At 39.9% G+C, this 202,199-nt stretch overlaps 2 protein-coding genes across 5 annotated transcripts; one reads left to right on the forward strand and one right to left on the reverse strand.

The window, feature by feature from the left end:
- Positions 1 to 7,862: 7,862 nt before the first annotated feature.
- LOC124594854 (inactive peptidyl-prolyl cis-trans isomerase FKBP6) lies at positions 7,863 to 64,904 on the reverse strand. Its single transcript, XM_047133314.1, has 8 exons — positions 64,671 to 64,904; positions 63,452 to 63,692; positions 45,205 to 45,469; positions 43,803 to 43,986; positions 37,067 to 37,264; positions 30,809 to 30,920; positions 28,114 to 28,209; positions 7,863 to 8,410 (listed from the first exon to the last, which is right to left on the reverse strand). Exons 1-8 carry the CDS (start codon positions 64,754 to 64,756, stop codon positions 8,186 to 8,188), a joined length of 1,407 nt encoding a protein of 468 aa, XP_046989270.1. The 5' UTR covers positions 64,757 to 64,904; the 3' UTR covers positions 7,863 to 8,185.
- A 4,770-nt stretch (positions 64,905 to 69,674) lies between these two features.
- Positions 69,675 to 159,058, forward strand: LOC124594855 (CDP-diacylglycerol--glycerol-3-phosphate 3-phosphatidyltransferase, mitochondrial). Of its 4 annotated transcripts, none has more exons than XM_047133316.1 (10): positions 69,675 to 69,868; positions 77,542 to 77,752; positions 95,879 to 96,001; positions 96,313 to 96,459; positions 122,366 to 122,493; positions 122,974 to 123,245; positions 123,718 to 123,926; positions 131,675 to 131,900; positions 155,551 to 155,764; positions 158,490 to 159,058. In XM_047133316.1, exons 1-9 carry the CDS (start codon positions 69,825 to 69,827, stop codon positions 155,751 to 155,753), a joined length of 1,563 nt encoding a protein of 520 aa, XP_046989272.1. In that variant the 5' UTR covers positions 69,675 to 69,824; the 3' UTR covers positions 155,754 to 155,764; positions 158,490 to 159,058. The 4 variants fall into 4 exon arrangements, with proteins under 4 accessions (XP_046989272.1, XP_046989273.1, XP_046989271.1 ...); XM_047133317.1 differs by lacking the exon at positions 158,490 to 159,058 and adding an exon at positions 157,498 to 157,716 and having other exon boundaries at positions 77,623 to 77,752; XM_047133315.1 differs by lacking the exon at positions 158,490 to 159,058 and adding an exon at positions 157,498 to 157,716 and having other exon boundaries at positions 69,676 to 69,868.
- The last annotated feature ends 43,141 nt before the right edge of the window (positions 159,059 to 202,199 follow it).

Consider the following 202,199-nt stretch of genomic DNA (forward strand, 5'->3'; position numbering starts at 1 on the left):
ACTCACCCACAGGTCAAACAAACCTCTGACCATTTGTTCTGCCCTTCTCTGTATGTGTTCAATGTCCCCTGTTAGTCCTATTTAGTACAGGTCCCACATACTTGAGCAATATTCCAGAATGGATTGCACAAATGATTTATAAGCAATCACCTTTGTAGAGAATTTTACCTGTATTCTACCAATAAACCCAAGGCCACCACTTGCTTTATCTGCAACTGCACTTATGTGATCATTCCATTTCATATCCCTACAAAGTGATACACACAAGTGTTTGTACAATTTAGCCAATTCCAACTGTTGCCCATTTATGTCATAGTCAAAGGATACTATGCCTTCTCATTTTATAATGTGCATAATTTTACATTTCTGAATATTTAACATAAGCTGCCAATCTTTCCACCACTTATCAAGATCTGACTGAATATTTATGCAGCTTCTTTTGGTCAGTACTTCACTACAGATAACTGTGTCATCTGCAAAAAGTTTGAGATTGCTATTAATATTACCTGCAAGGTTATTAATATACTACATCAACAGCAAGGATCCCAACACACTTTCCTAGGACACACACAAAGTTACTTCCACATCTGACGATGACTCTCCATTCAAGATAATATGCTGCATTCTCCTAACCAATCCAGTCACAAATTTCGCTTGTTACCCTATATTATAATTATATTTTTGTCAATAACTGTACCTACATGACTGCATTGGTCCAAAGCTTTCAGTGTGTCATGTGAGAAAAGTGTGAATTGGGCTTTGCATGATCGATGTTTTCGGAATCATTCCTGATTGGCATGGAAGAGGTCATTCTGTTCGAGATACCTCATTATGTTTTGAGTCAAGAAAATGGGCTAAGTCTCTATAACAAATCAATGTCTAGGGATTTGGAAGGTAGTTATGTGGAACACTTCTACTACCCTTTTTTAAATGGTGCGACCTGTGCTGTCTTCCAACTACTGGGACCAGTTTTTTGTTCAAGGGATCTATAATAGATTATAGTAAGAAGAGAGGCTAATCCGCTGCAAATTCAGTACAGAATCTGATAGGGTGTTATGACCTAGAATTTTCAGTGGCACAAGGATTAAATGGGAGGAATTCTCCTGGGTTTTCCTTTGTAAAAATACATTTGAAAATGGAATGAAGCATTTCAGCTATTGCTTTGCTACCCTCAATTTCAGCTCCTGCCTCATTAGCAAGTGACTGGATACTAACTTTACATATGACTAGTATTTCTTTGAATTTTCTGCAATATCATTTGACAACATTCTGCTATGGTAATCACTGAAGGCTTCACGCATTCCTCTCGACGCCAAATGTGTTTCATTCAGCATCTCTCTATACAGGGTGTTGCAAAAAGGTACGGCCAAAATTTCAGGAAACATTCCTCACATACAAATAAAGAAAAGATGTTATGTGGACATGTGTCCGGAAACGCTTAATTTCCATGTTAGAGCTCATTTTAGTTTCGTCAGTATGTACTGTACTTCCTCGATTCACCGCCATGATTTCATACGGGATACTCTACCTGTGCTTCTAGAACATGTGCCTTTACAAGTACGACACAACATGTGGTTGATGCACGATGGAGCTCCTGCACATTTCAGTCGAAGTGTTCGTACGCTTCTCAACAACAGATTCGGTGACCGATGGATTGGTAGAGGCGGACCAATTCCATGGCCTCCACACTCTCCTGACTTCAACCCTCTTGATTTTCATTTATGGGGGCATTTGAAAGCTCTCGTCTACGCAACCCCGGTACCAAATGTAGAGACTCTACGTGCTCGTATTGTGGAAGGCTGTGATACAATACGCCATTCTCCAGCATCAGGGATTCCATGCGACGGAGGGTGGGTGCATGTATCCTCACTACCGGAGGACATTTTGAACATTTCCTGTAACAAAGTGTTTGAAGTCACGCTGGTACGTTCTGTTGCTGTGTGTTTCCATTCCATGACTAAAGTATTTTGAAGAGAAGTAATAAAATGAGCTCTAACATGGAAAGTAAGCGTTTCCGGACACATGTCCACATAACATATTTTCTTTCTTTGTGTGTGAGGAATGTTTCCTGAAAGTTTGGCCGTACCTTTTTGTAACACCCTGTATATAGCCTTAAGCTTTTTACACTTATTGTGGAGGAGTCTGTTTCTTTAGAAGTATCTTTTCAGTGACTGCATACCAAGGAGCGTACCTTCCATTATGAACCATTTTACTACGTACATATCTACGCAGTGCATTGTCAACTATTCTTTTAAACTTGAGCTATAGTTTGTCTACACGACCCTGTTCTGCGCTGAAAGTTTCAAGGTCGTCATTGAGATATAATACTACTGCCCCATTTTATTATTATTATTATTATTATTTTAAAATCTAGTTTACTGAACATATATATCTTTCTACTTGTTTTATTTGTCCTTTGTACTTTGGTAATAATTGCTGCCACAACTGCATCATTGTCACTGAGACCAGTTTCAATGTGGACATCCTCAACCAGGTCAAGTCCTCTTGTTGCCATTACATCTAATACATTTCCATCATGAGTGGGGTTCTATCTGTTCTCGGAAGTTTTCAGAGAAGACATTTTTTAATGTTTCACGGGATGTCTTGTCACGCCACCAGTAACAAAACTGTAGTTCTCCCAATCGACTGTTGGATGGTTTAAGTCTTCATCGATGAAACTGAGTTTTTCTCTAAGTTTTTGATTACATCAGGAGGTGCGTCTGGTGGGCAATAGAAGAATCTAATTACCATTTTATGCCCATCCCTGATACTGAGATTTGCCCACACAATCTCACATGCAACTTAAATTTCTATCTCAGTGGTTCTGAGTTTCTTTTCTACAGTGATAAATGCACCACCTCCATTTTTCATTAACCCATTCTTTCGATAAATACTTAAATTTTCCCAAAAAATCTCACTGCTGTCAATTCAAGTTTCAGACAGATTACTGTACCTCGTATTATGTGAGCTTCACTGCTTTTCAGGAGCACTTCAAACTCTGGCACTTTGCTCTTTGTCAGACAATTACTAGGATTTTTATACTCTCACCTATATGGGGTGTTCTTTTGGACCTTACACTTATATTTCTGGGTCTCCTACAGGTGTCGTTATCTGGACTGGACGGAGAATCTAAAAAGAACCTTGTGTGCACCCTGCACACAGTCAGCTACTTGAGTAGCAGCCTGTGATGTGTACTGCACACCTTGCTCATTTAGGGGGGGAGGGGGGACACCTTACAGTTCTCAACCTTATGGCGCAAGTTCAGGAAGTTTCAGTGTAGCATGTTACAGAACCTTCAAAGTCTCTGGTTCAGTCATTCCACTCAACCCAGAGCAAGATGGCAAAGATCAGTTCTGGGAACAATGCTGCAGATTGTGAGCTTTATTGAAACTCCATGCACAAGGCTTGTCTTTTCAATCTCCTCTACAAGTCACTGGAATGATCAGAGTATGACCACAGATCCTAGATGACAGGCATCGTTAGTTCCAAAGTGCATCACAATCTGCAGTTGATTATATCCTGCTCCCTCAACAGCTGCTGGAATAGCTTCTTCAACCTGTTGAATGAGGCTCCCGGGCATACACACTGAGTGCACTTGGTGTTCCTTCCTGTCCACCATTGCTATTTCCCTAAGAGGTACCATTATTTGCCGTATAATTGAACTGCCAAAGATTAATAGACCCCTTCCTTTGTGTTTGCTCCTCTTGACATAGGACTACGCAGGTTTTCCCAAAACAGGTGAAGAGAGTCACACTGGCTCTGTTTCAGTTTCAGTGAAAGATAGCACCTCGAATTTGTTGGTGAAGGGGATAAGTGTAACACCATGAGTCCTTCCTGGTTACTGTCTACCCTACACAGGATGCCTAGGTCTATGATTGACATGCCACTTGCAGTCAGATGAATGAGTACTGGCACATGCCGTATTTCCTGCGGAGGTGACAGGATACACAGGAGGAATTTGCAGCAGTTCCCAATCATTTGACAAACATCAACTAACTCTTACCAGATTTGAAAACAGCATTCACAGTGGTGTTGCAATGTGGCTTACACAATCTTTTACAGGTCAATGAACAAACAACTAAACTAAGCCTGCTCACTACCTTTTAATCCGTAAAGCTAAAAAATTACTAATTTATTATAGTAATTTAAGCAAATAGACAAAACAAGATTTCTATTAAGACAACTGAAAAATCTGTGTTAAAAATTACTAGTTTCCTAAAACTTTTTGAGGTTAAGTATGGTCACTAACAAACTTGCAAATGTGCATGGGCTCCTACATGCAACATCCATGAAAGAAATCTGATATGCCTGAACAATGAGGTATTGAATGAGCAGATGTTTCATTTTGTTCCAACAACTTGTGCCTTTCCAGTATGAAACCACCCGTACCACTGAAACTGTACGCCTTGGAGACAAAAGTTTACAAGACTAAAATATGTGACATACTAATGCTAAATTATACAACAAAATGAAATTTCCCCCAAGCTTCACGGTATTGGAATGGATTCCAGTAATGAATGCAACCAGCAGAACATAATCTTGCATGCCATCACCATTACGCATAAAGCACAACAAAAATTTTCTTGTTGGTTAACTCTACACAATTAACAAGAAACATTTCACATTAAAAATTGTGCAGTGCTTGTAAAAAGGCACTGCTTAATAAAAGTAATCAGACAGTGAACACGCCATTCTCCAACATGACTTTTGTACACTCCAGTGACGAAATGTGAGAATAGAACTGTGACACTGAAGGCTGGGTTTAAAATTAGGATCATATTTGAGATGAGTGATAGGCAAGTTATAGTAACAAAGATAAACAAATTATTATGTTGATGTATTTAGAAAAATATACCAAAACATGGTATGTTACACATTTGTAAAATATAAACACATTGTTTCTTACAAACTTAATTTTTATAAAAATATAAACAGTTTTTGGCAGTTTTTCATTTCAGGTTAAGTTTTGGGCTATTTTAAATGAAAGTTCACTGAGCAATTCCCTTTGTTTTGTTTAAATCTAGTGAGTAACGCTGCAAGGGTTTGAGTGCCAGATGAAAGTTGCCTGACACTTAGAAACTGCATTAACATGGTAATGGGAGGAACTTTGCACAAATATACAGGTGTGTCACTGCAGGGAACATTGGTGGGCTACACTTAGGTATCAAAATGGCCACTGAACCCACTTCTAACAAGAATGCCCCACTTAGGGAGATCATGGAACAGTAATCATGGATTGTAATTGACAATTACAATGATGGGTGGGATACTACAGTAGCCTCTATTCATCCGGACCAACATCAGCCCAAATGCAAAAGGTGAAATCTCTTAATGTCAATTTACTATGACCTGGACACCTGACTGGAGCTTCAAAGGGCTGCTGCATGGCTTAAATGCGGGAAATGTCCTGGTAAAGAAAACATCCACACATACCTCTCAATTCCAGCACTCTACAGTCTTAAATGTTGGGCTGCGCCACAGGACATGCATGATCCCAACATCGTCATACTATACAAAAAAAGTGACGGTGAGCATGGTGATCGCAATTGCTGCTGCTGAATTTCACTACTAAATATCGTCCGCAAAGTATTCACCCACGTGATGCCAGACAGAATGGATCCCGAGTCTCAACGTGGGTTTCAAGCTCAATGATATGATATTATCTTCACATTGCAACGAATTCAGGAAACGTGTTGTGAGCAGAAGATCCCACTGTTCATTGTTTTCATCGATCTACATAAAACATTTGACATAGTCATTTTACTAGTGAAGGTATTGTGTCCTCCAAATCTTCTGAAGATGACAGGGCTTTCACAATGGTATAGAGTGCGCTGTAATATTTGACGGAAGCACATCTGATCTGTTTGCTGTGCAAAGAGAAGTTGGTCAAGGTTGCATACTGGCCCCTGCCATGTTTGTATATTCTTCTCACTACTTCTTGAGCTTGCTTTTGGTGAAACAAACCTGGATATCCATCTACAAACCAGTGCAGATGGGAAACTTTACAAGATGTTGCTATTTCGACCTAACCACTATTGCGAGGACTTACCTGTATGTAACCTTTTATTCACAGATGATACAGCATTTGTAGCACTAACTCAAGATGACTTTCCAAGGTTTATGGACAAATCTGCTATTGTGTCAAGTGAATGTAAAGAAGTCTTGAGAATGATGCAAGGATACATGGCTATGCCTATCACAAAACTGGGTGACTCCCTGTTGAATGTAGGTGACAAAGTCTGCTACGTTGGCTCACTGGTGTTGGGGGTCTCTCTCTGGAGGACGAAATAAATGCAAGAACTGGCAAAGCAGCAAATACATTCAAGGGACTCCACATAAGAATATAGGGCAACAAGCACCATATGGTGCCCACAAAGATACTAGTCTATCCAGTATGTGTGCTGAGCATCCCTGTGTATGGCTTGGATATTATATGCTAAACAAGAAGTGTGGCTTCAGTTTTGTGTTTGTGTGTGTGTGTGTGTGTGTGTGTGTGTGTGTGTGTGTGTGTAGTGATGACGAAGGCCTCAATGGCCGAAAGCTTTAATTGTGAGAGTCTTTTTGTTGTGCCTATCTGCGACTCAGCATCTCCACAATATGGTTAGTAGTAACTTTCCTTCTCATAATACTGTTACATTCCATCCTGGATTTTCCATTGTTTGATTATACAAGAACGTAAGCTCAACATCTTACATTTGCTCTCCTTACAAAATATTCTATGCATAACATGGAGGGATTGTGTGACAAATGAGACAGTCTTTAATACTTTGAAGATACTAGACATCATCGCCACCTCAAGGAACAATGCATGTTGTGACTAGGACACTTGCATCATGTGGACCACTCCCGTCTTCCCTTACACTCACTGCTAAGACAGCACTTACCAAGAGACCACCTAGAAGATCTGCACTGTGCTTGAAAGAGTGCATCAAGCACAATATGAAAACTTTTAATATAGACTGCGACAAATGAAAGGGGCTCAATGAAGACTGCAGCAGATTCTGGAAACTTGTCAAAGACAGCAACAAGTTCCACGACAGTACTTGGCTGGTCAACGACTTAGTTTTGAAACAATCATGCAGACAAGCACCTATGACGAACCCCTCTTTCAGGGTGATACACCCTTGCAGTATCTATGGATGCCTCGTGGGCTCTTGCATAGGACACATGAGTCACCAATGAAAGTGTTCTGGTGGTACTAGTTGGATCTCCCGTTAGGAAGTATACGCCATTAAGTTGGAATGAGCATCACAATGAAGGCCATTACTATAAATAGTGTAATAATGACCAGAGGAAAACAAATGTGTGCAGATCAATATTTAAACATATAAAAACCCACAAATCATGAGAAAGACTAGACTCTTCATGAACATAACTAATATCTTCACTGATATTGTGAACAAATGTTTCTTGACCAATTTTTTAAAAAAAAAAGACAAAAGGTAATCTCCAGCTTCCCCATGCAGTGTTACCAAGTACTGCAATGACATTAGAAACAATGAATTTTTAAATATTTCATATAACTGAAGCTTAAACTGCTTTTTAAAATAACAGCTGAAAATAATCTCATATTTCTACATAGCAATTATGTTTTCACAAAATACCTTGACTAAAAATAAAAAGAATGAACAATGGCACAGGGTCTACTCATCTGCTGAAATGATGGTTGACCACAAAGGTTGGTATCTGCTGACACAGGTAGAGTATGCCATAATCTCCACACGTTTGCTGATGGATGACTAGAGTGCCGAGCTAGCATGAAAAACTGTACAGACTACATTTTTAGTAGAAAATGATTCTCTGAATAGCAGCTACAAAAACAATTTAACATGAAAATCTATTCCAATATTGATTAAAGATGGAAACTTTGAACAGTTATTTTGAACCTCTGAGTATGACACCAAAACTTCTGTTGTACACAGATGAAGTAGATAAAAAAACCATAGGTATTCAGAATTGCTGCTTGCATACAAATTATAAATTAAATAAAGGAGATACAAAATAAGTTACATTCTCCATGAACATTACAATTCTTTTTCAGAGTGCATACTGCAACACTGAACCCACTGAACAAAACTAAAGAGAAATCTTGTCCTTCACAGCCCATCTATTTTCAGTGTTTGTAAGCTAATAGTAATGGTCTTTAATTTCATTTGCAAGCAAGGCCAATTGCCAGATATAGGAATCACTGAGGAGGAGGTTTCACAACATAAATTTGCCGTTGCCCTTTGGTGAATGACACTTGCCACTGAAGCCCACGCTTTTCTGCTTCAGTTTTGAATGCTGCCACCTCTTCATGTGTCATGCCACTTGGCAATGGCAGAGTTTGAACATTTGGTTGTTTAACAAATGAATCAAGCCATTTTTTCACATCATTTGCAAATGCAGAAATACTGTAGTTTTCTTTGCCCTGAAAAAGAAAAGAAAGGAAGTATTTCATTCTCTAGTCACTAGATACTGCACAATTAATCATCTAAAGTCAATTGCTAACAAAGAGAACATATGGTTTGTTTGAAAATTATGAGCAAAGAAACATTTTAACTTACAAATCAAAAAATATGCTAGCCGACTTTTTTTTATGAGGCAGTGCTCTTCCAGTTGAATAACGTAAGCAGTCTCTACCAAACCTGCTCAATGCCCCAACCTGTCACAACTGCTCACGGTATTTTGAACTTGAAGGAAGGAAGGAAGGAAGGAAGGGAGGGAGGGAGGGAGGGAGGGAGGGAGATTAGTGTTTGATGTCCAATCGACAATGAGGTCATTAGAGACAGAGAACAAGATTGAATTGGTCCAAGGATGGTGAAGGAAATCAGTTGCACACTTTCAAAAGAACCATCCCAGCATATTCCTGGTGTGATTATACCTAAATCAGGATGGTCAGATGCAGATTCAAACAGTCATCTCCTAGGTAGAGGTCCAGTGTGCTAACCACTGCACCACCTTGCTTGGTTGTTGAACTTCAAAAAACTCTTAGTAAGTTTCACGTCAATTCACATGGAACTAATAACTGATAGATGGTTATTAGATACAAGGTCTTGTGATCAAAACATCCTCCATTTTATTCTCTCTCTTACATCTAATGGTCCTGTATTTCAAGACAACAAATGTAGGACATAGAGCAAAAGTGACAGACCAGAGCTTTGAGAAAGTTTATGAAGATAGTTTGGATGACTTATCTGAGATAACATGCACCACAAAGGCAGGAATCAAGTTTTTGTATTGCTATGGTTTTAATATGTCACCGAGATTCAAAATGAAAGAGCCATTGTCATACCCAGTAGTTAGTACTGGATAATTCAACAGCATTAGACAATAAGCTTGATTATGTCATGAAACTGTACTGAACAAGCTCCACACTCGTCACCCATGAGGTCGATGTGTACGATTCCTCCAACTTAAGATGACCTCCAATAACTATCTGCATCATAAGTATCAGACATCACGAACCTGAATTAGTAAACATTTAAAACACTACTTAACCTCCTAGTAGAAAGTGAACAAGTACACTCCTCAGTTATCATTGAGGGGGAATTACATTCAAGCTCTAAAAGAAGCATTTGATACACATAAAACCACGAGACAGCTAATTAAAAATGTCACAATCCATTTCTCACACCTACAAAAGTTCCATCAGATGCCTACCAGATATCAATAAACACCTGGTGGCAGACTCTATTTGTTGTTCTCTAATTGTTTATTCCATGTTGTTTGAATACTGCAAAGTTTGTGGTTTTTGTACGTATTATCAGCATCTCTATATTTTAAAGTGAAAAATGGTTAAGAATAGAAGTCTTCAGCTGGATGTAACAGAAGAAAGAATAATGTGGAAATTACCTTAGTATACTGTCTACTTTGTTTCTTTCTCTATGCACTGAGGTTAATATATAACTTAACAATAATCCCAACTGACAGCTGGAATTATATAAAACCATCCAATTCCATTTTTGCTATTACATAATCATCACACTGTATTCAGGTTTGCCTAACAATGCATTCTTCCAATGGAAGCTTCCTTAATATGTAATTACGACAATGAACTTCACAGAGCTAAATCGCTTTATAAACAGCTGAGCCTTAACGGGTGAAATACAATGAAATTATATTGATGACCACTTGATCTGAAAAACTACAATGGGAAAATAACAAGTAAAACAGAGGTGCAGTTCAAAGACCAACTGTGGTGGCTGTGGAAACATCAGAGTGAAGATTACAAATGCTTATGAAAATGAGTGACACAGAAGACGAAAGATATGAGAATGAAATGGACAAATAGCTTTGGTAAATAGAAATGTGTGGCAAGAGCAAAATATTTGCAGGGCTGACAGGATAATAAGAGCTTTCAGATTTCCTGTTGTAGCTGCCTTACTATAACTTGTCAGGTCACACACACTGCCCAGTCACATTAATGTGAATAACTATCTTTTGCAACATGGACAGTTGTGAGAAATCCAGGAAGGTAGTCAACGAGGTTCTGAAAGGTACCGACAGGGATAGAGAGCCATGCAGACTCCAGTACCGTGGCCAGCCTCCAAGTTGGTCCCACATATTCTCAATTCCGAAGAGTTTGCTACCAGAGGAGTAAGATAAAGTCATCCAGGTAGTATCTGAATCATGTGCATACACTGCAACCTGGATGATACGTTGCATTGCCCTGCTGATAGATGCCACACAAAAACAAATTGCATGTGGGGGTGGACACGGTCCCCATGGATAGATACATATTTGTGTTGATCCACTGTGCCTTCCCGAATGACAAAATCATCTAGGGACCGCCATGAAAACATTCCTCACACCATAATGCTACCTCCTCTGGCCTGGACCCTTCTGATGGTTGTTCCAGGTTGTTTGCTATCAGACATTTCATGTTGCACACTCCAACGACAATCTGTTCAATGGAGCACAAAATGCGATTCATCTGAAAAGGCCACCTGCTGCCATTCAGTGGGCATCTGAGTGCAGTATTGGTGTGCATGAACTAGGTGCCTGCTGTGGAGACCCATATGCAGCAATTTTAGCTGAACTGTTTTTGAGGAGGCAGTGTTGGTATCCCCTTGGTTCATCTGGGTAATAAGTTGCTCACCAATTACATCTCTCACATCTATTCACCCGTACACATCTCTGCAACCACTGTTCACCCCCGTTATCTATGGCCCATGATGCAGCACAGTTGCCTTGGAGCTAGGTTTGGATAGTGCCATTTTGCCATGCACGGTGTACTTTAACCACGGCAGCTTATGCTTCTACCCTTCGCTCTGTAGCCAATGGATCATGCCCATTTGGACGTCAGACAAACCACTCCATTTCTGCATTATGACAACAACTGCTCTGTTTTCCACATTTCCCAACATACATTATCAATCCCCCCCCACCGCGCTAGTGCTGCCACCTACCACCAGTGAGAGAGGGGGAGGGACCAAACTGCTAGGTCATTGGTCCCTCCGTTCAATTAAAATAATTCCACAAGGGTGGGAGTAAAACAAACGAGACATACAAAACACAGCTGGAAGAAAGTAAAAACCACCACAAGAACAACAGAAGGAAAACTAACACTAAAATGGACAAAATTAGACAAGAATACCACAGAGAGAGACACACGAAACAGGTAGAAGAGATGAAAATAAGAAAGCAGCCACGGCTGGCTGACCATAAGAATAACAAGGAGAAGCCAGCCACTCTTCAACACATTAAAACCTCCACCCTAAAAGCACTAGGGTGGAGGACACAGAGGGACAAAGGACATCTGCTAAAACTTAGATCAAATGATAAAACCCACCCTCACGAATATGAAGTAAAACTATATCAGCCAAAGAGGCACTGTGATATAAAATTAGCGGCAACGAGTCTGGTAATCCTAGATTCCATTGCAGGGCAGCCAGAGTGGAACAGTGCACCAGAATATGGGCCACTGTCAACCGGGCGCCACACCAACACTGATGCAGGATTTCACGGCGCAGGAGGTAGCTGTGGGTCACCCAAGCGTGGCCAATACGAAGCCGACAGAGAACCACAGAGCCCTGCTAGAGGGCCACATGAAAGACGTCCATACATTTGTAGTCTCCTTAATGAAATGCAGTTTGTTGTGCGTGCGGAGATTATGCCATTCCGTTTTCCAAAGCTGAAAAACCTGGCGGCGTAATAATGAAGGCATGTCAGATTCAGAAATGCCTATCTCCAGAAGCTGTTTCCCCATAGCCTGTTTGGCCAGCCTGTCAGCAAGTTCGTTGCCCGGGATTCCCACGTGTCCCTGGGTCCAGACAAACACCACGGAACGACTGGACCGTTCCAGGGCATAGATGGACTGATGGACAGTCGCTGCCAAAGGATGACAAGGGTAGCACTAGTCGATAGCTTGCAGACTGCTCAAGGAGTCAGTACACAGAAGAAACGACTCCCCAGAGCATGAATGGACATACTGAAGTGCATGAGATATGGCCACCAGCACTACAGTGAATACACTGCAGCCATCAGGCAAGGAATGCTGTTCAATATGGCCTCTGTGGACGTAGGTGAAGCCCACATGACCATCAGCAATTGAGCTGTTGGTGTAAACCATTTCAGAGCCCCGGAATATGTCACAAATTGAGAGGAACTAACAGCAGAGAACTGCGGGAGTAACTGAGTCCTTAGGGTCATGCGAAAGGTCCAGACGAATCTGCGGCCTAGGTGTACACCATGCACGTGTATGCGGAGGCAGTAAAGGGAATGACTCCAGTTTAGATAGAAGGGATCGGACACGAACTGCAATCGTGAGCCCTGACCTGGGCCATCGATGCGGGAGATGAACCATCATGGGTGGGAAAAGGAGACGATAATTCAGATGCTCAGGAGAACTATGAACGTGTGCAACATAACTGGCAAGCAGTTTTTCACGCCTAACCTTCAATGGAGGGACTCCAGCCTCCGCCAGGACGCTGATTACTGGATTTGTTCTAACAGCACCCGTCACTTGGCAAACACAAGAGGGGTGCACTAGGTTGAATAAATGCAACACTGAGGGCACCGGAGGGCATTGAGGTGCTGCCAGCAACTCCACTTAAGCTGACGTAGGTGAGGAAGCCAAGTCAACCAGGCGTCGAAAACCAGTCCTAAGAATGAATATGTCTCCACTACCGTGAGTGGATCGTCATTAAGGTAAAGTTCTGGTTCTGGATGAATGGTACAACGTTGACAGAAGTGCATAACACACGACTTTGTGGCTGAAAACTGGAAGCCGTGGGCTAGAGCCCACGACTGCGCCTTGTGGATCGTTCCCTGTAGGCTCCGCACAGCAACACCAGTACTGGAGCAGCAGTACAAAATGCAGAAGTTGTCTGCAAACAGAGAAGGTGAGACAGACAGCCCTACAGCTGCCACTAGGCCGTTAATAGCCACTAAAAATAGTGAGTTACTCAATACAGAGCCCTGCAGGACACCATTCTCCTGGATATGGGGGAACAATGGGAGGCACCAACCTGGACACGGAAAGTACGGAACGACAGGAAATCGTGGATAAAAATTGGGAGCAGGCCCTGGAGACCCCACTCATACAATGCGGCAAGGACACGATGTCGCCAGGTCATGTTCTAAGTTTTTTTGTGAGCCTAAAAATACAGCAACAAGGTGTTGGCATCTGGAAAAGGCTGTTTGGATGGCAGACTCAAGGGACACAAGATTATTAGAGCGACCCTGGCGGAAACTGCCCTGGCATGGAGTCAGTAGGCCACATGACTCCACAACCCAAACCAACTGCCGACACACCGTACATTCTAGCAGCTTACAAAGAACATTGTTGATGTGGTGGGCCGATAGCTATCCACATCAAGCGAGTTTGTACTGGGTTTGAGCAGTAGTATAATAGTACTCCCCCATCACTGCGATGGAAAGACGCCATTGCACCAGATCCGGTTGAAGATGACGAGGAGGTGTCACTTGCAGTAAGACGAGAGATGCTTAATCATCCTACTGTGGATCCGATCTGCTCCAGGAGCTGTGTTGGGGCAATGTGCAAGGGCACTGAGGAGCTCCCACTCTGTAAATGGAGTGTTATAGGGTTCATTGTGGCATGTAGTGAACGAAAGGACTTTCCCTTCCAGCCGCTGTTTGAGAGTGCAAAAGGATGGGAGGTAATTCTCTGACACAGAGACTCGAGCATAATGTTCAGCAAAGGGCTCGACAATCGCTTTCGCGTCGGCAGATAACATGCCATTGATGGCAACACCAGGATACCTGTTGGCTGTTGGGGTCTGGTACCCAAAAACATGTTTGATCTTTGTGCAGACTTGGGAAGGTGATGTATGGCACCCAATGGTTGACAGGTACCTCTCCCAACACTCCTGTTTCCATTTTTTTATAAGCTGGTGGACGTGGGCACGGAGCCGTTTAAAGGCTGTTAGGTGCTCTAGGCAAGGGTGCCGCTTACGTCGCCGTAGAGCTTACCGACACACTTTAATTGCCTCAGTAACTTCCGCCGACTACCATGGTACTGACTTTCACCAGGGCACCCTAAAGAATGAGGGATCGCATTTTCCACTGCAGAAACTATCGTTGTAGTGACCTGCCAATGACAACATCAATGGCACCATATGGGGGATGGCGACAGTAGAGGTGAATGCTTAACAGTCTGCATTGTTGAAAGCCAATCTGGGTAGGCGTCCATGGGCATGCCACCGATGGAGTGACAGGAAGATGGGGAAGTGGTCACTACCACACAGGTCATCATGTGCTCTCCAGTTGATAGATGGGAGAAGGCCAGGACTGCAAACTGGGAGATCAATGGCTGAGTATGCCATGTGCCACACTGGAATATATGGGGGCACCTGTATTTAAGAGGCAGAGGTCGAGTTGTGACAACAAATTTTTGACATCTCTACCTCGGCCAGTAAACACAGAGCCACACCACAAGGGGACATGGGCATTAAAATCTCCCAAAAGTAGGAAATGTTTAGGGTGTTGATCAATCAGTGCAGCCAATACGTTCAAAGGTGCTGCACCATCTGGAGGAACATACATATTGCAGACAGTTATTTCCTGTGTCGGTCATATTCTGAGAGCCACAGCTTCAAGAGGAGTTTGAAGAGGCACAGGTTCACTATATACTGACATCAGGACATAGACGCAAACTCCACATGACACACTATTATATTTGATATGGTTCTTGTAATATCCCTTGTAGCCACGAATGGCAGCGGTCCACATTACCGGGAACCAGGTTTCCTGGAGGGCAATACAGAAAGCAGGTGTAAAGCTTAACAATTGGTGTAGCTCAGCCAGGTGGTGGAAAAAACCACCGCAATTCCACTGGAGGATGACATGACCGTGAGACTGGGAAGGCATGAAACACTCATTGAGGCAGTCTATGCCTCAGGGTCACCTGCTGCCACCGAATGAGTCCCTGTGTGATCAACATCCATTGTGTCCAAGGGCCCAGCGAGATCTAGGTCCTCAGCAGATGCCAGAATCTCCACTTCATCCTCAGATGCAGAGCTTGTAGGTAGCAGTGGTGTGGGTACCACGACAGTGCCTTGGTTCTTGGGGGCCTTTTTCTTTTTTGACTTCTCTCGCTGCTCCTTAGGTTTGTCTGGCTGGGAGAGCTTCAATGATTCAGTCTCAAGGATTGAGGAGGACCGTGAAGCCCTACAACCAGCTACCTGTGGGTGCTTCAGCCACTGGCGGGTGTCCGTTTTGCTACTGGTAGGAACCTGGGAAGGGAGTGACCCAAGGGACCCCTTCCTAGTGAGAGGACCAGAAGAAGACTTACGCTTCTCTGGCTGAAAAGGGGGACTGACGTCCCCGATGGTTGGGAGGGGGGGGCGGGGGTGTTGCTCCCAAAGTAGCTGGTGCAGGAACAACAGTGAGGGAAATGCCCCCCACCATCAAAGGGGGCAGGCAGAGTCTGACGGCTGTGAGAGCCAACTGAACAAAGTGGAATGGAAGGTGCTACACCCGTTGACGTAGAGGCGGCATAAGTTGATGTCGTAAGCACAGGATGTAGCCTCTATATTTTCTCTTATCCTCAGTGTAGGTCAGTCGGTCCAGGGTCTTATGTTCCATTATTTTCCTCTCCTTCTGTAGAGTCCAACAGTCCAGCGAGCAAGGGGAATGGTGCTCTCTGCAGTTGACACAGATGGGAGGCGGGGCACATGAGAGTATTGGGATGTGATACATATCCACAATCTTGACATTTGACGCTGGAAGTACTTCCAGCACTTAAAAGGACCGCATCAGGGGAGGGGTATATGGCTTGACATCACAGTAGTAGATCATCACCTTGACCTTCTCGGGTAATGTGTCAGCTGCGTTCCTCCCATGGTGTGGCCAGGAGGGAGAACGATTTGGAGTCATATTTCTTAGCATTGAAGTTAGACCTTGATCGCTTAGAGACGGCTGATCTTTGACCACCAAAGATATTTATATTTATCTTTATATTTATATATATTGTTGGCTTGCCTCTGACACCCATGCCTCCATCTTTCCTACTCACCCTGTTTACCTTTCCCCTGTTGCTTCATAACCTGGGTTGTGAGTAACTGAATCCACTTTCCCTTCTTCCCCTTTTCCCCTCTCTCCTTCCTCACGAAGGAACAAAGTTCCGAAAGATAGGATACATACATTTTCTGTTGTGTTTTGTGTATCTATCGGCTGTACTGAGCTGAGGTAAGTACTGGCCAGCCCCTCTATCTCTTTGTTAGAACTCAGAATGTCACAGTCAATGATGAGAAAGCATTAGGTGTAAGGAATTTTGAACAATTCCCCAAAACAATGTTATAGTATCAAAATGGACGTCAGTATAATTATTTTTAGGAAAGTCATAATATTTCATATAGATATCTAGTACTTTTTAGAAAAAACAAACTGTAACTGCCGCTTGCCTTTAAAAAAAAATAATCCCTGACCAAGTCTTCCAATTTCATACATTTTATTATTCTTTGTGAGTACTTAATACAAACAAACATGAGAAACACTCGAGGACAACTGTTCTTCTCAGTCATATCTTTCTTTGCCTGAGGATGGAAAATTATTTATGAAGCGAGTACGTTGTTGACAGAACTTTCATATAATTTCTTAAAAGAAATTATATATTTTTATAAGTTGGAATGGATGAAAATTGTCTTCTAAGTAAGAAACACAAACAGCTACTGGCTAATTTCATTTCAAATCATACAGGACATGTCAACTGATGACCATGCATTTCTCTGGAAAAAAAAAGGTTATATCTCTGTATCATATGTGTTAAGAAATAAAATACTTTCATTTAATATTGGTTTTTGTAAGTGGTACACTGCTCTGAAAAATGTATATTTTGTAAATAACTCTGAAAACAGTATGTAACTAAAAAAATATAACTAATAAACCAAAAGTACTGTAGACATGGCAATGTTTTGTTTTAAAGCTCCCACTTTATATGTTCAAATTTAGTTCACACACACACACACACACACACACACACACACACGGGCTTTCTTTTAGCTCATAAATTTAAGAAGAAAACACAATTTTTTATTTTTTTTCTACTTATAGTTACTGCAGTCAAAGTGGGCAACATTTTTCTCTGTAAAGTGTTAGAAATTCTTCAACATTCTGCATGTTTGGCATCAGTGACTTTCTAGTGTAAAATGTGTATGTTGGCAACACTGTTCCCAGCTCTCTTCTGTTTATAACAAGTGAGTGGGAGCTTGCACATTAATTATTCTGCATAGTGTTTTGCATTTTGATTTAAACTTTTTGTTAGAGAGAATAGAAAATACAGTAGTGAAAGTGTGACATGTGTGATGTATGAAAAAAAGACTCAAGAATGTGGTGTTTAAAAAAAAAAAACCCTCACAATTGTTGCAAATCTGTCAAGAGATATTGCAGACATGTCTTGGTCCTCAAGTAACTGTGTTACCATCACATCCATTGTGCAGGAATTGCTATACTCACTACAAGAAATTTAGTTGTAACCCACTTGAACAATCACATCACCGGAATGTGAAACAGGAAGAAGACAGTGGACATATATTCCTGGGTGTGAATTTGTTGTCGTGCTGAATGTTAGCGTTTCTGTTGTTGCCCCTAATATATCCCCCTTAAATGGAAGATAGGAAGCATGAGAAGTAAATGGTATGTACAAAGAAAAGTGGAATAACTTGAAACAAGTTTTACACAAGCAACATCTTTGAGTCTCAGTCTGGCACACAGTTTTAATCTGGCATGAAGTTTCATATCAGTACACACTCTGCTGCATTGTGGAAACCATCCCCCAGGCTATGGGTAAGCCATATCTTTGCAATATCCTTTCTTCCAGGAGTGCCAGTCTCGCAAGGTTTGTAGAAGAGCTTCTCTGAGGTTTGAAGGTTGGTTATGAGGTACTGGCAGAAGTAAATGTGTGAGGAGGGATTGTGAGTCGTGCTTGGTAGCTCAGTTGATAGAGCACTTGCCTGCAAAAGGAAAAGGCCCCGAGTTAGGGTCTCAGTCCGGCACGCAGTTTCAATCTGCCAGGAAGTTTCAACATCTTCAAAAATTTGTGAAGTGTATAATGTAGATGCACTTGGTGCAGAACCTCCTAAGCAGAAAGTCATGGTGGTAGGCCACCGGTAGTTCGGCAGCTTCTGCATATAGACTCTCAACAGGGCTGATACGGCATAGGACGGACGGATGTGCAGATGCATAAATGAAACACCCATAGTCTAATTTTGAACGGACAAGTGACCGGTACAAACGGAGGAAGGTGGCTCGATCTGCTCCCCGAGAAGTACCACTGAGGATACCTAAGACACTGAGGGACTGCATGCAGTGGGCTGCCAGGTAAGACACGTGGGAGGACCAAGAAAGTTTCTATCGAGCATGAGCCCCACGAATTTCATAGATTCAACAAATGGAAGAGTAACAGGCCCAAGATGTAAAGATGGTGAAAGAAACCAATTGCGCTGCCGAAAATTCATACAAATGGTTTTGTTAGTGGAGAAACAAAAGCCATTTTCAATGCTCCACGAGTAAAGACGATCAAGACATTGCTGAAGATGCTGCTCAATGAGACACGTCCATGGAGAACTGGAATAGATGGCAAAATTGTCAACAAAAAGGGAGCCGGAGATACCCAGCAGGAGACAGGCCACTATAGGGTTAATGGCAATAGCAAAGAGGATGACGCTCAGGACGGAACCCTGAGGCACACCGTTTTCTGGATAAAGGTGTCAGACAAGGCAGGACCCACATGTACCTTGAAAACTCGTTCTTTTAAAAACTTCTGAAGGAAAGGGGGTAGGTGGACTTGGAAGCCACATGTGCAGAGAGTACAGAGGATACCAGTCCTCCAGCAGGTGTCGTGGGCTTTCTCCAAAGTGAAAAACACGACCAAAGTTTGGGATTCATGAAATGGGTGGACGAACTGACGAGATGGTCAACTGCCTAACGGTGCGCTTGAAATCCACAATGTTGAGTGGTTAGTAAACTGTGAGACTCGAGCCACCATAACAGCTGGGCATGAATCATACGTCCCGTCACCCTGCAGACACAGCTGGTGAGAGAAATGGGGCAGTACCTACTAGAAGGACAGTGTTTGTCCTTACTGGGCTTAGCTATGGGTATGACAGTGGCTTGACTCCAGTGTCTGGGAAACATGCCTTCTGCCTAAATGCTGTTATACGTATGAAGCAGAAAGTGCTTGCCCGTAGGAGTAAGGTGCTGCAACATCTAAATGTGAACATCAACTGGCCCTGGGGTGGAGGATTGGGATGAAGTGAGAGCATGATCTAGCTCCCTCGTAGCAAAAGGCGGCATTGTGGCACTCACGATTCTTAGAAGAGAAGAGTATCACCCGAACCACCTCCACTCGAAGGGGGCTGATAGTGGGAGGTGCTCGAAATCTCCACAAAATAACAGCCCAAGGTGTTGGAGATAGGAATAGGGTCCACAATGACATTGTCTGCTACTGTCCGGCTGGAAATTGGGGACTGGATCTTGGTCCCAGTGAGCCGTTGGAGGTTGGCCCACACAACAGATGAGGGAGTGGAACAGTTATAGGATGATGGTTAAAAACACTGAGAGCACATTTCTGCGTGAAGTGTGTACCTGCACGCCTTAGTCGACCAAGGGACTGGGACACAGCTTGGTAAAGAGTAAATGCGAGGAATGGAACATTCTGCGGCAGCAAGGATAACATTTGTAAGATATTCTACCTGGTCATTACAACAAGTTATATTGTTTGTCGAAGGTCGCCAGGGAGGAGAAATGCCTCCAGTCGGCCTTAGAAAGCTGTCATTCAGGTGTGCACGTAGGTGGGGTAGGAGTCAGCAAATAGATAGCACATGGGAAATGGTCGCTTGAGTATATGAGAGAGAGAACGGACCACTCGAGACCAGGGACAAGCTGCGCAGTGCAGAAGGATAGGTCCAAATGCGTGGAGTCTGAAAGGAATGTGGGTACTCCTGTGTTAAGGGACATGGTCGTGAAAATGACCAAAAATTTGGAAAAAAAAAAAAATTCTTGGACTATAGAAAAGAGCATTTCATCCTGATTTCAGAAATGTACAATTTATGGGCATTATCATTTTCCGCTCATTCTAAAATTGAGGTTGAACATGATGTTGCACAGGGGCCACACCCATTTGCGTTTGAAGTGTGTCAGAATACATGATGCATTACTTTGTTCTTCCGTTTTTTTTCATTGTTAGTTGCACAGCGTTAACATAGGTGTATTCTAGAAGGCACTGACTCCCGGAACCAAAGTACAGGCATGTCTAGAAGTCTATGGTTTGAATGTAAACAAAGATCTGAAAATACATGATTTCGGAATTTCATATGGGTGTGGTTTTGTAGTTATTGTGTGTTTTTTTGTTTCTGTGTGTGTGTTTCCTGTGCTAAAAATGCCGATAGTAAAGAAATTTAGCCCCAAATGAAAGTTTCGTGGCAACCAGTTCCAAACACAATCGAATAATAGACTTCAAAAGTGCCCGCAGAAACTGTCTCTACGGGCAGTGCTTCTAGACGTAAACTTTCATTTTCTGGATGTAATAAGAACAAGCCTAGTAGTATTGTGAGCAGCAATAATGACGGAAATGTTGTTATGAATCCAAATGTGCTGTCAAGACTTTTGAGTACTGCAATTGTGAAGATAGTATTGACGTTGCTGAGGACATTTCAGCAAGGAAGGGTCTTTCACATTGGTTAGTAATTGCCTGTAACTCGTGTAGGATGCACAGTGATACTATGACATCAGCAGTGACTTATAGTCGACATTACAGTGTAAATATTCAGTCTGCTTATGCAATGCAATGTATTGGAAGGGGAGCTGCCCAGACTTTTTGTGCAGTGATGGATTTGCCTCCACTTCTACTGAGGTTTGACAGCTACAATAAATTATTAGATACTGCTTCATGTGATGTAAGTGAACATTCAATGAAAACAGCAGCAGAAGAAGCAGTAGCCTTGTCTGAGAATACAGACATTGCAGCACCATTTGATGGATCTTGGCACATGAGAGGCCATACTTCTCTGAATGGGATTGTAACTGCCACATTTATTGAAACTGGTAAGATACTAGATTATGAATGTCTAACAAAGCACTGTCAGGGTTGTTCAAGTAAGTTTATTTGCATCCATGCTTGTGTAACGAACTTTGATGGCCCAAATGGAAGCATGGAAAGGAAAGGAGTTCTAAACATTTTTAGAAGATCAGAGGTCAGTCGTGGTGTGAGATATGTAGGCTGCCTTGGGGATGGAGACTGTAAAGGACACACTACTGTTGTTAATGACAGACCACATGGGGACATACTAATAGAAAAGCTTGAACATGTTGGGCATGTACAAAAGAGAATTTAAAGACTTCAGTGGAGAAAAACTGTCAGGCAGAAAACACATAGGTGGTCCAGGTTGTCTTACAAAAAGTGAAATTGATTCTTTGACTCAATATTATGGGCTAGCAATGAGGAGAAATGTAGGAGATTTGGAAAACATGAGACAAGCTCTTTGGGCAACATGGTTTCACAGAGTGTCAACAGATGAAACCCCACAGCATGGTTTGTGTCCAAAAGTGGAAAATTTGTGGTGCAAGTACTGGTTGAGCAATGTAACAGGCATACGATATACCCACAAGCATTCGTTACCACTTGCTGTAATACAGACAATTAGACCTATATATAGGGATCCGGCAAATAAAAATCTACTTAGGAGATTTATGCATAGTCTCTCTCAGAATGCAGATGAAAGCTTCAGCAGCTGTATACAGGAGAGAATACCCAAAACTGTATTTGTTGGTCTGACAGTGCTGAAGATTGGTGTAATGGATGCAATAACAACATTCAATGAAGGTGCAATTTCAAGGATTGATGTTATGAAGAAACTGAACATCCAGACACAAAGGAATATGGCTGCAGCTCTAACTGCTATTGATAAGCGGCAGGTAACCGAATCAGAGACAGCTGCAGAAGCTGCTACCAAGGAGTCAAGGATAAAGAAAAGAATGAAGAGAAAGAGTATGGAGGATAAGGAAACAGGACGACAACTGGAATATGCACTGGCATGTTCTAAATGGGCATAGTGGTAAGTTAATAAATCTGTAAATATTTGCGATTTACCAATAACTTGAATTTTCATCATTCAGGTACACTTTTCTCCTAAATGACTGAAGTTAAACTGACAAAAATTGGTACAGATATTTAGAATGACCTCCTCTACCTCCCTTGCCTACTATTTCCTGAAAAATTTATAACATGATGATAATGTCGATAATATTTGAGCTACATTTTAAAATATTTTTGTTGTAGTAAAATAAATTACTTGTCTTTATCACAGATCAGCATGAGGGAAGGAAATTGGAGGCATAAAACACTTATGTGAATGTTGTTTGTACTCTGGCACTTTTTCCAAGCTGTGCAGTCAGTGGTTCCAAAGAAATTGGTACCACAGTGAAATAGTGTTCCATTTTTTATACTATTATAAATATTGTTGTCAGTAACAAATTATATAAATAACTCAATGATTTTTTTTTGGGAAATGCTTTGACTAATGACCATAATTGTGTATATGAATTTTGAGCTCTCTCTCATTTATAAATCAGTTGCACTATGAGGGTGAAGATAATGTTAAAAATGCAGACCATTAAGGGGTGTGTCCCCTTAAGGCAGAGGAGGTTAAGCTGATTGAGAAGGAGTCAAGAGGGCACCTCTCGGAAAGGTTCTGGGAGAACTACACAGGGCATGATTGCACATTTAAGTCACTGAGTAGCAGAAAGGGGTGAGGTAGATGCCCAATAAGCTGGAGGAACTCTGGCCTGCTGACATCGAAGGATGGACAGATGTAAGCGGTACAAAGGGAAAAGGTCAAGTGAGGAAGGAAAAGGTGAACTGCAACAGTTTGAAGGCGGGTAGTCAGGGAGATGGGGTTAGTATGAGCATCATACCGGATGAGCAGCATGACTCTCCCATGAGATGGAATGCCAACCTTGGGGGGAAGGTCAAAACAAACCAGGAAGAAATACGAGACCTCAAAACGGTCATGAGGATGCAATTTTGTTTCATTGAGGCAGAGAACAAGCGGACACTGCAATTCTAAAAGCAGCCGTAAATCCTCTGTTTGATCAAAGGCCACAAACGTTTCATTGAAGGAGAGTCATAACGAGGAAAGGATTGGAGGGAAAAAATGAAGGGGTGTCATCTCGGCAGCTGCTGAGTGCTAGCCTCACTTGTACAGGGCACAGAGGCTGGAGGATCCTGCTCCATGAGATCTACAGAGGCGTTGGCATTCACCCTCTGTTGATCTGCAGAGTCCGTGCAGAAAAACAATTGGCGGTGTGCACTGGCGACACAGTGGTTGGCTGGGTGAGGATACTGTCAAAGAGGACCTCCGAGTCATTGAAGGAGAAAACCGTTTGCCTTTGTTTGACTTCTTGGAGCCTTTCCGGTTGGAAGAAGACTCAGATATTTTGTTGGCTGGAGGGACATAGAAAATCTTCGTGAGAGTATTCCTCCTGTCCTTTCCAGCCTACTGGCTGTGGAGCAGGTGACTTCACCCCGGCAGGTGAATGTTTGGTGGCTTCTTGCACAGCTGGACGAGGAGACAGCCATGATGCTGGGCAATATCCCAACCAAAGTGCTGAATTTGAGCTCGGATGTCAGCATGGCCATGTCCTTCATGGCGCAAGATGTAGCAAGAACGATACTGTAAGTGCCAGATAGTAGAACATAGGGTTTGCGACTGGCCAATAACTTGCGAGCAACAGGGTAAGCCCGCTCATAGAGATACACAGGACAATCTCGAGAGAAGGCGGCACAGTCGCCATTGCAGTTGATACAGTGAGGAGGAGGAGGAGGAGGAGGAGGAGGAGGCAGACAATCTCCCTCATGTGCATCCCTACAAGAGGTTATACATTTGGCTGGGGTACGACAAGACACTTGAGTGGGGTTGAAACGATGACACTGTTAACAGCTTATCGGGTTCGGAATGTACCGTGATAACTTCGTAACCTGCTTTGGTCTTGGATGGGAATATTACTCGACCAAAAATGAGAAAAAAAGAGTGTGTTGGGCATTAAGGATGCATCTACCTTTTTCATCACCCGATGGACTGCAATGACACCCTGATCAGACAGATACATTTGGATTTCTGCCTTGGTCAAACCATCGAGTAGCCTAGTGTAAATAATACCATGGGAAGGATTCAAGAGTTCTATGGTCCTTGACATTAACAGGATAGCGGTGGAGAAGCAAAGCGGCAATCAGTTGTTTTGCTTGAGAGTCAGAAGTAGTCTCCAAAAGCAAAGTCCCTTTGTGTAAATGAGAGCAGGACTTTACATGGCTGGCAATTGCATCAACATCTTCCTGAATAAGAAATGGATTTACCACTGCAAAGGGCTGACCATCTTCAGTATGTGAAACCACAGGGAACCATGGTGCAGCTGGGAGGGTCTTTGAATTGGGAGCTTCATTCCGTTTATATCTGGTACATGTGGGCTGCAAAGATGATGATTGGTTCTTTGCAAGAAAACCCCCATGACTGCAGCATCTCCAATAGTGCGCTCCTTCCAACTCCCCCCCCCCCCCCCCCTCCCACATCGGGGCTCACCCAACCGCCTTAAGTGATTGTTGGCACCTCATGTCATGCCCTCTGATCACCTGACAAAGGGACCAATTGGCAATTTGAGAAGATAGCAGCTCATGCAATCACCCCTTCTTGGATGTGGCCTGTACCACAAGGTACATGTGAACTCTACTTGCTGACCCATGGCTGGGAGACCCGTGGTTGGGAATTATGCGTTACCCAGTTACCTGTTATGCGTCAGACATGTGGGCCGGCCTTCAGGAGCACATAGAGAGGAAGAAGAAAAAGAAGAGCCTCAAACACTGAAGTGGAGTAAGAATAGGAGAAGGTGAACAGAGAAAGGAAAAAAGGAACAAAAAACAGTGCTGAGACCGTTCTTACGTCATCTACTGAAAATGCAGAACACATTCCCAAAAAGACTTCAGACATGTTCCCCAAGAGGTGGGGAAAAGAATAGCAAGAGGACAGAAGTGCAGCATGGAAGGGAAAAGATGCTGCAAAGGCTGGGGACCCGTGGTAGCCAAGCATGAACCCAGCAAAGAGCAGCGAGCCCCCTGGGGGACAGGGATGAGGTGAAGAAAGGGTAGGACAGCTAGGTGCAGTCAGGGGGTTAGATTGAGGGTGGGGGTTAGCAGGAAAGGAGAGAAGTAAAGACTGTGGGTGCGTTGATGGAATGAGGACTGTGTAGCGCTGGAATGGGAACAGGGAAGGGGTTAAAGGGTAAGGACAAAAGCTAATGAAGGCTGAGGCCAGGAGGGTTATAGGAACGTAGAATATATTACACGGAAAGTTCCCACATGTGCAGCCTAGCCACTCATGGCCGTCGCATCTGTAGTGACAACTGGTCCTTCTTGAAATACACCAAGGGTCTCACTGAGGCCTTAACCGATCATAATTACCCTCCCAACCTTGTACAAAAACACATTGGCCCTATCTCTCCAGTCGCCCACCACCTCCCAAAGTCCCACCATCCAGCCACATTCCACTCATGGCTTAATACCACCCAGCACTGGAACAACTGAATCAAATTCTCTGCCAGGGTTTAGACTAGCTCTCGTCATGCCCTGAAATGAGGAACATCCTACCCCCTCTATCCTTCCCACCCCTCCCACAGCAGTATTCCACTGCCCACCAAACCTACACAATATCCTCATTAATTCCTGCACCACTCCTGCTCCCAACCCTTCGCCTCATGGCTCATATCCCTGTAATAGACATAGATGCAAGACCTGTCACATATATCCTCCCACAAAAACCTACTCCAGCCCGGGCACGAGAATCACCAATCCCATCAAAGGCAGCGCTATCTGTGAAATGAGTCGCATGATCTTCGACAACTGCAGCCATTGTGCTGTATTCTACATTGCCATGACAACTTACAAGCTGTCTGTCTGCATTAATGGCCACCAACAAACTGGGCAAGAAAAAGCTAGACCACCCATCTTGAGCACACCGCCCAACACAACATTCTTCATTTTAATGACTGCTTCATAGACTGTGCCATATGGATCCTTCCCACCAATGCCAGCTTTTCTGCATTGAACTGGGGGAACTCTCCCTGCAATATACTCCTGATCTCAACCTTTGTTATCCTTTGTCCTTACCCTCTAGCACCTTCCATGTTCCCATTCGAGCACTACACAGTCCTCACTCCACCAATGCACCCACAGTCTTTTTACTTCTATCCTCCCACACTAACCCCCTCAGTCTAACCTCCTGATTGCACCTAGCTGCCCTACCCTCTCTCCACCTTGTCCCTGTATGCTGCTCCAAGCAGCACTTTAATATCCCCCATCCCTACCCCGCTCTCCTTCCCACTCCTTGCCTCAGCCTCCTCCTCAACCCCACCACATGGTTGCATCTCCCATCATGTGCAGCTGCTCTCAGTGTGGCTTCAGCATCCAGAGACTGCAGTTTTGTGTGTGTGTGTGTGTGTGTGTGTGTGTGTGTGTGTGTGTGTGTGTGCGCGCGCGCGTGTTCTATCTCCAATGAAGGCCAAAAGCTCATTTTCTGACAGTTTTGTTGTTGTGCCTATCTACAAATCAGCATCTCCACTGTATAATGAGTAGCAACTATCCTTTTCATAATATTGTTACATTCCACAAATAATAAGTTGGTCACTATTGGCACCAGATTATGAAGACTGTGTACATATGATTTTGAGACACACAATTAATATTACGGATGATTTTTTGAGACCCCATTTTAACTTTTAACAGTTAGCTTTATTCACAATTACCAAGAGTGCAATTCCGAGTTTGTAGTTCTTTACATTGTTCAAGTTATTATAGGAATTGTTGCCCAATAGCAAATTATCAATACTGTCAAAGGACTATTTACTGTGAGAACTTTGTTACTACTTGTTTGAAATAAATACTTGATTTCTACTCTCCTCAGCACTGTGTTTGTCCTAATTTACCTTGGAAGGACACTCAGATTGATAACTCAAACCTCACATTACAGGAACAACTTTAGACCTTCCCTGATAAGCAGCAGTTAAATAACAGTTTTTAAACATTAATAATTTATATGGTGTAATATTCATATAATTAACACAATTTGAAATATTAAATATTTTAAAACTTGCGATTTATAATAAAAGCTCAATAAAATTAAATTACAACGCTAGGTTAAAAATGCAGATTTCTCTGAGATTTTATGAAATTCCCTCACATTTCCCTTATTTTTCCAGGTAAAATGTAATTCTAGATATTCCCGAAAAATCCCCATCCTGGTACAGTCGCCTTAACCACTGGCACCAATGCTTCTTTCTATTGCTTATCATACATAAATTTAATGACTTGAATGGAAAGCTGTCATGCCTATCCTTCAACACATTTTACATGACCATTTTCCATCTTCACTCTGCAAGGTAACAATGTGAAATACTTTTACATCGATCCTGGTTGCACATAGTTACAAGACTAAATTAATTCTCACTACAGCTGGGACTACTGATGACTTTGTTGAGAAATGTAATTGTGAACACACACAAGTATCTGAGTTTTTGGAAAAGCTATTTCGTGCTACTACAGCAAAAAGGAAAAAACTGTGAAGATGGTGAAAGGAAAAACAGATCATTTACAGGACTTTAATAATTAACAGAAATTAAATGGCTTACCTCAGGTTTATTATCTTTTTGTGACAGCTCCATGCTAAACATCCTCTTGGATATGGCAGACATATCATTCTTGTAAGCCCTCATCTTCTTGTCCAGCTATACAAAAGTATAAGCCTTAAGATAATCATTAATGATACTATATTATACATTTATTACTGATATTATTACTTATAGTTCACATTTTCCACCATACCAAATGATGTTCTTGTAATTCGTGACATAGAAGCTATTATTTTATGTAATAAAGGAATAAAAGAAAGGAGGAAGAAAATGGTGAAATTTGTGACAATTTTATTACAATGTAACATGCCATGTGCATTCTGCATTCCACTGTGGGGAGGAATTACATTCATCAATTTTTTTAAAATAAAATATAAATGAATAATTCAGCGATTGATCTCTCCCTGAGATACAATTAGCCACAAGTACGATAGCGAATGCATTGCTGCCTACCTTCTTATTTGATTTTTTACCATGTTTTTTTTCCATTGTTTTTAGCAATATGGAATAAGCTGCTGTTAAAGAAAAAAAAGCCTGTTCTTTCGAAAAGAATCAATCTGATACTCCTTTTCTTTATCAACTGTCTTCAATTATTTTTCCATTCCGCATTCACTTTGTGATATTTTGTTGGTGAACCAGTTTAGGAAGACACAATTTAATATTTCAGCATCTATTCTGCCATCGTTTCCAGATCATAATCATCCACAAGTGTTTGGGCAAACCACAATGACCCACTGACTAACTTTACTTAAGACCTGGACTTTTATAGTTTTTGTACAACTTAGCATTTAAGAGCTTGTTGTCAAATTTGCTAAATGTCTCTTTTGTATTTTTCTTAATAATGGAATTCCGTATTTGAAAGATTATTGATAATTAAAAGCAATACAACATGATGAAATGTGATTTTTTACGAACAAGCTCAGACAGTAAAATAGTCGAATTTTGAGATCCTGCAATCATTTGTTAAGCTGTATTACTTCTACTGACAAGGTAGCTTCATAATTAACAATGACTCTTCAAATGCTATAACTGAGAGTATCGATGCTGACACGCAAAGCAACCAAGACACAATGAATTTTTGTTTTGAGAGATGGTATCCATGGGAGGGGGGTGTTAAGGGACTAAAAAGTGGGGCCATCAGTCCCTCATTCATGAGATAGCCCATCTCGAGTTAAGGACATCAGCTACAAATTTAGTCAAATTGTGATATTATGTAAGTGTGGTGAAACTGAGACACTAAAAGCAATATTCATGCCAAAGATGGGAAATGACTGAATGAGTGACAAAATTATTATATGTATCAGTTTAGAGAGCAGATGATGAGGCCCCTGAGGCTCATCTGTAGAGAAGGGCACATCTCCCACACGCAGGAATAAGACAGTAATGGGTAATGGAATTACTACTAGGTGGGTAGAGAGGATGTCCATACTAGTAAAAGTGAACAGGCCAAAATTGTAACAAACAACAGTGGATCTGACAATAATAAAATAAGGCAAGTGAAACAATCAAGTCAGTAGGTGAGTGGTGTAGCTGAGTGCCCCAAGGTTCTGTATGTGGCAGGAGGAGTCCCTCCTACAATAGTCGCACCCCAATCCGTTGTGGTCAGTGTTAAAGGTGGGAACAGAACTCACTCTTCCAGACAACGCATAAAACCTGTTCATCTGCTGTTCTATCATCAGCAAGAATTAAGAACAAGGAATCCTTGAGGTCTTGCTTTCATCGGACTGCTATATGAAGGGTCACCTCTGGAGGGATACAGTCGTTACATGTGCTACGAAATATACTATAAAAGTTACTGGTTGACTGGTGGTCAAAGATAAATTAGCGTAGGTTGTAAGTCTATGTTACATATTCCAAGATTATGCAAAGAACATTTAATACATAGAACTAAAATGCATTCATACATCTTTGGAAGAAGTGTTATCTGTGAATACATCTTTGGAGAATGTGTGTTATCTGTGAATAAGCACAAAAATACGACATCATTCTGAAAAGTGTACCCTACATCCTTGACCACCAGTCAACCAGTAACTTTGATAGTATATATTCAGGCCACATTCACTGCAAATGTAAAGACTGCATTAATGTTTATTCTGTGGTTCAATTGTTCTATGGTTGGAAAAGATGTTTGCTAACAGTCTGCAACATCCAGTTTAATAGATCTTGATGAAGACTTCACTTAACAAAGTCTGGTTATTCCCAACATGCAATTAGTATTAATTCAATGATTTTTTAATCTGGCATTAGAACGGCATAATGATGTTAAATTTTGGTCCTTTTCATTTTATATGCACTTGTTACAAATATTTTTTTCAGTGCTGTACTTGATATTGGCTGTAGGTCAAAATCAGGATAGCAATATAAAACAAAGAAGATTGTACCATAAAATTATGCATTGTTGGTTGGAGGAATGTAAGACCTGTCTATGTGAGATTTCATCTACAGAAGTACGAGTTTTCTCCTGCTGAATTCTATTTATAGGAACTGTATCTTATTAAACTATAATCATTTTTCTACACTGATCCTATACTATACTTTCCTCTGTTTAGCACCTCCTTTTCTCATTATTTGTTTCTGTAGACAACATTTATTGATTCATCAAAGGAAATGGTGTTCTCTTCAGCTGCTTTAATGTTTCAATGAAGTACTACTCTATAAGTACTATGGGCACAAAATAATTTAAAGTAATACAAACCTTTTCCAGTTCTTCATTGATTTCTCTGTTATTTCTTTCTTCCCTCTGTGCTCTCGTCAAGAAAGATTTTGCTTGGTTGTAATCTCCTAAGCCTATCAATGCTCGCCCATAGCTGTAATGTAACATTATCAATGATTAATGAAAACTGTTCAATGCTTTGTGTATAAACTGCTGAATATATGTTCTGTGCCAAATTCAGGTAATGTTATCTGCAGCAGTGATTCCCAAGTTTCTGTCAAAGCCACTAAGTCTCTTAAAACCACAAAAATACATTCTTAAATCTATTGCTTCAAAATAGTGAAAAAAATAAAATTGCCCAACATTAATGGTACAACAAAACTCTTGTATGTCTCAATAATTGTAATACTCTACAGCAAATATGAAAATACACATCTGGTACATACATAATTACCAAAAAGGTTACCACTTCTTGAAAATCTACAGTTGCCAAAGATGTATATGAACATTCAAATAAAGAAGTACACATTCGGAGAAATCATTTGAAGAGAGACTGCAAGCTTCTTGAAGGATGATTTCAATACCAGCAGAAGTTTAGTTGTGAAAGTCATCAGTAATGAAGCAGTATCTCAATTGGGCAAGGATGGCAAAGGAAATATGTTGCGACCTTGCCAAAAAAAAATAACTTGACATTTGCTATAAATGGTTTAGGAAGAAAATGATGAGCATTAATCAGGGTAATCGAATTTGAACTTTTCTCATCCAGAGGAAAGAGAGGGGGGAGGGGGTGGGAGAGGGGGGGGGAGGGGGGGGAGGGAGAGGGGGTGGAGGAGGGAGAGGGAAAAAGAGAGAGAGAGAGAGAGAGAGAGAGAGAGAGAGAGAGAGAGAGAGAGAAAACAGCACATCCGAACCACTGCACAGGATAAAGAGGCAAACCATAAGATCAGATAGAGGAAGTAAATTTGACATGTCCTGTTCAAAGGAACAATCCTGACATTTGCCTTAACACTTTGGGTCCCAACACAAGCACAGCTCATATGGTGGGGGCATGTTGGCAGTGTCCAATACCCAAGCTACATTCCTGTTACTTCCTGGTAGATTAAAACTGTGTGCCGGACCGAGACTCGAGCTCGGGACCTTTGCTTTTCGCGGGCAAGTGCTCTACCAACTGAGCTACCGAAGCATGACTCACGCCCCATCCTCACAGCTTTAGTTCCGCCAGTACCTCATCTCCTACCTTCCAAACTTCACAGAAGCTCTCCTGCGAACCTTGCAGAACTAGCACTCCTGGAAGAAAGGATATTGCGGAGACATGGCTTAGCCACAGCCTGGGGGATGTTTCTAGAATGAAATTTTCATTCTCCAGCGGAGTGTGCGCTGATATGAAACTTCCTGGCAGATTAAAACTGTGTGCCAGAACGAGACTCGAGTTTGGAAGGTAGGAGACGAGGTACTGGCGGAATTAAAGCTGTGAGGACGGGGCGTGAGTCATGCTTGGGCAGTTCAGTTGGTAGAGCACTTGCCAGCGAAAGGCAAAGGTCTCGAGTTCGAGTCTCGGTCTGGCACACAGTTTTAATCTGCCAGAAAGTTTCATATCAGCGCACACTCCACTGTAGAGTGAAAATTTCATTCTAGATACATTCATGCTGTTTTCACTGTGCTCAAGGCTTCTATGTGGGCCCGATCACTGTGAAATGGCCTCTGCATGGTGCTGCTATCATGTGGATGTTTCTAAAACCATTCTTATCCATCATCTATCAGAGATCATTGGAACAGCGGAAAGTTCCACAGACTGGAAGAAGGCCAAGGTCATAGCAAACTATGAAAAGGGTAGAAAATCGGATGCACATAATTACCAGCCAATTTCACTGACATCAACTTGTTGTAGAATCATGGAACATATTTTGTGTTCAGACATAATGCCCTTTCTAGACTCTGAGATGCTCATCTGCAGAAGTCAGCACGGTTTCAAGAAACAGCGGTCATGCGAGACACAGCTGGCCCTCTTTGTGCATGATATACAACAGGCTCTAGATACCGGTTCCCAGAATGATGCCATATTTCTTGACTTTTGAAAGGCATTCGACTCAGTTCCGCACTGTCATTTGCTCCAAAAAGTGCGCACTTACGATCTATCCGATGATATATGCAATTGGATAGAAAGTTTTCTAACAGACAGGGAGCAGTATGTCGTCCTGAACAGAGTGACTTCAATAGAAACAAGCGTAACTTCAGGTGCGCCCCAGGGCAGCGTAACAGGTCTGCTACTTTCTACGATTTACATAAACGATCTGGTTGCCGATGATGCTGTACTCTACAGCAAAGTAGTATCACATGGAAGTTGTGAACAAATCAATGAGGATTTGCACAAAATAAATGCGAGGTGTAATGACTGGCAGTTATCTCTCAATATTAGTAAGTGTAACCTACTGCGTAAAACAAGGCGAAAATCCCCATTAATGTACGAGTACAAAATAAATGCCCAGTCTTTGGAAGCAGTAACATCCGTCAAGTATCTGGGTGTCACTATTCGAAATGATCTTTAATGGAATGATCAGATTACGCAAGTAACAGGTAAGGCAAATTCTAGATTGCGGTTTATTGGTAGAATCCTGAAGGGATGCAGTCCTTCAACAAAGGAAATAGCTTACAATACATTAGTTTGTTCAGTCTTAGAGTATTGTTCGTCTGTATGGGACCCTTACCAGTTGGGTCTGGTTCAAGAGATTGAGAAGGTCCAAAGAAGAGCAGCAAGATTCGTGACTGGTACATTTAGCCATCGCGAGAGCGTTACAAATCTCATAGAAAATTTGAAGTGGGACACACTTGCAGATAGACGGCGCCCTAAACGGAAGGGGCTGCTCACTAAATTCTGAAATCCGATCTTCACCGAGGATGTAGAGCATATATTATTACTACCAACTTTCAAATTGCGCAATGATCACCATACAAAGATAAGGGAAATTAGAGCTCGTACTGAGGTGTTCAGACAGTCATTTTTCCCTTGCGCGATCTGCGAGTGGAACAGAGGGGGGGAAATATGACTTTGGAGTGAATTGTGCCCTCCGCCACACACCGCTTGATGGCTAGCGGAGTATATATGTAGATGTAGATGTAAAATCATTTCGGCATCCTTAAGGTTAACCCTCACTTGTTCAAGACCACTGTGGGTGTATTCCAATAAATATGCCTAACTTTTTGACGAATACTGAGATCGAGAACCTTTAGAGTGAACCGTTTGAATGGTCTGGTTCTGAAGTGAATGTTTTTTTGTAACCAAATACATTAATTTTGTTTTCAAATCAGACTGAGGTACGAAAACTACAATACTTCAATGTTACTGCTTCATTGTTTTACAATATTTCACTTGAAAAATTTGCTATGTAAAGTTATATTTCCATTACGTTTTCAGATGAAATTCTGCTACCGACAGTGCATTAAATAATTTTGTCCGTCTTTAGAGTCACAATGCAAGAGGTGATGTTCTAGCATTGAAAAATTTTCTGATGTGGAATTAGAACATACCACATTAGGTGATCAACCGTCAATGCCCGAATTCAAAGAAGAAAGTAGATGTGTGGCAGAAGGGGGTGAAGGCAGCAATCCTTTCGATATTTTATCCAATTTTTCCCCCTGATTCAATGATCAGGCACATCAAAGCAGAAACTGTAAAAGTATATGAAATCCATTGCAAATAAAATGAGACGATCCAACAGCATGAAACCCACAAGCATGTGGCACACACAGGCTGGGTTAAAGCTTCACAAAATGTATTATTGTTTTCTGTTATAAACCATATGTGGCTAGCAAAGAAAAACAGACTGCGTGATTACTGGCCTAAAAATAACTTTGTCTCCATACCATTTCCAGGTTCAGTTCTAGCTAGCAATACGTTCTTTGCTATTTTCTCCTGCCTGCATGTAAATGACAATGCCTCATACATGCCAAGAAACAATCATCATCATGATTCCACGTATAACATCAGACCTTTCGTAAATTATTTACGTTCAGAGTTTCCTGCAGTGTTTTCACCCAAAGAAAATCTTACCATTGATGAGGGTGCATGTGTGGACTCAGCGGAAGTATTGTTTTCTGTCTTTCTATAAAAAATAAACACGATAAAATATGGAATCACACTGTTTAACTTTTGTGGTTCAAAGATATTACATGTTTTATGCAATGAAGTTTACACAGGCCAAGGGAGGGAAGACAATTCACTACTGCCATTTTTTCAGAGACTTGTCTGTCTACCTAAACAAGGAATATACCATTTACATGCTGTTTTTGATTTTCTGTGGGAAACAAGACCAATGCTGTGGGAACATGCATGCCTAACCATAGAGTGTTTCTGAAATAAAGTGTTGTCTACAAAAAGCTAAAGAAAGGTGACTGTATACTTATGAGGAATGAACATTTGTTGTATCTGAAATAGAGCAACACAAGAAATATTCTATGCTTGTCAAATCTTCACAAGAGAACAAAAAAATAAGTAGAGATTCATACCAAAACAGACATGACAAAGAAGATACAACCTAATGCCATTCTAGACTATAATCTCAAGAAAACAGGTATTAACAAGAATGATCAACTGATATCGTACAACCCTTTCACGAGAAGCTAAATGAAATGGTAAACGAACCTATTTTGCCACTTTTTTATGATGGTAGCAAAGCAACAAGAAATAATAATTGGAAACGAGGGCTACCATTATACAAATTTTTCTACTTCAATTGTGTGATGAGTTTGCAAAGAAAGGGGACATACATTAATGTACTGCTACTCCCCAAAACAGGTGTAGTAACAGATTTCTAGGAAAGCATTTTTCTGACAGAATTTCTTCCGCAGAAAACGAGGTGAACCCACAAGAATGTGCAAAGTCTGGTCAGAAGAAACAAAACTGTCCAGTGAAAACGTCGTCAAGAAAAGAAACAATATGGTGGTGCCTTGACTGTAAAGTTCCACTCTGCATGCCAGAATGTTTCCAGTTGTACCACACATGTAATTAAAAAAAATCTATACAGAATTTTTTTGTCACTAAACATGTATTGATATTTAAATAAATTTGATGTGCTAAATCTGCAGTAAATGTAAAGAAGAAACTTTCTACCTCAAAAAAATGTATCCATATTTGTACATTAAGGTTATAAGAATGAAATGGTAGCACTTAAAGAGGTGCCAAAAATTTCTGGAAGCCTGTAACATGAAAGCTTCAAACAGTCTGGGATTGAAAGTGTAAAGACAATTACAGGAAATTTAGATGTCTGGTCAGCAATTTTTATCACCATCCTTCCAAATGTAAATCCAGAATCTTAACCATTGTGCCACTTCATTCGGTAATCACCCCACAACCTCACTGAGTATGAATTAAATTTAATGCAGTGAGTTTCTCTTTAGTTAAGTTCCATAACATATATCTGCTTAGTTTTAAAATATTTTTGTCAAGTATATGATGCAGTGTTTTAAGTGGAAAAATAATTTATGTAGTTACTGCATTAACTGTTTATGAAAACAATGTTATAAAATTAATATAGGTCCTACATTAGCTGAATCTTTATAAAAGAGAGAGAGATTGTCTCACCCATTCATTATATTACAAGTGGCCTTGAGCTATTAATGGGAATTATATTCACTGGGACAGATCATATCACTGTATCTACTTTACTACTATAATGACAAAGATGAGGTGACTTACCGAACAAAAGCGCTGGCAGGTCGATAGACACACAAACAAACACAAACATACACACAAAATTCAAGCTTTCGCAACAAACTGTTGCCTCATCAGGAAAGAGGGAAGGAGAGGGGAAGACGAAAGGAAGTGGGTTTTAAAGGAGAGGGTAAGGAGTCATTCCAATCCCGGGAGCGGAAAGACTTACCTTAGGGGGAAAAAAGGACAGGTATACACTCGCACACACGCACATATCCATCCACACATACAGACACAAGCTTGTGTCTGTATGTGTGGATGGATATGTGCGTGTGTGCGAGTGTATACCTGTCCTTTTTTCCCCCTAAGGTAAGTCTTTCCGCTCCCGGGATTGGAATGACTCCTTACCCTCTCCTTTAAAACCCACTTCCTTTCGTCTTCCCCTCTCCTTCCCTCTTTCCTGATGAGGCAACAGTTTGTTGCGAAAGCTTGAATTTTGTGTGTATGTTTGTGTTTGTTTGTGTGTCTATCGACCTGCCAGCGCTTTTGTTCGGTAAGTCACCTCATCTTTGTTTTTATATATAATTTTTCCCACGTGGAATGTTTCCTTCCATTATATTGATATTACTACTATAATGTAATTATATACTTACTTGAAAAGTGCTTTGGCATTCCTTGGCTGAATATCAAGAGCCAGTCGGCAAGTAACACATGCCATTCTATAGTTATTGATCCTGTTGTAACATATTGCTGAATTTATATGCAATTTGCAAAGTAGCTTCTGCTGTTTCTTTTGTTCTTCTTCATTAGCCAAATTCATGCTGTTAAGAATTGACGATGCCTTTCGATATCTGTCCATAATAAATGCCAATTGTATGAGATTTCCATTTGAAAATTTTCCATTCATCATTTAAACATTACATAGAACAGCAAAAACAAAAAGAAAGTGAAACAATACATGTGAATATGATCTGTTTTCAAGAAATATCAGGTGTGTCACTTTCAATGTGGCTAAGAAGTAAAAGGCTTTTAACAATTCAGTTAGACTTGGAGCGAGATAACAAAAGAGCTACTTATTTTTCTTAGTGACAGGAACAGAAGTAAGATTTTTGAAAAAAAGTAAAGTCACCATTGTCTTAAAGAGATGTTCCAAATAGTAAACCAGATACCTTGAACGGAGCAGAAGCAGTTTAATTTTGGTATCCTATAATTCTTTGAACATATGTTTGGAAAAGGGTGTCCATTTCATTTTTATTAAAAATTGGGACTTTTTAAAAAGTTTAGAAAAAACTGAGACAATTAAGGGGAAAAAAGGAACACAAATTGTGCAACCAAGACAAGTTTTGATAGACATAGAAGTTAGCTTCGCATCATTCACATGACCTGAAATGGCTATACAATAATTCTGCTGCACTGTCATCGTACTTTTCACTTTTATGCATTTTATCAAGAAGTGCATTTGCTTGTGACTTTTGTCATTAAAGTCGGCATATGAAACCCTATGAAAGGGTGTTTTAACAATAGGCAATATGTGAATCTTCAGGTTTTGGCGGCGCAAAGACTGTTCCATTAAGTTTTGGGTGTACAGCCGCGAGAAATCTCCTTCTCCTTCTAATATTTCGGCTGTATAACGTTCAGCCGAAATATTAGAAGAAGGAGGAGATTTCTTGCAGCTGCACACCCAAAACTTAATGGAACAATAGGCAAGATCTTTACTATTTCAAGTTTCATTGTTTTTTTCATCTGACCACAAATAGTTCACTATCAAAACAAACGGACATTTCACAATTTCTCCACTAACGGTGATAAAAGGAACTTACTTTTTATATCCTGGTTGTTGTCAAAATTGCAGTTGCATTTTGGTATGATGAAATAGTAATTCCATTTGATTTAAAATTGTCACACATCCAGTATAACGTTTAAGGCTGCTTAGTACAATGGAAATAGAAATTTTTGCTATCTAAACCAATCAAAAATACAACTTAGCATGAATTGTTACTACGAATGGTGCATAATATTAAACGTAAACAAAGATTGTTGAGCAAGTTGTACAAGTGGTGCTTCTTAGTGTATATACTTAAGCAGTAAACTGCTAGTGTAAAATACTTTAGCCAAGCAGAATTACAAAAAAAATGGGACATTCAAGTGTCTCAAAGAAAACTTTCGGTACAGCAGGACATTGCAGAAAAAAATGGGACTGCTCATGAAAAACAGGATGAATGGACACACACTTCAGAAGCAAGAAGTTTTTAAGTTGTTGATTTCTCATGAATAAATACTTGGCAGTTTAAATATCTGGTTTGATCTTACACCAACACTTCCCAGTCTCCAAACAATGTTGTTACCAGAAATGAACAATGAAGCAGCTTGCAAATAATTTAGTTGTAAAGGTAACTACCCACCAAGTAGTAGAGATGCTGACTTTATGATAGGCATATAAACATGTGACACACCAGCACCACTAGGCTCGTGCAGTGCACACTGATAATGACAAGGAGGAATTGATTGTGAGGAGGTGACAGAACAGAGGAAGGGGAGACTGTGGGGAAGAGGGTGTGGGTGCAGGATGAGTGAAGTCAGGCGTTGGGGTAGGCAGCCACAAGGATTATGGTAATGAAAGATATGTTGCAAGAATAACTCCCATCTACGTAGCTCACAAAAGCTGTTGCTTGTGGAAGGGGGTGGGGAAATTTTGATCTTCGCCACAATTTTAAAGTGGCAATTTACAGTGAAACCTCTATATAATGTTTTTCAAGGGACCACAAATTCTGAACACTGTATAGAGGAAAACACTATAAAGAGGAAGGCTTCCAAATAATAATTATAGAGCATTACTGAAGATTGGGATACCACTAATCAGCTTTGACAAATTGTGCCATAGATGACATTTTAAATTTTCACAACACTGCAATATGATATTCATTGCAAATGATCAATATATCAAATGATTAGTTTTTTGTAATTAAAACATCGGGCCTGGTAGGTGGATGGGAGAAAGGAAATGGATCAGTTTGTACTGTAAAAAGTTATAACAGATTCTTAAGATATGGCATCATTGTCGAAAGCTGACAAGTGGTATCCCGTTCTTCAGTTGCCCCAATTATAGAATATGAGCCAAATTTTGTTTATGATATACTGAACATATTCCATAAAAACACAGTAAATGGTGCAGATTAAAAAGAATTAGTTACAAAAAAATTACTTTAATAATTAAATTATGAAACAGAACTTAAATTTGCACAAAACTCTAGAAACCTATGCAATCTGAAAATCACATACCTATGATTTTTAAAATATTCAAGCAAGCATGTTTGTTTTCTATTTCTCCTAAACTCTATGGCAATCTTTTCTTGCTCCAAATGAGCAAATTGAACTACTGTTCTGTCCTCAAGTCTATGGGCCACCATATAGCTCCTGAATGTTTCAAAGCCTTCAAGCTGTCTTAGTATATGAGGGCACAGGGTCATCTTCCTTGTCACTGTCATTTTTACTACACTATTGTTCTCCAAGCTTCTCTCTGCAGTCAGCTCCTCAATAATTTGTACTACTGTGGTTGCCACATCGTCATCCACAACCACAAAGTCCTCAAAAGTGACAGAATCACTGCCTATTAATTCCGGAAACTCTTGCAAATCACTTGCAACATCTTTCACAGGAGCTGCCATCTCATTCTCACAGAATCCCACTTTTGTGAAACAGTTTTTAATAGTTTCAGCACTGACTTCCCTCCACGAGTACATAATTAAATTCATTGCCTGTAAAATACTTTCACATTCCTCAGAAAGGATACGTTTGGTGGATGTGCCGCACAAACAGCAGCACTTTTTATGCAGCACTCCCCATTTTGGTGTCAAATTCTCTGAGAAAATGAAATGGCGCCAAAAAGATTGCAAGCAGAATGTGCGTCACATATCACGTGACCGGGTTCTGCCGCTGACGTATGAAACACTCTGAGTGCGGGCTTTCCGAGCCGGTGTCAACTGTGAATCCACAGAACGGAAAACAATGCATCTACATCCAGTCATTTAAATGTTATAAAGTGGTAAATAGTTGACCAGGGTTCCAAAAATATGAGCGTTACATGGAGGAAATTGGAATATAGAGGAAACGCAGTAAAGAGGAAAATTTAACATTGTTTATATGAGCTTTTAGTCGGGACCGAATAAAATGGGCGTAACATAGAGGAAAATGTTATATGGAGGAACGTTATGAAGAGGTTTCACTGTATTTGGGAGGACAGTTAGATGGTAGACATGCCCATGAAAATGCTGTGCAATAATTGCAGCACAGTTGGTATATGACATGGCTGCTTTCATAGATGGCTCTGCATGTGATGGGATGGGATAGGCTAGGATAGGATAAGCCTGTATGGGACTGGAGTAGGATGTGCTGGATTGGTAACTCAGACAGGTCTAGAATCTGGGTCTTCCTTAGGTATATGACCCACGTAGCAAGGGGTTGGGAGTGCTGTGACACAGAGGTGGACCAGGATATTGCATAGACTAGACAGGTAGTGAAACACCACTTTAGGAGGGAATGGAAGGGAATATGGGTAGGAGGTTCTTCATTTCTGGGCACGATGATTAAATAGTCTAAGCCCTGGAGGAGGATATGGTTCAGTTGTTCCAATCAGGATGATGATGCAGGGCCTCTTTGTACCTAGATCTTTGAGGTTGTGGGAGATGTAGGGGTGTGTGAAGATATGGCGCAGTAAATTTGTGTGCAGTGTAGGTCTGGGAATAGTGTCTGATAGTGTCGGCCTTAATGGGGTCTTCAGTACACTGGGCAAGGGAATTCTTGCACGTTTTGCAAGGCTATATGGAGATAACTCTTTAGTGTTGAAGGGATGACAGTTGTCAAAACGTAGATGCTGTTGATGGTTAGTGGGCTGGATGTGGACAGATATATGGATGAAGCCATCAGAGATGTGGAGCTCAATGTCCAGAAGATGATCCAGTGGGCTGAAGAGGACAGGGGAAGTGAACAACAGAGAAAATATTCAGAAAAATGAATTTTACACATTAAACTTAACTGTTAACATAGCTTTCGTCACATAGGTGTTTTCTCCCACTTACTGGCAATGGATTTCTTTGGACTAGCATTAACTCTGACTAATTTTCATGTATAAGATTCTTTTTTAACATAAATGTAAGGGTGGGGGGGAGAAGGGGGGGGGGGGGTGAGAGGGAGAGGGGTGGGGGAGGGAGGGAGAGAGAGAGAGAGAGAGAGAGAGAGAACAGTCAATCCAGTGGATCCAGGGTTAGTCAGTCCACACAAAATGAAACTCTATACTGTCTTTTGAATGTGTTTCGTGAGGTACGTAAGGACCAATTACGTCACCAACACAATGTCCATTATATATTTTCCTATATATAAACATAACACTTTGTAAATTGCACCTATTGGGATCTTGACCAGAAATTAAGCATTCAGTCAGGGACACACAACTTTCAAAACTTAGGAAAGGTAAGAACATAAGACCACTCAGAGGTCTATTACCAAGTTCATATGTGCCACACAGGAAGTGTGGAATGCGATATAAATGAAATTAACTAACAACTGTCATTAATTTGCAGCAAACGATAAATGCAATGATAACTTCGCTTTGATTACATTAATGAGGACTTAAAATTAATACAATCAAAACTATAAAAGGAAAAGAAGATATGCTTATAAAATATCTTTATGCAGAGACACCCCTGAGGTGCGAGTGCGCGGACACGCACATGCACGCACGCACGCACGCACACACACACACACACACACACACACACACACACACACAGTGGAGCATGCTTCATGTTTATGTAATCATCTGCTCAAACAGCAAAAGCAATAAAAGCAATTAGCAGTTATTTGAGCATCACATCAAAGCTTGCCACAACAGACTATGCTATTTTATCGAAAATACAAACACACTACAACTCTCCCAACTTCTATCATTGTTGCTCACTCCACTCACATCGCTTTGTTAGGGTGCCGTGTCCGGCTCATAGACAACAGCTGTAGTGGAGGTTTATATAAAAGTAAGTGTGGTCAAAAAGTAATGGCATTAACTTCAAGTTCTCAATTAAAGCTAAGCTAGCAGATTTTATCCTACTCGCTATCTCCAACTGTATTAAGACATTTAGGTAATCCACAGATTGCAAAATTTGAAATTTTTCTTACACTGCCTGTACACAAATACTACCTTTGCAAAATTCCATAGAATCATGCAATATAGCAGACAAGTTTTGTACTTTTACTTTTTTGCTGTTAGAGGTGTGCCATTTAAGTCGGATGTTTTGAATAAAATTACTATATGAGGGCAAGTCAAAATAATAATAATAATAATAATAATAATAATAATAATAACAACAATAATAATTACATTTTGTTTTGTTATGTTGGTATAGAATTAATTAAACAAAGCATATACATAATGTGTGGTTTAAGTTGCCTGAGTCTGCAGTCATGTGTGAGGGATGCATTTGTGTGTGTGTGTGTGTGTGTGTGTGTGTTTTGACAAAGGCCTTAATGGCTGAAAGATTTAACTGTGTGAGTCTTTTTTGTTGTGCCTATCTGCGACTCAGCATCTCTTCTATATGGTGAGTAGCAACTTTCCTTCTCATTATATTGTTACATTCCATCCTGGATTTTCCATTGTTCGATTTAAGCATATGCATAATTTGTAAAACAGTTTTGTTTATATGGGTTCCCAAAATGGTAATGGTTTATGTTTCATTATAATTAATAAAGCATTTTTTTTCAATTTATTTGCTAAAGTAACTCATCTGAAGTTGAAGGTTTACAGAGATCTACTCCTTCATTTTCAACAGTTTATTAATGGAGAGAAACAAAGTGGTTCTGTTGTTATGGTTAATTTATTCACAATCTAGTCTCTGTCAACCCTCAATGAAGTCATTTTCAAAATAAGCTTAATGAAGATCTAAGGTAGTAATGGATTATTAAACTAACTACTTATATATGAAAGGTTTTTGTTCTGCATTATTGTTCTATGATTTTTCATGTCTCTTAACCATTCCTTTGGCCTTTTGCAATCATTTTATAACGCAAAATGTGTCAAATTGCACTGTAGTTTGAAGTCCACGTTTAGCTTTAAGTTCAGCTATAACTGTCTGAGTAAGTTAAATCAAAGGCCAGCAAGGACATATCACCTCCAACATAACCATAGCTAATATTTGCTGTGCTTTACATATCATACATCTGATTTAAGACAGTTTATCCTTTTTGGTTCAAAGATTTTAGGTCAGTCAATTAGTTACATTTACATTTTTTATTAATTGCCATATATTAGACTAATAAAACATTGAGACAATAACTCTTTGAGAATAATAAGTAACTTATTACTCAAGAAAAAAGCAGGCTTTACAAATACTACAAACTTACTTTGATATTGCTGCACTCACAGTGTTTTTTTTGTACAAATCGTTTCCCATAATGTGCAAGCTTTCAGCTTTCTTTATTATTTGATCAAATGTAGATTTTTCACTTCCTTCACTCTGAACAACTGTTTCAAGTGAACTTGGATCTGTGATACGCAGTAACTCAACTTGTATTAGAAGCTCAGCCTCTAGAAAAGAAGCAAATGGTTAAAATTTATTTTGCAAATTTTCTGCACACTCTCAAAATTATTAAAATACACGTTAAAAACAGAGATTCCATGACTTACCAAATGGGAAAGCGCTGGTAGATAGGCACAATAAAAAACACACAAACACACACACAAAATTTTGAGCTTTCGCAACCCCCGGTTGCTTCGTCAGGAAAGAGGGAAGGAGAGGGAAAGATGAAAGGATGTGGGTTTTAAGGGAGAGGGTAAGGAGTCATTCTAATCCCGGGAGTGGAAAGACTTACCTTAGGGGGAAAAAAGGACAGGTATACACTCGCACACACACACATATCCATCCACACATACACAGACACAAGCAGACATATTTAAAGACCAAATATGTCTGCTTTAAATATGTCTGCTTGTGTCTGTATATGTGTGGATGGATATGTGTGTGTGTGTGAGTGTATACCTGTCCTTTTTTCCCCCTAAGGTAAGTCTTTCCACTCCCGGGATTGGAATGACTCCTTACCCTCTCCCTTAAAACCCACATCCTTTCATCTTTCCTGATGAAGCAACCGGGGGTTGCGAAAGCTCGAAATTTTGTGTGTGTGTTTGTGTGTTTTTTATTGTGCCTATCTACCAGCGCTTTCCCGTTTGGTAAGTCATGGAATCTCTGTTTTTAATATATTTTTCCCATGTGGAATGTTTCTTTCTATTTTATAAAATACACGTTAGAGTGACAATCTTAAAATAAGAACACTGCAAAGGTTGTTCTAGTTCAATGAAATCCAGGATAAAGGAGTCCAGCTCAGTGGCTCAGTAGTCTGATCCAAAGGTCTTAGGTTCAATTCTCCGCCAATCATAGACATTTTATCTGTCACTTATCACTACTTTCACCACCAAAAATATTTGTAGATGTGAAAAATGCCGACTTCTGAATTAAATTGTAGGTCCCCCTATAACTGGCTGGGTAAGTCAGTTTAAATATTGGAGGAGGGCAATAACGTACCACCTCCAACAGAACCATGTCTGATAAAGCTCTATTATGTTCAAACAAATCTTGAGATTGTTGAGAACTTCACTTTTTTTACAATTTCATCCACCTTCACAATTAAAGCACTCATCAAGCTGCAGCTGTGATTATTGAAACAAATAGTCAGGAGGGAAAATTCAGCAATAGTCACATTTCATGAAGACCTATATAAAAAAAAAAATCAGGAATCTTGGACAACATACCTGGTGGTATTCGTGGAGGACATCCTAGCTTGCCATATCCATAATCTGGATGAATTAAGAACTGCGCCACTTCACCCTTCTTCATAGTGCTTATTCCAACCTCTAAACCTGCTATGAAGTTTCCTTCATTCATTTTTTGTCTTACTGGGCGCCCTCGCAAATATGAAGAGTCATAGGGCTCTTCACTGTATTCTACATAAGCATTGTAATTTATCATTACAACAGAGTCTTTTTCTACCATTGGCCCATTACCTGGCTTAATGACCTAATAAACAGAGAAAAAGGTTTTATTTTGTATTTATTTATTTATATAATATTCATTTCTTGAAAAGAGATGCACAAAACTGAATCAACAATCAGTTGTTTAGCAAAGGCTGTACTGCGGAAATACGTCATTCCCAAATTTACCCAAGAGACAAAATGTACAAATGAGTGAAAGACAGCTTTTTGTTTAAGCAGCTCAGCTTCAATCAGTAATATTTCACTGTCTTTAGTCACAATGAGCTCAACTGGTTCACAACTGTATCTGAATTAAGCCAGCAACATGTGATCAAAATTATATGACAGATTTGTCCAAACAAATTAAATTGGTACTCATTCAGTGTGACAGTGCAATAAAACTTACCATTTACAAACATTTGACTACCTTTGTTTTTAACAACTTTCAAAGTAAAGCAGTGACTGGGGGCCACAGGTATATACATTCTCAATATTTGCTATCTAGTAGAACATGAAGTTTGCCTCTTACTGTAGTGCCGCACTTATTCATGATATGGTCACATCAGTAAGTAGAGCCATAGTCAAACTCTGTTCCTATTTGTTAGTCCATATAGCATGAATGAATGTGGCATACTTGGAGTTTGTACGAGGGCTATCCACAAATTACATTACGTTTTCGTTTGTGTCCGTTAGGGGTGGAGCTAGCGCGGCCATCTTGGTGTCAAGGCATTCCGCCGCTCAGTCGGCATCCTGCCGTGCTAGTGAGAGGTTCGTGCTGTACTCCATTGAGTTACTGTGACAGTTTGAAATGTCAGTGTTAATTGAAAATGCCGCGAAGTGTGAAGTGCGTGCTGTAATAAGGTTTCTGACTGCAAAAAACTGTACACCGATAGAAATCTATCGGCAGCTTTGTGAAGTGTATGGGGACAACATAATCACTGAAGGTGGAGTGCGTCAATGGGTCATAAAATTTAAAAATGGCCGAACTAACGTTCACGACGAAGAGCGAAGTGGAAGACCCAGCATAGTGACTGCCGAACTTGTCGAAAAAGTAGATGCCGCGGTCCGTGAAAACCGTAATTTCACAATAACGGAACTCTCTATGAGTTTTCCACAGATTTCACGAAGTTTGTTGCATGAAGTCATTACCGAAAAGCTTGGTTACCACAAGTTTTGTGCAAGATGGATACCAAAAATCTTGACAGAGATTCACAAAAATCAGTGAATGGCTGCAGCGTTAACGTTTTTGGACGCATCGTTACTGGTGACGAAACATGGGTCAAGCATGTGAACTGCGAGACAAAATTGCAGTCAATGCAGTGAGGGCACACAAATTCCCCCCAAAAACCCAAGAAATGCATGCAGACAATGTCGGCAAGGAAGGTGATGGCGACTGTCTTTTGGGACAGAAAAGGTGTGATTTTTGTGGATTTCCTGGAAAGAGGCACTACAATAAACTCTCAAAGGTATTGCCAAACTCTGTACAACCTCAGAAGAGCAATACAAAACAAACGCAGGGGAAAGTTGGGCTCAAAGATCTTGCTGATTCACGACAACGCCCGGGCCCACACGGAAAATGCCACTCGTGAAGTTTTCGAATCTTTTAAGTGGGAGTTGTTTCCTCATCCGCCGTACAGTCCCGACCTGGCACCAAGCGACTTACACTTATTCCCAGCAATGAAGAAGTGGTTGGCTATGCAGCGTTTTGATGACGATGCACAGGTTCAAGAAGAGGTAACCACGTGGTTGAAGGTGCAGGCGGCTGAATTTTATGATGAAGGAATTTCCAAGCTCGTCCATCGCTACGATAAGTGCCTTAATTTAAATGGCAACTATGTAGAAAAGTAGTATTTAAGTGTGGCTTTCATCTGTATATAATAAAAAAAATTTCCAATACTTTATTTATTTTTAATTCCAAAACGTAATGTACTTTGTGGATAGCCCTCGTATATATTCACACTAGAACAATACAAAAAGTGCAAGGAATATGATGTGCTTACCACAGGCACTAAGGTTGGTCTCTTACGGCTTTTCATTCCCTTCGGTTACCAGCTTTCCTCTTCATTCCAGCATGACTGCTGCATCCCACATCATCAACAATCTCCCTTATGCACTCCTACCTAGGCCTACTCCTGCAACCCTTTCCCTCTAATATCCCTTCAATCACTGTTTTCTGGAACAACTCACTGCTGAAAAACCGATGGTTGAAGGTATGGTAGAGGGAAAGGGTTGCACTGTTTTCTGGAACATCTCGTTCGTGAGTTGTTGCTGAAAAATCAGTGGTTAAAGGGATGGCAGAGGGAAAGGGGTTGCAGGAGTAGCCTAGGTATGAATGCATAAGGGACACTGTTGATATTGTGGTCAACAGCAGTCATGCTGAAAAGGAATTAAGAGCTGCCTGAAACCAACCGTAGTGCTGATGACAAGCACATCATATTCTTTGAACTTTCTGTGTTGTATTTGTGTAAATAAATACAATATCTGAGTTTGTCACAGTCATTGACACTATATGGTCCAACAAATAGGCTCAAAGTTTGGCTATGGCTCTACTTACTGATGTAAAACTTGCCGATTTTACAAATTTCCAACCTTTGGACCAATTAAGTAATTACTAATATATGTATGCATGAAAAACTTTCACTTATATTGAATCTCATTTTTCAGAATGTATTTAGGAATGGGAAATAATATAGAAATTTAAAAAAAATATATAATGGGCACCCTAGAGTGCATGTGATGCCAGCAACATTTCGCAGTTACAACTAAATGTACATGCCTAGCAATATTTCCCTGGATCTGCAGTTCTGAATGCCTAAACAATTTATATTTATACTGAAAATAGCACACTATACCATCCAGCATGTCCATCTACTATACACACCATAACCTTAGTTCCGTATTATAGCCACCTATGTCTATAAGCCATCTTACGGTGTACGATGAAGGGCACTTCGGGTGTCTGATTTCCCCTTGCCCATTTCATTTGTGAATTATGTATGGGAGGAATAGTTATCAATGAGCCACATTATTAGTTCTCATTGCTCACACTTTGTCGTTGCGCTCATTCCTTGATACGTCTATGGGCTTAACAAATATGCTCTCGCAATTTCGATAGTAAACCTCTCTGTGCTGCACAACGCCACTCTTGTAGTACCTGACGTCAGTTTATTGGAAGAATTTTGGGAAAATGTAGATGATTTATAAAGGAAACAACACATAAAACACATGTGTGCAGCCTGTTCTTGAGTACTGCTCAAGTGTTTCTGGGCCCCACCGAGTCTGATAAGGTACACATCAAAGCAAATCTGAGGCATGCTGCTAAATTTGTTACTGGCCGTATTATGAAAATGCTCAGTGAACTCAAATGGGAATCCATGGAGGGAAGGCAACTTTCTTTTTGAAAACATTATTCAGAAAATTTTGAGAACCAGCACCTGCAGCTGTTTGCAGAACAATTCTACTGCCACCAATGTGCATTTTGCATGAGGACCACAAAGACAAGATAAGAGAAAATAAGGCTTCTACAGAAGTGTACAGACAGTCATTTTTCTCTCCATCCATTTGGAACATGGTATCCTCTGACATGCAGCATGTGGTGACTTACAGAGTATGTATGTAGATTTAGAACAAGAGTTTGGGGGAAGCACCCTTCAAGACTGTTCCCTCAGTATCCCTGAGTACACAAAGGACCACACCGTTCAATGAGAAGAGCCTAGCTGAACCCCTTCGTCAGGCTCCAAATGTTGAGTCCCACCCACATTGGACCCAGCACAGCTGTAATGCTACTGTCCAAGTGCAAATGCTCTGACACAGGGTGGGCTGGACACAAGAAACAAATGTTGTGATATGACACATGCATCACATATTTACCATCAATACTGAGAGCACACAGAGTTCTACTACCATCAGAATGAATGTGCCCCACAACAAATCGACAATCAACAACCTCCACAAAAGCTACAGATATATAAGTGACACACTACGACCAGGGGCAACCAAGGGGGTTTGTTGCCCTCGAGGACAATGTGGAGGGTTGTTGCCCAGGCCCAACACACTAACGTCAGTCTTATAATCTACCAACCAACATCACTTCTTCCCTGCCATGCTAACGCCCAGCCTCAAAGACCTGTTTGGTGCAGGAAACATCAACTTCTGTCATTTGAGGAAGCTAATCTGTACACTCATCAAGCCAGCACTTCAACCACTTACACACAGACTGCAGCAAGCTGGTGGTTTGCGTCTCAACCAGTTGGCAAGGAAAATAATGCAGACAACAATGGGGTGGATGGCATCTGAATGCTGCACCCAGCACAGCACTAGATTAAGATAACATGGATTTTTCAGCAAAATATGGGATACAAGAAAAGACCCCATAAGCTAAACGTCCCGTGTAGAGCAAACACAGATTGGAGCAATCGCTTGATCATCATAACCCGGTTCTAGGGATGATATTTGGGTTTTGGAATGGTTATAATACTATAGGCAACCTTATATAATTGATTCAAATTATTACAAATGGATGAAATGAAAAGGCACTCCACACCAACACTCCTGTTTGTCAGGCCGTGTGGTGGGCGATGATCATGTTGATATCCCATCACTGTTTCGGGTGTCTCCAGAAATTTCTTCTCTAGTCATTGGGCTCAATTCGAAGTGACACTCATCACTATAGACTATTTCACACCAGTCTATGAGATTCCAGGTCAAATGCTCCAGACACTGCTGCAAACAGGCTTGTAGGGGTAGGTGGTTTGCGTCTCAACCAGGTGGCAAGGAAAATAATGCAGACAACGATGGGGTGGATGGCAAGGGGCACCGTGAGCTCAGACCGCTTTCTATGAGCTGCCTATAAATGTTCCTTTTGATCACTGAAGCACCGTGGCACATTAGATTGATAGTAATAATGAACCTGATTCACAACTTCTCCCTCTGGTGATATACAAGACCTTAAAGGAATGTGTTTGAATTGAAATATTAGGAATCTATAAACAATAATTCCACCAAATACAAAACAGAAGCTTCTGAACAACTGAAATTGAGACTGCAAAGTTTTTTATCAGCCAGTCATAGCTCATATCACATGATCTTGCCAGTCAATGACAGAAGATATTCAGAGCATAGGCCACGTGATGTAGTCAGCCAACAGCAATATCACTGTTGAGTAGCACAAATACACAAACAGGAAAAGTTAATTGTTTAAACTAATGTATTTTAAATACAGCTACAGGAAAATCTAAACTTTCACAAATAACATCGGCCACTAAAAATTTTTGCCTTTTTTTTTTTTTTTTTTTTTTCTAAATGCGTGGTTAAGCAGGATTCTAAGAGTTCTGCTTAAATTGGAGCACATTAACATTCCGGACACACGCAATTATAAATTTCACTGTTGTGCATCGAACATTTCATGTGTTACCTGACTGAATACATGTTCAGTTGAGCAATTTGACTTTTCCATAGAAAAGCCAACTGCATGTGAAATTGCTCAAGAACTCACCTTGCACTTTTTTGAAGGATACCTACTTTTTGCCATGTTGTTGTATAATTTGTAATCTATGAAAAAACTAAAATAAATATGAAAAACTAACCTCGAAGTTTGGTATTTTAGCGTGTGTTACCCTTTAAGATACACCAAACACAAATGCACCAGTTAAATTTTAAATAATTGCCTAATGGCTGGTCCTCAGAATGGTAAGTTATGAATGAGGGTCAAACACTCCCCGATTTCATTGCACATTCTCACATGTAATATAATTCATCTTGCGCAAAAGAAAATTTAATTTGAAAATAACACTTCTTAAACCACCATTCACAATATTTTGTTGCTGTCTGTTAGAAATGTTAGCAGTTGTGATATCGCATTCACTGAAAGCAGTTCAGTGCTACAAAGTATAGCACAGTCTCTGTCCTAAATCCTTCAACATGTGTCGCTGTCCGCAGATGCTTGTGTGTGCACTGTGTTTCGTTGCTGCAAATGGCGCACTTTTTTTGCAACTTAAGTTCCATTTTGGTGTTATTCTCTCATTTATGTTTTATTGGCGCAGTATTATTCTACAGTAGTGGGCTAAAGTAAAATTGTTGTTCGAGTATCAGTTCTTAACAGTCAACATTACAAAAACTTAACTGAAAACAAAAACAATGAAAAATTCACAGAATTCTAAAAAAATCCTCTATTTTTCCCAGATGAAAACATTTCTCTGTTTTTCCCAGATTTCCAAGTTGTCCTGGGGCATATACACCCTGGACGAGAGAAGAGCAACAAAGATTGGCACATTCTGACACAGGACCTTTCAGTAACAGCAAGAGTGTTAAGCAGAGACACTGAGTAGCATGGATAGGTTTACTTTCGAAATTCTGACAGCTTACTTTCCAGAAAGATTCAGGTAACACATACTACTTCCTCCCACATTTGTCTTATGAAATGACCACAATGAGAAAAGTTAGGGAAATTACATTTCATATAGACGTTTATCAAAAGTCATTATTCCCCCACATTTCACCCATTTAGGATCAGACGGACATAACTACATTTTTGACACTATGATTTATGGAAAACAGTATGGCTCAGACATACAGAAGAGCTGAACTGCTGTTCGACCACAGGATGTTGTGTTAATTTCTGAAACAGAACAGCTATTATGTTTCTCTGATCCTAAGAGAGCTGTTCGAAGTTGCTTCTCCCAATACTTCTTTTCCGACGCACATTGCCCTGTGACAACAATGAAATTCGACATCTTGGCAAAGAAAATGAACATTGTTTCAGTTGTAAATGGGTTTACAAGTAGGAGCGTAATGGAGTGCGGAGGAAGAAGGACCGCGAAAAAGTGCCCGGAGAAGGAATGGAATTTAGTGGAATTTTATTAGTATTAGAACCTGTTTCTTAGTATACATCTTTAAGTAGTTATTATCATCATTATTGTTATTGCTGTTGTTTTTGTTGTTGTTGTTTCTGTCAATAGCTGACTAGGAACTGCAATGTGAAAAGGATGAAGGGACAGTCAGGAATGTTTGGTTCAAATACAGTTGATGAGCCTTCCAATCAATTGGATGAAGCTACTGCTTCTGGCAGGTAGCCAAACAAGTACTGAATGCTACTGGAATCCACAGTTAACACTTGCTTTGTTATATTTACAGACAGCAGTGTTGAACATAGAACCTCCTTTGTAAAAGATACCACAAAACTTGCTGAGGATGTAACTAGAGTGCAAGTAAGTTACCACTATAATAATGCTGGTGTTGAGAACAGTACAAAAGAAGAAAACTTAAGGGTAGCTCTTAAAGAGGAATGGAAAAGAAATCAAAGAAAAGTCAATCAACAGTATCATAGGACATATATTTCTTCAAAGAAGTCCGAAGTTCTTGCATGAAATGCGAAGCCAAAAGATTACTCTAAATGTCAACAACAGTGAAGCAGTACATTTACTGAGCATGACAGACAAAATATCCATACCATCTGCTACGATCTTGGTTCAGTTGAGCTACAAGATCATTACCTATGTAAGTTACTTGAGGAAGAAGAAAAACGAAGTGCGAGAATAAAATCTGGTAACTCACAATGGAAGAAGACCAAGAAATTATATCTTATTAGGGAGCTGATAAGATTCAAGCGTGTATGAAGTTTTTCTCAAGACATTTGACATTTCTGAAACCTTTAAAAAAATGTTCATCATGTAATTGAGAAACAGGGAGGAAGATATCATGAGCCAAGTGTAAAGTGACCGGAACAAAGTAGACAGGTTACAAGGAACAAGAGGAAGCAATGTACAGCTGACTATTTACCTGCTGATGTAAGCATTAAGATAACATACGATTTATATCGGTAACAGTGCCATGAAGAAGGGAAGGCAGCAGAGAAATTATGGTTGTATCGGCAGAATACCGACAACAGAATTTAATCTGAAATTCCATAGGGCGCGAAAAATATGAGTGATAAAATGTTTTTAAGCTTACACATCATTTAAATGAGCAAAAGAAAGATAAAGCATTTAAAAGAGAACAAGAAGAGCATTTGAGAAGGAAAGCAATGGCAAGGGAGTTAAAAAAAAAAAAAAGCTGAATCTGTGCTGGCTGAATTTGACTTGCAAGCTGTACTTCACTTGCTTGCCAGAACAGGAATGCCTACATGAGCATTATGTGTCTGCATGCAGTGAATATACTGACCATTTCAACCATCACCCAACGCTTTTTCGAGCTTGGGCATTCACAAATGAAAGTAGATGCAGTGCATGACACCATCTAAAGAAAGAGTGAACACGTGGATGTTTTTGATACCACTCACTGATATGCTACAGTAAAAATGTCTTCCAACAAGAACAGAGTGATAGAAATTGTTGTTGTTGTGGTCTTCAGTCCTGAGACTGGTTTGATGCAGCTCTCCATGCAACTCTACCCCATGCAAGCTTCTTCATCTCCCAGTACCTACTGCAACCTACATCCTTCTCAATCTGCTTAGTGTATTCGTCTCTTGGCCTCCCTCTACGATTTTTACCCTCCACATTGCCCTCCAATACTAAACTGGTGATCCCTTGATGCCTCAGAACATGTCCTACCAACCGATCCCTTCTTCTAGTCAAGTTGTGCCACAAACTTTTCTTCTCCCCGATCCTATTCAACACTTCCTCATTAGTTATGTGATCTACTCACCTAATCTTCAGCATTCTTCTGTAGCACCACTTTTTGAAAGATTCTATTCTCTTCTTGTCCAAACTATTTATCGTCCATGTTTCACTTCCATACATGGCTACACTCCATGCAAATACTTTCAGAAACGACTTCCTGACACTTAAATCTATACTCGATGTTAACAAATTTCTCTTCTTCACAAATACTTTCCTTGCCATTGCCAGTCTACAGTTTATATCCTCTCTACTTCGACCATCATCAGTTATTTTGCTCTCCAAATAGCAAAACTCTTTTACTACTTTAACCGTCTCAGTTTCTAATCGAATTCCCTCAGCATCACCCGACTTAATTCGACTACATTCCATTATCCTCGTTTTGCTTTTGTTGATGTGCATCTTATATCCTCCTTTCAAGACACTGTCCCTTCCGTTCAACTGCTCTTCCAAGTCCTTTGCTGTCTCTGACAGAATTACAGTGTCATCGGCGAACCTCAAAGTTTTTATTTCTTCTCCATGGATTTTAATACCTACTCCGAATTTTTCTTTTGTTTCCTTCACTGCTTGCTCAATATACAGATTGAATAACATCGAGGAGAGGCTACAACCCTGTCTCACTCGCTTCCCAACCACTGCTTCCCTTTGATGTCCCTCGACTCTTATAACTGCCATCTGGTTTCTGTACAAATTGTAAATAGCCTTTCGCTCCCTGTATTTTACCCCTGCCACCTTCGGCATTTGAAAAAGAGTATTCCAGTCAACATTGTCAAAAGCTTTCTCTAAGTCTACAAATGCCGTTCCTTAATCTAGCTTCTAAGATAAGTCGTAGGGTCAGTATTGCCTCACGTGTTCCGATATTTCTATGGAATCCAAACTAATCTTCCCCGAGGTCGGCTTCTACTAGTTTTTTCATTCGTCTGTAAAGAATTCGTGTTAGTATTTTGCAGCTGTGACTTATTAAACCGATAGTTCGGTAATTTCCACATCTGTCAACACCTGCTTTCTTTGGTATTGGAATTATTATATTCTTCTTGAAGTCTGAGGGTATGTCACCTGTCTCATACATCTTGCTCACCAGATGGTACAGAGTTTTGTCAGGACTGGCTCTCCAAAGGCTGTCAGTAGTTCTAATGGAATGTTGTCTACTCCTGGGGCTTTGTTTCAACTCAGGTCTTTGAGTGCTCTGTCAAACTCTTCACGCAGTATCATATCTCCCATTCCATTTTCATCTACATCATCTTCCATTTCCATAATATTGTCCTCAAGTACATCGCCCTTGTCTAGCCCCTTCTATATACTCCTTCCACCTTTCTGCTTTCCCTTCTTTGCTTGGAACTGGGTTTCCAGCTGAGCTCTTGATATTCATACAAGTGGTTCTCTTTTCTCCAAAGGTCTCTTTAATTTTCCTGTAGGCAGTATCTATCTTACCCCTAGTGAGATAAGCCTCTACATCCTTACATTTGTCCTCTAGCCATCCCTGCTTAGCCATTTTGCACTTCCTGTCGATCTCATTTTTGAGATGTTTGTATTCCTTTTTGCCTGCTTCATTTACTGCATTTTTATATTTTCTCCTTTCATCAATTAAATTCAATATTTCTTCTGTTACCCAAGGATTTCTACTAGCCCTCGTCTTTTTACCTACTTGATCCTCTGCTGCCTTCACTACTTCATCCCTCAAAGCTACCCATTCTTCTTCTACTGTATTTCATTCCCCCATTCTTGTCAATTGTTCCCTTATGCTCTCCCTGAAATTCTCTACAACCTCTGGTTCTTTCAGTTTATCGAGGTCCCATCACCTCAAATTCTCACCTTTTTGCAGCTTCTTCAGTTTTAATCTACAGTTCATAACCAATAGATTGTGGTCAGAGTCCACATCTGCCCCTGGAAATGTCTTACAATTTAAAACCTGGTTCCTAAATCTCTGTCTTACCATTATATAATCTATCTGAAACCTGACAGTATTTCTAGGCTTCTTCCATGTATACAGTCTTCTTTTATGATTCTTGAACCAAGTGTTAGCTATGATTAAGTTGTGCTCTACGCAAAATTCTACCAGGCGGCTTCCTCTTTTGTTTCTTACCCCCAATCCATATTCACCTACTACGTTTCCTTCTCTCCCTTTTCCTACTGGCGAATTCCAGTCACCCGTGACTATTAAATTTTCGTCTCCCTTCACTATCTGAATAATTTCTTTTATTTCATCATACATCTCTTCAATTTCTTTGTCATCTGCAGAGCTAATTGGCATATAAACTTATACTACTGTGGTAGGCATGGGCTTCGTATCTATCTTGGCCACAATAATGCGTTCATTATGCTGTTTGTAGTAGCTTACCCGCATTCCTATTCATTATTAAACCTACTCCTGCATTACCTCTATTTGATTTTGTGTTTATAACCCTGTAGTCACCTGACCAGAAGTCTTGTTCCTCCTGCAACCAAACTTCACTAATTCCCACTATATCTAACTTTAACCTAACTGCCCGATTAAGGGATCTGACATTCCACGCTCCGATCCGTAGAACACCAGTTTTCTTTCTCCTGATAACGACATCCTCTTGAGTAGTCCCTGCCCAGAGATCCGAATGGGGGACTATTTTACCTCTGGAATATTTTACCCAAGAGGACGCCATCATCATTTAACCATACAGTAAAGCTGCATGCCCTCGGGAAAAATTACGGCTGTAGTTTCCCCTTGCTTTCAGCCGTTCACAGTACCAGCACAGCAAGGCCGTTTTAGTTAGTGTTACAAGTACAGATCAGTTAATCGTACTCAAATTCAATCAGCTTCGTAAGAAACTAATTTGGAATAGAAAACCACTGAAAATGGAGAAACTGTAAAATGGCTTACAACTGCTGGAATGCAATAGCGGAAACATCAAACTGATATAATATTTTCAAAGTATTCCGATGATGATCGTGAATTTCAAATTTGTCACATCAGGAGAAGACCTGGCCTATGAAATTCATCGAATTCGGTACCTGAAGACAATATTCTATGATATGATGGTCCTCTCTGCATAAGTAACAAAAAGAAAAACAACTTATAGATTTATTTAATAATTGTGTTATACTTCCTACGTATCACACATTATATCAAGGACTCAACACTGCTAATGAATTGGAAAATGAGGGAAACATTTAGGAATCACAGGAATATACTTCATGTCTTTTTCTTATTTTGGCCTCCTTTAATTGTTGCTAGTTCATCATGTTAGCCGTTGCATGGAAGCTACTTTTGGCTTACATTACTAGTCCAAATGTCTATGTTTTATCGTGTTTGAAACAATAATGCACAAACAGTAAACAGCTGTGATAAAGCACTAACCACATGATTCTTGTTTCTGTTAGCTCTCAATTATTTATTACAGCAGACCAACAATGGCCTTTATGCATTCTCCTTCACAGACTGACAGTAAACTTGCTGAAAAACAGTTCTCTTGTGTACTGCAGTCACTGAATAGCTCTAACACTCATTCATATTAATCTATATTGATAAAGACATTACAAACACAGCTGCAGTACTTTATAATATTCTAATATTACTTAAAGCTATAAGCATCAGTCATTAAGTTAAGAATTTGACAAATGTAATGATGTGGATAATTTCACAAAATATTTCATCAGTGTCCACCAAGTGACGAGAATATGTAACATCTAATAGGAAACAACAATGAATCAAATATACTTTTTATTTTTTATTTACCTTAGAAAGGTTTGCAAAAAGCTATTAGAAAGTACTCAGTTTTTATAACAAAACCTTCAAATTGCTTTATCTCAAAAACTGTTTCATCTCTTTGATCCCGAATGGAATGTTTATGAATTACAGAGGTAAAAAGGGAGTGTGGGTGCAGGAGGGGGCAGCAAGAATGATAGTAGTACCAAAAGTACTCCCCACCATACTGTAGGGTAAATTGCAGAGCACATATTTAGCAGAAAACACACGCTACTACTTCTTGTTGTTTTCCCATGCAGTGTTTGCGCAGTTAAATCTAATAGATTTGTGTTTGGTATTTTGTTGGCGGGTTCAATATTTGCTGCAACAGTGGGGAAAGTAATCACTTGATATGGTGGGTAATGGTCTGAAGTGTCACTATATTTGTTACACTTATTTCCTAGGTTGTTATCTTTTTTTAGTTTACTATTTTTCTTTATTTAATAATGTTACGAATTGCTTTTGCCATACTCTTGGACTGTTTTAAGTTTTTCAGCTACTAACTATGTTTGCTTTTGGCATAATCCGTATCACTTCAGGCACGGGGGGTTACATTCATAGTCTCGGATGTTATTGAATTTAGCATATGTTAAAATTCAGGAAAAAGTAAGAAACATGTATTTTTTTTCCTACAAAAAAAATTCCTGCCACAAGATACAGGCTTCCAAAGATGGCACTGCGAACACCATTTTGAAGCTGCGAATTTCGGAAAAGTTTCTAAAATGCTGTATATCTGTAACAGTTTTAGATATTTTGTATGAGTTTTTTTTAATTTGAAAGATAATTGCTTTATGATTACAATGGTATCTTCCGTTTGAACATATCTGTCAAAGTTCTTTTACTGTTGCCTTTTGAATTTTGCATATAATTTACAAAAAAAATTTATTTTTTCAAAAATGCCAATCCAGGAAAGTTAGATTTTTTTCTGTTGATTAGTACCATGTTCTCTGCACAGAAGAGCTTCCACTTTTCAGTTGGACAGGTTTCATTTTAAAAAATCATTTTTTTTAACTTTCAAGGGCAATGTATGTCTTCACTAAAGTTGTTTCTTACTAATTTCTTTGTCACAATGTTTATTTCTACTGGCTTTGTTGCATTGCAGTTATTTATTATCACTTACTTTGTTGCAGTTATTTCCTTTCACTTTCTTTGTTGCAGTTACTTCTTACACTTTGTTGTGGTTTCCTGTCAAGTTTCTCTGTTCTGGTTCTTCATTGCGGGTTTCTATATTGTAGTGTTCAGTGCTAATTTGCTTACTGAAGAGGCTTCTAAGAGATATGAGACCACCCAGTGAGTTCTGTGTTTTCGTGAGGAATTTGCCAGTTGACACAGCTGCAGTGTGTTTTGTGTAAAGGATGTTTGAAATTTCTTCTCACTGGGGCCACAGGAGAGTGAAGTGTGCTGACTATTTGCATATCAATAAAAGAGCTATATGAAGATGTTTCCAGTGACGAATAACAATAATGATAGTATCTGAACAAGGTGAAGCCTCCCATAGTGCAGATGATGCAGATTTTGTATCAATAGAGGAAGAATTAAATACTGTGAATCAATCAACTACAGAGGTAGGTGTTAGTCCTGTTACCAAACCATGGTCCGTGAAGTTGAGTCATATGCTCTATGCATCAAGAAAGTGCAGAGAAATTACTAAAGCTATGGGTGAATACACTACAGCAAAACTGACCACACTCTTCAAAGTAGAAATTCCATCTTCAGAATAAAATGAACCAAAGCACTCTTGGACCTCTTGCCAGGAATTTTTCACAAATATCAATTCAGTTGTTGAATAGTGTACATCCTACAGTGAAAAGGTACAAGTTTAAACTATTATTGCAGAGACATAGTCAAAGAAAACAATCTTGAACCACATTCCAGCAGTATCAAACTACATGGTAGACAAATCAAGGAATGTGAGATCTGCAAAAGGAGTCTTTGGAAGACCAGATCCTATTATGGTCATCCTGTAAAAGCAACTCAAGTTGAAATAGTGCAGTCATTTTATCTGGAAGATAAATGGGACTGTTCTCGCCAGAATGATAACAAAAAAGACACTATAACTGTAACAGCTGAAGGTCAAAAAATTGTGAAAGTGAAGAGGTATGTGACTTGCAGTATTAAAGAAACTTTTGCAATTTATAAGGGCAAATATACAACTTTAAGTATTGGAAAATCAAAATTTTATGCACTACAACCCTAGTGGGTAGTTCCACACCCACCTAGATATGTCTGTTTATGTGTGCACTGTGTGAATTTTGAACTTTGTGTGGTAACTTTGAAGAACTTACTGGAGCACGTGACATATGACATCTTGGTTGGGCGTGTGAAGTCACTAGTAGTCTGTGATGTAAAGCAAGAGACTTGTTTGTTTCAAGAATGTGGTGACTGCCCTGGAAAGGGAGGGCTGTCTTTACAGATACTTGCCTGGAAGATGCAGCAGATAACTCTGCAGAAATTACATATGCGACATGGGAGGAAAATAAACTAATTAAGAAAACTGTTGTCTTCGACAGTTTCACTGATGAACTTGGTAAATGGTGAGTGAAAGCAGAAACACACCAGCATCTGAAGAAATTGCAACAAAAACACATTGCAGAAGTGAAAGGATGTGTACAGGCTGAAGAACTACGTTTAGTGCTTCACTGTGATTTTGCTGATAACTGGTCTGTAATTCTCCCACATGAAGTGCACGGGTATCATTGGAGTAATGACCAGGTTTAAGTTTTTTTATTGGATCTGTTATAACATTTAATCACCAATAATTGCGTGGATATTCAAACACACTCACTTATGAACAATAGCTGGTTACATGATAACAACTCAGTATCTCTCATTCGACTGCCGTGCCATGACATGCGGCTGGCGCCGTTCGTAGCTAGGTGGCGCTCCCGCGCTCAGCCGAGTTGCGGAGCGCCTCTATCGCCGTTTTTGCGCGTACTGTCGTGGCAGCACTGTTAAATGTCGTGGCACTGTCACAACAGGATCAGATGAGATTTACTTTCATTACAACTGATCCGTACTGAGGAGGTCCTCTAGGATGTAGAACACGCCAGAAAAACAATAATACATGACAAATATTTACAACTAAAGCAAATTAGTTAATGTACCTTCCACAGGTCCCAAGTGGAATAACTGTCTTTTTTTTTAATGAACACAATATGGAAGGAACATTTTACAACACTCATTTACTAAGATGGCATTAATGCACTGAATTTAAAACATAATTTTTTTTTATAAAGTAATAAACATATAGAGGTCTATTACAATATTTATTTACAATGAACACATTACTGCACTGAAATGGTGCAGAAGTTAGATTGTACTTCACACACACACACACACACACACACACACACACACACACACACACACACACACATAAAATTGTTTCTACTGAGAAATTCATCAATGGAGTAGGAGGAGTTGGCCACCAATAAATCCTGTAGGCTTCTCTTAAACTGAATTTCAATGGTTATTAAGCTTTTTATGGCTGCTGGCAAGATATTGAAAATGTGTGTTCCTGAATAATGCACACCTTTTTGTACAAGAGTAAGTGACTTTAAATCCTTGTGGAGATTATTGTTATTTCTAGTACTGATTCCATGAACTGAGCTGTTGGTTTGAAAAAGTGATATATTTTTAATGACAAATTTCATTAAGGAAAAAATATATTGGGAAGCAGCAGTTAGTATCCCTAGTTCCCTAAATAGGCCTCTGCAGGATGTTCTTAGTTCACACCACATATAGCTCTTATTGTACATTTTTGTGCCCAGAAAACTTTACCCCAAAAAATAATCCCATATGACATTATGGAGTGAAAGTAAACATAGTATGCCAGATTTTTCATTTTTATGTCACCTATGTCCAACAGAATTTGCATTGCAAATAGAGATTTGTTTAGATGCTTCAGCAGTTCTGTGGTGTGCTCCTCCTAGTTGAATTTATTATCAAGCTGTAATCCCAAGAATTAAACACTGTCCACTTCTTCTTTCTGCTTGTCATCATACGTTACGCATATACTCGTGGGACACCCCTTATAAGTTCTGAACTGCATGTAGTGTGTTTTTTCAAAGTTTAGTGATAATGGATTGGCTAGAAACCAGTGATTAATGTCCACAAATATTTTATTAGCTGATCAATCTAAGACTACACTTGATTTGCTACTTATTGCAATGTTTGTATCATTGGCAAACAAAACAAACTTGGCAACTGGTAACATTAATGATGAAAGGTCATTGATATACACAAGAAAAAGTAAATGTCCTAAGATGGAACCTTGTGGGGTCCCACCTGTAACTAGTTCCCAGTTGGATGATGCCTGACGGTCCAGACAAACTATTCCTGTGAAAGGGATTCAGAAGACACATGGACCAGCTGCTGGATATAGGTTTCCAGCTGAAGGACGGCAACAATGCCATCAGTGTTCACTTCCTGTTCACAATGTTTTGAAGATTGTAAGTGCTCCAGATCCTATTGATTCAAAAGGAAGGTATCACTCTATATCAAAGGAAGATACTGAAGCAGCGGAACACATTTTTAGTTCAGTACAAAACAGAGTGCACAGATGTTGTATAAATTGAAACCTTAAAGTCTTTGGACCTTTCACGTGCATTTTGGAATCATTTAAAATGCTTGAAAAATGAGTCTCTTACTCATCTTCCAGAACTAAAATTACATTAAATAATGCTAGGTTAAGACTTTTATGAGCCTGTAATGTGATAATGTGGTAATAAAACAGGTTTTATGTATGGCAAAAATTTCAGTTGTTTATAAAATCTGTTCAACTTAAAAGTGGAAGCTCTCCTTTTCAGGGAATGTAGGACTATACCATAATAATCAACAGGGAATAAAAAACAATAATTATGGACTGGAATTTTTGAAAAAAATAAATAAAATAAATTATAAAAACAGTTCAGGATGCTATAGTAAAAGAACTTTGACTGACAAGTCCAAATGGAAGATTTCTTTGTAATCATAAAGCAATTATCTTTCAAATTAAAAAAAAAAATTCCAAAATTCACATCTTCAAAATGGTATGTGCATTGTCATCTTTGGTGGGCTGTATCTCAGAGCAGAAATTTTTTTGGAGAAAACAAAAAGATACATGTTCCTTACTTAGCCCTTCAGATTAACATACGATAAATTCAGTAACATCTGAGACTATGAACGTAACATTTTTTCTTAGCCTGCCTGAACTGATACAGACTATGCTTTCTGGAAATAATTCCACACTGCCATTTAACATGCAGTATTGGATATACTTAGCTGCATGGTAAGAGCATTATCACTTTTCTGACAGGATTCACAGCTACTTTAGAACATTGTCATGTAAAACATGCAGCACACAGACAAAATACACAATCAAATCATATTTGTTAAGTTATCAGCTCCAAGCGCTGTCCACAACTAACTGGGGCAACTGGCACCTGAGATAGCGAGTCATGTGACAATGGTGAACAGAACAGAAGGTGTGATCAAGTTCATTTTCTGATTAGAAGGATCGAAGGTTAAGGAAGAGGAATGAAATTAAAGGATTGGTGAGGTTTAGGGAATGGTGGAGGGTTTAGAAAAGTCACCCAGACCAATGTTCAAGGGAGGAAAGTCTTTGCTTCTCATCCCAACCAGTAAATCTCCCCTACAGAGGGTTGAATTGTAATCAACACAGATCAAGTATAATTGACAGAAGACTATAAATACTTACTCTTTTCTTAACTTTTCCATCTTCTGTAATGTTCTTCATTTTTGTAGCAATTCTTTCAAATGGCGTATTCTCTGGAGCTCCTTGCCCTATTGTTTCATCATCTGAACCAACATCAACACAGTCTAAATTGACATAGTCCAGTAGATCTTTTTCACTGAAGTAACTTCCATAACTCTCTTCAAGTGCAGCTTCACTACTCGTGTTTACCTCAAATGTTGCAGAGGAGTTACTTATCAGTTCTCTGAAACAATACCGATTGAACTGAACATTTCTACTACATAACACTATAAGAACAAAATAAAATATACGGTAACATTTTATGCTGCTATCAATTTTTTATAAAAGCATGAAATCATTAGAAAAAAGGACTCTCATATGTTTAATTTATTTCTTCATCCAATTGTCATCTCACAACAATATGGCATTTGTTCAGATAATTAAGTGCAAATCACTACATCAAAATATAAAAGACACAGCAAACTACATAACATGCTTTATGAGGACAGGACAGGTGGCTGACAGTGGTATTGATTAAGGAACCATCCTGGCGGCACTTGTCTTAGCAATCCAGGGACACTATGTAAAACCCAAACCAGAATGGATGGACAGAGCAACTCCATCCTCCCGAATATGAGGTCAGTGACTTCAGGGCAGCACTGCCTCATTCAGTAAGTCCCTACTGTATAATGTCCCCAGATTCACATACAATTTGTTTCAGGTAACTACGCCTCAAAATTTCTACTATCTGTACCTTGCTTTGTTCTGGATGTTGGTGTTGTAATATGCTAATAGTATGAACTATCCATGAGGAGTTGGCTACACAAAATTCTATCCACACCTACATCAACATGCCCATGTAATCCGCACCCACATCAACGTGCCCGTGTAAGTTTATTGTAACTGATATTCAGCAATCGAAATTTGCCACATATTAATGTTGCGTGGTTTTTACAATGGTTTTAGGGGCGCTCTAACAAACCTTGACGTGATAACCAATGTTCACATGATCTTCACTCGACCAACAGAATCTATCCCAGCGCTGATGTTCAAGATGCATCACTTTGGAAGAGTGAAGTCATATGTACAAGCACTGTAAAACAAACTCGCTTACTTTATTTTTTACGATACCATTCAGGTTTATTTGGTTTTAGAACCCATACAGTTAGAAATCATTAACAATACGTTATACAGATGATTACTATGACAAAATCAGTCTTACTGGAGATTTATGCCGTCTGTAAGTCTTGTACACGGTTCGGCTTCTTCCTCAAAATCAAAGCCATCGTCAGACTGGTCTGGATCCATTCTGAGGGAAAAGGATGGGGTAAATCAGATAAACTATTGTTCCTGTCCACAACAATAACGCAAGCATACACAAAACAAACTTCCTCTCAGCAACACATGGCCCGTGGCCGACTCTAACGATACAATACAAAAACACCGATCGCGCTCTTCGCTCAGACCACAGATGTAAACACAAACTACCTGTTTGCGCAAGCATCTGTGCAGAATGTTCATTGTGCATGCAAAAAATCGCCACAAGTCTCGTGCGCACACGCGACACAGTATCAGTTTATGGTAGGCCTACTATCTGTCCAACTAGGCAAGAAATTTCAACGACAATCCGCCACATTCTCACAAAAGGTTTTCAGATCAGCACCTAGCTTGTAACGCACAAAATTTTTCTGTGATCTGTGATCTATAACAGTTTTTGCAGAAAAAGAAACAAAGAAAGAAACCCACTAAGTTATAGAAACGGCAAGAATGACCTTAACAGTGAAGATAAGCGACGGTAACTTACACACACTAATTTACGTCGTGAGATACAGCAACGACTGGTGAAATTATTTGCGATTGGTCACAGGGCATACAAATATCTATTGGCGGTCATAATAATTAATTTTCTGTGAAACTGCCTGTCCAGTCCCGTCCCCAATCGTATTTCTACTGACTCTCCCTATATCTAGACAGATCAGAAATCACTGGAGGTCGACATACCACGAACTTGGCTTACATATTTGGTTATACAGCACTAGGTCGAATAGTTTGCGTTCCTTTGTTTAACTTTTTGCAATAAATGTTCCATAAAGAATCTGTTTTTATTTCCGTTTATCTGTTTGCCGCAGTGTCAAGTGTTCTTAGCTTTTCTTTATAAGCAACTGCCTTCTTAAGGCGATCTCTTTTGCACTTCGCCCTTAACTTTCCACGAACGTGTGTGACACCTACACACACTCTCTCACAAAAAAAAGTGAAGCACCCAGAAGACATGGGGGGGGGGGGGGTTATTAGTGTAACTTAGTACACCTACACACCATTATCAGCGGGTAATTAAGTGATTAAAGTCGCAGTTCTCTGTGACAGTTAGAATGACCAACAGAAAGCGTTAGTTTTCTGTGTGTTAAGTGTTGTTACCAGGACTGGAAGGGTATACAGGGTTAATTACCTAAAATTTAACGGAGCAAGCTGACGCAATGATTAGCACACCTGGACTCGCATTCGTGAGGACGACGGTTCAAACCCCCGTCCGGCCATCCTGATCTAGGTTTTCTGCGATTTCCCTAAATCGCTTCAGGCAAATCCTGAAGTGGTTCCTTTGAAAAGACATGGCCGACTTCCTTCCCCATCCTTTCCTAATCTGATGGGACCGATGACCTCGCTGTTTGGTCCCTTCCTGCAAGTCAACCAACCTAAAAGTTGCACCACAAATACTGCGGAAATGGCAAGTGCTGTTGATGTGCAGTTTTCGCAGAATGATTAGTAGTCAGAGATTCGTACTGTCAGTCAATAAACAAATTGTAATAACACTTAGAAAGTGTATTTTGTATTTAGACATACACTTTTCTAAATATAGCAATGCCTGTTGAGTGTGGTTGGGTTGTTTTGGGGGAGGAGACTAGACAGAGAGGTCATCGGTCTCATCGGATTAGGGAAGGATGGTGAAGGAAGTTGGCCATGTCCTTTGAAATGAATCATTCCAGAATTTGCTTGGAGCGACTTAGGGAAATCACGGAAACCTAAATCAGGATGGCCCGACGTGGGATTGAACCATCGCCCCCCCAAATGCGAGTCCAGTGTGCTAACCACCGTGCCACCTCGCTCGGTAATGCCTATTGACATTAACACACCAAAAGTAAGGTAAATGAGAATGTATGAGAATGTCAGTGGTGTTTGTTGCAGGAGTCTAGTGGGACTCTTTTACAATAAACCACAATTTGAAAAGTTCCCACGCTCACAGTTGTACAGTACCTGTGGTACTACATACTAAAGAACAACATATGTGCATAGACTAGTTGCGATGATTCTGATCAGTAACGAGACAATTGACCATCACAGGCTGGTTCAAAATGACAACTGGCAGCGTCAATACATGCTTCCAGTCTCGTATGGAGTGACTGCTACAAATGGTTAGCATTTAAATGGAGATGTTTGAACAGGCTGTAGTAATGCATATTTGTATATCATCAGGTATGTTCTTGTAGACAACGTCTTTCAGCCCTCCCCACAGAAAAAAGTCTACAGGTGTCAAGTCCAGACAATGACTCGGCCAAGGTATAGGTTCTTGCGTCCAGTCCAATGATTTGGAAACAATTCGTGGTGACATACTGCAGTACTTCTTGCACTATGGGCTGGACAGCCATGATTTTGGTTCCACAGTTTTCACCTATTCTGCCGAGCGATGTCTTCTGGTATCCTCGGAAGATAGGCTGTTAGAAGTCTGCATTAATTTTTTGCTTTCACTGTTCCTTCTATGAAAATCAGGCCAATGAACTTATGGTTCATTATACCATACCACACGTTTACACTCCATGGACGCTGATTTTCCACGTGACAAAGCCAATGGAGATCAATAGTGCATGTTTCAGTGGTTTACCTGAGCATTTATGGTAAATGTGGTTTCATCACTAAACAAGATACATGATACATCTGAAGTATCCTGTCTTAGTGCCCATAAACAGAATTTAACATTATTCTCATAATCGTTTCTATGCAGCTCTTGATGGAGAGAGTTGTAATTGGGACGGAACCTATATCGATGGAGAATGCATAGGACACTTGCCTGACTCATGCCACTTTCTTGTGTGATTGCACAGGAGGTAATGTGAGGGTCAAGAATGTAATTTCTCTGTCTTTTGTCGTAACTTGTTTCCTTCTGTTATATTGTCTAGGTGTTGCGCTAAACTTTCACTTATGTGTTTGAAGAATTCCATATAGAATTGCTCAGATGATTAATGTCGATTTGGATATCTTACCAAATACACTGTACAGGAACTAACTACATTCTTCCTACACTCTCCATACCCCATGAGCATATCAGCTTTTTCTGCATTGGTAAATACCGTCGCCCATTCATGACTTACTCCTTGAGCAGTCCACACTGACTGACTAGCACATCGCAATTCACTCAAAGAGTAAACACTCACATGTAAGCAAACATAACAACATTGTACCTAGGGTACACGTATGTTTGCACAAAAAATTACACTTTCGAAGTATTATTACAATATGATATTGGCTAACAACGTGAGCCCTTGGCTACCATATCATTTGTGAAAACCGCACGTCAACAGCACTTTTCATTTCCGAATTTGCGGTACAATATTAGGGACGTGCGCAGTGTCAGGTGTTGAGTGGTCACTGTGAAGGACACAGAGCTGCTGTGTACTCTCGTGGGACAGAGTTGTCAGCACCTGACAGAATCTGAAAGGGACCTCATATTGGGGCTCCATTTGCCCCGCTGGTTGAATCAAGCAATATCGAGATTTATGGTTCACTCTCATGAGACAGTGACTCGATGTTGGACTATATGGAAATGTGATGGCAGGTATACACACCATTAGGGTTTCAGTTGATTACGGCTGACTGTCACTAGGGAGGACTGACATATTGTGCACCAAGCTCACTTGACCCCTTCACATCTGCCCCTGCCACCTGCATATAAATGTGGGCTCCCTGCAACATTTTGTGTTATTCTCCACCACTGGTTGGAGACTAGCAGTGGCCCTACCAGGGAATTACTGTTCCATACATACGATGCTATTAGCGCCACAACACAGCCAGCAGCATTTAGAGTGGTGCCATGACCAGGAAGCATGGACTGTTGATGAATGGCATTGCACTGTATTCAGCATTGCGTTCTGCACTACCCCAGATGACCATCATTGGGGAATATTGTGATGACCTGGGGAGAGGTCCCATTTTTCCATTGTTTTAGAGAGACACAGCAGTGTTGCCCCCGATGTCTTGGTATGGGGAGCCATCGAGTATGGCTCAAGTCATGGTTAAGAGTGACGAGGAAATTCTGATGGCACAATGGTAGGTGATGAGCAGGATGCACCTCATGTGTAACCTGTCATGTACAAGTATCATATTGACACTTTTCAAGAGGACAACGTTCATTCATACATAACACATGTGTCTATGAATTCTGCATTATGCTGACGTACTAGCATGGCTAGCAAGATCCCAGATCCGTCTGTGATAAAACATGTGTGGGACTAGCTCTGACATCAGCTCCATATGAGTGTCAGTATCCAGGATATCATTGACCAGTTACAACAGTTGTGGGCCGCTTTGCTTCGTGAGAGAATACAAGTTTTTACGGCTACCTTCTCAATCGAATTAATGCATGCAACCAGGTCAGAGAGGGTACAACGTCATACTGATCAAGGAACTCATATTGCCAAGTTATTAAACGTCTCTCGACACTGAAGTTTCATTTTGTTATCACCTCCGCTTCTGGATGCTTTACTTTCTTTGCCAGGCAGTGTACTTGAATATATTTAGCGATTAACTCTCTAAAGCGCTGCTGACGCATATTGGTCGTTCCAGAATTAAATATGCTCGCAAAGAGAAACACTTGTACTGATCAGACGTGTGCAAGATTCACGACGATTTCCAGTCCACACGCTACGATTTGTCTGAACAGACGTGTTTTGAGTTGACTAGTTTGAGCAACTTAGTTCAAACCTCCAACTCCAACTTCCATGTTAGAGCACATGTGACTGCTGCGTAAAATTTCGCTCAGTGCGTTACGACCCGTCTACGTAGATACGATGTGCACAGATATTTGCGCAGACAGTTTGGTGTGTATAGACTGGCCTTTATAGCTGAATGGCAGTTAACTTTTTTGTCAGGCTTGCTTGCGTGACAGTGAGTCAGTAAGGTGTTCCCACAGGTTAGATGACTGACCATTGCTATGGCGGGGCAATACTTGTGCAAGTTTTCGTTGCCTATGGAGAGAGGATTTACTTGTGCATTATCGTAGCTTTGATCCAATGTTTACTGTCAATTTGCGTCTGCACGATTGCACGTGAGAATCGTTGCTGAAGATTTTTTACATTCAGATGGTAGCCATGTGATAAATATAACAAGAATGGCTCATTTATTTCATAAGATCGTGTGTATTGGCATTCGTCGGTAAGTTTTTGTTTTATAGCTAACGAATTTGAAGGCAATGTTATAAAGTATTAGCAAACGTACATTATTTTGATTCCCTCCTCGGTTGGGTGTTAAACGCTTATCTTCCAAAGTTTACGTAGATATTCTCTGCTAGCACACCGTTTCGTGTTCTTACATATCGCAAAGAACTGAACGTGCGTTATTTGGTTTTCGGTGTTGTATGGCAGCTATCACACAGTAGTCCATGTTCTGGTTGCCTCTAGTATCAGATGATAATAGTCTGTTAAATTTGACATTGACTCGAGGCGACACCTTCATTGTATCGATGACTGTGCAACTTTACAGAGAACTACATAGGCTATATAATTTGTTATAGTTTTCAACGATCCATGTATTTTCAGTGAAACTATTAAACATTCTGCCGCTCCTTTTATTTGTTCGTATTCTTGTTTTATTCATCATCTTCTGCCCTTTATCCATCGCTCACATTGTCTTCAAGACTTCTTCAATTATTATAATTTGCAATTTCACACATTATAATTTCTTGCCATGGTTTCCTGGTGTGATTTTTCTAATCTTCCATTAGAGCATAATGTAGATTTTTGATAGTGAGAAATTCGACAAACAATTTTGGTACTTCACTTTGTCTGGTTGTATGCATAACGCTTATCATTATATATATATCAGCCTTTGGCAAGCATACATAAAATACTGTGGTCAAGAGGAATGTTTGATCAGAGTTGTCAGCTTTGACTTGTGACATAATGCTAATGGCTGCTGTCATGCCACCTTTTCGTTCATATATTCAACTTTGTTGCTAGTTGGAATAGACAAAAAATATGAAAACAATACAATCTGGTTGTGATAGTTGATCTGGTCGTTTAGTCCAAGGTATAGGTTAGGTTGGAAGGTAATAATTTGGTTGTGAGTTCGTGAAGCCATTGAATGGGATGCAAAAAAAAACGTTGTTGTGATGACAGACTGATCTGTAGCACAGGTCATTTGAAGAAAAAAAAAATAATCGCCTGTAATATACTTTGCATTTATAACAGTTTTATTTATTTTTCATTTGAACATTCAGCACAGTAGTATAAGACATTTCAGATGCATTACAAGTATAAATGAAACCTAAATAAAACATCTACAAACTTGGATCAAATTAGGCAAGCGTGAATTGAATTTTCAGTTCCCTCTGAAATCTTGGTTGTGGTAACACACTGATATGTGGTGCAGCCTGAGGTCTACGTTAGGGTGCAAGGTGGCAATTTGGTCAATAGTTGGCGAAGCATAAAATGTAATTATGGTTACAGTCTGATCAGTAGTGAAGCCTAGTGTTTACATCTGCACCATATTGAGAAATGCAAAAGGGGGGAGGGGACAACGCACAACTTTTACAATATTATCAATAGCACTTAGAAGGTACACTCAGTGTTCACCCATCATAATCATCATAATCATCATCATCATCATCATCTCTGATGTTTGTACAGGATCTGTTTTACAGTCACTGCTTTAGCTGAAGTCTTGAACAGGGAAAGTGCCACCCAGCAAGAGCACTTTTCTTTCAAAGTACACAGGTTAATGTGTATTCTGTGTATGCAGTTGGAGCATAGCATTAGATAGTCAGCAAGAGGTTAGAAAAGTGATGAGGGCTGAAACTGAAATCGTTTGGTAATCTTCACAGATTGTTTGACTTTACATTAGGTTATAATGTTTGACCTAAATACTCCAAAATGACATCAATATTTTACTGAGCGAGGTGGCACACTGGACTCGCATTTGGGAAGATGGTGGTTCAATCACGTGTCTGGGCATTCTGATTTAGGTTTTCGATGATTTCCCTAAATCGCTTCAGGCAAACGCCGGTATGGTTCCTTTGAAAGGGTACGGCCGTTTCCTTACCGATCCTTCCCTAATCTGATCGTCGTCCTCCCCCAAATCGATCAACCAACCAACCAACAATATTGTTTGTACTGTTGAGGAATGGCGGTTGTGGTGACACTGATTTGTAACACAGCTCAAGCTTTTTGTTAGGTTGGAAAATGACAGCCTGTGAATTGTCAATGCCAGCAGTTGTGGTACAAGAAGCCACTATTTCAATTATCGCAATGAGTACTGTGACAACAGATTGATAAGTAGCTTTTATTTTTTTTTATGTCATCCATCATTCTACTGACTGGTTTGATGCGGCTCGCCACGAATTCCTTTCCTTTCCTGTGCTAACCTCTTCATTTCAGAGTAGCACTTGCAACCTATGTCCTCAATTATTTGCTTGACGTATTCCAATCTCTGTCTTCCTCTACAGTTTTTGCCCTCTACAGTTCCCTCTAGTACCATGGAAGTCATTCCCTCATGTCTTAGCAGATGTCCTATCATCCTGTCCCTTCTCCTTATCAGTGTTTTCCACATATTCCTTTCCCTTCCGATTCTGCGTAGAACCTCCTCATTCCTTACCTTATCAGTCCACCTAATTTTCAACATTTGTCTGTAGCACCACATCTCAAATGCTTCGATTCTCTTCTCTTCCGGTTTTCCCACAGTCCATGTTTCACTACCATACAATGCTGTACTCCAGACGTACATCCTCAGAAATTTCTTCCTCAAATTAAGGCTGGTATTTGATATTAGTAGACTTCTCTTGGCCAGAAATGCCTTTTTTGCCATAGCGAGTCTGCTTTTGATGGCCTCCTTGCTCCGTCTGTCATTGGTTATTTTACTGCCTAGGTAGCAGAATTCCTTAACTTCATTGACTTCGTGACCATCAATCCTTATGTTAAGTTTCTCGCTGTTCTCATTTCTACTACTACTCATTACCTTCAACTTTCTCCGATTTACTCTCAAACCATACTGTGTGCTCATTAGACTGTTCATTCCGTTCAGCTGATCATTTAATTCTTCTTCACTTTCACTCAGGATAGCAATGTCATCAGCGAATCGTATCATTGATATCCTTTCACCTTGTATTTTAATTCCACTCCAGAACCTTTCTTTTATTTCCCTCTTGGTTGTTGTACATATTGTATATGACCCGTCTCTCCCTATAGCTTACCCCTACTTTTTTCAGAATCTCGAACAGCTTGCACCATCCAGGTCGACAAATCCTATGAAAGTGTCTTGATTTTTCATTAGCCTTGCTTCCATTATTAGCCGTAACATCAGAATTGCCTCTTTCGTCCCTTTACTTTTCCTAAAGCCAAACTGATTGTCACCTAGCGCATTCTCAATTTTCTTTTCCATTCTTCTGTGTATTATTCTTGTAAGCAGCTTCGATGCGTGAGCTGTTAAGCTGATTGTGCGATAATTCTCGCACTTGTCAGCTCTTGCCGTCTTCGGAATTGTGTGGATGATGCTTTTCCGAAAGTCAGATGGTATATCGCCAGACTCATATATATTCTACACACCAACGTGAATAGTCGTTTTGTTGCCACTCCCCCCCAATGATTTTAGAAATTCTGATCGAATGTTATCTATCCCTTCTGCCTTATTTGACCGTAAGTCCTCCAAAGCTCTTTTAAATTCCGATTCTAATACTGGATCCCCTATCTCTTCTAAATCGACTCCTGTTTCTTCTTCTATCACATCAGACAAATGTTCACCCTCATAGAGGCTTTCAATGTATTCTTTCCACCTATCTGCTCTCTCCTCTGCATTTGACAGTGGAATTCCCGTTGCACTCTTAATGTTACCACCGTTGCTTGTAATGTCACCAAAGGTTGTTTTGACTTTCCTGTATGCTGAGTCTGTCCTTCCGACAATCATATCTTTTTCGATGTCTTCACATTTCTCCTGCAGCAATTTCGTCTTAGCTTCCCTGCACTTCCTATTTATTTCATTCCTCAGCGACTTGTATTTCTGTATTCCTGATTTTCCCGGAACATGTTTGTACTTCCTCCTTTCATCTTCAGTTACCCATGGTTTCTTCGCAGCTACCTTCTTTGTACCTATGTTTTCCTTCCCAACTTTGTGATGGCCCTTTTTAGAGATGTCCATTCCTCTTCAACTGTACTGCCTACTGCGCTATTCCTTATTGCTGTATCTATAGCGTTAGAGAACATCAAACGTATCTCGTCATTCCTTAGTACTTCCGTATCCCACTTCTTTGCGTATTGATTCTTCCTGACTAATGTCTTGAACTTCAGCCTACTCTTCATCACTACTATATTGTGATCTGAATCTATATCTGCTCCTGGGTACGCCTTACAGTCCAGTATCTGATTTCGGAATCTCTGTCTGACCACGATGTAATCTAATTGAAATCTTCCCGTATCTCCCGGCCTTTTCCAAGTATACGTCCTCCTCTTGTGATTCTTGAACAGGGTATTCGCTATTACTAGCTGAAACTTCAGATTTTCTAGTTTCCCTACCACGTTCAAGCTTCTGACATTCCACGCCCCGACTCCTAGCATACCTGTAGTTAAGGATAGGTTTGGGGTGAGGCATCAGATTGTGAGTTGCCAGAGGAAATGAATGTAATACGAGGAACATATTTGCTACAGTTACTGAACAGTTCAAGTATTGAATTCAGCTGTGTATCAAGAGCCAAAGGTAGCTAAGGCAACATAAATGATACTCAGAAGAATGGGAAAGAAAATTGAGACTTTGTTAGATGATGGTTACTTTGGCCTTAGGAACAGTAAAGGCACCAGAGAGGCAGTTTTGACATTGCATTTGATAACAGAAGCAAGACTAAAGAAAAATCATGATGCATTCATAGGATTTGTTGACCTAGTAAAAGCATTTGACAATGGAAGATGTACAAAGTTCCCCCCAAAAATAGATGTAAGCTTTAGAAAAAAATGGATGGTATACAATATGTACAATAACCAACAGATAACAATTTAATGGAAGACCAAGAACAAAGTGATTGAATTAAAAAGGGTGTAAGACAGTGATACAGTCTCTCATCCCCACTGTTCAGTATCCACATCATAGAAGCAAGGAATGGTTCAAGAATGGAATTAAAACTAAAGGTGAAAGGCCTCAGTGATAAGATTCACTAACAACATGGTTATTGTTGGTGAATGATTGGTAGCACCTGTTGAATAGCGTGAACAGTCTGATGTGTACAGAATATAAATTGAAGGTAAATCTAAGAAAGACAAAGAATAGCAGAAATGAGATCAGCAATAAACTTAACACCAAAATTAGTAACCCCAAATTAGATGAAGTGAAGGAATTCTGCTTCCTTGGAAGCAAAATAATACGTGATGGAAGAAGCAAGAAGAATATAAAAAAGTAGACACACAGGAAAAAAAAGAGGGCATTCCTGACTGATAGAAATGTAGGCCTACTAGTATTAAACATCAGCCTTAAATTTGTAACACAGCTCAAGCTCTTTGTTAGGTTGGAAAATGACAGACTGTGAATTGCGAGTGCCAGGAGATATGGTACAAGAAACCGCCATTTAAATTTCATGGATTTCGAAAACATCGTTCTTGTGAAACACAACTAGTTCTTTATTTGCATGAAATGTTGAGCACTGTTGAAAAGGGATTTCAGATTGATTCCCTATTTCTGTATTACCAGAAGGCTTTTGAAACTGTACTACACAAGCGGATTGTAGTGAAATTGTGTGCTTATGGAATATTGTCTTAATTATGTGACTGGATTTGTGATTTCCTGTTGGAGAGGTCATAGTTTGTAATAATTGATGGAAAGTTCTTCGAGTAAAACAGAAGTGATTTCTGGCTTTCCCCAAGTTAGTGTTATATGCCCTTCGCTGCTCCTTATCTATATAAACAATTATGGAGACAATCTGAGCAGCCATCTTAGGTTGTTTGCAGAGGTCACTGTCATTTATCAACTAATAAAGTCATCAGAAGATCAAAACAAACTGCAAAATGATTTAGAAAAGATATTTGTATGGTGTGAAAATTGTGATTTGACTCTAAATAACGAAAAGCGTGAGGTCATCCACATGAGTGCTAAAAGGAATCTGTTAAACTTCAGTTATATGATAAATCAGTCAAATCTAAAGACCATAAATTCAACCAAATACCTAGGAATTACAATTATGAACAACTTAAATTGGAAGGAATTCATAGAAAATGTTGTTGTGAAGGCTAACCAAAGACTGCGTTTTATTGGCAGGACACTTAGAAAATGTAACAGATCTACTAAGGAGACTGCCTACACTACGCTTGTCCGTCCTCTTTTGGAATACTGCTGTGCAGTGTGGGATCCTTACCAGATAGGATTGGCAGAATACATCAAAAATTTCAAAGAAGGGCAGCATGTTTTGTGTTATCGTGAAATAGAGGAGAGAGAGTGTCACTGAATTTGTACAGCATTTGGAGTGTACATCATTAAAACAAAGGCATTTTTCGCTGTGGCAGAATCTTCTCACAAAATTCCAATCACCAACTTTCTCCTCCAAATGCGAAAACATTTTGTTGACAGCGACCTACATAGGGAGAAACGATCACCATGATAAAATAATGGAAATCAGAGCTCGTACGGCACACTATACAAGATTAGAATAACAGAGAATTGTGAAGGTGTTCGATGAACTCTCTGTCAGGCACTTAACTGTGTTTTGTAGATTATCCATGTAGATGTAGATTGAGTAGGAAATATCTGAGAATGCTGATGTAGAGCAGAAAATAGTATGGGAATGAATCTTGGACTTTGGGAAAACTGAAAAAGTAGAGTTGCGAAGCCCTTGAGATGTTGGCTGTAGAAGGATGTTGAAAATTAGGAGGACTGACATAGTAAATGTGGAGAGGTTTTCTGCAGAATTGACGAGGAAATGAATTTGTGGGTAACACTGACAGGAAGAAGTGACAAGATGATAGGACATGTGTTAAGACATCAGGGAATAACTTCTATGGTGCTAGAGGGAGTTGCAGAGAGTAAAAATCGTATGGGAAGTTAGAGACAGGAAAATATTCACCAACTGGTTGAGGATGTTTGTTGCTACTCTGAGATGAAGACGTTGGCATAGGACAGGAAGTCATGCCAGAGCACATCAGACCAGTTAGGAGACTGATGGAGGAGCAAAAAATGAGCCATGATCCATAAAATTATTTTGGCCCTGGCAAATATCTTGCAAACTTTGGCCTAATGAGTTCTCTGTTTCTGAATACATTATGCATTTTGGGGTCATACTGATATCAGGATTTGGCACAATTATTTGAGCTGCCTTTTGCTCTCTGAGGGTACTTTCTATAACTCCATGTGGTCACATCACAGCTCATGGCAAATGCTGCCTATATTGTTTCACAAAGTGCACAAGTACCTGCATTGACTTTGTCAAGGAGGCAGCACTGCTATTGCTACTATGTCTATAAGATGCATTCTGCTTCCATCTCCCTTTTCGCAGTGTTACCACTCTATGAATTGTGTTTGAGGCTCCGCATGGAACTAGTGTTTCAAAATCTTGATTGTTCAAGCTGTGCTTAACATTTATGTTAGAATATTTGCTCCATAAGAAACAGCCCAGTTTCGTTGACTCTGCATTTTTGCTACTGTGAGTACAGTTTATTGAGTTGTAGAAGCCATTCTGGAGAGGAGGAAATTGAAGATAGCTTGAAATGGACAATACACATTTTTTAAAATTTATTTCTTACTTTGCTGTGTGTTCTCTTCCAGCTTCAGGATTACATTTCCGTTTTCTTTAGATATCAACAGTTTAGGAGTTACTGGTCTTTACAGTTGTAACAATTTCATTTATGCAACATGTTTTTTCACAGATACACAGATGACTGTGGAAACAATCTGAATGTGTTGCCAGTATTATACACAGCAAAACATTTGAGCTCTTTTCTTCATAGACATAAGACAGAAGATATTGTTCCTGAAGAGATTGTGATGGCTTGTCCAGATCAGAAGCTTCCAACAAGTGCCTCCTCCTTTCAGTGGTTGCATTCTGTAGCACCATTCTTCACATTAGATGGTGAGAAGGTATAGTAATCACTTGTCGGTGTTTGAATATATAATAAAATGTTGATTTGTAATATTGTGTAAGTGGAGATATTGCTTGTAGTTTGATTTTTATTAGAATGAATTGGTGAGAAGTGAGTGTTTGTTTATGTCTGTACAATGGGCTAATTAGTTTACAAAAATAACGAAACCTCCCAAAAGTGCACTTATGTGTTGCGTGTTGATGTTGGAAGTTCTTGAAGTTGGTCATAACCAGTGGGGTGACTGTATACATTAGCCAATAGAATTGTTGAATGATTTCTATTATCAGAATATACAAACTGATTACATTTGTTTTCAATGTGGGTGGTGGGAAGAAAACGAGTTGTGCTTACAGACTGGCTTGTAGCTTGAGGTCTAGGTTGGATAAAGATTATAACAGTTTAATTGAGAGTTGGTGAAGCCATTGAATGTGAGTGGGAAAAAACTAGGCGTGCTTATAGACTGACCAATAAGCGTAGCCCAAGGCCTAAGTGTGCTGGAATGTAACGTTTTGCATATGAGTTGGTGAAACTAATAAATCTCAACACAAAAATATTGTTTCCGTACACAGATGTGTAGTTTAGCCTGAGTTATACATTTGTCATATTGGGTGTTGAGGTTAAATTCTAATGCAATAGAACAAAATACCATATTATAAATTATGAAAAAGCAATCTTGATGGCTACCATCTGAACCATGATTTGTTGTATTCAGTTCCCATCTTTTGTCACGTGAGTCGTTACCAACCAACATCGGCATGCAATGCAAAAGCTGTAGATACAGTAAGTGCATTTTTACCTCAAACTGCATAGGTATAACAACTCTGTACAGAATCTCAGTTAAATTCGGTACATTGGACACTGAATAAATTCTAGGAACTGATCTACATTTTTGTTAGCCAGTAATAGCATGTTGTTGTTGTTGTTGTTGTTGTGGTGGTCTTCAGTCCTGAGACTGGTTTGATGCAGCTCTCCATGCTACTCTATCCTGTGCAAGCTTCTTCATCTTCCAGTACCTACTACAGCCTACATCCTTCAGAATTTGCTCAGTGTATTCATCTCTTGGTCTCCCTCTACGATTTTTACCCTCCACGCTGCCCTCCAATGCTAAATGTGTGATCCCTTGATGTCTCAGAATATGTCCTACCAACCGATCCCTTCTTCTAGTCAAGTTGTGCCACAAGCTCCTCTTCTTCCGAATTCTATTCAATACCTCCTCATTAGTTGTGTGATCTACCCATCTAATCTTCAACATTCTTCTGTAGCACCACATTTTGAAAGCTTCTATTCTCTTCTTGCCTAAACTATTTATCGTCCACGTTTCACTTCCATACATAGCTACACTCCATACAAATGCTTTCAGAAACGACTTCCTGACATTTAAATCTATATTCGACATTAACAAATTTTTCTTCTTCAGAAACGCTTTCCTTGCCATTGCCAGTCTACATTTTATATCCTCTCTACTTCGACCATCATCAGTTATGTTGCTCCCCAAATAGCAAAACTCCTTTACTACTTTAAGTGACTCATTTCCTAATCTAATTCCCTCAGCATGACACGAATTAACTCGAGTACATTCCATTATCCTCGTTTTGCTTTTGTTGATGTATACCCTCCTTTCAAGACACTGTCCCTTCCGTTCAACTGCTCTTCCAAGTCCTTTGCTGTCTCTGATAGAATTACAATGTCATCGGCGAACCTCAAGGTTTTTATTTCTTCTCCATGGATTTTAATACCTACTCCGAACTTTTCCTTTGTTTCCTTTATTCCTTGCTCAATATACAGATTGAATAACATCGGGGAGAGGCTACAACCCTGTCTCACTCCCTTTCCAACCACGGCTTCCCTTTCATGATTCTTGACTCGTATAACTGCCATCTGATTTCTGTACAAATTGTAAATAGCCTTTCGCTCCCTGTATTTTACCCCTGCAACCTTCAGAATTTGAAGGAGAGTATTCCAGTCAACATTGTCAAAAGCTTTCTCTAAGTCTACAAATGCTAGAAGCATAGGTTTGCCTTTCCTTAATCTTTCTTCTAAGATAAGTGGTAAGGTCAGTATTGCCTCACATGTTCCAACGTTTCTACGGAATCCAAACTGACCTTCCCCGAGGTCAGCTTCTACCAGTTTTTCCATTCGTCTGTAAAGAATTCGTGTTAGAATTTTGCACCTGTGACTTATTAAACTGATAGTTCGGTAATTTTCACATTTGTCAACACCTGCTTTCTTTGGGATTGGAATGATTATATTCTTCTTAAACTCTGAGGGTATTTCACCTGTCTCATTCATCTTGCTCACCAGATGGTAGAGTTTTGTCAGGACTGGCTCTCCCAAGTTTGTCAGTAGTTCTAATGGAATGTTGTCTACTCCTGGGGCCTTGTTTCGACTCAGGTCTTTCAGTGCTCTGTCAAACTCTTCATGCAGTATCATATCTCCCATTTCATATTCATCTACATCCTCTTCCATTTCCATAATATTGTCCTCAAGTACATCGCCCTTGTATAGACCCTCTATACACTCCTTCCATGTTTCTGCTTTCCCTTCTTTGCTTAGAACTGGGTTTCCATCAGAGCTCTTGATATTCATGCAAATTGTTCTCTTTTCTCCAAAGGTCTCTTTAATTTTCCTGTAGGCAGTATCTATCTTACCCCTAGTGAGATAAGCCTCTACATCCTTACATTTGTCCTCTAGCCATCCCTGCTTAGCCATTTTGCACTTCATGATGATCTCATGTTAGAGACGTTTGTATTCCTTTTTGCCTGCTTCATTTACTGCTTTTTTATATTTTCTCCTTTCATCAATTAAATTCAATATTTCGTCTGTTACCCAAGGATTTCTACTAGCCCTTGTCTTTGTACCTACTTGATCCTCTGCTGCCTTCACTATTTCATCCCTCAAAGTAACCCGTTCTTCTTCTACTGTATTTCTTTCCCCCATTCCTGTCAATTGTTCCCTTGTGCTCTCCCTGAAACTCTGTACAACCTCTGGGTCTTTCAGTTTATCCATGTCCTATCTCCTTAAATTCCCACCTTTTTGCAGTTTCTTCAGTTTTAATCTGCAGTTCATAACCAATAGATTGTGGTCAGTGTACACATCTGCCCCTGGAAATGTCTTACAATTTAAAACCTGGTTCCTAAATCTCTGTCTTACCATTATATAATCTATCTGATACCTTTTAGTATTTCCAGGGTTCTTCCATGTATACAACCTTCTTTCATGATTCTTAAACCAAGTGTTAGCTATGATTAAGTTATGCTCTGCGCAGAATTCTACCAGGCTGCTTCCTCTTTCATTTCTTAGCCCCAATCCATATTGACTTACTATGTTTCCTTCTCTCCCTTTTCCTTTTATAATTCCAGTCACCCATGACTATTAAATTTTTGTCTCCCTTCACTACCTGAATAATTTCTTTTAAATTTGTAGTAGCTTACCCGTACTCCTATTTTTTTATTCATTATTAAACCTACTCCTGCGTTACCCCTATTTGATTTTCTATTTATAACCCTGTATTCACCTGACCAAAAGTCTTGTTCCTCTTGCCACCGAACTTCACTAATTCCCACTATATCTAACTTTAACCTATCCATTTCCCTTTTTAAATTTTCTAACTTACATGCCCGATTAAGGGATCTGACATTCCACACTCCGATCCGTAGAACGCCAGTTTTCTTTCTCCTGATAACAACGTCCTCTTGAGTAGTCTCCGCCCGGAGATCCGAATGGGGGACTATTTTACCTCCGGAATATTTTACTCAAGAGGTCGACATCATCATTTAATCATACAGTAAAGCTGCATGCCCTTGGGAAAAATTCTGACTGTAGTTTCCCCTTGCTTTCATAGCATATGAGAATTAATTCAGGATTCATTGTTACATGAGCTTTGTAACAACACTGTAACAAGAAATTACAGTTTTGAAGATCAGTAAGAAACAATGAAGTCATCTTGGAAATAAATTGCATAGCAAACTTGGAAATACCCTCAAAATAATACAAACTATAGGACTCTTGTCTGTTATAGGTCTTTTAACAAACATGCAGCACTCAATAATTTGAGACATAATATCTCATGGAACATGCTGCTGCTGCTGCTGCTGCTGCTGCTGCTGCTGCTACTACTACTACTACTAGTACTGAAATCCGATATGTTTCTTGAAAAAATTCAAATATTTATTTTTACTCATTTGGTTTTTGGTCTAATTAGTTGTACTAATCAAGGTCTAAACTCAATGTACCAGAGCCATCTCCAGTGATTGCTAAACACCATGCAACTAGTTTAGAGGTAACAGTTTAAGTCTTAATCTCACAATCTCACATTAATCAATTTCAAATGAGCAAGGACAAATCTGCTAGAATCAAAATTAGACATTAATGGTTAAACACTAAACAAAATACTGAACCTAAACTTCTTTTTGGTCAAACTGGATAACAAACTGAACCTGATTCAACACATTGATAAATTATTCAAGAAACTTAGTTTTTCTGCTCGAAGCAGTATCTCTCACAGTGTTATCCTCATAACAGGAGCGTTGTCTTATTTTACATGTGTTCTCTCCTGGTTTTCTTAATAGAATTATTCTCTGGAGCACTGCAACTAAAGTAAATAAAGTACACGAGTAGCCATTAAAATTAAAAAATCAGGAACGAAAGCAAATAATGAAATTTCAGTTGTCATGCTTATACAGTATAGTAGGAAGAATATCTTTGCAAATCTGAAGGTTATTGGGGATATACAGGTGTGAAATTTAGTACACAGGTCTGTCACCTCTGGCGACAACAATATCGATAACCCAGCTGGGCACTAAGATGAACTGAGTTTGAGTGATACTGGTACGTCATTCCATACTTCTTAAACTCACAAGGGAACCTTCCCATTGCACCCCCCTCAGATTTAGTTATAAATTGACACAGTGGATAGGCCTTGAAAAACTGAACACAGATCAATCGAGAAAACAGGAAGTAGTTGTGTGGAACTATGAAAAAATAAGCAAAATATACAAACTGAGTAGTCCATGCGCAAGATAAAGGCAACATCAAGGGCAATGTGAGCTGAGGAGCGCCGTGGTCGTGTGGTTAGAGTGAGCAGCTGCAGAACGAGATGTCCTTGGTTCGAGTCTTCCCTCGAGTGAAAATTTTACTTTCTTTATTTTCGCAAAGTTATGATCTGCTCGTTCGTTCATTGACATCTCTGTTCACTGTAGTAAGTTTAGTGTCTGTGTTTTGCGACCGCACCGCAAAACCATGCGATTAGTAGACAAAAGGACGTGCCTCTCCAATAGGAACCGAAAACATTTGATCGCAAGGTCATAGGTCAACTGATTCCTCCACAGGAAAATGCATCTGATATATTCTATACGACACTGCTGACAGCATGTGCGTCACATGAGAGGAATATGTTGTCAACCCACCTAAATTGCACACTTGGCGAATGGGTAAAAAGATTCTACCTTTCCCGATTTAGGTTTTCTTGTGGATGTGATAATCACTCCCAAAAAAGTGATGAAAACATAAGAGTTTGTCAGATAAACTGCAACAAATGAATGCAACAGTTTCACAGTTGCACGGTTTTCCCAGTGCTCTGTCAAAACATATGTTTTTTATGTTTTCAAATGTTTCTGTGTGTAGACCATCAAATCCTGCATATGTCCAAGCAAATCTGAACATGGCCTGGAATTTTGGAGAGCGAAGTTGATTATGGGTGAGTGCCTGAACTTTGATAATTGTCTGAAAATAAAAAATTAAACTTTTCACTCGAGAGAGGATTTGAACCAAGGACCTCTCGTTCCGCAGCTTCTCACGTTAACCACGGGACCACGGCGCTCGTAAGCTCACACTTTCCTTGATGTTGCTTACCTTGCGCATGGACTACTCAGTTTGTATATTTTGCTTATTTTTTTCATAGTTCCACACAACTTCTTCCTGTTTTCTTGATTGATCTGTGTTCAGTTTTTCAAGGCCTGTCCCTGTGCCAACTTATAACTAAATCTGAGGGGGGTGTGATGGGGAGGTTTCCTTGTCAGTGCCAAAGTTCATCAATGATAGTGGCTGGTGAATGGTGATGTGCCAGTCTCTCAGCAACCCATGATGAGATGTTTTCATTGGGTGAGAGATCTAGAGACAGTGCTGACCAGGTAAACATTCGAATGTCCTTTGTGCCGTCTTGCATTATCTTTTAGAAATGCTTGAAGATGGGCATTGCCACCAGCCATAACACATCAAAAACCTATTGGTTGTTGTACAAATTATAAGCTATGTGAACCAGAGGCAATCATGTTGCATACCCAGTGGCACCATGTACCATCAGACTTTGTGCTAGACCCATATTTTATTTATTTATGCAAGTATTTAACTTGACAAAATCAGGGTCTTCAGGCTCTCTCTTACATCACATCAGAGATCCGAGTGGATAACCATTATGTGTGCAGTACGTGACCAATAACAGGGCGCTTGGTGAATAGGAACCCACATCCGGAAATGTACCATTCCCTTTCTACGATGGTTTCAATTCAGATGTTTAACTCGTCCATTTCTGCTTTAGGAATTAGACATGACGCAGTACATTAGCAGGCAACAATTCGAAAGGAAACATAAAAAAACCCATTTATTACTGAAGTTCATTTGTTTGTATTAATGCTTAAACATTGTGTTTACAGTATTTCAAAACAAAAAAGAACCCAGCTTATGGTATGTGCAGAACAGTACTGATGCATTACAACGGTGGCTTGATGTGGCGACCACCAATGCTGTTACAGACAGTGTACCTATGAAGCATGTTCTGATACACACTCACCATGCCACCCGGTGCCTCTTTAGTTTCTAGTGCAGTGGCCAGAACTTGTGCCAGCAGATCTTCCTCTGTCCCTACAGGAAACTTGTAGGTTGAACTTTGCATGCTACCCCACAAGCAATAGTCCATAGGAGTTAAATCTGGTGTTCTGGGCAGCCACGCGCTTGGATCGTCACAGCCACTTGGTTGGATCACCTCTGCTTATCCATCTTTCACCATACGAGGGCTATGCCGAAAGTTTTTAGCAGAATGTGTGAAAAAAATTTATTTGAAAAAAATGTTTACAACTTTTCAAAATACTCTCCATTAGCTTGTATACATTTTTCCATTCTCTGAAACCACTTAGAAAATGTGTCAGTCCAAACTTCTTTTGGGATGTTACTTAGTGCACTCTTGTACGCTGCAATGGCCTCTTCATCTGATGAAAACTGCTGCCCTTGAATTTTTTCCGTAGTCTTAGGGAACAGAAAGAAGTCACAGAGAGCCAGGTCAGGTGAACAGGGGGGATGGGGTAACATTCGCACTTTTTCCTTCTCCAGAAAGTCCATCGTTCTGGCAGCCCTGTGCGCAGTTGCATTGTCACGATGCAGCAGAAGGTGCCCACTCTTGGACTTTGGATGCTGCGACTTCCACGTGGTGATTGACTGTACGGCGTGTGTCCAAGGTCACAGAGGTGAGATGCCCGATCTTTGTGAAAAAAGTTGCCACCATCTTTTTTCCAGAGCTCCGACTTCGTTGAACTTTTGTGGGTGGTTCCTCCCCTGGAAAGCACCACACAGAAGACTGTCTCTTCGTTTCAGGGTCATAATGGTAGACCCACATTTCGTCACCTGTGACGATATTGTAGGTGTCTTGGGACTTCCCTTCATTGAATTTTTCGAGCATGAAACGACACCAGTCCACTCTCGCCTCCTTTTGGCTTTCTGTCAGGGATTGTAGCACCCAACGGGCACATCTCTTAGTAAGCCCTAAGTGACTATGAACGATGGTCTGTGCTGCTGTTGATCCAATATTTAGGGTCCCTTCAATGTCACAAAATGTAAGATGTGGATCTTCTTTGATCGTTTTCCTCACAGCATCAATGTTTTCAGGAGTCACAGCTGTTGCTGGCCGACCGGGACGAGGTTCGTCTTCAATTGACTGCCGACCCCTCGAAAACTCGCGAAACCAATTTCCAACTGTGGCCCTAGAAGGGGAAGCTTCACCAAAAACACGCAGCAAAGAAGAATGGCATTCTTCGGCACTTAAATCCTTTTTATAATCGTCAAAAATCATGGTGCGAAAGTCGCAGCACGGCAGCTCCATCCTCCACTGTCTATGACTCAGCACTGCCTGTGCTTTCTTACCGCACTGTGGGGAGATCACCGCAAGCCAGGGGCTGCGCGCAATCGTCCCAAGGTCAAAAAACATCACTCTTTCGAATGAAAACAACCTGATTGTCCTCTGCCTTACGGTTTACGGGCTGCTAAAAACTTTCTGCATAGCCCTCGTATCATCTCTTGAGATGTTTCCAAACCACATGTGAGATAAGTGAGGTGGTGCACCATTATGCTGAAGCAACTTTTCATGATGGACATTCAGAGGCACAGCTTCCAAGAACAGGTCCAATATGTTTTGTAGCAAGATCAAGTGTGCAGGGCCAGTTAGCTTGAGTGGAAAGAGGTATGGCCCAGTCAGCTGACCATTCAGAATTCCTGCCTACACGATAATATGAAACTGGTTCTGAAATCCCTGAATGTGCATGGCACGAGGATTTTCGTCTGCCCAGACATGGCTGTTTTGTGAATTCAGAACACACTTCCTAATGACCTTACATTCATCTGTGAACAGAACTTGATGTGGAAATGGTAATGTGTCAATGTAGTGGTGCAGAAACCTGTTGAGGAAAATCGGTTGGACTCATAGTGTGTACCTTTTGTAAGTGGTACAGATGTAATTGTTGCTCACACAGAATGTCCTAGACATACTGTCACTAACACCCATTGCACGCTCAATTATTTGAGTACTCGTTGACACGCTCTCTTCAACACGATGCAGTGCATCTTCTTCAAATTCGTGTGTGCAGCATTGCCATGGAGCAACAAATTCTACCTCCTCATGGTGAAGCTGTGTATTTCAGAGCTGCTGCGTAACTTTGGCAGAAAGTTTGTATGATGGCATGCTACATTGTGGAAAACATATGTGATACAGATGACTATCAGTTCTTCCATTGCCTTGAGCAGTGCCGTACATAAGGAGCATGTCTGTGTATTCAAAAAATGTGTACCAAACCATGTTTACTGTATCAGAGGTGCACTGACAGCACTGACATTGAATAAGTCTCCCAACAAGCCAGACATTATATGATGTCAGGTGACTGACTGACATAGTAGGCATCACCCTGTTTGCCATATTGTGTACCAGGTCTAGCAGGCCTGAGACTTTTCACTTTCCCTCAGCAGAAATTTACACATAACTCATCTGAATTAAAACTGCTGCAGAATGGAAGTGGTATGTTTCTGGACATGGGTTCCTATTATTCAAAATATTACACACTCACTGCCATCTAAAAGTCCTACAAGTTTGTAAAGGAGTTTTCAAACACCCTGTAATGATGATTTGTTAATAAGATTAACATTCCTTAAACCCCATATATTTATAATTTTGTTATACGGGGTGGCACATGAAAAACCAGGCCCGAGTACTAGACTGCCCATTGTCGCCCACCAGTTATCTACTTTATCAAAGCTGTTGCTTCCATTAGCTTATTTGTTATTTCTTTATTATCTAATTATTACATATATATCTGTTTGTTGTTGTATCTGCTTATGACAATAATTCATGTGTAATTGACTAGTAGTCTCTACTTGCAGCTGGTTTTTTGTGTGCCACACTGTAGAATACGAATAATGACATCTAGCAGAAGTGTGTGACAGTAGTATAGGAGAAATCAATGTTGAGAAGTCATTGACTGGTCATAGGAAGAGTGAGAAATAATAGGGTTAGATTAGCAGTTGAAATGGAAGAAACAAAACAGATACAGAAATGAATGAGGAAAGTGTGAGTGGTTTGAAAGAAAACAGCCAGGATATGCTGAGAGGGAACCTATGCCAGTGATAACAGCTTTAATCTCCTTTCAAATGCAGAGTGGTTTTGGGTAAGACACAGATTACAGAGTAGTTTGTTCCACATTCATATGGCTGAAACAGAGGATGATGTGGAGAAATATTTAGTGTTACACAAAGATACGACTGGACATGACCCGTTCTGGTTGTGCAGTTATGAAATAATGACAGGTGGTTAATATCTGAGAAGTTATATTGAAGGTGCTAGTGCTAAGACCCCCCCATGAACCATGGACCTTGCCGTTGGTGGGGAGGCTTGTGTGTCCCAGCGATACAGATAGCCGTACCATAGGTGCAACCACAATGGAGGGGTATCTGTTGAGAGGCCAGACAAATGTGTGGTTCCTGAAGAGGGGCAGCAGCCTTTTCAGTAGTTGCAGGGGCAACAGTCTGGATGACTGACTGATCTGGCCTTGTAACACTAACCAAAACGGCCTTGCCATGCTGGTACTGCAAACGGCTGAAAACAAGGAGAAACTACAGCCATAATTTTACCCGAGGGCATGCAGCTTTACTGTATGGTTAAATGATGATGGCGTCCTCTTGTGTAAAACATTCCGGAGGTAAAATAGTCCCCCATTCGGATCTCCGGGCAGGGACTACTCAGGAGGACATCATTATCAGGAGAAAGAATACTGGCATTCTATGGATCGGAGCGTGAATGTCAGATCCCTTAATCGGGCAGGTAGGTTAGAAAATTTAAAAAGGGAAATGGATAGGTTAAAATTAGATATAGTGGGAATTAGTGAAGTTCGGTGGCAGGAGGAACAATACATGTGGTCAGGTGAATACAGGGTTTTAAATACAAAATCAAATAGGGGTAATGCAGGAGTATGTTTAATAATGAATAAAAAAGTAGGAGTACGGGTAAGCTACTACAAACAGCATAGTGAATGCATTATTGTGGCCAAGATAGACACGAAGCCCACCCCTACCACAGTAGTACAAGTTTTTATGCCAACTAGCTCTGCAGATGACTAAGAAATTGATGAAATGTATGATAAGATAAAAGAAATTATTCAGGTAGTGAAGGGGGACGAAAATTTAATAGTCATGGGTGACTGGAATTATAAAAGGAAAAGGGAGAGAAGGAAACATAGTAGGTCAATATGGATTGGGGCTAAGAAATGAAAGAGGAAGCTGCCTGGTAGAATTTTGCGCAGAGCATAACTTAATCATAGCTAACACTTGGTTTAAGAATCATGAAAGAAGGTTGTATACATGGAAGAACCCTGGAGATACTAAAAGGTATCAGCTAGATTATATAATGGTAAGACAGAGATTTAGGAACCAGGTTTTAATTTGTAAGACATTTCCAGGGGCAGATGTGTGCACTGACCACAATCTATTGGTTATGAACTGTAGATTAAAAGTGAAGAAACTGCTAAAAGGTGAGGATTTAAGGAGATGGGACCTGGATAAACTGACAGAACCAGAAGTTGTAGAGAGTTTGAGGGAGAGCATTAGGAGGCGATTGACAAAAATGGGGGAATGAAATACAGTAGAAGAAGAATGTGAGGCTTTGAGAGATGAAATAGTGATGGCAGTAGAGGATCAAGTAGGTAAAAAGTAAAAGGGTTAATAGAAATCCTTGGGTAACAGAAGAGATATTGAATTTAGTTGATGAAAGGAGAAAATATAAAAATGCAGTAAATGAAGCAGGCGGAAAGGAATACAAATGTCTCAAAAATGAGAACGACAGGAAGTGCAAAATGGCTAAGCAGGGATGGCTAGAGGACAAATGTAAGGATGTAGAGGCGTATCTCACTAGGGGTCAGATAGATACTGCCTACAGGAAAATTAAAGAGACCTTTGGAGAAAAGAGAACCACTTGTATGAATATCAAGAGCTCAGGTGGAAACCCATTTCTAAGCAAAGAAGGGAAAGCAGAAAGGTGGAAGGAGTATATAGAGGGTCTATACAAGGGCGATGTACTTGAGGACAATATTTTGGAAATGGAAGAGGATGTAGATCAAGATGAAATGGGAGATATGATACTGCGTGAAGAGTTTGACAGAGCACTGAAAGACCTGAGTACAAACAAGGCCCCCGGAGTAGACAACATTCCATTAGAATTACTGGTAGCCTTGGGAGAGCCAGCCCTGACAAAACTCTACCATCTGGTGAGCAAGATGTATGAGACAGGTGAAATACCCTCAGACTTCAAGAAGAATATAATCATTCCAATATCAAAGAAAGCAGGTGTTGACAGATGTGAAAATTACCGAACTATCAGTTTAATAAGTCACAGGTGCAAAATACTAACGCGAATTCTTTACAGACGAATGGAAAAACTGGTAGAAGCTGACCTCGGGGAAGGTCAGTTTGGATTCCGTAGAAATGTTGGAACATGTGAGGCAATACTGACCTTACCACTTATCTTAGAAGAAAGATTAAGGAAAGGCAAACCTATGCTTCTAGCATTTGTAGACTTAGAGAAAGTTTTAGACAATGTTGACTGGAATACTCTCCTTCAAATTCTGAAGGTTGCAGGGGTAAAATACAAGGAGCGAAAGGGTATTTACAATTTGTACAGAAACCAGATGGCAGTTATAAGAGTCAAGGGTCATGAAAGGGAAGCCGTGGTTGGAATGGGAGTTAGACAGGGTTGTAGCCTCTCCCTGATGTTATTCAATCTGTATATTGAGCAAGGAATAAAGGAAACAAAGGAAAAGTTCGGAGTAGGTATTAAAATCCATGGAGAAGAAATAAAAACCTTGAGGTTCGCCGATGACATTGTAATTCTATCAGAGACAGCAAAGGACTTGGAAGAGCAGTTGAACGGAAGGGACAGTGTCTTGAAAGGAGGGTATACATCAACAAAAGCAAAACGAGGATAATGGAATGTACTCGAGTTAACTCGTGTGATGCTGAGGGAATTAAATTAGGAAATGAGTCACTTAAAGTAGTAAAGGAGTTTTGCTATTTGGGGAGCAAAATAACTGATGATGGTCGAAGTAGAGAGGATATAAAATGTAGACTGGCAATGGCAAGGAAAGCGTTTCTGAAGAAGAGAAATTTGTTAACGTCGAGTATAGATTTAAATGTCAGGAAGTCGTTTCTGAAAGTATTTGTATGGAGTGTAGCCATGTATGGAACTGAAATGTGGGCGATAAATAGTTTAGACAAGAAGAGAATAGAAGCTTTCAAAATGTGGTACTACAGAAGAATGTTGAAGATTAGATGGGTAGATCACACAACTAATGAGGAGGTATTGAATAGAATTCGGGAGAAGAGGAGCTTGTGGCACAACTTGACTAGAAGGGATCGGTTGGTAAGACATATTCTGAGACATCAAGGGATCACACATTTAGCATTGGAGGGCAGCGTGGAGGTTAAAAATCATAGAGGGAGACCAAGAGATGAATACACTGAGCAAATTCAGAAGGATGTAGGCTGCAGTAGGTACTGGGAGATGAAGCAGCTTGCACAGTATAGAGTAGCATGGAGAGCTGCATCAAACCAGTCTGGACTGAAGACCATAACAAACAGTGCTAAGACTCTGAAGAATTAAACAGAACTTGTGAAATCACATCACATGTCAGTGTCTAATCTCGTCCTGTCTAACTGAGCATAGGGGGACCTGCTGTGTTCAAGCAGTTGAATGTTTCATGCACGTATCTTATCCAAGAATTTATAGTTAGCCTGAGGTTTCTGGTGTTTTCACTATTTGCACTGTGTTTGACTACATCAGAGTAGTTAAGATTTAGCAAAATTAAAGAGTGCACTAATTTTTCATTAATTTGAGGTGGAAACAGCCTTCTAAATTTTTGGATTGCATGTAGGCAGGAGAGATTGCAGCATGCTACAACTGTTTATTCTTACCAATTTAGATGCTCATCAAGATTATACCAAGGTGTTATATTGTTTTCTGAAGTGATAATTGGATGCCATTATGAATTGTTGGAGTAACTAACCTACAAAAAGTCCACTGATCAATTTTTGGTATGATACAATATGACCTGTGACTTCTTAGGATTTCTCTTAAGACTCAGGTTTTGTGCCCATCATGACACTGAACAAAGACTGTTATTCGTACCTGATACAGCGGCAGCAATATTCTTAGTGCTGACACTTAGATACAACTGGATGTCATTACTATGGAAGTGGGAGTTACAAGAATGAAGCACAGATGAAATATAATTGACAATGCTCTTCCCCAAATTTCTTAAAATTTGCATATCAGACACAAATCAGTCAGCAATACAAGCGTCTCCTGCTTGGCACCTATAGTTGTGTCTTAAAATTGTGAATGCATTGGTGTCAGCATTGTTATTTATTTCCTCTGTGTCTATGCATTTTGAAATTACCAGCTTGAAGTAACAAAGGATCTAAATTAAGATTTGTTTTAAGCTAAGCAAAACTGCAGCTGAAACTCCCCACATGCTAAGGGATGCATGGAGGTTGGTGAGTGAGCTTTGATTGAAACAAGAGCATCTGAGTGGTTTCAGTGATGTAAAGATGACCAGAAGTCTATGAACAATGACAAACACTTAGGTCGAGCGTTGTCATGTGCAACTTCAGAAACAATTGCAAAAGTGCATGAAGTGATCCACAAGGACAGGAGGCTTATACTCCATGATGGAACTGTTGGAATTTTATGCGGGATATTACAACACATTGTAGCTGAGGAATTGGATATGAGGTGAATTGCAATGATGTGTGTTTTTTGTCATTTGAACACCAACTGTGTAGTACTGTTTTGTTAGTAAGTTTCTGTACATTATGTGCCTTTGTTGGTGTATAACTCGACTCGTATAACATCCCTACATCCCTGAAGGTTCTCCTGCGATAGGATTTTTGAAAAATTATGCATCTACAGATGAAGCCATTATTAGACATGTCATGTGATGGTATGATAAAGCTATCTCATTATGCATAGAAAAAAGTGTCAAGTGGGACTGTTCTATTATATAGAATTTCAGTTTTATACTCAATTGTATGTATAAACAATAATTTCATATGTAAGTAAAAGCTATAAAGAATATGAAAAAGCAGACATTATGTCTGTGATCGAATCAGTGATTTAAAGCAGCTGATATAAGAACTATTTTATTTAGTCATTGAATATAACATAACATTATTTTTTCCAATTACTGATTTCAACTACCCATTATAATCTTGTGACCTGAGAGAGTTTACATTACATTCTAACTTGCCACATGAAGTTCCTGAGCGAACTTCATCATCATTTTATGATGTTCCACAGTACCAAATCTCTTGTCCTTATTTCTCCTGCAGTGTCCATCAGCTATTCATGTTTAGGAGCTCATCAGTACATAGTGTCTACTGGCCACAGAAAGTTGTGCCAGATAAGACCACTTGTGGTGCTGCTGATCCACTGTCTCTGAGGCAACAGAATTTCTTTTTGGTGTCTACTCTTCCAGGGAAGTTGGTTCCACTGCTCTTCCAAGAATTCTTCCTGCCCTATGATGTGAGCCGCAATTAGTCTGACTCCTTTGTCAAGGCATGTCTGGCTTGGACAACCTTCTGCTAGCTACACTACTTGCTGCAATAGCCATTGACTTCAATGGATCATGCAAATCTTCCCATTTACCATTGAAAGCACCGTGGATAAGGTGGTGCTCTGTGGTAAAATGTGACTGCTTACAGTGCTGGAAGGAATCTCACAGCTAGACTACATACTGAATGCAAAAATCAGAGACTATTTCAATGTGCGTAGAATTCTGTAAATGATTCACAAGTACCAGTCATTAACCAGAAGTTAGGTTTTAAACTGTTTCTTTCCAAATATTTTCTTAAAATTATAGGTTCAGTGATTGTAGAGAAAAAATGGCAGTTTACTTGGAAAAAATTACATTTGACCTCTTTTTTTCCTACATAAAATGCTGTCAACATGAAGTATTTTACTGATATTTTACGTATTTTCTTCATCAGTATTACATCCTGGTCAGCAGAACTAATTAACGTGTGAACATTATCTTGGCTTCAAACATTTTTCAGTGAAACAATTAATTTAATACAAAATGTTCTTAAGAAATAAAAAAGTACATCAGCTAAGCAACATCCTGAAGTTCATCTTCTTGTCATCTTTGGCAGGTGAAATAGTGACCAGTTTACAACTCGTAGTGGGTGAACTTCAGTCAACAGTAGCACTAGCTCACTCCACGTGAAAAAAGACAATAAAGCCCAGTCAATCTTTACAAAAAATATTTTAAAATTGTAGTGCATTACAACAGAATATGTATTAGATTCGTAATGAAGCACTGAATTACATAATGTGACAAAATTTGACATCACCTTTGACTGAGTGAGCAATAGGGGTATGGATGACAGTTTCAACAATTTTGTGACACTACAGTTTGACTACAAGGAGGTCCTGTTACAGGTGGTATGTGTTATAGTTGCACTGAGCTGTAAATCAGGTCTCTCAACCACTTGTGCAGAGTTGTAAAATTAAGCATGGAATCCAAAAGATGGTCAAATTAAACAGTTTTTACCTAATGGTATAAAAAGACGTGAAACATGCATAAAGTGCTTGCACCTGGACATTAGCATCCATAGTCTTTATTTTAATTAGGTTAGATTAGTAAGGAAAATTATCAAGAAAGGTCTTGAACTGTACTAAAAAGTACCTTTCTGGTGTAACCTTAGAGAGAGCAACTGTGTATAAGAAGTGCTGTGTCTTTGTAATTTATCTGGTAAACCAGGAAAATGTGTTGCACAACTGTAGCATCTCTAGCAGAGAGATACATAGGGCACTTCAGCAATAGTTTTTTTGAGCACTTCATGTTTATCGTCCCACTTAAAATGGACATAACTCCTTACCCATTCAATTTTTTTCCCTCTCAAAAATAATGGAAAACTGAGATCTCTGAAGAGTAATTTAATTAGATCAGTGCCCAGATATAAAGAAAACGCTCTTATCTTAAGAATCAAAAGATTTTCTGTATAGTGTCTCATAGCACTTAGGCTTGTACACCGAATGTTTTACTTGAAAAATGAGAGAATAGTAGTATTATCAATTCGCATGAGAATTAACAGGAAGATAATGCTAATTTAAAATAATATGCACGTGGGAAAAAATATACCGTGGCTCATGAGATGTACATAGCAACAATCTGCATAAATTTTGGGGTGAAGAAAAACAAATTCGTTCAGTTTGGACAAAGATTGAAGGAACTGATTTGAAAGGTAATTTCACTCTACTATGTTTTCGCATATCTTCAGACTGCTCAGATTGTGTGTTTTTCCAAACGTTGGTGATGTCCTAGTGATATTGAAAAACTGAGTGCATATGTCAACAAAACACAATGATTATGAATAGTTACTTCTTATTACATCAGGAAAATCAGTTTAAATTCATTGAGCAGGGTAGGCATATACATAGTTGGAGAACAGGAGACGGACTAAATAAAATTATATAATTTTCAGAATCCTATTGTTAATGCTAATAAAATGCTATTAACGAGTTTGTGTGTGTGTGTGTGTGTGTGTGTGTGTGTGTGTGTGTGTGTGTGTGTGTGTGTGGAAGATTAATAACCATATGTCCGAGTAGGTTAGGGAAAGCATGAGGTGCAAAAAAAAGAAAATAATTTCTTGGCATTTGCCTGAGTGAAAGTTTTAGCATTAATGAAGCCATTAAATTATAGCAGTGGAAAATCCAAAGTGAAATAACAATAACAAAATCGATATGAATTACAACAAAATGCTACACACCACATAGAGGTGGTTTTAAGTAGTGACAGGTACATCTCAAAGTAGACACTTAGATAATACCTTTCAGACATAGTCCTTTTCTTTATATGAGGGAGGACTATATCTGAAAGCTGGTATTGAACAGTCTAGTGCCTGTCCCACTCAGCACCTCCTCTGTAGTGAGTAACTTTGTGTTGTAATTGAAATACTTACACTGGTTAGAGGAGGACATCCAATGAATGTATTGAATATATGTGATGAAAGGTAACCTTGGAAAGAATTCATTGTAATAAAGAATTGACTTTACTTATTTTTAGGGCAAAACAAGAACATATAGAACCAAATGTAATTATTGAGTATGAGGTCCATGTTATTAGCTGTCTTGACAACTCTTATTGACACCTAAAATTAGAGCACAGCTATGAATAATAAATGTGTATGACTTCTTCATTTGTGCTGCTTGAGTGTTGCCACTGATGAATTGTGAATTTTTTGTATGTACTGTTACAAAGACTTAATTGTGCTGTGAAATTGATCATTAACAACATGAGCTTTCATATTTTAATTCATTTTCTAGGTCACTGTTATTACAGAACCAAGTAAATTTTATGAAACACTCTTAGAGAGGAGCAAAGCAGCCAAGAGGAGAATCACACTTGCATCTTTATACCTGGGCACAGGGACTCTGGAGAAAGAGCTGGTATGTGGAAAACTAAATAATTTAATCAAAATGGTGATTTTGATTGATCTATGACAACTGATTATTAACTCTCCCCATCTCCCCCCTCCCTCTGTCTGTTTGAAATACCATAAAAGAGCAACAATGCAGTTTCTGCCTATTGCTGTGAATAATAGCTTACTGTAAATGCAGGTTTATGGAAAGCATTCTGATCTGATCTCTGTCCAGAAAATATTTGTGTAGGATCAAAATATTCAGTTATTTTCTAATTGACAATTTTGTGTTGTCTACCAATGGAACCCTTTCTTAAACAAACTTATGATACGTTACAGGTATCTGCAATTGCCAAGAATCTGGAGACTTCTTCAGGCAACTTAAAAGTGAAAGTATTGTTGGATTTTAGCCGAGGATCGAGGGGAAATTTCAATTCACGCCATATGCTCTTACCATTATTGGAGAAGCATAAGAAGTATTGTCAGGTAATTTGTTGGTTAACGAAGTTGACAAATGTCTCTTAATTTAAACAGTTCAGAAAACTTGGAAAATATCTATACAGGTATGGTCAGAATTGTGTATGGTACCTTAGTGACTCACTCTTCAGTGTGAAGCCATCAGCAACTGGAGGCAGTTCGGAATGCTCCATTTTATTTTCATTAATTGTGATGGTTCTAATATTTTTTTCTGATAATGCCTGTTTTATATTTTCTTGGGAAACAGTACTAAAGAATTATTATTCATGTCCTATTTTATTTGAGCTGGAACCTTCTTTACATTAATATTTAACAATTGAAAATGCAGGATGGAATGTAACAATATTTTTTACATTAATATCTGTGTAGTGTTTACTTTCTTATTTTTGTCTGCTGACCAGTTCACTTACTTGTTTTGCCATCCAGCTCATCATAAGAGAAGTTTGCAGATATTCAGTAGTTCTTTGTTAACTGCAGTTGAAATGTGTGTAATTGTAAAATGAGCATAATTTGTGATAAATGTGACGTTGCCGTAGCTTAGTCAGTATGGAAAGAATGCAAGAATTGTGTGGCAGAAATTACGTGGCTTGGCTAATGGGAAGGCTAATAAAGACTTAATGCTGGTCTCCCACGGACCTGCAGATTATGAAGTTGAAATAAGGTACAGATAAGGAATAAATGTTTGTACCCTCCAGAAAGAGTTGAAAATTGTGTTTTTAATTATATTGGATGCAAGATAAGGGGGTGATGAAAACTGACAGGTAACAAGTAAAAATTGAAAGGAGAAAAATACTGAAAGCATAATTGAAATTCTAGTTAAAGTCAGTTTGATTTGTTACATGAGACAGAAAATGACAAACATTAAATATCTCTACAGCAAAGCAGGATGTGATGGACTAATAGGAAAAAGATTAAGAGTGGCGAGCACAAATTAGTATAAATTACTGTTGTAGTAACTCTTACTTCTTTAGTCTGGACTACTTTAGTAAATTACTTCTCTAGTAATATACTCTTTCGGTAACTGTTGGAGAGCTCAATTTCTATTTACTTCTTTAGTTGTAACTAAAGATGTAACGCCTTTTTACTAAAGAAGTAAGCCATTTCTGTACACTGCTGGCACGTGTATCACGTTCCCTCTCAGAAAATATTGATTGTCGCCAGACATTATTGCATCAGTAAAGGACTGAACTTTGCCCCAGCTCCACGTAAGTTACCTGTGGTTGAGATTATTAGTGGAGTGGAACAAGCAGCTCATCATCTTCCTCAAGAAGCAGCGGATGACGTAAGGCTTGCTACTAGCGGGATTTTAGCCACATCCAAGCAGCCTAAGTCAAACATCAGCAGAGAGGAGAGACAAGGACTGATATTGTTGCAGAAGGATGAAGATCTAGTTGTTCTACCTGCTGACAAGGGGAACGCCACGGTAATCCTCAATGTTACAATTACCACAATAAAGTAGGATTGTTACTGGAGGATAGCACATATAGGATTCTCAGATGGGAACCCACATCGGCGCTCAGCAGGAAGACAAGGGATCTACTAAAAAACTTTGGCCTCTCCGACGAACTGGTGAAGAACTTATGGCTGAGAGCACTTAGGCCACCAAGATTGTACGGTTTGCCAAAGGTTCATTAGGAGAACGTCCCATTGAGACTGATTGTTAGTGCAATTGGCTCTCCTACGTACAGGCTTGCAAAACACTTAACTAAATTGTTGGCGCCTATAGTTGGTCACTGCCCACATCATATTAAGAATTCAAAAATGTTTGTTGATATCATAAAACAGATGAAGATAGGCCCAAATGATATCATTGTCAGCCTCGACGTGGTTCCCTGTTCACAAAAGTACCTGTGGATGACACATTACAACTGTTGGCTGCTCATTTTTCCTCAGAAATTTTGAAGTTGTTCCGGCTTACCTTGACAACCACTTACTTTTTATACAGTGGAAATTATTATGAAATGACGGATGGAACAGCCGTTGGTTCGCCACTATCACCAGCAATAGTGAATTTTTTCATGGAGGATTTTGAAGAACGAGCTTTGATCAGTGCTCACCTCAGTCCATCATTCTTCTGCAGATACGTCGACGACACATTTTTAATCTGGCCACATGGCAGTTCGTTGAACATTTGAATGGTGTACACCCAAACATAAAATTTATAATGGAGGTAGAGAAGGAAGGGAAGTTAACTTTTTTAGATGTGTTGGTGGAGCGAAAACCAGATGGACGACTGGGCCATTCTGTGTATAGGAAGCCAACGCATACAGACTTATATCTGCATAGCCACAGCTTCCATCATCCGTCTCAGAAGAGAGCTATGCTGAATACTTTAGTACACAGAGCCAGGACTATTTCCGACAAGGACCACCTCGGTCCTGAGATTAACCATTTGACGACTGTTTTCAAGAGGAATGGTCATTCTGCCGCTGAAATTAAATCAGTAATGTCCAAGAAAGTAAGACATGATGCCGTCCATAAACAAGAAGAGGATCAACACATAGCGCAACTTCCATTTTGCGATGCTACAACAAGCAAGATAGGCAGAGTCCTAAAGAGGCAAGGAATAAAACCAGTTTTCTGACCACCTAGGAAAATTAAGGAAATGTTGAGACCAGTCAAAGATAGTCTCAGCTTAAGGGTGCCGGGAATTCATAGTATTCCTTGCGAATGCGGCAAGAATTACGTGGGCCAGTCTGTAAGAACTGTGGCCAACCGTTGCATCGAGCACCAGTGCCACCTGAAATACAGGTGTTTGGAAAAATCAGCGGTGGCTGACCATAGCCTGCTTAACAAGCATAAGATTTTATTTGAAGAAACGAGAGTAATAGCCCACGCATCGAATTACTGGAACTCTGTGATTCGGGAAGCAGTCGAAATTAGACTCAGCGATAATACCTTTAACAGAGACAATGGCTATGCACTTAGCAACACCTGGAAGAGTGCACTGGATAAAGAAAAATCGCAGAGGAAAACTTCCTGCACTTTACCTCCTGATTCAAGGGATGGCTACATCTATGGAAGTAGAGGGCACCACTTCATTACGCGCCATATCGCTGTTGCTATGATTTATTCCAGCCAATCAGAAGCCGTCCTTTGCATATAAAAGGGGGAGCCTTGCTAGTTTACGACAGTCAGTTTTAGCTCTGATGATGACCATGGAGGTAGTGGTCGAAAGCTTGAAGTTTTATCCTGAATTGACGCGGCATGTACACTGACAGAGTTTTATTCATTTTTGCATCACCTTTTGCGTAATTTATGTTCATTGCTATAATTTTAGAAACTAAAAAGGATTATGAAATTAAATTATTGAAATTGGAAAATCTAAATGCTATTGTACTAATTACTGATAAGATCTGTGTATTATGAAAAAGAAATGTGCTATTAACGGATGAATCTGTTGTTAACCCCGCCATCTACAGCTACCAATGTCCATTGTTGGTTGGTGACACATGTTAATTTAAGTGCTGGTTTGAGATACGAGCTGGCAGCAACATGGAGGTAGCCAAGAAACATTCAAAAAACCTGCCAGAAAATGAAAAAGAGCATTTTGCTGAAATAATGAAAAAGTACATAAATACATCTGAAAAGCATGATGTCAACATGCTAAAAAAGGAAAAAGGATGCTTGGGGAAAAAATACATGTTGAATACAACACAGAAGCTCTTACATAAAGAGCACAAGAGCAGCTTAAAGTAATTTGGAAGGACATGGAAGTGAAATATAATTGAGAAAAATTTCAAATTGGCGGTGGATTAGGTGACACAAAGATAAATGATGTAAGCCAAATAGTTGTGATATGATCCCACAAATTTTCGGGGGGATATCTGAAGTTAATGACAATGACACATCAGAAGATAATGTATTACTTTCAAACAACTTCAATGATGATAACTGCTCTGAAGGTAGAAATGAAACTGCTGAAGGTGGAACTTTATCGGCCTGCATTCTCTGGTGGGAGTGTATCGGAAGATGCGCCCAGCAAAAGAGGAAGAGACCATGCAGTTGTAGTGAAGAACTGAGAGTTGTTGAAAAAAGCAGATGAGCTTCACTCCTTAAAAATGTGTTTAATATGAGAGGAATACAATGCAAAAATGTGATTAATAGAAAGTCAAAGAGAAATCATGGAAGAAGATCATAACCTTAAAATGGAAATTATGAATAAGTTCAAGACGTAATTGAGCAAACTTCAGGTTCCAGATCTTCAGCCAATGTGCTCGAGAAATTCAGGTTTTTGTGAATGAATAAGAAAATATTCATATGTATATTTCCATAATATTTTTTCAAATGGTTAATGTGTTCTTGTTTCTTGTGTGGCATAATACATGGTGACACAGAATAATGGGAATGTTTGAAATTAATAGTGGCGGCCATGGGCAGGGGGCAGCACTGCAGGTTCGTGACAGTTAGCGAGCAAACAGTCCATCATTTCAGTAATCATGGATCAGTGGAACACACAACAGTGTGCGTTAGCCATAAAAATGTTTTATAAAAGTAATGATAGTTTGGTAGCAGTGCAGAGAGAGTTTTGACATTTTTATAATTTAGGACGTCATGATGCCGTTCCATTGAAACGCATGATAAAATGTTGGATTAATAACTTTGAAGAGACTGGATCTGCCCTCAAGAAGAAACCAACAGGACGACCAAGAAGGGTGTGTTCTCCAGCGAACATTGATGTTGTATGCGAGTCTGTCTTACGCAGCCCACGGCGTTCAATTCATAAGCAACCAGCAGTGGTTGGAATGTCCCGGGAGAGTGTTCACAGAATTCTTCATCTTGATTTAAAATTTCATCCGTACAAACTACAGATGGTGCAACAATCGAAGAACGACGATTACTGGTCACGATTAGGATTCTGTCAACAAATGATGACAAAAATGAACAGTGGTGATGAATCTCTAAACAAATTATGGATGTCAGATGAGGCACATTTTCATCTCACAGATTATGTGAATAAACAGAACTACCGTTACTGGGCAGACATGAATCCTAATGACTTTCATGAGCACCCTTTACATGCTAATTAAGTGACAGTATGGAGTGGTGTTTCATCACATTGGATTATCGGACTGTATTTTTCCGCAAATGAACAGGAAACACAATAACTGTCAATGCTGATTGTTATGCGGAGATGTTACGAACTTTTGTTACACCTGTATTGAACAACTTTCCAAACGTTCAAGAAGCCTGGTTTCAACAGGATGGAGCGACATCACACATTGCAAGGCAATCAATGGCATATGTGCGAGAATGGATTTTCCATTGCCCAATAGTGCATATTATGCCGGTTTACATTACCGCTGTTGGTGAATGACACTTTGTCGCTAAATAGAACGCGTGCAAAAAATCTGTCATCGTCCCGTAATTTCTCTTGTGCCCAGTGGCAGAACTGTACACGACGTTCAAAGTCGTCGCCATGCAATTCCCGGTGCATAGAAATATGGTACGGGTGCAATCGATGTTGATGTAGCATTCTCAACACCGATGTTTTTGAGATTCCGGATTCTCGCGCAGTTTGTCTGCTATAGATGTGCAGATTATCCGTGACAGCAGTTATACCACCTACTTGGGCATCATCATTTGTTCCAGGTCATGGTTGATGTTTCACATGTGGCTGAACACTTCTTGTTTCCTTAAATAACGTAACTATGCGGCGAATGGTCCGGACACTTGGATGATGTCTTCCAGGATACTGAGCAGCATACATAGCACATGCCCATGGGCATTTTGATCACTATAGCCACACATCAACACGACATCGACCTTTTCCGCAATTGGTAAACGGTCCATTTTAACACGGGTAATGTATCACGAAGCAAATACCATCCGCACTGGCGGATTTTTACGTGATACCATGTACTTATATGTTTGTGACTATTACAGTGCCACCATCTACCACAAAGCGAAAAAAGTGGTCCAACTAAAATATTCATATTTCTTTATGTACTACACGAATATGTAATAAAAATGGGGGTTCCTATTTAAAGAAAGACAGTTGATATCCGTTTGACCTATGGCGGTGCCATCTGGTTTCCCCTTTCAAACTAGATGAGTTTTGTTCTTTTTAGTTTTTTTGTTTGATGCTTATTTCGTGAGATATTTGGTCCGGTCACTATCAACGGACCACCCTGTATATTCTATACCTGTCTAAACACCATGCGTGCAGAAGGATATATTATAGGTGGAAGTGATTACAGGCTAACGTTATCTCCATGCAAAGTCAGTATGAGAAAAGGAGTTGCTATATATGTGTCAAAAATATTGAAACAACTGGTTGTGTGTGGTTCACTTTTATGACTGATATTAGAGCTAAGAAAACATTTGAATGTAACGGGTGGCTATAATTAAACTTTCCCTATTTAACACATTATAACACGGAAAATAATTACTGTACAAGAACCAAACTGGGTGGCCTTAATGTCAAGGACATGGGGGAGAGAAATAATGCAGAATCAGTTCAATTGAAACACTTTTAATGTGATGCTGTGGTACATCATAGGTACCATTATTGCTACAAAAGGGGCTCAACATGGCTCCCATCAGTGTCCAGAAGAGTTTGAATGTGCAGGATTGCATTCTGCCCAGCAGAACGAAGCATGCCCATAGGTATGCTGACCACCTTTCTTGATATGCTGTGCATCAGATCAGCACATCTCTGAATGTTCCTGTGGTAAACCCTGTCCTTCAGGCAGTCTCACAACCAGAACTCATAGGGAGAGAGATCAAGTGATTATGCCAGTCAAGCATTTGGAAATGATCATCTGATAATGTGATTGTTTCCAGATGTGTTTCAGAGAAGCAGGTTAACTTCAAGAGCGATGTGCGGTGGGGCCCCATCATGCTGGTGAAGCATATCACAGTAACGCTGACCAGTCACACTGCGCGTCTTTTGTCCTTGAGAGCTAACCTGTTCAAAAAAGAATGGGCCAATGATGAACATAGCCATGAATCCATACCATACGGTGACATGTTCATCATAGAGGAACTTCATGCACAGTGACTCTAGGTGAAGATCCCTACACTTAGCAATTCTGTGTGTTTACCTGTCAGAGAAAAACAAGCTTTGTCTGTCCATAGGATGGTCCAGAGCCAGCCCTCGTCAACTTCAATCCTTATGAGAAAGTGGAGAGCGAAATTAACACATCATTGTGTGTCCTGTGGTGCAAGCTGCTGTATGTTACGGATCTCGCATGGATACCATTTGAGAATGATTCGAAGCACCTTCCGTACAGTGTTCATGGGATGTTCGACTGTCATGACACAGTATGCGCACTGCCTGATGATTGGAAATTGTACATATTGTTGTCTGCCATAGCAACAGCGATTTCGTCAACCACCTATGGTGCTAGCAGTTGTCAGCGTCTTCCTGGAGTGACACTCAGTTCTCCAATTCATTCGAACTACTTCGTCATGCTCCATGCAGCAGGTGGAGAAAAAGAGCCCTTTCGTAACCCTTCCAGTCGGTGATATTCAGCTGCAGCAATACTGTTGTTTTGATAATAGAGCTTCACTAATAATGCCCTGAGTCTTTTGTCCAAGTTCGTGTTGACATGTCAACAAGAGCACTGCGACTGGTCACGTGTGCGAGACTATGAATCACGATGACTGATCACGGCACTTGGTGGCCATAGTTGAAACTGGATGGTGTCACTGTGGCGCATGGAACTCCTGCACCCCATACTCTGGAATTAATGCTACCAAGTTTGGTGCTCATACAGTTATTAGTTCCCAGTATATGACACACTGACAAACCTGCTTCTGAACATATTTCTGTAATGCTATACTTTCCCTTTGGAAAAAAAGGGCTACTTCTCATTTAGCAAGATTAATTCCACAATAATTCTCAACTTACTCTGAAGAAAGTATTTGGTTAATAAATCAGATTTTTTTAAAAACTTATGCTAGTGTTATACCTTAGCTTCATAATGAACTACATAAATTTTGATAATTTGTCGTAGTCATTGCGAAATTATGCTACTTGTGGACAATGTGCACTTGATTTGGAAATGTACTTAAAAAAGTGTGATAGAACATAGCTTACCATTAACAATATTTTAGACCATGTATTGCTGTGAGTGAAATATAGTTGCTAAGGTAAGAGTTTCTGAATTGAGTGTGATACTGATATCTTTCTTCTTTCTGAAGTAAGTTAGAGTTATTGAATGGTGTTTGTACTGTGATCGCAACTGTATGATATTCCATGCATCTTCAAGGCTAGCTTCGAACACTGCAGGATAGTGTTACTTTAAGCATTTATGAACAGAGAACTCCAAGTACTGGGTGGTTAGAATTAAAGTGCAGCTGCTCATGAAGGTCAAGTGTGGGCTGTAATTATTGCATGCAGTGAAACTTAGTAGATATGCTGATATGTTAATGTGGGACTGATTTATGCTGGAAAAAAAATTGTTCTAATTGTGACCGTCAAATTCAAATCTGGCGTAGTACACTGTTTGTGTGATGGTATGGCAGCTACACTGTCATTTGCCAAGCAACAATATCAGTGAACAAAATAGGTATTGAGAAGAGATACCATGCACTGTTAGTGAAACTGTTTAATGTGAACAGTAGCTGTTATAGCACTGCATTGAGAGAATATCAGTGAAACTGTTTTATGTGAGCAGCAGCAATTACAGTGTTGCATTGATAGAGTATCACAGACTGAAAGGTGTGAGGAGAGGTCCATTGTCATTAAATGGTGTAAAGATGATGATAATCAAATTCGAAACCTCGGGTGAGCTTGGTATGGCACCCGGAAGAGATAGGCGTCTTATCCTGGTGATGAGGTTGCTGTTGCATTAAGTGACCATGCAGAACATGCCATGTGTAGTTCTAGTGCTCATGCAGTGTCACGTGAATTGTTCCTACCATGGCCAACTGTATGGAAAGTTTTGTGGTCTATATTACACAGGTACCCAAGATCCAGATGATGCAGCAACTGAAACCTCATGACTACAGTAATGTTGTAAATTTGCTCTTTAGTTTCTGGCACTAATCGAAGTTGATGAACTGTGACTGGTTAATATTTTGTGTAGTCCCAAGGCACATTTTACACTAAAGCATACAGTGAATGCACAGAACAGCCAGATTTGGGGTACTGGTGCATGAAGAATCATTGCACTCTCCATGTGTGACTGTGTGGTGTGGATTCACAAGCGCCTTTATTCTAAGTCCATTGTTCTTTGAAGAGAATACTCCCAGAGGGGCTTTCACGTATACCATACTGTCTGTACATTATTGAAACCTTCTTGCTCAGCATGTGATTCTTGCTTTGGAAGAGAGCAACTGTGTGGAATCCAATGTTTTTATGTTAAATGGGGCAACACCACATGTCACTCACCCAATGGAAGATGTGCTTAATGCATCCTTCCCTGAACGTATTATCTCCAGAGGTTTTCCACATTCTGCGAGTGAGTTTTGATTCTGAAATATATAAAAGAACGTGTTTAGCAGGGACACATTCAATCTCTACATGATGTGAAGGCCAGTATACAGGAATACATTGCTTAGATTCTAGTGAAGCTGGTGTGAGCAGCTGTTGATCATGTTGTTCTACAGATGAGCGTCTTGTTGACATCTCCAATGCCCATATTGAACAAACTGTGTGGCAGTTAATAATAAAATTAACATTATACCCCTCTCACTTGTTTGGCCTTTTCTATCCACTTCGTGTTCCTAATTCATTACGTATGGAAACATTTCTGTACATCTTTCTTGCATCCAGAGCACCAGATTTACACCTGGTGGCCTAAACTGGAACTTTTTTTCCCAGCGTAAATTGTTTCAGTTTTAAAGCATTGGCATATCTTTCTTGTTTCACTCTCATTATAATTATAGCCCACGCTCTGTGAGTAGCTGCACTTTAATTATAACCACTCAATATATAAGAATTAGTTTCTTTGGAATGGATGATCATACTGCACAGTCATTTTCTATGGTTGTACACTACATTAGTAAAAGCAGCCAGTTAATTCTTGTCTATATCATGCTGTTAAGTGGAGTGTGTATTTTGTATTTGAAATGAGGTGTGGAGAACATGAGACTTTGCTGTGACTGTACCACAAAATAAAAGGTTGGATCAATCTACTTAATTGCTTTCTAGTTGCAAATGAAAAAGATGTATCCCAAAAATATAGATATGTTTATAAATGTTATTACAGCTGAATTGACTAACATAGTAGGTGTTCCTTTTCGCAAATTTAACATTAATATTTGTGGAAGAGAATATTACTACTGGTTGTAAATAATTATGTAGCTCCACTTCCAAATGACTGTAAATTCTTAAGTGCTGGCGGAAAGAAAAGTGCAGGTTTCCAAACATAATTTGAATGATTTTCTCCGTAGAAACTCCACCCATTCTATGTAGGAAAATTTCATTTCCTCTTAATAGTGTCACATTGTAACCACAATAGAGTCCAAATCTTAAAACTGTACAATTCAATACTTGTCACTGAGAGCATGTTTATTACGAACACCAGTGTATAGCTAGAACAGAACTGAACTCCTGAATAGAGAGTGCTGCTATTAGCAAATATTCCAGAGTATACAAAACTAAGAAATTTCGAGAACCTTCCAGAAATGATAAGTACTAAATAACAAATAATTACTGGTGGTAGAGTTTGAATGGTGACCTGTAGCATGCCAGCCAGTGACACCAACAGCTAGACCACACTGCATGCACCACGGTTTGCAGCTTGGAAAAACGGTGGACATCTGTTTCAAAAGTTCTCATTGGAGCCGACTGCAGCACCCTGGCTCTAGATCTTGTCAGTGGCTCTCTGTATGGTGCTGCTGGTGGACCCTCAGATTCTGGTCATAGCCTTACTTCCTCTTCACTATAATGAGCATCATAGGTACCACTCCCATCAGAACTTTTGGATTGTCGAGTGGGCATTCACTTTCCTAGAACAAGATGTCTCGTCATTGATCTGCATCTCAGAACTGTAGTAGGGCTTCATGCAGAGGACATGGATGATGTGTCTGCACTTTTGTTTTCTTACTGAAGGGTCATAATCCTCGACTTTGTATGTGACATCCTTCAAGTGACAAAGTATAAGAGATGGTTCAAAGTAGCACTTTAGTCCTAATTTACATAGCTGTAAAATATTCCTAATTTACATAGCTGTAAAAGTCCAAACCAAGTCTCCTGGGCTGTATATCATTGGCCAGTTCTTTTCATTACAGTGCTCTCAATCCTTCTCTTGGGCATCCAGAGTCCGTACGTGAGCCTGTTGTCTTGTATCTTCAGTCCTGGTTAAGAGATTTTCGTGTAGTGAGTAGGTTGTGAGTATCATCCCAATGTAACAGAAACAGTGTATCCATTGTCATTTCAGCCTCATGACCCTGGAGCAGAAAGAGGGTGTGTAACCTGTAGTGTCGTACTTCACTGTGTTGTATGCAGATGTGATGAAGGATAGTATTGTATCGCAATCTCTCTGTTCGGCAACATTGTACATCAAGAGTGTATCTGCCAATGTCTTATTAAAGCATTCTGTGAGGCCATTCGTCCAGGTATGATAGGCAGTCATCACTCTACAGATGATGTCACAGTGTGAAATTACCTCTGATACTAGTCTCAACTGGAAAACTTTTCCACAAGGTCCAAAATAAGGTCTTCTGCAAGGAACTTAGCAATTTCTGGAGCTTCAACAGCCAATAGAGCTCTGATGTCAGTGCAGTGGGTAAGGTAATCAGTGAAGACTACTCTCTATTGGTTCCTACTTGTCAGCATTAGGAACCATCCCAAGAGATCGATTCCAGTTTGGTGAAATGGCGATGCCACCGGAATTAGTACCAGATGCCCCAGAGGTAATTGCAGCATGTGCTTCGTTACTGGCATTTCCTTCAGTACCTCGAATAGTGTCCAATAGACTGGTGAAGACCTGGCCAATGACACCTGGATCAGATTCTGTGTAGAGTCTTCACAGATCCAAGGTGACGAGACATTGAAGCATCATGGGAATACTTCAGAAAAGCTGGACGTAGATGAGCTGGGATATGAATAACCATTAATGCCCCTTGTCCACACTGGTCCACACCGCTGAGTTCCACCAAAGGATTCCTTGAAAGGCAGGTAGTGTCCTTGTTTGGGCCTATGCTTTTGTTTATCGCTGTGACGCTGCGCTCTTGAAGCCTCAGTGCTTACCTCATTAGTTGACCCATCAGATACTTCAGGCTAGTCAGCCAGTAGTGAATAGTTTACCAAATAAATATGCCCAGAACTTATTAATGGTCTGAACAACTGTAGAGTAGATTGTCCTCCTCTCAGAGAGCACTCTGGATGCTTAAAGTATCACTGCTAAGCACCGCCAGTCCTCTGTCACCGTAAGCCCTGGGCATGTTTCAGTGACTACCGTATGCGCATCAGTGGAACAAACCCTCAATCTCAAGGTGTGCTGTGCACTGATGAGATGGCTGTAGAGATGGAACAGTCGTTAGTGGACAACCTCTTGGGAACCTTCTGCATCTCAGTTGTATAAGGCTAACTTAGGCATGTGGGGCTTTGTTTGAATGGACCCTTCTTTCCCTAGCTGCTTGTGGTACTGAAATGGAATCCTTAAAGTTTTCTCCTTCTCCTCCCAGTGGAATTCGTGGGCTGCTGGTAGGCGCTAACAACCAATCAAATAAGAGGGCTCATGTAGCCAGTTCTCCAGATTCAGGGGTTACACAGAATGTGTCCAAGAATAATAAGAGAAATGCATGCTGCTGGTCAGAAAGTGTTTTTGATTATGAAATGGAAAGAGGGCAGTTGTGAGAAGGTTTTTTCCTTTTATATTCAAAAATGTTTGGAGGGCATTGTAGCTACTCTAAAATGTGTCAGGCAATTGTGTAATGGCATGCTGTTGGTTGTAAATGCTAGTTCCCAGCAAGCAACAAATCTCCAGAAAGCTATGTTCCTCAGATTACACAAGATCTGTTAGAAAAGTATGTGGCCTTAGGCTGGGGAAAAAAATGGCTTACGTGGAGCATAGGACACCTAATCACCCTCAAAGTAGTTCCATTAGGATACCACACACTTCTCCCAGCGGTGCTGCCATTGTTGGAAGCACACTGAAATGGCCTCTTTTGGAATGGAGTTTAGCTCGGTTGTCATTGCTGCCGTAAGGCCCTCTCTTGTCTGAAATCATGTTCGTTTCAGTGGCCCCTTGAGTATGAGGAACTGCCAGAAGTTGCAGGGGGCCATATCACAAAAGTAAGGGGCCTGTTGAAACAAAGGAATCTAATTTTTTGCCAAAAAAATGTGAATCAAGTGCGGAGAATGAAGCATTGTCCTGATGGAGGCACCAATTTCCTGTTGACTGCAAGTCCAGTCTCTTGTGTGCGCAGCATCACGTAGGTGATAGAGGACATCCCTGTAGTAATCTTTGGTGGTTGTTTGACCCTGTGGTGTGTGTGTGTGTGTGTGTGTGTGTGTGTGTGTGTGTGTAGTCTGGCATGTCCTGTGAGACTTCAACACAAAGTTGCTTTTGCTCCACCAGCAAAAGCTTTGTCACAAATTTTGTCGACACTTTCTTCCTGGCCACATCTTCGCTCACAGTGGAATGTGTCAAAAAAGTACCGATGCCCATATCTTCCGCAATTTCTCTGATAGTCACACGATGATTCTGCGTCACCACAGCGTTTAGTTTGGCAGTGAGATGGTCATTTCAGCATGTTGGTGACCGACTGGACCATGACTTGCTCTCCACCGATGAGCAGCCATCTGTAAACTGGGTGTACCATTCCTTAGTCTGTGTGATGCACATAACATCATCACTGAAAACCCTCTGAATCTTCAAAATGGTTTCCACCAGGCTGTCACCCAGTTTGTCAAAATAGCACTTCTCCAGTTGTTCCACCATTTCCCTTGAAATGAAAAACTAACATGAGCACTACACACTACCTCACTCAGCTGCTGCTTGCCAGCAACTCTCACTATTTACAGATGGGAAAAAATTGACACATCCGCATGAAGGTTCAAGGTCAGCTCATGCAAGTGCGCTAGATTCAAATCCAAAAAACAAAAAAAAAGTCAGATACTTTTCTAACAGACCTCGTATGCCATAGAAATGGAGCTCCACGACATCTTGAACTTGAGCAAAGGTGTTGTGTTGTGTCAGCATCTGGTAGACATTCCCAAGGAGGAATTGAAAAATGAGTGGACTTAGGAAGGGGTTGTCAATGTGCAGAATATATTGAAAAGTGTGGATGGTATCTATTAAAATCTGACTCCTTCATCCATACCTTCAATAGCACGAAACTCCTGGAGCCTGTTAAAGCAGGTTTCTTTCACCTAAGTGTACAGCCTCATGTCCCCAACCCCATGCACTGTTTTAAATGTCAGCACTTTGGGCACACCACCTTAGGGTGTAAGGGTGAAGCCAATTGGGGCAAATGTGACAGAGCCACCCATGACAGAGTGGTTCCTCCTCACCCCTGAAGTGTGGAAATTGCACTGGGAATCACCCTGTCTCGAGTAGGGATTGCAGTGTCTTCCATGAAGAAAGGAAAATATAGGAAATTAAAACATTGAAACACATCCTGTATGGTGAGGCGAAGAATATCTGTAAGGCCACACAGTAGAGTGTCAGAGCATGTCGATGTTATTTGGCATGACTGTTCCGCTGTTTCTGCTTCAGGGCCTATGGAATTCGAAGTCAGCTCAGGGCAACCATCTTGCCCACAAAAATTTAAGTACACTTCAGAATATTGATCAGCAGAGCCTAAATGAGCTTGTCTTGTTCCTCAAGCCATTCAAAGAAGCTATCAATGATTTAAAACGAGACAACTATCTGACTATCCATTTGGTACTTCTCTGGCAGTGTTAACTTCTGGGCGACTACTTGTGCCCTAGTGAATTATATAGTGTTGCCATGGCAGTAGTTAAAATAAGATGCAGAAGTTACATAGACGGAAGGAGTGATAAGATTAAACTGCACTTGTACCACAAGATAGGAACATTCTTGTGTCTCATATTGTGATCTTTTGATGCTGAGCACTGAAGAGAGAGATAATGTTTTCAAAGAGTTTGGAGCTCTGTGTGTAAATGTTTCAGGTGAGTGAGCAACTGTATACGCTTATTATTCTGTGCTCCTGGAGCACGATTATGAGTTAATGTTGTTACAAAATTTTACTTTCGTTCTCTCTAGTTACTTGTAGTTCACAAAAGGTACATAAGACTCATCGAAACTACCACATCAATTGAAAGTGCGGACAATGTGGACAAGCACTTTGAAGTAGCATTCTACCTCTTGAATGCTGTTACCAAAGAGATGAAGATGGGGAAGTGATATTCTTGGATGGTGGGAAGAGCATGAAAAGACCTTACCTTCTCTGGCATGTGTGGGTAAGAGTGTGTACTGTGTATTCCAGCCTCAAGCAGCTCTAGTGAGAGGAAATTCAGGGGTGCAAGTTTGCTTGTTTCCTAGCATTGCTGGACCCTGATGTTGTGGATGACCTTTTATTGGTTCGCAGTAAAAGTGATCTGTTAAATACTTGTGATTTAGATTAATTGATGTTGGTACTACTCATATATTAAAATAACACTCTGATGCAATGCTATGTAAATTTAATGATCCTTTCCAATGCTCTCCTAAAAATACCCAATTGGTGGACCAACATCTGTTGGCAATTTCTTAACGTTCTGATAACCAATGACACAGCATTGTCACGTTGCTTATAAGGGTCATTAAGTGATGCTGGGCTGGTTTTAAACCCACACACCTAGGAACAGGTATTGTAAAGCAGTCTATGGTAGCACAAGGTAGACTGCTGTTTACAGTGTTAGTGGAATGAGACTAGTAATATTTACTAACAATTCAAGTGCATCAGTTTGTGTATTTTTTGGTAATGCTGATTTGCATTTGTAGGTTAATAACGTGCTGGGTAGAGTATCATTCATTTCTGTAATTTTTTGACATCCACTGTAAATTTATTATAATATTTAGTCACTATTCACAGAATCCACTTCATCTTCGTATCCTGTTTTTTTGTTCTGTTGTCATACTTGGTAACTTGTCAATAGGGTGCGTGTGCATGCGCGTGTGTGTGTGTGTGTGTGTGTGTGTGTGTGTGTGTGTGATTGTTAGACTCTCTCTGAATAGACCATATATTAAAATAAATTTGCAATTGTCTTTGCAAAGAAAGCATAGAACAGTATTTACAGCTAACCCATCAGTATTAGTAAATAACTAATGATTCACATTGGGTTCATATGGGTGACACTTAAGTATCGACATCTAGACAACTTGTCTGTGATTGCAGTAATAAATTTTATACACCAATCCTCCTTGTTGATCAATTTGTCTTCTAGTAAAACCATATCAAAATCCCTACAGTAGTTCTTGAGATTAGCCTCCACATACAGACAGAAAAACACAGCAGGGGACTTTCAGTAATAATATGTAGAGATGACAGTCATTTCCAACCATTGGGTGTCTAATGGCAATGTCACGAGTGCTCCCTTATACTAGTGTACGTGCACTGCTTTCCATGCTGGTAAAGTGCAGTGGTACCAGCCAACAGACTCAAGTGACATGTTGTTGCTTACATGGCCAGCGGCAGAGACTGGAGAGTCAAGTCTTAAAGTGTAAAGACATGACAAGTTTGGAGATGACTTCATAGATCCGCTGGCAAGTTTAAAGTGAGTTTATGGGGCTTGTTTCTGATCTCTTTAATGAATTATAATTTAGTGATGAAGATATTTCTTGAGGCAAGTAAGCTGATGAACCAATCTCTCCCTTATGTTGTCTGCACAAGCTTTTTGAACAAATGATCCATAATAGACTCTTAGACGCAAATGAACATCTCACAACCCCACAGCAAATTGGATTAGACCAGTCAGGATCATACAGAATAGGTATTAAATCTAACCTCACATACAGAAGACAGTTTTGAGACAATAGAGGACACTAGGACAGCATTTGTTGATTTGACAGCAGCTTAAGCACAATCAGTTATCGAATGTTCCTGCACAAAATGCATGGAATAACTAAATATTACCATTGTATGTGATTAATTCAAGATTTCCTTCAAAATAGATTTTTCATAGTGCAGCCGATGGAGGGTCCCAAAGGACATGTTGTCTCCTCCCTTATTTATACCAGTGATCAACCCCTTCCTAAAAATATATGAAGTTTCATCTATGCGGATGATCTTGCCATCTCTGGACAGAGTGACACGTTTGAACAGGTGGAATTACATCTTAACACTGCTTGGGGAAATTGGGTAAATACTACTGTAAAAACCAGTTAAAACCAAATCTCAGCAAAACCCAAGTTTGCACAGTCCACCTAGTGATTTGGAGAGGATTGCAGTTGGAACGCAGTTTCCAGCCCAAAAATGGGGTCAGTCTTGACTTTCAAGCACCATGTTTGAATTTAAAGCAAAATGTATCTGCAAGACACAACATATTGTGTGAAGTTATGTGAACCTCTCAGGGGTGCAGCAACAGTGAAAACTACAGCTTTATCTTCATGATATGCAGCTGGTGAATATGCTACCTATATTTGGTACAACTCTGCACACCTAAACTAGTGAATATTGCTCTTAATGAGTCATGTAGACTCATTACTGGCTGTCTGAAATCTACACCATGAGATAAACTCTGCCATTAGCTGGAATTGCACCTCCAGACATCAGTCATAAGGTACCCTCTTAAAGATTAGCGTCCGGGAAAAGTTTCATGACGTCAACATGTTACGTGATCAACAGATGTGATCCCATCTATCTGTATGGAAGATGAGGTCTGTACACCATTAGGTGAAACCATTGGAAAGTCTGCCTGCTGGTTTCACCGAAGAATGGCCCATGTAGCAAACTCTGAACAGGCTCAAAACAGGTTTGCAAGGTCAAAAGGCAATTTGCAGAAGTGGAGTTGTTCCACACCATCAACCCTTTGTGACTGCAGAGTTCAATAATATATGAGTGCATTTACACCAGTGAAGATTATGTACTGCAAATGCACCATTGTCTTCAAATTTAAATTAGCAAGTAGTTTATAGATACTATTATGTGTATATGTATATGAGGAACTGAGGACCATAAGAACTTAAAGCACACCATTTTTGATTGTGAGAGTGTAGCATTTATTAATGCTTCTGACATCTCTTGATCTTATGGTGAGTCAAGTTTATCTTTGCTAAAGCCCATATTGTATATACTAACATTCACGAAAAGCTGTCTCACCAGTTTCCCTGATATTCACTTAAATGTGGGCTCCATGATGGTGTGCTTTAGACCCTTATAGTTCTCTGTGCCTCGTATGTATTTATCTTGTATGTTGAAGTTTGATGTTTTTGACATGATTAAATAAGTAAATACTATTGAACCTTTTGAAAAGCAAAGCTCCAGTAATCAGAGGAATAAAATAAAAGATGAAGTTTGGCATTGAAAAATGTTATGCTTGTTGGTTCTGAAAATTCAAAAAGGAGAAGAGACGTATTGAGAAACAGTTACTCATTATTTTAGTTTTGACTCCAATACTCAAAATCACCTTTTACTTCAACTTTCTGATGAAAACAGTAAGTTGCATTTATTTCACATATGGTATGTGATGAGCAGGGTAATGAATAGTTGATATGTGGAATGAACTGTTTGAACTTTCAAGTGTCAGTCTGTTGTTATTGCCGAAAATAAACACCAACAGCAACTCATTAATTGGTTTTGATTCAGAGACAAACAAAACCAAACAGTAAACTAATGAAAGTGTGGGTGACCTACACAGCATAAAGATGATAATGGTTTATTTTTCCAACATCGAGGAGGTTCTACATTATGAATTTTTGCCATAGATTACCATGTCATGTAACCAATATTAAATTGATTTATGTCATATGTGTCAAAATAATAATGCATCAGAATAATAATAATAATAATAATAATAATAATAATAATTATTATTATTATTATTATTATTATTATTATTATTATAAAGAGTCGTATTAAAAGTTAAATCAAAATTAGCAAGTATAATTCGTGAAACACTAATAAGTACAATATCTAAAGTCAAATGTATGGGAGAAGTATCTCAGCCATTTGAAATAAAAACTGATCTTACACAAGGTCGTGGTTTATCACCTTTACATTTAATTGTTTTCTAGAAAAAATTGTAAGGATTTGGAATTTGAAGCTAAAAAATCACAAAATTGAACCAATAACTCTGGGAAGGAAAGCAAATGGAATTAAGGTAAGCTGCTTTTCTTTTGCGGGTGATTTTGGAATACTTTCAGAAAACCTGACAGAAGCAGTTATTCAGATAAACCTTCTGGAAAAAATAGCAAACAGAACTGGTCTCAAAATTTCAGCTGTAAAAACAAAATTCATGACAAATATAAAAAAAATGCACAAAAATTCATAGAAAAAAAATTGTTAAAATAGAGCGAGTAAATAAATTTAAATATCTGGGAGAGACTATACAACAGAATGGACTAGAAAAACCTGCACTAGATGTAAGGATTAACAAAATGGAAAGAGCATATGGTTTGACCAAAAATATTTACAACAAGAAGTGTATATTGAGAAAAACAAAACTAAAACACTACACCACAGTGGTACGACTGGAATGTTTATATGGATCTGAATGCCTAACGATGAAGTATAAGATAGACAGACTAGAGGTACTGGAAAGAAGGACTATTAGGAAAATAATGGATGCAATAAAAACTGCAGATGGTTGGAAAATAAGAAGTAATGAGGATATCTACAAAAATATAGAGAAAATATCTGAAGTAATGGCCAAACAAAGATTAACCTTTTTCGGACACCTCTATCAAATGGATGGAAATAGACTAACAAAAGATATACTCCCATATTTTTGGAAGAAGAAATCGACAATAGCATGGATTACAGAAGTAAGGAAAGATCTAGAAAGAAACAACATCAAAGAATCAGAAATAGCAGAAAGAAACAGTTTTAAAAATAAAATACTAAATTTGGAGGACTTTCAAAGCATAAGAAATAAAAAATGGGGAACAACATGGACAGAAAAAAGGAAGAGACTTCATGGGGAGAAAATGAAGGAATACTGGAAAAAATAGGAAACAACAAAAAAGGAAGAAGAGGAACTGAAGTTGTTAATGTGATCCTAGAGGGAAAAAAAGTGTCAAATTCCATCTACTTTGAAATTGTGACTCACTCCCCCCTCCCCAATCCTTATTTTTCAGTTATTATATCAAAGAAAAATTTTTGTAGAGCAAAAAGAAAGTTATAGGTGCCAAGCAACTTCAAACTGCTGGGGCAAGCTGTCTGAGACACAATTTTAATAAAATAAGAATTATTTGTATGCGATGATCCATCACGTTATCGTAGTTCAGTTGAAAAGTGCAAAATTGGTGGAGCATTATCTTGTAAGACACCTACAGTTCATAGATTTTGTGCAAGATATGTAAGTGGAATGTGGGGACACACCCTAGCACAACCTAATAGAAGTTGGTGAGTTTTCTTTTTGCTCTCATGAAACAATGTTTTCCTTGAAAGAAGAGGAGACAGCAATGTCTGAATAATGCAAATGAAATAAGATTTGAAAAAATTCTATTGGCTTCTTTACATCTGATAATGCAGTAGAGCCCTGGTAATTCAAGATAATTGTCGCCAAGGCTACCTCAAATTACAAAACACTCCGATAATGTGGAAATCTGAGCAAATCCATGAGTAAGTCATGAATAAATGTCTAATGAGCTTAGTAATGATAATTAAAAAAAAAACCAATATAGTACATTCCTGTGTTAAATGTACACATATATGGCCCCACATTTCCAACTTGCAAAAATATAAGTTACATTTTTAAAAAATTGTCCATAGTCCATTTTAAAAAATAGAACCTCATTTTTTAGTAGCAATGTCATGCCATCTTCTAAGAAGCATGGTATCGGTTGGAGTAGCTTCTGCTTGCTGCTCAATATAATGCAATGCCACACCTAGTGCTGCCAAAAACAGTCAGTGTGGTTGATCTTCAGACAATTCCTCATTGTCACAGTCTTCAGCCGTTTCACTAACCATTTCAACAATGGCAAGATTTATCACCACAAACTATTCATCATTGTTCATCCATTCTGAAATAACACTCGCATTCACATTTTCACATCCACCAAGCTTTTCCATCAGTTCTGCCATTGGTAGGTCATCTTCAGCTGTAACTTAGGTATCCATTTCTGTCCATAAAATCCAGTTCCAAGACTTTTTAGTGTCTCCACCTTTATTTCAGATCCTGAATTGGCTATCCAGTAAATTATGTCTGTTATCATAGATTTTTTATACAAACTCTCTGAGAGTTCCTTCACCTTCTGTTGTTTGTAGAAGTATCTGAAGCAGATGACAACAATACCAATGCACAAATACCGTCACATTGTAGTTCTTCCTCATCAGCAATGCAATGGATTGTCAAGGATTAAGATTACTTTGGAAGGAAACTACTTTTTATGTAGGTATCTTTTGGTCTCTGGAACCAAATCTTTGAAAAACCGCTTTATAAAAATATTTTGTAGAACCAACCAGAATTTTGGTGGAGGTATGTAACAGGCGGTGCACAAGCAGTGATATTTAGTAAAATTCTAGGCTTAACAGACTTCCCTGTTACCGCAGCTTCTGTTTATAGCCTCCACATGCATTCAATGCAGCAATAAATTTAAACTTCTCTTTACGTTTTTTGTAGTCCACTGCAGCCTTTTCTTCTTTTGAGGGTAGAGTTTTAGATGGAAGCAATTTATGATTTAGCCTTATTTCATCACAGTTATACAGTCGTTCAGGAATGAGATTTTCTTCTTGTAGAATTTTTCATAATTTCTCACAAAATTGTACAACAGTTTGTGAATCGGTAGAAAACTTTTCCCTGAAAATTTCAAGCTGCCTTGTGCTGTATCGCTTCTTTCACCTATCAAACTATCCTGATCTTGCAGTAAAATCGTCCCCACATTCCTTTGACTCATATCTAAAAAATACAGCTTTTTCTTGCCGAAGAAGCCTTGAAATTGGACTTCCTTTTTGTCTTTGTTGAGTAAACCAACCAACCAAAGCTTCACTCGTTTTTTCATACTAAGATTTTTTCATTAACTTCCATTCGAATGATGAATTTGTCAAATCTCACCTGGTGCCGTCCCCAATAATCAGTCTTTCCTTCTCATCCCGTCCGGTAAGTCTCCCATGACCATGAGTGCTGGGTGACTGTACCCCTTTTCCTAAATCTCTCCAGTCCTTTTCCTTCGCCTCTCTTCCTTCCCCTTCTACTCTTCTGCCGGGAGAAGGAGCCACGGCCTCCGAAAGCTTGCATAAGTTAAACCTTTTTGTGAGTGTGTTCTCCTGCGCCCACTTAGTGAGTAGATTTTTTTAAATCCATCCAGTTACATTATATTATCAAAAATTATTTTTGTTGAAATAGAACACTTGCTTGATAAAGCTTCTCAGGTTTGGTTTCTGTTTCTATGCCAATCTCCAAATGTCACTCCACTGACTCCATACTCAGCAGCAAGTTTTTTTTTTGGGTGGGGGGAACACACATGTACATACGTGTAGTACACTGCAGATACCACTTAAATGTGACATGGATGGTCTCATTACAGTACAGATGTTACTACATAACCAACCACAGTACAGAACATGAAACAATGATCACTCAATGTTGTAAAATGTATACTGTGTGGGTATTTAGGTGTACTGCATTTTAATGACTACTCTTGCTGAAGAGGCACAACAACAGGGATAACAAGAAGGACGTCGTGTAATGTCAACTGATTGTCAGGTGGTGCCAATTAGTGAAGGGTTGACAAAGAAACAGCAAGTGCACTCCTCAAAACCTAATGGTACCTGTCCACCTGTAATAGAAATGATAAGCAGTCTGAGAACAAGATTGTTTTTGTGCATTATGAACGGAAACCCTAAATGGGACAGTTGTACCTGTATTGTACATGGAAATTTGAAAGTAAGTTCAAAAAGTAATACATTCGAAAGTGCTTAAAATCTACATGTGACAACGTATGAAAACAGATTTTTACTGTATTTTTATGTAAAATTTTAATTTCCGTAAGACCAGCTCGAATTACACAGAACCTCATAATACCAGGGCTTGAATCACCAGGACTCTACTGTATAGACTTGATAATGGAACTATTTTTTCTGAAACTTTAGTAGATGAACAAAGTATCAGTTTGGAAAATAATTTTTGCCATTTATATGTCAGATATTTTTTTAACCTACCTGCCCGATTAAGGGATCTGACATTCCACGCTCCGATCCATAGAACCCCAGTTTTCTTTCTCCTGATAACGACGTCCTCCTGAGTAGTCCCCGCCCGGAGATCCGAATGGGGGACTATTTTACCTCTGGAATATTTTACCCAAGAGGACGCCATCATCATTTAACCATACAGTAAAGCTGCATGCCCTCGGGAAAAATTACGGCTGTAGTTTCCCCTAGCGTTCAGCTGTTCGCAGTACCAGCACAGCAAGACCTTTTTGGTTAGTGTTACAAGGCCAGATCAGTCAACCATCCAGACTATTGCCCCTGCAACTACTGAAAAGGCTGCTGCCCCTCTTCAGGAACCACACAAGAGGATGTAGATGAAGATGAAATGGGATATACGATACTGCGTGAAGAGTTTGACAGAGCACTGAAAGACCTGAGTCGAAACAAGGCCCCGGGAGTAGACAACATTCCATTAGAACTACTGACAACCTTGGGAGAGCCAGTCCTGACAAAACTCTACCATCTGGTGAGCAAGATGAATGAGACAGCTGAAATACCCTCAGAGTTTAAGAAGAATGTAATAATTCCAATCCCAAAGAAAGCAGGTGTTGACAGATGTGAAAATTACCGAACTATCAGTTTAATAAGTCACAGATGCAAAGTACTAACGCGAATTCTTTACAGACAAATGGAAAAATTGGTAGAAGCAGACTTCAGCGAAGATCAGTTTGGATTCCGCAGTAATGTTGGAACACGTGAGGCAATATTGACCCTATGACTTATCTTAGAAAATAGATTAAGGAAAGGCAAACCTACATTTCTAGCATTTGTAGACTTAGAGAAAGCTTTTGACAATGTTGACTGGAATACTCTCTTTCAAATTCTAAAGGTGGCAGGGGTAAAATACAAGGAGCGAAAGGCTATTTACAATTTGTACAGAAACCAGATGGCATTTATAAGAGTCGAGGGACATGAAAGGGAAGCCGTGGTTGGGAAGGGAGTGAGACAGGGTTGTAGCCTCTCCCCGATGTTATTCAATCTTTATATTGAGCAAGCAGTGAAGGAAACAAAAGAAAAATTCGGAGTAGGTATTAAAATCCATGGAGAAGAAATAAAAACGTTGAGGTTCGCCAATGACATTGTAATTCTGTCAGAGACAGCAAAGAACTTGTAAGAGCAGTTGAACGGAATGGACAGTGTCTTGAAAGGAGGATACAAGGTGAACATCAACAAAAGCAAAACGAGGATAATGGAATGTAGTCGAATTAAGTCGGGTGATGCTGAGGGTATTAGATTAGGAAATGAGACACACTTAAAGTAGTAAAGGAGTTTTGCTATTTGGGGAGCAAAATAACTGATGATGGTCGAAGTAGAAAGGATATAAAATGTAGACTGGCAATGACAAGGAAAGCGTTTCTGAAGAAGAGAAATTTGTTAACATCGAGTATAGATTTAAGTTTCTGGAAGGCGTTTCTGAAAGTATTTGTATGGAGTGTAGCCATGTATGGAAGTGAAACATGGACGACAAATAGTTTGGACAAGAGGAGAATAGAAGCTCTTGAAATGTGCTATAGAAGAATGCTAGATTAGATGGGTAGATCACATAACTAATGAGGAGGTATGGAATAGAACTAGGGAGAAGAGGAGTTTGTGGCACAACTTGACTAGGAGAAGGGATCGGTTGGTAGGACATGTTCTGAGGCATTAAGGGATCACCAATTTAATATTGGGGGGCAGCGTGGAGGGTAAAAATTGTAGAGGGAGACCAAGAGATGAGTACACTAACAAATTTAGAAGGATGTAGGCTGCAGTACGTACTGGGAGATGAAGCAGCTTGCACAGGATAGAGTAGCATGGAGAGCTGCATCAAACCAGTCTCAGGACTGAAGACCACAACATATGTCAGATATATTAGACTTATGTACCTAATCATTACCTCTCTATGACTTGAGTATTTACCCAGTTCTCATGAATGAAAAACTAATATCTTCGTAATGAAACAGTAACTTGCCACTGCTGTATACATTTACGAAGAAAGTAAAATTGCTTCACACTGCACCAGGCTCTGTTTGAAAAAACTAACATCCATGTAAACAATGAACAACAGGTTTATTACTAATAACAGAAATTCACTCTTCCCTTACTTGCAGCATAAATTCACACGAATAGTTATCAGTCAAAGTCTCTGCCCTACTAAACACTTCTGACAGTGACTGTAGGGAAGGTGAGCACCCGTAGGTGCAGCCGTGGTATCTGGAGTTGTTCTCCACAATTTGGCTTGTTATTTTTGTTGCCTTAATGACAGTCTGTTTTGCTTGCTTTGTCATGGCCCTTGGACTCTTGGGCTTAGACAATTAGCGGTGCAGTATGTCACACTGGTGGGCTACGTGACCTGACACCACACAGGGCAGTTATCAGTGTAATGTAATATAATTTGTATAATTCATTTTCATTTGGAGACTAATACTACAGTAGAGAAAGGTCAAGATTTTTTGTCAAGAACCATGGAATACATTTTGCAATGTATAGGAACTGCCTTAGGAATTATGTACATGAAGTACATGTCTGTATAGTAACTCCTGTTTCGAAGGGTCTGTGCTTGTATTCTAACAAGGCTTACAGTCTGTCAGTTGTTCAGATGGGCATCACGTATTTCGTCTTCATTTTGCAACAAATGTAGTGTGTCATGTAGTGTGTCAGTTTTTACTGTCAGAAATGGAAATTTTACTGAGCTACTGTACGTACATTTCTATGGTTCCAGGTTGCTCTTTACCACACTCCAGCACTCCGTGGACCTCTACGTAGACTACTTCCTCCTCGATACAGTGAACTTGTTGGTCTACAGCACATGAAAATATATCTCTTTGATGATTCACTGCTCATTAGTGGGTATGTACATTTCATGCCATAAAGTAATTCATGCAGGATTGGATTAAAATTACAGTGTTTTGGATGCAGAAGAGTCAAGAATCTAGGAATAAAGGTGGGATACCTCTTCACAGCAGTTCTGTGGACCATAACTGTGACGTCTTGCTATGATATAGAATGTCAGTTTCACAATCGTAGTACATCATCTTAGCAGAAAACACAGCAAGATGCTGACCATTATTCATTCAGAAATTCTTTTCTAGAGTAGTAATAGTTTTCCAGCAGATAGGATTTCAGTTTGTGTTTGAATTTAATTTTACTATCCATTAATTTCCATACATCACTTGGTAGGTGATCAAAATTTTTTATGGATGAATGCCTCACTCGTTTCTGTTGTGCCTTGCTAGGGCTAAGTGATGGATTGTGTAAATACTGATGTAATAAATTGTGTATAAAGTGATATATATTCTATGTATTCACATTCATTTGTACACTTTTCAGGGCAAATCTGAGTAACGACTACTTCACAAATAGACAAGATCGCTATATATTGGTGGAGGATTGTCGTCCACTGGCAGACTTTTATGATGACCTTGTTGAGCGAGTCAGTGAGTTTTCACTGCAACTTTGGCCAGGCAATAGAATACAACTTCATCACAAATGGAACATTCATCCATTTAAAGGACGTTATGAAGAATTTGCAGCTGCTGCTCGTGCAAACATTCATAATTTCTTGGACAATGCTTTGCATCAAGCACAACAACAGTCACATAGTCAGTGTTGGTGCCCTAAACATACTATCTTGGTATTGTCAAATTACAGTTGCTTCAGAATTACAAAAAGAGAGTAAATAAAATAAGCAAGAGTGAAAGACACCTATGTTTATTATGCCTCACTGTACATTCTTTGAAAGAAGAATTTGTAGGGAGTTTGTGTTCTCTTATTGTTAATTCTAATGCAGTCATTATCTTTCTTGCTCCTCCAGTAGTGAACTAGTCCAAATGTATAAGTAAATGTAGCTTAAATCACAAAAAATAATCCATAAAATTACGTCTAATTGAAAGATATATTTCGATTTGCCTTTAGTAAGTAAAATGTATGTGTGTTTTTGGGGGGGGGGGGGATCCTGTTAAATGAGTGTGTCATAAGCATTCTACAAATTGTGTACAATTATATGTGACGACAATATTTAGTGTGGGTCCTGTGTGGAATTACTTGCGGTGAAGTGTTTTCTATATGCTCCAGGTGGTGATACTTGCATTTTCCCACTTGTGGAGATGGGCCAGCTTGGTGTCCGACAAGACAGCCATGTTACTTTACAACTGCTGAAATGTGCAGCTTCTGGCTCCACCGTGCATCTTGCCACAGGGTACTTCAACCTAACTGCACAGTATATGGAAAGCATCATACATCAGTCTGCAGCAGAGTATTCTGTCCTCATGGCTCACCCCACTGTAAGTTTTGCGAACTTAACTTTATTAACTTTTTGCTGTCGACAGCTGTACACACTGAATTCTTATCTACTTGATATAACTAGGCATATGGTTTAAATGCAGTGCATCTTTAGGTAAAACTCTAGAATAGGGCCAGTGGCATACTTACATGTTTCATGCAGGAATGTTAGTGCTTCCCGTGAGGTACAATGGGAACAAAAGAAGCAGCAAGCAGACAACGTATTTTGAAGTAATAGATTTGTAAGAAAAGGTGCAACTGTTCTGTAAATGAGGATTATAAATTCCTTGTGTGAGTCATAGCTGTTTAAACTGTGTTAGCATCTGCAAACCGAGGACATTGTCGCAACCCACGATATATTTGAAAAAGCAGTGAATTGTTTCCTTGCTCTGTGTTGCTGAGCAATCAATCTGCATGAGCACACTGAATAAGTGGATCAGTGGTTTTGAATTAAACCATGGGAGGAGGTAGGGGGATCAATGTTTTTAATTAAATCATGAGAGAATGTAGGTGGATCAGTGTTTTTTAATTAAATCGTGGGAGAAGATTCGTGGATCAATGTTTATTAATACATCAGATGTGCAGCTGTATTATGAATGCAATTCACCACCACATTTGATACCTTTTTGTGTCTCGGCAATTAATCCGTGAGACATGCACCAACGTCAGTCCATTTTACAGCACTCGCTGCCATAATGAGAAAATATTTCATTCATTAATACACCAGAAAACAGCAAACAAGACAATGCTTTCAATTGTGGTGCTAGAAATACATTGCCTCTCTGCTCTCCTCTTATTGGTTATGTCAAAGAATCATCCAACTGGCTACATGAAACTGATGCATTGCCAGCCTATGGGCAACAGATATGCACCTCCAGTACTGCTATTGGCCCTGATCCAGACTTGAGTCCACCTTTGTTTTTCACTTTTGTTGTTGTGACTTGATGCTTATGTCAAAACATACTTTCTATAAATGCCATGTGTTTGTTTGTAAAAGAGCCATTGAAATATGATTATTTTGAAGCTGTTGCATTATTAAACATGTCACATGTGTCTTGATTTTTCTAACCTAGTATGAACCACTTTAGCACAATATATATTGAGCTTTGCTTGAACATGTGAGGGCAAATGAGACCGTATGGTTCCAGAGATATTTTCAAGTCACAAACATCTATGACATATATGTGCAGACTGAAGTGACAAATGAAAATTTTTACCAAGGACAGGACTGACTAAAGCATCTGTGCCTGAGTTTCAGGCAGGATCCCCCTTCTCGTTCGATGTTGAGGTGCTATTCCAGTACAGTTGGAGAGCCTCTGTTCGAATTTAGGGGGAATACCAAGTGGGTTGAGGTGTGACTGGTAATTTGGATTGAGGAGGGAGGCATGCTAGGGTAGTATGTGCAGTTGTGCAAATCCACTGTGCCAGGGTGGTGTAGTGGTTAGTACATCTGCCTAGTGAGCAAGAGGCCTGGTTTGAATCCCGGCCTTAGTACAAATTTTCATTCATCACTTCAATCTGCGTGTATACATATATGTTAGGCCACTCATTTAGTAACTAAGCTGCAAATTAATATTCCAGAATTGCTTTATTATTTTTGCCAGCGCATTGCAACCAAGTTAAATGGATTTAAGTAGTTTGATTGTGCTGAGGAAAATCTCTAACTGAAAGCACCATGACTGTTTCATGTAATGAATTACTCAGCTATTTAATCAATAGATCAATAGTACAGTTCTCTAGCATTAGACATATTTTTATATCCACAGGGTACTGCAATAAAGAAGTCAGTCATGGGAATAGTTACTAAAACTTTTAATCTATCTTCTTATTTAGACAGTCAAAACAGAAAGAATGATTGAGGTAATTTGCACTGTTATCATTCCCAAAATCATAAGAAAATGCTGTATTGAAGCCAGAAGAAACATGTTGGTATGAACAGTTTGTATGCAACAGAACATTTTTCATTCAAATGTGCATTCTTTCTAAATGTCATTTGTATGCATAATTGTTGGGATGATTAAACTTTTATGTATTGGTCATTTTTATGAAAAAGTAAAAAAGAAGAGTTTGTTTTGGAATAAACAGCACCAAGGTATTGAATTTAGACTTGTTTTGCATGGCTTTTATGCTCTAAACACATTTTCAAACAATGGAAAGTCCAGGTGGGATTGTCAACAGTATTGTTACTGACCTTAAAGATAACACATTGAGTTGCAGGCAGACACAATGAAAAGACTGTTACACATTAGCTTTTGGCCAAAGCTTCTTCAGAAAAGAGAAACGCAAATGTTCATTCACATAAGCAAGCACATCTCTCTCACATAAACATGCGACTGCTACCTCGGGCAGAAATGGCCAGAGGTAGCAGTCGAGTGTGAGTGTGAGGTGTGCTTGCTTGTGCGAATATGTGTTTGCATCTTCGTCTTTCAGTCTGACCTATTAATATTCTCTTTTAAGGCATAGCCTAAAACAAAGTAAGTTTCCCTATAATAAGGAATGTTGTAGCTACTCAAAATGAAGATACTGAAAATTAGAAACACACTAAATTTTGTAGTGACGGCAGCAAACAAGCGTAGAGTTAGTTCCATTTACTCTTAAACCAGACTAATTAAAAAAACACTAATAAACAGTGTCAATTGTCCTTGACAACTTCTTTAATACGTTTCGTTTTCCACTGTTGACAACATCGATGTCATAGCAGTTGTGGCATTGTAGCTCTCCAGTATGCGTGTGTTACTGCAAATGAACTATCAGAAACATTTAAACATGAATGTCCCTAGCATGCAACTTGGCAAAATTTTGTTACTTTTGTGTGTCGTTTCTACAGTAGTATCTGATCGTTATGTGTAGTAGAAGTTGGTAGCATTGTCAGAGACAAAAGGAAGCTTTCCCTTTCCTCATGTGTGCACATATACAACAGAGTTCCTTTTGAATGATATAAGTTTCATTGGCCTATTCGTATAATTAATTTTAAAAATCAGTACTTCAATTTTCAATACTCTACTATTAATAGTATGATCATTAAATAAAATCATTATGAAAGTCCACATTGCTATTACCTTCTCTACACAAAAATTGTCTGTCTATCTCTGCATCTTTCAATCTGACTCATTGGCTTTCTCCATCAAGGCATACCCTAAAACAAATATAGTTTCTGCATAATAAGAGAATTTGGTTGTCGTAGTTATTCAAAATGAAGAAATTAAAAATTAGGAACTTACTTCAATTTTTCTGGTAATGGCAGCAAATGACCACACAGCTGCTCATACAGAAAAGTGAGTGAAATGTTGGCAACATCAGTTGTTGTGTTGTAGCTGACCAGTGTGCATGTTTTACTGCAACTGAACCATGTGAATATGAAAGCCCCTAGAACACAATTTCATGAAATGTTGTTACTTTCGTGTGTCATTTCTGCCGTAGCACCTGATTGGTGTGCAGGGCAGATGGTAGCTCTTAAATTTTTGATGTTTGATTTAAATATGTGATAGAGAATGTAGCATCAGTGTTATGAACATGAAAGCTTCTACGTCCTTTTACCACTTGTAATGGCTACATACGTGCATTATTTTTTCTTGTGTAAATTGGTTGCAAAGTACCTTTTGAATTACATAAGGATCATTGGCCTTCTCGTGCAGTTAATCTTAAAAATTAGTACTTCAATTTTCATGTTCACCAATTAATATCATGATGAACTGCGGGTGTCTTTAAATTGCTAAAAAAGTGTTTTCATCACCACCTTATTGTGCCATGTGATTCAAGGGAAGGAGAGAATGAAAGAATGACCCTTACAGAGAAAAAAGAGAGATTTAACTTACTATGAAACACACTGAAGAGCCAAAAAACTGATACACCTGTCTAACATCATGTAGGCCCCCCCTGAGCATGCAGAAGTGCTGCAACATGACGTGGCGTGTAGATGACTAATGACTGAAGTAGTGCTGGAGAGAACTTATACTATGAATCCTGCAGAGCTGTCCATAAATCAGTAAGAGTACAAGGGGGTGCAGACCTCTTGTGAACAGCACGTTGCAAGGCATCCCAGATATGCTCAATAATGTTCGTATATGGGGAGTTTGGTGGCCAGGGGAAGTGTTTAAACTCAGAAGAGTGTTCCTGGAGCTACTCTGTAGCAGTTCTGGACATGGGGGGTGTTGCATTATCCTGCTGGAATTGCCAAAGTCTGGCAGAATCCTTAATGTACATGAATGGATGCAGGTGATCAGACAGGTCACTTGTGTGTCACCTATCAGAGCTGTATCTAGACGTATCAGGGGCCCCATATCACTCCAACTGCACATGCCTCACACCATTACAGAGCCTCCACAGCCCGAACAGTACCCTGCTGACATGCAGGGTCCATGGATTCATGAGGTTGTCTCCATACCTGTACACCTCCATTAACTCGATACAATTTGAAACAAGACTCGTCCAACCAGGCAACAAGTTTCCAGCCATCAAAAGTCCAATGTTGGTGTTGACAGACCCAGACATGGCGTATAGCTTTGTGTCATGCAGTCATCAAGGGTACACACATGGGCATTTGGCTCCGGAAGCCCATATTGATGATGTTTCATTGAATAGTACGCACTTGTTGATGGCCCACCATTGAAATCTGCAGCAATGTGCAGAAGGGTTGCACTTCTGTCATGTTGAATGATTCTCTTTAGCCGTCATTGGCCCCGTTCTTGCAGGATCTTTTTCCGGCTGTAGCGATGTTGGAGATTTAAAGTTTTACCGGATTCCTGATGTTCACAGTACACTCGTGAAATGTCATATGGGAAAATCTCCACTTCATCACTATGCTCGTGCGCTGACTATAACACCATGTTCAAACTCACTTAAATCTTGATAACCTGCCTTTGTAGCAGCAGTAACTGATCTAACAACTGCACTGCGCCAGACACTTGTTGCCTTATATAGGCTTTAATGACCACAGCACTGTATTCTGCCTGTTTACGTATCTCTGTATTTGAATACGCATGGCTATACTGGTTTCTTTGGTGCTTCAGTGTAAAAACAAAACAATAACCAAAAGAGGCAGTCAGTTCAAATGTGTGCTCTTTGCATATCTGTGAAATTAAAATCTGCTGCTGAATAGCAGTCAATATTGTGTTACTGTGTCATGTACACTGTAACATGTTTGTATGCCCTTGACATGCTGTCAATAATATGGGAGAGACATTACTGCTCAAGCCTATTCCAGTTTTCACAGTGGCCTTCCTGAGATCAGCTAGTTCCTGTGACAGGAGGGTTCCGGTGTCAACACACTGCGAATTTCGACTGGTCCGAGGCATACTTACTTAGTCGCATTCTTGTTAGCAGGTACCACAGACCATTCCATTTGGTTTATTCCTACCATCTGGGGGAAGATGTTCTAGAGTTGCTCCTGGTGTGCCCATGCATTATCTTCTTTAAAGAAAATCCCATTTCTTAAATGTTTTCTATAAGGCTGAATGATAGATTGGGCGATTCTCTCTTGCTACTGCATGTCCCTCAAATTATGCTCAGTACCAGTTTAGAGGTATGTTTTGGTATCTGGCCACCTTCAAGCTCTTCTACAGTATCATCAGGTGTCGGATAAATTCTGCACTAGTGCTGAAGAGAATGTATTGCCAATGATACAGATTCCATTCCAGGTCAGCGTCTTTGCACACCATAGTGCTGGAGGGTTTATGATGTTGCTCATGACTGACACCTGGAACTGAAATTGATTATTTGTAGATAACTGTGTACTGTCTGAATCAACCCAGGTATCCCAGGTCCCTCCAACAACGTATTGTGCTGTTCTGATGCATTCTTCTTGGTGAAACTACAAACTATGATTTGTAGACAGTTATCAGCAGGTGTTGTTGACCACAGTCAGTGACGATGATGCAAGTCTTTAAATGTTTCTCTCGATAATTGTGTGCTATGGCAGCAGCTGAATGATCAATCATCATCACTGTGGTGTATGTCATTTTGGCGGGCAATGTCCCTGCCTGTGATAACCTCGTTTCTGTAAAGTGACAAAGCCCACACAGTTTGAACTTCATGTGATATTGTGATGCCTATTGCAAGGTATATGCAAGCTGCATTGTCCTGTTTGCAATGGAAGACATATTCTATATTGGACTAAGCTGAGAATTTAGATTTACTTTTACCTTCACTGCACAAGTGCCTGCATATAGTGCTCACCTTTATATATGTAACTTTAGACTAGTAAGATATATTATTATGCACTTGGGGAATGTCAGGATCTCAACATACCAGATATTACTACACAAAAGTTACACATTCCATATTGCACGAAGTGTAAAAGTTATGTATCTAACAATGTGATATTTATTTATCATTACATTTACAGAAGTTTATCATTATGTTTCCAATACAAATTCAGGCCGGTTCCATGTTAAATGGATATTTCATTATAAACCACTGTCTAAGCTCTTTTTTTTTTTAAATATCTGACAGTGGTTTAAAAACATTTGGCAGTGACTTATGAAGCAATTTCTTCCGGTGAAAGGAGTATTGAGAAAGGTTTCTGATCTTAAAAACATAAATTAAGGGAGTCGTAAGGGTGGTGCAAAAATTTTTGTGAAGCAGTTTGATTTCCCAAAATTCAGTTATGTTGATTCTTTGTTAAACAGAAACAAGCCGCTATGAAAACTCATAAATAATTAATTTCTATAATTTTTAATTACAGTGGTATCTTTTGTGTGCTCCACTTGTGAGTATTTGGATTTGGTGAATGTGAATCAAAACACACGGGTCCTCAGAGAATTAATTAGTGCAACAGTTGGTTTGAACATTAGTAAGTGATCTTCTGGATGTCATCTTTTGTGGGAACAACAAATATAATTAATATTAAATAATTAATATTGTGTTATTCATATAGAGCAAACAAAGGAGAGTATTGAGGGTGTGCTGAAAGGTAATACCTTTGGTTTTTTTTAAGTAAAAACTCTTAAAGCTTTTTTATAAAAATAAATATTATTAACATTCTACATCTTTGTTCTTCATGTCGACATATTTCCATCCCTCCACTGCTAGAGCGCTCCAAATGGTAGCATATTGCATGGTGATGTGGATCAGCCCCACTGCGACATCTGCAACAATCCGATATCTTGGGTTCACTGTCATTAATAATCATCCTTACAGTCCTGATGTGGCCCCATCTGACTTTCACCTGTTTCCAAAACGTAAAGAATACCTTTGAGGACTTCACTTTGCTAGTGATGGGGTGGTGCAAGCTGAGGTGAGGTTGTGGCTCCATCAACAATATCAGACATTCTGCAGTGATGGTGTCAACAAACCCTTCTCTTGTTGGGAGAAATGTGGATGACTGTGTTGAGAAATGAATATGTAGACATGAAACATAAGATGTAGAATGTTGATAAAGTTTGTTTTATTTAAAAAGCTGTAAGAGTTTTCACATAAAATATTTGGAGGTGTTACTTTTCAGCATGCCCATGTAATTTTTAATGTAATGAAGTTCTGCCATAAACTTTAATTCTTAATCAGTGCAGTGTACAGTTAGCACATGCCTTTTTAATCTTACTCTTCAAGATGATGCACTGCTACACTAAAAAGATGTGTAACTGAATTATGCCCTAATATAGAATATGTTTTTCTTGATGCCTTAGTAGGCGAAAGAAATAACAGGGCAGAGGGGGGGGGGGGGGGGGGGGGGAGAGAGAGAGAGAGAGAGAGAGAGAGAGAAGAGCATTCACATTGCATCACATTATTTTGTTCCCATGTCCAAAATTTTCAGGCAAATGGGTTCCTTGGAGCTGCTGGCCCTGCAGGTGGAATTCCAGCTGCATATCGACAACTTGCTGCTGCATTCTTGCACAAAGTACAGAATGCAGGCCAGGAGGACCGTGTAAGCCTTCTTGAATACTTCAGACCTGGATGGACATACCATGCCAAAGGACTTTGGTATACCCTGCCATTTCAGAACTTGCCAATTCTCACCCTTGTTGGATCTTCAAACTTTGGTAAGTGTGGTCAAGGGAACACACATTTTTACAGTAAACCATTCACTAACTCATTGTGGTTTATCAGTTTTAACTGCTCATTCCTGATGAATTATTTTTAATATTTTCTTTCACATTTATCAAATGTCAGCAACTCTGGCACAGTTTGTTCAAGTTACAAGAACTTCCATAGAAAGATACTCATTCAGTTTTGTATTGGGTCATAGAATACTTGTGTAGATGAGTGTAGCACGATGATGCATCTATTGAATTAATATTAGAAAATTTGAAGTTGTTAAAACTGATAGAGGCAGTCCATTTTTATTGTCTAAGCTACTTGTATTTGGCCTCCTGTTTGAGAACATGGGCCACAGTTTCACATCTAACTACAGTTATAAATGAGAGGATGAAGGCAGAGAATGATGCAGTAAGTGTAGTGTAACAAAACCAAAGCAATAGCACCTGTTGATTTATATAATCTTGAAAAGATAGTAATGATAAATTATTTGTAAGAGTACTGCAGAATGAATTAAATGTGTGTCATTTTCTTAGCAGTGATTTGTGGAGTCAGTCAGCTTCATTTGTATTTAGATATCATCCTTTTGTTTGACTATATATTTTCTTGGGTCGCTTTCTACTTACATAAATGTATTACAAATACAATTGCACAGTGGCTATGATCAAAAATTAATTAATACTACTCCATTATATATTACATATACACACCATCCTCCTTATGCTACTTCATTTATCTCACTTGTTTATTCTTTCTTCGTCAGATTTTCTAATGCTATTTGCTGTATAATTGAAAGTAACTTCGCTCACTTCATTTTACCAATTGTTACTGTTTTTCCTTCAGGCTGGAGTAATCCTGATTGCACTGAGGTGATTAGAAATAAAAAGTGTCAAAAATATTATTTATGTAAAAGACATTGCCTGCAGATAGGCCTATGTGACACACACACACACAGTGCCAAAAATTAAAATTCCAAACAGAATTCTTTTTTAATTCACAAAGTAGTTATTCACAAAGAGACAGATGGGTTGACCCATATTTACAATCAGCTGAAACAGCTTCCAGCATAGCCAACATCTACATCTACATACGCACATTGTATAGTACATGGTGGTACCTTGTACCACTACTGGTCATTTCCCTTACTGTTCCACTCACAAGTAGAGCAAGGGAAAAAGACACTGTCTATATGCCCCCATGAGCCCTAATTTCTCTTATCTTCATGGTTCTTATGCAAAATGTATATTGGCAGCAGCAGAATTGTTTTGACATTTTTTTGCATTTAGATTAAGCTGCCATTCATCCCACCAACTAGGAATTTTGTCTGTCATCTTGTATTGCCCTACAGTCACTCGACAATGCCTTCCTATACATCACAGAGTCATCAACAAACAGTCAGTCAGACAGGAGCAGGCAGCCAAGACAGAAGCAGCAACTGGGAAGTAACTGGTTTTGTGACTTTTACGAGTTACTAACCAAGAGCAAATTGTATAATTTCATCTGTGTGCTTTGATGGTTTAGTTTCTTGAGTTTCTGTGTGTTAATTCAATATCTAATAGACATAGTTCTTGTGTTTTTGTTTGATTCAGAAAGTAAACCAATTTTGTGACATAGTTATAGTTGCTAATCAGTGGCGAATTATTTAGTGTCACCTGAGTGCATCACTGGTTCTCTTTTGGAGTCACTGTGTATTAATTTAATTTATTAGATACAATTCTTGTGTTTTCGTCAGGGTCTACAGCAGAGTTCTGCAGCACATGTTGATAGTCCGTTTGTCTTAGTAGTGTAGTTTTTCACAATCTTTAGTGACTGTTGTGTGTGGATGCAAGATGAGTTGGTGACACTTCGCTCTCAGCTCCAGCCTTTGATGGCTTCGGTTACACAGCTTGAAACTGCAGCAGGCACCATTGATGTGGGCCGGCTGTGGGGATCCAATGGACACTTAGCATGTTTGCGTCCTTCGATCAGTCCTAAGCGGTGGCCAGCCCTGTTACTGTTCGCACTGAGTTTGAACCTTCATCTGTGTGGTTGAGTGGGAGGTCACCTCAGGGAATGGCAGGCGATGAAAAATATCCAGGGAGCCACACGGAAGGCCTCCCCAGTTAGTCTGACAAACAGGTTCCAGGTGCTCTCTGTGGCCAGTTTCAGAGGAAACCTCTCAGCCTGCAATATCCAGGCAGTCACAGAGGGTGGGATTATTGGTAGTGGCTAACGTCAGTGCCAAAGACGTGTGTTGCTTTGGATCGGAAGAGGTTCTATCTGGTTTCGAGCAGCTATCGGAAGTGGTAAAGGGTGCCAGTCTTCCTTTTGGGATGAAAACGGAGCTCGCCACTTGCAGCATAGTCGACAGGACCAATTACAGATCTTTGATACAGAGGAGATTAGAGAGTCTGAAGCAGTAGCTCAAACAGTTCTGCGACCGTGTAGGCTGCAGATACCTCGACTTGCGCCGTAGGGCAGTGGGGTTTCGGGTTCCGCTGAATAGGTCAGGAGTCCACTACATGCAGGAGACAACTACAGGGTTATTACAAATGATTGAAGCGATTTCACAGCTCTACAATAACTTTATTATTTGAGATATTTTCACAATGCTTTGCACACACATACAAAAACTCAAAAAGTTTTTTTAGGCATTCACAAATGTTCGATATGTGCCCCTTTAGTGATTCGGCAGACGTCAAGCCGATAATCAAGTTCCTCCCACACTCGGCGCAGCATGTCCCCATCAATGAGTTCGAAAGCATCGTTGATGCGAGCTCGCAGTTCTGGCACGTTTCTTGGTAGAGGAGATTTAAACACTGAATCTTTCACATAACCCCACAGAAAGAAATCGCATGGGTTTAAGTCGGGAGAGTGTGGAGGCCATGACATGAATTGCTGATCATGATCTCCACCACGACCGATCCATTGGTTTTCCAATCTCCTGTTTAAGAAATGCCGAACATCATGATGGAAGTGCGGTGGAGCACCATCCTGTTGAAAGATGAAGTTGGTGCTGACGGTCTCCAGTTGTGGCATGAGCCAATTTTCCAGCATGTCCAGATACATGTGTCCTGTAACGTTTTTTTCGCAGAAGAAAAAGGGGCCGTAAACTTTAAACCGTGAGATTGCACAAAACACGTTAACTTTTGGTGAATTGCGAATTTGCTGGACGAATGCGTGAGGATTCTCTACCGCCCAGATTCGCACATTGTGTCTGTTCACTTCACCATTAAGAAAAATTGTTGCTTCATCACTGAAAACAAGTTTCACACTGAACGCATCCTCTTCCATGAGCTGTTGCAACCACGCCGAAAATTCAAAGCGTTTGACTTTGTCATCGGGTGTCAGGGCTTGTAGCAATTGTAAACGGTAAGGCTTCTGCTTTAGCCTTTTCCGTAAGATTTTCCAAACCGTCAGCTGTGGTACGTTTAGCTCCCTGCTTGTTTTATTCGTCGACTTCCGCGGGCTACGCGTGAAACTTGCCCTCACGCGTTCAACCGTTTCTTCGCTCACTGCAGGCCGACCCGTTGACTTCCCCGTACAGAGGCATCCAGAAGCTTTAAACTGCGCATACCATCGCCGAATGGAGTTAGCAGTTGGTGTATCTTTGTTGAACTTCGTCCTGAAGTGTCGTTGCACTGTTATGACTGATGTGAGTGCATTTCAAGCACGACATACGCTTTCTCGGCTCCTGTCGCCATTTTGTCTCACTGCGCTCTAGAGCGCTCTGGCGGCAGAAACCTGAAGTGCGGCTTCAGCCGAACAAAACTTTATGAGTTTTTCTACGTATCTGTAGTGTGTCGTGACCATATGTCAATGAATGGAGCTACAGTGAATTTATGAAATCGCTTCAATCATTTGTAATAGCCCTGTACATGGGTATCAGGGGCTGTATGACATGGACTGGGCAGTTTTTTAGGTTAGAGGGTCTCAGGAAAACACAAAAAGGGCTTAAGTCTCACAGGGTGCAGGCAGAACACAGGAAGAATTTAGATACAGAAACCACCGGTATAACAGTTGTAAGTTGTTGTAGCTGTGTTGGGTAAGTACCATAGCTCCAAGTGCTAACTCCAAGCGCTAATAGAAAGCATTTATGCTCAAATCGTTATAGGCACTTGAAGCTGGCTTAAACCGCAGATAATTTCAGCTAAAATTTTTGCAAAGAACCTAACTGTGTTCCGGAAGAGTAGGCTAAACACAGTTGGTGGTGCCGTGTTTGTTGCTAGTAGTAGTAGTTTATCTTGTCACAAAATAAAAGTAGATGGTTCCTTTGAGTTAGTATGGATAGGGGTAATTCTTGGCAACTGGAATAAAATAAATTGGATCCTTCTACTGACCTCCCAATTCATATGATACAATTGCTGCAGGGTTAAAAAAAAAAAAACTTGAGTTTGATTACAAACACGTACCCAACTCATATGATAATAGTTGGTGGTGACTTTAATTTACCCTTGATATGTTGGTGAAAATACATGTTTAAATCAGGAGATATACATAAATCATCATCTCAAATTGTGCTAAATGCATTCTCTAAAAATTATTTTGAGTGGTTAGTTCATGAGCCCACGCGAATAGTAAATGGTTGTGAAAACACACTTTACCTCTCAGCAACAAATAATCATGAGCTAATAACAAGCATCAAAACGGATACAGGGATTAGTGAATACAGAGTTGTCGTAGCAAGATTGAATATTGTTAACCCCCAAAAATCTCCAAAAGTAAATGAAAAATATACCTATTCAAAAAAGTAGATGATAATTAACTTGATGCCTTCCTGAGAGACAATCTCCACTCCTTCCAAATAAACAGCGTAAGTGTAGATCATATGTGGCTTGAATTAAAGAAATAGTATCGGCAGCAACTGAAAGGTTTATACCACATTAATTAACAAAGAACGGAGCTGATCTTCCTCAGTACACAAAATGGGTCTGAACACTGTTGAAGAAATAATAAAAATAACATGCCAAATTCAAACAGGTGCAAAAGCTCCAAGATTGACAATCTTTTACAGACACTCGAAATTTAGCTCGGACTTAGCGCGAGATGCATATAATTGTTTCCACAACGAAACGTTGTCTCAAAACCGGGCAGAAAATTCAAAGAGATTCTGGTCATGTGTGAAGTATAGTAGTGCCAAGACACAACCAATGCCTTCTCTGTGCAGTAGCAATGGAATTACCATCAATGACATCTGCTATAGCAGATCTGCTAAACACAGAGTTCTGAAATTCCTTCACCAAAGAAGATGAAGTAAATATTCCAGAATTTGAATCTAGAACAGCTGCAAACATGAGTAATGCAGTAATAGATAATCTTGGAGTAGTGATGCAACTTAAATAACTCAACAAAAGCGTCTTCTGGTCCAGACTGTATACCAGTTAGGTTCCTTTCCGACTATGCTGATACAGTAGCTCCATACTAACAATCATGTACAACCGTTGGCGCAACAAAAGATCCGTACCCAAAGACTGGAAAGCTGCACAGGTCACACCAATATTCAAGAAAAGGTGGAAGGAGTGCTCCATTAAATTACAGGTCCATATCATTAATGTCGATATGCAGCAGGATTTTGGAACACATATAGTGTATTACCTCAAAGAGAATGATTTATTGACACACAATCAACACAGATTAAGAAAACATCGAATTACAATTATGAACAACTTAAATTGGAAAGAACACATAGAAAATGTTGTGGGGAAGGCCAACCAAAGAGTGCGTTTTATTGGCAGGACACTTAGAAAATGTAACAGATCTACTAAGGAGACTGCGTACACTATGCATGTCCATCCTCTTTTAGAATATTGTTGCATGGTGTGAGATCCTTACCACATAGAACTGATGGAGTTCAAAGAAGGGCAGCACGCTTTGCATTATTGCGAAATAGGAAGGAGAGTCTCACTGAAATAATATGGGATTTGGAGTGGACATCATTAAAAAACAAAAGCATTTTTCATTGTGGTGAATCTTCTCATGAAATTTCTATCTATTTCTCCTGCAAATACGAAAATATTTTGCTGAATCTGACCTACATGAGGAGGAACAATCATCATCATGAAATAAGGGAAATCAGAGCTCGCGTGGAAAGATGTAGGTGTCTTCCCCCCCCCCCCCCCCCCCCCCCTCTCACACGCTGTATGCGATTGGAATAATAGAGAATTATTGTGAAGGTGGTTCGATGCACCCTCTGCCAGGCACTTAAATGTGATTTGCAGAGTATTCATGTAGATGTAGATATAGACATAGAATGCTGCTCAACCCGTCTCTCAGATCATTTATATATGTAGAGACTGAGAGCAGTCCTTTTACACTTCCCTGGGTCGCTCCTGATGATACCCTTACCTCTGATGAACACTTGCCTTCGAGAACAACGTAATGGGTTCTATTACTTAAGAAGACTTAGAGCCACTGATGTATCTGAGACCCTATTCCATATGCTGGTTCCTTCATCAGTGGTCTGCAGCGAGGCACTGCACAAGTAATTTTCAGAAACCTAGAAATGTGAAATCTGCCTTTTGCCCTTAATCCATAGTTCACATGAAATATTTTGAGAAAAGGGGAAGCTGAGTTTTGGATGAGTAATGCTTTCTAAATCTGTGCCGATTTGTGGACAGAAACTTTCCCATGTTGGGAGCTCTTGGTCACTGAGAATTTCTTTCCGACCTCCTCCTAAGATTCCAAAAGTTAGGAACACTGTGTATTTATTTTTGCATTTTTGCTCAGTTGTGATGGGATGCAGGTCTAAGGCTTCAATTTAGACCCTTGTTGACCAGTCTAGTATGGCAGTTGAGGATAGTAAAATGAAAGTTCAAGTTTTAAATTTCACATTCAAGAAATCATTCACACAGGAGAATCATGCAAGCATACCGTCATTTACACATCGGACAGACTCCCTTATGGACGATATAGTAATAAGCATCCCCGGGGCAGAGGAACACCTGAAAGATTTGAAAGCGAATAAATCACCAGTTCTGCATGGAATCCCAGTTCAGTTGTACAAAGAGTACTTTATGGCATGCTAGCTTGCATATATCATGAATCTCTTGCCCAGCACAAAGTCCCAAGCAATTGGAAAAAAGTGCAGGCACCTCCAGTATATAAGAAGGGTAGGAGAACAGACCCACAAAATTACAGACAATTTCTTTAACTTCAGTTTGCTGCAGAATCCTTGAACTTATTCCCAGCTGAATATAATAAACTTTCGTGAGACTGAGAACCTTATATCCACGAATCAACATGGTCTTAGAAAGCATTGCTCGTGCAAATCTCATCTTGCACTATTCTCACATGATATACTGCAAACTAAGGATGAAGGGCAAAAGGCAGATTCTATATTTCTAGATTTGCGGAAAGCGTTTGACATGTTGCCCCATTGCAGCCTATTAACGAAGGTACAGATATCTGAGTGGCTCGAAGACTTCTTAAGTAATAGAAACCCATATGTTGTCCTCAATGGCGAGTGTTCATCAGAAACAAGGGTATAATCAGGAGTGCCCCATGGAAGTGTGATAGAACTGCTGTTGTTCTCTATATACATAAATGATTTGGTGCACAGGGTGGGCAGCAATCTGCAGTTGTTTGCTGATGGTGCTGTGGTGTACGGTAAGGTGTCAAAGTTGATTGACTGTAGGAAGATACAAGATGCCTTAGCCTATATTTTCAGCTGGTGTGATAAATGGCATCTAGCCCTAAATGTGGAAAAATGTAAGTTAATGCAGATGAGTAGGAAGATCCATTTTGTGATGTTCAGGTACAGTATTACTAGTGTCATACTTGACGTAGTCAAGTTGTTTAAATACCTGGGTGCAATGTTGCAAAGCGATATGAGGTGGAATGAGCACATGGGAACTGTGGTAGGGAAGATGAATGATTAACTTTGGTTTATTGGAGTATTTTAGGAAAGAGGGGTTCGCCTGTAAAAGAGACACATATAGGAGGCTGGTGCAACCTATTCTTGAGTACTGCTTGAGCGTTGGGGATCTGTCGCAACTAGTACTAAGGGAAGACATTGAAGCAATTCAGAAGCAATCTACGAGATTTGTTACCAGTAGGTTTGAACAACATGTGAATGTTACGGACATGCTTCAGAGACTCAAATGGGAATCCCTGGAGGGAAGGAAATATTCTTTTCAAGAAACACTATTGAGATAATTTAGAGAACCAGCATCTGAAGCTGACTGCTGAACAGTTTTACTGCCACCAACATACATTGCACGTAAGAACCATGAAGATAAGGTATGAGAAATTAGGACTCATAAGGAGGCATATAGATAGTCATTTTTCACTCGTTCTTTTTGCTTGTAGAACAGGAAGAGAAATGACTACCCTCTGCCATGTGCTGCATGGTGGCTCATAGAGAATCATTGTAGATATAGATTTGGTCTAAGTTCTGTTTCATTGTGAATTCAACAGTGCACCCACTCACTACCTGTGTTAGTATGAATAACTGATGTGGTTCACGCTGTAAGAGCTACTAGATATTATCCTCTTTTTAATTTTTTGTGGGAAGAAAAGCAAATTTTTAACACATTTAAATCTTACAGTAAAGCACTGAGGTATATTTAAAGTCAGTATCCTGATTCTGAAGTACTCATTGTGGGGTAGCCACACACTGTAACAGTATTTCAGCAGTGTAGTGGCACTGACACGCACTCGTTCTGTTTAGGTTTAGCTCTGTATGGAATCCATGACACAGAAGTCATTGCAAAGGATGCATTCTTTGTAACATTTTGTTATTATTTTAAAGGAGGTGCAGAGTGTAGCTTAGCAGATAATACCACTGATGCTATCTGACCCCACCCCCCCTTTTTTTTTAATTGAAGAAGGCTTAAGTAAAAAACTGAATTTTATTTTTTGTTGTGCAAAGACATTCTTTTAGGTTCTCAGGGACTTGTGAGTATCTGCTCCACACAGCTGTACATTCATAGTGAAGATCGTAATGGTGATTCTGTTAACTTACAAGGCATTTTTAATGTAACATTTGTGATTCCAAAAGTGCATTCAGTTGTGTACTCTAAAAAGTGTTTGAAGGAAGACAGTGCCTCTTTCCATTCAAAGTAAAACTACAGGAAATTTCCTGAAAGTAGGTAACTTCTTTGGCAGAAAAAGCATGAGCCTTTGCTGATGGAAACTAGGCAATAAGAAATGGTAGGTATATTAAATTGCTCTCAAGATGTGAGACAACTTCTGTTCTAGACGATTGGAAGTGTGATATAAATGATGAGGCAAACAGTATAGCAGGTAACATCTACATCTATGTATACACTTGGCAAGCCACTGTACAGTGAATGGCAGTGTGTGCTTCATACCAATATAGTCATTGGTGTGTCCTATCCCATTTGAATATTGAGTGAGGGGAAAAAATTAAGGTATATTTTGCCCCCATACATGTCCTAATCTAGCTTAGTTGTTCTCATCATTCGTATGTCAGATATATGATGTTGGCAAAAAATATTCCTGTTACAGTTTCACATGGATTACATTGACCTGTTATAAACCTAGTATGTTTATAAATTCATCCAATGTCTGTTGCCATGCATATTTGACATGATCTCCAGCTGTATGTAATTCTCATTTCATATCACTTCTTAGTATTACCTCTAAATACTTATACAGTGTTGAATGCTCAAGATGTTTACCACTAATATTGAATTGGGTGCTTTCAGTTTCTTTCTTGTTGTTATAAGAATTATCTTACATTTATATACATTTAAAGACAGCCTCATTCGTTATACCAAGCAAAAATCTTGTCACTGTCTTTCCGCATCTCCTTAGAATCATCCAGAGACGATACATTCCTGTAGACAACAGCATTGTCAGTGAACAATCTCGTAATGTTGCTGAGCCTCTGTGACAAAATGTTTATGTATATGGAGAACATTAGTGGTCCTATTACACTTGGCACACCCAACATTATGTTCATTTATGCAGAACATTCACTGTCCAATATGACATACTGAATTCTATTTCCCAAATATTCATTGCACCAATTAGCTTGTATCTTAAAGACATTGTAATTTAACTTCAACAACATGAAGTGCATATACTTCTTGACACGACACTCTCATAAAAGAGACATTTTACAATCAGATGATGATGATAAAATTGTCATTTAAGTTGAACTTTATAAATTCTTAGGACTAAATTGCAGAACCTTTCTTGGAAGTATTTCATTCACAATTTTTTGCAGAAAATGTCTTCACTGTCACTGACACATTTCTTACATGCATAATGTTCTGTGCTACCATGTTTTGGTACAACTCTGTGCACTCACAATGAGTATGCCTAGCTAAGACAAGTATATCAGGTTGACCGTTGGTGTCAGCTTGCAAATATGGCACAGACTGTTGTAAGGGTTTCAGAATTTTACCTGTGTCATCCCTGTTTGTATAACCTTTCATGAGACCAGTGGTTGATTATTTATTTTATTATTTTATTTAAGCTGGTCTGATTAGGACCATTTAGACCCTTTCTTACGTTGGACCAGGAGTGCACACATGCAACTCCTTTTTTACATCATAGTTACCTAAGAAATAACAATTTTAATGAGGCAAATAATATTAAATGCTCTGAGTGTGTATAGAGACAGTTGAGTAAACAATACTGTGAAATAATTAAGTTAATACTTCAGTATTTCTATTACTACTGCTGCTGCCATTGATGGTGGTGATGACAATAATAACAATAACAATGGTGGCAGATATAAAAATAATTTATAGGTGCAGAAAATAGATGTTTTCTGACAGAGCCAGTTCTGGGGAAAGGAAATTTAAGGAGACTGCACCAGTGAAGAATACTGGAAAAGGAGGAAGATAGGTTCATTCAAAAGAAGCTGCAACATTCACTTATTGAATGCTAGTTAAAAAAAAAAATACTTGCACTTGTACCATATTTCCGTAACCATTAGACAGAAAATGTGAACTATTCTGTAGCTTCTATTTTCAGTAGGATTCAAACAGAAGTAGAAAAATTGGTGATAAACATCCTTTCAAAGTTAATTGAAAGGTTTCCTTCTAGGCCGTAGGAGTGCCTCATAGTAGGTTAAAAAAATCTCATTGTAAGTGCAGTTATGGGTATAAATGTTGAAAAATCTCATTTTCGCTGTTGGATGAAGTATGAGGGTTATTTGGAAAAGAAAGTCCAGTTTCTTATAAAACATAAAAAATCACATTTTTTTCAAAACCCTGTTTTTATTTAATTCCTTGCATGTTTCTCTATTTTTCTACATAGTTCCGTAGTTGTTTCAACATTTGCCATATCGTTCTACAGTCTTTTGTATCCCTAAGTCATAGATATGTGCCACTTGTTAGGATAACCCATCTTTAACTGCTTCTTTCACTTTGTAATCTGTTGCAAAGTGATTGCCGCCGAGAAACTCCTATAGGCAGTGGGACAAACAAAAATCGCTCACTGCCAAGTCTGTCCATCCACCATACAGTCCACTCCATTCCCATCTAAAAAATCTGATCAGATTTTGGGTGTGCAGAACAGGGTCTGGTATTGTCATGCACAACAAAACTCCACATTGCTTATTCTGTCGAAGTTTAGTCAGGCTGCATAAACGTGACTAACAAGATTCCATGTCTCTCCCAAAGTACTGTTGCTAGAACCTTGCATATTGAGAGTGTCTGCTTGGTCTTAACTTCGATTGGTGATGTCATGTGACACCATTCCATTAACTGGCAATTAAACTCTGGGATCATATGAGAAACCTCCGTCTGGTCCCGGAACCATACTTCTCACTTATCTGCCAATGAATTTCTGTTACTGCAATGTTCCTTGCGGTCAAAAATTGAATCACTGACCGTATTTCACATTTGTGTATTGATCAGTAGTTTTAAACTTTTCAAACTGACTGTCAACAGCACATTGCAACAATACCAGTGCAAACAGCATTTGATGAGCAAGGCATGCTGGGAATTGGTACACATGCACATTTCATTGTTCGCGCAACATTCAATTAGCTGTGGTGATTCGGACTTTACTTTCGAAATAACCTTTGTACATTGATTGGATAATGCTTCTTCTTCAGTAAAACTAATGTGACAGTAAAAAATAAAACCTATCAACATTGCTTCCCAAACAGGTTGTATACTAACTCATCAGAAACACCTCACAACATAATTTAGACAATTCTAATCTCAACCTTTTCACACTCATAAGTGTGGCATTGAACAACACATGGAATCAACATGCCTTATGTAGAATTAACTGTTTCCTCTCTCTCTCTCTCTCTCTCTCTCTCTCTCTCTGCCTAGTGCACACACGCGCGCGCGCACACACACACACACACACACACACACACACACACACACACAGTGCGGGTAGCACTCTGTTCCACATCTGCACATTATTTAAAGCACCTAGCAAGAAAGGGGACAAAGAAATCAAAAGATGTAATTTAGCCCTGTGTGTCATAAATAAAGGAAATCTAATGCAAGCCACCTGCTGGGGACCCACAACATTTTTGTTATTTATGAATAACGATTTTTACCTACTTGCTATGATTACGACGTAAAAAATGTGCATGTCAGTAACTGTTGCACATGCATCGTTCAGTATCACTTTTGAGAGAAAAAAACTTTTTTACAGAAATCTCTCATCTGTTTTTTATTTGTTAATTACAAATCATTGGCTTCCTGTGTGCAAATTCCACTGCTGTTTTCGCTCTACAAGCCACCATACAGTGGTTATATATATCACCAGATTCATCCCACCATCCTCCTCCTCTTCCTCCTCCTCCTCCTCCACCACCACCACCACCACCACCACCACCACCTTTTGAGAGTCTTGTAATTCTGTGGACAAAGCTCTCTGTGTCCTGTAGCTCTTTTCCCTGCAATTTGTTAAAAATTCGTAGGACACACTTAACTGATTGAACGAACTTGGACAAAGCATGCAGCTTTTCTTTGAATTTTTCCGATATCCTCTGCTAAACCAATGTAGTAAGGATCCCATGCCATCAGACAGTACTTAAAATTACACATGAATTAGATGAGTGAGGATTTAATAAGTGACCTCTTTCATATGTGAACTACACTTGCTGGGGATTCTTCCAAACAGTCTGACTAGGAACCCCTAAAGTACGAGTTCGCAAGTTCAATCTTAAGTAAAGCTCACTTGAAATTTTTGTGCTAATATTAGGACAGAAAACATATTAGTTGCTACTTACTCACCACGTGCTTGAGGAGGATGACAGAAAATGAGTGTTAGGAGGTGCAGAGGTCAACTTTCTGTGGGATGGATGTATTACACTTCACAGAATGGACATTGTCTACATTCAAGAAATGTTCAAGACAAACCATTAACTTGCGCCATGAACACCAAATGAAAAATGGCAACCTATAGTGATCACAAAGATTTGCACCATCAAGATCAAAGGCGAACTCTTCACAAATTATAAACCTTGCAGGACTCTCAAAGAATGCTTATAGAATCATATTGGCATAACGGGATGATGAGATGGTGTGCAACCGAATGTGAAACAGTCTCTTATGGAGCTTATCATGAAATTCTATCTTTTAAGGTGTAGCTGCAGATAATGTGATTATATGTTTTATAGGCATGGAAAAAAACAAGCATCCAGAAACTAAATTTGTGCAGTGGTTTCAGGGGATATGAATTGCAATGTCACACACTTGCCAGGAAGGATAATTTGCTCTAAAGGAGTATGATTTTTGTATGCAGACTAGAAATTAAGCAAAAGTAAGTTATTTTGACCAGCTGTTGGCCAAAAGGAGTGGTCATAACATAGCTGTAGGTATCTTATGCGTATTTACCCACTCTAGTTTGCTGCAACATCAATATTCCCTACCGCCCTTGCAAGATCGCGCACACAAGAAAGAATCATAGAGGCAGAGCACTTTCAACTTCTCAAAGCACAATAAATAACTTTCCAGCCTATTTACCATAATTTCCAGGGTTCCTTTCATATGTATTTTTCTTCAAATTCAGATTGGTTGTAGTTGAAAATCAACTTCTTGCTCAAGAATGAGATAAGTTTCTTCATCTCCTCTACAAATTTTCAGACTGATTCTGCAGGTTGCTGTGCATTGTCAAGTTGATGCTTTGTTTCAAATTCTGTTATCTTATGTGTTCCAGTTCTGTAGATTAATATAACAGCGGCAATATTCAGTTTTTCACAATATAATATAACTAGATAGATAAAACCCCTTTTCTTAAACATCTCCAATTCCTTTCCCTTCACTCTTCTTCTTTCCCCCCTAACTCTTCTCCCAGGAGAAGGAGCCATTGGCTCCGAAAGCTTTCATAAATAAAACCTTTCTTTGTATGGTGGCCTCCTGCCACTGCTTGGTTATTAGATTTTTCTATCCATCCAATTACATTATAATTCTGTAGCATTGTTTGAAGTTATGCAACCATCCACTGTTTCCCTTGAAGTCAGTATGTTCTATGTTGTGTGCAATTTGATATGCATAATGTAGTAGGTCATTATCATGCAGAGGCTGTAAATTGTATCGTGCATCCTTGAAACATGCATACACCATTTTTTTTAACAAGTGTGCCTTGTCCTCCCTTGAATAGCCATAGTTTTTCTCGTGCACTATGCATCGTATTGCTGCAGACTTATTTTAAATCTGTTCATATTTACTGCACTACAGATTATCTTCCGTGTACATAATTATGTTTAGTATCTATTCTGTAGGCAACAATTTTCTCTTACTTTGTTTTACAGGGGCAAGACAGGATGAATAGGGAGAGACAGGGGCAAGACAGGATGGATAGTGAGAGGGGGGAGGGGAGACAGAATGGACAGAGAAAGAGAGGGGGCAAGACAGGATGGATAGGGAGAGAGAGAGAGGGGGGGGGAGGCGGCAAGACAGGATGGATAGGGAGAGAGAGAGGGGAGGCAGCAAGACAGGATGGATAGGGAGAGAGAGAGGGGAGGCGGCAAGACAGGATGGATAGGGAGAGAGGGGTGCGGCAAGACAGGATGGAGAGGGAGTGAGGGGGGAGGTGGCAAGACAGGATAGATAGGGGGAGAGGAGGGGCAGCACAGGATAGTTAGGGACAAAAGGGAGGGCAACACAGGATAGATAGGGAGAGAGGGGACCAAGGCAGGATGCACAGGGAGTGAGGGGGCAGGAGAGGGAAAAAGAGGGTAGCAGGAGGGGGAAAGAGGTGGGTAGGAGGAGATGGACAGATAGTTGAGGTGGACAAGAGAGTGGGGAGAGGAAGAGATGGATACGGAGTGGGGAAAGGAGTTTATGCTTATACTACTTAAAACTTCCATGCTAATAGGCTGTGGTCGATGTGTAAAACTTTCTCCTAGCGATTCCTCTCTGACTACAGGAGACATCTTCAGAGGTAAAGTGGCAAGCTGTACCCAGAACTCGAGCAATCCCCAAATATATGGGCAGTGTAGAGGGCACCACAGTCTGTCACATGACGTCGGCTATGAGATTATCTCTGATAGCGCCAACATTCTCGATTGAAAGTAGGAGATTGTCATTCTTATTGCAGTGTTGACATCCAAGTTTTCCTGTTGATATTGTTATGGTTTTTATAAGTCTTAATAGCCTCTCTATACATGAGTGCAATAATGCTATGTTTTCAATATGATGTTCGTTTCACTGAATTTTAGTTCTTGATCACCCTCTTGGTAAACATGTTCTGCTACGGGTGATTGATCTATATGTTCCAGGTGGCAATTTCTCTTGTGTTAACCAGACAGGTGCTAACACGTCTTTTCATGGTACCAATATAAACCAGTCACAACTACAAGAAATTTTGTTTACACCTGTTTTAGCTAAAGAAAGTCGTATATCTTCTGCCGATCATAAACATTCTTTAATCTTGCTGGTGAGTCTGAAGGAAGTTTCCACACTGTACTTGCTCAACACTTTCCTAACACAGTCTGTAAGCTCACTGATACAGGGAAGGAAAACTTGCCCCCATGGGCAGTCATCATACCTCATTGATCCTGATTCTCTCCATAGGGCAAAGTGCTCAATCTGTCTCCTTGTTAGAATAATCATTCTTCCTGAATGTCGAGCATAGTAACAGTAATAGTAAATAATAATAATAGTATTATTATTATTCTTTCTTTTCTCAGACGTTATGTCTGGTCAAAAATGGAAAGTGACGCGGACCTTGATCAAGTGTTAATTCCTTTTAACTGTACGGTGTATGTTACATTGCATTTATTAATATACCACGTGGGAAAAATATATCTAAAAACAAAGATGATGTGACTTACCAAACGAAAGCGCTGGCAGGTCGATAGACACACAAACAAACACAAACATACACACAAAATTCAAGCTTTCGCAACAAACTGTTGGCTCATCAGGAAAGAGGGAAGGAGAGGGAAAGACGAAAGGATGTGGGTTTTAAGTGAGAGGGTAAGGAGTCATTCCAATCCCGGGAGCGGAAAGACTTACCTTACGGGGAAAAAAGGACACCAACCACTTTCTCGAACGCCTGGAATCTTTACCCAATCTGTTACCCCCGGAAACCATCCTTGTAACCATTGATGCCACTTCCTTATACACAAATATTCCGCACGTCCAGGGCCTCGCTGCGATGGAGCACTTCCTTTCACGCCGATCACCTGCCACCCTATCTAAAACCTCTTTCCTCATTGCCTTAGCCAGCTTCATCCTGACCCACAACTTCTTCACTTTTGAAGGCCAGACATACCAACAACTAAAGGGAACAGCCATGGGTACCAGGATGGCCCACTCGTACGCCAACCTATTTATGGGTCGCTTAGAGGAAGCCTTCTAGGTTACGAAAGCCTGCCAACCGGAAGTTTGTTACAGATTTATTGATGACATTTTCATGATCTGGACCCACAGTGAAGAACAACTCCAGAATTTCCTCTCCAACCTCAACTCCTTTGGTTCCATCAGATTCACCTGGTCCTACTCCAAATCCCATGCCACTTTCCTTGACGTTGACCTCCACCTGTCCAATGGCCAGCTTCACACGTCCGCCCACATCAAGCCCACCAACAAACAACAGTACCTCCATTATGACAGCTGCCACCCATTCCACATCAAACGGTCCCTTCCCTACAGCCTAGGTCTTCATGGCAAACGAATCTGCTCCAGTCCGGAAGCCCTGAACCATTACACCAACAACCTGAAAACAGCTTTCGCATCCCGCAACTACCCTCCAGACCTGGTACAGAAGCAAATAACCAGAGCCACTTCCTCATCCCCTCAAACCCAGAACCTCCCACAGAAGAACCCCAAAAGTGCCCCACTTGTGACAGGATACTTTCCAGGACTGGATCAGACTCTGAATGTGGCTCTCCAGTAGGGATACGACTTCCTCAAATCCTGCCCTGAAGTGAGACCCATCCTTCATTAAATCCTCCTCACTCCACCAAGAGTGTCTTTCCGCCGTCCACCTAACCTTTGTAACCTCTTAGTTCATCCCTATGAAATCCCCAAACCACCTTCCCTACCCTCTGGCTCCTACCCTTGTAACCGCCCCCGGTGTAAAACCTGTACCATGCACCCTCCCACCACCACCTACTCCAGTCCTGTAACCCGGAAGGTGTACACGAGCAAAGGCAGAGCCACGTGTGAAAGAGCCGACGTGATTTACCAACTGACCTACCTACACTGTGAAGCTTTCTATGTGGGAATGACCAGCAACAAACTGTCCATTCACATGAATGGACACAGGCAGACAGTGTTTGTTGGTAATGAGGATCACCCTGTGGCTAAACATGCCTTGGTGCACGGCCAGCACATCTTGGCACAGTGTTACACTGTCCGGGTTATCTGGATACTTCCCACTAACACCAATCTGTCAGAACTCCGGAGATGGGAACTTGCCCTTCAGTATATCCTCTCTTCTCGTTACCAGCCAGGCCTCAACCTCCACTAATTTCAAGTTGCCGCCACTCATACCTCACCTGTCATTCAACAACACGTTTGCCCATGTACTTCCACCTCGACTGACATCTCAGCCCAAAATCTTTGCCTTTACAAATGTCTGCTTGTGTCTGTGTATGTGCGGATGGATATGTGTGTGTGTGCGAGTGTATACCTGGTCTTTTTTCCCCCTAAGGTAAGTCTTTCCGCTCCCGGGATTGGAATGACTCCTTACCCTCTCCCTTAAAACCCACATCCTTTCGCCTTTCCCTCTCCTTCCCTCTTTCCTGATGAAGCAACCATTGGTTGTGAAAGCTAGAATTTTGTGTGTATGTTTGTGTTTGTTTGTGTGTCTATCAGCCTGCCAGTGCTTTTGTTTGGTAAGTCACATCTTCTTTGTTTTTAGATATATTTTTCCCACATGGAATGTTTCCCTCTATTATATTCATGTTAAATAATTTAGTTAGATGTGAATGTGTTGAGGTGAACTTCTTTAGCCAGAAATTTGCTATTTTATCTTTTCCAGGGGCTTTCCAATTGTGAGTAGAATTAATTGCTTGGGTGACTTCATGTTGCAAAATGACCACTTCAGGCATTAGTGGTGTCATCTTGTATGTGTCTGTTTCTGCTTGTATCTACCGTGCATGTCTGTTATGTTGTACCGGGTTTGACCATATGTTGCTCCAGAAGTGTTCCATGTCTGTTATGTTTGGTGGATTGTCTATTTTAACATGTGTGTTATCTATTGTATGGTAAAATTTCTTTTGGTTTGTGTTGAATGTTTGGTTTTGTTTCCTTTTATTTTCACTTTTTTTGTATCTTCTAAGTCGTTTGGCCAATTCTTGTAATTTCTGCTTCTTTTCATCTAATTTCTCTATTGCTTCTTGTTGTGAGATTTTACCTAACCTTTTTAATTTTTTTTTTCTGACATTTCATTTCTTATAAATTGTGTTAGCTGTCCGATGTCTTTTCTCAGTTTTTCTATTCTTTTCTGTAGCCTGTGTTGCCATGCTGGTTTTGTGGGTTTCTTTTGTGTTTTGGTTGGTTCTGATCTCTGCCTAGTGTGTATATTTAGTGTAGTGAGTGCGCCTATATAAACCAGTAGTTGTAACTCTTCCATAGTTGTATTTTCATTTATTTTGTTGTGTATGATTGTGTTGATAGTTGTTGTTGTTGTTGTTTAGACTTGTGGGTTACTTGGTAGTGTATGCAAGAATGGTCTAATGTCTTTATTTGTGTCTTTGTATTCTATATATGTCAGCTGAAATTTTTCTTCTATATCTAACATATGTCTCTCTTCGTGTTCTATTTGTGCTTGTTCTGGTGGCTGTCTTAAGATTTTGTTTTCCCCTGATTGTTTAATTGACGCGTGTTGTTCTTTGTTTGCTCTGGGATGTTTGAGTCCATTACTGTATTTTCTTCTTCTTCTTCTTCTTCTGATTGCACAACTGTATTTTCTTCTTCTTCTGATTGCACATTATTATTATTATTGTTATTATTATTATTATTATTACTATTATTATTATTATTAGTCGCCAGTGTGGCTCAATGGCCAGGTTAAAATGATATACTTGGATGGCAGTTTGGCATCTCCAGTAATCCCCCTGTGGTAAGGGGACCTATAGTTTCTCGTGGAATCTGCAGCACGTGTAGTTTCTGGTGTATCTTCACATTATTGAGATGTAAAGGTCCAGACAGGATTTTATCTTGCAACTTTTCATGTTCCAAGCACATGCTTTTACCCCTAGTCCACCAGGCCTGATATTCGTTTATCTTGGAATACATGCTGTAATTCAGGTAACAGAGAGATAAAAGTAACTTCCTGGCAGATTAAAACTGTGTGCCGGACCGAGACTCGAACTCAGGAACTTTGCCTTTCGCGGGCAAGTGCTCTACCATCTGAGCTGCCCAAGCACGACTCACGCCCCGTCCTCATTGCTACTATACGAGTCGTGGTGCGGCACACAGTTTTAATCTGCCAGGAAGTTTCATATCAGCACACACTCTGCTGGAGAGTGAAAATCTCATTCTGGAAACATCCCCCAGGCTGTGGCCAAGCCATGTTTCCGCAGTATATTTTCTTTCAGAAGTGCTAGTTCTGCAAGGTTCGCAGGAGAGCTTCCGTAAAGTTTGGAAGGTAGGAGACAAGGTACTGGCAGAAGTAAAGCTGTGATGACGGGGCGTGAGTCGTGCTTGGGTAGCTCAGATGGTAGAGCACTTGCCTGCGAAAGGCAAAGGTCCCGAGTACGAGTCTCGGCCTGGCACACAGTTTAAATCTGCCAGGAAGTTTCATATCAGCACACATTCCGCTGCAGAGTGAAAATCTCATCCTGGAAACAGAGAGATAAATGTGTTAAACATTTTATCATCTAGTTTCGTACTGAGCTCGAGAGTCCACAGCTCATGTTCTAAAGTGCGCGTCATATATCTTGGCGGCCGAGTTTAGGTTCGTTCTGCGCATCTGACGTCACAAAACACAGTCAGCCAATTAACAGAGAACGACGTTGCCAGATCTCGACTGCAGTGCAGAGCACAGACGAGTGTCTTCAGTTTTAGAAACGTTCAGTCATAAATAAAGTAATAGAACAAAAGCAATGTCTTGATAGCAGACTTTCTTTTATAGAAAGTTTGGAAAAAGCATTCTTTATACCAATTGCTTCATATTCTATTAATTAATTAAACCAAACAAGCAATAAGACTTCTAATTCAGGCGATAGCAAGGAAAGGTGTTTGTTTCAATCTCACGAACTGCTTTTTCGCAATACAGAACAGCGGTGATTGTTTATTTCCTACTGTACTTCGACGAAGCGTGAGTAATTCATAGTCATACCAACAGTGTTTATAAGTAGTTGCGTGAGTGTTAGAGTCCTTATGGACTTACACTGTTTGCTGAGCTGAGGTAGCGGAACGGTTAAGGTATTGGGCTGGCAAGTGAAAGGTTATGAGTTCAAACCTTGTATGCTGCTTAATATTTTCTTTATTTTAAAACAATATTGCAGTGCCTTACTTCACGAATTTTATTCGTTTGAATGAAATTTCTAGTGCTTTGCCTCTTCATTAACTTTTTCGCTGCTGCAGACACGTGCTCCCCGCATTCCGCGCTGTGCGCAATTTTGTCATCACTGCACTTCTCGCCTGTGCAGACACATGGTGTTCCCACTGCTTTGACACACTTATCATTCGATTTCACAAAAACTATTCGGCCAAAAAATTTGATTATTACACGTCTTCTTGACTGATACCTTCCCCCCATAAATGACTTAATTTTGTTTTGATGTGCAGCATTAAATGTAGTAAACCATTGCACGAAATTTTGAAGAGTTTGCAGAGGTAAAAGTCCATAGCGTATACTTTCCGTATGGTCGATTTTAGTTGCCACAATGTTGAGAATGAAATGTGGACAAGATACCTAAATTTCATATAATATTTACTGTATAATAATATCTCATTTAATTGAAGTACCACATAGGTGTCGTATGTAATATTGAAAAATATTCCGTCTTTCGCGACTGTAATAGAAGTTTTATTTACACAGGGTGCGTTTGGCTTTATTTTAAAGCACTTCCATCGGTGAAAGGTATGGCACATACACAATGGTATTGATGTTCTATTTCTTGTTTTTGTTCCACAGTCGCGGTTTTACCAATGGTATTGAAATATATCCCTCTTCTGCAACTGTAATAAGCGACTTATTTAGACCAGACGCGTTTCTCTCTTTTGAAGCATCATAAGAGGACTGTATTTTGTGTCCTCCATTGCCAAGTCACCTTTCGTAGTTTTGTGCTGCGGTAGCACAATATTCAACGTTTGTGTTGGCTCATCAGTGTTTTAGCAAATAAATGCTGTTTGTGTGTGCCACACACAAAATTATATTTGACATAGCTCTGAGCACTTCACTGACAGACGGTATATTCGAGTCCTAATGTTTTTGTAAGTCCACAGTTTTGTTTAATGTATTTTGTCTACTTCCATTTGATCGATTGAAGTGCTTTAAAATAAAGCCAAACGTGCCCAGTGTAAGTAAAACTTTTGTTACAGTCTCGAAAGGTGGAATATTTCTCAATATTACATATGACACTTATGTGGTACTTAAATTAAATTAAATATATAGGTATCTTGTCCACATTTCATTCTCAACATTGTGGCAACTAAAATCGACCATCCGGAAAGTATATATACTCTATGGACTTTACCTCTGCAAACTCTTCAAAATTTCGTGCAATGGTTTACTATATTTAATGCTGCATAATAACTGCGTTGAACATCGAAACAAAATTAAGTCATTTATGGGGGGAAGGTATCAGTCAAGAAGATCGGTAAAAATCTAATTTTTGAGCCAAATAGTTTTTGTGGAATCGAATGATAAAGAGTGTCAAAGCAGTCGGAACACAATGTGTCTGCACAGGCGAGCAGTGCAGTGACAAAATCGCCCACAGTGCGGAATGCAGGGAGCACGTCTTTGTAGCAGCGAAAGGGTTAATGCGGCCGTGGTGGCTTTACTTCATGAACTGCGCGCTCCCCCCTAAACGTAAGCTTGCGAACTATGCTGTACTATGGCGCTGCTTCACTTGGCGCGTGCGTCGTGTGCAACTGGCAACGCAGCAATCTCCCGCGTCTAGGCGGGCATGCGCGAGCCGCCAAGATAAAAGAATTGAACTATAGTGGCTATCGTTGCTGCCTCTGGATCATGGGGTCCTGGGTTCAATTCCCGGCAGTGTTGAGGATTTTCTCTGCACAGGGACTGGGTGTTTATGTTGTCATCATCATCATCCTCCTTGATAGTGGCTAGATTGGACTGCGTAAAAATTGAAGGGTGACAAAATTGGGACTTTGTACAGGCACTGATGACCGTGCATTTGAGCACCCCACAAACCAAATATCATCATCATCATCCTGAGCTCGCGGAAATAATTTAATACCTTCTGCACTCTAAGAATGTATTTTAAAATGTCACACTTCTCAAGGATTATGCAGGGTCTATAATAATAAAGGGCATAAAGGCATACGTTGAAAGTACATGATACTAGAAGCAAAAAAGTCTGGTACATAAGGGATCTAAAATGCATACCTGAAGAGCTGTAGGTACTTCATCTTCAATACTGTAAAACAAAACTCTTCTACTGCAAGCTCTTTGCTTTCCATATTTTGAAAGATAATATGGACCAAAAAAAGATAAATTTCCAATAAAAATGGGTTCGGTTCTTAAGTGCATACTTTAAGAGCTGTGTGCACTTCTTCAGGAGAAGAGATATTTCACAGTAGTGAAGATGAAAGAGTGCGCATAGCTCTTAAGGTATGCACTTTAGTGTCCATATTTAATAGACATTTTTACTTGCTATGGTCCATGCTATCATCTCTCAAAATACGGAAAGTAAAGAGCTTGCAGTAGAAGAGATTTGTTCCACATTATTGAAGATGTAGTGGTGGTAGTAATAGTAGGTGGTGGTGGTGGTGGTGGTGGTGGTGGTGGTGGTGGTATTAGTAGTAGTAGTAGTAGTAGTAGTAGTAGTAGTAGTGGTGGTGGGTATGAATTTTACAGCCCATTTTTATTAGACTTTGTTCCTTCTATTATTGTATGCTTTCTACTGTATGCATTTACACCATTAATTAGGATACACCTTTATGTCTAAGAAAACTGAAAAATGTTGAGTTGTGGGGTTCTTAAAGTAACAACTTGCACAAATTGTTTTAAATTATTTGATGATTTTAAGAAATGTCCAACACTAGATTTGTAAGAAATAGTCATAAATAACTTATCAGTTACATTTATCTTATTGTTCTTACACCTTTTGAGTTCAAAAATTTGTTCTACCGAATGTTCCAGGAAGCCGTTCGGTTTATAAAGACCTTGAAACACAAGTAGTAATTGTAACAACAAATAAGAAGCTGCAAAAGGCACTCAAAGAAGAGCAAGAGCAACTTTATTCCAGGGGAATTCCATTCACAGAAAAGACAGTTGCAGATTCCAAACAGGAGACAGCTCTCTGGGTTCATACTGTAGTAAAATTATTCAGGCATTACTTCTAAGACTAATAGAGGTAAGTTTCAGTTTATTGTGTTTGGGCAGCTTGTGTGAAAATGCTTCTTTGGAAAGTGCTACTGACTAAACTAATTTATTGAGAAATTTCTCTATATTATGAAGTAGGAGGCCACTAACTTATCTGTCCATGTTTTAGTGTTCTTTTCCTGCCCTTATTTGCTTATCACTTTTATTCAACACCGTATGCAGAGTTGATTGGTCAGTGTGCATTTCATAGTGTCTTTAGGAAATTTCAGAGCTTCCTCATTTTCTGTTGTTTGCTACTAGGTGCAATTTTGTAATTGACAGTTGCTCTTGAATCCAGGTATGAGAGACACCATAGCCGTGAGTTACAAAACATTAAGATGGAAACAATAATAATGTGATGAATATATACTGAGAATTGAAAAACTGTGCCAGACGAGGACTCGAGCCAAGATTTCCTGCTTACCTATAAGCAGTGACCTTAACTGTTCTGAGAGCACCTCCAGACTTGACTCAAAATTTGTCACTGATATTTCCACCTAAGATTTCCAAACCCTACTGTCAGAGGTTCCCCCCTGGGATATGTGGGAATAACAACACAGGGGGACAGAGCTGGTGCATGACACGGCTTACACTGCCACAAGGAATATAGTGAAAGGATTGAAGTGTGTTGAAATGAATGATGCTATTTTCAAGTGATTCACACAACTTTTGAACACGTGCTTCAAATTCTGTTTTGGTCTTAGCTAATCATTTAAATCCATCCATCATATTCAGTGGTGAATGTGTTGTTAAATGGAGATGCTGCAGAATGCATCTGCTACAATCATATAAAACAAAACAGTGCTCATGTCTTTCACTTGTACTGATGTTCATTCTTAAAGCCAAAATTGGTGATTTATAATTTGTCAGTAAACTTTAATTTAATCAACAGTGACTCAAGCAAACCAGGTAACTATAGATTTGACTAATAATAATGGTAATGTTCGTTTAACTTTACATATCACCCACCTCCCCTTCCCCACCCTGATTCAAGTCCGGAGAGTGCCAGAGGCATCTCAGCCGCCACAGTATCAGTTATGCTGGGAGTTGTGCCTCTTTAAGATAAACACTGGCCATTTCAATGCTGCATTTGTGAAATTTAATGAATTTATGACTATAACTCTCCTTTCTATGCACGAGTATTTCTAAAACACTCATGTTTCCCCTCTGTGTTACAATACTGTTACTTTGTGTATGTAAATTATACCTTTTTTTTTAAATATTATTTCTCAGTAATGTAACTATTCAAAAATAATAAGTCGTGGAAGTGTTGTTGAAAAATAAATGCTCCTTATTGTGATTGGAACAATGTGTTTTCATTTGAATGTCAAAAGTAATGTCTTCTCATGCTGATTGTTGCGTACTGGCAAATTCTCTTTGGTCTTTCTTCCATACCTTCCCTGGATTATTCAATTTAAATTATAGATTCCTGTGAGTATAGATTTTCATGTGTCTTGCTAAATTTTAAATGAATGTGTATGAAGTGCTATAACTACTGGAAAATAAAAGGGAGTTAATTTTCATCTCAGTACGTGTTCATGTACTTCAGATATGTCACACACAATTAATGCAAAATATTGAAGCTTAATTGTACTTTCCTATATTTCTTCTTTCCGTTTCTTCTTTACCCTGCAATATATAACTTCAAATATGTCTTCATTAAATCCTAACTAAAATGTTTTTTTTTATTAAAGATTTTGTTTATTTTATAATTCTTTTTTTAAGGCTGCAATTCGTTAAAGCTTCGAGCCTATGAAGATCATCGTGACAATCAATGTGACTCACAATTATTACACACACTGTCTTTCTTTATCCACCTGATTTGTTGGAAACTGATCAAAATAATGAGTGTGTTAATTGATAGTACAAATGTTATGAATCTGTAAAACATTTTAATATATTAAAATTACAGTATTATCAAATATAAAAAAAAGGTCTCTTGCATTAGTATGAGCCAAATGGAAAATCATTATGCCTCCTTGAAAGTGAAAAAGAATATGAAGTCTCAAATATGTAATTGTTTTTTGCTGCATTTGAATTGAGCCTGCAAAATTTTAACACGTGCAGATATTATTCTACATTTTAAAAATATTTTGCAGACAAATTCTGAAAAATGCATTAATCAATGGGTACACATATGACGAGAAGAATTAAGACTGCCCCATTGACTATGAACGTATTTCTCATCATACATTAGTGCTTGTTCATTTTTCACCTTCCCAACTTGTGCTCTGTCCTTTTTCTGTGACAAGGTTATCAAAATGTCAGAAGTCAAAACAATAGAGCTGATCAGCAATCTTGTGAAAAATGGCATACAGTAATGCTTTGAGCAGCTGAAAGAATTTAGAAGTGTAGGCTCTAAAGGAAAATATTAACGTACCCTCCACTGATTGAACTTACTTGGTATGTGGACAGATTTTCAGCATTAGTCTTGCCTTTGCGTCGGAACTTGTACACAACATTTTCCATCAGAGTACAAGAACGTCTCTGAAGAAAACTACTCTTCTACTATTACTGAAATGATCTCTTTTGAACAGAATAAGAACATCATTCAAGACCAAAAACAATGTAATGTCGTGAGAAATAGTTCCTTAGTGATATGATCTCTCTCTCTCTCTCTCTCTCTCTCTCTCTCTCTCTCTCTCTCTCTCTCTCTCTCTCTCTCTCTTTTTCTTGCTCGCTTGCTCACTCGCCTGCTCTCTTTCTCTTTCTTGCAGATCAGACCCTGTATGAAGTACTGTAATGCATAGTCAGACAATTCTGAAGTAACACAAAAGGAGTGATGATGAGGAAAACATGAACTTGTACTAAAGCAAAATGATTGATGTGAGATTCAAAAGGAAATGACATCAGAAAATGACATAAACAAAACAATTTTCATAGAGCTCATGATAATACTTATCTCGTCCTATAAACTTTCAAAAGATGTCATGTGACCATTAATTTCTTGGAAAAAAAGTTAGTGAAAACAGTTAGTACGGAATCAAATTATGGATCAACTGGCAAAAACAGTAGTAGATGTGGCAGCATCTTCACGTGAGGCCAATGCCACTTTATTGGAGAATAAATGAACTCAAAATCTTCACAGATATAAGGTGGACTGGTCACAAAAGACACAACTGTGTTCTAATTCTGCAAGTCGACATTAACGGTCATACTCTAATACAAACTCCGTGTATAAAATCGCTTGGAATCCAACTTGGTAAAAAGTCATAACAGATAAATGAATGAAAATCTCAGTTTGGCACTTTTTGTACATAGAAGCCACTTTATGGATTTATTTATTTATTTTACCTAAAGACAAGTTTGCACATTTCATTCCCTGTTGTCCTATGGAATCATCTTATGATTTCATGCACTGACTGTAAATAAAGCATTTAGTCACCAGTCATGCATTAGAAATATTATTTTCCCACACCATTCACTATCACCCACCATACACCCAATAGCTGTAAGATCCTTGTTAAACCATATGATGTTCCCAGACCATTATCCCTACACCTAGATTTTTGTGTGTGAGATTGTTCCCACTGTAAAACCAGCCTATGGGCACACCAATACTATTTACTTCTGTCTCGCCCAGTACCCCCCCCCCCCCCCTCCCTCGTAATCCTACAATATTAAAGGCAGAGCTACCTGGAAAACCAGGTGGTAACTTCATTTCATTAAATGATTTCCATGATTTTCCATACGTCAACTTTTGGTGCATGTGAGACCATGTCTTACTTTCTTAGTATTAACATTAGCAAATGAATTTTTTTGAGTTGCCACTTTAATTATTAATTAATGAAGTGCAGCAGGGATTTACAGTTTCATGAACAATTTGGCAAGTTGTAAGCTCTTGCCATCCCTAGAAAATATCTTCATTACCATTGGTCATCACCCTCCCATATCTTTGTACAATAACGTAAATTACATGCAAAATGTCCTGGGAACACACTTTGAACTGTTGTCATTGAACTGTAATGTCCTTAGTGTTAGACACATCTTGTTTCAAACAGCATGGTCTTCACACTGTGAACACTGTTATCTTGAAACGTGACACTACAAGAAAGTTAGCAAAATACTTCTATACACCATGGGAATCCATGTAAATTTAGGCAATGTAGAGGGTGTACTAAGTTTCCATTCTTTTTATATAATTCAAATTTGGAAATGTGTGCTACCACAGGAACTATTTTATAGGGGACAGATTCTAGTGAGACAGAGTAAAACAAGGCAGTCAGTTACAGAGTGCGGAAGTCATTCGTTTGCAAGCCATGCTCCCTTCCACGTTTTTGAACTTGTTGTCACTATTGAGCGGCTGATGGAGGATATAGGATGACTTAGGCAATTTCTATTTGATGTGATGAATGGCAGCTTGCTCTAAATGTAAAAATATGTAGCTTAATGCTGTTGAGTAGCAAAAATAATCATGTAATGTTCAAATCAGTTGTGTGCTACTTGGCATAATCAGGTCAATTAAGTATCTAGGCACAATGTTGCACAATGATGTGAAATGGGATGAGCACGTAAGATCAGTAGTGGAGAAGGCAAACGGTTGACTTCTGTTCATTGAGAGAGTTCTAGGAAAGTGTAGCTCATCCATATAGGCAACCGTATACAGACCACGTATGTGACCAATTCTTGAGTACTGCTAGAGTGTTTGGGATCTGCACGATGTCCAGTTAAAGGAAGACATCGAAGAAATTCAGAGGTGTGCAGCTAGATTTGTTACCAGTGGGTTCAATCAGCAAGGAGGTAATACGTAAATGTTCCCTGAGTCAAATGGGAATCCCTGGAGTAAAGAAGGCATTCTTTTCATTAAATACTATTGAGAGAAGATTTAAAGAAGCAGAATTTGCAGCTGATTGCAGAACGATTCTACTGCCACTAACATACTGTGGTGTAAGCACCATTGAAACAAGACAAATTAGGGCTCCTGTGGAGGCATACAGACAGTCATTTTTTCGACCCCTTTGGTGCAAACAGGTGTTGGTATACATCATTGGGGACATGTTGAAAATGTGTGCCCCGACTGGAACTCAACCTCGGGATCTCCTGCTTACATGGCAGACGCTCTATCCATCTGAGCCACCAAAGGCACAGAGGATAGTGTGCCTGCAGGGACTTATCCCTTGCACGCTCCCCGTGAGACTCACATTCCCAGCATGTGCACACGACTACATGCGTAGTGCACCTAATAGATGTTTTCCCATCACACCCATTACTCATGGCAGATTAATCTACCAAGTCCCATACAAGTTGGGATGTAGTGTGTGCATTCACACAAGGAGGTCGCTGGCCGGGTAGCTATATTTTAATTATATATGAAGGTAGTATCTGTTCCCGAAAGAATAGATACCATTGATTACCGTGCAGCTTCTCTAGTATGAAGTGATAATTAAATCGACACCCTTTCTGCAAACAGGCATTGATATACGTCATTGGGGACATGTTGAAAGTGTCCACAATGTGCCTGTTTGCAGCTAGGGTGTCGATTTAATTATCACTTCATACTAGAGAAGCTGCACGGTAATCAATGGTATCTATTCTTTCGGGAACAGATACTACCTTCATATATAATTAAAATATAGCTACCCGGCCAGCGACCTCCTTGTGCGAATGCACACGCTACATCCCAACTTGTATGGGACTTGGTAGATTAATCTGCCATCAGTAATGGGTGTGATGGGAAAACATCTATTAGGTGCACTACTAATGTAGTGGTGTGGACATGTTGGGAATGTGAGTCTAATGGGGAGCGTGCAAGGGGTAAGTCCCTGCAGGTGCACTAGCCTCTGCACCCTTGGTGGCTCAGATGGATAAAGTGTCTGCCTTGTAAGCAGGAGATCCCAGGTTCGAGTCCCAGTCGGGGCACACATTTTCAACATATCCCAAATGATGTATATCAACGCCTGTTTGCAGCGAGGGTGTCGATTTAATCATCATTTCATTCTAGAGAAGCTGCACTGTCATAAGTGGTATCTGTTCTTTTGGGAACAGATACTACCTTCATATATAGCCGTTTTTTCCCTTCCTCCATTTGCGAGTGGAACAGGAAGGAGTAGGGTAGTGGTAAAAGGGGCCCTCCACCATGCGCAATATGGTGGCTTGCGGGGTATATTATGTGTAGGTCTAGAGGTACAGTGCAACAAAGAATTGAGAAAAAAACCTACTCTTTTCTTGTCATGCCAATTTCTGTTATTTTCCTCTTTGACATAGTGTTGTCAAGTTGGCGAGATGATTGATGGGACTACATAAATCTATAGAATTAAAATGACATTGACTGGCATTAACTGTTTCTCACCTTTGCAAACATGAAATATAGCAAACAACAGTGTTTAATACAAGGCTTCACATCCAATTTGCTTCGCAAGTAGCCAGCAAGTGCAGGTCTGCAATCAGCAACTAATGTACTCTCTCCCTAACATCATCTCATCAAAAAAGGTTGGGGAGGGGGGGGGGGGGTGCCATATGGAAATTTGGAATGGATGGGACATCACCGCGCGATTAGAGGAGCCATGTCACTGACTGCACGGCGCTTTCTGCCGGAGGTTCGAGTCCTCCCTCGGGCATGGGTGTGTGTGCTGTTCTTAGCATAAGTTAGGTTAAGTTAGTTTAAGTAGTGTGTAAGTCTGGCGACCGATGACTTAAGCAGTTTGGTCCATTAGAAATTCACACACACATGAACATTTGAGATGGGACGTCGCATATTTCTCAGACTAATTAATATTGCAATCGGAAGTATTTAGTTCACTGTAAATAAGGTTTCTCTGCTATAAATTAAACAAATAAACTAAACAACATTAGGAAAGATGGCTACTCATCATAAAGATGACTTGTTCAGTTGCAAACAGGCACAATGAAAAGACTGTTACACATTACTGCTTTTGGTCAAAGCCTTCTCCAGGAAAAAAATACACACATACACACACACACACACACACACACACACACACACACACACACACACATTCAATCTCACCTCATGCACTCATGACCGCTACCACTGGCAGCTTTGACTGGAATCATTTGATATTTCAATGTGGATTTTCCATTCCTTGACAAATGAACCAAAAAGTAACACTCCCGCATCATTTCATTATTAATTAGGTACCTATTTATCACATTCCTTAATCAGATGCTGTACGTGTAATGATTTTTAACTACCTCTCACACTCTAGTCTCCGTGTTCTTTTTCCCTTTCACGAGAACGTTCATGGGCACCACAGATCTAGTTTGCTGTTTAGGCTACAGTCTGAAAATGAGTTTCTCATATGTATGTTATCATTCCTCATTTTTGAAAACAGTTGTTCACAGGTGTAAAATAACATTAACGTTATGGCAGCAGCCATCTTGTGTGATCAAGGAAATCGGTCCTGAGGGAATTGCTTGTAGAAATCTAGAATATTTCTCACTATTGAATTTGTCCTTTTGTTCAATGTTGCACTACAGGTCACTTACTTCAAGTTGCAGACCAAAGCGAAACAAAGACAAAAAGAAATTTGATTTAACAAGTAGCTTCTACTAAGCCTGTGCACATCATTATAATAAGATAGACTTCTTTGGTAGCTGTTGATATCTTCAATAAAGTTCCGTTATGGGTACTGTTGAAGTCCATGCTGTATATATTATTAATTGTAAAAACTACACTCATTACATTTTTCAAACTGACGTTCTTTCCAAATACATTCTCCTCATGAGACATGCAGAGAATAGCTCTGATTTCATTGGATACTGGATGTCTTTCATTTTCTCACTGAGTTGCACTAATAGTCCAGATATATTTAAAAGATGGCTGGTGCTCTGTCTCTAGACATAGAAGATAATAAATTCCATGGAAAAGCCTATATTTTCTACAAGTTCTTCAGTGCTGATAAGAATGTTCTTCTTTACTACTACTTCATTACTGCTCCCAATCTCAAGTTCACTGCTTACACACCTGATAAAAATGGCTAGCTGTGCCTTAACAAACTCTTTACAAAGATATTTACAAGCTGTGTGTAAACACATCTGCCATGTCATACGTGCAGTGCATGACTGTCTTGTTTGATTGTAGAAACTTGTAAAACTGAAGAATCTTCCCACTGCAGGTTGAAATGCAAAAATTTACCACTGTTACACAAAACTAACTAGGCATTGATCCTCCCCCCATTTTGCATATGGTTTCTTCTCTGTTGTCTTGACCACAATGTGTGTGTGCAGTTCCCCTCACTCCTCACAACTGCTCCACTTTTGAGGAAAAGCATAAGCAGGCACTAGTGCTCATGCTCGAAATCAGTAAGTCATTAAGCCCTGGCTTACTGCTTCTACATCTGTGTGAACTTGAGTGATACGATGAGTTAATGCCTGCTGAAAAGTGGTTTGCAACTGGAGCTTTGGAATTACCTTATTTATTGACATGTTAGGCCCTTTAAAGTGTTGACTATTGTCTAAAGTTGCTAGCAGTCAGAAAGGAGTCAGTACAAGCTACCAACCTTCGATTTCAGTTGATGCAGTTGCTACAATCAGTCCACATGCTGAGAGTCTTCTTCCAGTGCACAGATATTACTGTTATACTCGAATTGTATACTGTGTAATAAAGCAGAGCTTCATTTGCTAAAATTTTTGTTTCAAGGCCACTTACAGACATTCAAAAGTGATTAATAAAGATATTAAGTACTTTTTTGTAGTCAAGATAGAGGGCACGATGAGACATACCCCAGGGTACATCCTGGATATCACTGGCATGAATAAATGGGTACATAAAGCATAAAAAGCAGTACATTATGCTTTTGACAGTCACCAAGTAAATTGTACCTAAATATTTACAACAGTTTTAAAAGACAGATTTTTATGACAGCCCAGGAAAATAAAAACTTCCATACAAATTGACAATGTTGAACACACTATGGACTATGAGCTAAATAAAATCCTGATTATTAATGTTTCAGGAAATGCTTTTTACTATTCAGATGACCAACCATTTTGTACAAAGGCCTTTCTGCAATTGAAACAAGCGAGCTGCTTTATAGAGCAACCGTTTTCTTCAGGGACCAATCCAACATTTTACCGCGTAAAACTGAATAGTCTCCACACACTGATCAGTACCTAATAACAGCGGGTACAGGAAATCAACAGAAATAAGGATTTGGGCTCTTTCAGCAGTGTTCTGCAAAAGTTTGAGTGTGTCTTGAGATTTGAGCAGAAAAAAAAGAAATCTACGTCAAAGAAAATATTTCCAGTGAACAGTGTGATAGCCAAATGAACAGAAGTTGTGTAGCACTTTCTGAAGCCAAAGTATTTCACATTGTGATCAGGCAAGTTATGGTAGAATTACCTAAATCTGTGGATTAAACAATCATTTGTAAAAGGATACCCAGTTTCAAATCCTGGCCTTGGAACAGATCTTAATTTGTTGCTTAGTCTGCTTATATACGTCATGTGTAGTAGTGTCTGAGAATTCTCTACTGACTAAAGAATCTCTACTCCAGACTGCAATAGGGGCTGGATGACCTTTTAGTTTGGTTCCTTTCTCTCCAAACAAACCAACCAGACTGCAGGGGGCCAGGGGGGGGGGGGGGGGCTAGGGATGAGGAGCAAATGCATCCTCTTGGCCACCGCCACCACCACCACCACCACCACCACCACCACCACCAATTGCAGACACACCTGTACTTCGTGGCAGATTTTCATAGAGTTAAAAAACCTAACTTTTCTTTAGTGTGAATGACACATAAACAGCTATATGTGTTATTGTTATTCACACATGACACTCCATCATACTCACAGTAAAGCAAGGGAAAGGAAAATTTGAGTCTGAAGTTGTATTAACAATAATGGAGTTCAGCAAGCTCACTGTGAGTTGCCATGATGAAGCAAAAAACATTACAACAAATCAGTTCCCTTCTTCACCTTTCCGTACACTGCTCTACAACAGATTGTTGCCAAAGCAATACCTCAGAGTGAGTTATAACTCCAACCATTTTTTTCTGTGAATGAATAATTCAGTTCGTCTAGTCACGCAGAATTCCTAAAGTGTTTTAGAATTCTCTGAGATTTCCCTTACTTTTCTAGTAAATTTAGTTTTTCTGAGAGTTCCCAATTTTCCATACAAGCTGACCTGTGTTGTTTGCCAGGTTACATATCCATGCCCCAGTTTTTTATATAGTAATGATTGGACATGGTTGACATAATGTGTGGTGCCTGCTATATCACAAGGGCTGTTTGTATCCTTCTGTCCAGTATCATAATGTTGAAGATGAAAACCTGCTCATCAACATTTCGTCTTATCCCTCCACCCTCCTAGACTTCACCTCCATTGGCACCTCGCTCTCCCACACACATTTTCCTTACCACAGAATTTCATTATTAAATCAATTACTGCTTTATTTTCATTTACCTCTCTCTCCCTCTTACTCACTCACTCACACTCGCTCTCTGTTTTCCCTCCTTGTTTCTGCCTACCTATTTCCTATTCCTCTACTTTATTAATTTCATTATTATTTTCACTTTTCATTTTTCACTCTCTCTGACGTGTCTTTACTCCTCACTCTACTCTATCATGTCTGAGAACTGAAGCTAGCACAGTGATTATCCTAACTCCTCCTGGTCATCCCCCTTCAGCTTTGCCTCCACTTGTCCCCATACTATGTTGGCGCCTCTCAAGTTGTCAGATGAGTGATATTTCCTTCCTTTCAAACCTCTCCCAACCATTCCCTATTGGTAATACGTGGAATTTTGCCTCCTGAAAGTAAGTGGAATTTTGCCTCCTGAAAGTAAGCACTATCCAGCCATTCGGCCTCCCTGGAATGTTACGGAATATTGTGTCATTGATACTGAAAAGTCTTCTTGGCTGGAGTGCAAGTAATGGAAGGAGTAAAGGTAACATCTCATCATATAGCTGAAGAATTGAGCAGTTGAAAGGAACATACATAAGTTTGAAAATGGTCGTGAGCTGTTGGACAGTGTCTTCCATTTAGCTAACTTATAAGCCTGTGCATATAGTCACTCAGATTTGAATAGCGCTCGTTGTGAATGAGTCAGCTGCTGTTTTAGTAAAAATGAATAGTAGATCCAGTGATTACTAATAGTTGCTTTCATTCACACTCATATCATATTAGCAGCAAGGAAGAGGGCTTTGGTGAATTTAACCATTGTTGCAAGGAACTGTTGTCTTGTGATGGCCTTTTCTTCGGGTATCTCTAACAGAATGGCCATCCTTGTCTGTACAAGCACAGATTCCAAAAATGTCTATCATACAAAATCCAACATTTGCTTTTCTCACATGACATCTTAAAAGCTGTAGATCAAGGGCAATCTGGTGGATACAAATTTCTAGTCTTCTGGCAAGCAGTCGCCGCAGTACCTCACCGATGTTTGTTAACAAAAGTCTGATTTTATATGGTATCAAGCAAAGTTTGTGGGTGGATTGAGGATTTCTTGGTAAGCAGGACACAGCATGTTGTCGTGAATGGAGAGTTATCAGTTGAAGTAACCTTTGGTGTTCCACAGGTAAGTGTATTATGCTTCTTGTTATTCATGTTATACATTAAAAACCTGACATAAAAACATCAGTAGTAACATCAGACATTTTGCAGATGACTGTCCATGAATTATAACCCCCCCCCCCCCCCCCCCCCAGTTCAGGAAAACCCTAGCTGCCACCCTCCCACTTTCATTTAAAATCTACCTGTACAGATAGAACCTGTGATAAAGTACTAGGTGCTTGCTGATACGCAACCTCTTCGACATTCTCCGATTCTGGATGATCTACTATCAGACTCAACAGCATACTGTTGAGACGAAAAGGCAGCGGGGTAACCTGCCTTCTGCTGTGTGATACTCTCATAACCAGTTCTTTCTGTGCAGGTATTTTTAAAATTCATAATAAAGGTGGGCAGGTGACACCAATGGTTTTGCTTGAGTAGGGGGGGGGGGGGGGAGGAGCCCTTCATTGTTTCATTCATTCATGCATGTGTTAATGTCATATCCCACTCCACCCCAAACCCCCCCCCCCTCCCCACCCTATGATAACACCACAGGAGGACGCAAATTAGAGGTGCTAAAAGAGCATAAGCACCCTTAGCTGCTTCGGATCATGGTAAAATTTCGTGGAATGGCTTTCGACAGTCCCTATTGGTTCCAACCTGTACAGGAGAGCCGAGTTGCGGTCAAGCTGCACTCCAAATGGGTGTGGTCACATTCAGTGGGGATGCAACCCAACAGTGTCCTTACAGAAGGATGGAAATGCTAATGAGTGTCAGAGGTTGTGGAGAACGTCTTCCTGTTGCTCATCACACTGCGAACTGTCATTTGCAACTGTGAAATGTGTGGGAATCAATGCCCAGGAAAAGATGTGGTTTCATTGACACCCTTTATGCTGCACCCCTCCCCCCTTTTGACCCCCCCCCCCCCCCATGGTGACCTTTTCACACCAATTCTGAGTGGCAGTGTATTTAGAAAGTTTTCCTTGACCATTCATAAGAAAACCATGTAATTTAAACACTCGGAATTGTGGTTTTAACCTCCATCACAGAGGTTTTGACCACCATTGTCGAAGCATCAAAAGAAGGGATGAAATGTGGGGAACAGAAGATATGATGATCTTCTGATCATTTGGTACATCCACAGTGGCATTGAGCAGAATTGTGGTGAAATTTGGTGCCAATGTGACATCATTAACCCATCTTATACAGAACATGGACTTTAGAACTGTGGCCCTTTTTTTGCATGTGTCAGCACCTTGCTGTTTGTAGCAGTCATGCCCAAGAGTGATGTTGCAGTGCACCATACTTTTGCACCATTACAGAGGAAGGTTGTAGGCACCTTTGAGCCAAATATGAAACTTAAGCAGGAATTAGGACCAGAATACCAGGTCACAAATTTTTTCAAACCAAGTGCTAGTCTGGATCAGGTGACAGAGGATTTAGGTTCACTCTGTAAAGGATTTACCAGGGAAGACACCGTGGTTATTGTGGGAGGGCCAGGGAACAGCATCGACAGAGATCCTGGGTACTGTATAGAGTGTGACCTGGTAAAGATTGCGTCGGCATCGAGACACACCAATGTTGAATTTGTATCTGTCCTGAGACACCATGACCGGCCTCATTTGAACTCTTCTGTTGGGAGAGTTAATTTGGAGTTTGAACGGCTGCTTGGGTCGGGTGCGGGGGCTCATATTGGTGTGGTTCCTGTTGATTCTCTCAGTAGGTGGGACTATACCAGGCACGGCCTACATCTCAACAGGAAAGGGAAGGGGGAACTGGCTGGGGTAATAGCAGGAAATTTAAGGGGGGGAGGCACTGCCATGAATGGTAAAATACCAGTGGTTACAGGTGTTGGAGCAGCACCTTTTTTAGGATAGGTAAGACAGAAAGATGTCAAGTTCTACGAGAGGTCAGGATTGAAACAAATCTTCAGTTTAGGAAAGAAATTAAACAGCACAATTCTAGCACATCGGATCACCAATCACAGCTGTCAATTATAAATTTTCACCAATCACCAGAAATTTTATCTCCACCAAGTTGTATCTCAGTCCTAGGTAATTGCATTGATGAATTAAAGTCACCCAACCCAGTTGACATAATCTGCCTCTCTGAACACCATGTGACCACTGGTATAGGAACTAGGCCTAAGCACAATGAGAAACTCAGACAGGAGAGTACTGCAAATGTTAGAATAACGAAAGGTTCTCATAAAAGTATAATTAAAAGTAATGTAAGTATATTTCATCAAAATATTGGGAATTTAAAGAATAAAATAGATGAGCTTCTGGTTTGTTTAGAAGATTTAGAAGCTGAGGATGAAATAGATATACTATGCATGTCTGAGCATCACATTGTTACTGATATGGATAAGGTAAATGTAAGTGGATATAAGCTCTCTGCACATGTAATGAGAGAAAATATGGAGAAAGGAGGAGTTGCAATATATGTCAAAAGTTATCATTCTGCAAAAAGTATAGAAACAAAAAAGTTTAGTGTAGAGAAACATATAGAAGCATGTGCCTGTGAGCTTAAATTAAATAAAGACACATTTATAATTGTAACTGTATATAGGTCCCCATCAGGAAATTTTCATCTATTTCTGAAAAATTTGGACTGGCTTGTTGTGCTGTCTGTCAGACAGGGGGAAGCAAATTATTATTTGTGGGGACTTCAATGTAGATTCTCTGAAAGAAGGTAATAGGAAAAATGACCTTGAAGTATTACTCGGTTCTTTCAATTTGACACCTGTTATTGATTTTCCTACTCGGGTGGTAAAAGATAGCAGCTCACTGATAGATAACTTCTTTATAGACCAAGATAAGTTTAACCAGATAAATGCTCAGTCTGTTGAGAATGGTCTTTCTGATCATGGTGCACAGCTAGTTACAATATATGACATAGCTCCATTCAGCAGTACTAAACAGTCCTCCAAAGTAGTAATTTCAGTCAACGATTTAACAATTGCAAATTTCAGGGAAAGCCTACAGCAGTTAGACTGGGATGAGGTGTACCGTGAACCTGATGCCAATTTAAAATATAATTTATTTCATGACATTTTTGTAAATGCATTTGAAAACTGCTTCCCCAAGAAAATAGTTAAATATACTCGTAAGAAACCTTGTAACAAACCATGGCTTACTAAGGGTATAAAAATATCTTGTAACCGGAAAAGGGAAATGTATCTGACAGCAAGAAAGAGTAGTGGCCCAGAAACTATCAAACATTATAAGAACTACTGTGTTATATTAAGAAAAGTTATTAAAAAATCCAGGAGTATGTGTATCATGTCTGAAATCAGCAACTCTGATAGTAAAATTAAAACAATTTGGAATATTATTAAAAGAGAAACAGGTCAACCAAGAGCAGAGGAAGACAGTATTGCCATCAAATTGAATGAAAACTTTACGAACAAAAAGTCAAAAGTTGAAAATATTTTTAATAATCATTTTCTAAATGTTGTGGATATAGTAGGATCCAGGTGTTCATTAGAAGATGCTAGGCTGTTAATGGAAGGGCCATACCTATGCAATTTGATACAATTGAAATCTCACCCACTTCTCCCTCTGAAATTAGGAAAATAATAAACTTGCTTGAAAGCAAAAAATCTCATGGAATTGATGGCATTTCCAGCAAAATACTAAAAGCTTGTTCTTAACAGATAAGTAAGATTCTCAGCCACCTGTGTAATAGTTCTCTGGAACAGGGCATTTTCCCTAATAGACTGAAATATGCTATTGTTATACCTTTGCATAAAAAAGGGGATAGATCTGATGTCAACAATTACCGTCCAATCTCCCTTCTAACAGCTTTATCCAAAATTTTTGAGAAAGTAATGTATTCAAGAGTAGCTTCACATATCTAAAAATGAAGTACTAACAAAATGTCAGTTTGGTTTCCAGAAAGGTTTTTCAACAGAAAATGCCATATATGCTGTCACCAATCAAATTTTGAATGATCTGAATAACCGAACACCACCCATTGGGATTTTTTGTGATGTCTCAAAGGCTTTTGATTGTGTAAATCATGAAATTCTGCTAGACAAGCTCCAGTATGGTGGCATGAGTGGGACAGTGCACAAATGGCTTAATTCGTACCTAACTGGAAGAGTGCAGAAAGTTGAAATAAGTAGTTCTCATAACATGCAAAGATCAGCACATTCCTCAAACTGGGGAACTATCAAGAATGGGGTTCCACAAGGGTCAGTCTTGGGTCCTTTGTTGTTGTTACCATATACACTCCTGGAAATTGAAATAAGAACACCGTGAATTCATTGTCCCAGGAAGGGGAAACTTTATTGACACATTCCTGGGGTCAGATACATTACATGATCACACCGACAGAACCACAGGCACATAGACACAGGCAACAAAGCATGCACAATGTCGGCACTAGTACAGTGTATATCCACCTTTCGCAGCAATGCAGGCTGCTATTCTCCCATGGAGACGATCGTAGAGATGCTGGATGTAGTCCTGTGGAACGGCTTGCCATGCCATTTCCACCTGGCGCCTCAGTTGGATCAGCGTTCGTGCTGGACGTGCAGACCGCGTGAGACGACGCTTCATCCAGTCCCAAACATGCTCAATGGGGGACAGATCCGGAGATTTTGCTGGCCAGGGTAGTTGACTTACACCTTCTAGAGCACGTTGGGTGGCACGGGATACATGCGGACGTGCATTGTCCTGTTGGAACAGAAAGTTCCCTTGCCGGTCTAGGAATGGTAGAACGATGGGTTCGATGACGGTTTGGATGTACCGTGCACTATTCAGTGTCCCCTCGACAATCACCAGTGGTGTACGGCCAGTGTAGGAGATCGCTCCCCACACCATGATGCCGGGTGTTGGCCCTGTGTGCCTCGGTCGTATGCAGTCCTGATTGTGGCGCTCACCTGCACGGCGCCAAACACGCATACGACCATCATTGGCACCAAGGCAGAAGCGACTCTCATCGCTGAAGACGACACGTCTCCATTCGTCCCTCCATTCACGCCTGTCGCGACACCACTGGAGGCGGGCTGCACGATGTTGGGGCGTGAGCGGAAGACGGCCTAACGGTGTGCGGGACCGTAGCCCAGCTTCATGGAGACGGTTGCGAATGGTCCTCGCCGATACCCCAGGAGCAACAGTGTCCCTAATTTGCTGGGAACTGGCGGTGCGGTCCCCTACGGCACTGCGTAGGATCCTACGGTCTTGGCGTGCATCCGTGCGTCGCTGCGGTCCGGTCCCAGGTCGACGGGCACGTGCACCTTCCGCCGACCACTGGCGACAACATCGATGTACTGTGGAGACCTCAAGCACCACGTGTTGAGCAATTCGGCGGTACGTCCACCCGGCCTCCCGCATGCCCACTATACGCCCTCGCTCAAAGTCCGTCAACTGCACATACGGTTCACGTCCACGCTGTCGCGGCATGCTACCAGTGTTAAAGACTGCGATGGAGCTCCGTATGTCACGGCAAACTGGCTGACACTGACGGCGGCGGTGCACAAATGCTGCGCAGCTAGCGCCATTCGACGGCCAACACCGCGGTTCCTGGTGTGTCCGCTGTGCCGTGCGTGTGATCATTGCTTGTACAGCCCTCTCGCAGTGTCCGGAGCAAGTATGGTGGGTCTGACACACCGGTGTCAATGTGTTCTTTTTTCCATTTCCAGGAGTGTATTAATGACTTGCCATTCTATATTCATGACGAGGCAAAGTTAGTTCTCTTTGCTGATGATACAAGTATAGTAATCACACCTGACAAACAAGAATTAGCTGATGAAATTGTCAATACCGCCTTTCAGAAAATTACTAAGTGGTTCCTTGTAAACGGACTCTCACTGAATTTTGATAAGAAACAGTACATACAGTTCCGTACAGTGAATGGTATGACGCCATTACTAAATATATGACATAATCAGAAGCATATAGCTAAGGTAGAATATTCCAAATTTTTAGGTGTGTCCATTGATGAGAGATTAAATTGGAAGAAACACATTGATGATCTGCTGAAACGTTTGAGTTCAGCTACTTGCGCAATAAGGGTCATTGCAAACTTTCGTGATGTTGTTGTTGTTGTGGTCTTCAGTCCTGAGACTGGTTTGATGCAGCTCTCCATGCTACTCTATCCTGTGCAAGCTTTTTCATCTCCCAGTACCTACTGCAACCTACATCCTTCTGAATCTGCTTAGTGTATTCATCTCTTGATCTCCCTCTACGATTTTTACCCTCCACGCTGCCCTCCAATACTAAATTGGTGATCCCTTGATGCCTCAGAACATGTCCTACCAACCGATCCCTTCTTCTGGTCAAGTTGTGCCACAAACTTCTCTTCTCCCCAATCCTCTTCAATACTTCCTCATTAGCTATGTGAGCTACCCATCTAATCTTCAGCATTCTTCTGTAGCACCACATTTCGAAAGCTTCTATTCTCTTACTGTCTAAACTATTTATCGTCCATGTTTCACTTCCATACATGGCTACACTCCATACAAATACTTTCAGAAATGACTTCCTGACACTTAAATCTATACTCGATGTTAACAAATTTCTATTCTTCAGAAATGCTTTCCTTGCCATTGCCAGTCTACATTTTATATCCTCTCTACTTCGACCATCATCAGTTATTTTGCTCCCCAAATAGCAAAACTCCTTTACTACTTTAAGTGTCTCATTTCCTAATCTAATTCCCCCAGCATCACCCGACTTAATTAGACTACATTCCATTATCCTTGTTTTGCTTTTGTTGATGTTCATCTTATATCCTCCTTTCAAGACACTGTCCATTCCATTCAACTGCTCTTCCAAGTCCTTTGCTGTCTCTGACAGAATTACAATGTCATCGGCGAACCTCAAAGTTTTTATTTCTTCTCCATGGATTTTAATACCTACTCCAAATTTTTCTTTTGTTTCCTTTACTGCTTGCTCAATATACAGATTTAATAACAGTGGGGAGAGGCTACAACCCTGTCTCACTCCTTTCCCAACCACTGCTTCCCTTTCATGTCCCTCGACTCTTATAACTGCCATCTGGTTTCTGTACCAATTGTAAATAGCCTTTCGCTCCCTGTATTTTACCCCTGCCACCTTTAGAATTTGAAAGAGAGTATTCCAGTCAACATTGTCAAAAGCTTTCTCTAAGTCTACAAATGCTAGAAACGTAGGTTTGCCTTTCCTTAATCTTTCTTCTAAGATAAGTCGTAAGGTCAGTATTGCCTCACGTGTTCCAGTGTTTCTACGGAATCCAAACTGATCTTCCCCGAGGTTGGCTTCTAATAGTTTTTCCATTCATCTGTAAAGAATTCGTGTTAGTATTTTGCAGCTGTGACTTATTAAACTGATAGTTCGGTAATTTTCACATCTGTCAACACCTGCTTTCTTTGGGATTGGAATTATTATATTCTTCTTGAAGTCTGAGGGTATTTCGCCTGTTTCATACATCTTGCTCACCAGATGGTAGAGTTTTGTCAGGACTGGCTCTCCCAAGGCCATCAGTAGTTCCAATGGAATGTTGTCTACTCCGGGGGCCTTGTTTCGACTCAGGTCTTTCAGTGCTCTGTCAAACTCTTCACGCAGTATCATATCTCCCATTTCATCTTCATCTACATCCTCTTCCATTTCCATAATATTGTCCTCAAGTACATCGCCCTTGTATAGACCCTCTATATACTCCTTCCACCTTTCTGCTTTCCCTTCTTTGCTTAGAACTGGGTTTCCATCTGAGCTCTTGATATTCATACAAGTCGTTCTCTTATCTCCAAAGGTCTCTTTAATTTTCCTGTAGGCAGTATCTATCTTACCCCTAGTGAGATAGGCCTCTACATCCTTACATTTGTCCTCTAGCCATCCCTGCTTAGCCATTTTACACGTCCTGTCGATCTCATTTTTGAGATGTTTGTATTCCTTTTTGCCTGCTTCATTTACTGTATTTTTATATTTTCTCCTTTCATCAATTAAATTCAATATTTCTTCTGTTACCCAAGGATTTCTGCTAGCCCTCGTCTTTTTACCTACTTGATCCTCTGCTGCCTTCACTACTTCATCCCTCAAAGCTATCCATTCTTCTTCTACTGTATTTCTTTCCCCCATTCCTGTCAATTGTTCCCTTATGCTCTCCCTGAAACTCTGTACAACCTCTGGTTCTTTCAGTTTATCCAGGTCCCATCTCCTTAAATTCCCACCTTTTTGCAGTTTCTTCAGTTTTAATCTACAGGTCATAACCAATAGATTGTGGTCAGAGTCCACATCTGCCCCTGGAAATGTCGTACAATTTAAAACCTGGTTCCTAAATCTCTGTCTTACCATTATATAATCTATCTGATACCTTTTAGTATCTCCAGGGTTCTTCCATGTATACAACCTTCTTTCATGATTCTTAAACCAAGTGTTAGCTACGATTATGTTGTGCTCTGTGCAAAATTCTACCAGGCGGCTTCCTCTTTCATTTCTTAGCCCCAATCCATATTCACCTACTATGTTTCCTTCTCTTTCTTTTCCTACACTCGAATTCCAGTCACCAATGACTATTAAATTTTCGTCTCCCTTCACAATCTGAATAATTTTCGTGATAAACATCTTAATAAATTAGCTTACTACGCCTATTTCCACTCATTGCTTTCATATGGCATCATATTTTGGGGTAATTCATCACTGAGGAATAAGGTATTTATTGCAAGAAAGCGTGTAATCAGAATAATAGCTGGAGTCCACCCAAGATCATCCTGCAGACATTTATTTAAGGATCTAGGGATATTCACAGTAGCTTCTCAGTATATATACTCTCTTATGAAATTTGTTATTAACAACCAAACCCAATTCAAAAGTAATAGCAGTGTGCATAACTACAATACTAGGAGAAAGTATGATCTTCACTATTCAAGATTAAATCTAACTTTGGCACAGAAAGGGGTGAATTATACTGGCACTAAAGTCTTTGGTCACTTACCAAATAGTATCAAAAGTCTGAAAGATAACCAACAAGTATTTAAGAAGAAATTAAAAGAATTTCTGAATGATAACTCCTTCTACTCCATAGAGGAATTTTTAGATATAAATAAAGAAAAAAAATATTAAAAAATGAAAAATAAAAAAATAAAAAACAAAAAAAAAGTTGCTATATTAACTTAAGTATGTTGTTAAATTAACTTAATTATGTCTTGTATTGGAAAATTTGACTCATTCCACATCATTACGAAATATCGTATTCATGATTCATGGAACTAGTATTAATGTAATCTAATCTAATCTAAGCATTGCAATGTGTGGGAGTTATAGGGTTTCAAAAAAGAGATTATTTCTTCAGCCCCCACCATATATCTCCCATTAGTGCCTGCCAAGATATGATTAGACTAACTACCATGTCCACAAAGACATTTAAGGAGTCGTTCTTCCCAAGCTGTTATCAAGCAAGTTCCTTTTCAGTTTCATTTTAAATTCATGTAAATTTGGTATCTGTTTGAAACTGGATGCATGAGGTTATGCAGCATAATGTGAGAATGACGTACCCTTCTTGTACAAATGTTTTTTACTTTCAGTATAACATGCGAAATCAGTTATACTTGGATATATTTGCTTCTTTTAAGATTTTGCCTTTTGTGAAGGTTACTACTTGATAGATAGATAAACTAGGCAGAGACATTATATTGAGACTTTTGAATATTGGTCTGCAGGAATCCCTGCGTGTAGCTTGAGGGTTGCCACAAGTTCTGGGAAACAGGAAAATTTGAATTAAAAAAAAAAACTGGAAAAATCATGTTTTTGTCTCAGTAGATGAAATGGTTTGTTTACTGAGATGTCATCCATCGTCGCTGGCTGGGCGCAGCTGAGTACACGCGCCACTACCATACTCCTCATTCGTACTGCTTCTACCCTCTCTACCACTCCCTCAGCTGGCACCCAGTGCTGCCACCACATCTTGCCACTAGCCAAACAGCTGCCGACAAGAGGCAAGGAGGCCTAGGGAGTGGTTTGTTTGGATCTGATTCTCAGAGACTGTTGACACAGCAGCTGGAGACAGCGGTCATTTATGCATGAGTTGTGTGTGAGTGATTGTGTGAATGTTTTGTGTGGTCTCATTCTCTGACAAAGGCTATGTCCAAAAATTTAATTGTGAGAGTGTCATTGTCTTTTGTATGTGCCTGTCTGCAGCTCAATGATCATCTTTACTGTGAGTTGCTACCTGTCTTCATTAGTATTGATTGTCAGTGTGTTCGCACAAGTTATCTGCTGCATGGATTGATCACCACAGTCTCATTTCATCAATATGGTGTCTGTGACGTGTGAATAGCTGGCCACATGAGTGGACTTCTGTCAAGGGCCAAAACCACAGGTCATTTCTTGGGTATCTCTAACAGATCAGGCCTGTTGATCTGAAGCCCATTGTTTCCCACAAATGTGCAGGCCCTGCCCATCGGATCTAATGTCATCGATCTGCCCGCAGGCCAGATCTGTTTGCGTGTGGCATAATGCAGTGGATTTTCGTGTTTTATCCATGGACCCAGGACTAATGTGTTCCTTGGCAGGCCAGAGGCCACGGGGACGGATTTCAAGAACTGCAGCTGTCTTACTGCAATTACATTGTACACTGCAGCACTTTATAGACATTTTATTTATTCTAGTGCCTTTTGGTACTTTGAAAGTAGTTTGTATATTAGAAAGTACGGAGGATAAGAAGAAGAAAATTGTAGCAGTCGCTGGCAGGTTGTATGCTATGTACTCAGTATTTCTTGAAAGAAAAACCACACAATACCTGTAAAATAATAGACATAACACAGTGGGTAATAAATGACAATAATGAACGTAGTAGAATCAAAATTGTATTGGGAGTCACCTATAGTGGTGGTTTACACACCTTTCCCCTGTCTTATACACTTCTTTCAAGAGGCCTATTATTTTCTGACATTATTTCTGAAATCAGTGAAGGTATTTTAATTCTGTCTTGCGACTCCAATGAAATGCATATTTTTGTCATCAAATATGTTTTGTTTTATTGAAATAAAATAACAACAGTGGTTTTAATGGCACATATGTACCATTTGGCTTGTTTTCTCCACCTGAAAACAGTTAATTACAGAAGATTTTCATGTTAGTACTTAAGATTTTTGCTCGCACGTTCAGAAATACGGAAGTCCTTACATTTTTTTTGTCAACTTGTGTATTTGCTTACCCTTGAGATCTCAAAAAGTGTCAGGGAAAAATGCTAAAACTTGGCTGAAAATCAGGGACTATCATTCGGGGCAACTTGTAGCAATCGTGAGCTTGTTTTATTATTCTGACACTATGAGTGCATCTCCGATTTTAGGTTTTCCAGAGTGTACTATGTTGGTTCAAAAAGTGACCATCACTCTAGTGTGGCGCTAGTATTTGTGCGTGGAGTGCTGCTACTGTCACATCTGTATGTTCTCTGATTCAGTAAGCACCCAGCTGTGAAAGTATGAAGTTGTTCTTTCGCACATTCGCTCAAAATATGAGCACTGTAATAAAAAGTTCCCCAATGTACAAGCAGTAACAAGATTTATTTCAGCAGTACACATTCATTGTTAGGTGTGCACTGCGTACAGTCCAAACATTGCGAGTGAAGGTTTTGTGTGGCAATAGGTCTGATTTTTAGAAATGATGGAACATTCATGGTGAAAAGAGAAGTGATAGGCTTTCTGATTTTAAAGCAACTCAAATGAGACATTTTTGAACATTCCTTAACAGCCCAGACTTGGCGCCAAGTGATTTTGATCTCTTCACTCACATGAAGAAGTGACTTACGTCACAACACTTTGAAAGTGACGGCGAACTACAAAACACCATGAAAGATTGGTGATGCACCCAGGCAAATAATTTTATGAAGAAGGGATTTTTAAACTACTAAAATGCTGTGACAAATGCTTAAATTTAAATGGTGACCATATTGAAAAATAAAGAAAAGGCTGTAGTTTGAAGAGATAGGTAACATTTTTTTTTTCTATGGAAGTTCTTTATTTACAGAGAAATGGACCTTACTTTGTGAACCACCCTCATATGTACCTAACAATTTTTCCTCAATTACTGATGGGACAGTTTTTGTATCAGTGTTAAAAATCAGTGCTGCAGGGTGGAGTATAGAAATTGAGTGTCACTGGTTTTTCAGAATTTATTATGAGCCTTCTAGTTCAGAATCATTGTGTTAAATTTTGTATTATAACTCCAGCAATTTATAGTAAATTATCGTAAACGCATGTTAGTGTTCTTTTTATAAAACATACCAGTATGCAAATCATGAGTATGAGTTTGTCAATTACAAAGAAAGAAAAGACAGCAAGAGCTCCCAAAATTGCAATGAAAGGACCAGTTGAGTATATAATGAGCTACTGCTTTAATTTATCTGCTTCAGTGACTACCTCAGTGTAGGATCACTGTACTGTGAATTGCAGAGACCTCTATCAGTGCCTTCAGCAGTCCAGGGTTCCAAACTCCTGTAGGTGGTCTTGGCTGGTCCCAGTGTATGCTGCACCTAGACAGTAAAATGTGGAATGAGGAGGTTCTTTGCAGAATCAGTGAGGAAAGGAACATGTGAAAAACATTGGACAAGAAGGAGGGACAAGATGAGAGGACATAAGTTAAGACATAAAGGAAAAATATCCATGATAGTAGAGAGAGCTATAGAGGCTAAAGACTGTAGAGGAAGACAGAGATTGGAATGTAACCAACAAATAACTAAAGACTAAGAAACTGCATGCAAGTGCTACTCTGAGATGAAGAACTTGGTACAGGAAAGGAATTCACAGTTGATCACATCAATCCACTCAGACTTGTGACAGCTCCTCTCCCCCCCCCCCCCCCCCCTGCCACACCAAAAAAAAGGGGGGTGGAGAAAGAGGGGGGGGGAGGGAGAGAAGGAGGAGAAGACTGCTACAGAGACAATGCTACAGTATGCAGCTGCTGCCAGCTCCCTATTTGACCAGACCTTAAAAAGTTTGGAAATAAGACAATTTAAATGTAGTGCTAATCATTGAAGCAGGGGAAGTGTTCGTTATGTGCAAAAATGAAAAGAACAATTTAATCATTACAAAAACAATATGGTCACCAGTCCACTATGCACAGTTCCAACATGTAACTGATTACTACTTTATCAAAGAAAAATAACTAAACAGGTGTATGTTTTCAGAAGTTATTTTATTTAGATGAACAGTTTCAGCATCTCATTATAATGCCATCCTCAGGTCCCTATCCACTCGATGTATAGACACCAATGCATGCATAACTGGAGCCATCAATATCTGGGTTTCAGGAAATTTATGTGGAGTGTGTACTTCGAAGACTTGACTGCCACACTCCACAACAAATTTCATGGAATCCAAATATTGATGGCTCCAGTTGTGCATTCATCAAAGTATCTGATTGTCTATACATGGAATGCACAGGGGCCTAACGACGACATTAATGAGATGCTGAAACTGTTAGTCTAAATAAATTAACTTCTGAAAACATACGGTTGTTTGACAATTTTTCTTGGGGAAATATCTGACCAGCCACTGTCCTGTATCCACACTGGACCATCAGAGACTTAATTACTGATTTTTCATTCCAGCAGTGGTTCTTGTAATTTAGATGTTTGAGTGGGTTTACTGCTGTGTAAATACATTGCAAGCACAAAATGAAGACTCCTGTGTACATCCCTGTGCCTTGGTGCACCTGGGAGATTCCAAATTATTCCAGCGTGCCTGAAACACAGTGGCAAGAAGTCGTGTCTTCGGATCACTTTTTCCAAAACAACAATTCGAGACCATCAGAACGATTCCATGCAGCCTTCTTTTATTTTGTTACTAACTTTAGAAGACCAGCTAATCCTTGCAAGTCTCAGTGAACACATTTTACAAATTTCAAACATAATCAGTGTGTATAACATTTATAAAAAATTTACATATGGATAAAAGGTATATATATTCTTAACATGGTCAGCCTGGAGGTGACCTGCAATGTACGGTAACTGAAGTTGCCAGTTGGTAGTGAACATGAACACTTGCAATTGGCACAATAATATTATGTTTATACATAATACTTCTACGTTACACATGTTGATGTGTAGCGGCCTTCTTGGTGGTAGTGGGATGTACATGTACAATCTGAAGCGGCTTGTAACACTGATGGATAATATATTCTAAAACGTAAGGTCCAATGACTTCAGCATAGCTTTATCAAAACAAGTCATCCAATAAAATGCTTTTTTTAGTGATCTTGGTTTATGGGTGTTTGTTCAGTTACCAGAAAAAAATAGTTACTAGTTATGGTTTCAACTGTGCATGAATTGTCGACTTTATGTTATAAGTTGAGCAGTATACAAGACCTAATAAAATTCTAGTAATGGTACCTGAATGTCTTCTTGTAAGATTAGTCTAACTGTGCCGAGGTTGTGATATATGAAGGGTTGGATGAAAGTGTAACATTTTACTCTCTTGCATGGGGATGATTCCACTGCCTAGAACTCTAGCTCAGTAATTGGCACCTTATCTTACTCTGTGAAGAATACCTGTGTGTGGAAGCAATACCCTCTGTCTTCTGCATTGTAAAATGCTCTATTTGCTAATTTCTCCGCCGTTTTATTGTGGTTTATGCCTCAGTGACCATCTTATCTACATGAACCCTCAATGTATTCATTAGTGGCACAGGGTAGTATTTTGGGAATTTTGCTGTACATGATGTTTATTAATGACCTTTTAGACAGTATTAACAGTAATATGAGCTTCTTGCAGATCATATGGCTTTATGTTAACAAAACTGCCTGAAGAGAAAAAAAAAAACCACACACACACACAAATATTCAACTGAATGTGTGTAAGATTTCAAAGCGGTGTGAGGATTGCCAACTTCTTTTATATGTTCATAAATGTAAAATTGTATGCTTCACAAAACGAAACAATGTATACAACATCAATGAGTCACAACTGGAACTGGCTAATCCATACAAATACATGGGTATAACAATTTGTATGATAGGAGTATGACATGAAGTGACCACACAGGCTTGGTTATAAGTACAGAAGGTATTAGACACGGGTTCACTGGTAGAATATTAGGAAAATGCTATCATTGTACAAAGGAGATTGCTTACAATACACTCTTACATCCTATCCTAGAATATAGTTCAAGTGGTGGGGTCTGTACCAAGTAGAACAAACAGGGCATTGGAAATACACAGAAAAGGGCAGTGGGAATGAATGGTCACAGATTTGTTTGATCTGTAGGATAGCATCACAGAGATGCTGGAAAACATGAACTTGCAGATACTTCGAGGCAGACAATAAATATTTTGACAAAGCCCACTTAAAAACTGAAAAAAACGATATTTATTTATTCAGCCAGGGATCATCTCACAATGAAACAGTTTTTCAACAAACTGGAGTGAAAATATTTAGTTAAAACTCTCTCTCTCTCTCTCTCTCTCTCTCTCTCTCTCTCTCTCTCTCTCTCTTGTATATAGGACAGGTGGTTGACTGTGGCCTTGATGAAGAAGCCATCCCAACATTTACCTTAAATGATTTAGGAAAAATAGGATGACTGGACAGAGCAGATTCTATCCGCGCAAATACGAGATCAGCATCTTAACAACTGCCCTGCCTCATTTGGTTGGTCTAGACTATACAATGTTCTTTAATTTACACACAACCTATATTATGAAATGTAGGTTTGCTTTTGATCACTGCACACACCAACAGCTGCTGGTGACTCCTGGACTGCAAACATATTGCTATGCCTCTTACACTAATTCCAGCCTGTTCAGAAAACTGTCTCTGGAGCCATAAACATGTAGCTACATCCTATGCACATCTTATGTCCTCCTCTCAGGCTACCTGAAAAATTTTCTCAGCAACCCCTCGGATGATTGAGATTTTGTGCTCCGGAAGATGACAAAAAATCACTATCTTGGCACATGAAGTTATTGTAAAAGCAGTATATTGTGATTATGTATTATTATCTGACAGGGTACTGCAGTTATCCCCTTTCATTATTAACTGCTACAAGCTTGTTGACCTATTGGTAAAGTGCAAGCCTTAAGGCCATAAGGTCGCAATGACGAATCCCAGTCAGACACCGGAATTTACAGTCTACCCCTACTCTAGCAGTCACCTCTCAGTGATATTAAGATACGGGAAGTACAACACATGATTCACATTAGAGAACTACATCTACGCAATTAGTTCTCGCTGCCCTCACTTGTTTCTCACGTGTACGTGGAAGCCCGCACCCAGCAGTTCATCACTCGCAATCATGCGACACTCGCTCACTGCATACAGGCCAAAGAAATTATAAACCTGAATGTCAGCTGAGGAAACATAGATTCTATACAGCATCCTCACAAGGTAGTGGCACTAATGGGCCTGGTTGAGTGGTTGATTTGGGGAAGGGGACCAAACAGCAAGGTCATCGGTCCACACTAGTGGGCCTGGGAAGTTTTGGAATACAATTAGACTTTCATTTTAGCTGTCGATTTGCCATATTTTCCAGAGAGAAAGTGAATGTTGTATACCTGACAATCATCAGTTATTACCACAGCGACTGCATGTAATTATGTATAATGAAACATAAAGTGATAACCGAATATTGAATGTTATTGATGGTTACTAATTGTCTGTTTTGTTTATAATTAACAGAAAAACTTCAATCCAGCTACATTTCAGAGTTTAGTGAATAAATCAAGGAAATGAACTGATTCAACGTTTTACGGTTGACAATATTAATTGCAATGACTGCAAAAAGGAAAAATGCAGAAGATGTAGTGATATAACCACTTTTGAGTGATAGGCACAATCCAGATTGTGGTGATACGCATAAATATCTATGGAGTGAACATTCGGATGCATGGATTGGGATGCAGTACGGGTGTTGTTTATTCACTGTTACAGATATTTCATCTTCTTAAGTATTGTGAACTTTGTATACGCATTTTACACATACCTTAACAATTTGATAACAGAAACTGAAGTTGGCTTAGGGGGGATGTAATGTGTATTTTGGTCCAAAAAATCGATTTTCAAAAATATTATTTTCTTGATCTACACAGTTTAATCTATGTTGTGCGTGAATTTTATCATGATAGCAGCTATAGAAATGCCTTTAAATTGTTAAACTGATTGACTCTGCACTGACGGCCACTCCCACCTTTTCCGACACTTGGGAAACTGCTTGCTTCAGCAAATTTTTTGTCAGTGTGAAGGCTATTTTCTTTTGATAGCTTTGGCTGATATGTATATCTCTGGCTGACATCTATATTTTTGCCTGAATATTTTCTTGCGTGTGGTTTATTTACGTTTTGACAATACTAACACATGTTAGTAGGTGGAAGGTTGAATTCCCAAACCTTTACGTGGAAGTCAAGATTTATGCGTAATGGGTGGTGGAAAATCTGTGTTTAGGAAACGGAGGTTTCATGGAAATCAGTTTACCAACAAAAAAGAGGAAGCAGCTCGAAATGAAGAACATAAGCTCTCAGCTTCAGCATCGAAACTTGGGACAGGAGAATTGTACAGCTACCTGAATGATGTTAATATGGATTCCACTGGATCCAGACTTATTGATTTATAGCTTCTCTGCCAGGCTATGAAGTTTTCATGTTCATATGTTAGCTGTAAAAATACAGAATGGATAATTATTGTTGAAGAAAGAAGAGTGGGAACAGCTTGTGATCTTAAGTTAATTTGTAATTTGTGTGGCTATGAATTTTCATTTTCCTCATCCAAAAAAATCTGACACAGGTACCTATGAAAGCAATTTTAGGTTAGCATCTGCTCTGAAATGCCTTGGACAGGGCAAGGGAGGAGGTAATTTATTGTGTGGTTTTGTGAACATACCTACATCTTGTACAAGGTTTGGAAAAATAAATAAGTAAATGTCTGATGCTGTTTGCAATACTACCAAAGTTAATATGAAGAAAGCAGTGACGGAATTGGTGGAAATAATCCAAACAAATAGATCCTGGTGCAGATATTCATGCCAGTGGATCTCTTACATATGTTACTGACCTGTGTGCTGTGTGTGTCTGTGGATGGGATCTGGACGAAAAGGGCTCACACATCGCTGTATGGCGTTGCGTCTGTTATTGATATTGACTCAGGTAATGTTTTCAGTGTAGAAATTATGTCCAAATACTGCCACCAGTGTGCAACAAGTAAAATGTTCAACAATGGAGGTAGTGAGACACTGTGGCAAGAAAAGCATGCAGTAGCAAGCTCTAAAAATTATAGTGGCTCAAGTGGGGGTATGGTGGCTGCTGCTGTTGTGAGGATGTTCTCCCGATCTGAGGGACAGTATGGTGTTACATATACTAGATACCTTGGTGATAGGGACTCCTCTTAGTTCTAAGCTGTAACAGATAAAAATCCGTACAGTAAAACAATAGAAAATTTGGAATGTGTTGGCCACATCCATAGGAGGCTTGGTTGTAGACTTCGTCACTTGCTGAAAGAGAAGAAAGGTGAAGGACTTGAGGATGGAATACCACTAGGAGGAAAACATAGGCTTCCTCTGAAAGAAAGTAGTTCTCTGTTTTATGGGAGAGCTGTCACGAAAACACACATAATTTAGAGGCAATGAGGCATGATATGTGGGCATTTTTTTCCCACAAACTATCCACTGACTGAACACCAATGCACAATCTGTGTCTGAAAGATGATTGGTGTAAATTCAACAACAGAACTTAGACATATTCACATAAACACTCATTACCAGAACCTGTTATGATTGCAACTGCCCGCCGGAGTGGCCGTGTGGCTCTAGGCGCTACACTCTGGAGCCACGTGACCGCTATGGTCGCAGGTTCGAATCCTGCCTCAGGCATGGATGTGTGTAATGTCCTTAGGTTAGTTAGGTTTAAGTAGTTCTAAGTTCTAGGGGACTGATGACCACAACAGTTAAATCCTATAGTGCTCAGAGCCATTTGAACCATTTGATTGCAACTGAGCCCACATTCAGGTTTCTTGCAAACCCTAATTTATTGAGGAAGTGTCTTCACGGAAAGACACAAAATGCAAATGAAAGCCTCAATAATTTAATTTGGATTAGATGGTCAAAAAGGACATTTGACTTGAAGTACTCATCATAGGTGACTATGATTCAATTTTATGTTACAATAACGGTAATAATGGCAGAATTGAAGTGCTGAAGAGATTTGGTATTAATCCCGGTGTGTTTACAACAAAAGAACTTTACACCATTGACGAGAGCAGGATCAAGAAAACTACCAGTCAGTGTCTTACATGCAAATACAGGCAGGGCAGATTCAAAGAGGAGAGCAGAGAAACCTGGAGGATGAGGAGTATGAGTATGGAGGATTTTAAAATTAAGGTAAGCTTGTTACATGTAGAAGTATGTGAAGAAAATCTTTGAACCTCACTTTCTCTGTTTTACATTATTGGAAGCCTTTTGTCAAAAAGTATATGCGCTAATGCTATGAAATTTTCAGAAACTGTTTGCAACGTATTGCTGTCTCCGTGGAACTAAAAAATATGAGATCCTGCAATTACATTCTGATTTCTAGATGATCGTATGTAGAGAAAAAGTTAATTTTTGATGTGCAAAATTAAAAACTCCGTTAATGATACCTTTTGTACCTTAAATTAATAACTGTAGTTCAATGGTCTTATAACCTTCTGAGGACACTACATAAAATTTTCAGATTAATTAGATTATTTAGAATTTGAGTTATGGCTTTTTACAAAAAAGACAATAAAAAATTAAAATTTCTGGCAAAATATTAATCCTGCATATTTCATTACATTTTTCCGTTAAAACACGTGGCTTTTGCTTTATACAAGCAAAATGTTAGATATTTACATTAATAAATATGACTGTAATGAATTTTTAAATAAATGTTTACATTTTCCGTTACATCCCCCCTTAAAGATGCAAAGAACAATGGTATTGTGCTTTTCGTCACAGTATCATAGCTCATGTTACAGTTTATTTTCGTTTTTCGCTAACAGCATAAGAAGTTACAGCAAACAAGATATCTTTACATTTTCTGTTGTAGTTATTCATATTGTCGACATTTTCTATTGCAGTTATTCATATTGTCGAATCTCGTTTCCAATTAATTACATTTCAATGACGCTGTAGACGGCGCCGAGGGGTCACGAAAAAACGACGCGTGTAAGAACATGAAATTTTTCCAGTAAATACTGTAAGTGATTGATATTGCCTGCCTGCCCATTACTATTTTCAGTTTTTCTTTATTTACCCTTCCACCTTTCATAGACAAGTAAAATATGTATAAAATATTTTCGTCATCTCATTAGGAAAGTAAAACAATACACTATGCACAAAAAAAAGATACAAGGTCAGTGCTCGAATTTTGGAGTAGTATGTGACAGCCAACAATCTTTTTTTGTTTTCTACTGCATTGGTTCGTATTAATTCAGAATTTAAGAAACCTTTGGAGGACATATGATTAAGGCAGAAGGGATACATAACATTCCATCAGAATTTCTAAAATCGATGGGGAAGTAGCAACAAATCGGCTATACACGTTTGTGTGTAATTGGTATGTTAGACTGTGGTAGAAGGTATGAGTCTGGCGACATACCATCTGACTTTTGCAAAATAACACGATAACATAGACAGCAGGAGCTAACAAGTGCGAGAATTATCGCACAATCAGCTTAATAGCTCAAGCGTCTGAAAGTTGATACACAGAGGAATAGAAAAGAAAACTGAGGATGTGTTAGATGACTATCATTTTGGCTTTAGAAAAGGTAAAAACATTGAAGACAAAAGTCTGATCTTGCGGTTGATAATGGAAGCAAGACTTAAGAAAAAGCAAGACACTTTCAAAGGATCTGTCGACCGTGAAAAAGCGTTCGACAATCTAAAATGCTGCAAGAAGTTCGAAATTCTGTAGGGGTAAGTTATAGAGAGAGACGAGTAATATACACTGAAGCACCAAAGAAACTGGTATAGGCGTGTGTACTCAAATTCAGAGATACGTAAACAGGCAAAATACGGCGCTGCTGTCGGCAACACCTATATCAGACAGCAAGTCTCTGGCGTAGCTGTTATTCAGGAAAACACACCCATACAAGAACCCCAAGCCCAGAGGAGGAATAGACGTACATGGAAACACAGGGCGGGGAACACCAAATCACCACAACAGGCCACCCACCAACAACAGACCATTAACACACAGGAAATCAGTCAACAAGACATCGAGACTACAACCTACACTACCATCCCCCTCACCACAGAAGTAACACAGGCGCCACAATCTCTGCCACAAAACATAAACACAAGTGCCACTCCTGACAAAACACCAATACCCGCACAAGCGGCCGCTAACTCTACAACAGCACCTCCAACACCAACACATCACCTGGGGGAATACTGGAAACACTATTCCCTCGACACACGACCGTTCAAATTCTTACCAAGGTGCTGACGGCCGTCACTACACTTATCACCCAGCTCATGAGCGCCGAACGTGGGCAATACTGGGCTGTCATACACACTGCCATCACAACACTCTTTCACACTCTCACATGATTAACATACCACACCCTGCCCGTAACGCAAACCCACACACACTATCACAGATCCTGTTCTGGAATGCAGACTCGATTCACAACAAAAGGGCAGAATTTGCCGCGTTCATGGAGCGCCAGGGAATCCTTACACTACTGAGCGAGACTAAGCTTAAACCGCACAAACAATTAAACTTTCCTGACTACTGCGTCTATCGTACCGACCGACCGGGCGACGCCGTGGCAGGTGGAACTGCAATCGTCATACACAAAGACATTGAGCACACAAACATAGAGCTCCCTGAACTGGAAAAAATCGAGGCCACAGCCGTCAGAATCAAGTTCAACGGAGCCTACATCACATTGATATTGGTATACAACAGTCCTGCAGGCATTTCAACACGCGATATCAACACACTACTCAACATCTCACCGCAAGTAATAGTCGCTGGAAATCTGAACGCAGAGCACCCAGAATGGAATTCACGCATACGAAATCCCAACAGCAAAAAATTGTATGAACATTCACTAGGCAGAAACTACATTATACTAGTGCCAACTGAACCGACGCACATTCCCTATCAGAGGGGACACAGGCTAGACGTGTTAGATATGGCCCTCATCAAGGGCACTACATCGACACTCAACGTTGCCATTGAAAACGATCTGCCTTCAAACCACCAACCTGTAATACTATACATTGACGGAACACTGCAGCACATGGAACAACGCAGGATGTTGGACAACGGGCGTGCAAATTGGACAATGTTCAAGGAAACGCTCGATAGCCACATCCCACCCATACACGAAATAAACGAAACAGCACAAATTGACGTGGCAGTAGAAACCCTCACTAACGCCGTCCAGGACGCAATGGCGGGCACCATACCTGATCGCACCTCACAACAAGACAGTGTGGCCCTGCCCCAGGAAATCCTGGGCCTAATCTCAATGATGAATCGCCTCAGGTGACAATGGCAGCGCACCAGGCGTCAGTACTTCAAAAGGCACATCAACAGGCAACAGGGCATCATACACGACGAAATACAAATACATAGAACACAACAGTGGAACCAAAAACTCGAAGGGCTGGACACCGCGCGACATGGTGTGTGGCAACTAGCCCGACACTTCACCAGGGAGAAAATGTACACCCCAACAATTCAAGGGCCTGATGGACCTGCATACTCAGCGGAAGAGAAAGCAGAACTAATGGCCCGCACACTCGCAGTGTCATTCACACTGAACCTGATACCATTAGATCCAGTGTTCACACTTGATACTGACCAGGAGGTTACACGCATTTTAGCCCAACCATCGCGCGACGACGTTCGACATGCTAGTACAGCTGAAGTCTCCTGGGCTATAATGCATTCCGCTGCTAGGAAAGCCCCTGGTCATGATGGCATTCAAAACCGTGTCCTCCAGGAGTTCACGGATAAAGCCACTGAATACCTAACACACATAACGAATACCATACTAAAACATCAACACTTCCCCACCTTTTGGAAGACGGCCAAGGTCCTGATGTTCAGGAAGCCAGGGAAAGACCACAGCCTCCCATAAAATTACTGACCCATCAGCCTTCTGAGCTCGCTCAGCAAGATTGTTGAGAAGATGATCCTCAAACACATCACTAGGCGCTGTATAACAAATGACATCCTGAGACTGGAGCAATTCGGCTTCAGGAATCACGACTCCACAACACAACAACTCTTACGGGTCATTGAACATATAACACATGGCTTCAACGCAAACAAAGCAACAGGGGCAGTGTTCCTGGACATCGAAAATGCTTTCGACCGTCTATGGTACAATTTGTTAACATCGAGTATAGATTTAAGTGTCAGGAAGTCATTTCTGAAAGTATTTGTATGGAGTGTAGCCATGTATGGAAGTGAAACATGGACGATAAATAGCTTGGACAGGAAGAGAATAGAAGCTTTCGGAATGTGGTGCTACAGATGAATGCTGAAGATTAGATGGGTAGATCACATAACTAATGAGGAGGTATTGAATAGAATTGGGGAGAAGAGGAGTTTGTGGCACAACCTGACGAGAAGAAGGGACCGGTTGGTAGGACATGTTCTGAGGCATCAAGGGGTCACAAATTTAGCACTGGAGGGCAGCGTGGAGGGTAAAAATCGTAGAGGGAGACCAAGAGAAGAATACACTAAGCAGATTCAGAAGGATGTAGGTTGCAGTAGGTACTGGGAAATGAAGAAACTTGCACAGGATAGGGTAGCATGGAGAGCTGCATCAAACCAGTCTCAGGACTGAAGACCACAACAACAACAACAACAACAACAACATGGCACAATGGCCTCGTTCGCAAATTCAGCAACGCGGGATTCCCCGACGGGCTGGTGCGTCTCATACGCTCATACCTCACAGACAGGAGTTTCAACACTGACGTGCAGGGAAAACAATCAACGCGACACGGTATACACGCGGGAGTAACCCAGGGAAGCATCCTAGGGCCCCTACTGTTTAATCTCTACATTAACGATCTTCCAACCACACACAACACAACGATGGCAATCTATGCGGATGACACAGCCATCCTCGCGCAAGATTGGAAACCATCAAACATTATGTAACGCTTACAGACTGCACTCAGAGTGGCTGAGCCTTGGTTGGAGAAATGGCGTGTTAGAGTAAACGTCGACAAGTGTGAAGCCATTCTGTTCACTAGAAGACCGAAGCAACCCGGCAAACACCGACACTGCAGACCAATAACTCTACATGCACGCCCAATACGTTTCCGTGAGAAAGTCAAATACCTCGGTGTCTGGCTGGACCGGAAATTACTCTGGGGGACCACATAAAATACATGACCAACCGAGCAAGCGCGAGGCTCAAACAGTTCTACCCTATGCTCAACAGGCGTAGCACACTAAACAGAAGGGTGTCGAGGTCAATGCACATGACACTTATTCGACCCCCCAGATGGCGTACGCAGCTCCTGTCAGGGGATACGTTGCGCCCACACGCCTGCGCCGTCTGCAGCTCATACAAAACAAAGTACTCAAAATCGTAAGCAATGCTCCACGATACACACGAATCAAGTTGAGGGAGGAACTGTAATGTTGTGGGGCATGTGCGGTTGGAGTGATATGAGACCCCTGATAGGTATAGATATGACAGTGATAGGTGACACATACGTAAGAGACCTCTCTCATAACCTGTATCCATTCATGTCCATTTTGCATTCCGACGGACTTGGGCGATTTCAGCAGGACAATGCGACACCCACACGTCTAGAATTGATACAAAGTGGCTCCGGGAACATTCTTCTGAGTTTAAACACTTCCACTGACCACCAAACTCCCCAGGCATGAACATTATTGAGGATATCTGGGTTGCCTTGCAAGGGGCTGTTCAGAGGAGATCTACACTCCCTCACAGTATTACGGATTTATGGACAGCCCTGCAGAATTTATGGTGTCAATTTCCTCCAGCACAACTTCAGACACCAGTCGTGTCTATGCCACATTGTGTTGCAGCACTTCTGCATGCTCGTGGGACCCCTAACAATATTAGGCAGATGTACCAGTTTCTATGGCTATTCATTGTATAATATGTACTTAATTGTGTTGTTAAATTAACTTAATTATGTCATGTATTTGAAAATTTGACTCGTTCCACATCATTACGAAATATCGTATTCACGATCCATGGAACTAGTATTAATCTAATCTAATCTAACAAGTCCAGTGCTTCGCTCGAGGAAAATATTTTTTATCTGGTGTCAGGTCATGGTAGAGAGGTCTACCTACTATTCTCCACAGCTGAACAGAACAAATAGTCGTTGTTTTGCTACTCGCCTACTGAGCCATGTGGAGAGTGCAAATTGGGCACCTACGCTGGTCATTAACAAAGACAGGGAAATGCGTTCGCTATTTCCTGCATCTGCCTGCCTGCTATGACAACAGCAGTATCTCTCTCTCTCTCTCTCTCTCTCTCTCTCTCTCTCTCTCTCTCTCTCTCTCCCTCTCTGCAATAGCCTGTATTTTGGTTGTAATAGAGGTTTTTTATGGTGACAGCAAGTCCAGAAATAGAATTTAAACGCATATTTACCCTCTCAAAAGTATCCAAAGGTGTAGCACCCATCGGATCCCGTTAAAAAGACTCATTTGTTATTCAGTTTGAAGACGCTGGGTGCCTCTTCAGCTCAGGAGGTGACGCAGTCTTTAATCTGAATAAGTTCGCTCTTCCTGTTTAATTAGGAGTGCAGCGCCACGTTGCTGTAATGAACAGAGTCGGACCGATATAGTAAATGTGCGTGCTCCTTCCAGTCGAAGTTAGTAAACAGCGCTTTAGCACTTTTCAATACATTTTAGATATCCATCAACCCACACAAACCACATCTATCATTAACCATCTACTGTAATTCACTTTAGTTTGATGAACACATCTTAGCCATCGAATTCGTCTGTTCTGAACGCCAGTTATGGTGCTCTGGTTGGGAACTAACTTCTGTGGAATGGTATAATACAGAGCAGTGTCCATATCATTTAATGCCGGACACTCTTTGAGAAAGTCTTGGTGGAACACTAGACATCTGTTACCCCATCACTGTGGAAGATGAGGTTAATTGTATAGGTCATCACCTTCAGACAGCTGTTTGGAAATTCTCCATAATGCTGCAAACTCTTTCAGTTTCCATATGTTGCGATGTTTTCCACATTTTTGTCAATAAGAAACATTGGCCCTGTGTTTTATTTCTACCAGCATCTGTGTTACCGGAGCAGCATAGTTAACACCACACAAAGTCCAGCTTTCTGTGAGAGCCAATAGTTCGAAAAGTATTAATGTCACACAGTTCTGACACAGACCTCAAAGTCATGGCAGAAAAACAAAATGTATGATGGTGTACAAAGATGCAGTCATACACAGCATGTATGTGTTGCAACTGAAAAACAATGTATTAAATACCTTACGAAAGGACAACATAGGAATCTCTCTTGTGATTGATAGTCTATTGGATATGGTCTTCCTCCACTACAGGTCTGTGCAAGTGACTACGGTTACTGGCCACCTACTCCAATGGAGCAAAACATTTGTATGTAATATGCTTGATGTCAACATGCATAAGGTATTTGTTTCTCACTATATGCAGTAAAATCTTATAGGAGGTTCTATTACAAGGAGAGGTATCACTGATTAAAGTTTGGATGCCAATAGATCATAGTTTTTTATCTACTCTGGTTATCACAAATAATGATGATGATTGTTCTCGGACATAATAAATGACTGTGTAGATGCTGATCTGTATCACAGTTTCATACATATGAAATGAATATAGTGCTATTGTGCACGGCAATTAGTAATTTGAACATGTGGAATGCTCTCAAACGACATTGATTTTGCTCATAAAACTAACATAAATCGACTGTATCTATTCTCGTGGAATCATGACTGTTTTTATTATTATCGTCATGACTGTGTGTTTAAAAATAGATGTTACCTCAAGTCCTGTGTTATTTCATACTTCAAACCTCTAAGTATAAAGTAGACACCATTTGAATTATAGCCCATTGAGGAACCTAGAAATGATAGTGTTATTCCTGAGATGTGAGTAGATTGCGTGAAACAAGCTGTTTTGTGATGATCAGATTGCTTACGAAACTAGGACATAAGAATCTGCTCCTATTGCTAATGACTGACTGCTGGATGACAGAAACTGTACACTTAGGTCGGCAGAGGGGAATTACAGAGCAAAAATGTCAAACGTAATCACACAAACGGTATTTGTTTTCAGTGTATCAGAAAAATCTTATAGGATTCTCTACCAAATGATGTTAAAACGTTCTATTATAAGACATGCTCTCACAATTTGTTTCGTAAACGCCAGTAAGGTATAGCATTGCCTTGGTAAAACTGGGACTGTCATAATATCCTCTTGAATTATAGCTTCTTGTTGTCAAACATAAAAAATTGTGTTTTTCCGACATGTGAGCAAATGGAGTGAAAGGCTGTATTCTGTAATGTATTTCACATGTCTGAAATATTTTAATACACATGTGCATGACTATTTATTTACAGACACTGATTTGAACGTGAGTGATGCTCCCAAGCCATGTAATTTCATCCATCAAAGTGAAAGAAAGCACCCAGACCTCTGCAGTTTGGTCATCTGTAATCAGCTGCAGTGCTCTAGTTGCTATTAAGTTCGTTGGATATGGCAAAATAAATTGTACTGAGTTGTGAATTGTATCCTGCAGTCAAATGTAAAAACTATGCTGATTTTGATCATAAAACTAAAAGAAAATGGACTGCACCTATTTTCGTGGAAAGAAGATATTTATCATCATCACGATTGTGTTTTCCTTTTCTTAATAGATGCTCAGTTATAGGAGGTGCGTTGACATTAAAGACAAGTGTTCTCCATCACAGAATGGCATGCTTTTTTGGGTGGGGGAAGGGTCCAGTGATTGTGTGGTCATATAAGGTAGCTGTGCTCTGGCCAGGACACGGCTACATTTTAGACAGACAAGCAAGTTGTACTCGGGGTGCCTATCATTCATCTCGCTTTGTTCCTGGGGCGTTACGACCTTTTGTGTTAGCGCAGAGCCACCGTCTCAACCCTCCAGCCACGTGCTCCTCTGGTCAAAGACTCTGCCACCAGACTGACAGGAGTCTGTTATCATCATAGGGGCCACATGGAAGTGGTAGCAGAAGGCCATTTGAAACACCCTGTATCCCCACCTGTGGTGAGGAGAGGGAGAGATGAGAAGAGGTGCGAGTGCCTCTAATTTCAGTATTTCGTGACTGTACATGGAGGAGAATGCACGTTCAACTGGTGCCCCCCTCTCCTGGTGCAATCGTTTGGGACGATGATTTTTCCCCATCCCCAGTAGTGTTGCATTATGACCCATTGATTATGAGTGCTGGTTTTTTTCACAATTTCGATATATAATTAGAACAGTGAAGCATTTTCCATCTTTTGTGGTACTGTGTTTTGGCTTTCCTTATCTTCGATTATATGGCCTGCAGGGTGAGTGTCAAGCAATGCAGCGCGAGGCATCTGTAGCGAACTCTGACATCAAGCAGTGGTAAATACAGTCCTCAGCTGTATGCTTACAGGTAATGCACTGATTCAACTATTCTCTCTCTAACACCAGCATCTCATCAGTTGAACACAGTTCCTGCCAAAAAATAAAAATAGTACCTTCCACTCCCACCCTTTTCCCGCCAGCTTGTAGGTGAAGGATAGAGTTTGAGTATGTCTGCCACTCGTTTAGAGTGGTATTGTGAATTTTTTTTCCCAGTGGAATAACACCAGTTGTATGACATTGTCAATTTTTGAACCACCGCGATTTTAGGAGCTTCTTGTGTAGTGTTATGCATATAGTTGTGTAATTAGAACCGATGTTTATGATTAATTATATAATTAGTGGCTATCTTCAGTTCAGTTTCCCAACCAAAATAAATAAAGTACCCTAACACATACTTCCTCTCGTGCATCTGGACAGTTACCATGGTTGGTGGGAGGGGGGTGGGGTGAACAAGAGATTTCTGTCCAGAAGGATCGGGGTTTGGGTGCCAGAAACGACAGCCACCATTTTCAGTTCCCCAGTTTCCTGCCGATTCCCAGGGGGGGGGGGGGGGGGTGCAGTGGGACATCTGCATAGCCCTAGAGCAAAGAAATACCCTCCAAAATTCGAAATTCCAGGCAAAATTCGAAATTATCACCAGTAGGATAGGTGGGGGAGAGGGGGAGGAGGCGAAGAACAACGTGCCAGCTGTGAAAAATACTTCACGCCATCGAAAGGTGAGGTGGGATGGTAGGCATTTAATTGGTCAATTTGATATCAAAATTGCGCCAAGAGCCCCATTACCCTACCACTATTGAAATAGCTCGAAAACTACACATTGGTCAGTTAACATATGGAGTGGCATCATGGGTAACAAACTTATTGTTCGTATTTTATCGACGGCACGTTGAATGGACGCAAATATCGAACATTTTTGGAACAGGAATCTCTGCTTTATGCAATTGAAGCTCAGGAGGCATTAGACCATGTTTACAACAATGGTTCAAATGGCTCTGAGCACTATGGGACCCATCTGGCGTGGTCATCAGTCCCCTAGAACTTAGAACTACTTAAACCTAACTAACCTAAGGACATCACACACACCCATGCCTGAGGCAGGATTCGAACCTGCGACCGTAGCAGCAGTGCGGCTCCGGACTGGAGCCCCTGAACCGCACGGCCACCGCGGCCGGCAGACCGTGACTACATGGTCGGTGGTTTGGCAGAGGTGGCCCTATTAATTGGCCCACTAGGTCACCGGATTTGGTGTCGCCAAATTTTTTTCTATAGGGATACTTAAAAGATAAGGCATACCAGCAAGTGCCAACAGGCCATGAAGGCATGGTTGATTGCATCAAAAACGCCAGTGCTTACATTCCCTCAGATGTGCTTCTGTCCTGTGTACAGACATTTGAAAATTGGATCACTAGGTGTATTGAAGTTGATGGTACTACGTTTGAACACTTACGGTAATTTGGAAAGGTAGAGTAGCGTTCGCTGGGTGTGTGTGTTTGTCCTTAGGATAATTTAGGTTAAGTAGTGTGTAAGCTTAGGGACTGATGACCTTAGCAGTTAAGTCCCATAAGATTTCACACACATTTGAACTTTTTTGAGTAGCGTTCGCCTCAAGCCACAGCCACAGAGGCGCATCGAGTAGTTCGATATGTTGGAGGAATACAATGATGTGAATCGGGTTTCCAATTAGACCTTATGAATCACTCGGCTGTCTTACCATCACAGCATGGAAGTGGGATTCCACGTGCCATCTGATACTCAAGGGCCATTGAGTATACCATTTCTATTCCTCTGATTATATCGCCATCTGTGGGGCGAAATGAAGAAAATGCATCAATCGAAGCGTTTGTAGATTTTGCCATAGAATCGTAATCTGCAATAAAAATGGGGTTCCCACAGAAGATTTCAAAGTTTCCACCCGTGCATAGCGTGGTGTGGCGGGTCGAGCGTTGGATGTCCCCCTCTGATACAAACAAATTCGAATTTTTTTTATGTGATTTGTAGTTTTCGAGATATTTCAATGTCTTCAGTTAAAATGAACACCATACATCTACAGCTACGTCTACATGGATACTCTGCAAATCACATTTAAGTGCCTGGCAGAGGGTTCACCACAGGCGAGGTGTAGGCCTTCAGTTACAGGAAAGTTTAGAAGCAGCGTACCAGGTCACCAGTATCTTCAAGCCAAATGCAGGGCTAAGTGATGTGATAGAGGACTTAGCGTCATTATGTAAGGACTTTACAAAAGAGGACCATGTAGTGATAGTGGGTGGGGCGGGAAACAGTTTGGACAGGGATGGGGCATATAACATAGGTGGTGATCTGGGCAAGATAGCTTCCCTGACTCATTTCACCAACGTACACTTTGTTGAGCTGTTCCAGCGTCATGATCGGCCACAACTTGATGGAGCTGTGAGGTAAATCAATGTGGGGCTATTGATGGCTCTGAGGGCAGACAACTTTGCTCATGTTTCTCTGGTACCTATCAGGACTATCAGCAGATGGGGTTTCACTAGGCATGGCCTATACCTAAACAGTACTGGGAAGGGAAGGTTGGTACAGCTGAATCATGAAATTATAGGGGTTTGGATCACACATGGTCAAATACCTGTTGTCATGGGTAGGCAAAGTAAGTCATTTTTAGGATAAATCCAGACAACAGGTTCCACTGCCTAAAGAATATCTCCAGCAATGGAAATATGAACACTTTTTTCAATAAATTTACAGAAGTTCTAGATACAGTCTCAAGAACAAAGGTAACATAATTCTGTGTGGGGACATCAACATCAACACTAATATCATAAATGAATCCAGCAGCACCCTAATAAATATCCTTGAAAGTTTTGGCATCTCCCTATTGGTCAGTAGTGCAACAAGGGTTACTACAATGACTGCATCAGTAATTGACCAGGTGGCCACAAATATGGACAGAGAAAAATGCGATGTGGCTGCAAAAGATCTCAGACTATCAGATCATCTCTGTCAAATAACAACATTAAAAGCAGGCATAAAATCATTCCATAAACTACAAGGCTACAAACGACATCTATCAGAAATCAAAATAAAAGATTTTTCAAAAGAACTAGCAAAACAAAGCTGCAATGAAGTGTATAAGGAAACCAATGTGAATATGAAATTCTCTAAATTCTCCACATTATTTAAACTGAACTTCCAAAATTATGCATGTCTGTATCAACATGTCACAAAAACAGATGGATAACAGCAGATATTAAGAAGTCCTCCCTAAACACTTGAACACCTCAGTTCCATGAAAAAAGGAGTCAAAATGATCGAGAATTCTTAAATTTATATCGTAGATACAAAACATATATAGGAAGGTGCTGACTGCTGCAAACAAGTCATTTAATGACAAAACAATATATAATGCACAGAAAAAAGCAAAGCAGTCTGGGATGTTATAAAAAAAAGAATTGGGGAGAGGCAAACAAATGCAGAATCACATACTGCTAAGGGAGGGAGGTAGGGTAACAAATGATCCACAACACTTAGCAAACTATGTACATAAGTAATTTTCAAGTATTTCAGAGAAGTTACAGCAAAAATTCCCCAATCCAAATATAGCACCTTAAATAATAATACACTAAATACAATGATGTTACTTCCAACCACAGAGAATGAAGTCAATAAAACCGTTCAAAAACTAAAAAATAAAAAGTCAGTAAGCTAAGATGAAGTATCAATATGTGTACTGAAATAATGCATAGTGATTATAGAAGGCCCCTTAACAATTATAATCAACGAGTCCTTCACATCATGGACATTTCCAGAGTGCTTAAAACAGGCAAGAGTTGTATCTTTGCCTACGAAAGGTAACACAGAAGACATAGAAAATTACCGGCTCATTTTCCTGCTGTCACCATTCTCAAAAGTAATAGAAGCAATTATGAAAGACAAAGTAATGAATTACCTGAAAAATACAACATTCTAAGCGAATCACTGTTTGGATTCCGAAGTGGCAAAAATACGGAGTCAGCCATAGTAGAATTCACGACAGTTGTACTTTTAGTCCTTGACAAAGATGAGCGTATCACAGGCATATTTTTGGATCTTTCTAAGGCCTTTGATACAGTTGACCACAACATTCTATTAAGTAAATTATAGCCATTAGGAATAAGAGAGTTAGCTAATGACTGGTTTCAGTCATACCTAGCAGATAGGGTACAAAGAGCAGAGACAACAGATACTTCAGACAGATCTAAATATTTAGTGAAAACTTATCAGAACCAAAATACATTAACATAGGGGTTCTGCAAGGTATCATATTAGAAGAAATACTATTCCTGATATACATCAATGACTTTCCCAGTAGTGTTAGTCATGGTGAAAAAATTCTCTCCGCTGATAATAGCAATGTTATAGTCACTGAGCAAACAAGAGAACTCCTTGCAGAGGAAGCAAATGAAGTTCTCAAGGAAGTTTACGATAAGCAATAAAGTGACATTGATCATAAAGAAAACTAATGCCATGAAATTCAGTTTGAAGAGGGAAAATGACAACGTTAAATTAAATGTAAATGGCATGCCTATTGACTGTGTAATGAATGCAAAATTTCTGGGAATGAATATTGATTCTCAGTTGAAATGTTGTGAACACACAAAGGTACTTGCAAACAGAATCTCATTAACATGTAATGTCCTTAGAATCCTACCATTAGTGTGTAACATGCTGTGTCTTTTAGTTACATGCTATTCATATGTACACTTCATTCTTAGATATGGCATTCATTAGTGGGGAACAAATGCACAAAATATGAACACAGTTTTCAAACTCCAGAATAGAGCCATAAGAATCATGTCCAAAAATGTTAGTTGAGCTCATTGTAAGGATCTGTTCAAAACGCTGGGGATTTTAACAGCTACGTGTGAATACATTTACCAGTCAGTTGTACACATCAAAAATAACATTGATAATTACTGCACAAACAGTTCTGTCCATGACCATGGAAAAAGAGCTAGACTCAACTTACATTTGCCAAGAAAAAATCAACATAAAAGTCAAAACAGCATTTTCTACCAAGGAATAAAACTGTACAATCGCTTTCCAGGCAAATATTCTTTTAACATAGGGAACAGGTGATAGTCACTGGGTGCCAAGTCAGGAGTGTAGGGTGCATGGGTGATTATGTTCCACTGAAACTGTTGCAGGATAGCAACAGTTTCCTGAGCAATGTATGAGCGAGTGTTGTCATGGAGAATGTGTAAGCTCTTGCTCAACATTCCTCTTCTCTGGTTCTGAATTGCCCGTTTGAGTTTTTTCAGAGTCTCACAGTACCTGACAGGTTTAATTGTGGTCCCAGTGATTCAGCTCCGATGACGAGGTGAAAGAAGAGGTTCATAACTTTCTGAACAGCATGGCGGCGAGCTGGTATGACATGGGTATACAAAAACTACCACAGCGTCTACAAAAATACATCGACAGAAATGGTGATTATGTCGAAAAATAGCAAACTGTTCAAGCTGCAAACTGATGTAAACCATTGTAGAAATAAACAAGTCTATGTACTTATAAAAAAATGTGAGACCTTACTTTTGGGATCACCCTTGTACATTAATATATAACATATTAAATATTATTATATATTATTAAATAATGTGATGCCACACTGTTCACTCATATCTCACTGTCAGTCACTGTGCACACTATACACACATTGTTTCATAACACTTCACTCACTACACACACACACACACACACACACACACACACACACACACACACACTGGTGATCTATGGGCCATTTTCTGTATCACAATTTCATAATGTTCGAACACAACATATGTTCCAAAATCCTGCTGCATATCTACGTTAATGATAAGGGCCAGTAATTTAGTGGATTACTCCTACCACCTTTCTTGAATGTTGATGTGACACACGCAACTTTCCAGTCCTTGGGCCATGGGAGATCTTGACATGTTCAGGAAGGAGAAGGGTAAAGAGAGGTGGGAAGTGGCAACAGGCAACAGGAGGAACAGGACAAGAAGTTTATCTGACAGCTTCGTGGTGAATGTGGAAAATACGTTTGATCTGTTGCGTCAGTTAGAAACTGGTGAGCCTCAAGCAGTTGCAGGTGTAGACAGGGCACAACAAACTTTCAGCAGCAAATTGAAAAGTAAGAAAGTAGGGAAATCAGTAAAGAGAAAGAGAGTGTTGTTGTTAGATAGTTCCCATGGAAGAGGTGTTGGCCAACTTTTGCAGGATGAGCTACGATCATAATACCAGGTCACCAATTTTTTAAGCCTGGTGCTGGTCTGGAGCAGGTGACAGAGGATTTAGGATCACTTTGCAAAGATTTCACTAAGGAAGACATCGTGGTTATAGTGGGTGGGGCAAGTAATAGTATTGACAGAGATCCTGGGTACAGTATAGAGTGTGACCTGGCAAATATTGCATCAGCATTGAAGCATATTAGTGTTGAGTTTGTATCTGTTCTTGGGTGCCATGACCGAC

Source organism: Schistocerca americana, chromosome 2 (assembly GCF_021461395.2).
Source record: "Schistocerca americana isolate TAMUIC-IGC-003095 chromosome 2, iqSchAmer2.1, whole genome shotgun sequence".
Classification (NCBI taxonomy): domain Eukaryota; kingdom Metazoa; phylum Arthropoda; class Insecta; order Orthoptera; family Acrididae; genus Schistocerca; species Schistocerca americana.

What these genes read in the sequence shown, in the direction of transcription:
- LOC124594855 (XM_047133316.1), top strand. Translation starts at nt 69,825, where the DNA reads ATGGCTCATTTATTTCATAAGATCGTGTGTATTGGCATTCGTCG. An exon ending in GTGTGTATTGGCATTCGTCG is followed by an intron (nt 69,869 to 77,541) that starts GTAAGTTTTTGT and finishes GTTTTTTCACAG; the next exon opens with ATACACAGATGACTGTGGAA. An exon ending in GGACTCTGGAGAAAGAGCTG is followed by an intron (nt 96,002 to 96,312) that starts GTATGTGGAAAA and finishes GATACGTTACAG; the next exon opens with GTATCTGCAATTGCCAAGAA.
- LOC124594854 (XM_047133314.1), bottom strand. Translation starts at nt 64,756, where the DNA reads ATGGATCCAGACCAGTCTGACGATGGCTTTGATTTTGAGGAAGAAGCC. An exon ending in AATGCCAAAGCACTTTTCAA is followed by an intron (nt 30,921 to 37,066) that starts GTAAGTATATAA and finishes GTTACATTACAG; the next exon opens with CTATGGGCGAGCATTGATAG. An exon ending in TCAATGAAGAACTGGAAAAG is followed by an intron (nt 28,210 to 30,808) that starts GTTTGTATTACT and finishes ACTTTTGTATAG; the next exon opens with CTGGACAAGAAGATGAGGGC.